This window comes from Acartia tonsa, chromosome 6 (assembly GCF_053477335.1).
Source record: "Acartia tonsa isolate MP-2025a chromosome 6, ASM5347733v1, whole genome shotgun sequence".
NCBI classification, from domain to species: domain Eukaryota; kingdom Metazoa; phylum Arthropoda; class Copepoda; order Calanoida; family Acartiidae; genus Acartia; species Acartia tonsa.
The window spans coordinates 38,669,510-38,899,678 of record NC_137265.1 but is presented as its reverse complement, the minus strand read 5'-3'; the positions used below and the strand labels follow the sequence as shown (position 1 = coordinate 38,899,678).

The following is a 230,169-nucleotide window of genomic DNA, read 5'->3' as shown; positions in this document are numbered from 1 at the left end:
GTGTTTTGTTCATAATCTAGGCTGTATAATTAATATTCTATACTCTTACAACTATTGTATATTTTTTGTAGCGGCTATAAGAGTAATTATGTCTGTAGAAAATCGATGGCAGGCTAATTTAGATAGATAGATGTATTTCAACATAAGCATACAAAATGATAATAATATTTCTTACACATATTTACATAATTTTATGCATAGTTTGGTACTTTCATAACGTGGGTTGGCCGTTGCAAAAGCTGGAAGTACCGATTTAAGACAAACATATTCAAATGATTTTTTAATGCTTCTAGCTACATAGAAATTTTAATCAGATAATTACAATGGATATATACATATAACATATAAATACGTTTAAATAGTATAAATAAATAGTAAGGTATTAATGATGCTATTTACACTATGATACAAATATAAGATCAATTTTGTACAATTGATATTCTGTACATACGGATTATTACAAATGTTTAACAACACAAATTATGTAAAATGAGAGGAAATTATACTTTTTGTATTGTTTTACTTTTTATTATGAGAAAGAGGGGAAATTAAAAAATAATTTCAAGAAATTTAATGAAATATAATATCTATCATCCGGAAACAAGAAATAATCATTGTCTAATAAATACAAATCATAATTGAACATGTCTAGATGTCTAGAAGGGGGTTGCACTTCTCTCTCCCATTTTAAAACTTTAGTCTGTTTGTAAGGGACAAAAAAAGAGAGTAAAAAGAAAATAACGAAACAGCCAGACGGACAAAACAATGTATAGATTAGATACGCATATGTCATAGAAATCTTTTCAACTATCTTTTATAGTGGCCGAGAAAATCACATTTTCCCTATTGCGTTACGGACGGACAGACATACACAGTTATTTTAAAAAGTAGCTTCGCTACTACAAATCATACTCTTCCATGTTTATCTCTTTTTAAAAACTTAACTTTTGGATTACAAAAATACCTCTCTTTTTTACTTTTTCTCTTGAATATACTAACCAACTTTATTGTTCTTTTTCCCTTTTTGTAAAAAGCTAACAAAAATAAGATTGGCAATAAAACGTACGCATTTACTAAATTGAATCCAGGAAACTGTATGAAATAAAATGCAACTTTAGAATGCTGGCAGCAAAACTATTCTATAATTAAGCTGTCGTTTATGTCTGTTTTTTTCTTCAGATTTTGTAATCAATTATAAGGAATTAGAGGGAATAAGGACATTTAGCTTATGGCATTTTTTTCCAATTTTTTTTTCAAAGCAGATCTTAGTCGTTTCTGTTTGATTTTAAGTAATGAGTTTATTAACATTAGAATTTATTTTCTAGTTTTTTCATTGGTTGTTTGTTTGTAGATAAAGGGACAGGTAGCTTCATTGCTTCCAGAATTTGGTTTAATCATTTAAGACGATACCATTAATTTATAAGCATTTATCATCTACTCTAAATATATTTTTTTCTGTTTGTTATTTTTGTACATCAATACTTGTTATATTATTGATTCTGCGTCATTTATGGACATTATTGTCCTTGTTATCTCATTGATTCTTCGTCATTTAAACATAACTTGTTATTTAATTGAATCTGCGTCATTTATTAACATATTTGTCCTTGTTACTTGTGTATAGTTGTTGTGTGTGACAGAGCCACTTTATCTCAAATTTATTATGGCATACCATACTCTTGTAACTCAGGGAGGGAATGGATAATGACGCTTTCATTGAATTGTAACACAATGAAGAACAATGTCTATCCGTCTGTGTCTCCGTATGAATTGGGCTCTGTATTTCAAGGACAATCAAGTCTTAACTAATTAGGTAAAAGCCCCCAAAGATCCCATTCCCCCTTCCAATTTTTTTTTTTTTAACAAAAATCGGTTACCCGAATTACCTCTAGAGGCGAAGCTTTGAGGCTCTTGGCAAAGCCACTAGTAACATTTAATTAAAATAAAGGAATATTTTCCCTTCTTCCCTGGTTTTTAAGACAAAGGGCTGTTAAGTTGTACTTTGTACAACAAGGAAATTGTTCATTTTAAAACTTGGAAAAGTAAAATAGTGCACTGGCCTTTATACGCACACACACAAACATACACACACGCACACACATACACACATACGCACACACATACACATACACACAACACGCAGATTCACACCCAATACCACACGAAAACACACCCACAAGAATAAGCACATACACACACACATACATGCACACAATATTGTAAATTTAAGTTCATTCCATGAATAAAAGGAACATTAATTAATAAACTTTATCAACAAATTTTATTTACATTACAATATTTTTAGATATTCGTTATGAACGTAAGGTCAAACCTATTTTAAGAAAAGTCCCGTTTAAGAAAAACAAAGTTAATTGCTATAATTTTGCCTTTCTTTTTTCCTTGAAAATCTGGAAATTTCAATGCCATATGTCGACTTTTAATATTTAATAAAATGACCTTTGACTGATGAAATAAAGACATTAATCTAAGATAAGATATAATGAATTTTTGAATGTACGAACTATTGATACCATCACTAAAATTTTAATTATTTACCTACCCTTTTATTTTCATACACCTTGCACAAGCTCGCACACACTCACAAACACACGCACAGAGAAACCCAAATAAACACATACACACACACACAGAAGACCAAGTAAACACACTCACACACACATTTAGAAGTATTCTAATCCATAAACCCACTAAAGGGCTTAACAATTTAGGATGACTCCCCAATTCTACATATTTATTACCAAAGCTACTCTATAATTTCGATATGTCTATACGTCTTTAAAAGTATATGCAGTGATGAAAAATCTTCTATTTTTTCTGCTCCTTCGTTGTGTTGAAAGGTTAATTTGTTGTCTTTGCTGCGCTACTTATTGTCAAAATAGTTCTTGTTAGGCCGAAATGTATCTCTTACAATGTAGCTTCTCATAGGTCCTAAAATTTGTTTGGGGGGGGAGGAACCCCCACCCTCCTAAGAATAAACGCCCCTAGAAATAAAAAAAAAAAAATAATTGCCGCTAGATTCCGCTACTAACGCAGAAAATATATAATACCATAAATAATTCAAGAGGCGCTAGAGGCCTGTAGGGGTTTTAGCCGCTAGTTGTCAAATTAGTTCTTCTTTGAATGGACTAGTGTTAAACCATTGTAAAAAAGGTGTATAAAATCTGGCTCTAAAGTTTCCTGTTATCTATAGAACTATTTTATCCCTCTGATGCAAAGTATCAAGTTCAAGTTTATGTATAAGGAAACTTTCAGAGAGAAAAGATTAAAATTTCACTTAAGAGAAAGGATTTCCTTCATTCTAGTATTTAGAACAAGTTAAAAATAGATTTAAATGCAGTTTTTTTTGCGGGGGGGGGGGGGGATTAATTTATTTACGTCTATAATGTTAGGTGAAGCATTTTACTCATGATTCGTCAGCCGCGACTAAGCCTAAGACTAATTTAAAATCCGTTTGGATGCTTTGAATTTTTGGGTCAGGCTGGTGTGCCCTGATCTTTATAATCCAAAACACATTTTGTTTTTTTTTAGTTATCAGGAAATCTTCTTATTATTTCTGTTTTTATTTCGAAGAATATTAGTTAATGTTCGTTTTTCTGTCTTATTTTTCAATAGAGATTAATGTTATGTTCAATTAAAGTGGGATAGGGGATTTTTTTGGAACTCTGCTAAATATTCATATTTAATCTTATTTTCTTCTAAAACCTATTTTAAATTAATCAAAAATGATTATAAACCTTTTAATGATACTTTGGTAATAATTAACCAGTATTAATAATGCGACAAAGTCTGATAAACATCTTAATTAACAAGGAAAACTTCTTCCCAAAGTAGCACAGTAACAAAAGTTTACATTTTTTAGAAGCAGTTAAATATAATCCTTATGAGGAGTAAAAAGTTTTCTATCTGTGTGCCTGTCTTTTGCTTAAGATCTCGGTTTGCAGTGAAGCTTTTTTTGTGATTCCAAGGAAGGTGTATAACTATTATTTGGGAGAGATAGAAATCACCCTTAGAAAAATACTTTTCTTTTTAAAAATTAAAAGGAAACTTACATATCCTAGGGTATTATAGCTTAACTTCTTAAACTTGCATTTAATAGAAAACATTCATAAGTGTTTATGTCTTAGAAATTATTTTCATAATAAGCCAATATAGTTGGCTGCTAAAATACAAAAATAATATTTGTCGAGAAGCCTGATTGCAAGCTCCTCTAACGATTAAAAGTCATATCAATTGCATACTTTTTAATTCACACCCTTAATAATAAGAATTCTGTTCACGTCTCTGTATACATATGTATTTGCAATTGCAAGAATTATAGAGGCCTCTTAACAATCAAGTGCCATATTGGCTAACTCTTCAAGATTCACCTCTTTCCACATTAATAAAAATACAAGATATTTCTACAATTTCTGTGAAAGTTTAGACACATTATTAAATAAAAAAGCTTAACTTAAATTCAATGTAAAAGTCAAACCTACACAAATATGCTACTTTAATTAATCTTACACCCACGCAGTCTATTCAATCTAATAAATACCACTTTACTTTAATTATTTATAAATATTCAGGAAGTTAGAGGATATTTGTTTGTAATTACAATGGGACTAAAAATATTATATAATAAAGCTTACAAAGCTTCTAGGCACTTATATTGAAAATTAATTTATTGGTTCCAACTTCCCAACCAGCAACCAACCAAAATAATTAATCTTCGGAATGGGTAATTTTATTCATAATCATTAATATGTATATCAATTTATAATTAATTGTCTTATCCCTTATATCCCTGTTGATATAGAAGATGAATTGAGAATTTTAAGTAAGAGGGTCCTACAACACAAAAAACAATTGAGTTAATAACAAAGATGATAACATCCATAAGTAGATAAGCTTAAAAAATATAGATAGACAGCTAGTGTCATAAAAAATAAAACTTGATAGAAGTATGCAGAATTTGAACTTATTCAACCCCTGAAATTAAAACATCAATAAAACTTTGTGGGAATATTTTAGATATTTAATACTTGAAAATTTCAGCCGTCTATCTTGAATAGGAGTCAAGAAAATCATAAAAACTTTAAAATCTAGGAATCGATCTAGCACCCCAATTAATTGACGAATCTTAATGAAACTTTGTGAAAATATGAAGATTGCGAACTTATTTAAAACCCCAAAATAAAAATGCAATAGCTCCTAGAACATGAAATTCAATTTTTTATTGAATCAGATTCTATTTAAATTGCACAGCATTGTTTTTATAACCCATCAGTTTGCAGTATATGACGCATAAACATGCAAAACCATAAAGAAACAAGTACAATATGTTTATTACAAGCCAAAGATCTAAAGGGATGATACAATCGCCGATAAATTTAAGTACATCCTCAATGATGATACACAAAATCACCCCTTCTATATACTACAATTAGTGGTTGAAACGTTTAAACACTCAACTTAATAAACCAATCAATCAAAATTTATTAAAAGTCTCCAAAGTTTTTGAGCCAACGAATAAGAAAACGTTATTATACAACTTTGGGGACTAGTGTAAGAAACAGCCCATTGTCCCCTCCGTCTCTGATTTTGGGAAGATATCGTCAATTAGATACAATAACTTAATTTAAAAAAAAGATACTTTTAAAAATCTCTCAATAAACCAGAATGGTATATTTATTTCAGAAAATAATCACAGGCAGATGTACTTAAGTTTTACAGTAGCCGCGATTCTGGCACAAAGTTGTATCACCATAATCCTATAAGGCTATTAATAAATATCCAATTTAGCTTTTTCGTGAAAAGAAATTTTTTTCGTTAATTTAGGTGTGTTAAAATTTCCTATCGATTTCAAATTTTGCATGGTGATTCCTGTAGTAGTTAGGTGTAAGTTTTAGGAAGCGTAGCACCTCTAAAATCTGTAACAGAATGTCTTTATGTCTATTTTAAACATGCTGCTTTTTAACTGTTTTAACAACACAATTTTATGTGATATAATTTATCTGATTGATCTGCTTTTTGGAATACTGATTACTAGGACAACATTGTACAATGCTATAAGCGAAGCATCTCTATAATCAAGTCCTAAAATGTAAGTATACCCTGAAACATTATCCTGAATTTAAGTTTTCTTACAATATTGTTTCGACTTTTATACATTTATATTCTGATTATTCAGTTCTGACACAAGTGTTAATATTCGTTTGTCCTACAATTTCAGAGCTTTGTTTTTTATGGGTGTTGTCGTCTTTGTTCAAAATACTTTTTCTCACGAATAAAATCTTAGTATTGATCCTTTAATTTTATGTTCCTATTCGCAGACTATAAAAAGATGCACAACTCGATGTACAAAGTATTCCCATTAAAGCAACTGAACAGGAAAACAAGAATAATAAATGTAAATCTGCCAAATTTAGAATACTTAACTCAATTGATGTGCAGTTATTTTATGGCTATCTGTAATGTTATGGCTTTATTTGAAAAGTTTTGTGAAACCACTTTATATGAATAAAAGGGAAATGTCATTTTTGTAAATGGTTCACGTTGGATTGGAACGACGGGTTAGAGTATCCACCCATCCCTCTATATTATGAGCCCCTAAATATCTAAATCCCTTTGAAACCTCTTTTTGCACCATGTTTCAAAGCTCATTAACACCCCAAATAATTTTTTTGCGGGGTAGAATATATCATACATTTCATAACTCCCTCCCCCCCCCCCTTAAAAAATTGAGGACATGTGTGAAATAAGAAGGTTCGATGCCTATATTTGAATACTATATAACAATTTGTAATCATGACAAAGGTTGTTAGATTAAGTGGGTTAAGCTAGATATTTATTTATTTTATGACACACATAACAAATAATGATAATAACAGTATTATAATACAGGTATTAAATATTCATATACAAACAATAAAATTAAATATGAATAAAAATTAAGTACAGATCAATCAAATAATAATTATGTACAGTTTCAAAGGACTAAACAATCTCGTGAGAGGTAATATAAAGCTGATTACCAATGATTTCACCCTGAAGCCTCTAGTGGCATTTTAAATGGTTTTTTTTATTTCAAACGATATTATACAGATTTTGTCAGATTTTTCGGGTATAGTCCTTTCCATGACATCGCTCCATATGGGGCGATGATTTTCTATAGCTCCTTCAAGGAGCTATAGCATAGCCTCTTATCATATGGAGCGATGTGATAGCCCCTTTTAAGGAGCGTTCATATCGCCTCTTATGATAAGAGGCTATGCTATAGCTCCTTCATGGCCTCTTAATAGCTCCTTTGAAGGGGCGTTAATATCGCCTCTTATGATAAGAGGCTATGCTATAGCCCCATGATGGCTCCTTCATAGCCTCTCCATCGCCCCTCCGTAGTCCCTTACCTTAATTTATATAACAAAGCTCCTACATAGCCTCTCCATCGCCCCATAATAGCCTCTTACCTTAATTATGTAACATAGCCCCTACATAGCCTCTCCATCGCCCCTAAATAGCCCCTTACCCTAATTTATATAACATAGCCCCTACATAGCCTCTCCATCGCCCCTTAATAGCTCCTTACCTTAATTTATATAACATAGCCCCTACATAGCCTCTCCATCGCCCCTTAATAGCCCCTTACCTTAATCTATATAACAAAGCTCCTACATAGCCTCTCCATCGCCCCATAATAGCCTCTTACCTTAATTATGTAACATAGCCCCTACATAGCCTCTCCATCGCCCCTAAATAGCCCCTTACCCTAATTTATATAACATAGCCCCTATATAGCCTCTCCATCGCCCCTTAATAGCCCCTTACCCTAATCTATATAACATAGCCCCTACAAAGCCTCTCCATCGCCCCTTAATAGCCCCTTACCTTAATCTATATAACAAAGCTCCTACATAGCCTCTCCATCGCCCCATAATAGCCTCTTACCTTAATTATGTAACATAGCCCCTACATAGCCTCTCCATCGCCCCTAAATAGCCCCTTACCCTAATTTATATAACATAGCCCCTACATAGCCTCTCCATCGCCCCTTAATAGCTCCTTACCTTAATTTATATAACATAGCCCCTACATAGCCTCTCCATCGCCCCTTAATAGCCCCTTACCTTAATTTATATAACATAGCCCTACATAGCCTCTCCATCGCCCCTTAATAGCCCCTTACCTTAATTTATATAGCATAGCCCCTACATAGCCTCTCCATCGCCCCTTAATAGCCTCTTACCTTAATTTATATAATCCTTACCTTAATATATATAACATAGCCCCTACATAGCCTCTCCATCGCCCCTGAATAGCCCCTTACCCTAATTTATATAACATAGCCCCTACATAGCCTCTCCATCGCCCCTTACCTTAATTTATATAACATAGCCCCTACATCGCCCCTCCATCGCTCCTACATCGCCCCTTCATCGCTCCTTCTTCAAATTTATATTAAATTGTACTGTGATGGCCCCTACATCGCTCCTACATCGCTCCTTCATTGCTCCTACATCGCCCCTTCATCGCTCCTTCTCCAAATTTATATTACATTGCAACTTGATGGCCCCTATATCGCTCCTACATAGCTCCTCCATCGCTCCTCCATCGCTCCTTCATCGCTCCTACATCGCCCCTTCATCGCTCCTTCTCCAAATTTATATTACATTGCAACTTGATGGCCCCTACATCGCTCCTCCATCGCCCCTTAATAGCCCCTTACCTTAATTTATATAACAAAGCTCCTATATGGCCTCTCTATCGCCCCTTAATAGCCACTTAATTTAATTATATAACATTGCCCCTACATAGCCTCTCCATCGCCCCTTAATAGCCCCTTACCTAAATTTATATAACAAAGCTCCTATATAGCCTCTCCATCGCCCCTTAATAGCCCCTTACCTTAATTATGTAACATAGCCCCTACATAGCCTCTCAATCGCCCCTTAATAGCCTCTTACCTTAATTTATATAACATAGCCCCTATATAGCCTCTCCATCGCCCCTTAATAGCCCCTTACCCTAATCTATATAACATAGCCCCTACAAAGCCTCTCCATCGCCCCTTAATAGCCCCTTACCTTAATCTATATAACAAAGCTCCTACATAGCCTCTCCATCGCCCCATAATAGCCTCTTACCTTAATTATGTAACATAGCCCCTACATAGCCTCTCCATCACCCCTAAATAGCCCCTTACCCTAATTTATATAACATAGCCCCTACATAGCCTCTCCATCGCCCCTTAATAGCTCCTTACCTTAATTTATATAACATAGCCCCTACATAGCCTCTCCATCGCCCCTTAATAGCCCCTTACCTTAATTTATATAACATAGCCCTACATAGCCTCTCCATCGCCCCTTAATAGCCCCTTACCTTAATTTATATAGCATAGCCCCTACATAGCCTCTCCATCGCCCCTTAATAGCCTCTTACCTTAATTTATATAATCCTTACCTTAATATATATAACATAGCCCCTACATAGCCTCTCCATCGCCCCTGAATAGCCACTTACCCTAATTTATATAACATAGCCCCTACATAGCCTCTCCATCGCCCCTTACCTTAATTTATATAACATAGCCCCTACATCGCCCCTCCATCGCTCCTACATCGCCCCTTCATCGCTCCTTCTTCAAATTTATATTAAATTGTACTGTGATGGCCCCTACATCGCTCCTACATCGCTCCTTCATTGCTCCTACATCGCCCCTTCATCGCTCCTTCTCCAAATTTATATTACATTGCAACTTGATGGCCCCTACATCGCTCCTACATAGCTCCTCCATCGCTCCTCCATCGCTCCTTCATCGCTCCTACATCGCCCCTTCATCGCTCCTTCTCCAAATTTATATTACATTGCAACTTGATGGCCCCTACATCGCTCCTCCATCGCCCCTTAATAGCCCCTTACCTTAATTTATATAACAAAGCTCCTATATGGCCTCTCTATCGCCCCTTAATAGCCACTTAATTTAATTATATAACATTGCCCCTACATAGCCTCTCCATCGCCCCTTAATAGCCCCTTACCTAAATTTATATAACAAAGCTCCTATATAGCCTCTCCATCGCCCCTTAATAGCCCCTTACCTTAATTATGTAACATAGCCCCTACATAGCCTCTCAATCGCCCCTTAATAGCCTCTTACCTTAATTTATATAACATAGCCCCTATATAGCCTCTCCATCGCCCCTTAATAGCCCCTTACCCTAATCTATATAACATAGCCCCTACAAAGCCTCTCCATCGCCCCTTAATAGCCCCTTACCTTAATCTATATAACAAAGCTCCTACATAGCCACTCCATCGCCCCATAATAGCCTCTTACCTTAATTATGTAACATAGCCCCTACATAGCCTCTCCATCGCCCCTAAATAGCCCCTTACCCTAATTTATATAACATAGCCCCTACATAGCCTCTCCATCGCCCCTTAATAGCTCCTTACCTTAATTTATATAACATAGCCCCTACATAGCCTCTCCATCGCCCCTTAATAGCCCCTTACCTTAATTTATATAACATAGCCCTACATAGCCTCTCCATCGCCCCTTAATAGCCCCTTACCTTAATTTATATAATCTTTACCTTAATATATATAACATAGCCCCTACATAGCCTCTCCATCGCCCCTAAATAGCCCCTTACCCTAATTTATATAACATAGCCCCTACATAGCCTCTCCATCGCCCCTTAATAGCCCCTTACCTTAATTTATATAACATAGCCTCTACATAGCCTCTCCATCGCCCCTTAATAGCCCCTTACCTTAATTTATATAACATAGCCCTACATAGCCTCTCCATCGCCCCTTAATAGCCCCTTACCTTAATTTATATAGCATAGCCCCTACATAGCCTCTCCATCGCCCCTTAATAGCCTCTTACCTTAATTTATATAATCCTTACCTTAATATATATAACATAGCCCCTACATAGCCTCTCCATCGCCCCTGAATAGCCCCTTACCCTAATTTATATAACATAGCCCCTACATAGCCTCTCCATCGCCCCTTAATAGCTCCTTACCTTAATTTATATAACATAGCCCCTACATAGCCTCTCCATCGCCCCTTAATAGCCCCTTACCTTAATTTATATAACATAGCCTCTACATAGCCTCTCCATCGCCCCTTAATAGCCCCTTACCTTAATTATGTAACATAGCCCCTACATAGCCTCTCCATCGCCCCTTAATAGCTCCTTACCTTAATTTATATAACATAGCCCCTACATAGCCTCTCCATCGCCCCTTAATAGCCCCTTACCTTAATTTATATAACATAGCCTCTACATAGCCTCTCCATCGCCCCTTAATAGCCCCTTATATCCTCCTTCAAAACAGTTATACACCTTTTCAGGATCTATTGGAAGCTACCCTATAAAGGAGAACCATATTGGTTCTGCAGTTAGCGATCTTCTTTGATACATACAGACAATGATCCTGTTACTTTTTATAAGGATTAAAAATAAAATGGCCTAAAGCCATCTCATTACCCATAGGAAGCTTCACTGTAAAGGAGAACCATGTCGGTTTAGTGGTTAGCAAGGTACAGACAGACATACATACAGACAAAGATCCTGTTACTTTATTATAAGGATTAAAATAAAATAGTTATTAACCTCCCCAGGACCTATGAGAAGCTACCCTATTAAGGAGAACGATCTCAGGACCTATAGGAATCTTCACTGTAAAGGAGAACCATATTGGTTCATCGGTTAGCAAGATCCTTCGGTACAGACAGACATTCATACATACAGACAAAGATTCTGTTAATTTATTTTAAGAAATACAGATAAAATTGTTATAAACCTTTCCAGGCCTAAAACCATCTCAGGACCTAATTTCTGCCGTTGACAACTCGAGTTAAGTTACTATATTATTTTTACAATGTTTAACTTATCTGTTATTATTGGCTGACGAAAAGTTTGGGCAAAAAAAAAATTTATTCTTCAATGAAATATCTCTCCAGTATAATTTTGCCAAGTGCTAATTTATTAAGAATAAAGTTTGCCACAAATTTACCAAAAAATCTCATTGTCATTTCGCCAGGGAGGATTAGGATAGTTCCCAAAGTGTTATAAGTTGGCTTATCCAAGAGTGCTGTCTAGTCTCCAAAGTTTTATAATACCGTTTTCTCATTCGTTAGATTAACAACCTTGGGGACTTTTTATTGTTTTGTGATTGTTTAGTTCATTAAGTTGAGTGTCTAAATGTTTCAACCACTAATTCTAAACTAAAGAAGGGGTAATTTTGTGAATCATCAATGGGAATAATTAATATATAAACATACATATATATACAGTGTTTTTTTTTATGAGAGCATTTTTGAAAGCAATTTTACCCTACTTATAGTTATCAGAATTTAATGATTAATGGCTTATTCTCTTCGTTTTTTATAACCATTAACAGAAAAGCAAAAAAATATTTCAGTTTTTATTTAAAAAGTACAGTAAATTCAAAATTTCAAAACATGGGTGTCAACATCTAAAATAGTTATTTCTCGCATCGTATTATAAACGGCTTTCCGCGGATATAGAAAGTACAATTATGAGATTAAAACTAGTTTTTTTAGCCCCGAGGTGCAGAAGGCACCGGCTAAAAAAACTGGGTTTAATCTTATGATTGTACATATCTATATTCGTAGAAAGCTGGATATAATACGATGCTAGACATAGTTTTTTCGTATGGATGAGAACCGGTTCCTATCCACCGGATTCAAATGAATACGAGAAATGGTTTTAGCGCATTTTTCTTATGCTCAAATCTTCTACCCTTTCCAAGAATGGAGGGAGTACATTGGGGGGCCAGTATTCCCTCCCTGGTTGAGATATGGCCTTCAAATTTCAAAATGTTCTAGTACATGTCACAAGTAGTATCTATATAAATTTTTAGCTCAATATCTCAACTTTGAAGCGTTTTGCAGCCATTCTTGCAAAGGTAGATTATAAGAAAAATGCACTAAAACCATTTTTAGATGTTGACACCTAAGTTTTAAATTTTTTAATTTACTGTACTTTTTGAATAAAAACTGAAATATTTTTTGCTTTTCTATTAAAGGTTATAAAAAAGAAGAGAATAAGCCATTAATCATTAAATTCTAATAACTATAAGTAAGGTAAAATTGCTTTCAAAAAAGTTCTCATAAAAAAACACACTGTATATATGTATATATATCATTTTATCGACAATCGTCTTATCCCTGTAGATCTCTGATTATCAGAGCATTTTTGAAATATTTGCTGCTTATTTTTTGGCTGCCTTTGGCAAAATAATTTTTTTTCATAAAAAATGTATACAAAATTATCGTATTAATTTGGTAAATATATCATTGCACTTGAATTATTTTTAAGTCACTAACGGCTAATCCCATAGATGACCCTAGGAGTACTTTAATGAATAGATGTGGTGGAGAGGGGGGGGAGGGGGAAGGTTAAGAATTTAAGGGAAGTGATACCTTCCGGGGGCTGAAAGTGTTAGTCCCCTCCCCAAAATGAAAACTTTTCCTGCGAGTAAAATAAGCTTCAATGTAAAGGAGAAGCATATCGGTTCAGTTGATACTGATAAACATCCTGTTACTTTAATGTAAATATTAGTTTAAGGATAGTCTGTATAATCTCAGGGATAAAGGAAACATTAGGCAATTTTTACAATAGTCTCCAAAGTTTTATAATGAAGTTTTCTTATTCGTTGGCTCAAAACTTTGGGGACTTTTGTCATATTTTGGTTGTAGTGTTGCAATTTTGTGTATCGTTATTAGGGATGGATAAAAATTTATCGGCCATTGTCTTATTCCTTTAGATCCTTGGTATAATCAACTGAATAACAGTTCCAACAACAAAAATTAAGATATTGCTTCGCTTTTTATGGACAAATATCCTGTTATTTTATTATAAGGAAAAAAAATAAACTATCTTAAAATCATCTCAGTACTCAGCGGTTAGCAAGATCCTACGGTATAGACAGACAGACATACATCATATCGGTTTAGCAGCAAACGAGATCCTTTGCTACAGACAAAAAAAAACTTTGTATATCGACTAGCGGCTACGCCCCCAGCATCTATTGGCTCTGTATTCAAAGGGGAATGAATAAAAGCCTAAAGCCTTCCCAGGACTTAAAATAGAATAGCCTAAAACCATCCCTCGACTTAAAATAAAATAGCCTAAAGCCATTACAAGACAAATATTAAGCTTACCTGAAATAGAAAGCCCAATCTGTTTAGTAGTTATTGAGATCTTAAGTTTCAGAACAGAAAGCCTTACTAACGTGGACAAACACAGGATATTTCGGACAAATGTCGGAGTGGACATTATATAAGTAAAACGCAGAAGTGTCTATAATATCTTAAAAATTAGGTTTCAACAACATTTGTTTAGTTATTTCTACACAGGTTAGGTTAGGTTAAGATATAAATATACAAATAAGCCCCCTGCAGGGGTTAGGCATATAAAAAAACCTATTTGACAGTTGTAAACAATGTGAGAAAAAAATATGTTTTAGTTTAATGAAATGTTCTATCTGTTTCAAACCTTTGCCTTTCGATAGAACTTACCTTCTTTGGAAAACTGTTAGACTGATTTTAAAATTTCAGTCTGTGAGAAAAGATATTCAAGATTTTTTTTGTTTTGAAAGATTTTTATCTTATAAATAAAATAAAAGACACTCCTGCGTTTTACATAAGCAATGTCCACTCCGACGATTGTCCCATTCCTAGGTTTGTCCACTCCAACGTTTGTTTATGTTTTACTACTTTATATAATAGGATAATATGTATTCTTCTTTTATATTTCTCTTTTCTTATTCACTTGCAGCTGCGCTCTTTTTAATGTAAGGAGGCAGAAAAATAGCCTAAACCAATTAGGGGCTTAAATCTGAAAATGAAAAAGCAAAAAACCATCCCATGACCTATGTGAAGCTTCCCTTAAATGGAGAATTTAGTCAGTTTATGAAATTTTTAAGCTTCAGACCAAAAAAAATACTTTTTTTGTTAAAAGAGAGACTTTTCTACAATTAGGGCTAGTCCTTTCGTCATTGCTCTTCTCATTAAGTTAAGCATGTGGTTTTCTCTGCTATTGTTAAAGATAGACTGTTGAGATTTTTAGTGAATATTCCCATGACATATGTATATCCAGTCTATAAATTATTTTGTCTGTCTCTCAATTATGCTTCAAAAGACTTAGGTTTCGTGATAATCTTTGAGTAATAGCATATTCTCTTAAAGTCTGCTCTATAACTTACTTTGTCTGTTTGTCCATTATATGATCCTTATTCAATATTCTATTTAACTAAAAAATTTCATTCTCTTAGTTTATTTTTTTTCTTTATTTCATTATGTTATTATATTATTTATATTTATTTTATTAATTCATTATATTTTCATTATAATTTTCCTTTTTAAATGCGAAACTTTTCTATAGTAAGGATTGGTTTGTCCGTACGTCCAAACGGTTAGACGACATTTTCTTTAATTTAGACATGTTATAAATATCCTATCGATTTCAAACTTTGCAGAATGATTTCTATAACAGTTGGGTACAATACTATATTCATTACTAGAAAGTATGTACGTCCATTTTTTTGTATAATATCATTGTCCCATTCATCTGGGTTTTGGAGTAATGTTTCTTAGGACAACAAGGTTTAGTATTATAATCAAATACTAAAAATAAAATTATGCCCTTTTACTATATTCTATACTAGCAGATTCGCCCCTAGCCTCAGGGGCTTTGCCCCAAGAGGTGATAAAATTTTTTTTTGGCGAAATTCGTAATAGGACCAAGAAAATCTTCAGCAAAAAAAAAAATGGGGGGGGATTTTTTTGTTTTTGGGGGGGTTGGGGGTATCCCACCCCCCAAGAAAATAGCCTAAAACCACCACAGGACCAGTAGGTATATTCCCTGAATAGTAGAATATAATCGGTCCAGTGGTTACCGAGATCTTAAGGGACTGACAGACGGACAGACAGACGGACAGACAGACGGACAGACAGACGGACAGACAGACGGACAGACAGACAGACGGATGGACAGACATCATTCTACTTTGTATTATAGATTTACGCTAATTTTAACAAAATTTATGTTTGACCTCCTGATTTTAGAGCTTTGCTTTTGTGAATGTTGTTATCCTTGTTATCTTGCTTTTTTTTCCTTTTTCATAACCTATTATATAAAGTAGTAATCTTTTTTTTGTCTGTAGAAAAGCTAACCGCTGAACCTATATGGTTCTCCTTTACAGTGAAGCTTCTTTTAAGTTCATAGAGGGTTTATAATTATTTCGAGGGAGGGTATCTCCACCCTCCCAGAAAATTCACCCCAAGAAAAATATTACCCCATCCCCTCAAAAAATCTTTTTAACTTTTTAAAAGCAAAGCTTTTCTATATTAAGGATCAGTCCGTACGTCCGTAATGGTTAGCTATTTTCGTTAATTTAGGCATGTGATTCCTGTAGTAGAAAGGTACGATTTAGAAAGTCTATAATCATTATCAGAATATCCATACGTCCATTTTAAGCATACTAATTATTAACTTACAACAAATTTTTATGTATCAAAATTATCCGATTAATCTGATTTCTGGGATACTGATTCCTAGGACAACAAAATAGAATGTTATAAGCGAATCATATCTATAATCAAGTCCAAAAAATGTGAGTACGTCCTTAAGCATTTTCCTGCATGTTAGCAATTTCTCAATAAATTTACTTACAATTTTGTTTCGAATTTTAAATTTATGTTCTGACTATTCAGTTCTGACACTCTACATTATTAATGTTCATTAAAGGACGCCTGCAAGAAATAACACGCTTTAACTGCTAAAAGACTGCCACAAGAAGACCCAATACCCCAAATTATAAGCCTTCAGCTTCAATAACAAAAAAGTTCTAGGCATTTCAAAATAGCATTTTATGTACAATGGAATTTTTGAAAGATTTCCAATGCTCATAAAAGAAAAAACAATATTAAATTACGTTGCCTAGACATAAAATTATAACCTTATCTTTGTCAGAAACTTAGATTGCCTGTAACTGATTACATTTTTACAATAAAAACACCACATTTCATAGTCAAAATCTATGAAAAAAAATCGATTTAAATTGCATTTTTAAACGAAAATCATAGCGGAAACAAAGGGGTAAACTAATACAAGCTTAGCTGTGATTGGTTGTTAAGCTGATTCAGCCTTCTGATTGGCTACAGTACATTCGGTACAACGCAAGTAAAACTTATTTTTTTTTAATGATTTTGACTATAAAAATGGGTATTTTTATTGTAAAAATATAATTAGTTACTGGAAACCTAAATTTATGACAAAAATAAGCTTATAATTTTGTTTCTAGGCCACGTAGTTTAATTTTAAAGTTTTCAACATGAGCATTGCAATTCTTTCAAAATTTCCATTGTACATAAAATGTCATTTTAAAATGCCTAGAACTTTTTTGTTATAGAAGCTGAAGGCTTCATTTTGGGGTATTTGGTCTACTTGTGGCAGTCTTTCAGCAGTTAAAGCGTGGTATTTCTTGCAGGCTTCCTTTAAACTTTTTTCTACCGTTTCAGAGCTTTGCTTTTATAAATGTTGTCATCCTTGTCATCCTTTTAAAACTTAAATTTAAAACTGTAGAGGGTCACATTCCTTCCTTACCTTAATGCCCTACCTTCTATAATGAAGGGGCAATACAATTACAGAGGCTGTACAGGAGCCATAAAGGGCCTATGTTATATAAATTAAGGTAAGGGGTGATGAAGAGGCTATGAAGGGGCTATGTTATATAAATTAAGGTAAGAGGCTATTAAGGGGCGATGGAGAGGCTATGTAGGGGCTATGTTATATAATTAAGGTAAGGGGCTATTAAGGGGCGATGGAGATGCTTTGTAGGGCCTATGTTATATAAATTAAGGTAAGAGGCTATTAAGGGGCGATGGAGAGGCTATGTAGGGGCTATGTTATATAAATTAGGGTAAGGGGCTATTTAGGGGCGATGGAGAGGCTATGTAGGGGCTATGTTATATATATTAAGGTAAGGATTATATAAATTAAGGTAAGAGGCTATTAAGGGGCGATGGAGAGGCTATGTAGGGGCTATGCTATATAAATTAAGGTAAGGGGCTATTAAGGGGCGATTGAGAGGCTATGTAAGGGCTATGTTACATAATTAAGGTAAGGGGCTATTAAGGGGCGATGGAGAGGCTATGTAGAGGCTATGTTATATAAATTAAGGTAAGGGGCTATTAAGGGGCGATGGAGAGGCTATGTAGGGGCTATGTTATATAAATTAAGGTAAGGAGCTATTAAGGGGCGATGGAGAGGCTATGTAGGGGCTATGTTATATAAATTAGGGTAAGGGGCTATTCAGGGGCGATGGAGAGGCTATGTAGGGGCTATGTTATATATATTAAGGTAAGGATTATATAAATTAAGGTAAGAGGCTATTAAGGGGCGATGGAGAGGCTATGTAGGGGCTATGCTATATAAATTAAGGTAAGGGGCTATTAAGGGGCGATGGAGAGGCTATGTAGGGCTATGTTATATAAATTAAGGTAAGGGGCTATTAAGGGGCGATGGAGAGGCTATGTAGAGGCTATGTTATATAAATTAAGGTAAGGGGCTATTAAGGGGCGATGGAGAGGCTATGTAGGGGCTATGTTATATAAATTAGGGTAAGGGGCTATTTAGGGGCGATGGAGAGGCTATGTAGGGGCTATGTTATATATATTAAGGTAAGGATTATATAAATTAAGGTAAGAGGCTATTAAGGGGCGATGGAGAGGCTATGTAGGGGCTATGCTATATAAATTAAGGTAAGGGGCTATTAAGGGGCGATGGAGAGGCTATGTAGGGCTATGTTATATAAATTAAGGTAAGGGGCTATTAAGGGGCGATGGAGAGGCTATGTAGGGGCTATGTTATATAAATTAAGGTAAGGAGCTATTAAGGGGCGATGGAGAGGCTATGTAGGGGCTATGTTATATAAATTAGGGTAAGGGGCTATTTAGGGGCGATGGAGAGGCTATGTAGGGGCTATGTTACATAATTAAGGTAAGAGGCTATTATGGGGCGATGGAGAGGCTATGTAGGAGCTTTGTTATATAGATTAAGGTAAGGGGCTATTAAGGGGCGATGGAGAGGCTTTGTAGGGGCTATGTTATATAGATTAGGGTAAGGGGCTATTAAGGGGCGATGAAGAGGCTATATAGGGGCTATGTTATATAAATTAAGGTAAGAGGCTATTAAGGGGCGATTGAGAGGCTATGTAGGGGCTATGTTATATAAATTAAGGTAAGGAGCTATTAAGGGGCGATGGAGAGGCTATGTAGGGGCTATGTTATATAAATTAGGGTAAGGGGCTATTCAGGGGCGATGGAGAGGCTATGTAGGGGCTATGTTATATATATTAAGGTAAGGATTATATAAATTAAGGTAAGATGCTATTAAGGGGCGATGGAGAGGCTATGTAGGGGCTATGCTATATAAATTAAGGTAAGGGGCTATTAAGGGGCGATGGAGAGGCTATGTAGGGCTATGTTATATAAATTAAGGTAAGGGGCTATTAAGGGGCGATGGAGAGGCTATGTAGAGGCTATGTTATATAAATTAAGGTAAGGGGCTATTAAGGGGCGATGGAGAGGCTATGTAGGGGCTATGTTATATAAATTAGGGTAAGGGGCTATTTAGGGGCGATGGAGAGGCTATGTAGGGGCTATGTTATATATATTAAGGTAAGGATTATATAAATTAAGGTAAGAGGCTATTAAGGGGCGATGGAGAGGCTATGTAGGGGCTATGCTATATAAATTAAGGTAAGGGGCTATTAAGGGGCGATGGAGAGGCTATGTAGGGCTATGTTATATAAATTAAGGTAAGGGGCTATTAAGGGGCGATGGAGAGGCTATGTAGGGGCTATGTTATATAAATTAAGGTAAGGAGCTATTAAGGGGCGATGGAGAGGCTATGTAGGGGCTATGTTATATAAATTAGGGTAAGGGGCTATTTAGGGGCGATGGAGAGGCTATGTAGGGGCTATGTTACATAATTAAGGTAAGAGGCTATTATGGGGCGATGGAGTGGCTATGTAGGAGCTTTGTTATATAGATTAAGGTAAGGGGCTATTAAGGGGCGATGGAGAGGCTTTGTAGGGGCTATGTTATATAGATTAGGGTAAGGGGCTATTAAGGGGCGATGGAGAGGCTATATAGGGGCTATGTTATATAAATTAAGGTAAGAGGCTATTAAGGGGCGATTGAGAGGCTATGTAGGGGCTATGTTACATAATTAAGGTAAGGGGCTATTAAGGGGCGATGGAGAGGCTATATAGGAGCTTTGTTATATAAATTTAGGTAAGGGGCTATTAAGGGGCGATGGAGAGGCTATGTAGGGGCAATGTTATATAATTAAATTAAGTGGCTATTAAGGGGCGATAGAGAGGCCATATAGGAGCTTTGTTATATAAATTAAGGTAAGGGGCTATTAAGGGGCGATGGAGGAGCGATGTAGGGGCCATCAAGTTGCAATGTAATATAAATTTGGAGAAGGAGCGATGAAGGGGCGATGTAGGAGCGATGAAGGAGCGATGGAGGAGCGATGGAGGAGCTATGTAGGAGCGATGTAGGGGCCATCAAGTTGCAATGTAATATAAATTTGGAGAAGGAGCGATGAAGGGGCGATGTAGGAGCAATGAAGGAGCGATGTAGGAGCGATGTAGGGGCCATCACAGTACAATTTAATATAAATTTGAAGAAGGAGCGATGAAGGGGCGATGTAGGAGCGATGGAGGGGCGATGTAGGGGCTATGTTATATAAATTAAGGTAAGGGGCGATGGAGAGGCTATGTAGGGGCTATGTTATATAAATTAGGGTAAGGGGCTATTCAGGGGCGATGGAGAGGCTATGTAGGGGCTATGTTATATATATTAAGGTAAGGATTATATAAATTAAGGTAAGAGGCTATTAAGGGGCGATGGAGAGGCTATGTAGGGGCTATGCTATATAAATTAAGGTAAGGGGCTATTAAGGGGCGATGGAGAGGCTATGTAGGGCTATGTTATATAAATTAAGGTAAGGGGCTATTAAGGGGCGATGGAGAGGCTATGTAGGGGCTATGTTATATAAATTAAGGTAAGGAGCTATTAAGGGGCGATGGAGAGGCTATGTAGGGGCTATGTTATATAAATTAGGGTAAGGGGCTATTTAGGGGCGATGGAGAGGCTATGTAGGGGCTATGTTACATAATTAAGGTAAGAGGCTATTATGGGGCGATGGAGAGGCTATGTAGGAGCTTTGTTATATAGATTAAGGTAAGGGGCTATTAAGGGGCGATGGAGAGGCTTTGTAGGGGCTATGTTATATAGATTAGGGTAAGGGGCTATTAAGGGGCGATGGAGAGGCTATATAGGGGCTATGTTATATAAATTAAGGTAAGAGGCTATTAAGGGGCGATTGAGAGGCTATGTAGGGGCTATGTTACATAATTAAGGTAAGGGGCTATTAAGGGGCGATGGAGAGGCCATATAGGAGCTTTGTTATATAAATTAAGGTAAGGGGCTATTAAGGGGCGATGGAGGAGCGATGTAGGGGCCATCAAGTTGCAATGTAATATAAATTTGGAGAAGGAGCGATGAAGGGGCGATGTAGGAGCGATGAAGGAGCGATGGAGGAGCGATGGAGGAGCTATGTAGGAGCGATGTAGGGGCCATCAAGTTGCAATGTAATATAAATTTGGAGAAGGAGCGATGAAGGGGCGATGTAGGAGCAATGAAGGAGCGATGTAGGAGCGATGTAGGGGCCATCACAGTACAATTTAATATAAATTTGAAGAAGGAGCGATGAAGGGGCGATGTAGGAGCGATGGAGGGGCGATGTAGGGGCTATGTTATATAAATTAATGTAAGGGGCGATGGAGAGGCTATGTAGGGGCTATGTTATATAAATTAAGGTAAGGGGCGATGGAGAGGCTATGTAGGGGCTATGTTATATAAATTAAGGTAATGGGCTTTTAAGGGGCGATGGAGAGGCTATGTAGGAGCTATGTTATATAAATTAAGGTAAGGGACTATTAAGGGGCAATGGAGAGGCTATGTAGGAGCTTTGTTATATAAATAAAGGTAAGGGGCTATTATGGGCGATGGAGAGGCTATGTAGGGGCTTTGTTATATAAATTAAGATAAGGGGCTATTAAGGGGCGATGGAGAGGCTATGTAGGGGCTATGTTATAAAAATTAAGGTAAGGAGCTATTAAGGGGCGATGGAGAGGCTATGTAGGGGCTTTTTTATATAAATTAAGGTAAGGGGCTATTAAGGGGCGATGGGGCGATGGAGGAGCGATGGAGGAGAGATGTAGGGGCCATCAAAGTACAATGTAATATAAATTTGTGGAAGGAGCGATGAAGGGGCGATGTAGGAGCGATGGAGGAGCGATGGAGGAGCGATGTAGCAGCGATGTAGGGGCCATCAAGTTGCAATGTTATATAAATTTGGAGAAGGAGCGATGAAGGGGCGATGGAGGAGCGATGTAGGAGCGATGTAGGGGCCATCAAGTTGCAATGTAATATAAATTTGGAGAAGGGGCGATGTAGGAGCGATGAAGGAGTGATGTAGGAGCGATGTAGGGGCCATCACAGTACAATGTAATATAAATTTGAAGAAGGAGCGATGAAGGGGCGATGTAGGAGCGATGGAGGGGCGATGTAGGGGCCATCAAAGTACAATGTAATATAAATTTGAAGAAGGAGCGATGAAGGGGTGATGTAGGAGCGATGGAGGGGCGATGTAGGGGCCATCAAAGTACAATGTAATATAAATTTGGAGAAGGAGCGATGGAGGAGCGATGAAGGGGCGATGTAGGAGCGATGTAGGGGCCATCAAGGGACTAAGATATATATAATAGTGAAGGGGCCATGAAGAGGCGATATTTAATTAAATAGCCCCTTGGGATAAGAGGACATATCATCTCCTCTTTAGAAGGGGCGATAAAGGAGTGATAAAGGATCATTTAATCGCCTCTTAGGGCAAGGGGCTATTAAATCGCTCCTTTCAAGGAGTCATAACATCGCCTCTTGTTATAAGGGGCTATTAAATCGCTCCTTTCAAGGAGCCATTACATCGCCCCATGTCATAAGAGGCGATCAATAAAAATCATCGCCCCATATGGAGCGATGTCATGGAAAGGACTATACCCGATTTTTCTATGTTGCGTTGAAGTCTCCAAAGATATTTTTAAAATTTCGATTTTTTGTGATTTCTCTTGGGATGGCGGTGGTACCCTCCCCAAAATAGTTATAGACCTTTCCGGGACCTATGAGAAGCTACTCTGTTAAGGAGAACCCGATCGGTTCAGCGGTTAGCGAGATCCTTTGGTACAAAGAGAGAGACAGAAAGACATCGTTTTACTTTGTATTATAGATAAGTAAAATGATAACCAAAAAGTTAAGTATATACTGATACAAAGGTCGTTTTTAAAAAATACCTACTCTACAAAAGACCTACCCCTACAAAAGACCTACTCTTCGGTTATACAAAAGACCAACGCCTACAAAAGACCTACTCTACAAAAAATCGTAATGCTAGAAGGTCATGGCCGCAGAGCTCGGCCCCCTGGCCTGCCTAGCCGCGGGCGCTCGGCCCCCTTGCCTATAACCTAACCTAATCTAACTTATATGTAATAATGTATGAATGTTTATCGTACATCAACTTCGTAGGTCTTTTGTAGAGTAGGTCTTATGTAGGGGTAGGTCTTTTGTAGAGTAGACCTTTTGTAGGGGTAGGTCTTTTGTAGAGTAGGTCTTTTGTAGCAACGCCATACAAATTATTGCATATCCCTGTATTCCTGAAATCTTTTATTGCATGCATTTTGCAACCAACCAACGTGTGCAAAAGTATTATGCAGGGATTGGAGGGATATGGTTTGGTAGTTACATTGAGCAACACTAACGATATGAAAAGGAATAAAAACATAACTTGAAACTTTTCTTACCTTATGATAGTAAGATTTTAATAACTATGGATTGAGAGTTCTCCTTTTAAGGGAAGATTCCCTTAGGTTTCAGTATAGTTATAGGCTATATAATTTTAAAATTTGAATACTGAGTCCAAAATGCTGGGGATGCAGCCACTGTTTTATTATTTATCAAATGCAGAAGTTTATTCATTGAGTATTTTCCTATCCCTGCTTCCGTGAAAGTCCAGCCCATGTCTTACAGAAGGATTACATTTATATAGGTAGGTACTTGCAGAAGGAAAATAACAATATTCAGAACAGCTATTGGGAAACTTAAAAATAGTTCTTTTTCCGTAAGGTTATTCAAAATGGGCGATATATAAAGCATGTTACAATAGTAGATGAAGTTTCAAAATCCATGCATGTAAATCTTTAAATGATTAGAATTTGCAATTACTAACAAAAAATCCAGCTTATAGGATAAAATTCAAGAAATACCAACTTTATATTGTATGACTAAACGATATCAACAAAGAATTTGATTGCTGTAAAGTTGTAAAGAGTCAAATTTTAAAAAAACTATTCTATGTATATCATAAAGCTTTATATATTTTCGCTTATAGTGAATTTATTTTCATAATGTTTGTCCATTTTATGATGGGGTTGTAACACTTGAAAAGCTTAGTACTAACAGAAGTGTAAGTACGCAATTTAAGCATTCTTATGTAAGGTTTACTTAAATGAATGTAATAAAAGAGTGCTTGTTATTACATTAGGATCTGATTGTTATTAAAGTATTGTATTAAAGCAGCTTATGTCAAATTGAAATTGTGGCTCTAAAATTTTTTTGCGATCTATCTAGGATTTTTTTATGATTTTATGACTTTATAGTGGCTAATTAGAACATTAGAATAATTGATGTTCTGATTATTTAGGGCTTTTATTTGATTAATTACTAGTTGCTATGACCCTAGAGGCATGTTTATTTTTTGTATTTTGTTCTAGGGTAACCTTTTAACAAAATAATTACAAACCCTTCCTCCCCAAGAAATTCACTAAAGAGGAAACTATACTAGTGATTCTTCGCTAAAACACACACATGAATTCAGACATCCTCTTACTTTTCTATAAGAATAACTTTAATTATACTAATCTATAGATGATTGAATTCTTCTATGTTTATAATGTACGTTTATTTTCAAAGTTTTAAATGTTCAAGTCAAGTCACCCAATAGTTTAATGTCAATAACTTTTGAATTAGACTATTACAAACATTAAAACTTGAAATAGAAAGATCAAACAGTACACACACAGAAACAGTGGCGTGCACAGTGATTCATAAGGGGGAAGGGTGAAACCTTGAGGGGATGAAAAAAGGGAAACGACATCGATTTCATTTTCTATTTTAAAGGGGGGTGTTAACACCCCCATATAAACCCCCTACTGCACGCCTGTGCACAGAAAATAAATATTTTCCTTTTTTGCCTTTAATCCCCTGACTTGGCGAGGCATCATTTGATTAATCTACATAAGACTAAAAAACTTGGCTATTTATATAATCAGCAAATTGGTTTCTTCTATATACTAAAATAGTTGGATGTATGTATTGCTTGTCTATTGAAAAAGACTTCCTGTTTACAAACAAATTTGTATATGTAATTATGATAAAGTAAAGAAATTAAGGTAAGTCTATTTAAGATTCACCATTTGTGTTATCAGTATTACAACTGAATTTAGTTTGTGAATATTTTTTTTTATTTTAATATTTTTATATATTTTAAAATTATAACTTCTGCTTTACTCTGTTTCTTTTGTTGTGGGTAGGGATGATGTCGAGGGGGTTAAGGGGTTAATTAAATTAATTGCATTAAAACGCATCAGCATAAAATTTTCTGAATTTTTAAAAGTCACAAATATGCAACTTTTGATGAGAGTATTTAGATTTTTCTTTTTTATCTTTTTATGAGATTAGAAGGGAGGGCAAAAAATATGTCCCCCTCTCCTTGAAAAACGTATTCTCTAGGGGTCCCCAAGGTTGGGCGTGTCATGTTTTGAAAGAAGGTTCTTCATGCAAACTTCAAACTTTTGCATTTCGATTCAAAACTTAGATTTGCTACACAAATAAACTTTGCATACAAACTGTTTCACAAAGTGTTCTCACAAAACAACTAAAAATTATTTCTTTAATAAGAAATTGACCAGGAAAGCAAAATCCAATGCAGTATGAAGAGTAAGATATATAAGTTGGTAAGAATTTTAATGTTAGAGGTAGATTTCAAATCTACCTCTAACATTAAAATTCTTTGTAAAAACTGTAAAACTTATATATCTTGATGAAGAGTCTAATTATGTATATATAAAACAAGGATGACAACATCCATAAAAGCGAAGCACTGAAACGGTAGGACAAACGGACATTAACACTTTTATAGTGTCTGAACTGAATAATCAGAATATAAAAGTATAAGAGTCGAAGCAAAAGTGTAAGTAAATTTTTTTGCAAAACTGCTTGATACAGGATCATGTTTATGGACATACTTACATTTTTAGGACTTGTTTATAGGGTTGCTTCGCTTTAAAAATTGTTCTTTGTTGTCCCAGGAATCAATATACCAAAAATCAGATCAAACGGATAATTAGATCACATAAAAATTTGTTGTTAAAAAAGTAGAAAAAATAAACATGTTTAAAATGGACGTACGGACATTCTGTTAATGATTATAGAGTTGCTACGCATTCTTAATCGTACCTAACTACTACAGGAATCACCATGCAAAGTTTGAAATCGATAGGACAACTCTAACATGCTTAAATTAACGAATAAAAGCTATCTATCTCGGACGTACGGACGGGCAGACGTACGGACCGACCCTAATTATAGAAAAGCTTCGCTTTTAAAAACTTACCTTTTTTATGGAAAAATGAGTATGAAAATTTACTCTCAAGTTTACATCCATGAAAAGTTATCAAATACTTTTTTCCCTTTATAACAGTTTATTTTACTTTTAAATTTTATTCTACAATGATTGCCATTGTTTTTGTTCAATTATGATATTAGGTTATAATCCCTTTTGTGACAACGCCTCTTAAGGGGCTTTCCGTCGTATTTTCACAGTAGGTTAGGTTAAGTTGGGTTAGGTGATTGTCCCGCAGGGTTAGAGCCCCCCCACTGCGCTAGAAAGAGGGTATAAGCTACTGTGAAAATTCGAAGCAATGCCCCTTAAGAGGCGTTGCTACGAAAGGGACTATACCCTAATATTAGTATTCATGCCTCTAGTTTTTTATTCTTCAACTTCTGCATGGAATCAACTTTTGGAAGACAATCCATGATTTATTTCATTTCAGGTTGCAACTTTTTCTCATATTCTGCCAACAAAGGTTTCATAAATCAATATCTCATTTTAATTAAAATTAGATAATTTATTTTTAGAAATGCTATAAAACCCAAAATTAATAAAAGAAATTTTTGCAAAAAAGTAATAATATTCCTAATCCTTTAGATGGTTTTTAAGTACAAAATCATTGGATTTTGGCCATTTGCACATTATATGTATATTCAAATTCATGGATTCTTGGATATAGTAATAGAGTAATAGATTTTAAATCTATCTTTCCAAAAATTATAATGTGATAAAATATGTATTTTAAAAAAAAATAATGTTTTATTGCAAGAAAGTTATGTAAGATAATTTTACCAATCCGTACTGATTGGAATCTAATATTGAGAAAAATATCATTTTTTTTTATGGGACACAATATAAAGTTTATGAATATAAAGTGCTGATAGTAATATGACCTACACCAAACACTTATTATGTATACCATCCTTTGTAACTTTTACAATGTTTTACACTATTTTTCTTAAAGCATTTGAAAATAAACATAATAGTATAAAATAACATTTAAATTAAAATACATTCTTGCTAAGATTAGTTTTATAAGAAATGTACAGACCATTGGTGTCAAATATTGGGGATTTAGGGTAGATACTTGACACAGTTAGAACAAGGTAGCACTTTGCATATCTTATACCTGCAAAAATGTCCATACCGGAGGGGATAAGGCAAAGAAAAATTAATTGATGTATAATCCTAATTACCCCTTATGTGATATATTATTATTGGGACTACTAGTTTGGACCAATCAATCCAGATTTGACAAAGAAATCTCCTAAGTTTAAGCCAACGAATGAGAGAACATGTTTATATAACTTTGAGTACCAGCATAATTTAAGTCCAAAGTTCCTTCCCTCTATGATTACTCATGAATATAATATTACAAAAATTTAAAGAATAATACCTTGATTTTGTTAAAACTGGGTTGTTTGACCGAATTAATATTTACTCTGGGCTTTAATAAAGTTAAACTTAATATTAAAAGAAATATTAGATTTTAAAAAAACTTTTACAATTTTTATCTAGAATACTTAAAATTTGAAGTAAGTTTTTAAAAAATCTCTTCTTTTAAAATTTTCCTCAACTTAAGAGGTTTTATTTAATACAAAAATAATTCTAATATTTTAAAACAATTAAAATAAAAGAATTTTTTCCTTAAAAGATACATAAACATATACTTATTATTTCTTTATCTTAATTTGAAATATTAAAGTGTATTAGCTCCTTCAGCAAAACAGTTTCAGTTTGTTTGAATGGAATATAAAAAAAAAGATAATTATCTAAGTCATTAATTACCTTGCAACAACAATAAAAGATTCAACTAGCAAATTCAATTTTGGTAAGATATTATTAAAGCATGTGTAAATAGTTTAGGTTGGATACAACTAAATTTGTTTCGTAAGAACGTAAGAAGTAAGGAAGGGCAGATATACATATACAAGTTAAAGAGAAGCTGCGCTGATATGTACCTAAGTATTTATTTTTAAGTATTTCATTTCAACCTGCTTTTTTTCATACTTCACTTAGCTTATTGCAAAATTAGGCTTTAAAGGTTCATTAAGCTGTGCAAAAATAGATTGCAATCATAAGCTACATTCCGCACACACTATTTAACGCAAAAAACATTGTTTTTTTCTGCATTCTTTTTTCCTCAATAAGTTTTCCTATATATATGATATTATATTGTACTTTTTACATTGAATTAGGAAGCTTATTCGTAGGGACCAACTGCCATCACAATTATTTTTTTTGTTCTGATATATATTATCAAATTAAAGAAAGGTACAATTTTGCAAAGTCAACTTTTCTGTCATAAGTTATTTTTGCTAGTAAAAAAAATTCTAAATATTAAGATATTTTATAGGCCCTTTTTTTTAATTGTTTAAAATATAAAAATTGTAAATGCAAATGTTAAAAATTATGTAGCTTAAAAATGCTGAGCTTAAAAAAGTTTTCTTTTATTTTACAGGAAAGTTATTACCTTGACATTCAATATAGGATAAAAAAGGTTAAAGTAAAAAATATTGTAATTTTCCTTTAATTGACAAACTAACCCTCCATCCCGCCCCCTCGTTCTATTTCGTTCAAAACATGTTTCTCTAGTGAGTTCTAACCCTCGGGGACCTTAACCTGCGGGGCTCAAACAATACCAAATCTCTAGGAGGCATAGCAGTTTTTAAAAAATCATTTTAAGGGGTTTGGAGGAGATATTAATAGATGTTACGTTAATCAAGGTTAGAATTTGTACAGTAAATATTTTGTACATATGAGATTTTTTCGAGTTTAACTTGTATTTTGAATAGAATAATTTACTTAAATAAACCAAACAAAGAGATTTATCAAGTATTAATTCAAGTTTAAAACCCAGTATATTCTCGTGTTTTTTTCAAACTTGTGTATATTCTCAGTTTTCTTGGCTTCAGTAACCGGTTTTTTGGTGCTCCACTCGCGATTGGAAAAATTATGCCTAAAAACTTAGTCAGCAAAGTAAATAAAAATTTTTTCTCTGCATCTGCATATCTATATATTCACATTTTACTAGGTTTTTTTCCTTAGATATTTAGTATTACAGCCTAATGGGTACAGGTGTTCGACAATTAAAGATAAAATGACCTTTTCCCAAGACTTTACGTTGGAGGTTCTATAATTGGTGATTTAAAAATATGAAGAGTAGATCATTTTTGTTGTGAATTTAAGATAATTAATGTTTACAGTTTGCTAAAAAAGATTTTTGCTTTAGAATGTTGTCATCCTTGTTTAAATTACTGTTCAGTTTGTGATTAATTTGAATCAGTCAAAAAATGACATATGTTTAAGAGAAATTAGCTATCAATCTATTGAATTACAAATAGTTTATATTTAATCGTGAAAATCAAATCACAAATGATATAAACATTAATGTTATTTTTAAAGACATAAATCTAAAAAAAAGTTTTAGAAAAAAAGGAAAAATTGTCTCAAAATATATATCCAAAACTTTGTTATTTTAGAATTTATTTTCTTTTTCTGAACATGGGACAGTTTATTCATGACAAAATCGAATAATAGCTTTCGCAATATTCCATAAAATTGTGAGCAAGCATCCATTTAAATGCGCTTAATAAGTCTATTTGTTCTTAATGTTGACCAAACGCATATATACAGTTTACCCTAATAAGCTTACTGGAATCTTACTTATAACTTTTCGGAAATTTTCAAAAGCTACTATTCCCTTTTGAATTTGACTGACAATGACGTGCTTTAAACATGCATATACTACAATCATCATACTAATATACATCAACTAGTTATAATTTATTATAAAAAAACATCATGAAATCTTTTTAACATTGAAATGCATTTGTTTTGAATATAAAACAAATGCTTTGTTTATATCAAAGTGACATCAATTGTACGTTATTAATAAAGGAAGCGAATATACATTTTATTTATTTTTTACCTTTACTAATTATGAATTATTATGAAAAAAGGCGAAATTTATGTATTGGATTTTGTTTTATATTTCAAATTTTACATGCAAAATAATTGTTATTGGATTAAATATCCCTTCTGCTTTAATTATGCAGGGAGGAAGGGGACATTGGACTATAAAGCATACCGGTAATTAAAGTTTTTGTAATTATTCCGACCTAAAATCTTTTAATAATTTTATTGAATTTTTGTTGGTTGGTTCAAACTAGTATATAAACGTTTTAACCAATAATTTCAATTCACAGAAGGGATAATTTTGTTTATCATCAGTGGGTATATAGTTCATTATCTTATCCCTGGAATTATGTCAGTTCAAAACTCTTTAGAATTTTTGGACATCAAATCTTATTTTCCACACAAACTTTAGTTTCCTATTTTTCAACAGAGCAACAACAAATAAAGGATCTAAAGGCATAAGACAATGGCCGATAAATTGATGTACATCTCAAATGAAGATACACAATATTACCCTTTCTGTGGTTAAACTGTTTGGACACTAAACTAAATATTAGGGTTGGGCCGGATATCCGGCCATTTTCAATATCCGGCCGGATACCGGATATTGAAACTATCCGGCCGGATATCCGGCTCTATAATTTTATATACTTTACACCAAAAATCTCTGCTTTTTAAATTTTAAATGGCTATAATTTTCTTATTATTGAAGCTAGAAGTACTTGTTCCTGAACAAGTTTAACTTTATGTAAATTTATATAAGATTTCTGATGAAATTTTTTTTGCTTCTTTAATATCTGGTAATTTGGCCGGTTATCCGGCCGGATATCCGGTAATTTGGCCGGATAGCCGGATATTTGCCGGATATCCGGCGTTGGCCGGATATCCGGCCGGTTACCGGATATCCGGCATTTTAAATCAGCCGGATATCCGGTATCCGGCCAAAAAAGTATCCGGCCCAACCCTACTAAATATATCCAATAGGGTTGTGTCCCATACTTTTTTGGCCGGATACTGGATATCCGGCTGATTTCTTACTCCGGATATTGGGCAAATTACCGGATACCTTGCAAATTACTGGATATCCAGTCGGATAACTGGATATCCAGCATTTGAAATCAAGTGGATGTCTGGTATCCGGATAATTTGAATATCCGGTATCCGGCCGGTTATTGAAAATGGCTGGATATCCGGCAAAACCGGATAGCCGGTCCAACCCTAATTTCCAATCAATCAAAATTCAAGAAAAGTGTTTATATTTATAAAACTGATTAACAGAAAAAAAGATATTTAATTATAAAGACAGTCAATTTTATAACACTTACTTATATAATCAAAACTTTATTGCGGGGGTTGACAAACTTTTTAAAATTCAATCAAATAAAATTGAAAATTATTAAAAGTTTATTTTCTATGTCCTCAATACGAAATGATTTTTTGGAAGAATAGTGCAGATTCTTGAGACTTGAGAACCCCAGGGAAATATATTTTTTTTATCTTTTTCTTAAGTTAAACAATATATACCTTCGTTAGTTTATTTCTACTGTATGCAAACGATAATCAATTGGCACACTCGTCTTGTAATTTAAAAATGAATCTAAAAGTTTCATTCTTGTTTAATTATAAAGACGGTTATGAAACTTTTTGGCAGTTTGATTTCTGCTTCAAGAGAGAGGTCTCGAAGTGGAGAATATGGAATTTGGTATCAAGTTTAAACGCGAAAGACCCAGAGAGAGAGGACAATGACCTGTTTATTACACTTGTCCCCAAAGTTACGTTTTCTTATTTGCTGGCTAACAACTAATTAAATGTTAAGTGTCAAAACGTTTCAACTACTAAGTTCAATCTAAAGAAGAGGTATTTGTGTGTATCATCATTTGGGATGTACATCAATTAATTAGCCATTGTCTTATCACTTAAGATCCCTGCGAAAGACCTCATGTAAACTTTTTCAAAATATTAATAGACTGCAAATACTCATTTTATTCAACCCATAACAATGATTTTTATATAATCTTGAATATGGCAACATTGCTCATTCAGTGAACGCGCGTTTTATCTAGCTGCGCGATCACAGTCCTTCTGTTTGTTGTATGTAAGCTATTTTGCCGTCAGCAGCTTTTAAAGATATTAAAAAAAAGACGGGACCCATCGTATTCTGAACCTGATCCCAAATTTGTAATGAGTTTGGCCACGCCAATCTGCATTTATAATAACATAATTGGATTTCAAACTTCAAATTTCTTGAAAGTAGAGTGCGCTGAATAACAAAAAAAATATAAGTGGTTTCAAGTATGGCTTCGAAATCATGCATAGCATCGTATTACAGACGATTTACCACAAAAGAATTATTACCAGTTTTGTTAGCCCGGGCCTTCGACCCATCAGGGTTTTTCTTATAATTTTTCATTGTAATATTCACGGAAAGCTGTCTATAATACTAAGCTCGCTAACCACAAACCGATTTAGTTATCTATATCAAAGAATCGTTATAAAAGTCCTAGGTAGGTTTTTGTGTATCATATTTCAAAATGAACATTCTCCTAAAAGCTGGTATTCTTTTAACTATTACTTTTAAATTAATCCAATTGATATAATCAAAAGTATGTCGTTGAATTGTACATCTAGTTTTCTTGTAGCCAACCTCCAAATTTAGGAGGCTAAATAATATCTACATCTACAAAACAAATTTGTTTAAATAGCTACACTACTTTTTGACATGATGATTGATGACCTCTGGGGCACTTGGTGTCGCTTCGGGTTCTATACCGATCCACGCACCTGAAAACATACTACGCGTCTTATAATTGTTGTGTATTAAAGCGTCAATTCGCCCGATAGACAACCAACCCTTTGATTGCATGACCTTTGTCTTGAAGTCAGCTGATACGTTACCAATTACGCTAATGCCACAGGTATTACTTTTTTACATAGTCATCCTTGTTTAGAACTGTATTGTAAGGAAGATAATTAATTAGATTCAAAATATTCTATTGATAACTGAGCTTTTTTTCTTTTTTAATGAGTTTATTTTATAAGAAAAAATCAGTAATATGTGATAGGTATGTTCCATCAAAAATATATACATTTTTTGAGAAATTGAGATTGACACGTTACAATCATGTTTAGGACAAAATTTCTATAATCAAACCATTCATATTATAAAAACACTATGATTTTTAGGCTAGTATATTTAATTTTGTTTTAAAAAATATCTCTCGTATGGAACCTAAAAAGTGTCTAACACTTATTATGACGTAAAAAAAATTAACCAACTAAAGACCACTATAAATTTTACCATTGCATTGGTCAATTACAGTGTATACTCTCCTATCATTGGCTGATTATTGTTTACGTCAAAATCAGAGTCTGACACTTTTACTAGGTTCCTTGTATGCTTGATTTAAAATGTCTATTGTGATTTTTCCCATTCTCTCATTCTACATTAATAATTGATCTATTCTTTACAGAGTTTTATTTGAAAATCATTGATTCGAGTTTAATTGGTTTGTTTGTTCATAACATCAAAGTTATAAATATTAATATTTGCACTCTGAGAGCTAAGGAAAGAAATTACATATTTTGCTGTTGGAAAACTAACAAACCTATAAAACCTAACTAATTTTATAAGTTTGAAGCAAAATATCTAAAAATTGGAACTACGATTAATGTGTGCTTTATTAGTAAGGCTGTATGTAAGGTTGGAATGGTTTTAGACTATTTAATGCAGACGAGCGACAATTTATTAGGGCTAACAGTTTTTATAATAAGGCCTTTGTTATTGAAATTACTCAAAGTCGTATAAATATTGAAGATACAGGTTTCCATTATTAATGCCTGTAGGCAAGGTAGTTTTTTATCGATTATATGGCAGCCAAGGCCACCTTTATTAAAAAACATTAGTATTTAAATTTCTACATAGTATGGGAGTTACATGGGGGTTTAATAGTAAAATAAGTGATTTTTCAAAATAGTTAGATCGGTATATTTCCTTTAATTGGATATTTCGGCAATTTCAAATGGAATTAATTGGCTAAATAGCAGCCCCTGACTATACCAAACCCAGGAAGGTACCCCAAGTTTTTCAAAAATAGTTTCACATTCATTGGCTTAACAATTAGGCCTCTTTTTGATGTGCTTGGGCTCTGGATCACTCGGGATTAAAGGGATGTTGACGAAAAGTTGAAAGTTTGGTTGAAGTTGAATTTACCCAGCCATCATACAACCATCATAACTGTCAATCAAGATTATTCAACCTTCTTCAGGATTAGAAAGATAGGACAATCAAAAATAATTAAACCAGTCATCATAATTTATAATCATGATTATTCAGGGATAATACAATGGCGATAACTTAATCAGCAATCACATAGCTGTCAAAATGGGCAATCAAAAAAATTCAATCATCTTCAGAAAAAGAGGATAGGCCAATAAAAGTTATTTCGCGCAGGTCTATTTCTACCTTATCAAGGGATGGATAGGACTATAATAAATATATTAATCGGGAATAGTCCCTTTCGTGGCAACGCACCTTAAGTGGCGATTCTTCGTATTTTTCAGAGTAGTTTTTCTCATATTTCTAGCCCCTGCAGGGGGCTCTAACCCTGTGGGGTCAATTGTCTAACCCTGTGGGGCAATAACCTAACCGAATATAACCTAACCTAACCTAAAATAACCTATAAAAAGCCATTTTAAAAATACGACGAATCGCCCCATTAAGGGGCGTTGCCACGAAAAGGACTATTCCCAATTAATCAGTATATAACAATAAACCTTCGAATGATCTACAAGAAACCAAAAGCAGAAATTGAAATAAAAATAGTGTAAGATTAAATTTTCATTCATTATTAGACCCCTGTTCTTCTCTAACTGTCTTATAAAACCTAGCTCATTAAAACTTCATTTCTTGCAACTGTGAAGATAACTTAAAGAGGAGGATGTAAAAAATATATAAAAAAAAAGGTAGGAGGCAAATATGAGCTAAGATAGTAAAAGAGTGAAGATTCTACTTTTCATAAAAAAGTTATATTGCCTGAACTAAAATTGTGTGCAGAATTACCCTGAAGCATACTAAAGTTGATGATACAGAAACATTAATGTTGCAAAATCCCCCTAAATCTAATAGTGGACCACCCCTTATATTTTGTGATGCTTCGTTAACCTTTATCTGTTAGAGAGGAAGAGGGGGCATTAAACGCCCTCCACTATGTTTTCTCTTTTTCTGTGTTTTAAGGTGACATAAGTGACTTTAAAAGTATGGTTTTTTTAATATCGCCATTCTGGCGGCCTTAGGGTTCTAGCAAAACTAGCTGGGTCATCCTGGTGTATAGAGGGGGTTATTAGTGTCTCGCTGGTGATTAGAACGATCCTTCCCATTAACATTGCACCAAAGTCTCTATATTATGCTCTTTTAAATTCTCTAGAGTGTTATTTTTTTCCAGGCCAGTCGACCTGAGTATATATTACTCAGCAATAACGTAGCTACTCTATAGTTACCTCCAGAGGGCTTCCTGACAATCGTGTTAGACAACTGTATTTTCTTTAAAGAAAATGATACATCAATTTAAATAATTTTCATTCGAAGAAAACATTTTTATGTCTTTTTTGAAAAAAGGCACATAGTTTTCACTTTTTTCACTAATTAATTTTTTTATGTTCTCATCATTTGTTTTTTTAAATATTTTTTTTGTGTTTTAAGATAAATAATAACAATAAAAATGACCATCTTTCATTTTAAATAAATTGAGGCGAAAGAATTTCTACTGCTGCGCTTTTTTGATGACTTTTTTTGTTGTCTAATAAATTACATGTAAAGTAATGTATAATGTGCCTGAAACGTACAAAATATACAGCTTGCATGCAGATCAAGCAAGCAAGCATTGCATAATAATTTAACCTTTACAGATTTATTACAAAAAAATTATGTATATTTGTTAAAATTTAGACGATGTACTAAATTTATAAAATTTACTTTTAAGAATTAGGGATAAATAATTTCTTGTCAAATGTACTTCTCTTTAAAGGACGCCTGCAAGAAATAACTCGCTTTAACTGCTGAAAGACTGCCACAAGAAGACCCAATACCCCAAATTTAAAGCCCTCAGCTTCAATAACAAAAAAGTTCTAGGCATTTCAAAATAGCATTTTATGTACAATGGAATTGTTGAAAGATTTCCATTGCTCATAAAAGAAAAAAACAATATTAAATTACGTCGCCTAGACACAAAATTATAACCTTATCTTTGTCAGAAACTTAGATTGCATGTAACTAATTATATTTTTAAAATAAAAACACCACATTTCATAGTCAAAATCTATGAAAAAAATTCGATTTAAATTGCATTTTTAAACGAAAATCATAGCGGAAACAAAGGGGTAAACTAATACAAGCTTAGCTGTGATTGGTTGTTAAGCTGATTCAGCCTTCTGATTAGCTACAGTACATTCGGTACAACGCAAGTAAAACTTAATTTTTTTTAATGATTTTTGACTATAAAAATGGGTATTTTTATTGTAAAAATATAATTAGTTACTGGAAACCTAAATTTTTGACAAAAATAAGCTTATAATTTTGTTTCTAGGCCACGTAGTTTAATTTCAAAGTTTTCAACATGAGCATTGCAATTCTTTCAAAATTTTCATTGTACATAAAATGTCATTTTAAAATGCCTAGAACTTTTTTGTTATAGAAGCTGAAGGCTTCAAATTTGGGGTATTTGGTCTACTTGTGGCAGTCTTTGAGCAGTTAAAGCGTGGTATTTCTTGCAGGCTTTCTTTAACACCTAATACAAAGTAAAGATCAAAGAAAATAAGGTTAAGGCTTTATGTACTTAAACTATTTTATTATTATGATAGACATTATAACAGTTTTTAATAGGAATTTTTTGCAAAGATTGTCCCACATCCATTGTATTAACCTGAATTTACAGGAATGTGAAATCTTCCATTCTTAATTCTTTTCAGGATTTTTTTTTTATTGCACAGGATTTTATAATTGAATAAGTCAGCAGGACACAAAATAATAATCATAACAATATATTTTCTCGTATTCATTCGAATCCGGTGAATAGGAACCGGTTCTTATCCATACGAAAAAACTATGTCTAGCATCGTATTATATCTAGCTTTCTACGAATGAAATGTACAATCATAAGATTAAAATCAGTTTTTTAGTTGGTGCCTTCGGCACCTCGGGGCTAAAAAAAAAGTTTTAATCTCATATTTGTACTTTCTATATCTGCGGAAAGCCGTTTATAATACGATGCGAGAAATAACTATTAAAATCATGTCTTTTAGTTCTACTTAATAAAGTAACATGATGTGTGTCTGTCTGTCTGTCCGCTAAGATCTAGTGAAGACTCTCTTTATATCTGAAAATACAGATTACTGCCTAAACTCTAATGATTTAGGGGGGGGGGGGGGGGTAGCTTTACAATTTTAATGCTATGCTGCGTATGAACACATTAGATCTTGTTAGATTAATAATATTAATGGAATGTATAAAATTTGTTACATTTCAAGGATTCTCATTGGAATTTGGATGAAGATTAGAATACTTTTAGAATGTCTCACATAACCTTAGCCAGACCATTCCTCTTCCCCCCTCCCCAACAGCAACCATTCTTCGATTTCAAATGTTTTTTTCTTACACTTTATAGGGCAAAAACCATGTAAAGCCTTCCTAAACTTAACCTTACAAAACCTGAAACAAAAATAGAGTTTCAATAAATAAAAAAAATAGTATGTATAGGAAAACATGGGGGGGGGGGTTACTTTTGTGTTAAAATTAATAAGTATTATTTTTGTTATAAGTATTTAACAATGCTAAAGTTAAAAACATGTTATGTTATGTTATGTAACTAATTGGAGAATAAAGTTAGTTTTCTGTTGATCTGTTGATTGGAGTCTGTACTTCCAACATTTTAGAAACTAATATGGTGGTAAATACACAGTAATCCGATAATGTACAACCCACACAAAATAAACTGAGGAATTTTGATGTTTCTGTTGAAAAATGGCACAAGAAAAAATTATTTGAATATTTCAGACAAGAAAGATGAATAACTCTGCGAAGAATTCAGATTCTTTTGAAAATGAAAGGTAATGATTTTTTTCCATTCTTTTGAATGTGTGACCTGAAAATCACTCCTATGTCATAAACAGAGGCTTGCAGAAAGGGGTGTGGATTACCCACCTACACACCTCTACACCCCCCTGATACACCCCTTTAAACTGCCAAGGGGGGTGTCAAGATAAGAAAGCCACAGTACCCTTAGATTTAAAGGGGGTCTTTAAAAAAATTACCAATCGCGTCAATTTACCATTTCAGGGACACTTTTTTGGCTTTTGAGTGAGTGGGTGGGCACCTAGATCGGTATCCTCTTCCTGACATTGAAAATATACCCTCCTTGATTTGTGTTTTTATTGGGTGTCAAAATTTTCTAGTGCGCATCGCGCAACCCCCTAATAGAATACTCTAAAAGCAGCGGGTCATAACTTTCATATATATACAACAATACAAGATATTAAAAAATACTAATTATAAAGTAGTGTTTTTGTCCAAAGCTTCAACTATCAATGCCATTTTATGTATTTATTTAAATATTCTCTTTCTCAGTTATCTCCTTACAACTTCAATTACAGAGCCCCTAGATGCAATAAATGCTAGATTATAATAAACTGTGCATATCAATAAGCTTATCGATACAGTCATTATAACTTTATTGTTCTATAAAGGGTCGAACGGGAGTGAAGAGATTTGGGTATTTTAATTTTGAGAATTATATGGAAATAAACAAAACTAGTGCAGACAAAACATGCAACTACAGATGCAATGAAATGTAGAAAAAAACCATAGCCAGTAAAATGTTTTTACAATAGAGATATTTCCTAATTAAAACAGGCGTTACAAACAGATAGACTAACAGACATACAAAGTAGGGTTGACAAAGTTTTATATGTATAAAATACTTTCTAGAGAAGGATATTGAAAAACAAAACAAAATATAATTGAAAAATCTTAATAAAGCATTTTTTATTATTTTTTTATTTATATAATATGTCAAATGTTAAAACCTTCGCAAATATCTTGAAAGTTTTCATAAGATCTGTTATCACCAGTAAAAAGATTTGGGATAGAATGCGTTTTTTAATTCTTGTTAATAAGTTGATTAATTGTAGACCAAGTTTTTTTCATGTTTGACGAAAATTCATTGAATTTAGAAAAATAGTACTCTTTTTTTGGCTTTCCTAACTGCAGATTTATAAATATTATTTGCAATGACAATTTTCTATTGCTATCAATGGTTTTATCCTTAAATTTCTTTTTTTCTTTCTTAGGTTTAGTAAAGCTGGTGACATCCAGGGATTTTGGGGGATAACTCTTTTGTTGGGTTTTAAAAGGGAAAATTTTTAAAGTTTTCATTGATAACATTAGAAAAGTTTCAAACGCACTCTCTGGATTACTTGAAATTAATTCTATATCATCATCAAAGCCCTATAATAACAGATAAGTTTAAATTTTACTGTTAAAAAGTGCCAATTTGGAAAATTAATTTTATAAGTTATACTTTTTAACCCAAAAATAGTAAACTTGTTTAGCATATAGTAAAAGATTATTGACATACAATAGAGATAAAGTGTAGAGTGGTGACGTTAGTTTAAACATATATTAGATTTTATATCAGAGAATGATCTTTAAATTCAGATTCTATTTAATTCAATTTCACATATTTTGGCTTTGTATCAGATTTAACACCAACATGTTTAGCCAGTTAGCTGTCGATACCACACAGGTTTTTCACCTTCCTTGACGGTCATGTTAATGTCACCATTTTTCTATATGTAATAGATGTATTAAATATTATGGATAAAAAAGTAGGTATAAATTTAATAGATGTATATTTGACAATATGTAGGTGTATAATTGACAAATTATAAATTTAATAGATGTATTTTTGTCAATATGTAGGTGTATAATTGACAGCAAAACTGTGAATATGACATTGCATTAACTGTTTTTTTTGTCATACCACCTAAAAATACAGGTGTGAATTTGACAGTAAAACTGTGTTTATGATAGTATTATGACTGTATTTATGTTAGTGTTAAATCCGCCATGTACACGTTTGAAACTTTTAATACATAATCGCAGAAACTCAATGATCATTATCCTTATTATAGTTATGTAACCTGTTTTGAGGAGCCAGAGCTAGACTACACAAAAATCATCGTTTTAAGTGTCATGGGGTGAGTATATAATTTCCATAACAACGGACTACTCTATCAATATCCCCATAGTAGTTATTTCTCGCATCGTATCATAAACAGCTTCCCGCGGATATAAAATGTACAATTATCAGATTAAGACCAGTTTTTAGTCCCGAGATGCCGGAGGCACGGACCAAAAAAACTTGTTCTTAATCTTATGATCGTACATTTTTATGTTCATAAAAAACTAAATATGATACGTTACTAGACCTTTTTTTAAGTATGGATGAGAACCGGTTCTAATCCACCGGATATTAATCGGTTTCGAATGAATAAGATAAATAAGGTTTTTAAACACTTGAAGTGCTAGATTATTTTTTACATGACATGACATGGTTACATTTTACGTTCTTTAAGAATTATTTTTAGTTCTTGATTTTTTTTGTTTCTATATCCTTTTGATGTATGATGTATGGCTTTATCTAACTAGACTCGCCTCTCTTTGTTTGACTCAACAAAGAAATCAGATCCATTGACAAATATTAAGTTTATTCAATAGTTTTATAATCTTTCAATCAACACACTCTTTTATAATCGAAAAGTTATCTTTTGTATAACTTAAAGGTGTTTTAAAAGCAGATCTTTTAAACATAATTTTTATTCGTTGCCTTTACCGTCTTATAGCTAAGTTAGGATAGGGAGGGGACATTCGACTCTAAATAAAACTGGTACCAAAACACTTATAAACACTTTGGGTTTTATTTAACGTTCATTGATTTGATATAGAACACTAATATTCTCCAAACATTTTAACTAAAAATTTTAATATACAGAGGGTGTAATTCGGATTATTATCGTTGGGAATGTATATAATTTTTTCGTCCATTACTCTATCCTTTAAGATCCTCGGGAAAGCCCTGATTCTGCTTTATTTATTTTTTGCTTTCATGAATGTTGTCATTCTTGTTTGATTAACAAATATATTCTTATGACAAAAGAGTTTGGCCAAAAATGGGAAAGTTTGGATGTAACTATTATAGAACTAATAAATCAAAACTTATTAAAAGTACCCAACGTTTAGGAGCCAGCGAAATTGAAAATTATTAAAGAAAAATTGGACACCAGAGGTGGATTCTTAAAAAAAAATTTTTGCCTCACTAAAATTAGTGAGGCTCGCTAAAAATTTAGATGGGATAATTTTGCCTCACTATTTTAGTGAGACCGTGAGCCAAAAATTTTTTAAAAAGAATTCACCTCAGTTTAAGTTACAGTCCAATGTCCCCTTCCTTCCTCGCGGTTACACAATCTTTTATTGCAACGTTCTCATCCATTTTCCCAACCAATCACGATTTAATAAAAGAACCCAAAGTTTGCAAACCAACTAATGAGATATAGAGTTTATTATACTTTGGGTACCAGTATAATTTACAGTCCAATAAGAGTTATTCAATCCTTCCCTAATAAATTATTTATATTTTAATATCCTAATATATATTTTTTTGTTTTACCAGATATATTGATATAGAGAATCAAATTAGGAATTAATTGCTATCAATTAACTGTTATCTAATTGTCTTCTTATCGTAATGCAGACGCTTATGTAATTCATATTATGGAAAACTATAATACATTAAATCGAAAACAAGGATAGTTAATCGTATATCTAATGTAGCAACAATAAAAGATGAAAATAGTTATTTCTTTCATCGTATTATAAACCGCTTTCCGCGGATATAAAATGTACAATTATAAGATAAAAACCAGGCACGGGCTAAAAAAACTAAAAACTGGTTTTAATCTTATGATTGTACATTTTTATATTCGTAGAAAGCTGGATATAATACGATGCTAGACATAGTTTTTTCGTATGTATGAGAACCGGTTCCTATCCACCGGATTCGAATGAATACGAGAATAGTTATTTCTTTCATCGTATTATAAACGGCTTTCCGCGGATATAGAATGGACGTTTTAATTGTAACAAATATTTATTGATAACAAAGAATTATATTAGGAATTATTGGTTATCAATTAACTGTTTTATAACATTGTTTTCTTTTCACTTGAAAATAATAAAACGTTTACACGAAATTAGGGTAATTGCTATAAAAAAGATCCACGTATAGATTACTATTAGTATTTTGGATCTGGTTCAGTTTAGGGCAAAATATTACTGGGATCGATTAAATAAAGAAAAAACGAGCAACATTTTTTTCTCCCGCTTATTTATGTGCGCTATTGAGCAATGGCAAATTAACAGATTATTTGACAGTTCCAGTATGTGCAAATGGAATATTACATTCAGCCGTTTGACCGTTAGCAGCCTTGACATTAATCTTTTTTGAGATAATCGATCCCAAGAACATTTTACCGTGAACTGTATCACATCCATAATATTCTTTAGAACGAAAACCATTAAGGGATTATTCGTGGACTAAAGTTAAAAGTACTTTTTTCATAAGCAACAAGATTTAAAGGACATTAAAATAATCCCATGATTTTCTCGTATTCATTCGAATCCGGTGGATAGGAACCGGTTCTCATCCATACGAAAAAACTATGTCTAGCATCGTATTATATCCAGCTTTCTACGAATATAAAAATGTACAATCATAAGATTAAAACCAGTTTTTAGCCGGTGCCTTTGGCACCGGCTAAAAAAACAGTTTTAATCCTTTAATTGTACATTCTATATCCCCGGAAAGATGTTTATAAAACGATGCGAGAAATAACTATTATTTACTTTAAACGGGCAACCGTCTAAACTACTATGCAATGATAGAATATTTAACACTCAATAGGATGAAATGTCTAAATTCATTATTTAATATTAAGTTCTTTCTCAGCTAAATATTCAAGTACAATTAAGAACATTTGCGGTTTCCTCATTGTTTTAAGTCGTAATTAGTGCAGTTTTGAATTTATTAAAGCATTTGAAAAATTAAATGCGGTATTATTTTTTGAAGAAATAGAGATGACATTGTACTGTTAATTATACTTATAATCATAAGGTTTTATAAACGCGATCTTCCCATTCGTTGTCTTAAAAACTTTTGTGATTTTTTTAGGTGTTGATTGTAATGTGCACCACTCTAGTGTCCAAACTTTCCATTAATAGTTTTAATCAACAAAAGGAATACTTTTGTTCATTATAATTAACACTAGCGGCTGCGCCCCTAGCATCTTGGGGCTCTACTTTCGAAGGAATATGGAAGGGCAGAAAAATAGCTTAATACCATAACCAGACTTATTTACAAAATTAAATTACCTAAAACCATCTCAGGGCATATACAAAGCTTCCTTCTAAAGTAGAACCATATCGGTTCAATGGTTAAAGAGAGCATTTGCTACAAACAAAAAAGCTTAGTACATTATATAATAGGATAAAATAAAAACAAAGAATAATATTACTTTAATTATTTAGAATTTTGACATTGTTTGGGAACGCTCTGACTTTCACAGCTATCATTGCTAGAAAAGGAAAGGTAAGACGCTTTTATCTATAATACAAAGTAGAACGATGTCTGTCTGTCCGTCTGTCCGTCTGTCCGTCTGTCTGTCTGTCCCTTAAGATCTCGGTAACCACTGAACCGATCGGATTCTACTCTTCAGGGTATCTACCTATTGGTCCTGTGGTGGTTTTAAGCTATTTTCTTGCGGGGTAGGACACCCCCAACCCCCCCAAAAAAACAAAAAATCCCCCCCCCCATTTTTTTTTTTTTTTTTTTTTTTTGAAGGAGATTTCCAAGGTCCTTTCGATTTTCGCCATAATTTTTTTTTTATCACCTCTTGGGGCAAAGCCCCTAGAGGCTAGGGGCGAAGCCGCTAGTTATAAATATATTATTAGCCGCTACGCCCCTAGAGACTTCAAAGGGCACTTAAGGGGGTACTTTTAAGAGTTTTTTTTTGTTTCGAGGGGGGGGGGAGAGTTTTATTCTATTCTATGAGGAATTCTCATGGTGGTACCCTCCCACAAAATAGTAATAATCCTTTACATGAACAAGAAAATAAACTGTAAGAGAGGCCCATATCGGTTCTGCAGATAGCGAGATCCTTTAGAATAGACAGAAACACAGATACAGATACTGTTACTTTTAAATCTTTCAATGATATTGTGATTCAATTTTACACCACTCTGTTTGTTAAACACGATGTGTGGCTTCCTGGGTGTAATAAACACAACATAAACTTTACCAGCTAAAGAAGGAAAACAATTTATAAAATGTTAAATGTATTTTACACCCATGTATTAGTATATACTAAAATAGATACAAACTATAAAAAAAAATTGCAATTAGAATCCGTGTATTCGACGCGTGAACCTTAAATGTCCCACCCTTCAATTTAATTTTTTTACTTATCAAAAAATGCTTAAAATCTCTAGAGGGTTCTATTTGTATGTGATCTTTTGAACCTTTTCATTAAAAAATAAAATATAAAAAAAAATAAAAAGGTGTTGGGGTATTAATGATTTTTTTTTGCGGTAACTTGTTGGGATACTACCAAATTGCAGCTGTAAAAAGTTTGAAAATGAAACATGCAACATAATCTATTAATTACAATTTAGTTCCGTATATAAAGTACGTATAATAGTGCACCATCTTTTGATATCATGCCTGCTTATTCATAAAAGTACGCATTGTGTGACTATTTATTAAATCAAGACTTTAAATAACATATTATGATTTTTAGAAGACACACAGAAAACTGTCCCGAATTTGTATTAATTTTGAGGAACAAGACTCCAGTTACGTCATATTTTTCTTTCCCGGAAAAGGGAAGGGGGAAAGAAAAAAAAGGGAAGGGGGGAAGAAAAAGAGATGGGAGAAAAGGGGTTTTTCCCCATCTCTTTTGATATGGTTCTTTTTTACAATGTAGCTTCTAATAGGTTGAGGTAAGGTTTAAAACTATTTAGGGAGGGGGATGGAGAGTACCACCACAACCATAAGATAAATCGCCCCTAGAAAAAATGACCTTCCGATTTTTTTACTGTATCTTTAAAAAACTTTATTTTAAATCGGAGAGGGGAGGGGGTGTGAGGGGTCGTTATCCCCCCCCCCCCCCCCGTCAATAATATATTGTTTATTGGCAAAGTAATTTACAGATCTTAAGGAAAATGGCAAATAAATTGTAGGTATAGGAAAACCAAGTGCTTTGCATTTATGCATTCAAACATGGAAATATCATTCTTAAAAGTAATTCTAGAAGAGTTCTAATCACAAAGTTCTAATCATAAAGTTCTATGTTTTTATTATTTAACGTCGAGGTTACAGAATATCACAAAAATTATCAAGGTTTACACATTATTAAAAATCCTTTTTTTTATAGAAGTTGATTTTTGTCGACATTGGAGAATTATACAATATAACTAGAAAAACCTGATACAGCGTCTGAGAAAATAAAAATTTTTGTTAACTTAATCGGACGGACGTATGAACTGACCATTTTTAAAAGAATAGGCTTCGCTAGTGAAAAAATATAAGTAATTTGAACTATTAATTGTTATTATCCTTAAAACATTCATTATACAACAAAAAAAACGGTTAGTAATTTTTAGGTAAAAAACTGGATCCAATTTAATTTTTCTTGCTGGATGAAATCCATGTCCCTGATTGGTATATGCACAAATTTAAATTAACTGTTAACAGGATGAATGATCCAGCAGAGTTTACCAAACCAAATTATTTTAATAGATGTTTGCAATTTACTTTTTGAAACACTTAAACCCCCAATGATATTTTTTAATATTCGTGGACAATTGTCTGTAATACAATCTATGACGTCCATGTATATTTTGTAATTTATTTCTAAACACCATATAAGCTGACTCACTGCCCCTCCCCCCAACCAAGAAAAATCTTTGAAACCATGGTTTTTTTTTGCTCTTAGTTCAAAATCATGAATGATTTTTTACATTTCATACAAAAAATGGGTTTTTAACAACAATTCCCCAATAAAATTGAGTTTTATGTGGGGGGGGGGGGGGGGGTAGTAATTACATGATTTTTAATTATGAAACCGATAATAATGCAGTGGATGATAATCCGTTTTTATGCAAAAATGGACAGAATTTTACCTAACTTTTCTCCTTAACTTGAATCATATTACAAGTTTATTTATGTTGTCACAAACATATTTTCGCAAAAATAAGTTTAATTACCTAGACATAATACTTCTTTAGCAGCGATATAGTCAATTTACAAGAAATATGAATTATGTAATCATATTTAATATACCTAAAAATGAAATTATTAATATTTTCAATGCAGTTAATAGAGTCATATGTTTCACTCTGTCTGTTACTTATAATATCCATAAAAAGGTTGTTGTATTTTTACTCATGGGCATGCATACAATTATATTTGTGCTCCCCAATATGTAGACGAAAACATCTGTCAAACCCGTTATTAACTCCTCAAAATCCCTAAAAATAATAAGTATTCTATGGCCTCTATGCTATTTACTGTACAATGCTATAATAGTTTTAATTTTAATCCCCTACTTAAAATTAATTTTTCCACCCTAATCCAACTACGGGATATTAGGTTGTACATAACAAAAGTCCCAAAAGTTAATTATTAGGGGACATTGGGCTATTTAGGTGTTTAATATCCTAGTACCCAATGTTTTATAATAATGCTTTCTTATCCGTTGTCTTTGGGGACTTTTATTAAATTTGATTGGTTGGTCCATTTAGTTGAATGTCCAAACGTTTCAATTACCAATGATTATCTACCAAAGAGATAAAACATTGGGAATGTGCATCAATTTTTCAGCAATTGTCTTATCCCTTTAGATACCTGAATAAATGTTGTAAACAGTGCTTATGAAATTCTCTAATTATATTTCAATTACATTCACTTGCCCTTCATCTCAAATATTTTACACGAATTCATTGAATTACACATTTTTACACAAAATTTTCACATGCAAATAAAACTCATATGTAATTGAGTTGGGGATGAGAACGTTTACAAAATTAACAAGGATGACAACATTCATAAGTAGCGAAGCTCAAAATCTATCATGAAATAGACAAACGAACAAAGTGAGTAATAGAGCAGTAAAGAGATTTATATGCAAATGATTATGCAAAAACTTAAAATCACGTAACCTTAAAAAATTAAGGTTTATGTCTGAAAGTTTTTTTTTAAAATGCAGCTAAAAAGTTGCGTAAAAACAGTGAAACTACCCTAGATTTTTTACACCTAATTATGGAGCATAAAGAAGGGAATATTGGCAAGAAGTTTCAGTCGTTTATCTTTAGTAGAAGCCGAAAAAAACTTTTTTAAACAGTAAAAGCGGCTAAAAACCTGCTTAAAAGCAGTTCGAATGTTATTGATGTTTTTTACTTAATTATGTTCCACATTGATGGGAATGTTGTCTGACGGACGGACGGACATACAAAGTGAACTATTGATAGGAATGTTGACAAGAAGTTTCAGCCTTCTATCATTCACAGGAGGCCAGAAAATAGGTTTTTAAAAATAAAAGCGGCTAAAAAGCTGCATAAAAGCAGTCCGACCGCTATTGATGTTTCATACTTAATTATGCTCCACATTTATGGGAATGTTGTCTGACGGACGGACGGACATACAAAGTGAATTATAGAGTAGCTTCGCTACTGAAAAGTAATTGCAATACAAATGAACAAGAATGTCAAAATTCAAAATTTAAGCTTAAAATTTAAGTGGTTTTTTTTTTCTTCTAAATGCGTTTATCTATTTTTAGTAGCGAATCTACTCTATAATTCACAATGTCCGTCCGTCTGTCCGTCCGTCCGTCCGTCTGTCCGTCATGAGACAGAATAGGGGAAACGTATTTTTCACATTTTTCTCCATATCTTCAGTGTTTAGTGTCCGATTTTAAAAATTTTTTCAGTTATTGATATCAAATCTAAATTTCCTGTCATTTACAGTAAACAATCATGACGGCCAAACTGCCATTTTGCAGGTTTTAAGCTATTTTTGTATTTTTCACATTTCCACCATATCTTCAGTGCATAGGCGTCCAAGGGGGGGGGTAATGGGCCATTTGGCACCCCCAAACGATTTTGGGGGTGCCGTAGGCACCCCCAAAATTTTGTGAACAATACCCCCCCCAAAAAAAAATTACCCCTACCTAGGGGATGCCGTAGGCACCCCCAACGATTTTGGGGGGGGTATTTACCCCCCCCAAACCATTTTGGGGGGGGTAATTACCCCCCCCAAAATAAATGTTCTTTAAAAAAAAATTTTTTGGGGGGGTATTTACCCCCCCAAATTGAATGTTCTTAAAAAAAAAATTTTACTGTCCAACCAGTTAAAACAGTTCTTAACCATGATAACAAAAAATTTAATAGTTTGATCATGTTTTATTTGCTTGGGCCTTTATAAGGGCTAAAACCATCCCGGGGATCTATGATGTAATTGTAAAGCACTGAAGATTCCATAAAATAGATACCTAACTAAATTAAATATTTCATTAAATAATGAAAAAGAATTTCTATAGGCGATTTCTTTTGGGAGGATGTCAGGGTTATAAAACTTACCAGGACCTATAAGACGCTTCACTTTAAAGTATAATCATATTGGTTCATTGGTTAGTGAGTTAATTATTGTATTTTTATGTTCTAAAGAATGAGATACTACTATATATTTGAATAGTAGTGGCGCCCTTAGCATCTAAGAACTCGTGTTTTCTAAAGGGTAAAAAGGGAGAAGAAAAATAGCCTAAAACCACTCAAAGGATTGACCTATAATAGTGTGGAACCATCATGGGATCTATGTGAAGCTTTCCTAAAAAGGAGAACTCAGTATTAAAAGTAATGAAATCTGAAGCTATAGTCAAATAAACCTTACTTACTACTTTATGTTATAGGATAGTACTTATTAACTTAATAGATTAGGTAGGTGCTTTTTTTACATAATTAAATTACCCCCCCCAAAAATTTTACCCCCGGGGTAAATTAGTTTGGGGGGGGTAATTACCCCCCCCAACAGATTTGGGGGGAGTATTTACCCCCCCCAACAGACTTTAGGGGGGGTAATTACCCCCCCCCAATCAAATTTTACCCCCGGGGTAAAAATTTTGGGGGGGGTAAAAAAAAATTTCGGCGCGCTTCGCGCGCCATTTTACCCCCCCCAAACACGAATTACCCCCCCCCCTAAAATTTTTTACCCCCCCCAAAAAAAAAAGCTTGGACGCCCCTGCTTCAGTGTTTATGGTCCAATTTTCAAAATTTTTTCAGTTATAGATATAAGAATTAAATTTCCCGTCGTTTAAAGAAAACAACCATGACGGCCAGACTGCCTGTTCGCAGGTTTTAGGCTATTTTTGTATTTTTTCACATTATTCTCCATATCTTCAGTGTTTATGGTCCGATTTTCAAACTTTTTTCAGTTATAGATATCAAAATTAAATTTCCCGTCGTTTAACGAAAACAACCATGGCGGTCAGACTGCCTTTTATCAGGTTTTTGGCTATTTTTATATGTTTTACACATTTTCCCATATATTTGGTGTTTTTGGTCCAATTTTCAAACTTTTTTGGGATATCAGTATCAAAATAATTTTTCCCATTGTTATGAGAATCTTTTATGTAATCTACTTTGACCGTCGTCATCATTAAAAATAAAACAAGGTTTCGTGTTTATTTTCTCCAATAAATCTATTCTTGTTTTTAATAAATACACTTTAAATCTATTTTTACGTATTTCCATCCACGATTTTTTGTGCTTCGCTACTTATTGATGTTGTCATTCTTGTTTTTGTTAACATTACAGAGCTTCATATATTTCATTATTTTAAAGAATGAAGAAAATAATAAAAGTGTAGCCGCTAGAAAAGATTAAGGTCTAGATTATTAGCTTTAATGGATATTATCAAATTGCCCCACTATAATGTTTCTCAAGAAAATTACAAAAACCATTGATTTAAGGGATACGACAATAAGGATATAAAAGATACATTACAGAAAATGATGAACTTAATAGCCCCTTCTATAGATTAAAATTATTCGACAACTATTGCAAAAGTTTTAACACTGTCAGCTTGAAGCAACCTATCGAGATTTAATTTAGACAACATTCAAGATTTTAAGCCAACGAATAAGAACATGTGTTTTAAAAACGTTGGGTACCAGTTTGAACCATAGTAAAATTATAACAAATAACTTGAAGGTTACTAAATTATGGTTCGGAAGTTGAAGGTTTATTTTTTATTTAGGAAAGCTCAACCGCGGCTGTCTGCCAGATAACCAATAATCTCTACCCGATCCTTATAAAATTTGTATACTTTACAGCTGCAAAAAAAGTGATTGCTTACGTTGAAAATTTGCATACAAGCCACCAAAAAACGTGTGAAAAGCCTTTTCTTAGTTTTTCATTATTTTTTTTTTCAGGTATCGCGGATGTATTTCTTCCTGATTCATCTTTCTCTGGCAGACATATTAACGGTTTGTTACAATTTATACTTATTGGTCATATTTTTAGGAATCTTAAAGGATAAGGCAAACAACAAAAATAATTTTTCATCCCAGTTACGATAAACAAAATAAACCCCTATCTATATTGATTGAGATCATTTAAAAATTCAGATAATTATGAGCTTGTATTAAAACTTTTTTTTTATAAAAAAATACGATCAAACATTTTTATTAAGTCAAACTAACACTTTTAAATTTATCATTTTTCTGTGGTTAACTTTTCTTGATAAAACTTTATTTTTAGGCATTTTTTTCTTTGCTGACAGAAATAATTTGGACAATGACGAGTCCAGAATTTTATGGTGGAGGGTTGCTATGCAGTATCATCAAAGTTTTACAGGTATAGTAACGCAGCTACTCTTTAACTTTATGTCTAAATCTGCTTCTTGAACGAAAGAGGGTTGCAATGCAGTTTCATTAAAGTTTCACAGGTATAGTAACGAAGCTACTCTATAACTATATGTCCGTATCCACTCCATAAACGGAGAGGGGTTGCTACGCAGTATTATTAAAGTTTTACAGGTATGGTAACAAGGCTACTTTATAGCTATCTGTCCAAATCTGATTCTTAAACGGAAGAGGTTGCTATGCAGTTTCATCAAAGTTTTACAGGTATAGTAACGAGGCTACTTTAGAGCTATCTGTCCAAATCTGCTCCTTAAACGGAGAGGGGTTGCTACGCAGTTTCATCAAAGTTTTACAGGTATAGTAACGAGGCTACTTTATAGCTATCTGTCCAAATCTGCTACTTAAACGGAGGAGGGTTGCTACGCAGTATTATTAAAGTTTTACAGGTATAGTAACGCAGCTACCCTATATCTATATGTCCGTACCCACTCCATAAACGGAGACTGGTTGCTACGCTGTATTATTAAACTTTTACAGGTAAAGTAATGCAGCTACTCTTTAACTATCTGTTGGATCTCACTCCATCAACGGAGTGGGGTTGCTATGCAGTATAATCAAAGTTTTACAGGTAATTTGCATAGTAACACAACTACTCTATAAATATCAGTTCATACCTGCTTCTTACAGGTATAGTAACGAGGGTACTTTATAGCTATCTGTCCATATCTGCGTCTTAAACGGAAGAGGGTTGCTATGAAGTTTCATTAAAATTTTACAAGTATAGTAAGTAAGCTACTCTATAATTTGTTTTTTATACTAACTCTGTCAACGGATATTTTCAAACATTTATATCTTTCAAAATATTAATAAACTGAATTCTTACTTTTTCCTTCTTCTAAAAACAGTACATTTTACATAACCTTTATCTAAAATTTATAGATAATCTAGAATTAATCTTGTAACTATTAAGTTACATAATACTGTTTGATTTCAATTTAATCATGTTTACTTTTGGTTACGTTATTTCTGGTAAAAAAATATTTTGCAGGATTGTTTTTAAATTATAAAAAAATCTATAAAAGTAATTTTTGAACCACCCCCCCCCCCTTCTCCCTGATAAATTTTTCCAACTTGCTGTTTTATATAAAAGACTGATGGCGTCTTAGAGTATTTTAAAGTAGTGATGGGTAGAGAATGAGTTGAGTGAGGGGGAAAAGTTGATACCCAGATAAAATTGTAAAACTAAATCTGTGTAGAGGGTATTTTTTACTAGGGAAGATTGTATTTGATACTAGGTGCAGGTACCCTTCCATGAAATAGTTTTTAAAATCTTTCCAGGACACATTAGAAGCTCCAATGTATTTTTGAAGTTAAGGATATCTTTTGGTAAAGACAACAAGACAACCATCCTAATTTTTAGATATTGAAAATTTTAAAAAAGTTACTGTTCATGCATGATTACATTCAAGTATATTAACAATTCTACAACAATCCAATTATTTTTTCTTTTCCCTGTTTTTTTGTCAGACTTATAATTAAAGAGGAGCTACAGTTTAAAAAAAAAAACATGTTTTGAATGTTTTCTTTGCACATCTTGTTATTGTAAAATCAGGAAAATATATGAAAATGTTGTTTTTTCCATAAGTAAACAAGAACATACACATACATTTTTATAGGGAATAAAACATAGTAACACAATAGTTGTTTCAAAAAATATATCATACCCTCAATCCTTTGAAACCCCCTCATTTTATCTTCCTTAAAATAACCCTGCTGTGTTTACATTTTTGAAGCTATCATCTGATCTTGAAGACCTAATTAGGAGTCGGGACAAGGTCATAGTTCATGAGTCCTCTATATAATAGGTAATAATACCAGTTTTAATGTTATTTTTTTAAATTTAAATACCCGCGGATAACTGTCTTTAATACTATGTATTAAATAACTATTCTACTGTACATTCGGCTTTTTTTTTTAATTACTTTTATTGCATTTATATTATTATTATTAATAAAAATAATTGTAATAATAACAATCCATGCGAATATAGTTTCTAATAAAAACCAAATATCAAATATCATTTTGCATCATTAAACATTTTATGTTTTTTCCTTAATTCATATGAGCATATTTTTACTTATTTCATTTTCTTAACCTAAGAGAAAGTGGTAATCAGGGATCTTTAGGGATAAGACATTATACAATAAATTGATGGTGGATAAAAAAAACACTAATGTATATTTAAATTATTGGTTGTTAAGTTTGAACACTACCTGTTTAAACAAACCTATCAAGATTCAACTAAAAACAGCATAAGTCAACGAATAAGAGAATGTGTTTATAAAATTTTAGTATCTAATATTATTGGACAAGGGCAATGATGTTAATGCTACAAATAAAACTATAAACATTTATAAAAGAAATTTTTAGTGAAAAATGTTTACCATGTTCAGTACAAGCAAAGTAAGAAAACAATACCTAATATGATTTATGTCTCTATCTCTGTATTTTTATTCGCTAAGATCTCGAAAACGGCTGGACTGATCAATGTACATATTATAGAGAAGTTTTACATTAGTACAGAGAAGGATTTAGTCTATTTGAGGAGTAAGAGTAAGAGATACAACCCACCCCCCATTCCCGAACATTATGTTATGTCTATATAGATAAAAATGTAAATTTAATATTTATATTTTTAAAAGCGAAGCTTTTCTATAATTAGGGTCGGTCCGTCCGTACGTCCGTCCGTCTGAGATAGATAGCTTTTATTCGTTAATTTAGGCATTCTAGAATTGTCCTATCGATTTCAAACTTTGCATGATGATTCCTGTTGTAGTTGGATACGATTTAGTAAGCGTAGCAACTCTATAATCATTACCAGAATGTCCGTACGTTCATTTTAAACATGTTGATTTTTCTATTTTTTTAACAACAAATTTTTATGTGATCTAATTATCCGTTTGATCTGATTTTTGGTATATTGATTCCTGGGGCACCAAAGAACAATATCATAAGCGAAGCAACTATATAATCCAGTCCTAAAAATGTAAGTATGTCCATAAACATTATCCTATATTTTTGCTTCGACTCTTATACTTTTATATTCTGATCATTCAGTTCAGACACTAAACAAGTGTTATTGTCCTACCGTTTCAGTGCTTCGCTTTTATGGATGTTGTCATCCTTGTTTATATTTAGATGGTTGGACCGTATCTAAGCTCCTTTCTACTCTGTGTTACTGCAATAGATAGATACCAGGTAAGATTCAGGGATAATATGGTATAGGACAATAGACGATAAATTGATGTACACTTTTAAATATGATCAACTTCTGTTGTTTAAGATTATTGGTGGAAACGTTTGGACCCTAAAGTTTTTTGTTAAACAAGAGCTAACAAAAATATATTCTATATTTTGGCCAACGAATAAGATATCCTTGTAGTGAAATACAAGGGAAAATGGAAGATAAATAACTAACAACCAACTTTTAAGCCTCCAATTACCAAGTTTTATATAAAAAAATTGGGAAGGGAATGGGTTGAAACATTAAAAATGTTTAAAAATTTATCTTTGTGTTTGTCTATTAATACCTATCTTTCATTTCCTCTCACTTTGAATTCTGAGTTCCTATTTGCTATGGGCGAAGCTGATTTGTATTTCATTATGTTGTATTTTTAAAATTTGTATTCCTTGTTGAAATAAGAATAGCTATTCATAAGATTAGTTTTTATTAGTTTTTAATACCATATTAAATATTTTATTAAAAAATTAAATGCACCAATAAGCATCATTCTATATTATTTTTTTTATTATTTATAAAAGATAGTATTTAAGAAATAACAAGAAACTATTTCAAAGTAGCACAACGAAGTTATCCTTTTCTATTGGATAGACGACAGATACCCACTAGTTCAAGGAGTTTGAAAATATATATACATATATATATATATTGAAAATATATGAAGTTAAACGATGTTTGGTTTTAAAAATCGTTTTTTTAGTAAGTAAACCTTTAAAAAAAATATTTTAAAACTCTAGAAATACTTTAGTATACAATACGAACTGTACGAAGTTTGATCATTTAATTGTTATCAATGTGATGCTTCTTTGCAAGGCAATTTTACACAAAAAAAAAATCAGACTCATAACCTACAATACAAAGAAAAATAATTGGCGTGCAAACAGACTTACTATATTTATAAAGCAACTGCGCTTCTTAAAATTACTATACATGAATACAATAAAATTTGTAATTGTATCCATGGTTTTTATTTAGCTCAAGAGGTTTTAATGAAAATAGAATTAAAATGTTATTTGATATATGTCGTTCTGCTCCAAAACTTTTATTTTAAGTTTGGAGTATTTTTTTTTTCATTTACAACAAAATGTGATTTTAGCTTAGAATCTATTTAGAGAATATGTTCATTTTTATAGAATTAATTATTTTTAAACTTATTTTACATTCATGACTCTATGGCTGTTTATCTGTCTGTCTGTCTGTTTGTCTGTCTGTTTGTCTGTCTGTTTGTCTGTCTGTTTGTCTGTCTGTTTGCCTGTCTGTTTGTCTGTCTGTTTGTCTGTCTGTTTGTCTGTCTGTTTGCCTGTCTGTTTGTCTGTCTGTTTGTCTGTCTGTTTGTCTGTCTGTTTGTCTGTCTGTTTGTCTGTCTGTTTGTCTGTCTGTTTGTCTGTCTGTTTGTCTGTCTGTTTGTCTGTCTGTTTGTCTGTCTGTTTAACTGTTTTTTTATCTTTCAGTTTTTGTCTGTCGTTAATACATTATATTTCTACTGGAAAAAATATGATTTACTTAAAATTAATATATGTGAGTAATATCTTTTGTTAAGATTTCCCTGGTTTATGAGCATCAACTTTTTTATTCCATTTATTTTTGATTTATTAGCTTTTTACTTTGATCACCCTTGTTAAGCTGCAAAAAAATAGTTTCCTGTAATTCCTAACATCTGGTGTTACGAATCAGGAAATATATGGATATAAATATTAAACACATGGATAAGTATAATTATTAACAACAAAAAAAAACTTTTAAAACATTGAAAATTATCCAGAGTTTTGTAATGTTTTTTTCTTTCGGCTAAGATTAACATAAATGTTGCAAATTCAGTCGTGTGTTATCTAAGTTATTTCATAAGAAAGACTTTTTGAGAGACTTTTATTATTTTTTAAATACTTTTCCAAATTCTTCTCTTTATCATCAGAAGAAATATGTTTAAGAAAAACAACAGGTAGGCAACTCTTTGATTGATCAAAAGAAAACAACAATATTTGTTTTTATTTGGTATTTATTTAAAAGAAAATTATTTCAGTAGATGTTTTTTAATTTGTGCCATAAACTACAAAACTATTAAACACATTTTGGTTTAGCTTAACAGATAACCAAACCGCAGTTTGATTGGACGACTTTTTTCCAGAAGTCTTAAATGTGCATGGCAATGAATAAACAACTTATGGCTTTTTTTGACTAGAGTATAACCATTATATTAAATCATTAGCTAGTGCAGCTATTTTATAAATATAAAAACGTTTTACAAATAAGCAAAAAAAGGTTTTATATTTACGTAAGAGTAGTATTTGATGTGTGTTTGCTATTTGTAATAATATGTTTACCTATCCACAACACAATATAACCTAACCTAACCTAAAATAACCTATAAAAAGCCATTTTAAAAATACGACTAATCGCTCCTTATGGAGGGATGTGGAAAGGACTATACGCCAACATTCATAAAAAAATTAATGGTCTTAATGACAAAGTGAGTTATAGAGCAGACGCTCACAACATTTTGTCTGAAATATCTATTCTTAATAATACGTTACTGGTTCTTTTTCATAAGATACGTTGTAAACTTGTTATTGTTGTGCTACTTTTTGACATAATTGTCTGGTTTACATAATATTTTACTACATCAAGTTATACAAATAAACAAATACCAGACAAAAATTGTATTTAAACTGTCTTGTGGTGTTAGTTTATTATTTAAGCGTATCCCCAAAGCAAATAAATTTTTAGATATTTTATAATATTTGTTGATATATAACTGACCATATCTAGTAATTGGTATACAAATGAAATATTTGGTAGTTCAGAGATAAAAATAAAGATTAAAATAAATATCTTAATAAAGTAAAACGTGTACAATTATGAAATATTTTATTTTGACTAAAATTATGTCAAAAAGAGATTTAATTCTTAATCTTTTATTTAATCTTGAAAACAACAGACTTAAAGATATTTATTCTTAATTACAAAGAAATGCTAGCGTAATGTCTACTTTAAAAATCTTATTTTTGTAAAATTTTGATTTCACTAGAAATCCTTACATAAGATCTTATATTGAAAATTTCCCTTAAATGCTTTAAAATACTTAAGCTGAGAATGTATCATAGATAAAAGCACAGAAAAGAAGCCAGATATTTAGCCTGTGTTTTTGATTAAATTAAATTCATAATAGACAATGGGCGATAAATGGATGTGCGTCCAAAATTATCCTTCTGTAGATTTCAATTGGTGGTTTAAACATATAGACATTCAACTTAATAAACCAACCAATCAAAATTCATTAAAAGTCCCCAGAGCTATTAAACGAATGAATGAAAAAACGTTAATTTAAAACTTAGGAGACTCGTGTAATAAATAGTCCAAAGTCTCCTTTTACCTCTATTGTGTCTTATTCTGTGGAACATATTTGAAATAGTAATGTGAATATGAAATTCATTAAAAGGGCGTGCAACAACTTCCGAAAATTATCAGTAAGGTTTAATCCTCAAGATCCCGCTAATATATTTTATATTGATTTTTGATATAACATAAACGTTACTAATGTGATTAAGTTATCATAAATTTGCATGTTTTTGTAAACACCCCTCAATAATGAAATATTTCAGGCGATCTGCAGACCTTTGGAAAACTGCTTTTGGAATCCAACAAAATCTAAGGTACATTTGATTTTAGTAGCTCAGCTACTCTATAACTGGCAGCGTACATAATTACCTTGATAATAGAATATTTTGCATATCTAATGAATATATTTTAGGTTTTAACTAAATTAGAATTTTTCAGCTCTGCCTCTAACCAATAATAAAACTAATTCGGAAAATAATAGTTGTAAAGGTTTCGTGATTTTGAGGACTTTTAGAAGGCAAAGTTTAGTATTAATGCCGACCTTTTTATCTGCCTCTCCCCCCCAAAAATATAACTTTAGATATATACTTCCTCTGTTGTTGTTTTATTATTTGAATAGAGTTAGATTTTAATTGCCAAGGAACACGGGGGCAGGATTCTACTAAAAGTTTTCCTTTCACACATAAAAGAACTGCATAGAAAAATTTGAAATAACTGACTCAATTAATCATAGACTTTAGCATACCAATTATTTTAATATAATTAACAGTTAGAATTATCAAATCGTTTTTAGTGCCCTTAAAAAAAAGTGTCTCATCCTACTCCATAACTACTAAGGTCCAAAAATAATAAATTGTGGCTACACATTCACTTACAAACAGTATAGACACAAATAGATTGTAAAAAATATGACGTAAGTAAAGATAAATCATACAGAACTGTGTGTACAAAAAGTTGGAAAATAAATTACCTAAGATTGCAATTATCGACACTTGGTTCATTGTTTCTAAGTAGCGCAGTTATTCTACAATTAAGAATTATTCAACAGTCTAATTCAAAACTTTCTTTTGATTTTTGGGTTCACATAATACAAAAAAGCATATATTTGTGCATTAAAAAGGATATTTCGGCTAAGAAAATTTTTGCTTCACCAATTCAATATATTTTGAGTGGTGATTATCTTGAAATAATGGGGGTACTATCCCCAAAAATTCTTTGCTACAAACATTATGTTACTTTTATGTAATGCTTTCTTTAACAAATATTCTATTTAATAATCGTTGATATGCTTATTATTGACAATATTGTCCTTGTTGTGGCTATTTTTCTTTATATTAATAGTTTTACCTACTTACTGCAAAATATAATGTATTAGGATTAACAAAAATAATAAGATAATAAACTTGATGTACTATCTTAGTATATAGGAATATATTGTTTCTATAAATAATTGGACGTCTGCACAATTAGTAAACGTGTGTGACTAATGACAAATACCCAGTAGTCAAAGAATATGAGCAAATTCAAAAGTAAATTATCATTAAATCTGCATTTAAAAGTTGAATTTCTGTTTGATTTTAAAAATCTTATTGTATTGTACATTTATCAAATTGTAAACGACTGATACTTATGTCCTACTATATAAAGTAGTGAGCTTTTTCGACTCTAGCGAAGAATATCATTAACCGCTGAACCGATATGGCTTTTCCTTACAATGAAGCTTCTTATAGCTCCAAGAAAAGTTTTTAACTTGGTTGTGCGAATGGGGCGCTTGTCCAAAATCTGTGATATGGAGATCGCTCTTCTATGAGACGGCTTGTCAGGGAAGAATGCTTTTCCTTTTATTCCCACAAGTATAATACGAATTTGGTTGAACCTGTGGCTGTTCAACAAATACCCATGCACGGTATTACATTGCTTAAAATTAAGTATAAATGGCTGGTTATGATGTTCGATCTATATCATATAAGTATATCAAGTACATAAGAAGGAAAATGGGTTTATAAAGTGTATTTATATTACAAGTGAATCAATTAAGTATGAAAGATACAGGATAGGAGATAATAAACATAAGTAGTGTAGGACAGGAGATTGCCTTAAGTCCAAAGCATCTAATTGTGCATAGTGTTAGACCTCTAACATAAGACTTAGGCACAATTCATGCTAAGTACTAAGGAACCTAAATTTAAACTACAATGCATGCTAAATTAACTAAGATCATTACCTTTAAGCCAGGAGAAGAACTAAATAGATCAAGAGTTAATGAATAACTGACTGATTTTAAGAAGTGCAAGTTATAAAGACAACTTATTACCAGGATCTAGCCCTTGTCTGTTTAATAAGGTGTTTGTATGTTAAACTTGTGACGTAAATGTAGCTATGGCTGTAGGTATACTTAGTTTTACATAATGGTTACATGATTACTTTAACAGTAGATATAATGTTTTATATAAGCATATAACAATATTCAATCACATATAGATTACAATGGACAGGCTAGTATTACCCATATATAGTGTTATATTGGTAATAATAGGCCTGAAAATGCACAAAAATACATTAAAACTGCCTGAGGGCTGACCATATTATCTGTGTCTTATGCCCTGAAGTGTGCGAGATAATTGCTATAAACTGTCAATCAATATTCAGACTAAAGTCTTATATTGTGTTAATTTATAGAGGGTATAAATAAAGTGAACTAGATGCAAAGCATTTCTATAAGAATCTTGTCGGTACATTCAAAGAATTTTGAAATTTAGATGTTGCATCTCCAAACTATTTTGGCATTTTGACACTAATTGCCACTAGAGGCTTCTAGGGGCGCAGCCGCTAGTTCATATACAATTAAATTCAAATTTGATACTTTGGAAAATAGCAAGGCTTTCCTAGAATATGTTCTCGAGACCTTATTGTACACTAAGTCATTGAACATATTGTTTGTACTATATACAATTTTTAAAGTATCAAGTGATCAAAAGAATCTTTACTGCAAATTTTTAATATTCCACATATTATTTTTCAGATAATGGTTTGCATAGCGTGGTTATTGGCATTTTTGTGCAGCCTCCCACAATATTTTCTATTCGATACTGCTACAGAATATTTCTGCTCAGACAACAAGGAATTTCAGGTATTAACAGTAGCGCAGCTAGAATATTTTTTTATATATTTTTACCGATTAATATCCGGAGGATTAGAACCGGTTCTCATCTAACGAAAACTATGTCTAGCATCGCATTATATCCAGTTTTCCACAAACATTTGAATGTACAATCATAAGATTAAAACCAGTTTTTTTAGCCAGTGCTTTCAGCATCTCGGGGCTAAAAAACTGGTTTTAATCTAATAATTGAACCTTTTATATCCGCGGAAAGCTGTTTATAATACGATGCGAGAAATAACTGATATTTCATCCTGATCACGAAGAAAGGAAATATAGGAGGACTGTCAAAAAGTTTTTTTTTATAACACTTTAAAGCAACCTTCAGCCAACCCCATTCACGATTTTAAGCCAACAGATAATATCAAGATGAATTTTCTTCCTTTTCTGTCCAATCTCTGTATCCCTGTTTAAGTGTACTCAATGTTCTTAACTGTGTCCAGGGAGAAAGAGAAGTCCCCAAAGTTTTATAATCTCGTTCTCTATTTTTTGTCTTACTAATTTTGATACTTTATATAAATCTTGATGGTTTAAACTATCAGTGTCCACACTTTTCAACCAATACTTTAAGTTCAATATCGTCCATTGTATTATCCCTCAGTATCCATGGCTGTTTGTCTGACATTAAAAGTTTATGGTTTAAAAAAAAACGTACACATGTCTCCTTTCATCCAAGTTGAAGTTAATATTTGATGCAAAACAAGTTTTTTCACCGCATTCATAGAATTCTCACAATACAACTAAAGTCCAATAGTTTGGCTCTTGTTCCATTATTTTATTTTTTTTTCTGTGATCGTGGTACACTTCGAAATAAAGCTCCATAGTCCATATATTTCCTCAAAATGTTATTTACTTTAACTGTAAATTACGTTACTGTTCTTAAAAATCGTATAAGCTTGTTATTGCTACATTACTTACTGTAACGGCTTGATATATTATTAAGTTGCATGGGGTAGTTTTAGGCTTTTCTGTCTCCTCCTTTTACATTCTTTTTATGAGCCCTTAGGCGCTAAGGGTACAGCCGCTAGTAGATATAAATTTGATATGTGCAGTACAAAAGTTATTTTTTTTTCATATTCTGTTTTTGCTAAAATTTGATGTCAAAATATTTTGCATTTGTTTGTATACTCTATTTATGTGCGACTTTGTAGTTACCAGGGATATTAAGGGAAAAGACAATGGACGATAAATTTATATACATCTCCAAAGATGAGCAACAAAATTTCTCTCTCTTGGATATAACTATTTTTGAGCCAACCAATTTAAATTCAAAAACCCAATTATTTTTGTGTTAATAAATAAGATAATGTATTAATAAAACTTTGGGTGCCAGTGTAATTTACAGTCAAATATCTCCTCCATCCCTGGCGGTTATTCAACCTATTTTCGCAACATCACGTTCCCATCCATGAACCAAACCATATTTTCATAAATTAAAATAAATAATATCCTTATTGGCCGCCCGAGAAAAAAAAAACATCATTATAGATTGGAAAAAACACTCTATGTACCATTAAGGAAAAAATGTACAAGAAAATCTAAAAACAAAGCAAACAATCTGAATGAATAAAATTAAATCAAATCTGACTATTTTGAATAATAATTATTAAAAGATATTATGTCTATTTTCATCATTTTATCATGTGGAATTCTGACGAACGTACAGACTTTATTTACAGAAAAACACGGCCTGAGAAATAGAGTGGGTTGTCTGTATAGTCCTTAAGAAACAAACTGGATATCGTGTGTTTTCTTCAAAAACTTCTTAACCATACATGTTCATTTCTGAACTATTCTGTACGTTTCTGCAGGGATATTAAAGGATAAGACAATGGATGATAATTAGTGTACACCCCCAATTATCATAAAATACATTTACTCCGTCTGTAAATAAAAATTATTGTATGTAGAGTTTTGACACATCTTTAAATCATTTTAGTAGTGAGCCAGATCGAGGTGAGCCAACTTTCCACTAATGAGAGCACTTTATGAAATGCCGCGCTGTGATTGGCTGAAATTCGGCTCACCCCGATCTGGCTCACTACTGAAATGATTTAAAGATCCAGCTCAGATTTGGAACTTACAAATCATAATTCAATTAAAATACCCAAAGTTTTTGACCCAAGCGTGATTTTAAAACTTTGGATACCAATGCAATGTTTAGTCCAATATCCCTCCCTCCCTAACGTCTCTGACACATGACAGAGCATGAATTTTATTTTTTGTTATCAAACAATTTTTTTTTTGAATTTCATTGACATTCACTTAACTTCGCTTTGATGAAAAATATAGCCTAAAGCTGGCCTATAACCAACACAACGTTTCCTTAAAAGTTTTCCTTTTAAAGATTTTAAGTAGAGAATATTAAAATAAATTACGAAATCAGTACATAACAATATATAATTTGAATGAATTGAAGGTGGCATTACCAATAACTGACGGAAAAAGTAAGTTGTATACTGGATGCGCTTAAGTGTATCTTCACACAAAAAAACAGTAGTCTATCTTAAATAAAAACCGAGAAAATTACATTTCTCCGAAATAAAAACGAAATAACGGACGGACGGATATACAAAGTTAATTAGAAAGGAGCTTCGCTACTAAAAAGTTTTGTAAAAATTGTTGGCGCTATCACACAAAATACCCTCTTGGTCACTGATATACCCCCCCCCCCCCCCACCTATATTTCAATATAAATTAAAAATTATGGAGGTGAGTTGTTTTCCGTTTTTTCATTAGTTCAGTTTAAGCTTGGTGGTATTAGGTTCGGGGTATACCCGCAAGGTTAGGACACCCCAGTAATAGTTTCTGCACGGTTAGGGCCCTCCGAAGGTGTTAGACATAGGAAAAAAATAATGCCGCCATATTTTCTATTTACATTTTAAGAGAGAGAGAGGGGGGGGGTAGTGCTCAACCGATCATATGTTGGAAAGCATATTGCTATTAGTGGTATTTCGCGTACAATAAATGGTGCCAGATGTTTTTATCATAATTCTTCGATAATCCATGAATAAATTGTATCCCTAGATTTGTTTCATTCCATTTTATTCCTTTAAAAGAAAGTACCTTTTGTGTATGCACAATACATGTCTGTTCAAAAAATTGAGATTTTGTCGCGTTTTCTATCATTGGAATGTTTTTAAGGTTCCAGACAGGTTTACATTTTTTTTATAAATATTATGATAACTCTAGAGGCTATGGGCGTTGTCACTATTAAAATGAAAATACTTGGAAGTTAATCTATCCATTAGAGTTTTAAAAAAATTTAGCAACCAACCTATTCTTTTTACAGACTTAACACTTGAATAGGTACTGTGCTGACTTACTTTTTCTTACAAAAGCAAATTTTTTTTTTTTTTTGATTCATTCAAGGGTACAATTTTTAGAACCAATGCTACTCTATAATTTTAAATATCCGTCCGTTTATCTGTCCGTCTGTCTGGAATGGGGAAAACTTTATTTTCTAGGTTCCTATTTGAGATAGACGGCTGAAACTTATTTTCAACATTTCCATCATTATAAGGCATAACTAACTATATGTTACTTTTTGTTCCTTTTTTCTTTTTTAGATATCCTTTTATATTTTTGTGTTTCGCTATTTATTGATGATGTCATCCTTGTTTTAAATCTAAAGTACACGTTACGTGTGTATATCGTTGAAAGGAACAAGCTAAATTTAATGGCAATTACATATACATATTAGTTGTAAAGGAGGATTGAAAACTAAATAGGGACATACAGACATACCCTATCTATTAAGTAGATTCGCTAATAAATTAAACTATAAAGTATCTACGATACTTTACATGATGATATTTTTTTATGAAAAGTATTATCTGCAAAGTAAATTCACTATTTCATACATATATATTAGTAGGTGTGACATATATGTAGTGTAATACAGACATGTACCCTAACTATAAAGTCTCTACGATGTATAAAATAATAACTATTCTCTTATGAAAAGTAATATCTGTGAAGTATATTGGCATACAGTGTAAATATATTCTAACTGTAATATGACAGTATATATATTCTAAACTTTCTTTGGTTGGTGTGATTAATCTTACGGGTTTGTACAGCTTCTTTTTTATCATTTCCTGTGAATATTTCTACTTTGCTTAACATTGAATGACAATCGATAATTAGACAACGAAACATAGAAATAAAAAGGCGTTTTTCTTAAAGTCAAAATTCTCCATTTAAAATTTTAATTGGTTTTATTTATTAAAAGGAAAAGTAAAAACTAAATGTGGAGGCAGGACTTTTTCAAAACGCGATTTCTCTTAGGAGTAGTGATTTATTTCTTTGCTAAACACACACAGTAACATCATGTCACTATTTATATAGAGATTTAACTGGCTTTAAGAACGTCTATAATAAGCCTGAAATTGCAGCTTTGACATACTTACAATACAAACTGTTATAAATTTATAGTGTTAGAAGCTGGAGGTAAAATTGATATAAAAAAGTACAATTGTAGAAACCTTTGAAATAGATATTGGCGACTGTTCTTTGATATCTCGCCCATGCACACCTTGTGTATTTTTTTCAGGGAGGAAGGGGATATTTATTTTTGTAAATTATGCTGGTACCTAAACTTTCTCAACATTGATTGTAATCTACAGATGGTTAAGTTTTGGGTGTACGATAGTTTATCATGCATTGTCTTATCTCTTAAGATCCCTGATTTTTATATATTCTTATTAATATACACAAATATCAAAAGAACATTTCATTTTATAACATGGATGTAAGGAATATAGATTGGCAAAAATATTAATTTAATATCATTACAGAACAAAATTTCTTTAATAGTACAAAGTCAAAGAGGGGTGAACTCCAGGAAATCTTAATGGATCGGGCAATTATCGGTTGAACAGTTTCGACACTACTAGTTTGAAAACGACAAACGATTAATGTAATGTGGCCAAGCCATACAAATTATTGTACCAGCGTATTTTTAGTCCAATGACCCCTTCCTCCCTAACTTGAATCCCATCTTATCTCCAAATTATTCTTGAACTTGCCTTGGACAAATAATATAAGATTTCTTGGAAATATGAACCAATATGTTTGGCAGTTTACTTGATATAGGAGAGTTTTGTACCTCCCTCCCTACCAGTAAGAAAATATACTCTTGGAAGTTCTATTTTTACCAATACTATAAATACATATGACCATAAGTACTTGTTAAAAGCATTTTAGAATTGTCCTGTCGATTTCAAATTTTGCATTATGATCCCTGTAGGAGTTAGGTACAATTTAGAAAGCGTAGCAACTCTATAATCGTTACCAGAAAGTTCGTACGTCCATTTTAAACATGTTGATTTTTCACTTGTATTACAACACATTTTTGTGTGATCTAATTATCCGATTGATCTGATTTTTGATATACTGATTCCTGGGACAACAAAGTACAATATTATAAGCGAAGCAACTCTATAATCAAGTTCTAAAACTGTAAGTATGTCCTTAAACATTATCTTGCATCAAGCAATTTTTCAATAAATTTACTTACAATTTTGCTTCGACTCTTATACATTTATATTCTGATTATTCATTTCTGACACTATATAAGTGTTATTGCCCTATTGTCCTACCGTTTCAGAGCTTCGCTTTAATGGATGTTGTCATCCTTGTTAAAGATAAACCATTCTATAATAGGAGAGTACAAAAATAAAAGTTTTATGTTACAAGAAATGTGTATAAATAGGAGATATTACCAAAGCTGTATAAAAGTTATATAAAGTACTTTGCTTTATCATTTATTGTCCACTTATGTATAGAGAGTATTTAGGTAAATAGTAAATAATAATATATAATCCGGGATTAACAGCCGCAAAGTTTTATAGTCACTAGCCTCGGCTATATGGGTGTTGCAATTAAGTATATCTTTGGAATCAATTGTTCATTTATTGGGATCTTTGGCTGTATATCGTTCAAAAATAGTGCACTTTGTATTGGGAATTTTTTTTATTTATTTTTGTTAAAGAAGGTGTATCAACTTTTTTTTTTATAGCTAGCCGGTTCTTTTAGTAAGTAGTAGATGTAAAATTTTTCATAGAATTCAGATATGCAATCGGTTTTTTTGTAGACATCTTATTTTTTAAGTAATTTAAGTTTTTAAAAAAAATAATTAAGTCGGTTTTAAGGTACTAAAACGCAACAAAATAAAAGAAGAAAATGGCCAGTAAGAACAAAAATAGTAAGATCTTTAATTTGACACCTTACTTTTAAAATTCTGTTGAGTAAATATTGAAAAAATCTATTTTTTAACCTCGGTTTAATAAAAACTTTAGACCTAAATATTTTCTCAAACAGACATAAAAAACATGGGTTCATATATACCTTTAGAATCAGAAAAATATTACGAATCCATTGTAAGCAAAATTGAAAAAAAGTAAAAAAATATAAAAATAAAGAAATAGCCAATTGTATTTTTTGTTCTGGCAACACTATCGTCTTCCCTTTTTTACCCCCTCTTTACCCCCTCTATACCCCCTTCCCATTTTTATACTCAATTGAAGAGTTAAGACGTTGCCTGTACAATATAATATGATATTTTCATATAATTCCTTTTATTGTAGTTTATATACTATATTGTAAACTTTTTTTTTCAATTTTGCTTACAATGGATTCGTAATATGTTTCTGATTCTAAAGGTATATATGAACCCATATTTTTTTACTTGTGAAATGATAAAATTGAGTTCAAAGTTTTTATTCTCGTGGGTTTAAAAAAATCGATTTTTTCAATAATTACCTGACAGAATTGAAAAAGTAAGGTGTCAAATTAAAGATCTTACTATTTTTGTTCATAATGGCCATTTTCTTTCTTTGTTTTGTTGCATTTTAGTACCTTAAAATCGACTTAATTTTTTTTTTTTAAACTTAAATTACTTAAAAAATAAGAGGTCTACAAAAAAACCGATTGCATATCTGAATTCTATGAAAAATTTTACATCTACTACTTACTAAAAGGACCGGCTAGCTATAAAAAAAAAGTTGATACAACTTCTTTGCATGTTTTCTATATAAAATGTCGGATAAATACAAGTTCTGAGTAGAAAATAATTATTTTTATTATCTTTTGTATTTTAACACTACATTGTATAATTTCTTATAGAGATGTCTTTAACATATAAGATCCTAACTTCTGGACCATTGTGGCTCTAATTTTCAGGGATGCTTTGTATTCGACATATTTACAGCCTTAGAAAGCATTGTACATTGATATGGGATAAGTGAATATAACTTAATCTTAATATTTTTAAAGGCGAAGCTTTACTATAATTAGGGTTGGTCAGTACGTCCTGAGTGGTTATTTATTTGCGATGATTTAACAGGTTAGAATTGTTCCATCGATTTCAAATTTGCATGCTGATTTCATGCTGTCTTTTTATAACAAGCAGATTTTTTACTTTTTTGACAACATTTTTTTGTGTGTTAAAGTTATCCTATTCATCTGATTTTTTGAATATTGATTCCTAAAACAACAAAGAACAATGTTATATAAGCACAGCATCTCTATAATCGAGTCCTAAAACTGTCAGTATGTCATTGAATAGTATCATCTATTTTAGCAGTTTTGCAACAAATTTACTTAGAATTTTGTATTATATTGTATTGTACTTATGCCTAAATATTCTGCGTATTCAGTTCTGACACTCTTCAAGTGTTTATGTTCTTTTTTCCTACTATTTCAGAGCTTTGCTTTTATGAATGTTGTCATCTTTGTTATTCTATTATTTTTTGTACTATTTATACTTTTTTTTTCTATTTATAACTTAACTAAACCTTTCTATTTTGATATTCCTTTCAGGGATCGGAAGCCTCACGTAAGCCGCGTGTAAGCCTCAGTGAAATCGTGATTTTATCACAATAGAATTCAGCTGGATGTATAAAACGGCTCTTTAGCAGACAATCCTTCTTTCTGAAATGTTTTTTTTTGCTCACAAGCAGGTTTAAAACTGAGGCTTATGCGCGGCTTACGTGAGGCTTCCGATCCCTGATTCCTTTAATACTTTTTCTCGTATTCATTCGAAACCGTTTAATATCCGGTGGATTAGAACTGGTTATCATCCTTATGAAAAAAATATGTCTAGCATCGTACTATATCCAGTTTTCTACGAATATAAAAATGTACAATTATAAGATAAAACCATTTTTTATCTCGTACCTTCGGCATATCAGTGTTTTTAAAAACTGGTGTTAATCTTTTAATTGTACATTTTATATCCTTAGAAAGCTGTTTATAATACGATGCGAGGAATAACTATTCTTTTTTTTTATTTACGTCAAGGGTCAAAGACTATGGTAGACAATATGATTTTAGATAATCTGTTATATTCCAGGATGTTAGTATGGGACAATGGATTTCATATTTCTTGCTGTCTTCGACTTTGGGTTCTAGAACCTATGCAGTTTTTATTTTATTTTAGCTAATTTTAAAGGTTAATGCCTCTAACAAAATTTAAATCAAAGTGTACAAATTACACAAAAAAAACACAGTTACTAGCAGGCAGTTTAAAATAAATGGAAAAAAGGTGGGAGGGGCGAGTTTTTCAAGTGCTTTGATATACTATAGATCAGGTTATGTTAGGTAATATTTGGTGCAGGTTGATAGCTGTTAAGGTATAAGACCCACAGGGGTTGGACATGAAGAAATAACTACCCCCCCCCCCCCCAATTTTAAAATTATTTCATAGTAAGTTATGAAAAGGTGGGTATGTGTGGTCGATTTGTAATTTTGAGAAAACACGTGATTTTCTAACAGATGACGTATTAACGTTGATTTTTATCAGACGTGTCTACAGCTCAATCAAATTAGATTATGCATAAAAAAGAATTTTGAAAATATGCATTTGGGATATTACAGACACAAAAGCTAAAGCCTTTATCAAATATCCATTTCCATTCTTTTGACATAACTTATATTAAATAGCTCTGAAAATCTACACGAGCCAGAAAGAACATTTTAATATAATGGTTTTGTCTGAAATATACACAATGACAATGAAAATATAATTTGTTTTAATAAAGAAACTACTCTATGACAAAGAAGATAAAGTATAGAATAGAATCCAGGTAGAAGATTCTGCCTGGCTAGCCTGAATCTAAATTGGAACATTTGAAAGACTAAAACGGCTACAAGGCTGTTAGTAAATCAGATGATTTAAGTAATTATTCTGAAAAAATATTCAAAATAAATTCCTTTCGCAATAATTTACTAAAAGCCTTGTAGCCAAGCCTCGACCTTTCTCTTCCCTATTCACAATGGATTAAAATCGAATTTTATGTGCAAAGCCTTAAAAATTTTAATTAAAGTGAGCAACTTACTTTTCAAAAATGTACCAAAATTATTGGTCTCAGCATTTATATGATAGGTTTCGCTCCTATGCTGTTTTCAAACAGCTGATTATACATACTAGCAACTACATCCATACATGAACTTGAGGTAGGGGAGGGGAGGGGAGGGGTTGTACCCATTTAGCTGACCCTTAAAAATTATAAACGTGGTCAATCATACTTATCAAAACAAGGTGTACATTAAAAGTAACTTTTCATCTTTGTCTTAAACGACCAAGCATCTAATGCTGGAACCACCTCCATGTGAGGTGTGTATTACAGCGATGGTTTTCATTCTATGACACTAATTTTTTTAAGGGTTAAAGAGTACCTACTGTCCACTGTAAATGATAGCAATTTATTCAAAGATAATTCATACAAAGCACAATATGGAATTAAATTTCAAAGGCTTAAAACAAATATTTAACAGTATCTATTAGACTTTGATACAAATTAAACTTTTTTAATTTTGTCCAACTAGTCATTGTGATTTGTACTTCAGCAATAATGTCTTTACTGCGCAAGTCAAAGATTCCTTCAAATTTCCCAGAAATATTTAGGGTTTTCACTTCTATTCCTCCTTATTCTATGCTCTATGATCATTTTCTGTGTTCGTCAGTCCGTACCATTTCGTAACTCAATGGGGGAAATGTGCCCAGCAAGATATTTCGCCATAAAGGTCGTGTTCTAGCTCGTGCAATATATGAACTGATATCTATGCTACCTCGAATCCCATTTGCCATGAATTAACACCTAATTTTTTGGCGATAAACGTTGGAAAATCGGCCTTTCAAGCAAAAGGTAGCATGCGAGTTCGCCATCGATAGAAATAATGGTTAAATGAAAGTTTTATGAAAATCTAAGCCACGTCCCTTGTATTTCTGAATATTCAATTGTATCAGATATACGCATTTCTACTACATAAGAATCCAACAATGGGATGGAAATTTTAATATCTCACACGTTTTGAATCAGAATATTATGACAGCAGACATGTAGGGAAACGATATAGAGCTAATTTTAATTTATATATCTTTCTTTAACCCTTAACAGTCGGTCCCCTTGCCGCACCTTAATCGGTCCGGGGGGGGGGTTCAATGCGTTCAACGCCCTCCCCTCTTATTATCTTTTTGTGCAAGTCCCCTCTTTGATAATAAATTTCCAACCTTAAGTAAGTCAAAGTCAATTTTGCGGCCACAGGAACCTTTTAAAGATTTCTGGAGACCTGGAGGATCAGGACCTGCAGGATCATACCTGGAACCTGAAATTGACTTGAACACCTTTATTTCAATTAAGGATGTACTACTAGAGGATATTTTAGTATTTTTGTAAGATAAAAAGCTTTGTTTAAGTCAAAAAATATTTTGCTCTTTACCTGGATGATCCTGTTAGGTTTGCTGGCATCCTATGCTCGCTAGGATGGAGATTTTCAAAAAATTCCAACTCTCAGTTATGTGTCATACCCATACTTAAAAAGTCACGCAGTTTGGGCTCTTTATCTTTCACATACAGAAAATGAGATAGAAAAAACAGAGGGGGGGGGGCGTTCAACGCCCCCTCCCCCCCCCCCCCCCCCCGACCGTTAAGGATTAATGTGAATACTCCCCAAACAGGCTCTTGAGGACAGTTAAAGATGATTTTTTAGGGTTGGGTCATATTGATTGGTTGGTGCAAACTTTTCCACCAATAATTTTAATTAACAGTTGCGTAACTGATTTTGTCTTCTTTAATAATTCATCCTCTTTTTCTAATCCCTTAAGAGCATAGACCATGTAAAACCTAAACACGGTATTATCTATGGATTTTTCACCTTTTTTTATTTTAGAGATGCAAGGTTGACTTCCAGACGAGCTTTGTATCCGCGACCAACTACATTCTGTTCTACTCCTGTGCTAACTTCTTTTTTCCACTCCTTCTTCTCACGTTCCTTTACACATACATATGCAGAGGCATATGGAGAAGCGCCAGGTACGATTAAAAATTTTCAAGTATGGCATCGAAACCGATTAATATCTGATGGAGTAGAACCGGTTCTTACTTCTCAGACTTTCTAAAAGAAATATGTATATCATCATATTACAGACCATTTTCCACGAATAATAAAATATGAATGTTAAAATTCAAACCATTTGTCCTAGCCTTGGCCCTCTGCCCCTCGGGGCTATCAAAACTAGTATTAATGGTCCTAGGAAGGACAAACGCAGGAGTCCCTATCGTCGTAATGGATAGACGTTGGAGTGGAAACTTAACCTAACCTAACCTATTTTAAACTATCTTATAGGTTTTTAATTGCCCAACCCCTATAGAATGGTATATTATAGGATTGCTATGCTAACTATTTTAAAATGCTATACTTTTCTCTAGAGACAAATCCCATTCCAATACACAATATTCAAGATTATCTACATTGTTCTGCATTCTTTTGTGATATGCTTTTTGTAAGGATGGAGTTTTATAGCTATCCAAATTACAGTTCAAATTTCTTTCATAAATTTTGATTTATTTAAAGAATCATTAGGTACAATTAAAGGATTTTATTTGCTACACTTTTCTGTAAAGACAAATTCCATTCAAGATGATGTTATGATACTTTATTATCAACTAGCAGCTCTGCCCCTAGCATCTAGGGGCTCTGCGTTAAAAGGCTTAAATTTAAAATAGTCTTAAAGAGAAAGACTAAACTACATAACTTATGTGTCACTTATCCCATCTCTTTTGAAGAAATTTTTCTTCCCCCTTTCCTTTTTTCTTTTCCGTCATATGACGTCATATGGAATCGTCCTCCTCAAAAGTGACACAAAAGTTATGTAGTTTAGTCTTCCTCGCTTTAAACCCTAACTCAATAAGTTCAGTAGATATTCAAATCTAATGCTCCAGAAAAACAACTTACTACTTCATATTATAGAATTAAATCTTAGGTTGCTTTTAGGCTATTTGAACAAGGGTCCTTGGATGCTAGGGGAGCAACTACAAGTAGAGATAATTAAATAAGAATTCGTAAATGAATAAGAAGTAGTATTAAATTTACATACCTTTCTTTCTATTTAAACCATCTCAAATTACACCACAAGCAATACACCCAAGTAAATTTCATAAACTTCCATAAAAATATAAATATGTAAAAAGGGTACAACATATCACTTTTTACTGCTAAATAAGGAAGATAATGTTTGATATAATATTCTTATGTAAAAGGATTTATTTTCTTGTTACTAATTAGAAATTCTATCTCTAACCTAGGTCAGCAACAGATTATAGAAGAAGGAGAAGCCATGAAAACTTGCAGCTGCAAGATTTACAGGTAAATAGGAAGACTTATATTTCCCGTCTGTACAGAAAATCTTAGACGTTTTGGCTCCAACCCAAAATTTGGTGCAACTGGGTCAAAAATGAGAATGGTTAAATAATTCTAAATCAATAAAAGTTTTTTGATGTATACAACTTAACATTAAAAAAGCAATACTCCGTTAGTTGAAATAATTAATTGGTTGAAAAGTTTTAACACTGCTAGTTAGTACTATTTACAGTTTTAAATCTAAAGTATAATAAATGGTGTTTTAAACTTTGTAGACAAGTATACTTTACACTCCAATATCACCTCCCTCAATGTTTCAAGTTCAACTAACACACTAAATTACTCAAGAATTACAAAGAATTATTATTGTATTTTAAAACCCAATCAATTATAGAATAATAATATGATAAAAAAAGACAAAAAAAGACGTGATTAATAAAGATAACAATCAAAATCAAGAGATAAAATCAACTCAAATCAACATCAAATGCAAAACAAGTTTTCAAATACTTATCAAGTTATCAAAATTATTGTTTATTGTCTATTTAGAATATTCCTGCAATTGGTGAATGTCAGCTCATTGTCACCTTCAATAACAAGAACGAAACTAGATCTGCACCAAGGAAGCATAGCACGGTAAGATATAATAAGTATTGGTGTCGTTGAAATTTTAAAAGTTCTAAAGAACTAAAAAGCTCTCAATTGACCGTTATTCAAAGAGTTACCGAAAATTTTGTATAAAAGGGGTAACACTAATCTTAGAATTTAACCAAAGTTAAAAGGAATAACAATTAGCATCGAGCATATAATTTAATTGGTTCGTCGGTCTCTCGGTTGTTCTAAAGAACTAAAAAGCTTACAATAGGCCGTGATTAAAAAAATTGCCGAAAATTTTAGAAAAAAGAGGTAGAATTATTGTTACATGTTAACAAAAATTCTGTATGAAAGGGAGAAATTCCCAATAACAATGAAAATCCAGTGCATGTACAATGAAATTCCCAAAAACTATGAGGAGCTGCACGGCAAAGGAGAACCATATCGGTCTAACGGCTGGAGAGATCCTTCTGTACTCACACAGAGACAGAAAGACTAACAAACATCTTATTACTTATATATAATGGCATAATGTTATTTTTAAGAATTATGCTAATTTAATATCATGTTTTATTTTGTTTAATAAAGAATATGAATTTGCATTTTTCATAAAGATTAAACAATGAACAAAATACAATGATGATACAGACTGACTTGCAGTTTTTTCTATACAAATGTTTCTCATTTATTTCTTTTACCAACAGAATACAAAAAATGCTCATTATTTGCGCAGCAATAATAAGTTGTTAACTGTTTTAAATGCGTTTAAAAATAAATTCAAACATTTATATTTATTTGTGTGTGTGTCTGTTTGTTAAAATAGAAAAGTGAAAAAGTCTTCTTTTTTCGCAGACTTTTTATTTCATCCTCTCATACAATATGTTCCGATGATTACAAAGCAGCTGTGCTACCAGTGTACATTTGGTAATTGTTTATGTTTCTTTACATTCTTTGTAATTGTTTTTTTTTCTGTATAGTTTAGAAATAGAATAATAAAAAAATCTATTTAATTGAATAGAAAGTTTTAGTAGTAGGGTTGCTATACAACTCTGATTGTTAATCAGGAGGGAGGGAACTTAGACTGTAAATTTCACTGGTCCCCAAAGTTTATAACTACGTTATCACTTTCGTTGGCCCAAAAACCTTGGGTACTTTTATTTAAATTTGATTGGCTGTTTCCGAACTAAATTTTCAACCAATAATAATATACAATAACAATAAATACAAAAGGCAAATTTTGTTATTATTAATGGGGATGAATATTAATTTTTCGTCAATTGTCTTATCTTTTAAGATCCCTAGAATGTTGTTATGCAATGGGATTCCATCATAATCAAAAGTGTAATTTTTAAAGAGCTTATATATTAACCCCATAATAGGCCTAAGAGTTTTTAAGCCAACGATGTAATTTATATAAGTTTAGGGGACTAGTAAACTAAAAGTGTCCTATTAAATAACAGACATTTAAGAATTAATATTAAGTGAATAAATCATTTTTTCAACTCATTTTATTATTCGATCTTTGTTATTTCAACTTCTGTAAATTACTTTTGTAAATTCTTATGAATTTAAACATTACACAGTACAATTTATTCTTTGAGAACAAATTTGAAATAACAAAAAAAATTATCTAAATTGAATTTACTTGCAGAACGAAACTCAGGGAAAGGGAAGTCAATGGCGGTCAAATTCATATATACCACCCAAACTTATTTCTTTCTAAATAAGAACAACTGAATGCATTTATTACCCGCGGCTTTAGCGTGAATGATAAAGTGTCGGCTTGCTGTCGGGAAGGTGTGTGAATGGCCCAAACTGCATCATGCTAGATATGTTTAAAATATACCAACTTCTGCTTTATCTGGCACGTGATACTAATATTAAGATTAGGAATAATGCATTGGCCCATAAACAGGCGCAACTCACTACAATGCACAGTTTGGACTTTCAGACAAAGGTCGTGCAATCAAAGGGTTGGTTGTCTGATGGATGCTAATTAACCCAATATCCTTGGGTGTTAGAGTATTCCATTATACACATATGATGCTCTGGCTTCTCATTAAAAATCGAAGGTAAATCCTGCCCTAGCGAGGTAATTAACTAGGCAATTATTACATATTATGATATAATGAACGATTTTTTATTTTCCATTGTTTAATTTCTATATCCCTGAGAAAAAAACTATATAAGATGAGAAATGTGTTGTAATTGATTTTGTGTCTCCATTTTATTAAATAGGCTGCCCGCAATGTTGTACAAAAATTGCTAACTGATTTTTTAGCATACCAACTATTATAATGCTTTGCCTATATTATTAGATACTTTAATTTTTATGATTAAATTTACTGTAATAAATTTCAGTTTCAGTAATTAAGACAAATATCATAAAAATTTGCTATAGGTTTTTTTTAAAATTGTTCATAAGCTAATTCCGCGTCCAATTATGTACAGTACTAAATATTGTGTACATATACTTTTTTTCTTCAGTTTTTCAGATACTTAGAAGCATAATTTTAGTGGTTATTTGCATTTTTTTCTTCTAAAAACAATGGCTTACATTATCGGTCTGTTAACCCTTACAGATCGGGCCCCAATTCCCACTTTATCAGATAGGGGGGGGGGGGGCTCTAAGAGCCCCCCCTCTCTATCTCGGCTCCTGTTACAGATAAAGATGTAAAAAAAATTCTGGTGGTTCATGAGTATTTTTAGAGAAATTTTTTTTTTCTAGTCATAGCGATCAGACCGCTCCTTAGCCACTTTTTAGCGGGCAGCTGCTAAATTTTAAAACAGCTGTAGAGCGGCCAATTTTGCAGCTAGGATGACCAAATTTTAGGACGAACTTTTATTTTTCATAACAAAAAAATACTTTTTCTGATCATTGTCGAAAAACGGCAAATAACGGAAACCGCCATTTTCGGCGATAAAACGGCAGTTGGCGGCGCCAATTAATAATTTTATCTGTTTATTGTTGCTCAAGGATTTACCAAAAAATTTTATAGGTCTCTAGCTGTAATAGAAGCCACGATATTTATGATATATGTCTGTATTAAAAGCCGGACAAAAATCGGTCATAAAGTCGGTCAGGGAGCGGTCAAACGGTCATAACACCACTTTTCTCAGAAGGTCATTGATATCTAAGTATTCACCAAAAATATTTTACTTTTCTACCTTATACACAAAAGTCATAATGTAGAGATTAAGATTTATTTAGAATTTTTTCTAATTTTGGTGCTACCCAACCGACTTTGACCGGACACCACGACCGACACAGACCAGATATCCTAATAAAATCAACTCTTGCCGACGTATAATTACTAAACTTAAAAATTCATGAAGTCACAGCTCTCCATCTTTCCTACAAAAAAAAATAAGATGGAAAAAACTAGACCCGATCTGTAAGGGTTAAGTCTCTGTAATTTATCTAGCTAAAAAGAGAATAATCTTCAAAAAAGAGAATGTCCCATTCTTGTCGTGCTTATTAAATATTTACCTAAAGCAAAAAAGTAACATAAGGCATATTAAATAAGATAATATGTATGCATTTTATATAAGCGGCAGTTATGAAATTCTCTATTCATATGTATAAATCAGATTTTAAATGTCACATACTGAAATCTGAAGTATTATTCAATTTTACATAATCATTATATTATGATAATAGTTTTTAGAGGAAAAGAAAACATTATCCTGGTTTACAAGCTATTATTTAGCCTTTGAAAAATATATTTTTCAAAATTTTCTTTTTAAAGTTACAGGATCACTGTCTGTTTTTTTATATAGTTCTCATTTACAGGGAAGCTTCTCATATGTCACCACCCTTCTAAGAGAAATCACTCAATTTTTTTATTTTTAAACTAAAATTTTAAACAAAAATTGGTAGCATGCCCTCTCTCCCGTTGCCGCTAGTAAGAACTAATGTAATCAAATACCAATTTCAACTTTTTTATATTCTGTCTGATTTCTTGTAAATAGTAGAAAAGTTTAGGATCAGGTCGAAAAACAAAGTGAGGTATTTTTCACGCAAATTAAATATCTTTTTTTGGCTCAAACGGCTGGTGGCTAACAAAACAACTAATAATGTAAAAAGCATTCAAAAAAAAAGATTTTCATACGATATTCAATATTTCGTTTTGGCTATTTTTTATCGGATCTTGTCTCTTCTAATGTTGTTCGTTTGGACGTATGCAGTCTTTATAGTTACCAAAAAAGTACCTTTCTTAATATTCTCGACTTGATTCAAGTTTTGTTGATAGCATAGCTGAAGTTTTGCAGTTTGCTGGTTTGTAAGATTATCCCATTATACAACTTCAATTTACACGTTTCCGCTAACACATTTTCTACGGAGATAGATTACAATTTCTTTCATAGAATTATTTTGATTGAAGCGTCCAAATAAACACTTTATGAACCACTAGCGCTGCTACGCCCCTAGCATCTAGGGGCTCTACAATCGTAAAACATCTTAAAACAGAAAAATAGCCTAAAGCCACTTAATCATTAAATTTAAGTTAAAATAGCCTAAAACTATCCTGTGGCCTATGTATAGCTTCTATATATAGGAGATCACAATCAGTTTAGTAGTTCTTGAAATATCAAGCTTTAGACAAAAAAGCTTAGTACTTTATATAATACTAGCGGCTACGCCCCTAGAAGCATCTAGGGGCAGTTAATTTGGGAGATACCCTTACCCTAAATAGTTAAAAACCTTCCCTGGACCTATAAGAAGCTTCATTATGTAGGAGAACCATATCGGTTCAGCGGTTAGCGAGATCCTTCGCTACATACAAAAAAGCTTACTACTTTATATAATAGGATATGAACCATGAAGGTAGAGGGGAGGGAGGGGGGTGGTCAGTGGTTTTTAGATTGGTGAAAATTAATGATTTATTTTTTTGACTTCCAAAATGGTCTTCGAAACCATACAGGTCTACCAGGTAACCAACCTAGCCTTATCTTAACCATTGAAAAATATACATTAATATTACTAAATTTTTATTATTAGCGCTTTAGCATAATAAGATAAAAAAAAGTAGGTGGGGCTAAATTGCAAATAATTGAAATTGTCGTTCCATTTTCAAATAAAATATAAAAAGAAATGGCATCTTATTGTTTTATTGATAAATGGAGTTTTGTTCACTTTTTATATAATTCTTTAAATGTTGCATTTAGTGTAGGTTTGACTTTAACAAAGAGTTTAATTTATGTAACATTAAGATATTCTCATTTTTTAAATACAAATGTTTTTAAGTAAAACATTAATGATTTAAAAGGATAAAAACTAAAAAGTATTTTTGTTTTTATTATACTATTAAAAGTTATTTTAATCTGCAACATATCAAGTTAAAATTAAATTTTTCTATAAACTATAATTTTTTTTTGTTTAAATATGAACAAATTGAAACAATCAGTGGAATCTTAAAGATTAAATAAATATCATCTATGCATAACTTCATAATTTTTTAAGTATGATATAGAAATGAAATAGTGGATATTTTATGGCAAATTAATCTACCTAATTTTTCATAAGATTACAACATCAAAAATTTTTCCAGAGAAGAAATTATGATTTAAAAGATTTTATTTTAGATATATTATGAAACCGAAAATTGTTTAGCTACATAAGAGCACAGTTGAACATTATATTGTTTAAAAGTAAGCACTAAAATTTGTACAATTTTGATTTTATAATATGTACAAAATGTTGGTACCCGTATTGACGGCGATTAACTGAGGATGTCTCAATTTTTGCCGGCTGCAAGAAACGATAGAAGAGCTGCCGTCGGCCTTCAATTACCAGTGATTTTGTAATTACCAGTGTATGCCAATCTTGGAGAAAAATTGTGCTGAACACTTTTATTCATAATTTATTTTACTAATTTAAAATATTCAAACTTTTTAACATACTCTAAATAATAAATATTACCTTCTGAATTAAATTCAACTTTAGTATTTGTATTTAGTATTTGAAATTAGATTTACATAAAAATTTAAATATTGACACACAACACAAAATAAAAATGTAGAAAAGTTGACAAGTATTTTAAAACTTTAGATCAGAAAACGTGATAAAAATAAATCGGATGAAACAGTATTGGATTTGAATAAACTTCTGACTATTTAAGTAACTCTATTACTATTCTTTTTGAATTATATTTTTCTGTATTGTCTTTGAACATTTGTTAAGATTGAAATAAAAGAATTTTTCTGAAAAACGTATTGAAACAATATTCTTATTATTTAGGGATCGATGGGACAATTCTAACCTATTTAAATTAACGAAAAGAGCTAACTGTCTGTGACGTGCGAAGCGAATAAGGGTCGGTCCGACCCTTATTCACTTCGCTTTTAAAAATATTAGATTTACAAAAAGTGTACAAAAGTTATTTTAGATGCCATACTGTTCAAACTGTATAACTGGATAGATTTTATATTTAGATCAGATACTTTTATACTTTTGGGAGATACATTTCATTTTCCTCATGGGCTTTGGACATTTGGTACAAAAAAGGCTCAGAAATTAAAAATGTATTTAAAGAAAATATAAAACCAATTGATACTAATATTTGATTTGTGGAACCATAAAAATTATCAAGCACTTCATTAAATCATAGAATTTATTTAAATCGAATTCTTAACAATAAATTTATAAATTGTTGATCTTGTTAATCACATCTAATTATAACATTGCGCGTATGAATCAGAATAATTATGTCATGCAAGAAGTACAAGTCAAAATGGACACACAGAAAACTGTCCCGAATTTGTATTAATTTTGAGGAACAAGACTCCAGTGACGTCATATTTTGCTTTCCCGAAAAAGGGAAGGGGGGAAGAAAATCTCTTCAAAAGAGATGGAGAAAACCCCCTTTTCTCCCATCTCTTTTTTCTTCCCCCCTTCCCTTTTTTTCTTCCCCCCTTCCCTTTTTTTTCTTTCCCCCTTCCCTTTTTCGGGAAAGAAAAGTATGACGTAACTGGAGTCTTGTTCCTCAAAATTAATACAAATTTGGGACAGTTTCCTGTGTGTCGTCAAAATGTCTAAACTATGTATAACATGGACCTACATACTTTCAATAATTGTAGAGGAGTTACTACGCTTTATACATTGGACCTTATTGTTGTAAAATGTTAAACTATTTTTTTTTTGCAAATTTTACAAGCCGTCACGGACGGACTGATCCTATTCATAGAATAATGTAATATATTTCTACAATATGGCATAAAAACCAAAAATATCCGCTGGATTAAAACGGTTCCCAGCCATACTAAAATTCTTGTATATTAAAGTATTACAGATAATTTACCACGAATATTAAATTAATAAAATAAGATTTTAACCATTTTTAAAAGCCCCGAGAGGCCAAAGGTCCATGCTTTATTTTTGATATCCTAGGAAAGCTGCATAGACGTCCAAGGGGGGGGGGGTAATGGGGCGATTACCCCCCCCCCCCCAGTTTTTTTTATTTTACCCCCCCCCCAAAAAAAAAGCTTGGACGCCCCTGGAAAGCTGTCTAAAAAACGTTGCAATAAATAACTATTATTAACTTAGGACAATATATCCCGGGCCAAGATCCGTTCAGTGAAGCTTACCCTGTGCGTTATCATCACCTACATACTCTGCTCAGCTCCATTCATCATTGGTCAGATTATTGTTCATTTTGGTTCTCCGGTGAGTGGATTTCAGTAGCGCAGCTAATCTATAATGAGGTCTTATCCGTTTGTCTTTCCTTCAAATTGTCTGTTATTCCGTTTTAAAGGGGGGTTGGTATTTATTTCCCGCATTGGTGTCGCACACCCAAGCCAAGTATAGGTGTCGCACACTAAAGCCAAATAATCTAAAATCTGGAAAATTACTTAACTTTCCTAAAAAATGTTAAATAATTGTGATTGAGATTTTTCGGAACAAAACAAAATATGAAAATAATAAGTCTTTGTTTATCATTCTATTTTTTCTTGAACTTAATTATTGCCTCTCTCTATATATTTTTTAATATCTTTATAGCCAGAAATTTAGGATATTCAATATGCATTAAATTTTTCATATGGAAACATTGAAGTTAAAGGCTCTAAACCGTTTAAAATAATGATTGTTTAGGAGGTGCGCAGCTACCTGGAAAGCAAGCTGGACGTTCTTCTGTGGCTAATGACACTCAACAGTGTTACAAACCCCTGGATTTATCTGCTGTTTAATCAGGTAAGCTTCATTTTATTGTTCTGGTGATTTAATTACCGAGTTATTTACATTAGATTGAAGAGATAGAAAACCCAAGGCATCATCCCCTTTAATAGTATGCTATTATATAACGGCCACCATAGGATAATAGGTTAAATAATACCCAACAGACAGTCAACACTTTGATTGAACGACTTTTGTCAAGACGTCCTAACTGTGCATGGTAATAAGTTTCTCTTGTTTACGGGCCAAGGCATTCCTTCTACTATTACCTTTAGAGTAACTTGCCAGATTTTACACAAAGAGTATTTTTTTTAACAACTCTAATATGCTGATGGTATGATTTATGTAGACTCAATATTTTTTCACTAGCATTAATTATAATTAAATTTTAGACAGTGCTCATTTTACATTTTTACACATTTCAATATTACACAGATGCAGACAAACCGACATAATTTTTTTCCGGTTGTATTCCTATTATAAAGTATACAATCAAGAAATATTTATGTTAAAAACTAAGGTGTAAGCATTATGTTAGATGAATAAAATACATTTAAATATTTCTATAACTAAGATAATTCTGCTTCTTTTACATTTTTAAGAATTTAGAAACAATACTGCTTAAGATAAAAACTTTTGTTTGAGTTAGATATATAATATAGAGTTATAGTAATGTTTAGTATTTAATTTAAATTTGAATTAATTATAAGAAATTTTGTTTATTTGACATTAAATATTTTATCAAACAAATTTAGATATATTTTTTATACCAACTTAAAGGTTTCTCATTTTAGTCAAAATATTGTCATAACAAAAATCTCTATTTAATTAAATTTCTATTTTTATCTTTTTACTGAATAAAATATAACTTACTAGCGGCCTCTAGTGGCACTTTAAATGTTTTTTTTTGTATTTCAAATATGTCTATCTTGCGTTTGACGTTTATGTTGACGTTGAACTCTCTTTCTAAAGTCGAGTACGTAAAAAAATCGTTTTTTTGTGATTTCTCTTGGGAGGGTGGTGGTACCCTCCCCCAAAATAGCTATGAACCTTCCCGGGACTTTTGAGAATCTACCCTGTTAAGGAGAACCTAATAGGTTCAGCGGTTAGCAAGATCCTTCGGTACAGATACACAGATACACATCCTGTTACTTTAGTATAAGGATTTAAGAATATGTGTGTTTTAGTAAGATAATAGAATATTCTTTTTGGCTTTTATTCTAAAAACACAGAGTGTTCAACTGAAATCACAAATTCTAGCAAAATATATGATTCAAATCTACGGGATTATCCACAGATAATTTGCACCTTTATTACTGAAATTAACAAGATGTGTTTTTGAATGTACGTGTCTCAACTCTTTAAATCTTAAATAATCCCAAAGGTTTTTGGCTATTTTTGTTCTTGATTTAAAAAGCTTTGTTTGATAAACTGAATTATTTATAATTTATTTTGAACACCCTGTGAAAAAGAAGAAGATGAAACAACAGGAAATTTAATTTAATATGCTTACTATCTCATATCTGCCTTTTCTTTTTATACAACAGTAAAGCTCAAACAAAATAAGTTTTATAAAATATTTTCTGTACACAGAAACCTCCCAACCCTTAAAAAAAAAAATAGGTTGAAGTGGGGTTATTTTGTTATTGCCTAAGCCCTGCGGGGTGTCCTAACCCTGTGGTCTTAACCTAAACTCAATATAATCTAACATGACAAGAGTTGAAACACAAGCACAAGAAGAACTTTTCTCCTCACCTATTTAAAAAAAATATATTTTTTTCTATGCGTGTTCCTTCATTCGTCAGCTTAAAAACTTTAGGGTAAATTCTTCATTAGTTGTAACAATGTAGTATTGTTCAAGCTTTTCCACCAACAATGTTGACAAACAAATGAAAAGATGTTTATAACAATTAGAAGAATTAAACAATTTATCGTTCATTGTTTCAGCCCTAGAGATCCCTGAAAATACCACAAAAATTTGGCTGTATCCCTCACATAATACTGTTTCTTCTTACTAAGCAGTTTTCTCGAAAACATATTAATAATAATATTTGTCTGCACGAAATATATAAAATATGTACTTTGGATTATCATTATCGGATACGCTCCAAGTTTCTAAGAGCTTTGTTTTTTATATAGAAGGGGGACAAAAGTGACATATTTCTTAGGATATATTAGTAAATACATACGACATAGTTTTAGACAGGGATTAAAAGGTTTAAGATAGTGGTCGATTAATTGAAGTACATCCACAATGATCATACACAAAATTACCCGTTGTAGATAACAATTCGTGGACACTTAACTAAAGTAGCCAACAAATTAAAATTCAATAAAAGTCCCTAATGTTGTTTAGCCAAAGAATAAGAAAACAAACTAACAAAAAGACAGACAAACAATCTACCTTATAGAGTGCTTCGCTACTAAAGTATAGCATTTAAACTTTATATATTATTTTTTACTAGCGAAGCTACTCATAATTCAAAATGTCCGTACGTCTGTCTGTCCGTCCATAAATGGTGGGGGAAATATGATTTTCTCGGCTCTTTAGGGATTAAATATGTTAACATTCTTCATATTTTCATTAAGATTCGTCAATTATTCCTACATTTTTAAGCTTTAATGATTTTCTCAACTCCTATTCAGGATAGACGACTAAAATTTTCAAGGATTGAATACTTTAATATTCTGCATACTTTAATCAAGTTTTATTGAGATTTGCATATTGGTTGGGGTGTTAGTTCGATTCCTAGATTTTTAAGTTTTCATGATTTTCTTTATTCCTGTTCGAGATATATTGCTGATATTTTTAGGGATTAAATACTTTCATAATTTACATATCCCCACAAAGTTCCTTTAAGATTTACTTATTGGTTGAGGTGCTAGATTCGATTTCACCTTGTAAATCTTACAAGGTTTTGCGATTTTTAAGTATTATGTTTTTTATGAAACTGCTCTATAGTTAATGTTTTTCCGGATATGAATCCGTAAATTTAGAGCTTCGCTACTTATGGAATCCTTGTTCTTGGCATTTTTTAAAAATATTTTCCTTATTTTAGAATTTGCTGCTGTCTTTGAAGCTGAGGTTTCTCAACTCTGAATCTCCAAGAAATGTGAGCAAGTGAGTATTTTTACAGTTGTGATTGTTGTATTCGAAGTTTTCTTTATGGTTTATATTTTATATGTCAAATTTTTCCAGGATTTTATTAAGATTTATCTAAAACAATGAATTTTATGAACGTTGAAATCAGAGGACGCTATAGGTAATTTTTATCACTCTTGTAGCTGCCAGGACAAATTTATCTGCCTCCTTACTTATACAAAAACAGGATTTTTAATTGCAGTTTTAAATCAATCAATCCAAAAATCCTCAAATTTTGTCAAGTTTATAAATGCATTGAACAAAAATAGAATGCTATAAATAGCGAAATATAAAGTTTTATATACAAATTGTTATTGTCTGAGAAGCGAGTGATTCATTTTGAAAATATTTTTGTACAATAGAATATACATTCGCATGCATTAGTCTTGGTAAATTTCCGCTGTTTTGTTGTATTTCAATGTTATTCTTATCTGAATTCTATTTATATAAAAAAAAAACATTATTAATAGCAATGTTTTAGTGGCAAAGATACTCTATAATTCACTATAAGTCTGTTTATGGAGATCTGCTGCTGATTTTTTGTTTGTGAAATAAGATACCCCAATCGGAAGAGCATACAGTTTAAAACTTACTCAATCAGCTTAAAAACATTAAACACATACCTATATATATTGTGTAAATATAGAAGTTTTGTATCTTTACTATTTTTTAATATTCCACCTCTCGTTTTACTATCTGTTTGTCAATCAATGAGTATTGTAGGTGCTTCACTTATGAATGTTGTGATCCTTGTTTATGATTTATTTTTTTTAGGAATGGAGCAGTAGCGTTTGAAGGAAATCTTCCAGATACAAGCCTGTAAAGTTACAGAATCATACATGGATATTATCACAAATACAATCCTGTAAAACTCAATAATCATACCTGGATGTTATCAAATATACAAGCTTTAAAAGTTCCAGAATCATACATGAATAACATCACAGATACAAGCTTTAAATGTTCCAGAATCATACCTAAATAACATATCAGATACATACCTGTAAGATTCCAGAATCATACCTGGATATCATATCAGACACAAGCTTGTAAAGTTCCATAATCATACCCGGATATCATCACAGGTACAGGTCTGTAAAGTTCCACAATCATACCTGGATATTTTTAAATATACAAGCTTTAAAAGTTGCAGAATCATACCTGAATAACATCTCAGAGACACCCTGTAAGATTCCAGAATCATATCTGGATATCATCACAGAGACATCCCTGCAAGATTAAAGAATCATATCTGGATATCATCACAGAGACATCCCTGTAAGATTCCAGAATCATATCTGGATATCATCACAGAGACATCCCTGTAAGATTAAAGAATCATATCTGGATATCATCACAGAGACACCCTGTAAGATTCCAGAATCATATCTGGATATAATCACAGAAACAAGCCTGTAAGATTTCAGAATCATACCTGGATGTCATCACAAAGACATCCCTGTAAGATTCCAGAATCATAACTGGATATTGCAGGACAAAATTTACAACCAAAAATTTGAAAAAAAGTTACAATTTTAGAAATTAATGAAATAAAATCAAAATAATATAATGTAAATTGTTTTTCTGTATGTACAATTTCAGTGGTAAATTTAATATTTGATGGACATCATTTTATTTGTAAATGTTAAAATTTTTCTGGTCTTAAATGTACAAATAATAAAAAAACATATTTTTAAAATAAAATAATAGTATATTGTAAATAAAAATATTTATAATGTTAAAATTTAAGTAAATGTTTTATACAATTTTAATTTAACTATAATTTAGGGAATTTATATACTTTTGCATTATGAATAGCTAATTTTACTTACCAAAATCAAGAGGGTTGTAATCAAAATAAATTTATTGATCAAGCACTTTTTCTTATGTGTTATAGCCAAACATCAATTGAATAAAAGTAAAATTTAGGCCATTGTCAAGTGATATAGGTGCAGTCGCAGGAAGGAAGGGGACATTGGACTGTTTATTACACTAGTCTACAAAGTTTTAAAGTAAAGTTCTCCTATTCTTTGGCTCATCAAATTTAGAGACAAATATTGAATTTTGATTGGTTTGTTCAAACGTTTCAAACACTAATTGTAATCATACATACGGGGTAACTTTGTGCATCATGTTTTGGGATTTATATCATTTTAACGACAATTGTCTTATACCTTTAGATTCCTGGTGCAGTCGTGTGTAGGTGAAATTCCTATGAAACTATTTTTTATACAATGCAATGTACCTTTTCGTCTCATGCTCTTTATGTTAATTAATCCCTTCAGCAATTCTTTTTAATGAGCACTGGGTAGCATTTATGAAATAGTACAGCTAATTTATTTAACTAATTATCTTGCATGTGAAGGCTGAATTTTTATTATGAAATTTATTTAGCAGTCTTATTTTCCTTCTATTTTTCTTTGGCTCAGGATTATATACATAATTACAATAGATTAATGTTTCTGCAAAGGTTTACAAACCCCCATAGGGGCTATAGTTTATTTTATTGCAATTTTAGCTGCAATTGCAAGCTTACACACAGACAATTTAATTATGTAAAGGGATTGATCAGGATAAAGGTAAAGAAAAATATATAAATAAAAAAATATTTATCGCATAATTGATGTCAATGTTAACTAAGTAATCTCTTTAAGTAATTGGTTACGCAATGTTCCATTTTTCTATTGTTTAAGCTCATGTGTCCACTCCCTGATTCCTGAATTAGATTTTCGTCTAGACGGTTTAGATGGTCTGGCCTTTAAAAAGGATTGAATTAATTTTCACAAATGGATTCTATTTACCAACATGCTGAATTGTTAATTCCAATTTGGGTATTATCTTGGTAGATATATTTACAATCTCCAACTTCCCAATCGTTCTAATCATTTACGAGTACTTGTGGGTATCTCTTATCCTGTTTTTTTCTGTAACTCATCTGACCTAACATAAAGAATCATCAAAAACACAATTTTCAAAATACAAAAAGAGGTTTCGTAGGCAAGATTTTTAATTTTCCATTATAACATATAGAAAAGGTGTTGAGTTTATTTTTGAAATACAATCCAAATAATGTAAACAAAAATTATGTCATATCTTTAATGAAATGATTGAATTAGTATTTGTTGTACCCCTCCGTACTTTATAATTGCTTGCTCAAAATATTGTCATAAAAACCCATAAATAATTTGAATTAGATTAGCTATAATAATTATCTTTTTATAAAGAATAAGGTTACTTAATAACTTGGGTAAGTTGGTACGTCCGTAGTTCAGTCATTTTCTAGATTCTACGTTTCCTACAAATTCTTATCCAAGCAATTTCTTTCTCCCTAAGAGTATCTATTTTATTATTTTAATACAATTCAGGGCATTATTTTCAGCTAAAAAAAAAGAAATTATCATTGCTATGCTAGTTATGGATATATTTGTAACCTAGTAATAGTGTCGGACTGATTATGACGTAAAAAAATGGCCAATGAGAGGCCATTATTGACCAGTGGTAATATTTAAAGTGGACTCTCATTGGCTAATTTTTTTTACGTCATAATCAGTCCGACACTTTTACTAGGTTCATATATTTGTAATTGATCAAATTATTATCTCATAGTTTGTTCAGAAAAAAAATAATTTTATAAAATTAGGTAGAATTTACTACATATCAGTGTCCAGTGATAATTTAAATTGTTAGTAAAAAATTATTGTTGTTAATTAAAATTTAGATTTATATATAAAATTTCACTATTATTATCTTTAAATTTTATGTAAAGTATATTTTTTAGTAGCACAGATACTTTATACCTAGGTTACGCCTGTTCGTTAGTATGTTACTATTAACGTAAATTACTTGAAACAGCGTGTAGTGTCAAATAAAAAATGAAGTCATGCAATACAAATGACTTATGATAGGCCAGTATGCATTGTAATTGACCAATTGTAAATTGTATACTGGATTGACATTGGATATTTATACTGTATGACGTCATTTTTAATGGATCTTATGATAACTTTCAATGCTGCACTTGTTTTGGATATAATTGTCCTAGTTAAAATTAGATTGATATAAATATGATAATTTACATCTTTAGATTTTATGTAATGTGTATGTATGTTTTATCTATATAAAAAGTTTTATAAAAAAAAGTTGCATTTAAAATTGATCTCATACAAATTTTTTTTTTTTTACAAATTAATCTAATATTAAAGTATTTGTCATTGAAACTGATCTATAAAGCTGAATTTGTAGCTGGACAAAGTTTCTAAAAAATCAGCCATGTGACGTTAAAAAAATGAGGGAAATGAGAGGAGAAATGGGAAAGAAAACCTCTAAAAAAATTTGGATAATCCCTAATTTTTATGACGTCATAAGGCTGATTTTTTTAGACACTTTGAATGGCTACCTTTATTTTTAATTGAATTTTTTGGCATTTCCTTATATAAAAGAAATAGAATTCCTGTCTATGTGTCTATCGGTTTTTAACAAACAAATTAAATCTAATTAATGCAAATTCTGAACAGTTTTTCGTATCCTTTCCTTTACAGTAAAGTTTATCATAGGTCCAGTGAAGACTTTTTACTATTCTAGGTAAGGTAATAATTATTTGGCCATGGAATGGTTTCATGCTATTTACATACATAAATACGTTAGATATATGTTAAAAAAACCAAACCATTTGATTAAGGACTAGCGGCTTCGCCCATAGCCTCTAGGGGCTTTGCTCCAAGAGATAATTAAAAAAAAAATTAAGTATTACTGGTGCTTGGTCTAATGTGTTCCCAAGAAATTTTTTTAAATTTTTTTGGGGGGGGGGATTTTCATTTTTTGGGGAGGGTTGGGGTGTCCCACCCCCCAAGAAAATAGTATAAAACCACCACAGGACCAATAGGTATATACCCTGAAGGGTAGAATCCGATCGGTTCAGTGATTACCGAGATCTTAAGGGACGGACTGACGGACAGACAGACAGACGGACGGACAGACAGACAGACAGACAGATAGACAGACAGACAGACAGACAGACAGACAGACAGACAGACAGACATCATTCTACTTTGTATTATAGATATGGGAAATTAATGTTATAGACGAAACGTCTATGAACGAAACAATGGATTTATTTATACTTGGATCTTACACCAGATTATCATCTATAATACAAAGTAGAATGATGTCTGTCTGTCCGTCCGTCCGTCCGTCCCTTAAGATCTCGGTAACCACTGAACTAATCGGATTCTACTTTTTAGGGAATATAACTACTGATCTTGTGATGGTTTTAGGCTATTTTCTTGTGGGGTGGGACACCCCCAACCCGCCAAAAAAACAAAAAAAAAAACCCTCTTTTTTTTTTTTTTTTATTTTTTTTTTTGAAGATTTCCTTGGTCCTTTTTTATCTTTTTGCTGAAGATTTCCTTGGTCCTTTTGCGAATTTCGCCTTAATTTTTTTTGATAACCTCTTGGGGCAAAGCCCCTAGAGGCTAGGGGCGAAGCAGCTAGTCATGTAATTAAGTGAAACTTGTAGATAGCCAAAATATCGACCCTTCCTATCTACCCCTTTCGCCTCATTCCCTACTTTCCTTATGGATGAACGAACTGACCAATAAGTAATGTCTATGTCAGCAACTTCCTTTGTCATGATATCCACTTATGATCTATATCCAATGCTTAGTTTGCAATGCCAAATTATATATTATATATGTTTGTTATGGACATGTTCGTCTTTGTTATGTAAATAATGCTTTATATTTGTAATCCCTCTGGTGATGTAAAACATTTTCTCGTATTCATTCGAATCCGGTGGATAGGAACCGGTTCTCATCCATACGAAAAAACTATGTCTAGCATCGTATTATATCCAGTTTTCTACGAATATAGAAATGTACAATCATAAGATTAAAACCAGTTTTTTAGCCGGTGCCTCCGGCACCTTGGGGCTAAAAAAAACTAGTTTTAATCTTATAATTGTACATTCTATATCCGCGGAAAGCCGTTTATAATACGATACGAGAAATAACTATTCTCGTATTCATTCGAATCCGGTGGATAGGAACCGGTTCTCATCCATACGAAAAAACTATGTCTAGCATCGTATTATAAACCGCTTTCTACGAATATAAAAACGTACAATCATAAGATTAAAACCATTTTTTAGCCGGTGCCTTCGGCACCTCGGGGCTAAAAAACTAGTTTTAATCTCATAATTGTATTTTCTATATCAGCGGAAAGCCGTTTATAATACGATGCGAAGTATTCTAGTATGGCTTCGAAACCAAATAATATCCGCTGGATTAGAATCTGTTATCAGACATACTAAAAAAGCATAAGGAGCGTCGTATTACAGACAATTTTCCTGGAATATTTAAAAATTGATACAAGTTTTGCTATATTGGGCTTTTGGTTTCTCGGAACTAACAAAACTGGTTTTAATCTTATAATTTTTCTTTTAATTTCCGCGAAAAACTGTCGATAATACGATGCGATAAATAACAATTATAATTTTTGTGCCATGGAGGAATAGTTCATCTAAAGAAAAATTTTGTCTTTAATTATAAAAATGCAGTTCATTACATTATTTTTCAATGATGTTTTTGTCCAATTGTTAACTGACTTATTTTAATTCAGATAACTATGCTTCTTTGGTTTATTACAGGGCTCGGCAGCTGCGTGTCAACCTCGACTAAGCCTCAAATTTAAACCCGTTTGGATCCATTGTAAACTATTTTGAAAAGAGGGATTGTCATATTTGGGTCAGGCTTAGACTTCCAGCTGATATTTTAATTTGTAAAAGGTTGATTTCTTTGAGACCCACAAGCTGTTGACGAGCCCTGGTTTATCTACATTTAAATACCTGATAATCAAAATCAAATGCTTGTTTCTATTTAGCTTATACATAAATATTGAATGTTATTATGAATAATTATATATATATTTGTTGTTTATTGTCAAACTATTGAAAGAATAAATTGTTTTCTTTTTGTAAAAAAAGTTGTTATTTTCCTATTAGGCGCCAGCGGCTGCCCCCTAAAATCCAGGGGTTCTGTTTTCAAAGTGAAGAAAAAAGTAGAAAAATAGCTTAAAACCATTCCGTAACCTATTTAAAGCTTCCCTAAAATAGAGAACTCAACCAGTTCACTAGTTATCGAAAAGGAAAAAAAACTTTTACACTGATTTAAAAAAAAACTCTCGGAACCATTTTGAGTTATAGTCCCTCCCCTTGATTAAACTTTTTAAAAAGACGTCGATACAATAGTTTTTTTTATATAATACCGATTGGGCTCTCCTAGCACTAAGTTGACTTAACCTAAACTAACCCTAAAATAAAATATCCAAATTGTGTTTTTGTTATTTTGTCCTTAACCTTAAAATCAAATACTCTCTTACCAAATTGTGCTTTTGTTATGTTTTCCTTAATACGTTTAAACAATTATAAAAAATAAATTTTTAAAACACAATGAAATATTTTCTATTTACAAATTTTTGAACACAATATTTAAACAATTGAATGAAAGGTTAATTAAGTACACAAAAGTGATAAACAATACCCTTCAAAACCTAAATTCATTACAAATGTTTTCTAGAGCATATAGGGTTCGTTATCCGCCACTATTATTTGATATTAAAGACAATTTTGTCCATACGATACAGTGGCGTGCAGAGTATTTGGCCGCGGTGTGCGCGAAGCGCACTCAAACATTTTGACACCCCCCAAAACCCAAATCGAGGCGTGTGTTTTTGCAGGCACCAAGAGGGGTATATTTCTAGTGTCAGGGGGATGAATAAACCTCCTCAAGGCGTAGAACCTTGTTGAGGTGGGTGAAGGAAAATATTACCACCCACCTTAATTATGCCAGGGCCGGGGATGGAAAACTTCCTAGATCCCAATTCTACACACCGATAATTAAAAAACATTGAAAATAAAAACAGCAAAAATATGCTTAACAAAAGATCTTTAGAAAGATAAATATAAATAATTGTATTACTATACATAGTTGCTTCAATGTCAATGTGTCATTGAAAATGGATTTAACGATTATTTAGCGATTATTTATCAACTGCCACGTTTCGGATGCGGCGCGGCTACAAATTTAAAATGCGGCCGGGGAGTAGCGGCCACAGAATTAATGCGGCTGAAGTATGTTGTTTTGAAAACACAAATAGTTGACATTTCCTTTTTTTTATCGCTGAACATATTTGAAAGATAAGATGTGTGTGTGTGTGTGTGTGTGTGTCCATGCCATCAGGGATACGACAATAGACGATAGATTATCTTTTCCCTTTTTATAGAATGTATATATATTTTTTGCTTTGTAAGATTGAAGTTTTTTGGGTCGAAAAAATGGGCATTAAATTAAAATCTAACTGTCCTTTACATCCCTGATATTATGATAAAAAACGAGACTTTTCTGGGATTCGGGTGTGAACGTCAGTACGTTATTAACAATCCCATTAATGGCGCCGGTTTAGATGATTTTTGCCATTCCAGAGAATGTTAGGGGCACATAGAGTTAGAAGGAGTTATTTTTTACTTTTATTTAGGCAATAAAGGTTACTAAATGAATTTCAATCGGACCTATCGAAAGAAACGGTGTAGATTTAAATAAGTTCATTAAAATTAACAACATAGTTTATCGAATTATCTGCAAAATGTTTAAGATTTTTTTGGGGTACCTTTTAATTACAAATTTTACAAACAAGTCTATAGTTCTTTGTTTTGGGGTTCGCTTAAATTTAATGGCGTCATCCTTGTTTATATCTAATACTATTAACTATATGTATAATTTGAATTGATACTTAGTTAGGTGTTTATAATACGCGTGATAACACAATTGTTAGAGTTGTTGTATGTGATAATGCAAGTTATTCTTTTGTAAAAAAGCTAAGCTCTAAGAATGTTTGTCTCTTTAGATCTCTATATCTACTAGGGTGTGTTGCTTTATTAGAATGAATACAATCTTCTTGTAATTTATCCTTGTCAGTTTTTAGGTTTTTGGATAGGAGGTTATGCCCCATCCAAAAAAGAAAAGTAATATCTTTATTGCAAGGCTCGACAGCCTCGCATCAGCCGTCTAAGGGAAATCGAGCTTTTACAATTTTAGAATTCAGTTGGCAGCCTAAACCTGAACCAAATATAGAAATCATCTTTCCAAAATGTTAAAAGCATCCAAACGTGTTTTAATTTGAGGCTTAGTCGCAGCTGCTGAGACCTTAGGTGGATTCTTTCAAAAAAAAATGGGTCGTTGCTCGCTGGTGAGGCAAAATTGTTTTTGTAAAAAAATCCTCCAAAATTACATAAAAAGTGACCCTACTTTATTAAAGAATCCACCTCTGCTCTATAGTCTAGAGATGTTAATACCACTAAAGTTAAAGAATTTGCTTTGACAGTTAAAGTAAGACTTATTATTAACAATGTTTCGTCATATATGTAGAACAAAATAATCGGTTTTTAGTCCAGGGCTTGGCAGCTGCGCGTTTGCCACCTGTAAGCCTTAAGGGAAATCAATCTTTTACAATTTAGAAAATCAGCTGCAAAACTAACTATGACAATTTCTCTGTCAAGAAAGATTAAAGCATAAAAACTGGTTTAAATTTGAAGCTTAATCGCGACTGAAACGCGGCTATCAAGCTTAGTTTTTACTGTTATTAAAAGCGAAGCTTTTCTATAATTAGGGTCGGTCCGTCCGTACGTCCGTTCGTAACGGATAGCTTTTTTCGTTAATTTAGACAAATTAGAATTGTCATATGGATTTCAAACTTTGCATGGCGATTCCTCTAGTAGTTAGGTACGATTTAAAAAGCGTAGCAACTTTATAATCATCACAAAAATGTCCGTACGTTCATTTTAAACATGTTGATTTTTTTACTTTTTAACAACAAATTTTTATGTGATCTAATTATCCGATTGATCTAATTTTCAGTATACTGATTCCTGGGACAATAAAGTACAATATTATAAGCGAAGCAACTCTATAACTAAGTCCTAATAATGTAAGTATGTCCATAAATATCATTCTATATCAAGCAGTTTTTCAACAAATTTACTTACAATTTTGCATCGACTCTTATACATTTATATTCTGATTATTCAGTTCTGACACTATACAAGTGTTAATGTCTGTTTGTCCTACCGTTTCAGCGCTTCGCTTTTATGGATGTTGTCATCCTTGTTTTTATGCAATAAACAGTTATAAACAGCTAGGGAACAGTGATATGACAATAGACGATTAAACAATATCCTCCCCCTATTACAAATATTTATCACTTGCCCCATCTACAAAAAGGAAATTCTAACTTGTCCATCAAGTTAATAGGCATTATCCCTTCATTCACCATTAGATCATCAATAACCCCAATCTCAATTTTATTTAATTTTGAATGATGAAACGGTTACCAAAGTATGCATTAGTATTCCCCAAGTTTGGCATGTATAAAAAATAATAAAAGTTATGTCGGCTCAAACAATTTACAACCCTTCTTTCACAAACCAGAGACAGAATTTTACATTTATTCTTGAACCGTAAAAATTGTTTTGCAAAAAAAGAACAATGTGTTTTGTGTATTGATGTACTGATAGATTTTAAGAATTTACCAGTCAATAAATACAGTTAGGGAGTTGAATCCATTTTTATAGAAGCAGAAATATAATCTATGATTATGGTTTGGACCCTCTAAAACTGTAATCTACCCTTCCACTTTCCCCTCTCTTGGTGAAGATATCTTCAACGCCGATACGATTTTTGAAATATAAGATTCCACTTTTGTCTCTCTTGTTGAAGATATCTTCACCAAGAGAGGCAAAAGTGGAATCTTAAATTTCAAAAATCGTATCGGCGTTGAAGATATCTTCACCAAGAGAGGGGAAAATGGAATCTTACATTTCAAAAATCGTATCGGCGTTGAAGATATCTTCACCAAGAGAAGGGAAAGTAAAATCTTACATTTCAAAAATCGTATCGGCGTTGAAGATATCTTCACCAAGAGAGGGGAAAGTGGAAAGGTAGATTACAGTTTTTGAGGGTCCAAACCATAATCATAGATTATATTTCTGCTTCTATAAAAATGGATTCAACTCCCTAACTGAAATATGCAATGTATTTTTTATACGATTTGTTCAAATACTTGTTTATGTTGACAAGTTCCTTTCGACACAAATTATTTATTTGTCTAAATACTAAAATAAGAGTGAAAATGACAGTTTATGAATATTTACAAAATAAATAAATAGTAGAGTTTTTTTTATAACCCATTGATAAAAAAATAATTAACACAAGAATATTTTGCTAGAGGTAGAATTAAAAATATATATAAATTGCATGATAATTTTAGATAATTAAGAAAATATTTAATTTGTAACATTGGGGATTTTCAAGAATAGCGCAATTCTAGTGTATACAGTGTAAGCGGCGGACACGACTGTCGTATTCACTAATGTCAAAATTGTAGAAATGCTTCACTTCAATCCCCATTAAAACAGAGTTACCATATGATACAAGTTTATTTAGAGGCAAACAAAACAATAATTAATTGAATGTTTATGATTAGGTAGGGTTAAACAGAATAATACATGATTCCTTCCCTTTATATATTCAGAGGAAGATAACATTAAAATAAGCATATTGGATCCAAACAAATTACTAACAAGTACATTACTGTCCATGGGAGCAAAGCTACTTGATAAGTCTGTCCCACTACATAAGAACAAGCAAGGCTCTCTACACACTCTAACTTTGCGATTATAACAATTTCAATAATGAATTTATTTTCGATGTTTGTTATGCGGTTTTCCTCAAGTGCCTAGTCGAGGACAGACAATACCAATCTCAAAGCAACAGAGGTGTAATATACCACCCAAAAATGGTTAAACAGCCTATTAAAACTTGCTCAAAATACAATTTAAACAAGGATGACAACATCCATAAAAGCGAAGCTCTGAAACAGTAGGACAAACGGACATTAACACTTGTATAATGTCAGAACTGAATAATCAGATTGTAAATGTATAAGAGTCAAAGCAAAATTGTAAGTAAATTTGTTGAAAAACTGCTTGATACAGGATAATGTTTATGGACATACTTACATTTTTAGGACTTGATTATAGAGTTGCTTCGCTTATAATATTGTACTTTGTTGTTCCAAGAATTAGTATACCAAAAATCAGACCAATCGAATAATTATGTCACATACAAATTTGTTGTTAAAAATGTAAAAAAAATCAACATGTTTAAAATGGACGTACGGACATTCTGGTAATGATTATAGAGTTCCTACGCTTTCTAACTCGTACCTAACTTCTACAGGAATCACCATGCAAAGTTTGAAATCGATAGGACAATTCTAACATGCCTAAATTAACGAAAAAAGCTATCAGTGACGGACGGACGGACGGACGGACGGACGGACGTACGGACGGATTAGACATTGATTGATTGAACGAAGACGATAGAATTTCAACACAGAGTATACAACATAAGGATTAAGAATTTTAAAATTATTATTTTAGCAATTTGTATTACGTCTAATACAACTTAAATCCATTTTCGCTGCATATTTATTAATGCATCTTTTTTTAGCTGTATCAGACATTATACAAATGGCTAAAATAATAATTTAAAATTTTGCATTCTCAAGTTATATACTCTGTTAAAATTGTACGGGGCATTGATCTTCAAGATGAAATAAGGTTTTTAGAAGAGCATACAATTTAAGTATTCAAAATTCTAAAATTATTATTTTGGCCATTTGTATAATGTCTAATACAGATCTAAAAAGATGCATTAATAAATATGCAGCGAAAATGGATTTAAGTTATATTAGACATTATACAAATGGCTAAAAAAGTAATTTTAAAATTTTGAATTCTTATGTTGTATACTCTGTGTTGAAATCTCATCGTCTTCGTTCAATCAATCAATGTCTAAAAAATTGTCGAAAAAACGCGGCATTTATTAAAAACCCATCTCGGGGCTAACTTCTTCCCAATTTAGACTTACTTTACCTAGATAAACCATTTTATATTTCAGAAAAATAGGAAAAAAGGAATATACAAAATTGATGTATAGTATATACCTATTACAAAAAAGGTAGTCTTTGCAATGTTGTTACATAAGTACATTTTTGTATTATAAGGTTTTATAAGGGATATTCATAAATAGATTTATTATTACAGGATTATAATGTATCATGTTATAAAGTGACACTTGCAGTGGACTAAAATAAATTACTCACATTCCCCATGAACTTAATCCCCTCCCTTTCTACTGGATGAATGAACTGACCAATAAATGACAATTTTTTTTCATTGTCATAACATCCACGTATATTCTACAATCATTTATTTACAAAAAAATATTACAAAAAAAATTGCACCTTTTTTTCAGAGCGGACTTTATTAAATTTTTTCACATGAAAAAAATTAAAGAATTTTCACAATGACGGAGAATGTTTATAAAAACAATATGAACTATTACAGGTTGGTTATTCTTTATTCATTGTTGGTAGCAATGCTACTCTATACCTTACATTTGTCTGTACTTGCATCTGCATATTTTGGTACTGTAACGTTTGCTCGCAGTGGTTAAAAGGCAGCGGATGTTCGGATTTGGCGCAGTAATTTGAGCCTTAGTTCAAATAACCAAAAAAGTAGTTTTATACAGACCCTTTGCTCTTTAAATTTTACAATATCAGAGTATGCTTCTAAAAGTTTATGATATTAGTTAATGTTTAAAGGGGAGGTGGTCTGGGGTTATAAACGAGTAAACAACTGACCAAATATATATGTTTTACAAGAGACATATCTGCAGAGTTCCAATATCAAGCGTTTCTTAAAATTAAAGAACTCGTGATTATGTGATTTTAAGATAAAACTATAAACAAACTTACATCCAGCTACTTTCGATGTAGCCAGGGGCAAAGCAAGATTCAGATAAACAAATCTTAGTGAAAAAACCTCTCAACCCAAATCCTTCTTGCCAACTTCCCTTTAGTTACAGCACAAAACAAGTTTTACGGCAGCATTAAGCCACTTAAATATCCAAATTTGTAAATTGTATTAAAGATTGTCAATTTTAAATATTGCGTACAACATCCATATTTTTTTATACTAACAAGTTTGCCATCACTTATTGATTCTTTGTAAAATTACAATAGTTCAATTATTAGTTTCTTCATTTACAGAAGGAAATATAATCTATTTTTATATGTACAAATGTTCAGTAAAAAGTACACTTTTCTGCAATTTCCTTTTTATGTGACGCACCAACTACATAATTATGGAATGTTAAAGATAATTTTGCAAATTAATGTTTATTGTGAATTTTAATTGTGATAAATCTAAAATCAAACACGAAATGTCATAATTTGAAGAAAAATAGCAAAATTACTTTATCATAATTAGATAAATGGAGGCTTGACATTAAAATAGCCTTTGATTTAATTACACTATCCAAAATTAGAATAAAGAACCAGAACGAAGTAACTCAAAATTGAGTTCGAGAATTTACAACAAAATTATGTATGCTTCAATTACCATCCTCCGTTATAGATAATTATGATTTTTACTAGTTACTAATTAGATATATTACATATTTTTTATCACAAAAGTGTGTGAGAACAAAAGACTTTATTGTGAAATATTTAATAAGAAAAACAAAGGGCGTTATCCTCTTAGAAATTTTGGTTTTAATTTTGAAAATTTGATTACCCCGGGCCCCTAACAACGACAAACAACTATTTTAGGTTAGGTTAGGTTTTAGGCTAGGGAGCCGAGCGCTGCGGCTAGGCAGGCAAGGGGGCCGAGCGCTGCGGCTAGGCAGGCTAGGGAGCCGAGCTCTGCGGCCAGAGGCCAGGCAACCCCCATATTTATTTTAAAAGAGGGATTCTGTGTTCGCTAAACCCTTTGAGGGAAAACACCGAAGAATATTTTTTTATTTCATCCATTTTAATAAAATTAATTTAAATACTAATAATTTTTTTTTCTAAAGGTTGAATATCACAATATTAAGTGGCAGAAATCTAGTACCTATGGATTCAGGAGGTAAAATTATATATACTCAAAATTAGTTTTAAGGTTTCTATACAGAGCACTTTTGTATGTTCAAATTTTTCTATATTCCGAATTACCCTCTATGCTATCACAAGCTATAAATTTCATAATTGGTTGAGTACAACTTCTCTGAAAATTGTAGAATAATTGGTCCAGCTGTTTACGATATCTTAGCAGTCATACAGAGAGACAGACAGACATATAATTTCTTTAGTTTAAAGCATTAAACTTCGCTTCCTAAAACAATAACTTTCATGACTAGGTACAAGTGATCCATATGCAGTTTTCTTAATCGACAACGAGGAAATTTTCAGGTAAAAGTCTTAGGGATAAGACAACTGACGATAAATTGATATACACTCCCACTTATATAGATCAAAATATTGATAAAACTGTTTGAAGACTGTCAGTTTGTACAAACCAATCAAATTTCATAAAATTACTCCAATATAATTATATGTACAAAAAAATGAGAAACATGATTAGATTTTATTTTTGACAGTTTTATTTTCAGTATTTCTTTCTTATTTGAATGTTTTACGATTCACGAATAAAGCGATGGTTTTCTGCTTAGTCGTTTGTTTTAATCTTAAACTGCAGAATAGCTTAACTCCTAATAAATTACATAATTTGAAAATATGTATATTTAATGGCAAATTTGGTATTAAAATATCAATGCCAGATATAGCAACATGTCATATGTAATTGTACAAAATTAAACAAAAAGTTTAAAATATAGATATATTTTTATAATTATACGCAATAAAAGTTTAAATATTTTTAAAAAGTATTAATTTTAAATTTATATGTCATCTTTCGACAAAATTAAAATTTTATTTTTTTATATTTTGTTGTATAGAAACAAATGAATTTAGTAGTTTTAGTAGCAAATATATTCTGTAATAATGGTCTGTCCTTTCATCTATCTAACATTCTGTAAGACCATTGAGAAATATATAATAGTTATTTCTCGTATCGTATTAAAAACGGCTTTCCGCGGATATAAAATGTGCAATTATAAGATTAAAACCAGCTTTTTTAAGTCCCGAGATGCCGAAGGCACGGGCTAAAAAACTGGTTTTAATTTTATGATTGTACATTTTTTTATTCGTAGAAAACTGGTTATAATACGGTGCTAGACATAGTTTTTTCGTATGGATAAGAACCGGTTCCTAACCACCGGATTAGAATGAATACGAGAAAGATTTTATAATGATAACATAATTATTTTGTCTCATAGCTAACATAATATCTCTATACTAGCGGGTTCGCTCCTACCATCTAAGGGGCTATGTATTCTAAGGGATATGGAAAGGCTGCAAAACATCCAAAACCATACCCAGACTTATTCATAAAAATAGAAATAGCCTCAAACCATAGTGAGATCTTTCTTTTTTATAGACAAAAAAGTTTACTACATTACACAATAGGATTACTACATAGGTCCAAAGAAGTGAAAAAGGATTTGAATCCTGTATGGAGAGAGACATGTCAAATTTTGCTGGATGAACTCACAGTTGCTTTCAAAATCCAGGTACTGTAATATAACTAGCGGCCACGTTTTTAAAGGCCTCTAGTGGCACTTTAAATTTTCTATTTATTTTAGATATTATAATTTGATAAATAATTTGTATATGTTTTTCATTCATGCTACGATACTGGCGCCGCCCTGCGGGAATATTTCAATATTTTTTGGTATTTTTCGGCGATTTCTCTTGGGAGGGTGGTGGTACCCTCCCCCAAAATGATTATAAACCTTCCCAGGACCCATGGGATGCTAATCTGTGTAGGAGAATCATATCGATTCAGTGGTAAGCGAGATATTTCAGTACAGAGAGAAATCCTTTTAATTTATCATAAGGACAAGGCTAGCTAAATATAACAAAATCCAAGCAATTTTTAAAAAGTGATCCTCAGAGCTGCCAATATTTTTATGAATCTTTAACCTAATGTATTTTTTTTCTTCTAGATTTACGACAAAGATATCATGGTAAAGGATGATTTTATGGGGGAGGCATTTCTACCACTGTCAGCTTTGCAAGTTAACAGGTACATAACAGGGATCTAAAGGGATAAGACAATGGCTGATAAATTGTTGTACATCCCTATTGACGATACACAAAATAAGCCTTTCTGCAGATTACAATTGTGGTTGAAATGTTCGGACACTCAGCTAAATGGACCAACAAATCAATTTTAAAAATTGTCCCCAAAGTTTTTAAGTCAATGAAACAGCTTAATGTCCCTTCTCTCCCTGGGTACAAAGTCTAAGAGATATAAGTTTTCCGGAATTGTAATGTAGGGAGTAGATTTGAAATCTGCATAAAATTTTAAGGATTTTTTTTATAAAATTCGTTTTTTGTATAATTCTTTATCTATAAGCGGAAATACAAATTAAGTTAATTAATTTTGGCATCCGTGATTGGTGAATTTAAAAAATCTGCGCTCTGATTGGATGTCGTACATCATTCAACCAATTAGAGCGCAGGTAGTTTAAAATCCACCTATCCTATTGGTCAAAATTAATTAACTTAAAATGTATTTCCGCTTTTAGATAAAGAATTTTACAAAAAACGAATTTTATAAAAAATCCTTAAAATTTGATGCAGATTTCAAATCTACTCCCTACATTAAAATTCCGGAAAACTTATATCTCTTAAAAGTCATAGATGTTTTCTATTTAAATTATGAAAAACAGCAGCTGCTTAATGTCTGAAAATAGTTGGTTCAGCTGCAACAGTTTTGACTTACTGCTAACTTCTATATTTTGCATTTTTAAATGCAAATTAGAAAGCTAAAGTAAGGCAGGCTATGACTGTTCTAAATTACAACAGTTTTGACTTTGTATTTCCCAAACTCGTACGTAAAACTCTGCTCTGGATGGAATTTTAATTGTTTATATATAATTTAATTGTTTTAATTTCTATTTTCAAAACTTCGTATCATTATGATTTACAGAAAATCTCAAAAACGATTGATGTATTTAATCAATGGTTCAAATTTAACATTAATAATATAAATGTAGGTTCAATAGTTTAATTATCTTTTCATAAAACTTTTCATTTATTTTTTCTTAGAAGTTATTTGGGGGCGAATAATTTGTTTACTGAGCCATATATTTTGGGAGTTTAATGGACCCTCTCAAACTTCCCGCAAATAGCTTAAAATCTGGTCTAACTTATTCTTTCTGGAAATTGTGGTTTAAAAAATAAAGTTAGATTTCATAGGGTGGGAGGGGGTGGTGCTTAGATCGATTATTTTTTTTTCATTTGCAATATTGAATAGAAAAAGTAAAACATAATTTCTTAGGTTAGTATTTTTTTCCTGAGGTAATTTCTTGCGAGGATCGAATGGGGTACGGTACCCTCCCCAAAAATAGTAATAAATCTTTCATGGACCTATAATCTAATTGAAAAGTAGAACCATATCGGTCGAGACGTTTATGAGATCTTAAGCTGCGTACACTCTGATATATAGACATCCTTTTACTTTTTATATAAGGACTTGATTGTTTAAATATTAAATGTTTGATGTAATGAGCCATTTTCATCAAAAGCTGCAAATATTTGCTTCATGAATCAAATTTACAAAATGGTAAAATATTTGATTTCTCATCTAAACCTCAACCACTTCTTTCCCTTATCCCACGTCAATATAATCTACTAGCCGCTACGCCCCTAGAGGCCTCTAGGGTCAATTGATGAGGGGGAAGTTGAATAACAAAACCTATTTATATTAGTTTAAAAGAATTTAATTTATTTTTTTTTTGGGGTGCGGAGATTAACTTTCTTTTTAACTTTTTCTAGGGGCGATTTCTTTTGGGAGGAAGATGAAAAGATCTTTCGGTACAGACAAACAGACACACAGACAAACAAAGGTGCTGCAACCACTAATTTTAAACTGCATTAAAAAATGATGGGAATATTTTTTAAGGGGGGGGGAGTTTAGGTGTCCCACCCCCAAGAAAATAGCCTAAAGCCACCACAGGACCAGTAGATATAATACCTGAAAAGTATAATCCAATCGGTTCAGTTGTTACCGAGATTTTAAAGGACAGCCAAACGGACGGACAGATAGACAGACATACAGACGGACAGATAGACATCATTCTACTTTGTGATATAGATACTGAGTATCTGTATATGAAAAGTTTCAAAATGAAGGAGGGGGGGCTTTAAATTCTTCACTGATGATATATGTTGATATATTATCATGTTACTAGTTACAAAAATATTTTCATGAAAATTATTTAGTAACAAATATTCAGAGATCTTAAGGGATTGATTTATGTATTATCCTGCACCCTACCCCCACACCCAAAAAAAACTAAAAAAAAAAACTATAATGAACAAAATTTAACCTTCTGTGGATTATTATTAGTTTGGACACTGTTGGTGTCTACAATCCAATCTAGATTGAATAATAGTCCCCAAATGTTATAAGCCAAAAAAAGAGACCTGTCTATAAAATTTAGGGACCAGTATAATTATTACTAAAATCTCCCTTCACCGCCCTGCATAGATTGTTCTTTAAAATAGGTTAAGTGAATTATCAAATTTGGTTTCGTTACCTGGAATTTAAATAGATAATACCTTCATTAAATTTAATCCGAAAAGTATGTATGTAGAGTAGTTTGATAGTATGTACACAATACTTGTTTGTTAATATGTTGATTCCAAAAAATCGGGACTCAACCTGGCTGGTCCCTAATAGGTTTGAAGAGATGGAGGGGGGAGGGGGACAAAAACTTTTCTGGAGACCTGGAGGATCAGGACTTTGCAAGTCTATACTTTAATCCGAAAGTTGATTCTAACACTAATATTGTACATATTTCTATCATGGAAAGTTTTATAAATTACCAATTTATTTAGTAATAATTACAGTTTGCGCTGTATCTTAAATACCCAACGCGGTTTGTTTATGTCTTATTCCTGCCAGGATGGTTATTTTCAATAATGCCACTAATGTCTAATTGTCACATTTGAAAATTCAACCAATTATGGCCTCCACGCAGAAAATGATACAGTTTAAAGTTTTGCATAGTTTCTTGATTTGAAAACATTGATAGCGTTTCACGTAGTAACTCTACAAAATGAAAGAATACCTCTGAAAATCCCTCATTTTTATGACATCATATGGCTGATTTGTTGAGACACTTTGTAAAGTTACTTTCACGTATTTTCATTAATAAAATTACTTTTTTTAGAACTGATGTTATGGAGCTAGACCTAACACCTGGTACAAACAAAAGCCTCAGAAAAATGGTATCCAAACACAATGTTCATTTAGGTAAACAATATAATATAATTAGTAGCGCAGCAACTCTATAATATTAGGAATTCTGAAATCCAATAGTGAATCTTCCAAAAGAAAGTCTTTGATAAATGGTCTTAGAAAACTCATCCAAGGACGTCCAAGGGGGAGGGGTAAAGTGAAGATTACACCCCCCAAACGAATTTTTTACTACTAAATATTTCAATATTAGGTAGGTACCTATTTACATTATTAAATTACCCCCCCCCCCAAAAAAAAAAAAAAAAATTACCCCGGGTGTAAATTTAGGGGGGGGGGGTAACAAAAATTTACACCTACCAACAGATTTTAGAGGGGGTAATTACCCCCCCCCCAAGTAAATTTTACACCCCCAAAAACCAAACTATCCCCCCCCCTTTAAAAAATGTTTACCTTCCCAAATAAAAAAGCTTGGACGCCCCTGAACGCATCCGCTCGTTGTCAGTTAATGGGTTCGAATAGTATATAATATATTTTTTGTACTGCTGCTATGTCAGATGCAGTACTTTACTAGTAAGAGTAGGAGTTAATTAGCCATGTCAAGCGCAATACATTACCATGTACAGTTAGGACTTCCAGACAAAGGTTATGCACTGTAATAAATGGAATGTTAGTACTATGTTGTTATTCAAATCTTTTCAATCTTCAATTTTCAATATTTACAAGCTGCCAATGGCTGGAGTTTATCATTATGAGATGATTTTCCATTTATTTTGATTTACTAGATTATAATATTACCCTAGATGGTAAATCAAACACAATAATCCGTCCAACTTAAAAAATAATTTCTAGCAACCAAAGATTTTCGTTGACATTTAGGCTCATGTGTTTCAAGAGCGAACAGATTAAGCGGTATATTTTCCCCGAGCAAAGCTTTATTCTTAGAATTTAATTATTCAAAGCTGAATTATTTTATGTTAAAAAATACTGCCCTTTGTACCAGTACTATTTGAATATTGTCGTTTTTTTCCTATTGGGTGTTCCTGTTGGTCTCATTATGAATTTTAGATCTAGACGTACTATATTTATTGTTTATAGGCTCAATAGAATTGGAGACCCGGATTGAAAGAATTTCAAAGTCTGATTATAATATGGTATGTTTTATCAAAAGATTCATAAAGAATATTCACATGATTCTTGCAACGTCATATAATTATGAAGTTTTCATTTACCATCTTTTTTTTCAAAGGAATAAGCATAAATCTTACAATTTAGCTTCCTAGGAGGCATTACTAATCGTCAGCTGATCGTACAAGATTATAATAAGAAAATTAATGTGCTGCAATACATTCTTATGTCTTATAAGCAAGGTTGGGCAGTCGCGCGTAAGCCGCGTTTAAGACTTGGTGAAATCCTCATATCATAACTTTAAGATTCATCTCTATGTATAAACCTGTTTCTAAACAAACAATCTCTCTTTTCAGAATTTACTTTTAATTAATTTAACCTTGTGCGCGGCTGCCAAGCTCTGCTAGTAACCGATTTTAACAAGCTAGCTAACGGCCAAACACTAGTTAAATTCTATTTATTTGTTATTATAGTTGATGTCAACAGAGAAGAGTAGACCAAAACAAAGTTATAGAAGAACAATAAAGGGTGTCAGTGACTATGTTTTTACAAGGTTGATGTTAATCCTTATAATAAAGTAACAGGGTGTCTTTTTGTCTGTCTGTACTACAGGATCTTGCTGACTGCTGAACCGATCGGGTTCTCCTATAGGTCCTGGTAGAATTTATAACTATTTTGGTGGAGGTTACCACAAACCTACCAAGAGAAATCGGTCCTAGAAAAAAATATACCCACGTTTGTGAAAGTTTTTGGGTGACTACTTGTGTGTATACTTTTGTTGGGGGGGGGGGGGGGGGGATCTAATATATATATCTTTTTCAAAATTTTTGTAGTCACCCCCTTTATCCCCATCCCTCTCTCCTTGAATTCCTTGCAGTAATTGATAAAGTTTCAACATTAAACACTTTGTTATAGTCCAAGTCCCTCGCTGACGAGACATGAAGTGTCAAGTAGGAGAAACACCAGACAAGCTAGCTTATACAACAACTTTGCATACACCATGAATTCTGACCATACTGATGTTATTCCAGTTGAATCTTTTGTTGAAAAGGTAATATTTGGTGCAGTTCCTAATAAAATGCAACTGGAATCGATTATTTACAAAAAAAAAATAACTTAAAAGCTGCTACCATCTTTATGGTTGAACGCATATTTTATGTTCGCATATCATTGCAATCGACAAAAAGCCTCAAAATGATCTGGAGTAGCCATGCAAAGTTACATCGTAGCGAACATGAATACTTTTTTTACGCACATTTTCTTTAGTCAAGCTCTGCCTGTGCATCATTGAATCTTGGCTATTTAAGATTATTTGGTCTTCTTTAGTCGCTTATAAATTTGAGGGCTTATTTTTACATTCAGCAGCTTCACAGCCAACAGCCAGCCTTAAAGTTCTTAATTGTTTGAGATATTCAATCCTAGAAACATTTTATAGGGAACTGCATCAATTTTATATTTTAAGTATCTTTAAGTTAAAATGTCAGAATCTTCAAATTGAAAAAAATATGTCATTTCAGTCACGTGAAATGATATAACAATGAAAAGTCTAATATAGAACGTTTTAATAAGAAAGGTCCTTTTTTCTGGAAATATTAAACTACAAATATTTTATGAACTACAATTTGTTATATTTAACTTGGAAACAAACAACATTTTAATTTATTAAAAAATACCCGTAACAAATATGTTTCGATTCCATAGTAACTAAAAGGACAATTTGCTAAAATATAATTAAGAATAAAAACAAATTTTGTATAAAATGGAACTAGTAATTTATTGCAGATATTATCAATGAATTAACAACTATTCCTTTTTGTTAGTTAGATTATTTTCAGTATTGAAAAGATTTTAACACTTTTGAAACTTTAAACTTTAAAAACCAATAATAAACAAATATTCTTCAAGATCAGAATGACTAATCATTTTCTGCATCTTCGCACTTTTTTTTACATAACATATTTTGTTTCAGAGAAGAAGTAAAGCAAATCTAAATGAAAATTTAACAGGTATTATCCAATTTAATATTATATTTTGTTTTTGCTAATCAAAACAATGAAGCAAAAGTCTAATTAATGTTGTAGTTATTTATATTTTGCAGTTTACATCTAGAAATACTATCCTATTGAATAAAGTAGTAAGCGTTTTTTGTCTGTCCTGAAGAATCTCGCTAACCGCTGAACCAATATTGTTCACCTTACAGTGAAGCTTCTTACCTTAAGCTCCTAACTTAGGTGCCCCTAGAGGCTTCTAGGGGGCGTAGACTCTAGTCTTATATTTAGAATTAGGGACCTATTAAGGTGCGTATTAAAATAACATAGTGGATCCAAAGTTTTATTTCAAAGGAAAAAAGTAATCAATAGCAATAACAAACCAAAACATTCCAATAATCAAAATGTTTGACAGAATCTTGGTCCTGAGTTATATAAATTTGAAGATCTGAAAATAACATAGTGAAAAATAATAAAATTATAAAAATAGACAATTAAAAATTCCTCATAAATAGAATTTTATCTGAGATGAGTTAATAAGTCTATAATAGTTATTTCTCGTATTGTATTATAAACGGCTTTCCGCGGATATAGAATGTACAATTATAAGATTAAAACTAGTTTTTTTAGCCCCGAGGTGCCGAAGGCACCGGCAAAAAAAGCTGGTTTTAATCTTATGATTGTACATTTCTATATTCGTAGAAAACTGGATATAATACAATGCTAGACATAGTTTTTTCGTATGGATGAGAACCGGTTCCTATCCACCGGATTCGAATGAATACGAGAAAAAATATTACCTAAACGTCATTGTATAGAGATAGCATCTTCCCTTAATCAAATTGTATTGTGCACAAGAAGAAGCACTGGCACACTTTTCATGACACTCATCAACTGTAGACACAGGAACCTGAAAGAAATAAGAGAAGATTTTAAATATAATACTATGAATGGAGTTGAAGAAATGAAAGAAGAAACCCTTGCAAAGCAATATTCATGTGATGTTTGTGGTAAATCATTCACACATTTAATAATATACAGAAATGTTTATAAAAGAACATAAACAGAAGAGAAGCTATATTTGTTAACCAATTTTTATAAACTAAATCAATATACTTGCCCTGCCAATATATCTGTTTTGAGGCTTCGTATTGTTTAACACACAAGGTTGCTTAACCAGAAAACACTCCTCAGAAAGTACTGGGCCAGAGAAGTTTTCGCTAGAAGTTCGGAATATGGCTTGTACATAAAGAAAACATGATCCCCTTCTGTGTCTAGTCCATGAGATACACTGTTCTTCGTTTTGACATATTTCCTGGCATATCTCATCTGATGGTTTTCGTCCTACCCATTTCCTTCTAAAGTATCTTTTCTCTCCAGGTACTGCACAGGAAGTACCAGTTCCAGGACCAGAATCACTGCAAGTTCTGCTTTCATCTCCAACATTAGCAAGTGCTGTTCTCCTCAAGTTCAGAATTCTGGCATTGTTAGAGACACCTTCAACTCCAGTTGTTGTGTTGGTTGATGGATGAATAACATTTGGATTAGAGTAGTAGTTGACTCTGACTTCATGGTTTTCTTGCCTATAAGCAAGGATAGTTCTGAGTCCTGCACTTGCTGACCCTTGTTCAATCAAATGGCCATGTCATTGGATTGTATGTTACTTCCCGATTGTGAAAAAGACCAATGTTGTGTCCAATTTCATGTCCAAAGCTATAATAACCCAATGTACATTGCTTAGCACAGACTGATATTGTTGCTCCTGATCCAATAGTGTCAATGTAAGCTCTGTCACAAACATTTCCCATGGGTGCCTTTGTAAGAAGAGCAGTAGCATCAGCAGTTCCCCGAAGAGCCTCAAAACTTCCTTTCATATCTTTAAAGGCTGTCAGCAATGCAGCAGAATCGTTGCTATTATTGAGAGTTGCTTTTTCATGACATAATAAAGAAATTCTCATTGCTACCTTAGAGTTGATGTAACCTTGATTGGTTTCAGCAATAACTTGTTCTATAAAACCTTGGACATCTTGTGTTGCATCAGCAAATTCTGGTGTATAGTAAACTTTTACAGAATATGTTACTATTGTGGTTGTGTCTACATCTTCCATTGTGATCCTTGATAGTCCTAGGCTGCTTTTTTTTTATCTTGAAGTGAATCATCACCGTCATCAAGTTCCATGTTTTGAACATCTAGATGTTTTATGGCATGAATATCACCTCCGCAATACTCAATTACATAGGAGTTACCATCATCTAATGCAGCATGGCCATAAACACCATCTCCTTTGGCATTCAAAGAGAGAATGAAATCAACATGATCATTGCCATAATAAAAGCTATTTCTGGTTCCTTCAACTCTACCCAGGAAAGAAAGATGATTTTCAATGGGACCACCTATGACCAGATCTCTATCACCTAGGACTGATGGACCAAGTTTGAATGTAGTACAGCTAAGAAGTAGATTGTCCTGACAGCATGCATGCTGGCTTTGGGATCCGATCTCACTTGTTAACAATGAACCTCCTTTCACCTCTGATAAAACATTAAAAAATATAAAACATTGTTTATATTCTTAAATACATGCAATTTTGTTTCTTTATTGATTATAATCTTTAAAACTTTTCTCATGAGAAAAGTCTGTAGTAAATTTGTTTTTTACTTTTCATAAGAGAAAATATGTATTTTCTGTCTCAATTTCAATCCCCCCTCCCTCCCTTTAAAAAAAGACAAGAAAAATAATATAAACCATAATTTACCTATTCATATAGCATAAGGTATATTTAAATTTTTCTATTACCTGGACAGCAAAGGTACAATGTCACAAGAACAAAAGTAAATTCCAATTTTTTCATCCTAATACAAGAGTTAATTTTTAATGCTCAAGTGCTAAAAAAAGGATGACAACATCCATAAAAGTGAAGCTCTACAATTAAACTGGTTTTAACCTATTTTTAAAACGTATATAAAAAATATACTATGACACCAGTAGAATCAGACTGCAGAGCCTAAATTTGAATTAAGTCCCCAATAAATTTTTTTGGGGGGATTTAAATATTAATTTTTACTGTTGCCATGGTCATTTTGACCAGAGCAAAAGGTCTTTTTTTATTTGGGTAAAATTCTTAGCTTTTAGAGTGTTTTGCTTCATAAATATTGTATTCTGGTATAGAGTAAAATTAGGCCTTATGATTTTACTATAAAAATTCACTAAAAAGTTAAATCTTTACAATATACCATTGGATTAACATTAACATGTTTGTGTTCTATCACCTATTTTAAACACATAGAAATTGGCTGTAAAGGGTTAAATTTGATGACAACATGACAAGATGACAACAAATGTTTATGCAATACAACAAAATTATTTTTGTCACATATACAAATATGATATAAAATAAGATTATTCAAACTTATTTTTTAAAAATATTTTTAAAAAGTATGTATCTTTTACGTGTATAGTTTTCATTCTTTTCATTTTAATTAAATAAAAATTATTTAACTACATTGTAAATAAGTCACTTTGTGAAAACACTCTTTCAAAAATTATAAAGAATTGAAATGAAACAAGTAATCTTATTGGGTTGACTTTAGCATTATTTTTTTTATTGTATTATATTAAATTTTTCACTGAAATTAATTGTTTTAGAAAAAAACTTATTTCCATTGAACAGAATTTATTGGGGACTTAATTAAAATTTGGGCTCTGCAGTCTGATTCTACTGGTGTCATAGTATATTTTTTATATACATTTTAAAAATAGGTTAAAAACAGTTTGAAGGGTAAGATAATTGTAGAGTATCAAAATATAAATATGCAAGTTATAAACAAAATTTTAAGTAAATTTGTTGAAAACTGTTTAAATATAGAAAACTGTTTTATGACATACTTACATTTTTAGAACTTGATTTAGAGAGGCTTCACTTAAAAAATTGTATATTGTTATCATGGTTGTTAAAATGTTAAAAATATTTTTTCTTTAGATGGACAAACGGACATTCTTGTAAAGATAATAGAGTTTCTACACTTTCTAATTTATTCCTAAATACTAATGGAATCACCACTTTTTTAAATACTAAGTTATAAATATTTTTAAAAAAATTTTTAAAAGCAGATATTTTAAGCTAAGAACATTTCTTAAATACAATTTTCAAAAATTGCTTGAAATTCAAAATTAATTATTTCATGTTAGTTATAAAATGTTTACCTGTAAAGAGTCCAAATAAAACTGTGCAGCTTAAATTTATGAACAAATTTATAAACTTTACAAGTGTTGTTGTTTTTTTCATACAACATACAGTTAGGGAGTTGAATCCATTTTGATAGAAGTAGAAATATAATCTTTGATTACGGTTTTGACCCTCTTAAACAGTAATCTACCATTCCACTTTCCCCTCTCTTGGTGATGATATCATCAACGCCAATATTACTTTTGTAATCTACCATTCCAATTTTGCATCTCTTGGTGATAAAATCATTGTCTTGGTACTTTGCTACCATGTGAGGTGTATGACTGCCTATGGGATTTGCTTCCCAGCTTCCCTTTTTTCCTTATATGCTGTCCTATGAAGACGACATTTTTGTTGGTCTGAAACAGGGCATTCCCAAGAGATGCGCGCCTTATGTAAACAACCCCAACTCTCTTTGTTTTGATTGAGGCAGGCTCATTATGTTATGAGAATAAAAAACCATGTATTGTTTGAATTGTGTGGTTTGCCGTGCTGATATATCCTCCAATATCTCCCGGCTCGATGAGAGAACCATATAGGTGACTTTTTATCCGTAGAAAACTGCGCGTTAAAGTGTTAATATGTGTTTAAGCCAAGTAAAAAATGCAATTTTATTTTCTTAAATTTCAAAGAAAAGACCAATTGTTTTAAAACCTAACCTGTAAGTGAATGTTTTAATATGCATTAATGATTATTTTATTCTTATGCAATTTATTTTTATTCTATTTTACACAATTATTTTTGATTTTAGTTATTTAAAGACTGAAAATATTCTCTATCCTACAAAACTCACGAAACCTATCATTATTATTTATGAAGATACTTAAGAAACAAATGAAAATTATGTATTAATTTTAATATTGTTTCAGAACCCTCTCTTTTCATAGTTTTGTTCAATAAACATACTATTCGTAAACGGCCTAGTTCTCCTGGGGAGTAGAGGAATTAGTTGCTTGTCGCAACAGATCTTGGTAATGGTCACGTCTGTCCATGTACCTCGACAATTATCAATGCCAATACGATTTTTGAAATGTACCAATCCACTTTCAAGAGAGACGAAACTGGAATGGTGGTTTACACTTTTAACATTGACATAATTAAAATCATACATACTATTTTTAAATTATGTTAATGGTAGGAATGTATGAAATACTATTTATAATTATTTTTTTTATGTAAAATAAAAATCATAACTAGAATATGTCATTACTATTTTGTCGATTTAAATAAGGAAATCAATGTTTATGAATACGCTGATATGTAAGCATTAATGTACCATTCTAGTTTCGCCTCTATTGAAAGTGGAATAGTACATTTCAAAAATCGTATCGGCATTGGTGATATCTTCACCAAGAGAGGGGAAAGTGGAATAGTAGATTACATTTTTAGAAGGTCAAAACCATAATCATATATTATATTTCTGCTTCTATAAAAATGGATTCAACTCCCTGACAGAATGGGGCCTATAGTGTAATAACTGATTAATTCATAGGGTTAATTCATATTTGTACTTTGCTTTTGTTTTTAAAGAAAAAAAAACGTAAAAATAATTTGATTCCACCAGTCTATTTATTTAAGGGACCTTAGTTTTCAACAAATATTTAGGGTATCATTAAATTATTTTTAAAATTATGTTTAAACGTTTCATAGTTGAATTTTAGTAAAAATTAAAAAGAAATTAGAGTCTGTGGTGCCTCAAATAAAGAAAATAGAAAAAAATAGGAGTGTTTTGATTTAAAAACTTTATGATTCATTATTTTAATTCATGTTTTTATATTTTATGATAATAAATCAAAATAAATATTTTTTTATAATTTATTTAAAGGATTAAAATAACTTTTTAAAGTTTTCACCTGTTTATAAAGGGATTGTTTCAAAGAAGAGAATATATTATTTTTCTACCTTATTCTACTATATTATATATTACTATATTATGTAAATAACTTAATTAGTTGGATTTTTAAATATATAGATTAACCTATTACTATTGTTATGACCAGAGCCAAACATGATTTGAAAATTGGATATTATTCATTTTAGTTTTTATTAAAACCATTCAATAAATCCAATCTTTTTTGTACATTATCAAAAAATGTCAAGGGGGCAAGATTAATTGATTTTGCTATTTAAAAATCGATTAGTTTTGCCTTTTTTTCATAAAGAAGTTGTATCAACTTTTTTTTTTATAGCTAGCCGGTCCTTTTAGTAAGTAGTAGATGTAAAATTTTTCATAGAATTCAGATATGCAATCGGTTTTTTTGTAGACCTCTTATTTTTTAAGTAATTTAAGTATTAAAAAAAAAATTAAGTCGATTTTAAGGTACTAAAATGCAACAAAAAAAAGAAAGAAAATGGCCATTATGAACAAAAATAGTAAGATCTTTAATTTGACACCTTACTTTTTCAATTCTGTCAGGTAATTATTGAAAAAATCGATTTTTTTAAACCCACGAGAATAAAAACTTTGAACTCAATTTTATCATTTCACAAGTAAAAAAATATGGGTTCATATATACCTTTAGAATCAGAAAAATATTACGAATCCATTGTAATGTAAAAAGTAAGCTTTAAAACACTTACCTTCTAACATAGCTTGTCCTTGTCCAAAATGCAACATCCAAGTAGTATCCTATAAAATGTTTAATATTGTAACAAGGATAAAAAAGTTCAAAATCAACAAATCATTTATTCGTTCCTTTTATCACATCTTTAAATTTAAAAACCACAACCATTTCCTTTATAATCAAACTTAAAATATTACAGGCCTTTGGTGGAAGAATGGTTGTCAGAATGAGATTGTATTAAGCAGTCAATGAACTTGTCACACACCAGGGTTCATAACCCAGTGACTCATACACTTGTTAGACAGAAGGAAAGTGAAAAAAGGGAAAGTTTTACCCTAAAAAGTGACAACCCCAATAAACAGTTATCCACAGATCAAAAACTAGACGTCTAGTATGCCAAATTTCACCATGTTAGAAAGTGAAAATATCAGTGATTTAGACGTCTAAAACCAACAACCATAAAAGGTTAGACGTCTGATATGTGACAATCATAGCAACAGATAGCCAAGATGGCCATTAATTATGGTTAGAACCAGACGTCTAGGGGGCGCAACAAGCGTCCCCAAAAGTATAAAAGGAAGGGATTTCTGGAAATTCCTCACTCTTCTCACAACCACCAAACTTAAAGCATCTCACTTGTAGAACATAGTCCATAGAAAATTAATTCCAGATCTATAGAAATCCAGTAAGTTTTACTTCAAAGACTTTGGTTAAATTACCTTAATCATATCCAAAGATACACCAACACCAGTGGTTTGAATTTGACTACCTGAAATAATTGACATTTGATAACAAGTTTATTAAGCCAAAGGTTTAAGTAATATTAATTAAAGCCTCAGTAATTCCAACACAATTGGTTGATTTTAAATTTTAAAATCCTAGCTAAAGTTTTAAGTAACATTTATTTAAAGCCTCAGTAAACCTTTAACACCATTGATTGATTTTAAAATCTAAATCCTAGCTAAGTTTAAAGTAACATTTATTTGAAGCCTCAGTAAACATTTAACACCATTGGTTGATTATTTAATTTTAAATCTTAACTAAACATTAAGTAAAAGATTTGTTTAAAAGCCTCAGTAAAAGTCCGACGCTATTGATTGATTATCGTATTAAAATAAAGAAATAGCTTTGAATAGTAATTAATACTTAAGTAATTAATAATCCATTGAGATAGGTATACCTATCACGTCTGTAATTAAGTATACATTAATTGATAATTCTTTGTGTTAAATAAGTTTTGTGTACAATTTTGTTTGGTCTTATTCTAAATTATTGCAACCATTTTGAATTTAAATTGTTCTGTCTTGTCCTTTAATCCATAAGTATAACTCCACCTTTTATATATCCAATATCATTAAATCTTGAATTGTTTTGTCTTGTAAATAAATTCATAAGTATTATTCCACCATTTATATAAATCTAATATTATTAAATCTTGAGATCTTGTAATCTAATTAAAATCTAATTAATATCTTGTGATTGTTTTGTGCTTAAATTACGTCTTGTAAAATAAAATTATAAAATAATAAGGAATTAGTTATTAATTGGTAAACTCGTTCGAAAACTACTCTATAATTTACCTAGCTCGAATATAACACTGTCAAGGGAATTAGTGGCAAGCCGTTAAGAAAGGGAGAACCTTATCGGTTAGAATTGGGTTTCCTTGAGAGTCGGGACTAGGATTAACTACTTACTGAACCAACATTTAAAGGATTGCTTTGCAGGTAGGAAGGCTGATAAGTACGTCTTCTAATTTCAAAGGATAGATAGGTTAAAATCTGCTCTTTTGATAACGCAAGGTATAGAATAGCGGTAAACGCTATCATCACTCCTACAGGTGGTGCGACCGTCCTTTTGAATCTTAGATAGATAAGAATTATTAAGAAAATTTTTAATTAAGTTCTCTTACCTTATTTTTCTATACGGACCCATAGCATTTTACCAAGAACATTGACTTCCTTGATATATACTTAATATTTTTGACAATCTATATCTTGTACAAGACAAAACAACTTCTCTATACTATCATATTACTATTTTTAATTGCGTCAATTGACACTAAAATAACAGCCAATAATTTAGTTTATAAACTTGAATTAGACAATTTAAAATCTGATAAAGCACTTGAAAATTTTGCTATTTTTTTAGATATAACTCAAAGGATACCTCTTATTTTTATTCTAATTGACATTATAACTTTAATTTGCTACTAATAAACTCTTTTCCAACTTTTTTTCATAGTTCTCGAATTCTTTTCCTATCGGATTGTGTATTCTACACCATTAATAAGTATTTCTAAATTGCTGTGAAAAACTTTCTGTGATAATAACTCTTAGTAATATTAAGGAGACCTGTGATTTCTGACGGATCCGGTATATAGCACCACAACATCAACAGAGAAGAGTCCCGTCAATACAGCGATCTTTGGTCTTCTACCTGAAAAACATTCAAAATTTTAGGTAAGTGTATTGCCTTATCTTTTATTATTTTCGTATCCTTATTAGGTTTAGTAGCTTTATCTATTTTTAATATACAATTGTTAAAAAGTTTTGCTGAATTTATAAATCAATTTTTCTCAACTTTTGAAAATATTATAAAACTAATTAAGTCAAAATATGACAAGCATCTTTAAAAGAAGCGAAAAATCCCCCTCGAGACCTACGTCACAGGCGGGGTCAATCATAATGGAATCTCAAAATACAGATAATAATTTAATAAATGATGATCATCATAATAATCTAATTACTGAAAATGTGGCAAAAACATTACAAGACCCTATCGGTCGACTACTTTTAAACCTAGCTAGCACTTCAATTGCTTTGAGTAAAAAATCTGACATTCCTGCTCCAAATCTTGATATAGAAGACATAAGTAATGATTATCAAGAACATTTACAACAAAATAAAAAACGCATTGAAAAAGAAATCAGAGAAGAAAAATTAAAATTAGATCACTTAATAAAAAATTATACAGCGGATAAAAAATTTACAACCATGGAAACTATAGTGGCCCCTTCAAAATATTCTCCTACAGATATCTTAACTCATGATGAGTATAAAAGAAACTTAGCTCATAATCTATTTCCAAAAAAACAATTCAACACTAAAAGTCCTTCCTCTCCTTCCATTGCTGAACATTTAACAAATCTTAACGAGTTTCAGGAGGACATGTGTTTATCAGAGGCTGAATTTAAAAGATTCTTACAAAAAAGTTTTACAAATGAACCTTATCAGTTTATATCTGATCAAATAAGCTCAAAATTGCCTATTAGCGATATCTATTCAAACCTATTAAAAAAATATGATACTCGCATAAATCCATTCCAAGCTAGAGATAAATTGTTACAATATAATCCTCCCCCTAATTCAACTTTATCAAGTATTGAATCAGACATTCTTGAATTAGGGAACCGTGCGGCACTTATTCATGATGAAACCTCCAGAAATTCATGCTTTAATGCTGAAGTCATAAGTGCTTTAAAGAAAGCATTGCCCCGCCAATGCTCAGAGTACGTACTTAAAGCTGAAAAAGAGTGCAATGCTTACTACGGCCGTAACGCATCTTTTGCTGAATTTAGTACTTCATTAAAAGTTTATTCTGACCTCATAGATCTAGAATTAGAAAAACTTTATGCTAGCAAACCAATGAAGTCTATACATTACAGCAAATACAATACACCTAGACACTCTGTAAATGCTTTAAATTTTGATGAAAATCGTAGATCTACGTATAATAACAATAATCATGCAAAATCTAGCTATAATAATTATAGAAATAATAGGCACTTCATCAATAATCTCGATATAGAAGATAATTATATATTTTATAATAATGGATCCAATTTCTCTAATCATAACAGGAGCTATATAAATTCATTAGATATTGGCGGGACGCCCCAATACTCTAGAAATTATTCAAATAACTCCAATAATAATAATAAAAATCATTATAATAATCAATCTTCTTATATAAATAAAAAGCCACAATATAATCCTGGTCAAAGTTACCAAAGAAATAATAATAGCAACAGAAATAACATTAATAATTACAGGAATAATAATTATAAAAATAATAATAATATTAACAATGCTAGCTATAGTAAACAACCTCATAACCAATATAAAAATGGCCAATATAATCCGCAAAATTTTTCTAAACGTCTTAGAGACCAATTCTTCGATAATTTTGGTTCTCACAAATATCACCACAATAAACCTGTAGAAGAATATAAAAATAAAATTAATTGCCCTCTATGCGGTGATTCTGGGCATGAATCAACTAGATGCAGACAAATGCGTTTAGATAATGGTAAATTAAAAGTTCAGCCACCAACAAATGTACCTTGCACCATCTGCCTTAAAGCAACAAAAAATGAAATGAAACTTCTCCACCCTGAACACTTATGTTTTCGCAGACCCGCTTTTATTCAAGCTAAAAGGGAAGGAAAACACAGGGATTATGATATGAGAGTAGTGAATCAAGAATATAGAAATCGAATTAAATCACAATAGCAACTAAATGTGATTTCTTTAAACACCCTAAAATCTGACAAGCACCAACTTATTTTTATGGATCTAAAACCTACATATGGACGGAAACTATATATACCAATGTTAATACATCTAACTAATAATGACTATAGATCATGTACCTCTATGCTGGATACAGGTGCTGATTTATCTATTTGTTCTTTTTCTTATTTAAAAGATTTGTTTCCATACTTTGATGATGATGAATGGGATGACATGATTCAACCTACAAATATTAGTTTAAAGTCTTACACGGGTCACAAAATACCTTTATTAGGAACGATCGATTTTAAAGTTAAATTTGATTATAAAGATAAGCCACAAATTATTAAACTGTACATTGTTAAATTCCAAGATAGATTTCAATGCAAACACCCAGTTATTTTATCATTAACAGATTTTCTTAATTTAAACTTAATTATTAAAAGTCTTAAAGCCGATAATTATATGCAACCAATAGTATACAAATCAAATGATTTAGAACAAGAAATTCCTAGCTACTTTGATACTGATGAAAATTTAAATTTAGCTCATGCTTTTCTTAATGATTTTAAACCTAAAGAAATAACAGAAATCTATTTTCAATTATCCCCAGCTTCAAAATTTTTAGAAAACGATCATGTGATTATAAGTCAGGACCACATTCCTTACTCTCAGCATTATAATATTAAAATTTTTCCTTCAACTAGTTTTGTTCAAAGATACAGAAATAAAATGTCTGTAATAGCAAAAGTTCAAAATGTAGGACCTACGACTTATAATGGCGCAATCCAGGGATATGTAGATTTTATTGAACAAAGCCAGGAACTTACTGTTATAAATCATATTTCCATAAATTCTTACATTGAGAATAAAATTAACTTACTGCATGAAGTCTCTTTCCTTGACAGTTCAATCACTCCAATAGGTGAAATCACTCTTCTAAAAAATATAGATGATAAAACTAAGACCGCAAACATAGATCAAAATATTTTTAATTTAGATTTTAACTTTGCAGAAGATTTTATAGGTAACCCAGATGCAATTAATAATGACGTTAAAGATCCAAAATATAGCTTGTCAGAAGAAAGGGATAGGGTAGAGGAATCACCTATTACATTAACTAAAGAACAGGAAGATTCTTTCCTTGATGATAATGAAACAATACAATTAGGCTTTAAGCCAAACACTAAAGACATTGTACCTGAAGACTTACAACCCTCAGGTTTTTCAATTCCTTCAAATTATTACGAAAATGCATCAGACATTATATTAGAAAACAATTATGATGCTGAACACTGGCCATATATAAAAGACATCTTTATTGATAAATATCCACAAATAATCTCACTACACTCTCTGGACGCAGGTAAAATCAGCGACACTCTTGGTTTTTATAAAATTACACTTAAACCACATGTCTCTCTTCCAAAAACCAGAAAATGTTATTACCTGGCTCCAATGGAACTGGCACAATTAAGAGAAATTCTTCGAATTCTTGAAAAACTTGGCATTGTCAGCAAGGCCAGCACATCAGGTTCGGAACTCAGTCAGTTTGCCAGTCCTTGTTTCTTAATTGCAAAATCTAATAAAGCTCAAACAGCAAGATTAGTTGTCAATTACAAACTACTTAACGAGCTTATAACCATAGAGCCTCCACTCATACCTACGGTTAGCTCAATCCTTAATAAATTAAGAGATGCTTCCTTTTACAGTGTCATAGACCTAAAAAATGCATTTAATTCCATAAGCATACATCCAGACTGCCGCAAGTACACCCAATTCGCAACACAAATTGGAGCCTATCAAATGAATTCACTATGCACAGGATTGGCCAGCTCTCCATCTATATTGGCTCGTTTCACAGATATGATCATTAATCATGTTCCTAGTAGAGATAAAAATAATACAATAATCTTCGATGACAATGGTTATCCTCTCATGTTGCCAGATTACCTGGATTTCTGTGACACCTACTACGACGACATTGTTGTCTTCACACCTGCAAAAGATACTTATGAGGAAAGTGTTAAATTTCATTTCCAATGCATAGAAAAATTAGTTTCTCGCTTAGCTTTTCACAAATGTAAAATCTCCATAGAAAAAGCATCCTTTTGTAAAAGCAAAATCAACATTTTGGGATGGTATGTGTGCAACAACTTTATACAAGCCGACCCCAAAAGGGTCGAAAAAGTGTTGCAAGCACCCATGCCAAAATCTAAAGAATGTCTGCAATCATATTTAGGTATGTTAAATTCTTTCAGAACAGTTTGTGGATTTGACGTATTTAAAGACATAAAACACATAACAGCACTCACAAGCGATAAAACAAAATTCATTATGAAAGATTCACATAAAAAAGTAATTATGGATTTAAATAAAACCTTATCATCAGCTCCATTGTACTCAAAAATTGTACAACCTGGAGTTCCCAAAATTCTTATGACAGATGCCGCCAGCGCATCAGGTTCTCAGTATAGCTGCGTCCTAGCACAAATTATTCCAGCAAAATTCCCAAAATTAAAAGTCCCAGAATACATCAACATGGACGATAAAACACACAGAATAATTTATGATTTAAAATTACCTTATAAACCTATCTTTTATCCAAGAGCAGACCAATCTCACAAAGCATTCATGGCAGACTTAAAAACATCTCAACCACCTAAACATGAATATCTATTAGATAAAACTTTAGGATATGGTGAAGATGTAATAAACTCTTTTAGTCATAGTCTCAAGTTATTACTAAAAGTCTCAAATTGCCCTACAGAATTCAATACAATTTGTAAGAAAATGGTGACCTATATTAGGGACCACATCCTCCACCCGCAGATATTAGAAAACACATACATGTCAAACCGTCATATGATGAAAGATTTCATTAAAAATATGGAAAACGGAGAAATTTCCATAGACAAAGATTTAAATGTTTTTGATGCTCTAGCACGTGTACTATACAAATCAGTAATAATAATAAACTCAACAGATAAATTCAATAACCAAAAACAAATTATCTTTAATGCACCTAAACTTAAAAGTGCAGCACCCCTCATTTTTCTACTTTATGAATCAAAAGACACCCTAATTGTAAGACCAGCAATAAACATTTCTTACCCAGAATATCAGCTCAGCAAACACAGAGGAACTTTTGAAATTATCTGCTATCACACAAAGTCTATACCTGAAACAGTAGAAAGTAATGCTATATATACTCTAGAACTTAATGCACTTCTAGATGCCTTACATGCTACGGAGCACCTTCGAGGCTTCGACCCAACTCTAGCATTATGTGATAATAAAACAGTCCTCTGGATGTATAATGAAGGAGTCACAAAATCATGTAGAAAAATGAAACGATGGGGATTAATTATTAAACATGACCATAAAACTGTCACACTTGCATTTTTAAGTTCAAAAAACAACCCAGCAGATTATCTAAGCAGAAAATTTCAAGTCCCAAAACATGAAAGAGTAAAAATACAATTACCTCTGTATGTGAAGGACAGCTTAGATGACAATATGCCTGCTGAGGAGATGTCCATTGGCGACTGGGCCAAATGGGTAGTACAACATCCACAGTTTGTTGAGTACAAAGATCCAAAACCTGAAAAATCATTATCAGTCAACAACATTACAGCATACTCCATTCCTGAAGTACATATTAACCTTTTATCTCAAATCTCTAGAGAAAAATTTGAAAAAGATTTTAAAGAGACAAAACTCAGCAAAAAAGTCTTAGGCTCTAGTCTTTCATACAATAAAATAATTGAAAATTTAACTTCAATCTTTCAACCATTGAAAGATTTAGAAAAAATTATAACCACTCAAAGAATTATTGATGAACAAAAATTAGAATACAAAGACATTTACATCCAAGCATTAACGGAAGACACTTATGTACATAACAATAATAAATACAAAATTAAAAATGCACTTTTATATTACATTGACAAAGATGACATTCCAAAACTCTATATTCCTTCTAAGCTATTATATGCATATATAGCTTCTGCTCACCTTGCTACGAACCATTCTGGCAAAGATAAAATGATTCTTAATCTCCAAAATTACTTTCATCCTCGCCTAAAAGAATATGTTGATAAGTTTACAAAAACTTGTTATGCATGTCAGCTTGTAAATCAGTACTCCAAAAATGAAAAATTAGGATTCTATCCAATCAGTGACCAGGCAGGTGAAATTTTACACATGGACCTAATAGAAAGTCTTCCTAGTAGTAGTGGTTTTGTGCATATACTGATTGTAAAATGTCCAGCTACAAATTTCATTAATTGCTTCCCCGTAGTCAATAAGACAAGCGAGGAATTCTTACATATTTTTCAAAATTACATATTTCAATTTTGGCACCCAAAAAGCATACTTGCTGACAACGCCCCATTCTTTGTATCAAAAAAGACAATCTCAACTTTAGCTTTCTTAAAATGTAGAATGTTTTATTCCTCAGCCTTCTCAGGATTTTCCCATGGAGGGATAGAAAGATACGTCGGGCTCTTTAAAACATATTTCAAAAAAAGTCTTGGCAATTAGTCCGTCATTCAATTGGAGTTTCCTCTGCTGCTCTGTCAGTCTATTGCATAATACCTCAAAAATTCACAAAACAGGCTACTCTCCAGCTGAACTCATCTTCGGACCAGGTGTACATTTGTCAGAAAATCCGCTTCTATCAGACAACCTACCTAAAATACATCCAAATGCTCATATCCACATTGACCAAATAAAAGAAAAACATAACTTTCTACAAAAAATATGGAAAGAAGCACAATTAAAAATTGAAAAAGTTAATGTAGATAGAACAACATACAAAAATAAAAATAGAATCACCAGAGATTATAAAATTGGAGACATTGTATTTGTAAAAGATCAATCCAAAATCTTAGGTAATACACGACCGTTAAAAACAACTTATTATCAAACACCCTTTGTTATTGTACAACTCCCTGAAAAAGCTGTAGTAGTAAAAGCTATATCTAATTTAAATAATAAACAATTAAGAAGAAACAGGAATGAGATAAAAAAATACATTCCTTCAGACCCCCTATTTGACCCCCTCCCCCCTTCTGTTAAAAATATTTGCCTAAAACAGTATGAGGATATAAATAAAGAAGAATTAGATAATCTTTTATCATCAGATAATATAGTTCTTGAAGAAATATTTAACACACCTGAGGAAATTATTGACGACGAAATTGCAATTGTTAAGGAACTTGAGAACGGAGTTGTCCCCATAGAGCCCGTTGACCTACCTGAAGACCACAACGACGAAGACAAACAGATTGTAACAAGATCAGCCCTTAAAAAAGCACAAAATCAGAATAAAAAGGTAAATTTTAATTCAAAAGTTGATATTAAGATTTTCGATTCATAATGCTATTGAAATATCTATTAATATTAATCCTTCCATCGTCAATATTTTCTTTGCAATTCTTCTTAATCGACACTATTACTACTAATATGTATGATTATAAATTTGAAACGATTATAAAACTTGAATGTAAATTACCTGATATTAACAAAATTAATACAACAGTATTCAATATTTATGATCAAGCAAATACAAAATTCCCATTGCCTGCAAGTAACGACCTACAATATAACACGCTAATAACAAATGAGTATTATGTACATTTATCATTAGTAAATACTCAGATACAAAAAATTATGGAAATAAACAAAAAATTTACTGAATTACAGCAATATTACACACAAGAGGTTCCATCGCCTTATCACCAATCTGGTAAATTTGAAGTATCTGAGAAATTTTTAAATGATACCCTTAATGCATTAAACTATTTAAATGCGGTCACAAAAGTAACATTTGATAAATATACTACTTGGGACGCTTTTAAAGCCAACCATCAATCCTTTTCATCAATTATTATCCAATTTCGATTTATACAAGAAACACTAAGCTATTTATTTACTAACCTGGACTCACATTATGAAGCCATAAAACAAGCCAAACAAAACATAATCACAGATCGCTTGGCCTCTGCCATCTCGACTTTTGAATACAACACACCTAAAACAGACATTAAAATAATTGATTCATTTATTAAGGATGGTATACCTACGTATTATATTAAAAAGATTGAATATCACAACCAAAAAACAGGAAACAAACTACTTCCTGTATATTATAATAATTTTGGTTTAGAAGAAGGTTATCTTTTTGATCCTTCATTACATAAATATATTAAACCATCAGATAAATCTTTATCTTATAAACAAAGGATTAATCTTAATAAATGTCTAACAGCCTTAAACTCAGAAAATTTTAATGATACATTAAAATTTTGTGAATTTCAATATAACCCATCAATTACCTTTACACCAACAAATGAAGGAGTTTTGCTACATAAAGCCAGCCAATTAACTATTAATGCTATAAATAATCAATTAAATGTTGATTTAGCTCAATCAGACTTACCTGCGCATATAACTTTTGATGGTGATTTATCATTCATAGACATGGAGATTGGTTTAGTATCCTTCAAGCGTAACTCAGCAAGAGATGTCGAGGAATCTACATTTTCTCACAATAGAATAGATTACATGACAGATTATTTAAGAAAAAAAGAAGATAAAGTTAAAAATAATCTGACATTTCCTGAATATGTTGAAGATAATTACGTAGGCATATTAATTGATATTTCAGCTGTAGGATTAGTAGTTATTCTCGTAGCCATAGTGCAAAAACTTTTCTTAAAATCTACACGTCATTGTAAAAGAGTTCCAATGGAAAATAGCATTATTAAAATGGTAAGAAAAAATCATGCATAATTCTTTTTTTTGTTTCAGATGTATAACATATCCAGCACCATCAGAAACAATATATTGAACGTGGACGAAATAATAGACAGATCCTTATTAAAATTTAAACACCTTACGCCAGCTGAAAAAGATCTTTTTAGAGATAGAATCTTAAAACCTAATCTAGAGATCATTATAAAACATAAAGACCTCATTTTTATTTCTAATTTATGTAATGCCGCTATTATCTATAAACAGCTAAATCCTACAATAAATTTTGCACCTAGAGTACTTAATTTCATCCTCCGAAATCATCTGCCTTATTTCTATTATGTATTTTACATATTCTTTGATGCTATGTCTATTTCAGAACGTAAAAAATTCGGATTTGACATCAATCTTTATAGCGACACATTTTTTAGAAATACGACAAATGATACTATTTAAATTACAATTTTGTTTGTGTATTTATTAATATAATTATTGTACATTATTTCTGTTATATTTTCTTTTATTAACCTTTATCGATTCCAACCAATTCAAACTAATCATATGAGTAAATCTAAGCTATATACTACACACTTTAATAATTCAATGCATCTAAGCATATTTCTATTGAATTACATTCCTTAATATCCGCCATATTAATTGATTAACTAACTTAAGTCCCAAGCATCAATTTATAATTAACCCCTCCTAATAATAAGTATAATTAATCTAATCTCGAAATCGATTCACCCTAATTATTGTATAATATAGTTTTAACAATTACTGTGTACATACCCCCCCATACTGGAATCGACCCATTCTAATTTAGCCTAAGCTGTATAGAACACGCTTAATCCTTTTCTAATATACATAAACACGCTTCCGCGTCTAGCAAATAATTTTCTCATTTCGTACCTAATAATATTCCTTTTATATATATATACGTGAAATTAAACCTTTAATCATCTTATTATCTATCTGTTTAATTGTAACACTGCCTTTTTTTTATTTTCATATAAATAAAAATCTCTGACCTAATCTTTATTTTTTTTACTAAGCAATATAAAACACGCTTTGCATTAAACCTTCAAACGCTCATTTATTTATTTTATCAAAGTAACGAACAGTTCGAATTAACTTCTCACCTGTATATTAATCTCATTGTTAAGTATTATGAAGCATTTTTAACTTATAATTCTACAAAATAAAAGTTAAACCTTCTATTCTTACCTAATAATTTCTTTAATCGCATTATTACCTATTTTTATTAAATACTAAGCATTATAGAACACGCAATTCTCACCGCTCTCCTCTAATGAATCCAAGCTCTATTATTCATACCTTTAAGCCGTTTATAATTCCATGTTAAAATCGATCCAATATTTACATATAAGAATAAATTCCATACTATTAAGAAATTTTTTTTTCTAATCTAAGCTTTATAGAACATTCTTGCAAACAAATATTCAATAACGGTTAACTTATTTCCATCCTGTAATCCAAATTTCTAGTCCTTCTTGATTGCTAACATAAATCTTCAGATATTTGGCCAACGGTTTCTCTACATCTATTTTCGGCAGATGAAAACTTCTTGTCAATTTTCTTACCAAATATTTACCGCATAAATCTTACAACCTACCATTTAAATTAATGTTTATAACCATAAAGATAACGAAATCTCAATATTTATCTAAATATCTTAATACCACCCCATAAATTTTATAACCCCCTCCCCTCCGCACAAGCTTATTGTATCCTCGTGCCATAAATCTTTTTTGGTCCACTAAACACACAAGTTAAATTGCCCCTACTTATTTCTAACCAAAATTTTACAATGTATTTTTCACCCATTGTATTCAAACTAACCTGCTCCTACTCAATAAACTTTAATCTTACTTTCAACCACTTAATAGTACAAATTTTAGAATTATATTCGAAATAAATACAACTTTTTTTTTAATCTTAATCAAAATAACTAGGTATTACGTTTTAAATTGGTTTATCATAACACCTTTTCTTTTCATAAAATCAGTTTTTTTTACGAGATCTTAAAAGCAGATTTACATTAAAATTTATGTATCGAAAATATACAACTAGGTATTATCGAATTAAGAAAAAAGACGCAATCGATTAATCGTCTTTATCTTTTAAAACGACCATTTAAAGATTAATATTTTAATTAAGATTTGAAAACATTCAACCTTTATGATCTTTTAAAATAAATTCTGACCTCGAAATTTCCGTAAATTTAAAACAATTTTTATTCCAAAGAAGTGAAAAATTTTTTAAAACATTTTTCTTTCACTAAAACTAGTTCCAATCTTTCCGAAACATTTATAAAGAATCAAACAATATTCATAAGAAAACATTCACCTCGAAATTTTATTACACTCTCTTGTTTAATTCTTTATCAAATTTTAATTTATTAATTTACAGATAAAATAAGAAAAGAAAACGTGAGATTTATAAACCACTTTTATTTTAATTTTCGTCTTAAAACAACGTTACATAAATTTCTGTCACATAATTACTAAAAACAGGTACAAGTTCTTTTGAAATATAAGCGTAATTTAGTCAAATACTCTAATCTTTTATATACAAATTTCTTAGGTACAATTTTTTTATCACAAGAATGCTAATAATATTATAAAACGATCTTTTCTAAACTTTAAATCTTTAAAAATTGCAAATTTTAGTTTAATTTATACAAACTTTACATATTTACAAATAAATTTTGAAAATTTACATCCTTGTTAAAATAATGAAGATAAATACAGATTTCCACTAGCTTCTCTCAAAATATTTTAACACCATAACCCATAAATCTTATAGTACAAAAGAATGATTCCCCTTAATACAACAGATTTTAAACGCTACTTGATTTACATAGCACTTAACTAACACCCATAATTCTTCTTGTTCCCTTTAATTAACCATCTATTCAAATAAATTATTTCCGATACGTTAAGAAGCTAATAAAAATCTATTTTTACCTCCATTTATACAAATAGGTGTTAAATTAATGTATCTCGAAACAAATTCCTTTCCTTGGTTTTACCAATATCAATTTAATGATAAATTAAAATCTATCATATTTTACTTCTGTTATTATACAGTGGTGTGTCTTTCGTTTAACATTCCTGAAGAATATTCTAAAAATTTAACGATTTTATTTAAACCCTCCATCCAACCCACGCCATTAAAATGACGCACTCCATTTTTAACTTTTACTTAAATTTTACGCAAATATTTAACAAATATATTTAAGTTTCATAATTTCGAAGTAAAGACTTTCTTAAAATACTACGGTATAAATTCTCCAGGACGTCCAAACCTTAAGACACACACCTGATAATAAAGAATTTTTGAATATCAAATTTTGAATTTTAAAAACAGAAATAGTCCTTTAATTTAACTTTAAACCAAAATCTTAACACCAAATCTTAAATATTTTATCTTAAATAACTTTAAGAATTTAGTCAAAGACTAAAATTCTTTTAATTTTTGAGAAAAAGCCATTCCAAACCTGACAATAGTGCATAAATAAATTAACCCCCTAAATTTATTTAAAATTACTTTCAAAGCACTAAACTCTAAATCCTTATTCCATACATATTTCCCCTAATTTTACAACCTTTAAATTTCCCTTCAAATCCCTTGATAAATTTTTCTTTACACTTACTTTCATTCCAATAATAAATCTAACGATACCCATCAATATTAAGATATAATGTTCAATAGCCTAAACCCCCCCCCTCCAAACCAAATGTTATTCAGTTGTCAGGAATGTAGTGGTCTTTTCCTCTAAAAATATACATCATAATAATACATAGGTTAATAACATTCTAGTAAAGATTTTCTCATTTTTAATTTCATCCTACCTTAAATCCTTGCGCCCGAGAAGAAATATTAATTCCTTAAATTTTAAAATATCCCACCTTAAAATTAAATTCGTCCTAAAATCTCTGCGCCCGAAAAGAAATCTTAATTCTTTAAATTTTATTCCCCCCCCCAAATTTAACCCCCACCTTAAAATTAATTTCATCCTAACCTAAATCCTTGCGCCCGAGAAGAAATATTAACTCCTTAAATTTTAAAATACCCCACCTTAAAATTAAATTCGTCCTAAATCTCTGCGCCCGAAAAGAAATCTTAATTCTTTCAATTTTATTACCCCCCCCAAATTTAACCCCCAACTTAAAATTAAATTCGTCCTAACTTAAATCTCTGCGCCCGAAAAGAAATCTTAATTCTTTCAATTTTATTACCCCCCCCCAAATTTAACCCCGCACCTTTCCGAACATTTTTTACAATTAAAATTACGTATTTAAATACCTACCCACAATTTTTTTTACTTTCGTTTCCTTTTATCCTGTAAAATTTCTTTCCATTCATATACTAAACCACTACAATCCTTTATTCTACAACCTCCCCCCCCAATTTTTCTCCCCCCCCCTAAAAGTTAATACAATCCAACATATTTTTTTCCTTATCCAACTGCTAATCCTAAATTAAATACGTACCCTAAACTTAAACCCTCCTAACAAATAAATAACTTAACCCATCGAAAATCTCTACTTATGTTTTACCTAAATTTAGCCCTAGTATTTTTAAGAAGAAAAACATTTTTAAACTAACCCCCCCCAACTATGTTGAAATGTGGGTAGTGGTAATTCTTCTTAGAAATAACAGACGCTTCAAACCTCATCCTAAAATATTAAATAAGATTTTAATCAAGAAATTTACTAACTAAACCTATAAATAACTTAAGAAATTATTTTAACTACTTATTAATATCCTTCAATCCCCTCCCACACCAATAAATGAAATACAAACTTACAAAATTAATCCGTCTCGGCTCGAACGCAGTTAACCTCTAAAATAATAAAGTATTCTTAAAGAACCGAATAAAATTGCATAATATTCTTTAAAGCTTAACTACCTACCATTAATAAATTAAACCCTATTCTTACCTTTCTCACCAGGCCGGGACGGGGCTGAGTGCAGGTCTTGGCGCTGGCGCTGACAGGTTCCAGCTAAAAAAATATTATATTTTTTAAGTTTTCCTTCAATATTTCGTTTTTTATGTATTTTTTCTTGCATTATAACTCTTAAATTGTATATCTTTTTTGATTATATTGCATCTCCCTTTTAATTATATTCGACAAAATAATTATTTCTTTTCCAGAATCTAAAAAAAATGTACCTGGATTAATTCACCCGCAGCACCTCCAGACCCGACAACATCGTTGATATCTCGGTTGGCAACTAAAAAGAAAACATTCAATCTATGAAAACTGTAATCAACCATACTGATGAACTGAACCCAGCCCAATTTATCGGTATTTTGATAGCAATCTTGTTTTTACTGCCGGTAGCAATTATTCTAGTGACGGCCCTAATCTCGTCTGTATTATTTTACATTTATGGTACCTACAAACTAATAGACTACCTGTTTAAACGTTTCATTTTAAACAATCAAGCCCAATTCCCATTCGAAATTTAAGAACAAATCTTACCGGTGGATTGTCTCCATAAGCGCTTGAACAGCATCCGAAACAACCTGAAACAACAAAAAAAAATATTAGATGTATGAACTAATCATCCACGGATCACCATACTTTAAAATAGAACAAATAAAGGCAGACTACTACTTAACCTCCCTTACATCATTTGTTATCCTGCCAGGACATACCAAGCTTGATTCCAAGATTGAAATTCAATTTGATGAAAAATTTTTATGCTTAATACAGCTTGAACGCCCTCAATTAGAACACGGTTTACTATTACAAGCAATAGACTTCCCGAATGGAATTTTAAACATAGATTTAGTCAACTTAAAAAACACACCATTCTTTGTTGAAGCCAACACAAAAATAGCAAAGATAAACTTCACACAAAAACAATTTCTTGACTGCTACTTTGTTTTCAAAAATAACGATATTAACCAACAATAAAAATTTTTTTTACTTACATTGAGAGAACGCAGATCGCAATAACACTGCCCCCCACCACCACATTTATCGTCAGAGTATTGCCAGCCCCACCGGACAACACAGTTCCCCCGTCTCCTCCATCCCCCTCATACTCCGATTTAAAATCGCCGACCCCCAGCTCCTGACCCCCAGTTTCATCACCCACATCGAACAAAACAGAATAGATATCCATAATCGCAAATAAATCTGAAAGCAAAAACATATTCAAGTTATAGTGAATAATTATAGAAGAAAACAGTTACAAAAGTTAAAAAGATAGACACAATACTCAGTGAAAATTACTTTAATAATTAAAATCACATTTGTTATCATTACTCTGCCTTACAGAGATCATTAGATCAATTTCATTACTAAAGTGCTGAAAAATCAGGTAAAATTTTTTTAATAATGTTCTTAAATAGAAAACACACAGAAATTAGGTCGTATCTCACAAATTTATACAAGCTTTATCATATAAAAATACCCAAATTACTTTCAAATTTTTATATTAAATATAATAAAATCCTCAAATTTTCTGTTGACCTCTTGTTTAAACTAACTTGTATAATTTTATTAAATACGATTTGAATTCACTCTCTAGAACTCAACATCATCATAGATGTTATTTCCAGCAGGATTTAACGGATTCATTTCAATGTGGGCTCCATTTCCCTCCTCCACTCGCCGAATATTGTTTGTCCTTCGAAAACACCGCTCAAATAACGCTAAAAAATTAAATTTTTTTTACAAAGAATATCCTCACTCCAATAATTTATATAAACAATGAAACACACGCGAATTTTAGTTCATTACTAGTAAAAAATTTTACGCGGCATACAGCGCTTGCATTATTTTAACCCTCCTTTCCGTATAAGGAAATTTAAAATACAGATAGAAAAGTAAAAATATATTCTTTATCATAAATATTTAATTAAAGAGATCACGAATTAGTTTTTTCAGAATTCATTTTTATTTACCTTTCCTTGTTTTTTAAGTAATTTTCGTACAATAATTTCTTAAAAGCTCCAAGAAGTTAGAAAAAAATTTGATTAAAATGCCATGCTCAATTCAACACGAAGTTAACGTTAAAGTCTGAGCAACAATTAAACTATAAGAAAAAAAGCCATTTCTTCGCTTGCAGATAAAAACTAAAAAATCAATACTTAGGAAATAATTTTGTAATAAACCTCTAATAATATTTGTCTTCGAACTTTCTTTAAAATGTAATGAAAAAGTTTGGTTTATTTTATAAAATCATTAACAGAATTTCGGTATGTTTCAGCTGGTATAAAGACAATAGAAAAATTGCTTCAATCTATAGAAAGAATGATATTTAAGATTTAAATTGTTCAAAAAGTAAAAATTTATTATATTTGCTATATACTTCAGCAAAAAATTCAATCATTTTATTAAAGTTTTTCCATAAAAATAAACATTACTTTTTTTATTCCAAAATGAATAGTTATTGCAATTTGTCACACACACACACACACACACACACACACACACACACGCACACACACTATCGTAGTATACACTAACACACACACACACTTAACGCCCCACCCGCACACCCATTGCTACATAATTAACCAGGGAACTATAGGCATAAGACAAGAGCCGTTAAATTAATGGATATTCACAATGAAAATATACACAAAATTCTATGAAAGTCTCCAAAGTTAATTAGCCAACTAACAAAATGTCATTAACTTTGGGAACTAATGTAATAAAAAGCCAAATATCCATTTCCTCCCTGCATACAATCACATACTGAAGGGTGAGTTTTAAATGAAAAGATTTAACAATTTTATAAAGTTGTAAGCTTTTTTTATCTGTAGAGAAGGATCTCGCTAACCGCTGAAACGATATGGTTCACTTTTACTGTGAAGCTTCTTATAGTTTTTGGGAAAGGTTTTAGGCTATTTTATTTTTATTAAAAAAGTCGTTCGTTGGTTTTAAGCTATTTTTCTGCCCTTTTATATCCCTTTGAATATTAAATAGAAATTAGAAAATATAAATTTAGATTAACAACTAACCTAGAGGTAGAAATAGCAAAGTGAAAGAAGAGAAACAGAGAGAGAGAGAGAGAGGGAGAGAGGAGAGAGAGAGAGAGAGAGAGAGAGAGAGAGAGAGAGAGAGAGAGAGAGAGAGAGAGAGAGAGAGAGGAGAGAGAGAGAGGAGAGAGAGAGAGAGAGAGGTAACGCAAAAAGCCGGGCCAGTAAATAACATTTCAAGTTTTGATCTGTTACTTTTTTTTATTTTTTGCATTTTTATCATTAAAATGACTGTCTTGTGTGTTACTTTTAAATGACATTTTAAAAAAAAACATAACGTATTAACTATTTTGAATGCAATTATCTATAAATCACTACAGTTATTCGTATTTAATGCATTTATTATTCAGTTTTCTTAAAAATGGTGTTCACGGTAGTGTAAAGTTCAGAAAATTTAAAAATTCTTTTTCATTTAATTGAATAATTGTCATTTTTTAAGGCAATATTTTTAAAAAATTATCTCTAATTGCCAGTTATCTACCTATATATATAACGTTATTTGCAAATTCACAGCCACTTTAAATTAGAAACATACCTCCCAACTTAACGAAAACCATACACATTTGCGTTAAGACCAACAACAGAACAAGGACGAGAATCGCGATAAGCAACCACGTATTCAAGTCAATTCGGAAACCTCTAAAATAATAAGAATTTTTTTATAAATAGATATTTTCCAAAAAATGCAATTTTTTTTCCCTTACATATTATATGTCTTACAGATTACCTGGGGACAGATTTGCCAGATCCATCTAGAACCACTCCTTCAACGGCTCCAAGATCTTCAGAACTTAACTCATTAGGATCCGGAAACGAGAGGCTAGGAAAGAATACAGCACTCATATTCAATGATGGCGCAGAAACAGCCAGTATATGACTGCTTTGTAAGTATAATTGTTTTAATATAACCCTAATATATAGAAAGCATGTAATTTAACCCGATAATAGATTCATATAGAATCACTAAAATATGTTATTCAATCTAAAATAAATTTCCCCCCCTACCCCTAAACCTCTTATTTCAACAAATCTATAAACCATATTGGTTCAAATTTTTTATCTTTTTATTTACAAAATTATAAATAATGTTTTCAACCCACAATCTTTTACTATTCCCAACTACACAATAATATTCTTTTTTTACCTTTTTCCTTACCTTTATATTATTTCAGTCGGACGATGAAATACAACCACTAGATCCACCAAGTCCTAAAAAATCAGGTAACTCTATTATTTTTCATATTAATATCTCGCTAACAAATAGCCTATTAAAAATTTGAACCGAACAAAAAGTGTAGATTTATCATTTATAATTGATAATCTGTAGGCAAGCTAATCTAAAAGTTACTGTTACACAAAAATTTCATTTTCCAATAACATATTTCTTCTTACACATCAATTATAAAGGCTTATTTTACATATAGAAAATTTTATTTTCATTTACCCCCCCCTACACATTTTGTAATGTTTTGATTATACTGTAACATTTATCGCTAAAACTTATCCATAAACATTATTTTTGGGAATATATATAATTTATTTTTCATTTACCCAACCCTCCATAATTTTAAGCTTTCAACAATGTAACATTTATCTTCACATCCTATCTATAAATATTTCTTTTGGAGACCCATAAAATTATTTCCCATTTAACACCCCCCCCCCCGCATTCTTTTTATTATTTTAACTACAATTTAACATTTATCTTCACATCCTATCTATTATTATTTCTTTTGGAGACCCACAAAATTAATTCCCATTTACCCCCCCCCCTGAATTTTTTGTAATATTATGACTACACTGTAATATTTATCTCTCAACCTATCTATATATATATTTTATTTTCCATTTATAACACCCTACAAATTTATCAACTTATTAAAATATTAAAATTTACCAATAAAATCTATTTGTAATATCAAAATGAAAATTTTCTTTCAATATTAAATATGAAAATATCTTCCAATATCTAACCCCTGCACTTACTAGTAAACATTGTTAAACTTATGCTAAATCTTAACCACAAAATAACTATATTTTGATGTAAATATAAATTATTCCCCATTGTCCTTTCACCGCCAAAAATCATATGTAAACAAACTCGAAAATTATCTCTACACATATCATTTTTGTTGATAAAAACATATATTATTTCAATTTTAGTAAAGGAGCAAAGCTCCTCCCAAATCTATTGTAACTCAATGTGATACAATGTAAACTAACTGTGATATTATATAAATCTTATACTTTAAATGTTTCAGGCGGCGGCGCCCCTAATAAACGCGTAAAGAAAACTTACTCGTGGACAAAACCCCGTGGCTCCAGCCCCGACTACAACCCCCCATCCCCTAAGAGAACAGCACGCGCCAGCACGCCCCCTAGAAAGTCCCCAGAATGCCCCCCCGGACCTTCAAATTCGCCATCCTATAAACCCAACTTTGGTCCTAGGACCCCTCCGGGAAGCCCACAATACATAATTTCAGCCCCAAACTCGCCCCCAAATACAGAGGTAACCCCTAAAACAAGGCCGCCCATTCCATCAGCAGAACAACCCTCCAAGCGCAAAAAGATTTACTCACTGAAACGAAGACTGATGGACGGCTTCACAGTCAGCGACCTAAATGAAAAAAGAGCATTCTTCACGATCTATCCTACCCCATTAGCTGTGGTCGAGCAAATCAACACCAACATGACCAGTATTCCACAGATAACGCGGTGCATGGGGAAAGTAAACCAAGAAGGCATGAGTACTCTGAAGAATAGCTGTCCCCAGATAATACTCAGTAATAATATTATCAAGACCTACCAGCTGAGTCATGTATCAAACTTCTCCAGGGGGACAGCTAAATCATGCACATGGGATTTGGTGACAGACCAGCTGACAGTGTATGAGGCCCAAACAACCTCATACGCCATAACGCAGGGCTTATATGTACCTACCATGGTATACAGCCAGGGAGCCAACTTGGTGAGACTCGCCAATACGAGTTGTCCACATTCGTGGGTTCCTTCCTTGAAGCACATTCACCAAGATCGCAGTATTGTCTCTGTCACTTTGAATAATTTCAAATTCCAAGTCTTGGAGCCTCCAAAAAGATACCCGCTCACTCCCGAAGGAGAAATGTGCAGCCTCTGGCATCATGCCAACAGAGAGGTTTTAAGCACAATTCCTAACTTCTCCACCAAGTACCTGGAGAAGATGACCAACCGATACCTGATACTGCCCAGCATGCCATTGATCAACCACACCGTTCCTGCAAAACGTCACCTGTTGATGCAAATGTCTACCTACTCCCGCGCATATCGCCTGCCTGAGATACTGCAGACCATCAGAACCCTCACAGAAACCAATGAAGAAACAGTATACAGATTATACCTGTCTTCATCCATCACCTTCCGAGAGCTCCTAAACTGCATGCCCCAGGGAGCATGTTGCTTGATCCTACCCAGCAGGATCGCATACAAGATCACCCTAGCAGAGATTTCCCGCCTCATCATCATTGCCCACAGCAAGGAATAAATCACCAAAATTTTAGTATTACAGGTACTACATAAAAAATTTCCTTTTCTTTTCTCTTTCTCTTTTATAAAAAAAAAATATACTTGGCAAGCTAATTAATTTTTTTTCTCCTTTTTTTTGTAAAGTGGAATATAATGTAAAAAGTAAGCTTTAAAACACTTACCTTCTAACATAGCTTGTCCTTGTCCAAAATGCAACATCCAAGTAGTATCCTATAAAATGTTTAATATTGTAACAAGGATAAAAAAGTTCAAAATCAACAAATCATTTATTCGTTCCTTTTATCACATCTTTAAATTTAAAAACCACAACCATTTCCTTTATAATCAAACTTAAAATATTACAGGCCTTTGGTGGAAGAATGGTTGTCAGAATGAGATTGTATTAAGCAGTCAATGAACTTGTCACACACCAGGGTTCATAACCCAGTGACTCATACACTTGTTAGACAGAAGGAAAGTGAAAAAAGGGAAAGTTTTACCCTAAAAAGTGACAACCCCAATAAACAGTTATCCACAGATCAAAAACTAGACGTCTAGTATGCCAAATTTCACCATGTTAGAAAGTGAAAATATCAGTGATTTAGACGTCTAAAACCAACAACCATAAAAGGTTAGACGTCTGATATGTGACAATCATAGCAACAGATAGCCAAGATGGCCATTAATTATGGTTAGAACCAGACGTCTAGGGGGCGCAACAAGCGTCCCCAAAAGTATAAAAGGAAGGGATTTCTGGAAATTCCTCACTCTTCTCACAACCACCAAACTTAAAGCATCTCACTTGTAGAACATAGTCCATAGAAAATTAATTCCAGATCTATAGAAATCCAGTAAGTTTTACTTCAAAGACTTTGGTTAAATTACCTTAATCATATCCAAAGATACACCAACACCAGTGGTTTGAATTTGACTACCTGAAATAATTGACATTTGATAACAAGTTTATTAAGCCAAAGGTTTAAGTAATATTAATTAAAGCCTCAGTAATTCCAACACAATTGGTTGATTTTAAATTTTAAAATCCTAGCTAAAGTTTTAAGTAACATTTATTTAAAGCCTCAGTAAACCTTTAACACCATTGATTGATTTTAAAATCTAAATCCTAGCTAAGTTTAAAGTAACATTTATTTGAAGCCTCAGTAAACATTTAACACCATTGGTTGATTATTTAATTTTAAATCTTAACTAAACATTAAGTAAAAGATTTGTTTAAAAGCCTCAGTAAAAGTCCGACGCTATTGATTGATTATCGTATTAAAATAAAGAAATAGCTTTGAATAGTAATTAATACTTAAGTAATTAATAATCCATTGAGATAGGTATACCTATCACGTCTGTAATTAAGTATACATTAATTGATAATTCTTTGTGTTAAATAAGTTTTGTGTACAATTTTGTTTGGTCTTATTCTAAATTATTGCAACCATTTTGAATTTAAATTGTTCTGTCTTGTCCTTTAATCCATAAGTATAACTCCACCTTTTATATATCCAATATCATTAAATCTTGAATTGTTTTGTCTTGTAAATAAATTCATAAGTATTATTCCACCATTTATATAAATCTAATATTATTAAATCTTGAGATCTTGTAATCTAATTAAAATCTAATTAATATCTTGTGATTGTTTTGTGCTTAAATTACGTCTTGTAAAATAAAATTATAAAATAATAAGGAATTAGTTATTAATTGGTAAACTCGTTCGAAAACTACTCTATAATTTACCTAGCTCGAATATAACACTGTCAAGGGAATTAGTGGCAAGCCGTTAAGAAAGGGAGAACCTTATCGGTTAGAATTGGGTTTCCTTGAGAGTCGGGACTAGGATTAACTACTTACTGAACCAACATTTAAAGGATTGCTTTGCAGGTAGGAAGGCTGATAAGTACGTCTTCTAATTTCAAAGGATAGATAGGTTAAAATCTGCTCTTTTGATAACGCAAGGTATAGAATAGCGGTAAACGCTATCATCACTCCTACAGTAAGCAAAATTGAAAAAAAAAGTTTACAATATAGTATATAAACTACAATAAAAGGAATTATATGAAAATATCATATTATATTGAACAGGCAACGTCTTAACTCTTCAATTGGGTATAAAAATGGGAAGGGGGTATAGAGGGGGTAAAGAGGGGGTAAAAAAGGGAAGACGATAGTGTTGCCAGAACAAAAAATACAATTGGCCATTTTTTTATTTTTTTATTTTTTTACTTTTTTTCAATTTTGCTTACAATGGATTCGTAATATTTTTCTGATTCTAAAGGTATATATGAACCCATGTTTTTTATGTCTGTTTGAGAAAATATTTAGGTCTAAAGTTTTTATTAAACCGAGGTTAAAAAAATAGATTTTTTCAATAATTACTCAACAGAATTTTAAAAGTAAGGTGTCAAATTAAAGATCTTACTATTTTTGTTCTTACTGGCCATTTTCTTCTTTTATTTTGTTGCGTTTTAGTACCTTAAAACCGACTTAATTATTTTTTTAAAAAACTTAAATTACTTAAAAAATAAGAGGTCTACAAAAAAACCGATTGCATATCTGAATTCTATGAAAAATTTTACATCTACTACTTACTAAAAGGACCGGCTAGCTATAAAAAAAAAAGTTGATACAACTTCTTTGAAATACATGATATTTTTTATATTTATGACAAATCTTTTAGCATAAAACGTAATTATGAGGCAATAAGTAAAAAATGCTAATAAATCCTTTTGTTTTTAATAAATCTTATATATTTGTTATTTCTTATCCTTCAAACAATAAGTGTTATGTAACAATACAGTATTTTAAAATAACAAAATATTGTTTTACTTTATTAATGAGGACCCTTGAAAAGGCCTCAAGGATTTTATACACAAATCAATTGTGTAATCATTAGCCTTGCTGGATATAATGAATATTGAAATGACACAAATTTTAACTTTTGAGGAGTACAGACACAGTGCAAGTTTCATAAGGCCACATTCTATCACGCTTATTGGTCAGTTTACTTATCCAATAGAAGGAGGTTAGGGACGGAGTAAAAAGGTGGAATGGTAGTATTGTTCTTTAGCCCGCTACACGTTTCCTTTTATTAGAGATCATGAAAGGTGTAAGCTCATGGTAATACTATATCCATTGTTACAACTAAGGATAACATATTTATTTTGCTTTGACTTTCCATTCAAAAATTTACATTACCAACTACATATATGGGTTTTTGAAAGAAGAATGCCGCGTTTTATTATGAAATTATTATGAAAATGCCTCGTAGGATTTAAACAGAGTATACATATATTTATTTAATTATATCGCTTCTGTTGGTACGACTTTTATAGAAGAAAAATAAATAATCCTTAATCCATTTTTGCTTCTTCTTTATTGCAGTTGCACTAGGCTTTTTCCTTTGTATTTTAATTGCAGTAATAATCAATTTTATTTTAGTAAAAGTGCATGTGCTGATTGTTCAAGCTATTGGTCTTCCTCCTATGGACAACGGACTTAACTCTGATCCTTACTGTAAGGTAAAATATTACATTTGTAATCCTATGTACCACTAAATTAACAAGCTGTCTATCCACATTTTTTTGGAAAATTTTCCAATGGTCAATAACAGATACTTATAATTGAGGCAGAGAAGGGGTTGGGGTTGCTACACCGACCCCTTATATAAGAGTACAGAAATAAATGTGGTGTGGGGGACACCTTCCCCTCAAGGGGCCCATTACAAGTTAACAAAAAAACATTTACCATTTAACAGGTATAAACATTTATTAGAGTCGTATTAAAATTATTGCTAAATATCTTAAAACTAAATTTTGTAGATTATTCTTGGAAAAGACAAACAGAAAACAAACATTATCAAGGAGACAATGAATCCAAAGGTAACACAACTTTTTATTTTCTGTAATTATTCGACAGTCACTTTGAGTACCATATAATATTTAATCTTACTTTTAGTCTTAATATATTTTATCTTATAACAAGAACAAATTATCCATTACTAGAGCAAAATCAAGCTACGAAAAAGAATATCTTCTAGTAAGTTTTTGAAAGGCCAGTAAAGCAAATCATATTAAATAATATATTATGATACTAATTATATCTTTAGGGATAAGATTTTGGACGAAAAATCTAAATACACCATTCAGGGGCGTCCAAGCTTTTTTATTTGTGGGGGGTAAAATTTTGAAAATAAAATTTTTTTTATTTTGGGGGGTAAAAATTGAAAATCCAAAATTTTGGGGGTGCCTACGGTATGAACCACGCAATCCAGATTTAAAAATGAACCCAAAGTTTTAAGCCAACGAATAAGATATGTATATATTAGGGTTGGGCCGGATACGTTTTTGGCCGGATAACGGATACCGGATATCCGGCTGATTTCAAACGCCGGATATCCGGTAACCGGCCGGATATCCGGCAAATATCCGGTTATCCGGCCAAATTACCGGATATCCGGCCGGATAACCGGCCAAATTACCAGATACTAAAGTAGCAAAAAAAAATTTCTTCAGAAATCTTTTATAAATTTACATAAAGTTAAACTTGTTCAGAAAAAATGTTCTTCTAGCTTCAATAATAAGAAAATTATAGCCATTTAAAATTTTAAAAAGCAGAGATTTTTGGTGTAAAGTATAAAAAATGATAGAGCCGGATATCCGGCCGGATAGTTTCAATATCCGGTATCCGGCCGGATAGTTTCAATATCTGGTATCCGGCCGGATATTGAAAATGGCCGGATATCCGGCCACACCGGATATCCGGCCCAACCCTAGTATATATATAAATGTCGCGAGCCGGCTCATTGGACAATTTTTGAGAGCCACTTGTTAAACTTATATACATTCGAACTGAATTATTTACTGAGTAAGTTTGCTATCTTAAAGCTTAATTTGCCTTAAATTCCCAATATATATTTTAATATTAAGTGGAGGCAAGGTTTTGTATTTGATTGGAATCCATTCTCTGGTATTGATGAGCTAGAACTAAAAGTGTATGACAAGGATCTCGGCAGAGAAGATGATTTTATTGGAAGGTAGATTAATGTTGTTAATATTGCTGCTTTTGTTACAGTAAAATGTATCTGCATGAAATATATAATAGGAAAATTGGAGGTATACTATGTACTAATAAATCGTCGCCTAAAGTAATATAGATCTGCAGTGCTAAGATTGAATGAGATAAAAGAAAGGTATGCAATTCTTTGAATAAGTTAATTTCTTGAATTATATATAAGCCTACATTTTTTAATTTGTCAGTCAGTGAGGATATGGTTTTCCTTTTTTTCTTTCTTTAAGCTTCGCGACTTTAGGGCATAATTGTCCTTGTATACAATTAATATTTTTAATAAAAGTCTTATCATTCTTAAAATTCATATATTGTATTTCTCTTAGAAAGGCAATGATAATTTCAATGTATATAAATAAATATTTGTTCATCGGATTATGAAAACGTCAAATGAGCGGTAAAAAGCAGGGAGTAAGGGAGGGGACAATGGGCAATTAATTCAATTTAAGAGGTTTCGCTGAAAAGCAATGAAAACCAGATTTATCAAGAAAATTTTACCAAAATTGTAAAGGGATCATGGTAACCTAATTTGGAAAAAAATTAGTTCTAAGAAAAAAATCATTTACTTGAAAACTAAATTATCAACACATCACAATGTAGTAAACATTCTGTAATTAATCACTAGAAAAATCTTTTTTAGAACTACCTCAACCCTTCTTTTATATTTATAACTGACCCCTAAACTCAAGCGGTTCTTAGATTATTTAATACATAAATATCACAGTAGAGTTTCTATACATGAAACAACATTTTCTTGGGAAAAAATATTTGTTAAAACCAGCGATAAGTAACAAACTTTTCTGTCTGCATATTCAAAACTAGCTCAGCTAGTTAGCAGGGCATTGATGCGCAAGTCCCCAAAATCAGTAAGAATCCGCTGTATTCGTGCACATTCCCTTTAAGCCAGTCCCCAAAGTCTGAGACTCCTTAAAAATTGAATATTCGATCCATTGTCCCCTCCCTTACTCCCTGAGTTTAATCCAATAAATTTGAAGGAAATTATAAAGGGATTGTTAATTGAATAATAGATTTCCATAGCGTCATGTAAAGTGAAATCACAACTTGTTTTTGATGAAATATATTGAGGTTTTTTGGTGTGATTTTTATATTAAAAGATTATTGGACCCGGCCAGCTGCTAGCAAGAATATGACTGCCCCTTTTTATTCTGTTTATTTCCCTTGCCCCTTGCCCCCACCTCCCTTCTCCCCATCTGCTACATTCCAAAGTAACACAACGAGTGTTTATTTCCCTTGCCCCCACTTCCCTTATCCCTTCTCCACGACTGCAATATTCAAAACATACATAACGAGTAGCGGCATTTCATGCGCAAGTCCCCAAACTCAGTCAGAAACTGATAAATTCTTGCACATTCCCTTTAATCCAGTCCCTAAAGTCTGAGACTCCTAAAAATTGAATATTCGATCCATTGTCCCCTCCCTTACTCCCTGGGTAAAAAGAAAGATAAAAACTAAATGTCAAAGAATGTGAAATTTTTCCCCCTAAATAACATGATTTTCAATAATTTCTCTAATATATACAACCGTATCACAAAGTAAAAATAACTTTGTCTATACGCCTGACGCCTAAGATCTCTGCAATTTCTGAACTAATTTCAAGAAATTTCCATTCTGGCCATAAGTGGAGATTGAACAACCCCTCATCTTAATAAGGCAAATAAATAAAACCGCGGTAGGGGCTTTAAAACTCTCTGAAGACACCATTATTCAATAAGATATTCTTATCTTATACTTTTAGTTGCTCAGTATATCTATCTGATATAGAGGTGGACAAATCCCATGTTTTCTGGTTGGAATTACAGGTAACCTTTCCAAAAACATAATAGTTATTTCTCACATTAATTTGCTTAAACCGATTTTAGTTCAGCGGAAATCAATAATATGTAAAGACATTATATTTTGCCCGTTATCTTGACATTAGCTTGAAACAAATTGGGACTATGGAAAAATAATTTTTTTCTAACTTTAAATAACTTTTATTGGTAAATAAAAATTTGTGGTATAATTATCTTTGAATAGAAAAATTACAATTGAGTGATTAAGATAATTTTGTACATTTTATTTTTTTGCAAAATATAGGTTAATAGACTTCCTAACTCGTGCTTTTATTTCTCTTGAAGTTAATTAATTTCCGTTGTATGTTTTTAAAAGCGAAGCTTTTCTATAAAAAGGGTCGGTCCGTCCGTACGTCCGTTGGGAACGGTTAGCTCTTTTCTCTAATTTGGACAGGTTAAACAGTTTGTACGACTTAGAAAGCGTAGCAACTCTATTATCGTTATTAGAATGTCCGTAAGTCCATTTATAATATGTTCTTTTTTACTTTTTTAACAATAATTTTTCATGTGATAAAATTATCCAAATCATCTAATTTTTGGAATACTGATTCCTAGGACAAAAAAGTACATTTTTATAAGCGAAGCATCTCCAAAAGTCCTAAAAATGGGAATGTTCTTAGCAGTATCCTGTATTTGAGTAATTTTGCATCAAATTTACTTACATCTATATTCTGCTTATTAAGTTCTGACACTCTACAATGTTAATGTTCATTTGTCCTTCCTTTTTACGTTAGAGCTCCGCTTTAACGGATGTTGTCATCCTTGTTTTAGAAATATTTTATTGGACCTTTCCTATCATTAGAACCTTTACATCACTATATCGTAAAGTAGCAATTATAGGAAAATGAAAATATCTGCAAAGTACTCCTAAACAAGGGGTGGGGGGGGGGGGGGTAAAGTGGGGATTTGCCGTAAGCACCCCCAACCATTATTTCCCCCCCCCCCAATTTTTTTTTTTTTTTTGGGGGGGGGGTAAATACCCCCCCCCCACAATAAAAAAATCTCCAACAAAAAAAATTTCAAATAATAAATATTTAATGAAATTTAAATTACCCCTGCCAACAGATTTTAGGAAAGGTATTTACCCCCCCCCCCCCCCAAGCAAATTTTAACCCCGGGTAAAAATTTTGGGGGAGGGTAAAAAAATTTACGGCGCGCTTCGTACGCCATTTTACCTTAAAAAATTTTACCCCCCCCCCCCAAAAAAAAAAAAGCATGGACGCCCCTGCTCCTAAACCTGTGTATTTTTATAATATACGGAGATTAATTGATTGTTTGTCAATAATCAGTTTTGCTTGTACTGGATTTATCATCCTTGTTTTTGGCAAACTATTCAAATAGTACAAAAATTTATAATATTTAAATTATTAATAAAACAAGGATGACAACATCCATAAAAGCGAATCTATGTAACGGTAGGACAAACGAACATTAACATTATTATAGAGATTTATTTAGAGATGCTTCGCTGATAACATTGTACTTTGTTGTCCTAGGAATCAGTATTCCAAAAATTAGATCAATATAAGAATTATATCACATAAAAATTAGTCGTAAAAAGTTGACAATCAACATGTTTAAAATGGGGTACAGATATTCTGGTAACGGTTATAGATTTGCTAGGCGTTCTAAATCGTAACTAACTATTACAGGAATCACAATGCAAAATTTAAAATCGATAGGAAAATTTTAACAAGCCTAAATTAACGAAAAGAGCTAACTTTACAGACGGACAGACCCTAATTATAGAAAAGCTTCACTTAAAAAAAAATAATTGACATATTTTAGAATGAACGTAGTAGAATGAAAAATTCTGTGGGGAGAATTCACTTTATTGTCAGCCCTTCAGGAAATTTTAACATAGACAATTTTAATCTAAAACAATGCATATATTTGATATACATAGAGTAGCTGTGCCACTAAGTAAAATATTGATATAATTATAATTTTACTTTCGCAGAATAAAGTTTGCCGTAACGATTAATATCTTGTGGAAAAGAACCGGTTCTCAGCCATACTGAAAAAGTATGTTAGCATCGTATTATATCCAATTTTCTACGAATATAAAAATATACAATCATAAGATCAAAACCAGTTTTTATATCCGCGGCAATCTTTTTATAATACGTTGCGAGAAACAACTATTTCAGTATGGTTACTTTGGTATAACTAAAAATACCTAAATAACTAAATAACTATCATAAAAACGCACAGGCAAACTTCAACTGAATAACAAAAGCCCATGGGAATTACCAATTGACATATCAATTAACTGATATCAAAGATTTGTATAGCTTTTGTAAGAATTTTGAAAAGTTTACCAATCAAATAGTTTTTTTCTCTTTTTAAAAATATGTCTATGTTTTAATTTATTTATAATCAGGAGTGCCAAATGAAATAAAGGTAGCTTTTTCAAAAAAATAATTAATATAGAATACTTAATTCAAAATGAATAGATCAAAATGATGTTGATTTTAGGAAGATGTGGTAGACGGGCAAAATAAACCTTTGGTGAAACCATCCCAAAAAATAGGTAATCTATGGCTTTCAATTACTATTGGTAGCCATTAAAGAGTAGATAAATCCCCTTAAAAATCATTGTTTTTTTTTAGATAATTGAGTTGGGGTGGGGTGTTAGGTTAAATATTATGTTATTAGATATTTTACTCTTCAAATTAGATTCATAATTATTGTAATCTTTATTATATATGCATTGTACTATGTTATTATGGGGAGTAATATAGGCATTATTTTCCAGTATTTAACCCAAAAAAATACTGAAGACTGCTATTTTTATGGCAACATTATGGCCCATTGTGCCCTAACTTACTCCTTACCCTAAGCGGATCAAATGTCTAGTGACAAATACTCTTTTATAATGAATATTATCTCTATCATATGTAGTTAATCTAATTTTTTTATTATTCTTTAAAATGATCATATTTTTTATTTACATGTATAATATTTTCCTTTTAATGAAAATTGTCCGCATTTTTTATTATGTATGAGTTTGTTCCATAAGATGAATAAATCATTTAAACACAAGATTCCCTAAAAATTAGAACTAGATTGGTAAAGTGGTTAGTTAAATTACTCTGTTTTGTACGTATTAAGATAATGATTAAGCTTTAGGCTATCTTTTTAAAGAGACTTATTTACCACTTTTCAATGTTTCCATGAATAGGGCAAAATTTTATTTTTTTCTTCTAACCATTCCTATTTCGATAACAAATATCAATTGTTACATCTTTGTTTGAATTTGTATTATCTTTTTAGATGAAAAAGAATTAATTGAGAGATTCGGGTTGTTAAAAACGTTTGAAAACTTAGAGGTATGTTAAATAATTTCCAATTAGAAAATACCAAGGCTCGACAGCTGCGCATCAGCCGCCTGTGAGCCGCAGGGAAATCAACCCTTTACAATTTTATCATCTGGGAGTCAAAACCTTGCCTAAATGTCAAACCATTTTTCCAAAAATTTATCGAAGCATCTAAACAAGTTTATATTTGAGTCTAAGTTGCGACTGACGCGCGTCTGCCGAGCCCTGTAAAATTCCTTAAATATAAAATATTAGTCCATAGGGGTAACAAGAAACAGACTTAATATATTAAGTAAAATTAAAATACAAATATTTATTCTGTCTAATAGAATAATTATTCGGGTATTAAACTGTTAAAAGTGAAGCTTTTCTATAATTAGGGTCGGTCCGTCAGTCCGTCCAGGACAGTTAGCTCTTTTTGTTAGTTCAAACAGGTTAGAATTGTCCTATCGACATTGCATAGTGATTCCTATATCAATTTGTAAGATTTAGGACGCGTAGCAACTCTATAATCGTAACCAGAAGGTCGGTAAAACAGACTAAGAGTTTTAATGTTCGTTTGTCCAACGATTTCAGAGCTTCGATTTTATGGATATTGTCATCCATGTTTTTTTTATAAAAATCTGCGAAAATGTTTTAATGATATGTATACTTTATTTTATTTTTAAAGGATGTTGGATATTTGAGACTGAAAATAATAAAAGCTGGACACATTCATAACCCAGGTAAGCATTTTGATAACAGGTGGAAATAACAATAGCTGGACACTAGCCCTTGAAAGTTGGACTTGGACCATAATATAAAACTAAAAATAAGGATGTACTCATTTCTTATTCATCCTTACAAAAAAATAAAAGGGTTGCTGTCTATTTGTCTGTTATTAGATTAAGAAATAGTTCTCTTTTGTGGTGGAGGTTTATGAATGATTTGGGGAAGGGTACCTCCACCATTTTTAAAGTCTTCGCCCCTGAAAAAAAACACATTTTCATTAATATTTATTAAAAGATTTTTTTTATAAAGTGTGTAAAATGGCAAGACTTCTCCAATGCAAACCATTATTTAATGTTAGAGGAGTTTTTGCTAAATTATGTAAATTATGTAAGCTATGGAATGGTTTTCGACTATTTACCTTCCCCCCCCCCTTTCCTTACCTCTTAGATACCAGAGGCAATGCCAAATGTTCCAACCATTTTAGTTGTTTTTAGCATCTAGGGACTCTGAATCAGTTCTATAGTTATGGAAACTTAAGCCTAAGACAAAAAAACCTTACTACTTTACATAAGAGGATTCAATTGATAAATTCAATCCTTGGCGGATATAAAGAATGAAAAGAAATTTAATCTAATTGTAAGTTGGCCAAAGAATACAAAAGAAACCATTTATTGGAAGCGTAGCTAATCTCTAACTACCTGTCAATATTCCATTTTTGATTTATTTTTTTGTATTACACCCTGAGATAATGTACATTATTTCTGTATTACTTTTGATAAACCTGTTAAATTATATTTATATATTGCATTTTCACTGTTCTTCTTTGTGTGAGCTTTGGTTCTGCGTTAATCATGAATGTAATTTTCCTTTTTTTATTCAATGTTAAGTTGTACTTTATTTTAGAATGAGAACAAAAACATTAATTAAGAATATTTTAAGTACATGGAAAAAACTAAAATAATTTTTAATCAACAGCGCAGCAACAAAAAATATTTTGTAAAAAAATAGTAAATGATTTTTCTTGTCTCGCAAAGATCTCTTAATCGCGTTTGTTTTTATTTCAAGGATGCATGGGTGTTTTATATAGGTTATATATTTGTTTCATAGTTAGAAATTAAGAATATGGGTTGTGATTTAACAAAAACTAAATCAGCAAGCAAGAAAGATGCAGAATTTGATAGGAGTATAGAGTTAAATTGTTTGTGAAATCTAATTTCATTTCAATTTTCATAGAATTGATGAGTTCTCAGTGTGACCCCTATGTTGTTGTAAAATTGCTCAATCACAGGTAATACTATCAATACAAAATAGTAATAGGATGTCTATCTATCTGTATATCTGAGTGTCTATATGTCTCTTCTTAAGATCTGGCTAGTTGCTGGACCGATATTATTCTCTTTGTGGTGCACTGAAAATTATAAATAGGTCCCTGAAAGGATGTACCTATTTTGGGATAGGGTACTCATAACCCCCTCTAGGGGTGTAGCAACTAGTTTCTACTAAAGTAGTAGTATTTGCAGCTTTATGATACCTAAAATCTCTAAAACTAACAATATTCATACTTTATAAAGTATTATGGTTCCTTTGTATGTCCGACTTTTTGTCTTTAACCAATGAAAATCTCCTCTTTAGTAAAGCTTCATATAGGTACCTGGATTGTTTTATCCTATTTTATTTTCAAAATTAAGACTCAGAATGGTTTAAAATTTTGCTTTTTGATTTATTCAATGAATGAGCTAATCCAATAAGGCTTATATTAGTGTACTTTGAAATTAACAAAACATTTGACTGCGTTAGTAACGTAAATTTTACAAGGCTGCATACAAACTTTATATTTGAAAGTGACGTGAGGAAACAGATATATAGCCTAAAACCGTTCCATGATTTAGATTTAGAAATAAGATAGCCAATACACATTAGAAACTTCCTTAATAAGAATACACATATTATTTGTTGTGCATGCATGATGATATCATTATTATTAATAGTTCGCCCCTCAATTATGAACACAATAAGTTAAAAAAAAAGAATCTCGTATTAATTAACATAATAAGTTATCTCCTGATAGAAAAAAATTACATGGCTAGCCTTGAAAAGTAAATCAATTTTTCCTGAAACTAATGTGATGTAATCTAAAAGGGATCATGTTACTTGTCGATGCAGCGCTGCACTTACAAGTAACATGTTAAACTTTGCTGCACTTACAAGTAACATGTTAAAGGGAGATAAAAAAAAAGGAGATAGGCAGACAATGTTAGTTATATTTTTTATCGAAAATAAGCTATTTAGTCATTTCTAAAGAACTTCAAAACCCCAAACAAACTTTCTTCATCTTGAACCAAATTATACAAGGAAAACTCCTCCCACTCTTTTTCTCCTGAGAAATTTCCACCAATTTCTAAATTAAACCATTGATTTAAAAAATCTCCACCCTCTAAAAAACATAACTCAGGGCAATTTCATGTACAACCCCCTCCCTCCCTTCTATTCAAACCAAATTAAACCAGAAAAACTCGTCCTACTTTTTTATTATCTCTACACTTTTTTATTAGTATCTCTATAGGGAATGGAGGGGGGATATTGCTGCATCTACAAGTAACATGTATGAGTTTGCTGCATCTACAAGTAACATGTGATAAGCGCTGCATCGACAAGTAACATGATCCTCTAAAAGATAAGAAAAGAAGTTGATTTACATGCAGTTCAGGTAGAGGACTGCTAATTGTGCGGTGTGCCATTTAAAATTTACGGGCGCCGATGGCTAAAAAAATATATCTTAGAAACCAATGATTGCTGATTATTATTGTTCATTGGCTCAACAACTTTGGGTACTTTTAATGAATCTTAATGGGTTGATTTATTAAAAGGAGTTTCTAAACGACACTATTTGTAATCTACATAAGGGGTAATTTGGTGTATCATCATTGGCGATGTAAATCAATTTATTGGTCATTGTCTTATCCCTTTAGATCCCTGACTGATTATATTTGAGTTTTTGTACATCGACCTGACAAGCATCAAATGTGCAGCTGTGGAATGGCGGTCACCGGCTGCTCATTGTGGTTGTTTTTGTATTTAGCCTCAATTAGCAGCAAATTTGCGGCTGTGGATAATTTTACAGGCTGCAACTAAATGGTCACTTAATTTGGTGGACCAATAGCAGCTGCGTCAGTGAATAAAATAATGCGGCTAAGTGCAATTACGGCTGTCTAGCCTTTTGTATTGGTAACAAGATTAGTTGCTTGCAATTTTTCTCCTGTAACAAGAAAAGAAAATTTATCTAAAAGAAAAGCACAAATATATAACTGTAAATTAACAAGAATAAAAACATTTGTACTGGCTTAAATTTATAGTACAAACAACAATGAAAGCTTGGATATATTACTATTTGTATGCTTTTGAGTTATGTTGAATACAATTATTTGAACCATAAAATTTGTTTGAATGCATAGTCTTTTTAACATTGCCCTTTTAATGTTACTTTTTATTTAATTTCTAAACCATATACTTGAAGATAAGACAGATATGTAGTATGTATCTTCTGGCTGTGTTAGAAAACTGTAATATTATTTTTTCATTTCTCTCAAATGATAAATAGCACTTTTGGCGCTTTCACATAAGATACTTATTTGAGCACTGCATTCCCCCCTACTATTTCAGAATTAAATTTGATATAAAAAATGAAAGGGTGGTTCATCGTTTGTTATCTATTATTTTAAGTAATGTTGGGTTAGGTTATATAAGGTACTGGGTAGCTCCTTTCGGTTATGACATCTCAGGTATAGGCCCAGCAGGGTTAGAGCCTACTACAGGCATTAAGCATAGTTAATTATATAGATATTTCAATAATATGGAGGGATGGGGGTTAACATTACTCTTTCGGCACTTTCCTTCCACCGAACAATTCTAAACTAAATAAAGCAGAATTTTACACATAAGAATGGGAGTAAAGCTAATTTATCGACAATTGACCTATCTCTGTATGCCTGATTGTCTGCTGTTTCAGAGTACAGACTTGTGTGATGAAGAATGAAAAAGATCCTGTCTGGAACAAACAATTTCACATGTAAGTTTTGTATTAACCATTTTCTGCATCTAATTGGTGTTTTCGTTTGTCTAAACATCTTTACAGCTCTATCTTTTATTTGAATAATCTTATTGTAAACCTTTGAAAAGGAATCCTTATACTATGAGGTACATCTAGGAAAAAATATTCTGTAACATTATTAAGGTATAACCAACAAGCGAAATAAATCTAAAGTTATAAATTGGGGTGCAGATGTAGAGATCTAATTCTACTATGTTTTGACCCCCAACGACAGCTTTCGTGATTTTATTTCGAATTAATTTTGTGGTGGGTATAGGCTGATTCTGCGTTTCAACCACTAATTGGAATTTATAGAAGGGGTTAATTTTGTATATTATCATTTTGGTTGTATATAAATTTTCCGTCATTAGCTTTTCCCTTTAGATCCCGGGGTACTATTCAAGCCAATAAAATCAAGTTTCTATTCAGCCCCATTGAAGATTTGCTGGAACCTCTAGAAATTATTGTTTATAACTCTGATCAATGGAACAAGTCTAAATCAATTATTGGCAAGGTAATGAACCTTTTCTATAATTAGGTAAGACCTTACGAACAACATCCGTAGTAATAAATGTATAAGTATTCAAATATAATCTAATAGAAAACTACCAGGATCAAGTGTTATTTTGCTTATATTCTTTTGTAGCGACTTGGCTGTGTTAATATTTGCGATACTATTGGCTGATATTCAAAGACCCAATTGAAAGTCAGCACAGGGTCCACGGGAACCCCTTCCCATTCTATTGTTTTACCTTTTATTCTGAAATGGAAATCAGAATGTCCGTATGTCCAATTTCAACATACAGATTTTTACTTAAATGGGAACAATAAAATCTCTATTATACATATAAATTATATTAATTTAAAAGTTATACATACAATACATATATGTAGGTATGTGCATATTAAGCATCCTGTAATTAAGTAGCTTTAGGATAATTTACACAGAAATTTTATTAAAAAATCTAAATAATATTTTATTTTAAATATATTACTACTCTACATTTGTTAGTTTTGTTATTCTGGCATTCTAATATTTGAAGCTTCGATTGTTTTTATCCTTGTTTGTCTATGATTATATATGTCATGGGGGGATTCAGGATTACATAATCAAAGTTAGAAATTAGATAGATGTATTTCAACATAAGCATACAAAATGATAATAATATTTCTTACACATATTTACATAATTTTATGCATAGTTTGGTACTTTCATAACCTGGGTTGGCCGTTGCAAAAGCTGGAAGTACCGATTAATTAAAATACTAAATTCGAAGAAGTTATGAGAGTAGAAACTCTGTAACCTACAAACTTAATGATTTTGAAAACTATTTGGATATCAAAATTTTATTTTTAAGTGAAGTTCCTCTTTAAGCAAACTGTATTTCACGAAAAAATGTTTCAATTTTTAAACTTTAAGTTTTGTTTCTCTGAATGATTTTTTGAGCATCATCTTGAAGGACATGACTAGAACTATTTTAAAAATGCAAGTAATTCATTTTGGTTCATAACTTTTTGTATTTGTTTTTAATATAAGAATCATGAAAATACCATCAAACTCTTAAACTTAAACCATTACAATGCTTCGATTGATTACCTAACAAAATCTTTTCTTATTCTTTTTTAATTAAATACTTTCAATTTTCGTATTGATAGGAAAAAGTTGTAGGAAAGGTAACCAGTAAGTCATACAATATTTGGCGATCTCTCTTGGAAGGGTGTACCCTCCCTCAAACCTATAAACCTTCCTAGTACCTATGAAAAGCTACACTGTAATGGAGAACCATATCGGTTCGGCGGTTACCGAGATCAAAAAGATCAAATACAAACACACAGACAAAGATTCTTCTACCTTATTATAAGGAGAATTTTTAAAAGGGAGCTTAACACTTTGATAATGAATACATTCTATCTAAAATGCATTAAACTTATATAAAAGTGTGGCAGACTTTTATCTATTTTTCACACGAATGGATTTCACGTTCTGTTTTATAAAAATCAGGGAGGAAGGACTCAATGAGCTGTTATTACACTAGTCCCAAAAGTTTTATAATAACATTTTCTAACTCGTTGGGGTAACAACTTTTGAGACTTTTATTAAATTTTGATTGGTTGGTTTGTGAAGTTGAGTGTCCAAATGTTTTAAAAACTAATTGTAATCCACAGAAGGGGTTATTTTGTGCATCTATATTGGCGATGAACATTAATTTATCGGCCATTGTCTCATCACTTTAACCCTTACAGATCGGGCCCCTATTCCCACCTTAATAGATCGGGGGGGGGGGGGGGGTCATATTGACCCCCCCCCTCTATCTCGGCTTCTGTTAGAGATAAAGACGTAAAATTTTTTTCTGGTCGTTCATGTGTATTTTTAGAGAAAATTATTTTTGCTAGTCATAGCAGTCAGGCCGCTCCTTAGCCGCCTTTTAGCGGCCAGCCGCTAAATTTTAAAACAGCTGTAGAGCGGCCAATTTTGCAGCTAGGATGACCAAATTTTAGGACGAACTTTTATTTTTCATAACAAAAAAATTACTTTTTCTGATCATCGCCGAAAAACGGCAAATAACGGAAACCGCCATTTTCGGCGGTTACGGCGGTAAAACGGCGGTTGGCGGCGCCAATTAATATTTTTATCTGTTTATTGTTGCTAAAAAAAATGTATAGGTCTCTAGCTGTAATAGAATCCACGATATTCATGATATATGTCTGTAGTAAAAGCCGGACAAAAATCGGTCATAAAGTCGGTCAGGGTGCGGTCAAACGGTCATAACACCACTTTTCTCATAAGCTCATTGATATCTCAGTATTCACAAAAAAAAATTTAGGTTTCTACCTTATACCCAAAAGTCATAATGTAGAAATTAAGATTTATTTAGATTTTTTTAAAATTTTGGTGCTACCCAACCGACTTTGACCGGACACCACGACCGACACAGACCAGATATCCTAATAAAATCAACTCTTGCCGACGCATAATTACTAAACTTAAAAAGTCATGAAGTCACAGCTCTCCATCTTACCTACAAAAAAAAATGACATTGAAAAACTAGAGGGGGGGGGGCAATATAACCCCCCCCCCCCCCCCCCGATCTGTAAGGGTTAAATCCCTGGTATAGAATAGATGGAATTACATATATCTATTTTACACTACAAAATGGTAGTATATACACTATGGACAACCAACCGAAAAACATATCTTAATCTTATCTTAATTTCTACTCAAGTTTTGGGTGTTTCCCCTCAAAGTGACTTTTCGAACACAGAACTTCCTTCCCTTTATTTTGAAAATAAGGGAAATAAAGGGGGTGGGTTATAAGTTTGATTGTTTAATACTTTAGGCGTAAAAGCATAAATACTATGTATTAAAATATAACTTTTTAGAAACATTTGAAAAGAGTAAACGGTCATAAATCAGCGGCTTGTTTGCATCTAGCAGGCCTCTGGATATAAACTGTTATCACTTAAAGAAAGTTTATAGGAAAAAATATTAAAGTTGGGAATATCAATTTAAGTTTTCATACTTAAGTTTCATAAACCAGGGAGTAAGGGAGGGGACAATGGGCAATTAATTCAATTTAAGAGTTTTTGAAGAAAGGCCATGAAAACCAGAATAATCCCGAAAATATGGTGGAAATTTTAAAGTGCTTGTTGATTAAATCTAGAAAACCATAAACTAAGAAAAAAGTTCCAAGAAAAAAAGCAATCATTTGAAAATTAGATTACCAGTATTACAGACTGACATAACCATTCTGTAATTAATTACTAGAAATATCTCCCTGGATCTCTTCAGATGACAGGGAAAGAGAAAAGAGATTTGGGGGCAAGTGATGTGAACACGGAAAAAAGGGGCAGGCAGAGGTGTAGCTGGATGGGCAAGTATATGACCCGCACGCCTTCCTGCCCCATTTTATCCTGTTTATTTCCCCCACCTCCCTACTCCATTTCCCTTTCTCGTCTACTTTTAAAAAGGAGGTGGGGATGAAGGGAGTGAAATATAGTATGGGAGGGGGGCCGTGTATTTATATTTGAACTACTCTCTGTCTGCAAAACTATATATATTCAAAACTAACATAGCGAGTAACGGCATTTCTTGCGCAAGTCCCCAAACTCAGTCAGAAACTGCTAAATTCTTGCACATTCCCTTTAAGCCAGTCCCCAAAGTCTGAGACTCCTAAAGATTGAATATTCAATCCATTGTCCCCTCCCTTACTCCCTGTTCATAAACACTTTGTCTACTTTCAAAAATATTTTCTCATCTAAAAACTCTGTTGTGTAACAAGCAAGGAAGATCACGTCCAGTAGGAGTAGCAAGGACTGCCAAGCTTTTTTATTGACAAGGAGGCTAAACTTCTCGACTGGGGGGGTAGTTCAAGTTTTTGGGATCGTAAATTTGATCGCAAAAGGCAGATTTTTTACACTGCGCTCCCAATAAGATTTACGTCTGGATTAATATTTATATGGTATGGAGGGGGTAATACTAATAGACCTTTAATGAATTATTTTTGAGGATAAAAAAAACACCTAATAGAGGGGTCTATACCTGCGGTGCCATATTCAGTACCCCATATAACCTAACCTTACCTTACCTAAAGTAATAAACTAACAAATGAAACACTAAAACCCCTTTCTATTTATTTTAGTAAAGTGGGATGGGTATCAGTGCCCACTAATATTGTACTAGGTTAGCGTCATTGACAGTATTATAAACATTTTTGGAAGATATAGTCAATAAACAGAATTTACAGACATACACTAGTTTTATAATATTCTTGCTGTTAAAAGCAGTGCATATGTGAAGTGTTATCCACTGAATTAATTAACTTGTAGTTATGTAACTGACTTTACAAAATAATAAATTACACCTAACTTTAACCTTCTGTCTTGCAGGTAGATTAATTATTTTAAATTTGATTTTTTAGATTTGTTTCTTTTTAGTAGTCATTCAATGTTTGAAAGTTTTAGAATCTAGTTTTCAGTTAGTTCGTTTTTTTCTGCAACGTATCCTGTTATATAAAGTAGTAAGCGTTTTTTGTCTTTCCCGAAGGATCTCGCTAACCGCAGAACCGATATTGTTCTCCTTTTCAGTGTAGCTTCTTATAGGTCCTGGGAAGGTTTTAAACTATTTTAGGGGAGGCTGTTTTCACCTCCCTCCCCTTAAAAATTATTTTTTTACTCTTTTGAAACTCAAATTTAAAATGGGATGATGTCGACTTTTCCCCCTCCAACCTAAAGTGCCCATGGAGGCTTCTAGGGGGCGTAGCCGCTAGTATCTCTACAAAGTATTAAATTACAAGTATTTGTCTGTACTGTTCATTTGTCTGAACGTCTGATTTGTTTAGCTTTGCTTTTATGGATTTTGCCATTATTGTTGTTTACTTAGATTGTATTGTCTTTGCCGAGTCTCCGAAATGGTCGAGCTGTGACAAAACAACTCCCATTGAAAAAGAAGAATCTTCGCGGGTTAATAAAGGTAATGAAAAGGCAAAATTAACCCCCATAGCTTTACACCACGCTTTTTTATATTGATTATATTGGGTTGGTGGACACTTATTACCCAAGGGAGTATCAACCCCCCTAACAATAAAATAACACTACATTTGTTGTTTGTAGTACACCCGTCATAAGCACACCCTCTTGATTTTGGTTTAATAGAGATGTAATTTTTTTGGTGCGATTCGTGCACTACAATAGCACCTTGAGGCTTCTAGAGTCTTCTAGAGTCGATGGCGCTTAATAAAGCATTGCTACTCTATAATTCCAAAAGTCTGTCTGTCCTTCTAGAACGTTTTAGGGAAAATGGTATACTAAGATCATATTTAACATAGACAACTGATATTTGTTAAGATTCCTCAAATCAATGTACGTATTTCTAGCACGTTGGTTTGTCAATCAAGGTACAAAAGACATATATTTATATACAAAGACTTCGTTACTTTATATTTATTTATCATCTTGTTCTCTCTTTCTCTTCTTTTTAGTGACCACTTAACATCTGCTCCATAAATCATTTTGTCCATTTGTCCATCTATGTTTTTTTTGCAACATATGGATATGATTATCCTTGATTTGTATGTAGGATGGAAGTGGAAACAACACATACATTCACATTGAGATGACTCTCTATTACAATAGGTAAACTATTTAGTAGCGAAGCTTCTCTACAATTAACTTTATCTGTAAGTCTGTCAGTATATCTGTAACTAGGAGAGAAGTGGAAACAACACATATATTCACATTGAGATGACTCTATATTACAATAGATAAACCTCTTAATGTAAGTGAAGCTAGTCTACAATTAACTATATCTGTCAGTCTGTTAGTCTATCTGTAACTAGGAGGGAAATAGAAACAACACATATATTCACATTAAGATGACTCTATGTTACAATAGGTAAACCATTTAGTAGCGAAGCTTCTCTATAATTAACTTTATCTGTGAGTCTGTCAGTCTATCTGTAACTAGGAGGGAAGTAGAAACAACACATATATTCACATTGAGATGACTCTATATTACAATAGATAAACTATTTAGTAGCGAATCTTCTCTACAATTAACTTTATCTGTAAGTATGTAAGTCTATCTGTAACTAGGAGGGAAGTGGAAACAACACATATATTCACATTGAGATGACTCTATATTACAATAGGTAAACTATTTAGTAGCGAAGCTTTTCTATAATTAACTTTATCTGTAAGTATGTAAGTCTATCTGTAACTAGGAGGGAAGTGGAAACAACACATATATTCACATTGAGATGACTCTCTATTACAATAGATAAACTTCTTAATAGTGAAGCTAGTCTATAATTTATTTTGTATGTATGTCTGTAAAGCTATGGGAAATATATGATATTCTACGCTGCTGATATCTATTGAGAAACGAAAGAATACATATTAACAATTTGAGTTTTTTTTTCTTTTTTTTATACGGACTGAATATATTCTCTATAAAATCATTTGTCATTTAATGACTTTTTCTGCTTTGCTACTACATCCTTATTTTATCATTATAATTTATATATGTTATTTTATAACTAACGCTGGCCGCCTTCAGTTGTATATACATACTTCTGCTAGAAATGTTTTTTGCATAAATTATTAGGATTCAAACAATTTATACATAATTTGTAGTAAAAGGTAAATTTTTCTTACGTTACGTTGGAAATATTAATAGCATCATATTTTTAGTAGCGAAGCTACTCTATAATTCACTTTGTCCGTCCGTCCGTCAGTCCGTCAGTCAGTCCGTCAGTCCGTCAGTCCGTAACGCTATGGGGGAAATGGGATTTACTCAGCTCCTATAAAAGATAGAATGCTGAAATTTTTTGACAACATTCCCATCATTAATGAGCACAATTGACTAAAAAACATCATTGGCGTTCGGACCGATTTTTAGCAGGTTTTAGGCTATTTTTATATTTTTCACATTTTTCTCCATATCTTCAGTGTTTATGGTCCGATTTTCAAAATTTTTTCAGTTACAGATATCAAAATTAAATTTGCCGTCGTTTAAAGGAACAACCATGAAGGCCAGACTGCCTTTTCAGCAGGTTTTAGGCTATTTTTATATTTTTCACATTTTTCTCCATATCTTCAGTGTTTATGGTCCGATTTTCAAATTTTTTCAGTTATAGATATCAAAATTAAATTTTCCGTCTTTAAAAGAAAACAAACATGATGGCCAGACTGCCTTTTTAGCAGGTTTTAGGCTGTTTTTTTTATATATTTAACATTTTTCTCCATATCTTCAGTGTTTATAGTCCGATTTTCAAAATTTTTCAGTTATATATATCAAAATTAAATTTCCCGTCTTTTAAACAAAATAACCATGACGGCCAGACTGCCTTTTTAGCAGGTTTTAGGCTATTTTTTATATATTTAACACTTTTTTCCATATCTTCAGTGTATATGGTCCGATTTTCCAAATTTTTTAAGTTAAGGATTTGAAAATTAAATTTTTTGTCGTTTTAATAAAACAACCATGACGGCCAGACTGCCTTTTATCAAAGGTTTTTGGCTATTTTTATATGTTTTACATATTTCCCCATATCTTTGTATATTTTGATGCAATTTTCAAATTTTTATGGGATATCTGTATCAAAATAATTTTTCCCATTGTTATGAGCATCTTTAATATAATTTACTTTGACCATCGTCATCATGCAAAATATGTTTATTTTATCCAATAAATCTTTTCTTGATTTTAGTAAAAACCTTTTAAATCTACGTATTCCAATCGACGATTTTTTGTGCTTCGCTACTTATGGATGTTGTCATCCTTGTTTTATGAATTAATCGTTTACATTCTATATAATTTAGTTTTCAAGTAAACAAGGATGACAAAATCCATAAAAGCACTAAATTTAGTTGGTTTGACAAACGAACTTAAACACTTGTAGAGTGTCAAAACTTGATATGCAGAATATTAATATTTAAGTCTAATAAATGTGTATAGACTCCTAAATGCAATTAAAAACTACTTAAATACAGGATACTGTTTTTAGGCATACTCACATTTTTAGGACTTGATTATAAACAAATATGCATCGCTTTTGATGTAGCTGGACAAAGTGTCTCAAAAATCAGCCATGTGACGTGATAAAAACGATCGAGATGAGAGGAGGAATGAAATCCCCTAAAAAAGAGATTTATCATATAAAAAAACACTTGTCAAAAGTTGTAACACTTTCTAGATAGTTCACCATGGAAAGTTTGAAGACGATTTGACAATTCCAACATGCTTAAATTAACAATAAGAGCCAACCATTACGCACGGACAGATTACAGAATAGCTTCGTTTTTAAAATCAATTGTTATATATTTCCTTTAAAACCTTTTGTCTTAGATTACAGAGATGGTACTTTCATTAAAAAAAAATTCAACAGCGTAATTCTTGAGTAAGAAAAAAATTCTGAATAAACCCATTGATTGTTGTTTCTTAATTATTATTATTTCCCGTGAATTTTTTTATTGTTTCTACTAATAAATAGCCTTGTCATTTTATGAGCGATGCTACTCTAGATGTGTTCGTGTTTGTCTGTCCTTCTGTCCGTCGGTAATGGTACGGTGCAGATTATCAGAGAGAGAGGAAACAATGGGCTCTTTATTACTAGTCCCCAAAGTTTTATAATAACCTTTTCTTATTCGTTGCCTTAACAACATTGGTGATGAACATAAATTTATTGGTCATTGTCTTATCTCTTTAGATTCCTGACTAACCCCCCATTATGAACCTGGTGTTCAAACCTTTCAACTACAAGTTTAAATCTACAGAAGGTGTTATTTTGTGTATCATCATGGATATATACTTTAATTTATCGGCCATTGTCTTATCCCTTTAGATCCATGGATGATTACACCTTAATATTTTGTTTAAAATTGTTCTTTTTTATTCCTCTTATTATACAGGATTTTAATAAATTCTTTTATGTAAGATTTTTAATAAATTCTTTGATACAATTGGACGTAATTCTTTTCATTAAATGTAAACAATTTATGATATTTTTTAGGATAAGAGCCGCAGTCAGACTTTTTCATCCACGAAATCTGAAAGTAAGTTTAGTGCTTTCCCCCAAAGTGTCTAGCGAACACAATCACTACCCCTTATTTTTGAAATATTTCTTTTATTTCTTATCCCTGCGGGGTATATTTCTATGATGCACCATCTCCGTGGGGCTAACCTGTACCCATTATAACCCAACCTGACCTAAACACACGAAAAACTACTCTCCTCCCCCTATTATTCTATTTTGAGTTTTGTGTTCAACAAGGCTCTTTTAGGGGAACTCTTTTAGTAGTGCAGGCACCTTTTCACTGTGTTTGTTACAATTCGTCCGTCCATCTGTCTGTCCGAGTTAGTTAAAAAATTGCTTTTTTATTAAATAAAATATGAAAATATATAGTTAATAGTTGAACACTCACGTGTTCTAGCGGGTACACAACAATAAACATCAATTTACTAACAAACACTAGAGAATTATTTTTTATTCCCCATCCAACAGGGGCATTAATTTTAAATTTTTTCAATAGTGCAGCTCTTCTGTAATTTGGGTACATTTGCTTTTCTTTGTTGATAAAGTACCTTAGAGAGAGCACAAATTACCCCTTATATATTTGTATAAAACAGAAGGTAATTGAGGGAGTAGTTTTCCGTTTCTTTATTTATATCTTTAGGTCTGGTTACTGAGCACTGAAGGTAAAGGCCCCGTAGGGTTAGACACCCCCCACACCGCAGGGGTTAGGCATAAGAAAATTTATTTGAAAGATAGGGAGGATGTCAGTACTCGACCTGTCTGAATTTTATTTAGGATATTTTTTGTCTTTACATAGGTATTAAAACTATATTTTAGTAATATATATAATATCAATATCCTTGTTTAATTTGTTTCAAACGTTCATGGTCAATTTAAAAATTGAAATTCATCATGTAAAAAGGATAGCATTTAATAATGGAAATTTTAGTCTCCAAAAAATTGGATATACAACTATTTTAAGCTTAGTATTTTTTTAACTAAAATAACGGCTTCGCCCCTTCTTGGGGCTGTGTCTCAAGAGGTACTGGAAACTTCTCTCCTATATAGAATTGTTTTTAGCAAAGAAATAAATATACGCTAAATTATGAATAACGAAGGTTTACAACCCAGGTAAAAAACTAATTATCAACAAATTGAAAAAAAATATATTTTATCTACGAATTCGGCATATGGTGCAGTGTGGGTTACCCCTCCCCCCATTATTTATTTTTGTTTATAAAAAAATTCAAGGGGGGAGGGTGGAGATTTTTATCCTTATACTAAAGTAACAGGATGTTTGTCTGTGTGTCTGTACTGAAGGATCTCGCTAACCGCTGAACCGATCGGGTTTTTAACAGGGTATATTCTTATAGGTCCCGGGAAGGTTTTTAACTATTTTGGAGGAGGGTACCACCCTAGAGGCCTCTAGGGGCGTAGCCGCTAGTATTTCTTAAAGAGCAGAGCTCAATCAGTTCAGCAGTTACTTTTTGTTTACAAAAAGAACCAATGTTTTATTTTTTTTAAGTGGGGGGATGGGGTGAAATAAGTACATATAATTTTGGGGGAATTTTATAAAGTTTATTTTTCTTTATTCATTAAGAACTTTTTACGAAATTTTGTTGTGTCTTTTTTTAGGCACAACTGAACCTCCAGTGCAGACAACGGTCGTTTAATCAAATGATTGGTTGTCTGTTGGGTGTATTAATATTGGTACATGAATCTATCTTAAAACTTTCTTTATCTGAAATTGTTTTTTAGAAAATATTGCCTATATTTCAAAGAAACAATAAAGGTAGTAAGACAAGAGAGGTAATGTCTGATTGAGCCTATAGGAGAATCGCATCGGAACCTACATTAAATCTCATTGGTTAAAATTGTGTACACATTGCATTACAAACGCATGTTTTTTTTCATTTCATACATAGATAAAAGTCAGCTGTGAACAATATTATTTCTTAGTATAAAGCTTTACTGAATCAAACTTACTTGCTCAAAAATTTTGTCATAAATGAGAAAGCTTCAAACAGAGGTGAATTCTTTTAAAAAAATTAGGCTCGCTACAGGAGCGTCCAAGCTTTTTTATTTGGAGGGGGTAAAATTTTTTTAAGGGGGGTAAAATGGCTTGCAAAGCCCGTCGCATATTTTTTTCCCCAAAAAAAATTTTTACCACGAGGGTAAAATTTGCTTGGGGGGGGGGGGGGGTAATTACCCCCCCTGAAATCTGTTGGCAGAGGTAAATTTTGTTTACCCACCCCCAAAATTTTTTGGGGGGGGGGTAATTTGATATTTAGTAGTAAAAGTGCGCCAAAATTTTTTTTGCTAGGAATTTTTTATTTGGGGGGGGTATTTCCCCCCCTAAAATTGTTTGGGGGGGGGGGTAAATACCCCCTTCTAAATGGTTGGGGGTGCCTACGGCACCCCCAAGGTAGGGGTATATTTTAAATGGGAGGGGTAAAATGATAAATATTTTGGGGGTGTCTACAGCTCCCCCAAATTCGTTTGGGGGGGGGGGGGGGTAATCACCCCATTACCCCCCCCCCCTTGGATGTCTATGGCTCGCTACTCGATGGTGAGGCAAAATAATTTTTGTGAAAAATCCTCAAAAATCGCATAAAAAAATTACAAAAATTAATTAAAATCATAAAATGGTTATTAAAATATGATTTTGTTTAATTTTTGTAGATTTTTAATAAGCTTTTAGATAATATTTCACAAAAATTATTTTGCCTCACAATCAAGTTTATCTTTTTTAAAGAATCCACCTCAGCTTGAGTCGAAAGTAAAGAATACTATCGTCTGCTAATAATGTTCCCTTTAAGATTTGACGGAAAATCAAGTCAGAAGTGTAATCTAGATATAGTATGTCTATTAAAGAAACAAAATTTAATTAAATTTGAAAAATGTTGAAGTTTTGCAATCATAATTTAATTATGGTACAGTCCCTCTATAACTATAGCATAACTTTAAGTTACGAATCACTGATTCTTATATTGTGATTGGTAAATTTAAAATATATTACTTTAAGAGCGGTTAGGTTAAGTTATATTGTGTGCAGGTTAGCCCCGCAGGGTTAATACAGAGAGGGTATAGACACCACAGGATTATCCCCCCCCCCTCCACTGTTGTTGTTACGCATATGAAAAAAAAAAACACTACACCCCCAATTTATTTAAAGATTAAGGAAGCTGGTATTCTGTGCTCGCTATAAAGAAAACTCCTAAACGTAATATGTTGTTACAGCTATGCTACATATAATTACAAATCTACCATGTTTAATTTTGACCGTTTAAAAATTGCAATTGATGAAAAAAGTTATATAAATTGATCAAATAAAGTGTTACAAAAGCTTAATTTTCTCTTTCAAACTTTTCTTGAAATTGTCATTAATTGTATTTTTTAAAAGTGTACAGTACATTTTGTTTTTAAACTCATTATTTTAGATTTTAAAAATGCCCTAAGGTCGCAAGTCCTTTCTAGAGTAACTGAATTAAAAATTATGAGCAAGACTCAAGTAAAACTATTCATTCATATATCAGTTTTTTTCACACAAGCAGATACGCCCTTAGAGGCCCCTAGTTTTTTTTAAACTCATTATTTTAGATTTTAAAAATGCCCCAAGGTCGCAAGTCCTTTCTAGAGTAACAGAATTAAAAAATATGAGCAAGGGTCAAATTTAATTATTTTAGGCTTACAGAGTTATCAGTTTATTTAACAATAGCGGCTACGCCAATAGAGGCATATAGGGGCACCCGAGGAAGGGGTGGATTCGACTTACCCCCCATTTTTAATAAGAACACAATTTGGCTTTAGGCTGATTTTTCTTGGGGGGATGGTAGTACCCTGCCCCAAAAGGAGAACATATCGGTTCGTCGATTAGCGAGATCCTTCGGTACAGACAAACATACTCATAAACATCCTGTTACTATTGTACCATGATGCCAAAATAAATGGCTTGTAACTCCAAAGCAATAAGACTTTAACATATTTTCTAAATGTTAGTCTTTTAAAGTTATAATACTGAAAACAAGAATGACAACATCGAAAAATAGCGTAGTAACAAAAAAATATTATATTAACTAAAGGTAAGCTATAGAACAGTTGTTCATTGGTAATAAAAAAGAAAAAGAAAAATATATAAATAATACAAGATCACGGAACCTCTATGTGTGTGTGTGTAGCCATTGTTTCTTAGTGTTTGGACCTAAGTAGTCATGGAGAAGGACGAGACACTTTTGTATAGCCACTAGGGCTATTAAGCTCCACGCTCAAGTACATTATGCCTTGACCCGCTGTCTCAAGGGAGCTACTCTTTATTACCTCACCCTTGCCGAGTATGGCAGGACACAGTTCAAATGAAGGTGCTTTGACTTTTGTGTCAGAACCAAAATTGGGACATAGTGCATTTCATTACCCCAGGTTAGGTAACTTCATTTCACTTTTCAAAAAAATCTAAAATGCAGCGGTTTTTCAGAAAATTAAATTTGAAAATTTCAAGTTCGATTTTCACCCACTAGGAGTTACCGCATAATCATGACAAGAAAAGCAAAGATTATTTATTTAAAATTTTGAACAACTTTGCTTTCATAAAGTTCTTCAAAAAACACTCCTGAAGTGAGTTAATTAATGACCTTTTTTATCAATTGCTTTGCTAAAGTCACGGAAATTCAGCCTTAAATAAATCATATATAGAGAGTTTTTATGACTGACTTTATGAAAGCAAAGTTGTTCAAAATTTTAAATAAATAATCTTTGCTTTTCTTGTCATGATTATGCGGTAACTCCTAGTGGGTAAAAATTGAACTTGAAATTTTTAAATCTAATTTTCTCAAAAACCGCTGCATTTTAGATTTTTTTCAAAAGTGAAATGAATTTACCTAACCTAGGGTAATGAAATGCACTATGTCCCAATTTAGGTTCTGACACTAAAGTCAAAGCACCTTCGAAGGCACTGTGAGGAACCCGAACCTCAATCAATATATATCTAAATTTTTTGTAGCACGACCGTCAGACAACGTAAAGTATTAAAGAGTGATGGACAGACGGACGTATATCAAAGTTAGTTTAGAGCAGCTTTGCTACAACAAAAAAGTAAATAATTTTGAAAATTGTTAGCATTACTTTTACCTTGGTCGAATTCTTTCAAAAAGTTGAAAACAAATAACTAGAGCAAAAAATTGGTAAAATCTCTTTTATCTTATTGAAACATCCATTGCCCTCTCAATTCAATATATGATATAATGCCGGAACGATATGGTTTTCATTTACCCTGTTGCTTCTTATAGGTCCATGGAAGGAAAAAATACCCACCACCCTTCTTTAAATTGCCCCTAGGGGCATCAAGCGAATAGCCTCTAGTTTTATAAAAAAAAAAATATAGATTGGAGAAATAGGTTGTCCACGACTGATGTAATTTTGCAGAGGAATTTATACTACGTCACCGATAAAAACAAGAAATTATATGTAATGTCGAAATTAGATTTTGTTTACATTATTTATGAAAAGAAATGAATTTGTTTAGTAGTGACGTCATATTAATTAAACTCTATCAAATTTACATCAAATGATGTTATTACACTGGATTATAAATTTCTCCCATGTGTTTCAATTCATTTAAGCACAATATTTCAGACGGATATTTTAGAAGGGGAGGGGAGGAAAATAATTTTCTATAAAATATTTGTCTTGGGAAGGTGGAGGTAACCTCTACCAAAGATCCTGAAGGCCTCACTTTAAAGACGAAGCCCATTTTGTTCCGAATTTGTATCACTTTTGAAAAGTGCGACTCCAGTTACGTCATATTTTTCTTTCCCGAAAAAGGGAAGGGGGGAAGAAAATCTCTTCAAAAGAGATGGGGAAAACCCCCTTTTCTCTCATCTCTTTTTTCTTCCCCCCTTCCCTTTTTTTCTTTCCCCCTTCCCTTTTTCGGGAAAGATGAATATGGCGTAACTGGAGTCGCACTTTTCAAAAGTGATACAAATTCGGAACAAAATGGGCTTCGTCCACTTTAAAGGGTGGCCATATAAGTCCAGCGATTAGTGATATCTTAAAGGACAAACAAATTAAAGAATAGTAATTTCTCGCATCGTACTATAAACAGCTTTCTGCGGATATAAAATGTACAATTATGAGATTAAAACCAGTTTTTTTATGGCGAAGGCACGGGTTAAAAAAGCTGGTATAAATCTTTTACATTTTTATATTTGTAGAAAACTGGATATATTACAATGCTAGACATAGTTTTTTTTCGTATGAATGAGAACCGGTTCTAATCCACCGGATATTAATCGGTTTCCAATGAATACGAGAAAAATTATTACTGAGCTACATATAAAAAAAAGTGTTCTTGTTTTAGTATATTTGCGAGGACAAAAGTGACACATTCCATATCCAAACATTAAAGAAGAACAGAGAGAGACTGACAGCAATATTTGACAATGCTGTCGACATAAATCAAGTTGCTGCAGAATATGTGTAAGTTGGATAATAGTTAACAAGAAGGATGACAACATCCATAAAAGCGAAGCTCTGAAACGATAGGACAAACGGACATTAACACTTGTATAATGTCAGAACTGAATAATCAGAATATAAATGTATAAGGATGACAAAGCAAAATTGAAAGTAATCTGTTGAAAAACTGCTTGATACAGGATAATGTTTATGGACATACCAACATTTTTAGGACTTGATTATAGAGTTGCTTCGCTTATAGTATTGAACTTGTTGTCCCAGGAATCAGTATACCAAAAATCAGACCAATCGGATAATTTGGTCACATACAAATTTGTTGTTAAAAATGTGAAAAAAATCAACATGTTTAAAATGGACGTACGGACATTCTGGTAATGATTATTGAGTTGCTACGCTTTCTAACTCGTACCTAACTTCTGCAGGAATCACCATGCAAAGTTTAAAATCGATAGTACAAGTCTAACATGCCTAAATTAACGAAAAAAGCTATCCGTTACGGACATACGGACGGACGGACCGACCCTAATTATAGAAAAGCTTCGCTTTTAACAATAGATGTAGAATATTTGTGGATATTATGAAAGGGGAAAATTGTCGTCAATTTAGCTTGCTTGCTAACATGGAACCCCTTCATCCAGTAGGAGTAAAGGGGGAAATCGTTATTTTAGCCCGCTCCAAGTTTCACTGTATTAGAGAACATGAAAATCTGGCGTAAGATCCACGTAATAGTATATCCATTTAGTTAACAAGGACAATTATGTTTTAAGTTTTCAATAATGGTGAGGATATTTAGGATTGTATATTATACTGGTACACAATGTTCTAATGACAGCTTTTCACATTCAAGTGCCTTATCAATCATTTTTGAATTAATTATTTTTAAAAATCAATTTAAAAAAATGCTGTCCCAAACATAAAAAGATCATCATGTTTTGATTGGAACTACGGTTTTTCTGGAGATTGTATGGAACATAAAAAAAGTATAAAAAAAACTCGCTCTAAGAAAAAACAATGTATAGAACATTTATGAAACTAGAGAGCTTTAATGTAGCTCTAAATTTCTGGTTATCTTTATTCAGTTCAATATTAAAGTTATGAGTTAATTATTCGTACTATTTTAGTCGGATAATAAGATGGGAAAACAAGCCAAAGACAGCTCTCGTGTTTGCAGGTATAAAGTGGAAGAATAGTTATTTACCGCATCGTATTAAATACAGCTTTCCGCGGATATAAGATTAAAACCAGTTTTTTTAGCCATGATGGGCTAAAGGCTTTGGGTAACAATAATAGTTTTTTTTTAGTATTGCTGAGAACAGATTCCAATCCACTTGATATGAATCGGTTTCAAAGCCTTACTGGAAAAACTATTTAGATACAAAATATTTGGTGCATTTAGACACAGCATATAAAGAAACAAGTTTTATGAGTTTCAGTTGAAACTATTGCAATCATTTTTGTCAACCACTAGTTTGAGTGTACATTTGGACGGAATCTCATAATTGTTCTCTCTCTCTCATTTTTGTCTACACAGCTCCGAATCTAATTAATTTCAGCTGGATAAAAACCGGTTCGAAAACGTGTAAAATAACATTCCGTTTTGTTTGGTCCCGTAGGTCTAAAGCTTCGGTTATTTACCCGGGAAACAATAGTAGAACCTTATTCCATTATATTCTTTTATGTTTAACAATAGATTGTCAACTGGGGTTAAATAACTCGATGTCCCCACCCCCATGGATCCCATGCCGGCTTTCAATTGGGTCTTTCAATATCACCCAATAGCATCGTAAATGTTAACACAGCCAAGTTGCTACAAATAGAGCAGAAAAGATTTTGCTAGCAGACGAAAAAGGTCCCAAAATCTGGGGCCAGGTAGTTGTCTAGGTAATACTTGAATAAGTATCACATTTATTGACGTAATTGTCCGTGTTTAGGTTATTTGACTTTTGTATGGCTTTTTGAGTTGTGGATGCTTCCTCTATTTCTTCTCATACCTTTCATACTTGTAAGTAATATTTTTGTATTTTTAAAAGCGAAGCTTTTCTATAATTAGGGTCGGTCGGTCCGTACGTCCGTCCGTCCGTCTGAGATAGCTTTTATTCGTAATTTAGGCATGCTAGAATTGTCCCATCGATTTCAAACTTTGCATGGTGATTCCTGTAGTAGTTAGGTACGATTTAGAAAGCGTAACAACTCTATAATCATTACCAGCATGTCAGTACGTCCATTTTAAACATGTTGATTTTTTTTACTTTTTTAACAACATTTTTTTATGTGATCTAATCATCCGATTGATCTGATTTTTAGTATATTGATTCCTGGGACAACAAAGAACAATATTTTAAGCAAAGCAACTCTATAATCAAGCCCTAAAAATGTTAATATGTCCATTATTATGTCATTATTCTGTATCAAGCAGTTTTTCAACAAATTTACTTACAATTTTGCTTCGACTCTTATACTTTTATATTTTGATTATTTAGTTCAGGCACTATACAAGTGTTAATGTCCGTTTGTCCTACCGTTTCAGTGCTTCGCTTTTAAGGATGTTGTCATTCTTGTTATACATATTTTCGCTTAAATTATAGCCAAGGACGTCCAAGGATACAAGGATAAAAAAAAACATTTTTATTATTTAAATCGAAACGTTCGTATAGTTAAAATAAGTCAGTCTGACCTTCCATAACAGCTCTTTTTTTCTAATTTCCGCTTGTAAGAATTTTCCTATCGTATTCAAACTTTGCAGGATGAATTAAGTTATGACACACTTCATTTGTTATTGTTCGTTTATTTTAAAGATTCACTATTATGGCTGTTGTCATCGTTGTTGATCCATGTAAGTCAGCAAATAGAAGTTTGTATCCCATATCGCTAAAAAATAATCAAGTTAAATGTCTTATTTTTTTTTATTTGACACATTTTCAAATAACGTACACATATTGAATGAACTTTCGGATAAAATATTCTAGAAATTATAGCAAAAGGCCCGTTTTAAATACAAGTTTTAGATTTTATCCATCCTTATATTACAAAGGAAATCCTGTTTGTATAAAAATAGCTTTTTTGAAAAGATTTTTTTTTATTGAGTGACGTATTTTATCTAGTTTTAAATTAATTAGTGAAAATTATCAAATATTTTGTTTTAGTCAAACTGCAAATTAATTACCCCTACTAACTATTCAGTCAAAACAAGGATCAAATCATTCAGATTATGGCATAATAATTGGTTAATAATTGCTTGGATGTTTCACCAGATTTTCACATACTCTAATTAAGTATACTCACAACTGGCTAACATAACGATAACCAACATGCATCCCCTTTACCACATTCCCTCCCTTTCTACTGGAAGAACGAACTAACAAATAAGTAAGGTCCATATTATCAACAAATTTTCCCCTGTCATTCATATACTATATTCATTTGCGTATTAACATGATTAACGCTGCAATTGCAAGCCTATATTTATATAATTTAAATATTCATTCATAAAATTGAAATTTTTAAAGTGTAACTAAATTACTTTTTAACACACAGTCCTTTAGAATCATATAAGTTTAAATTTTATGTTAATCAGCCAATTAGCAAAATGTGATATTTATATCTAAATATATGGCAATTTAAAAATATATTATTCAAAATAATCTATTAAATGGCCTCCTGTATTTACTTCAGTAACTTAGATGAATTATGTACAGAGGAAATTTTAAAAAAGCTGGAATAAGTTTGTCACATTAAATGGATGCAGTAAAAACAAGAATCACATCATTAAAAGCGTAGCTCTGAAATGGAAGAACAAACGAACATTAACAAATGTAGAGTGTAAATACTATTTAAAGACAAACTTACATTTTTTGGACTTGATCAAAGAGGTACTTTGCTAATAACATTGTACCTTGTTGTTATAAGAATCGATATTCAAAAAACCAGATGAATAGGAAATTTTAACTTACAAAAATTAGTTGTCAAAAAAGCAAAAAATCAGCATGTTTTAGATGGTCGTACGGACTTTCTGGTAACGATTATAGAGTTGCTGTGCTTTACAAGTCGAACGTAACTGTTAAAAGTACTCATCGCAAAGTTTAATATCGATAGGACAATTCTAACTGGCCTAAATTTTAAAAATCAACATGTTTAAAATGGACGTACGGACATTCTGGTAATGATTATAGAGTTGCTACGCTTTCTAAATCAGACCTAACTATTACAGGAATCACCATGCAAAGTTTGAAATCGATAGGACAATTCTAACATGCCTAAATTAACGAATAAAAGCTATCTATCTCGGACGGACGGACGTACGGACGGACGGACGGACGTACGGACCGACCCTAACTATAGAAAAGCTTCGCTTTTAAAAAACTCAACTATTTTAGAATTTGGGGAGACAGGGCAACCCATTTGATTCCATGGACTACATTGAGGTGGAACATTTAGAAGAAACCAAGGTAGATATAAAAAATTTCTATTGTGGCTTCGAAACCGATTAATATCCGTTGGATTATAACTGGTTCTCAGCCAAACTGAAAAGTCCTGTATAGTACTGAATTACAGACAATTTTCCATGAATATTAAAATAAAAGTTATAAAATTAATACCAGTTTTATTAACCCAGGCCGGCGGACCTCCGAGGCTAACAAAACTGATTTTAATCTTATAATTTGTCATTTTAATATCCAAGAAAAGCTCTCTATAATACGACAAATAACTTTTACTATGTAGCTTTACATCTTGATTTAAAATTTAGATATTAAATTTGTTGTATGCGAAAACGATTCTTTAGTTACATTTTTTCAATATGCATGTCGAAGATAAATTTGAAATAATATCGACATGTAGATGGTATAATGATATCATAAGAACATACATAAATTTGGTGACATAATACTGAAATAATCTTTAAACGCCCTGTAAAAATATATAGCAAAAAATATCTTCAAAAAGTTTTTTTAGGATTAACCTTTCATAAAAAAAGCTGTAATCTGAAATCCTCTAGACAATATACTTGAGTCTCTTTATAGATCACTAGCGGCTTCGCCCCAAGAGATAATTTTAAAAAATTAAGTACTACTGGTGCTGCCGCCAGAAGTTTTATGCGAACTAACTTCTCCATAAGAAAAAATCTAACTTCTCCGCAAGAGAAAAAAATCGGAGGGGGGATTTATTTATTTTTTTTTTTTTGGGGGGGGGGGGTGGGTTAAGGGTGTCCCACCCCGAAAGAAAATAGCTTAAAACCACCACAGGACCAATATGTATACACCTGAAGAGTAGAATCCGATCGGTTCAGTGGTTACCGAGATCTAAAGCTTAAGACGGACGGACGGACAGACGGACATACATCATTTTACTTTGTATTATAGATAACACACAGATAGACATCCGTATCTAAAATCTATATAAAATTTTTATTTCTGCAGAATCTATTTATTATTTTCTTAATAAATTTATAAGAAAAAGTTATTTCAGTAACACATTTCTTACTGAAGTGCGAATAAAACCAGAATGAATGATTTTGCAAAAAGAAATCAATACTATTGATTTTATATTGACGTTATTTGTATTTTAATCGCACGATTTGCATTTTAGAATAGCTAAACACTAAATGTTAGTCAGCCAGTATTTAAGTAAACTTCATTTGTAAATTAACACTAAAATATAATGAAAAATAAAAAAAAAGGTTTCAGGACAAACGCAGAAAATTCTAAAATATTAATTTAATTACGTATTTCTAAACAGGTTAGGTTAGGTTTTAAGATTAATATACAAATAGGCCCTCTGCATATAAGATGGTTTAAAATATGTCAGATTAGGTCAAATGTCCACTCCGACGTTTGTAACTCCTGTGTTTGTCCTAAAATCCCCCCAAAATATGAAATTAAGGATGAAAATGAGAAGAATGGGCAGCCACCGCTGGTGAAGATCCAAGGAATAGCTCTTACTATCCAGGTACACAATCAGGGAGGAGATATTGGTACCCTCATGTATAACCTCATTATCATATTCGTTAGCTCAAAACTTTTGGTTGCTACCTTTATAGAATTTTAATTGATTTGTTCTAAATTAGTATTGTCCAAACTTTGCAGCCAATGATTTTAATCTACACATGGGTTATTTTGTTTATTATCATTGGGGATGGACCAATTTTTCGTTATTTGTTTAATGATTCTTTTGAAAAAAAGTTATAAAGGATAAATGAAGTATGATTGAACTAGTGCCTATAAAAATGACGTTTTATGAGAATATTATTCTAATATGACGTAAATCTTTTGTAAAACAAATTTTATAAAATATATTTTGTATTTAGAATGCTCTTGGATATGTAGCCAGTCAACTTGAGAGTTTACTAAATGTGTTCAATTTTTCCACTCCGTTGATATCCTGGCTAGCTGCTTTCATGTTTCTTGGATCAGCCATAGTGCTCTACTTTATACCCTTCAGGTAAGGTTCGTCAAAAAATCCGCGGATTAGAATCTTGACCAAAATTTAGTAAACTCAAATAAGACAGGTATAATGAAAATCCGCAAAATTTGTTTTATGCTGTTGGGTTTGGATCTTGGCTTAAACCGTAACATGACTACAAACATTCAATTAAATATACTGCTAGCTATTTCCAAGAATATCTGGCATAGGTTCACCCTAATAACTTTCAGGTAACTTCGTGAATAATACGTAAAACTAAAGAGGTTAATCTGATTTGCTACCTGGCTATTTCCATGTTACAGACTAAGCAAGCGAGCTCAAAGGATGTTAAGGAATTGTAATCTATAGTTAGATCTATGGTCAGTTGGTTTAAGTCCTTTTATATAGATTAGATTGTAAGAAAGTGTTACCTGCTATAAAACAGAGAAGAATAATTGTAGTATAGCTACTAATCTGTACAAAAGGGCGCTTTTACACAAAGAACCCTAGTAAGCAAAAATAACTCCCCCCAATCCTCTCCTTTAAAAAAATAGATTACAAATAAGGAATGTTGGGGTTTTTCGTTAGTTAGTTTACTACTTTAGGTGTCATTTAGGATATATTAAATTAGGTATTGGGTAGCCTTATAGGTTCTCTCAAAGGATCACGCATAGAAAAAAAATTACCCCCCCCCCCTCCCCTTATTTTCAGTTTATTTTTAAAAGAAAAGGGGGTAGGGTTTCAATACTCAACCGGCATTATGTGTAAAGTACTAAAAATGAAAAGAAAATAAAGATAATTGAATTTTTAAGTTTAATCTATAAAGATATTTTTTTCAAAACGTAGAAGCATGTAATTGATTTAAATGATTAGAATTCGTCTGTATAAAGATTTGCAAGTAATACAACGTCTGTAAAACAAGGATGCCATCTTCCAAAAAAGTATACCTAATGATAATATAATTGCAAATCTTTTTTGCTTTAAAAAAATCGTATTTGCATTAGAAACCAACCTAACAAAGGATTCTAGCGTAACCAAGCAGGGAAGGGACTATAAATACAATTGGTATCCAAAGTTTTAAAATCAATAGATTAGCCTAGCAACTTTTGTTGATTTTTAAATAGTTGGTTAAAACTTCTCAACCAATTATTTTAATCTAAAAAAAAGATAATCTAAAGCAAAGTAAAAGGTAATACGTTTTTTTTAAAATTATTTATTGGCTTATGATTTTAATTTATCTGATAAAAGTTGTTTTTTTTTAAATCCAGTGGACAATTATAACCCACCACTTAGACAACAATCATATATACTTTTCAGTACTGATACGAAACCGGTTAATATCTACTGGATTAGAACCAGTTTTGAGGAATACTGAAAAATCGTATTATAGACAATTTTCCATGAATAACAAACAAAAAACATAAAAACATTCATAAAAGCTGTCTGTAATACGATGCAATAAATAACTATTTTAACTTTTTTGTCCTCCATATACTTCTGAAAAAATAACAGTATTCCTAAAAAATATGACATATTGACGTAAAGACCCTGATTTGTGAAACGCTTTGCTCTTAAATATGAATGCATTATTCGCTTAGTGTTTATTAGAAATGCAAGAAAAACAAATTTGTATAACTTAAGTATAAAAATTACATTCATAGTTTGTCGGGAGACCAGTAATATTAGGATCTGCAGGATTATACCTTAAAATTGAAATAAAAACTTTATTTATGTAGTTTTGTACTATTAGACAATGGTTGGTAAATTGATGTAAATCCTGATCCTCCTGGTCTCCAGGTCTTAATATAAATTTATACTGATTGTTTCCTTGCATTTCTCATAAACACTGAGCGAAAAATGTTGATAAGCTAACGAATAAGAAAACATTATTATAAAACCTTGGGGAATATTGAAATGGACAGCCCAATATCCCTTTCCTCTATGACTAATATAGGATGTTTTCTTGTTATTTGAATAATTTTAAATGCTTTGTGTTTACCTCGATGATCCTGCCAGTTTTTCTGGCATCCTGCGACCGATAGAATAGTAATGTTTTTAAAATTCCAATTCCGATATGTTCATAATTACTCCATTAAACAAATGAAAACTGAAATAAAAGAGTATCAATGCTACTTACAAAGTGAAACGTGAATCAATTCAATTAAAGAAAATATGAAGAAATATCTGGCGAATTTTTATTGGAATTAATATTTTAAACTGTTTATAAAGAAATTTCTATTGTAAAACTTCTTTTCATAAAAATAGTTTTTGAGAAACTAAATGCACATGTTTTTGCTTATTCTACAATTTCATGTTTTTGGTTAATCTTATTTATGTATCTTTCAAACCTAATATTTTCATCATCATTGCCTTTTAGTTCTCATTAGAACATAGGCCACGTACAATGGTTCTCCAATCATCGTTGAATTTTGCACGTCTTGAGGCATCGCTGAAAGATGAAATTTTCTTATCTTTTAGTTCCCTCCTCCAGGTTGTTTTAGGTCTACCTGGTTTCCTCTTTCCTATGTGGAGATTCCAAGTTAAGGATTGATTGGTTAGATCAACATGTCCTTTCCTAAGAGCATTCCCCAGTTATCTCCATTTTCTTTGTTTTACTGTACCTAAGATTGTATTGTGTTCCTTTTGTAGTTGCTAATCTACTGATCTATAATTGGCTTTCATTAATTTTTAACCCTTACTAATTTCCTACCATATTACCAAGCTGGACAATAATTTGATGTACACAACATTCATGATAAACAAAAATATCCATTGTTTACATATGATTATTTGAAAAGTGTATGTATTTGAAGAAATGGAAATTAAGTAGGGTAGGGATTTTTCCCCTTTCTTCAGTGGAGAATAACCTTGCGGGGGCTACCCATTACCCAATATTATATAACCTGACAAAGAAATAAACAAAAAAAATACTCGTATTTATTTTTTTACACTAGGCCCTTTGAGGGGAACCATCCAAAATAATATTTTTTTATATCAGGATATTGTTGTTGTTGTATGGAGTGCATAAGTTCACGAAGAGATTAAGAAATCCAGACAAAGAAGACAACGTAGAAATATTGGATTTCCTTAGACATGTTCCCGACTCACAAGAATTGGTAGGAATTTTTGGTTGCAAAGCTACTCTATAAGCATGTCTGTCTGTCGGTAATTAATATCCGCTGGATTAGAACCGGTTCCGATCCATACTAAAAAATTATATATCGTATAGTATTTTAGACAACTTTCCACGAATAATAATATAAAAACCAGAAAATTAATAATAGTTTTGTCTGGTGGTTTTAATCTTATAATCTTTATTTTCATACTCGCGGAAAGCTGTCTATAATACGATGTGATAAATAACTATAATCTTATCTGAACTTCGCTATCTTACCCACCTCCTCTTTTTTCTCTTCCCTTTATTTGTACCTTTTCCCCTTCCATAGCCAGTCATGAAGGGCTCATGATGATACTATGTTAGGTTTTAGAGAAAAAGGGCATGTTTTAAATTTTATGCAATATGAACGTAAATGCCTGTATGCATTAATCAATTATAAAATGATCTTTTAAAATTTTATTAAATGTTAATGTTAAATTTATTATATTTTTATTTTGTTTTTAGAGAGACTTCTGTGAAAGTGATACAATTAGTAAAACAGAGAGGAAAAGAAAAGCTACGCTCCATAGAAATGTTGAAAAAGATTCCTATGTCATTTAATTGTTACCTATTTCTTTTCGATGAGTGTTAATTGCATGGTCCGATTTTGTATGGTACATATTTAGTATATTTAGGTTTTTCTGAAGTAATATTTACAAAACTAAGAAAACTTTTAGAAGCAGTATCAGTCCTTACCTCAGAGGGTCTAGCAAGCACAGTACCCCCCTCCCCTTAATTATAAATATTGAATAACTTGATGTAAACTGACCTAAAGTAAAAATTAAAACACACAAAAACCCCTTATTAAATTGATTTAAACTTTTTATCTAGCAAGATAGTTTTCATGGCATTCCATGCGTTTCTTGTTGATAATATGTTGACTTTCATACTGTAATTGTTATCGATAAGTAAATAAGATGTTTAATTTTACTACCAATTGTGCATTCAAAAACTTTTATATAGATTATATAACCCTTTAAATTTACCTTTTTTAGTTTGTTTAATGAATTGTATATATATTGATAATAATCAAACCTAAACGTGATATTATGGTAACTTTAGTATTTCTAAAGAAAAAATGATATGTATTTTTTGACTTCTGTATATATTAAAAAAAAGTAGTGATATTAGAAAAATATATTACTAAATATAACTAAAAACGCATTTTGATTATGTAGAATAAAAGCGTAATTGATAAACATATGGATAGACTTGATGACATCCAACCGATTTTCGTTGAAATAAATTTCGATTTGACGTGATTTATATCAAATCAATTTTTTATATTATATTCACTTATTTTCTTGTTTTAACAATTAAAATTCATCATAACGAAAATTAGTCGTATGCACAAAAAATTTTACTTCACATGAAGTTTAGTAAATTAAATTGACTAAATAAAATTACTTCGATGTTATCTTGATAAAACAACTCCTTTCTACCATAAAAGTCCATGAAAACTTCGGGAAAGGCAAAAAAACCGTCAAAATTTGGCATTTGGCGCTGACTAACCGCAAAACGGTTTGCCGGAGGCGGTTGATGCATAAATAACAAATGATGTGCCTTTGAAAGTTCTAAAACAATGAAGAAGTAGGTCGGACTAATATGACTCCTTCCCCCCCCCCCCCCCCCCAAAAAAAAAGGGCAAAAACTAACTTTTTTAAAAACAAACACACTAATGACCAAAATTACCGAAATCGGAGTGGTAGTGCAGAAAAGTGGTCACTTGGCATATAATGCACTAAATATTTCCATCTGTCTATCTAAATCTTAAGATCTCGGTAACCGCTTAACCGATTGGACTTTACTCTTCAGAGAGTATAGTTTTGGGTCTTTTGGTCGTTATCACCATTAAAAAATGGTTTAACGTGTGTTGCAATTTTATTTTAGGTTCCCTATGGACAAAGTGCGAAGCAACTATCTATAATACAAAGTAGAACGATGTCTGTCTGTCCGTCTGTCTGTCCGTCCCTTAAGATCTCGATAACCACTGAACCGATCGGATTCTACTCTTCAGGGTATCTACCTATCGGTCCTGTGGTGTTTTTAAGCTATTTTCTTGGGGGGTGGGACACCCCCACCCCCCCAAAAAATGAAAATTTACCACCCCCCCAAAAAAAATTTTTTTCTTGAGAACACATTAGACTATGAGCAGCACCAGTAGTAATTTTCTTGAGAACACATTAGACTATTTTTTTACGAATTTTGCGAATTCATTATTTAATCAAGAAAATGTTTTCCTGCTGGGTAGGTGTTAAAATTTGCGATCCGTTCTTCTGGGTAAGTAATAGAAGATGTAATTATACCTCTTGGGGCAAAGCCCCTAGAGGCTAGGGGCGAAGCCGCTAGTCCTAATCTATAAAGTAGTAAGCGTTTTTTGTCTGTCCCGAAGGATCTCGCTAACTGCTGAACCGATATTGTTCTCCTTTACACTGAAGCTTCTTATAGGTCCTAGGAAGGTTTTAAACTATTTTTGGAGAGAGTGTCTTCAACCCCCTCCCCCCAAAAAAACTCTTATAAAAAAACACAAATAGATTAGAAATTGCATTACTCATATTTGTCTCATGAACGTTTTGTCTGCACTTGATTAGTTTTAAAACAAAATTTTTCCAGATTACCTAATAACCTTGCGAAATATTATTTATTAATCAATTAAACTTTTATCGTCAAAGCTTATTGTAAATTGTATAAATTAAGTTTTATAATGTAGACATTACGAAATTACTTAATTAATTAATTGCCTTTGTTTAAAACTATGAATTGAATGTTGCTGATTTTATAAACAGACTTAATGCAATAATAATTCATGAATACTCCTTTAAAAACATACTAGCGTCTGCTTTAGGCCTCCAAGGGCATATGAGGGGGTAAATCGACCTTCCAATTAACATTTTAGTTTTTTAAAGAAAAATTTTGAAAATTAAGAGGTGATTGTGTTTCCAGGTGTGATTGTCTGTGGGAGATAGAGGTAACAGTTATACACTTTCCCTGGGCCTATATGAAGCTTCACTGCAAAGGAGAACAATATTGGTCTAGTGCAGTTGTTTGTGAGACCACCCACAAAGAGACCGATTGCGACATATCCTTTTTCTTAAGATGGCGTTATCCTCTAGAAATATTTTTTTCAATTTGAAAATTTGTATACCCCCTTCCCCCCCCCCTCGACAGAACTACGACTGCAGAGAACAACTATTTTAAGTTATAGGCAAGGGGGCCGAGCGCCCGCAACTAGTTAGGCAAGGGTGCCGAGCGCCGCGGTCAGAGATCATAGGAGATTATATACTGATGTACAAGTAGATATAAAACGTATACATTAAATTTCAACTTATACCTACGCATTTCAATATTCAATCATAGAAAACTTTTTAAAAAAATAATTTAATTAAGTTTTCCTTTTGGTAAAATTAATAAAATTGTAAAGTTGAAAGAAAAATCAAGTTCTTGGAATATTTTACTTGATTAGAATTAAAATTCAAGAATTTATTACATATATTTATTAAAAATAAATTTTTGCAAAAATTGTTTACAATAAAAGTATTTTTTTCATATTTTGATTAACAATAGCAACCATGACAATTGAGACAATTAATATTGACATCTGGTAGCACCTTTAAGGAGGGGGATGGGTGGGGGTGAGAAGATGAAGGGATGTTTAATTTATATCATTGCAAAAGTTTAATATACATGTTCTTTCATTATTAAACGGGAGTTTGAAATATGATAATATTTTACCATTAACAGGTACTGGTATGATTCTGGAGGTCTTGAACCTCGAAGTTCCAGTGAACTCTAAAAGGCTCTTGTGGAAAAATAATCAAGGTCCTTTTCTGGACCAGATTTAATAGCAAAAATATATTTGTTATTTTGTTTTTAACTACTTTGTTTTTATAAAATAGTTTTACTTAAAACAACTTTAAGTTTCAATTTTGATGCTATTACATCAAATGCTTTATTAATATCAAGAAATTTCAGGAATAATGCAAACCTTGGAAAATGTCACCTGAACTATAAGGAGAAAGTATAATTTATCTCAACTAAGGTTCTTTCAGCGGTTTAAATCTCCGTATCCACGGGTTGTGGCGGCCACATCGGTGAACAAATCATTCAAATGTACATGTCTTTTTTATTTATGCAAATTAGAAGTATACTTTCATTATTTGTGATTCCACTCAACAATTTTATTGTAAATTGAATGATTTTGACAATATTTTTTGTATGTGTATTGGGGAGACCAGTGTAGGAGGGTATTTACAAGCCCCTAAAATTAATTTAACCCCTCAAAGCTTTGTAAAATTTCTTTGCTCAACATAAAGACATAATTTTGAGCAAAAGTCAGTTATATACAACCAGGGCTCGTCAGCCGCATCTAACCCTCAGAGAAATCAGCCTTTTACAATAAAAAAATCAACTGGGTCTAAGCCTTACACAAACATGGGAATCCTTCTTTAAAAAAATTCAAAGCATCTAAACGGGTTTTAATTTAAGGCTTAGTTACCGGCTGCCGAGCCTTGTATGCAAGAAAAAATAAGTTTGAAATGAACATAAGAGAATAATATTTACAAAACAAGTAATTTAATTAAAAATAAAATGTAAATGCTTTTTGATAATTATTTTGTGAATACTGTTATGCAGCTACTGATTTCTCTTGCTCGACAGGAACCTAAACAATTGGAAAAAATATAATTTTATCCTATATAGATAACAGCAACAAAATTTGCAGGAACAATAACATTATCTGAAATCTTGTAGAAAAAAACTGGCCACCCTAGTTTTACAGACATTTAAAAACACATACAGAGCAGCCTCGCTACTAGTATTTAGTAACATATTTGAATTGTTTACCTCGTATCTTTTAGGTTTGTAGGAGAAGTATGGATCATGTTTGCCAAATCTATCGGCTTCCTAAAATTAAAAAAGCAAATTAGATATTTTTTAAAAATCATAAAAGACATATTATAAAATGCAATGCATGCACAAATTGTGGTTTCGAAAACTGTTACTTAAACGAACGAACATATTACATAAAAGAATAATATCTAATAAACCCAAGAAAAAGATTGAAAATAAAAATCATTTTAAATACATCTTACCAAAAGATAATTCTTCCATAAAAGCAAAGCTAAAAATAAATTAAAAAAGGAAACATTGTTTTAAAATATGCATTGTGCATTTAGAGACCTTTTGGTGACAATTATAGAATATCTTTGTTGTATAGATTAGAACATACCCCAAATGTAATTGATCTAACAGTACCTGACGGACAGATCCTAGTTATAGAGCGGCTGCTCTACTTAAAATTTGGTAAATATAAACAGCTTTATGATAAGAAAATCCAATTTAACAAAGGGAAATTATAATCCTTGCTCAACAAGGATGAAAGCAATTGTTAAATTTGATTTAGAGGAAATAAACAAACACACACCCACACACACACACACACATACACCCACACACACACACATACACACACAATTACACAGATTCATTAAATATAAACATTTTCATTTTCAGATTTTGTGCCGCAATTACCAAACTATAATAGTACAACATTTTAAATTAAACATTATTTTAATTATTCATTTCAAAAACCACTCCTTAGATAATTAAAATTTGAAAAGTATTTTATGCCACATAGATACTCTTTAAAGTCAATTAGTGGCTGATCATATTAAAACTAGGGTCCTTGGTCCAACGAATGAGTGACAAACGTCAAAGTGGATAAACGTTGGATGGACACTTAACCTAACTTAACCCATTTTAAACAATTTTATAGGTATTTTTAAATGCTTAACCTTAGATGGAGGCTTATTTGTATATTCATAGCTCAACCTAACCTAACCTTTATAGAAATAATTAGTTAAACTAATATTTTAGACACTTCTGCGTTTGTTCACTCCGACGTTTGTCACTCCTGAAATCAAACTAGCAACATTTTTGGAACTATACGAACACTATGAGTTGTACAAAAAAAATTACACTTATTTTCCTATCCACGAAAAACTTCTTTTAATATTTTACCTCAATAGTCTCTGGAAGTTTGCATCCAACAGTTTCAGGTAGGAAAGAAGTTGCAACACTTCCAACCAGACAAATTAGAGCCATCACCATGTAAGGGTACTACAAACAAGTATGACAACATTTATAAAATCGAAGCTCTAAAATGGTAAGTAAATTATAATTGGTTAGTTCATTAAGTTAAGTTTTATAATGTTTCAATCAATAATTCTAATCTCCAGAAGGGGTAAGTCTGTGTATATCATTAGGGAATTAAATCAATTTATAGCCATTGTCGTATTCCTTTAGATCCTTGGTATGTACATGATCTTCAAGCAGCAAAAGTAGATAAATTTGGGAATAATAATAATTGCAAATTTACATAAGTACCTCAAACTAAAGACAAATAGCATTTCAAAGAAGGTGTATCAACTATTTTTTTTATAGCTAGCCGGTTCTTTTAGTAAGTAGTAGATGTAAAATTTTTCATAGAATTCAGATATGCAATCGGTTTTTTTGTAGACCTCTTATTTTTTAAGTAATTTAAGTTTAAAAAAAAAAAAAATTAAGTCGATTTTAAGGTACTAAAATGCAACAAAAAAAAGAAAGAAAATGGTCATTATGAACAAAAATAGTAAGATCTTTAATTTGACACCTTACTTTTTCAATTCTGTCAGGTAATTATTGAAAAAATCGATTTTTTTTAACCCACGAGAATAAAAACTTTGAACTTAATTTTATTATTTCACAAATAAAAAAATATGGGTTCATATATACCTTCAGAATCAGAAAAATATTACGAATCCATTGTAAGCAAAATTGAAAAAAAAAGTTTACAATATAGTATATAAACTACAATAAAAGGAATTATATGAAAATATCATATTATATTGTACAGGCAACGTCTTAATTCTTCAATTGAGTATAAAAATGGGAAGGGGGTAAAGAGGGGGTAAAGAGGGGGTAAAAAAGGGAAGACAATAGTGTTGTCTGAACAAAAAAAATAATTGGCCATTTCTTTAATTTTTTAATTTTTTAATTTTTTTCAATTTTGCTTACAATGGGTTCGTAATATTTTTCTGATTCTGAAGGTATATATGAACCCATGTTTTTTATGTCTGTTTGAGAAAATATTTAGGTCTAAAGTTTTTATTATACCGAGGTTAAAAAAATAGATTTTTTCAATAATTACTCAACAGAATTTTAAAAGTAAGGTGTCAAATTAAAGATCTTACTATTTTTGTTCTTACTGGCCATTTTCTTCTTTTATTTTGTTGCGTTTTAGTACCTTAAAACCGACTTAATTATTTTTTAAAAAAACTTAAATTACTTAAAAAATAAGAGGTCTACAAAAAAACCGATTGCATATCTGAATTCTATGAAAAATTTTACATCTACTACTTACTAAAAGAACCGGCTAGCTATAAAAAAAATAGTTGATACACCTTCTTTTCAATTATTTTCCAACAGCATAAAAAAACTGTGATAAACAATTGTGTTATTAAATTAACAAAAGAGCACCTATTCAAAACTAAAATTTAGAAGTAAAATATGTAAATTCCTGCCTTTATTAAAATTGATAACACCATTGATTCAAGAATTTACAACATTTTTATGAACAGAAAAAAAACTCACTACTTTATAAAATAGAACATCAATTGTGTATGTCATTGAGTTATTGCTTAATGCACATATCTTTTATTGATGGCAGCTATGGGAATTAAACTTAATATTATAACAATTACCATTAAATTTGACTGTCCAAGGAAGATCACATACGGACCAGCAATACTAAAATATATATATTAATATGGATATTAATATTCAAACTCCGAATATTATAATTTTTATTTCTAAATGCTATATCACGAGTTGTAAATATGATGACAGTTTCCATAATGATGAAGCGTTTACTTTTATTTCGCCCAATTATGGGTCTTTAGAGTCATCTTTAAAAGTTTGCCATAATTTTGGACCTGAGATGGGTTCTTATAAAAAGAATGCCGCGTTTTTTCGACATTTTTTCGACATTTATTGATTGAACGAAGACGATATCGTTGTACAAAGTATACAACTTAAGAATTCAAAATTTTAAAATTATTATTTTAGCCATTTGTATAATGTCTAATACAGCTCTAAAAAGATGCATTAATTAATATGCAGCAAAATTGGATTGAAGATAATTTGTTTTTCTTATATAAAGGCCGTACCAACAAAAGCGAATTATACAAATGGCGAAAACAATAATTTTAAAATTTTGAATTTTTATGTTGTATACTCTGTATAACGATATCGTCTTCATTCAATCAATCAATGTCGGAAAAATGTCGAAAAAACGCGGCATTCTTTTTTAAGAACCCATCTCTGGATGAATCCATTATTTTCCATAGAAAGTTTAAGATTTCTGAATAAATTTATTTACCTGATAATTTGTGAAATTGTTGAGCATAACCCAACTCCAGATTGTCTTATACAAGTGGGAAATATTTCTAAGGCCTGAAAGCATAATGTATTTCGTATCCAGGAAGGAAGGAATTGGACAATGGGCTGTAGTTTTTATTACGCTAGCCCCCAAAGTTTAAGAATAACGTTTTCCTATTCGTTGGCTTAACATTAACAACTTACATGAATTTTGATGTATTAAATTGTTTAATCAGTTGAGTGTCTTCTAAACGTTTAAACCACTAATTTTCATCTTCAAAGGATGGAATTTTGTGTATCATTATTGGAATGTACATCAGCCATTGTCTTATCTCTTTAGATCCTGTTTAATATTACAGACAGACAGAAAATATGAGCATGACATATTCTCTGCCTTTAAATTTTATTAATCCACATTAAATATTTCAAAATTGATAATAAAAGATATTTTATTAAAAGGAAGCCCTATTCCCATTTTAAATGTTAAATAAAGTACAAAATCTGTTAACTTATCTAACTAAAATCTAAATTAAGAAAAATTACACGTTTAAATAGAATAATAATTATCAGCTTTTTTGTTTTATTTTTCTAACTGGCGACTGCGCCCTTATCCCCAAAGGTTTCAATCTTTTTCCAGACAGATAGACACTGACAGCCGGAAAAACATCGTTCTACTTTGTATTGTAAATATCATTTGGACACAAAAAATGAAGACTGTTGAATAGTAATAAGCCTATTTTTGAAAGATGAAAGAAATAGTTGTTAATTGTATCATATTGCGCCGATAGTAAAAAAAATATGACATTAATTCCAGTTTTGTTGCTCCTAAAGAACCGTAGTCTAGAGACAACAAAACTTTTACTAATGGTAGGATTAAATTTTATTATGCTGTACCAAAACGATAAATGTTTTTTTTCAATATACCTTCAAACTGGTTCAAATCCAGTGGAAATTGGCCAGATTCATAGCCGTACTAAAAACTAATTACCTGGATGTAGGCGACAATAAATGTTGCAGCAATGTTGAACTTGATGAGCATACATAGTACGGAGATAGTCATACCAACACCATTAGTCTCGGTGTAGTGTGCTAAATAATATATAAATAATACATAGGACAGAGATAGTCATACCAACACCATTAGTCTCAGTGTAGTGAGCTAAATAATATACAAATAATACATAGGACAGAGATAGTCATACCAACACCATTAGTCTCAGTGTAGTGAGCTAAATAATATATAAATAATACATAGGACAGAGATAGTCATACCAACACCATTAGTCTCGGTGTAGTGAGCTAAATAATATATAAATAATACATAGGACAGAGATAGTCATACCAACACCATTAGTCTCGGTGTAGTGAGCTAAATGATATATAAATAATACATAGGACAGAGATAGTCATACCAACACCATTAGTCTCGGTGTAGTGAGCTAAATAATATATAAATAATACATAGGACAGAGATAGTCATACCAACACCATTAGTCTTGGTGTAGTGAGCTAAATAACATATAAATAATACATAGGACAGAGATAGTCATACCAACACCATTAGTCTCAGTATAGAGAGCTAAATAATATATAAATAATACATAGGACAGAGATAGTCATACCAACACCATTAGTCTCGGTGTAGAGAGCTAAATAATATATAAATAATACATAGGACAGAGATAGTCATACCAACACCATTAGTCTCAGTGTAGTGAGCTAAATAATATATAAATAATACATAGGACAGAGATAGTCATACCAACACCATTAGTCTCGGTGTAGTGAGCTAAATAATATATAAATAATACATAGAACAGAGATAGTCATACCAACACCATTAGTCTCGGTGTAGTGAGCTAAATAATATATAAATAATACATAGGACAGAGATAGTCATACCAACACCATTAGTCTCGGTGTAGTGAGCTAAATAATATATAAATAATACATAGGACAGAGATAGTCATACCAACACCATTAGTCTCAGTATAGAGAGCTAAATAATACAGGGTGCGTCACATAAATCGGGACATTTTTTAAACGGTCATAGCGCAAAAACTACTTGACCAATCAGGACATTTGACCCCACTATAGAAAGCTTAGGTAATGACCTTTAAGCACAAAAAAATCTTTGGACGAAGATGGACGTGTACACCGAGCTGGACGCGTATATGTTCAACAAGGCAGATTCCAAATGCGCCAGTGGTTAAGTGCGCAAAATCACAAAACATAGGGTCCGATAGGAAAGGAGTTGGAATCTTGACCCCAAATTTTGTGGGTGTCTTAGGCTCATTGAGACACACATTTTGCCGTGTTTAAATCCATTTTAGCTCAATCCTAGCCGAAATGAGGTCGATTTTTCAAGATTTTGAGCCTTAAGAAATCACAAACACTAGGGCCCGACAGGGAAGGAGTTGGAAATTTGACCCAAAATTTTTTGTGTGTCTTAAGCTCATTGTGACACGCATTTTGAGTACTTAAAGTCCACTGTAGCTAAATCCTAGCCCAAATGAGAGCAAAAACATGGATTTTGTCAATTTGGCGGTTACTCATGATCCTAAGGAAATGTGGCCTCCCAGTAGCCCGATCTTAATTTAATGGACTTTTGGGCCTAGGGCTACTTTGAAGCATGCACCAATAGACGTGCCCATACCACAAAGACCTCCCTCATTGTCACTATCAAGGAGAACTACGCCAGCTTGGACAGGTACATTTTAACCTGGACCTGCCGGCGGTTGAGGAGGCGGGTAGAGACGGTGATTGAGGCTGGCGGCGATTTTATTAAATAATCTACTAGTCATATACCTATTTTGCTTCCCAGTTTTTAAAATTCAATAAAATCTTTAAAATTGACGATTTTATGTTCATTTCTTTAAAAATTACAAAATGTCCCGATTTATGTGACACACCCTGTATATAAATAATACATAGGACAGAGATAGTCATACCAACACCATTAGTCTCAGTATAGAGAGCTAAATAATATATAAATAATACATAGGACAGAGATAGTCATACCAACACCATTAGTCTCGGTGTAGAGAGCTAAATAATATATAAATAATACATAGGACAAAGATAGTCATACCAAAACCATTAGTCTTGGTGTAGTGAGCTAAATAATATAGAAATAATACATAAGACAGAGATAGTCATACCAACACCATTAGTCTCAGTGTAGTGAGCTAAATAATATATAAATAATACATAGGACAGAGATAGTCATACCAACACCATTAGTCTCAGTATAGAGAGCTAAATAATATATAAATAATACATAGGACAGAGATAGTCATACCAACACCATTAGTCTCGGTGTAGAGAGCTAAATAATATATAAATAATACATAGGACAGAGATAGTCATACCAACACCATTAGTCTCGGTGTAGTGAGCTAAATAATATATAAATAATACATAGGACAGAGATAGTCATACCAACACCATTAGTCTCAGTGTAGTGAGCTAAATAATATATAGATAATACATAGGACAGAGATAGTCATACCAACACCATTAGTCTCGGTGTAGTGAGCTAAATAATATATAAATAATACATAGGACAGAGATAGTCATACCAACACCATTAGTCTCGGTGTAGTGAGCTAAATAATATATAAATAATACATAGGACAGAGATAGTCATACCAACACCATTAGTCTCAGTGTAGTGAGCTAAATAATATATAAATAATACATAGTACGGAGATAGTCATACCAACACCATTAGTCTCGGTGTAGTGAGCTAAATAATATATAAATAATACATAGGACAGAGATAGTCATACCAACACCATTAGTCTCAGTGTAGTGAGCTAAATAATATATAAATAATACATAGGACAGAGATAGTCATACCAACACCATTAGTCTCGGTGTAGAGAGCTAAATAATATATAAATTATACATAGGACAGAGATAGTCATACCAACACCATTAGTCTCGGTGTAGTGAGCTAAATAATATATAAATAATACATACGACAGAGATAGGCATACCAACACCATTAGTCTCAGTATAGAGAGCTAAATATCACAAAAAACTAAAAATTTCTATATATTATATTACAAATTATATAGTGTACTTTAAACTAGACATTTTTTTGTTGCAAGATGTCTGTAAATATTTTTATTTGTTCATTATTCTTTTTATTTGCAAATTAGTTTTAATTATTATTTTCATTTACTCTAGATACTCTAGAAGCAGTTGTAGAATGTTAGTAAGGGATGGAGGACACTTTTTTGGTTTGGGGGGGGAGGGATAGGTTTTCTGAGCGATTTTTCTTAAGTGTGTGGAGGCACCCCTTCCCAAAAAAAGTTATTAGCCTTTAATGGAGCCTTAATAAGCCTTAAGAACCTTAAATGTTCAGCAGGTGGGTGACATTCTAAAACCCCTTAAAAATGTTAAAATAAAATCAAGATAAAGTAAAGTAACTTACATAGAGGCATAATAGCGGCAAAGAGGAGAGCATTGATGAGTAGGAGCGTTGTATGACACCATCTTCTACCAATTCTAAACATAGAACAAATATAGAAGAGGAAAAAAGACTAAACATAAAGAAAGGTGTAAAAGAGTAGGAGAATAATAAGTAAAAGTACTAATAACTTAAAAGATAGGGTGCCTAGTTGTTCTAGAGACATTAATTATGGTTCTACTGCTGCTTTATTTGGCACATAGCAATAATAGTGAGAGTAGGGGGGGATGCTTTGGGCCATAAACAGGAACTCATTATCCATGCACAGTTAGGACTTCCAAACAAAGATCATGTAATCAAAGTGTTGGTTGTCTGTTACTTAACCAAATATTCTTGGAATGTAAATGATGCTCTGTCTTCTCTAGATGATCACTTAAAAGGAAAGAGAATGCTGGCCTAACCAGGTACTAGGTACATTTTGTACCATATTGGCTAAAGCATCACACAATTGGATAAAAGCAAAATATAAATATTATTATAAATTTATTATCTTACTTGTTTGCAAGATAAACTCCCCAGAAGTTTCCAGGACCCTCGACCAGACCCAACAAGAACAAATTAAGGAAGGTGCTGCCCATCATGTTTGATACATTGATAACCATCTAAAATAGAATATTTAAAAATCCAGCTTTAAAATAGATACATTTTTATTAACACAAAGAAAAAAGTTTATGAATATTGTCTTAAATTATGATTTACTACTCAATAAAACGTAATTACAGAATTATTTGTTTTATTCGAAATTTTTTTTTTCAAAAGGTTTTTTTTTCAAAAGAAACAAAAATATTTGTAGGGTGCATTTTTCACTAAGGTTGAATTCTCTTCGGAGGGTGGAGAATGAGATGCCCTCACAAAAAATAGTTATAAAACCTCATTGGACCTACACTACAAGAGTTACAGTGAGTTAAGAGAACCATATCGGGCCGGCAGTTACAGAGGCTTTAGGCTACATACAAACATCATTCTACTAAACATCCTGTTACTTTTAAATAAGAATACCTGATAATAAACAAAAGCTGATGCTGTAAACCCAAAAGTCATGCAAACAGTTCGAAGTGCTAAATAAATAAAAATTTAATATTAAATATTAGATATTTAAAAATTTTATAGTTGCTTTAAAAAAAAAATCTGGTAAACAAATTTACCTAGTTGTTTTGTGGAAAACAAGCTGATATATCCCAGAGATTTTTCCTAAAATTGAAAATCATCGTATTACACTTAAATAAGATAAAGCGTAAAAATAGCATGTTTTTAAAGAAGTTTTCCTCAATTTTCAAAATAAATATTAGTGTCAAAAAGGAATAATGAGTTATAAAACCTATTTGTTATTTTATGTTTTTAATTAGAATAGTTATTTCTCGCATCGTATTATAAACGGCTTTCCGCGGATATAGAATGTACAATTATGAGATTAAAACTAGTTTTTTTAGCCCCGAGGTGACGAAGTCACCGGCTAAAAAAAACTATTTTTAATCTTATGATTGTACATTTCTATATTCGTAGAAAGCTGGATATAATACGATGCTAGACATAGTTTTTTCGTATGGATGAGAACCGGTTCCTATCCACCGGATTCGAATGAATACGAGAAAAATATTTATCTTTATAACTAAGTTATAACAAACTAGCGGATACGACCCTAGAGGCCTCTAGGGGCGTTTTAGGGAAAGGGACGTGGGACCTCAATGTTCCTTCAATCTTAGTTTTTCAAAAAAAAACTAATTTGGAAAATATTCTAGGGGCGGTTTTTCTTAAGGGGGTGAAAATAACCTCCTCAGGAAATTTAAAATATTTCCTGGTTCTATAGATAGCCTCTACTTAAAGGAGAACCATATCGGTTATTCAACTATTTTAGATACTTTTTACCTGAGTTGCTTCAACCATTTTCTGAACCATATTATCCAAATCCGCAGGAGGTACCACTGAGTTAGATTTGGAAATATCTCTCAAAATTTTAACAGCTTCATCCTTTTTACCCTGAAACACATGTATTAAGTATAATGGCTCTATCCCTCAAAGTCAGCTTATACCAACAACGTAATTAAATCGAGAAAAAAAAAATCAAGAAACCTATTTCGTATTTTCAGCTGAGGTTGGGGGGCAACACATAGAAAAATTGAAGACCCCTCCATCTGCCCCCCAAATTATATTTTAGATTTATTTCCCTTGTTGGTTATACCTTATGTCTGAACAAATTACCAGCTTCCTTATTTTGAAATATATATAGAAAACAAGTTTTTTTTACCAAGTCCTATTCATTGCGGGGGGCACTAACCACGAAGGACCTCTTCCTGTGGTGCCCTAACCCTGCTAGGCAACCCAGTACTTAATATATCTTAAGCTAACCTTACCTAAAGTAACCAACAAACAAACAAAAAACAGCTTACTGCCTCCCTTATTTTCAATTTAATTCATTAATAAAAGGGTGTGGGTTTTTTGCTGAAAAAGACACTTTGAGGCAAGTTACCGGTATTATATGAGCATATGCAATGTCTTGTATTAAATTATTGAAAAATGAGTTAACCTTAGTGACCAGCCATCTTGGAGATTCAGGAAGAAGTTTCCAGGTAAAGAAGAACAGTGCCAGGGGCAATACTGTAATTGTACAAAATTATTGTAATTTCAGATTTTTGGATGTAAAATATTTTCCAACCAATTTTTGTAAATCAGTTTAGGTAAACATGTATATAGAAACACAAATTATTTTAACCAGGGATGGAGGAGACATTGGACTGTAAACTACCAGGGAGTAAGGGAGGGAACAATGGATCGAATATTCAATTTTTTGGAGTCTCAGACTTTGGGTACTGGCTTAAAGGGAATGTGCAAGAATTTAGCAGTTTTTGACTAAGTTTGGGTAATAGCGCATGAAATGCCGCTACTCAATGTGTTAGTTTTGAATATAGCAGACGGAGTTAAGAATACACGGCCCCCATCCTATACTCTGTTTCACTCCCCTCTTCCCCACCTCCCTTTTTTAAAGCAGACAATAGGGAAAGGGAGGTGGAGGTTGGGAAATAAACAGGATAAAAGGGGCAGGCAGGCTTGCGGGGACATATTCTTGCCCAGCCAGCTAGCAGTTGGCCGGGTCCAATAATCTTGTAATATAAATATCACACCATAAAACATCAATATATTTCATCAAAAACAAGTTGTGATTTCAGTTTACATGACGCTATGGAAATCTATTATTCTGGGCCAGAATATAACCCTACACACCTGCCTACCCCTTTTTTCCCTGTTCATATCCCTTGCCCCCACCTCTCTTTTCTCTTTCCCTGTCATCTGGAGTTCCAGGGAGATTTTTCTAGTAATTAATTACAAAATGATTACATTAGTCTGATATACTGGTAATCTAATTTTCAAACTTTTTTCTTAGTTTATAGTTTATTAAATTTAATTAAAAAACCCTTTACAATTTCCTCCAAATTTTCTGGATTAATCTGGATTTCATGGCCTTTCTTTGAAAACTCCTAAATTGAATTAATTGTTCATTGTCCCCTCCCATACTCCCTGGTAAACTACACATATACACAAAGTTTGAAAAAACATGCACGTCAATTGGTTGATTACAATTAATTTTAGGTACTTTAAATAAATCTGGATTGGTAGGTTTAAAATCTAAAAAACATTTCAAACTTTAATTCGGAAATAAAAGCACATTGAAATAGCCCCAAAAGCTATGGAAAGCGAAACTAAACTTGCAAGTCATATTAGTTTAGGGGTAACCATGACTTGAATTGGCAAACAAAAAACCTTTCTTTTAGAACAGTAAAAAATAAATTTTCTATTTATGTTTTTACCTGAAACTGCTTTGATGATCCTCCATGATGCAATGAGGTAGCCAACCAGAGGGAATACAATTTGACCTAAACAATAATATCGAATGGTATCTAAGCTCTCAAAACAAAAAAAAAGATTATTAGTGTTTAAAGATTAAATATATCGACACATGAATAATACCTAGCAGATATAACTATACAATGGTTTATTTAATATCTAATGAACTCTGAAAACTAGTTAGGTATTAGAAACTGTGCACGCATGAGAGTAAGTGATTTTTAACACTTTACATTATTTATGTTGAGGGTTTTTTGGTCTACATTTTTGTTAAATATCCTAACACGCTTATAAAGTAGTAAGCGTTTTTTGTCTGTCCCAAAGGATCTCGCTAACCGCTGAACCGATATTGTTCTACTTTACAGTGAAGCTTCTTATAGGTCCTGGGGAGGTTTTAAACTATTATTGGAAAGAGTGTCTTCACCCCCCTCCCCCCCCCAATTTTTTTTTTACTCTGTTGAAACTCAAATTTAAAATGGGATGAGGTCGACTTTTCCCCCTCCTACCCTAAGTGCCCCTAGAGACTTCTAGGGGCGTATCCACTAGTTAATAAATAAACTAAGAACTTCTATTTACTTACCAATAGACCATGTAACACATCCATAGCAGAGCACATAACTTCTCTTTTCAATATTGGATATCTCACACAAAATACTAAATAAAGATTAATTATCAATATTTTGTTCAACATGTTACCGTCATTAAGGATCAAAAGGCATATAAAACCATTTAAAAACCAAGAAGAAATATTGAAAAATAATAGTTTTTGCTACAGCTTTTCCAAAACTACTTAAAGGATTGTGATCGCGGCGGCATCTGACACCGGCTTAGGCTATCACTCAGCACTAACTGAGGTTGGCTGAAATTTTTCTACCAACTCAATAAAAAAAAATATTTTGTTGACCTTCAAAGTACACCTTTCATTGTCAGTTGGAAAATAAGTATTGTTTAAAATGCATTTTGGAAATGTCATTTGCACCGAAGTGCAGATCTTTAAAAAATATCAATTAAAGTTTTAACAAATCAAAACAAGAAAAATCCAGTAAGATACAGGATTTAATTATCTATTGAAAAAAAAACCATACAATTTTTTTTCGTTAAACTTTGTGCAAAATATGTATGTTAGCTTTTGTGTCATTTTCAAAAGCGAAGGTTTTCTATAATTATAGTCGGTCTGTACGTCTGTCCGGAACAGATAGCTTTTTTCGTTAATTTAGGCATGTTAGAATTGTTTTATCGATTTCAAACTTTGCATGGTGATTCCTGTTGTAATTAGGTACAAATTTAGAAACCGTAGCAACTATTTAATCGTTACCAGAATGTCCGTACGTCCATTTTAAACATCTTGATTTTTAACTTTTTAACAACAAATTTTTATGTGATTTAATAATCTGATTGATCCGATTTTTGGAATACTGATTCTTAGGACAACCAAGTACAATGTTATTTGCGAAGCATCTCTAATCAAGTAAACATGGAAGTATGTCCTTCAACAGTATTCTGTATTTAAGTAGTTTTTCATCAAATGTACTCACAATTTTATTTCGACTGTTATACATTTATATTCTGATTATTCAGTTCTGACACTCTACAAGTGTTAATGTTCATTTGTCCTATCGTTTCAGAGCTTTGCTTTTATGGATCTTGTCATCCGTTTTAAACAACAGGGAGGGATGAAAATCATAAAAGTACAATAAGATTATTTGTATCCATAGAATTAAATTGGAAAAATATCTGTCTTAAAAATAAAATACCTATTAATATCAATTTTAATATGACTTCCAGTTATAAATAAAATAAAACATAATATTTGCTACTGTAAAATATTTTTTGAAAAGGTACATATTTTCAAGGATAAAAGAATCATCTATATTTTGGTATAATAGATAATATTTAATTCGCATTTTGAATTTTCTAGTCTAACCTAAAAGTTAGGATTTCCTTATACTCATTTAGACATAAAGAATATTTAAGACTTTGAAAAATCCCAAATCCTAGGTTAGCCTAGAAAATTTCAAAAATTTGGCCTAAAGCTGTTATTTTGCAATGGACAATAAATGGATTTAGCTCTTCAAATCAAATCAAAATCAAAATATTTATTTCAGTCAACATATTAAAACACAATTATATAATACGAATATTTACATAGGTATATTGTTTATATAGTTTTATTTTATTTTATTTTAATGCACAAAAATATCAAATATGTTGCCTAGTGGCAGGACCTAACGCAAAACACAATGTGTAAATTTTTTATTATAAAGTGGATTATTAAACTATAACATTGTGATCATGCGGTAAAAAGAGATCAAGCCCTATTAAGTATATAATACAATAAAATAAAAATGAGATGAAAGTTAAATATCATAAGGGAAAAAAAATTGTTTTTCTTTAAAAAAAATAAAAAGTAAATGGAGCATGTAGTTAAAAAAAAAGAAAGAAAGAAAGAAAAAAATGAAAGGAAATGTACGGCGTTGAAGTATGTTTAAACCTGGATAACCTCCAGAGGTCGGAATACACTATTAGGTCTTCTTAATATAAGGCTTTTCTGAATCAAACATTGCTAATGTACTATTACTAATGCATAATTAAACAGCTCAACATCTTACTGCCAACCAACGACCCTGATCTAATAGTCCTAATTGTGCATGGTAATGAGATGCGCTGTGTTGATCCGAGATTCACCTTCCCAACGACAGGTGGATGCGCTAAGGGTCATGCTGCACCAGTTTCAGCTGAATAAGTAGGGATTGTAAAATGTTTCTCATAATAAAATAAATCCAGCTATAATAAACGTACTATTCTGATGAAAATTTGAAAATTTTTTCACTTTTAATCTACAATAGACGTCTATTGGTGAAATTCCAGATTATTAAAATCAAATATAATAATAAATGAAAAAAGTTTATATATACACACCATTAAATAGTCCAATAAGAACAGAATGCATATACAATCTGACCACATTAGTGTTAACCCTATTCCAGAAAAAGGAGGGCGTAAAATGCCTCTCGTCTTATCTCGGAAACTATAAAAGATATCAAGACACACTGAAAAGCAAAGTTGTTAATTTTTATTTTCATGCCTGTGTCCGCCAGAAGTAACAGATTAAAAAAAGCATTTCTTGGAAAAGTTGAATATTTGTGCCATTGAAATTGTATAAGTAGTTTAAGTAATGATACTAAATGGAAATTATTTTCTTCCTTTTATCTTTTTAAAAAGTCAGCTAAAACAAATACATTTTTTTTTAATGAAATAGTTGCTTGGAGAAATTATTTTATTCAAACATTTATGAAATTAAGCAATTTGGGACTAAACATATAATCAAGTTGATTTGTCTGCAAAAAGTTGACGGATTATTTGACTAATTTGTTATCTAAGGTAATATATCTTTTTCTAGAATAATGCATAGCAAATTTTTAATATTATAAAATGATAATGCAAATCACAAAATAAAATTAAAAGGCTCTTTCATAAAAAAATATTGATGTCTAGGACGATTAGACATCATATTTAATGAAATCATCTTAAACTGTAACTTTGTTCGTAATAAGAATCCAGTACTAATTATGATATATGTATACGTTATTACGCTACATTGATTGATGTTAGTTTGTCAGTGAAATTTGTAGCCCATGTTGGCAACCTAATTTTCATTTGTCATGATATCCACGTCAATTCTATACCCGTTACTGTTTTTCTTATTAAAAGCGAAGGTTTTCTAAAAATATGGTCGGTCTGTACGTCCGTCTGTCCGGGATGGATTGCTTTTTTAGCAGAATTGTCCTATCGATTTTAAACTTTTCATGGTGATTCCTGCAGTAGTTAGGTACGATTTAGATAGCGTAGCAACTCTATAATCATTACCAGAATGTTTGTACGTCCATTTTAAACATGTTAATTTTTTACTTTTATAACAACAAATTTTATATAATCTAATTATCCGATTGTTCTGATTTTTGTTATACTGATTCCTAGGACAACAAAGTACGATGTGATAAGCAAGCTGCTCTATAACCAAGACCTAAAAATGTCAGTATGTCCTTAAACATTATCCTGTATCAAGAAGTTTTTTTTTTAAATTACTCACAATTTTGCTTTGACTCTTATTCATTTACATTCTGATTATTCAGCTCTGACACTCTACAGGAGTTAAAGTTCGTCTGTCATACCGTTAAGGAGCTTCGCTTTTATGGATGTTGTCATCCTTGTTAAATAACAGGGAGGAATAAAACTCACAAAAGTGAAATCAGATGATTGTATCCAATAAACTAAATTGCAAAAATCTGTATAAAAATAAAGTATTAATATCAATTTGAATATGATTTCCAGTTATAGATAAAATAAAACATAATATTTGCTAGTCTAAAATATTTATTGAAAAGGTACATATTTTTCAAGGATTAAAAATTCATCTATGTATTGTTATAATAGATATTCGATTAGCTGGTATTATAAATCAGCCGGATATCCAATATCCGACCAAGTATCCGCCCAACTCTAATGTATATTGTTTTCCTTATTTCATATTTCATAATTACCTTAGGGGAGATTGAAAAATAGGCATCATACCAAAAGCAGACAGGACCTAAAAATATTAAATCTACAAAGTACAAGATAGTTTCAGACAACTTCATACTTTCAGACGACTCTAAACATATAATAACATTTGTCTTTTCTATCCATTGAACATAAAATCTAATTTTTCCTGATTCATAAGTTATACAATTGGTGTATAGAACATTTTTAAGACTTATTCAGTAAATTATAATAAAAAATTTTATATCTGCGGAAAGCTGTCCATGATGCGATGCGATAAATAACTACTCCTGAATGGCTTTGAAACTGTTTAATATCCACTTTGTAGCATCGTATTACAGACAATTTTCCATCAATAATAAAATAAAAATAGTGAAATTGATACCAGTTTTGTTAGCCCAGGCCTTAGAACCGGTTATGAGCCATAAAAAAATCGTGTATCGCATTGCATTATAGATTTTATTAACGAATATTAAAACTTAAAAAGATATAAAATTGTCTGAAAACTGGAATTAACCCTATATTTTTTTTTATTTTAAATTTTTAAATAATTTAAATAAGCATAAACACAAAAATATAAAAACGTAAAGAGTTACTACTCTGTAAGAATAAATAACATTAGTATAAGTTAACAGGGATCTAAAGAGATAAGACAATGAACGGTAAAAAGATTTACATCATTAATGGTTATACACAAAATTACCTCTTCTGTAGATAACAATTAGTGGAAGAAATGAAAAAAACAATCAACATTTATCAAAAAGTCCCCAATTTTTTTAGAACAACGAATAAGAAAATTTTATCATAAAACTTTAGGGACTAACTAGTGTCATTAACAGCCCAATGTCCCCTCCTTCCCTGATAAGTTAGAGCTGAACAATATAAATAAGTCTTTTATTCAAATGTAATTTTCCTGAATAATCCAGAAATATTTCTTAACAGGGAGGATGGGGCACTTATTACACTAGTCCCCATAGTTTAATAACTACGTAATCTTATTCGTTGATTAAAAATATTGGGGATTAGTACTGAATTTTTATTGGTTAAATCAAAACTTGAAGTGTCCAAAAGTTTAAACCAATAATTTTAATATACAGAAATCTTGTTTATCATTATTATGGATGTAGATTAATTTATCGGCATTGCCCTTTTATCAGCGAGGAATCTACAGCAATCTACAGCAGTTTTTTCCCTCCAAAATTTACCATATACAGAAGTTAGAACTATATGCATAAAGAAATGAGGGAAATTTGATTATTGTCTATTGCCCTGTATCCCTGTTTATTTCTACAAGTATAATATTACTATTGCGGCAAGTTAAGAATATAAAATTTGGAATTACTGGTGGTAAGATGTCTATGAGTTATTCCCTAAAGCGAATCTTTTCTACACGTCTGTCTGTAATAGATAACTCCTATCATAAATTGAAGCATGTTATTGTCTTATAGATTTCATACTTGATATGATGGTTCCTGTAACCGTTTGGTATGATTTAGAAAGCGTAGTCACTCTATTATCGTTACCAGAAACTTTTGCCTGTTTTGATACAAATTTTCAAATGGATATTCTGCTTATATAAATCAACACTATTGTATCATTCTTTAAAATTATGTAAACTTTTATCTACTTATATTAATGACACAAATAATAAAATACATTATATTTACATACCTTAAATAGGGCAAAAAGGCTGAAGCTATAGCTGACAGGAATCATACACAGAGTGAACACAATCACAGCGGCGCAGCCAACATAAAAACTTGTTTTTCTTCCAAAAAAGTCAGCAATAGCACTGAAACAAAGACAGTTAATTATATTGGTTTTGTTATCCACCTTGAAGCTTTTTTATAGTTTTACTTCTAGGAGGACTTCTACTTTATAGAAGGACGGACAAGCCTACTTATAAAGTAACAAAACTTCTAAATTCAATTAATTTTGTACATTTTTTTATTTAAATAATTTTATTTAAGAATTTTGCAAAATATGCTAAAAGAATCACTTTTCTTAAATTTGAAATTTTTGCACAATGGACTATTATAGTAAAAATTACAAATCACAATTGAATAAATTCTAAAAGTACAGACAAATTATTAAATTTAAAATTTGCTATTCTCTGTTCTCATTTTCAATAATTTTCTTGAGAATCAGAATTTTCAATTTAATGTCTAAATAATAAATCTATAAATATGAATGTATAACCCAGAAAAATACCTTGATCCAGTGTTTGGAACCTTTTTGTCTGCTAGCAAATTGCTTTCTGCTCCTTTGTAGCGACTTGGTTTTTTGGCAGATATTCAATAGACCCCTTACCCCTCTATAGTTTTACTTTAATGACTAAATAGAAATATGAAAGTACATGAACTTACCTGAATATGAAAGTTCCAAGAAGAAGACCAACTGTTGTCAAAGTGTATAGATCAGCTGTATTTCTTTGCTTAAAAATATAGTAAGTATTATTATAAAAATATTAAAGTATTCACACAATTTTATGCATGAAAGGCTGTTCATGGAATAGGTTAATATATTGAATTACAATTAAAAATCTAACATAAAACTTCTAAGCTACAGTAATTTCAAATAAGTAATTATTAAAAAGTGATGTACTCTAGTCTTAGAGCTGATTTGCAAATTGTATCCTATGATACGGACGCTTTGTTTAAGTCAAAGTTACATTAATACAAAGATGAAAACATCCACAAATAAAACTCTAAAAGGAGAATAAACGCACATTAACACGTACTTGTAGAGTGTCCAAACTTGTTAAGTAGGAAGAGAAATCAAATTAATAATGATATAACGTCAGTTAGGGTTAGATTGTATTAGGTACTCCGACAGGCACCATAGGTATAGGCCCCACAGGGGCCTCCCCCATCCCCCCCTGTTCAATTCATTTCAAAATAAGAGGGCGGGTTTCTCATCTCTTACAGGTGTAGGAAAAGCACCGAGTACCTTCGCCCCTGAAAACCATTTACCTTTTCACAGACCCAGTTCTCTTCCGTGACAACAGTATCATAGAACTCAGATTGGTCATAGTCCCACACTTCACACGGGCTTCTTTCTATCCCATCCTGAATTAAATTTAAAACTGTTTCTAGGAATATATCTTAAAGAAACAAATCTGTGTCTTTATGTATGTGGAATGTGGATGTTCAGAAGGATCACCATATAACTGCTAACCGGATATGTTTCTCCTTTACACTGTAGCTTCCCATAGTTCATGGGAAGGTTCATAGCTATTTTGGGGGAGAATTTTGGGGCGTAGCTGCTTATCTAGTATACTAAAATAAACAATAACCTGTAACGTAGAAACAAAAGCCTGTAATTCCTCAGGTGAATATTGTTCTAGTTCCGTACTTTTAGACGAGATTTCATCTATCTAGAAAAACAAAAGAATTATAAAGTTGTTGTCTAATATGTTATTTGATTTAAAATACTAGAAGCAAATATTGATTAAATCAATTTTTTATTATGCAGGGATAAAAAGTCTCAACTGGAAAGCTCACAGTTACATTCAAAATTAATAACTCCCAGCCGCATCCACAATAAGGCACAATCAGCATATACCACACTCAACCACGCAGCTTTTTATAAGCTACTGCCGCAGCTACATTTATTCAACAGCTTTAAGAATATAATTTTTTGGATCATGGAAAGAAAACTAAATTGCTGGTTTCGTCGTATTTTCACAGCAGCTTTTCTTCTATTTCTAGCCCCTTCGAGGGGTTCTAGCCCTGTTGGGAATATTTTCTAACACAGCGGGGCAATCATTATCATTTACATAACCTAACCTAACCTAAAATAACCTTTCGAAAGCTACTGTGAAAGAACCTAGTAATAGTGTCTAACTTTTTATCTTTGTGACGTAACAACAGGGATAAGGGATGGGAAACCTGACCGAAAATTAGGTCTCAGCCTCCTTTTAAAAGTGATGGGGCAACTTTTCTTTTTTGCCTATAAAATCAACTCATTTCCCCCAGTTCCTCATTGGCTGTAGGCCAATATCCAATAGCCTGAAACTTGCTTTTAGCATTAACCAATTAATTAATAACAAACGCGTCCCCCAGTTCATTATTGGCTAAATTAATTCAACCAAACATAAATTTCTGCTATTAGAAAGACAACAATGGAAACTTTCTGCTATCAGAATGACAACAATATATATGACGTTCAATCACATCAACTTATTATTAAATTTACACATTAATAAATGTCCATATAGCAAAACATAAATTTAGAGATCGTTTTTTGAAGACTGAGTAGGATTCAACATTTTATACTTTAGAACAATGTGAAAAACTCATGTCTTTAGACAATTTAAAAGTTACATTTCATGTGGAATTGATAACCCATCTAAATGATCACAAATACAAAACTAGTTCAATATGTAAATAAAAGTGTACTGTGTTTTGTTAAAAAAAAAATTTCATTAATTTTGGTAAAAATTATTGCACACTTAATTGAACTTTTCTGTTAATATTTAACGTAAAATAAATTTTTTTTAAAATTCTTAATTTATATGTTTGCTATGGAACAATTAGTTGATAGAATGTTACCCATATACTTATTCAATTCTACTTAATTTATTTATTAAAGCTGGGGAGCTAAAGCGGTGTTTATTTCTATATACAAATTTTGGGGTGAAGTAGATCCCCCCTTAAAATGTTTGAAAATAAATCAGATTTAACCATCTCAAAAAAAACTTTGTTTTAAATGGGGGGGGGGGGGGGGGTTTGCGAAGTAAAAACGGGATTCTACTTAAAGCCACTAACATATTGGTTCTTTGAAAAGTTTTTATTATATTTTATGATAGGTGAAATCAACTACCTGAATTCTATTCTATACTTTTTTTCTTTGCATTCATATAATAGCTATTTCATCATTGTTCATAGTTTTCAAATCTAACTACTGCGTCATCCCGAAACTAGTTTTTTAGGCCTAGTTGGAAAATAGGCCTGGAATAATATTTTCTTACGTTTCCCATCCCTTATCCCTGCGTAACAAAAATCCATCTCTTTTTTAGGGGTTTCCTTTCCCACCTCCCCTTTTTTTAGTTTTTACTTAAATGGCACGTACTTTCTAAATATAATCTTTTTTTCGTCATAGACAAAAATAAATATATTTTTAGGAAAGTTAAGGGGGATAAATATCTAATTTACTTGAAAAAAGAACTAATGAATAAGCATTAATTTGCAAAGTAGGGAAATAATAAGAGGATTTGTTCAAAAATAAAAGGCATACGAAAGGGTGAAAAAAATACAGTCTACTTACTGTTGAAATAATTAAATAAAACACGATTTTATATATCGGGACTCGAACCTGTAACCTCGTAATAAATGTAATTTAAACAGTTTTGTATTTGGCATCATAAATAAAGATACAAAGGGCCAATAGGGGAGTATCTTGACCAATACACAGCAATTAGATTTTTTTTATCAACATTGGATATGTACATCGATTGTCTCATCCCTAATCCCTGGTGTTATGTTCTCTGTTGAGCTGGTTACTTATTTGGTCGGATACCGGATATCTGGCTGATTTCTAATGCAGCTGCCGCCGCAAAGAATCATGTTTTGAGATTTCTAATATGAATTTTCATATGAATAAACATTTTCTGAAATAAAATTTAATCTAGCTTCAAAAATAGGAAATTTACAGCAATTTAACATTTAAAAAGCAGGGGTTTTTGTAGTATAGTATAAAACATTATATTGCCGGATATCCGACCGAATATCCGGCCCAAACCTAGTATAAACCTTAGAGATATATCCAACAATGTTTTCTGACAGAAAATAACCTACCTTATCTTGGGTGAAGTTGAGAAAATTACAAGTGGAAGGAGCTAGAATACCATAGGCATTATACTCTTTGGGCAAAACAACATCCTAAAAAAAAAGATTAATAACATGGACTCAACATTAATGTCTGAAGTATTCATGCAATTATAAGTTGCTGACAAATGCTAAAAGTTTATGAAATAAACAAAATTTTAAACTTATTATTTTCGTTTGATTACTACCAGATCTTAACTGGTATTACAGATAGTTATTCGTATTTGATTATGAAAATGCTTAAATTTATGTTTAATTTATATATTAAATCCTGCTTTGTTGGCCCCGCGGACCCAAAGGGTTTGAAATTTCTTTTTTATTGATTAAGTTATAAATAAAATGAGATTCACGTTTTTTCAGTACGGCATAGAATTAGTAAAATCCAATTAATTAAATAGGTTTAGGAGCAGAACTAAAAATAATTATAATTAGTTTCAATAGAATTCAATTTGTATATTTACACTTGGGAATGGCTTCATTAATACATTCGATAGTTTATAGTTTTGACATGGCACAGCAACAGCCCAGCAAGTGGCGGCTGGCTTTGTCTTATGGTTATCCATGCGATGGAGGCGGATAAAACTGAATTAAGTTTCAGTATCAGCTGTTTTTTTAACATTGAGAAAATAACTGCCTATCTTTATTGATATCCAATAAAATTACTTTTTCCATAAATTATAGACGAAAATGCAAACTTAAAAGTATAGAGTAGCTAATTTACTAAAAATAGCTTTATAATAAACAACTGGGATGATTATTGTTTGTTAAAGCCGGCAGCTTTATCTATTAGTTTGATAGCCGCGGCTTAATATGCTAAGAAATGTTGCAGCTGGGAATCCCTGAATCTAAATTCCAAAGAAATATTTATTGAAAATTTACACATTGAAAAGATTGCAATCTCATTAAAAAAAAACTTTTTTTGGTTCTGGCAAAAAAATTTGCAGACTCATTCAGTTTTACCAGACATATTGGAATATCCCATTGGAGCTTTTGATAATTCTATCAAAAAATTTCATGACAATTCATGCACTTGATTAAATTGAAGGACTTTCATTTATGAATTCAGAAAAATTCAAACATTCGATCAATAAATTATTCATTTAAACTCATTTAATCAGCCAAAAAGAGTATTTTTTTAGTGTGGGGTAAGGTGGGTAGAATGGGTTTGCTCAATTTAACTAACCCCAAGAGTAAATAACACTATGCTCTTATTGTAATTTTCTATCTCTCCCGCTCTCCTCCCCTCTTTCTCGTTCTTGGTTTGATGCTGATCTCATACAATTAACTTTTCATTTTTAATAAGCGGCTTTGCTCCTATGGGCAAATTTAAGGGAGATTCGAACCCAACCAATATTTAATTTTTATTTTGAAAAGAAAAATTCGATTATAGTCCCTTTCGTGGCAACGTTTCGTCATTTTTTCGAAGTAGCCTTTTCTCTCTTTCTAGTCCCTGCAGGGTGCTCTATCCCTGCGGGATTATCACCCAACCTATCGTAACCTAAACTAACCTAAAATAACCTATCAAAAGCTACTGTGAAAGTACGAAGAGACGCCCTTTAAGAGGCGTTGCCACGAAAGGGACTTTACCCAAAATTTCTCTGTGAGTGATAAATCTTCCTTAGACCTATGAAAATATACATTGATTCAGTTAGAGCGAGATCCTTCTACACAGACAGACAGACAAATAACCTGTTACTTTTTATCATAGAGAAAATAATAAAAGAGAGGAATCGAGGTATTTGAAGGAATAAAATAGGCAGTGGGCCTAGAGGCCTATATTGAGCAATTGCCGCGCTGAATTTTTAATGTTATTCCACCACTTTTCAAAATGGGAATATCTTTAAATTAAATGTAATTTCAAGACAATTATAGTTGCTGTTTGAAGCATACATCTGATTTTTATAGGATGATATAGAAATATTTTGAATTATCATCCATTCTGATGAAACCTAATGAAAAAATATAAAATTATCATTATTAATTTTTCATGACTTTGCTACTGACTTTAATCATAACACTCATTATTAGCTTATAAGATTTATATTGCAGTCTATCTAACTTATATTTCTTAATAAATAAACGTTTTTACAAATTTAATATGAACATTTGATTGTTAATTATAATAATCAGTTTTTCAGTGCCATCTAGCTTTGGATATAGAACTAGAATATCAAAGCGTTCATCAATTTTTATTTTGCCTGTATTTTTCTTGTTTTGGATTTTTGTCACTAAAGGGCCAAACCCTGAGGGGTAAATAACATCACTTGAAAATGTTAAAAATATTGTAAAAACGAGTATTGTCTTAGAAAGAACATAGATAGCATTACAGATTATTCACTTATTTAGATTATTCAGTTATGAAATTTTTTATTTAATATTTAGCCTTAGTTTTAATGTATGTCTTTGAAGTAGACAACTAGCAAACCTGGTGGCTGAGAGCTAAACTATTAATTTTTTATTAGTAAACATTTTAAAGTTTTATCATGTTAATTAGATTTAAATATTACATTTAGGCTAATTTGAAAAAAAAAAAAATTTTGATCATAAAAGGTGAACCCTCCTATTTTTAAACTAGGTGAAACATACTTTTCTGCTGCACTAAGACCGCCCACGGCTGTTTGTTTTTTAAGATTTTAAATCAAATTGTATTTTAAATATTTTCTTTAAATTCTTTTTAAAACATAATAAATTACAGAAAAATAATAATAATTAATAAGATAAAATTTTTTTTATTTTTTTTACATATATAGAATAGGTTATGATTAAGATGCAAAAAGCCGCGGACGGTTTAGATAAATAGCAGACAAATTATTTTACTAGGGGGGAAGTAATATTTTACAATGAAATTGGGGTGAGTATTCATCCTCTTATCCTTTTTCCTTATGCTTTTTATATACATTTTTAAATGTACTTAAGTTTATTATAGCTAAATCTCAAGTTTAAGATTTGTTCTTTATATCCGTGAGTTTTGAAGAAATAAAATATTTTATATTTCAATTAATTTATAATTTATAGAGTTTCGTGGATTTTTGATTCTTGTGTTTAAGAATAAGGTCGATTATTAAGAAATTACATAAATCATTAAAATGCGGAACTGCCATGCTAATAGTGTAATACCTAGTATAATCTAGTTTTCCATTTATATCACTTTTAATTAACCTTTATTTGAGAAACAATTTTGTATAAAACATTGAAATCCTATGTGCACTTATTCAAAATTACCTACATGGACAATTTTTTCTGACTAAGCTTTTTTGTTAAAATTAGACAAATGATGAGTATCGACTTTGTTCAATTTAAAGTTTTAATAAGTTATTACCTGATAAACTGTCAAATTTGTAAATCCCAATGATTCCATACTCAGCTGGCTTGGCAGAGAACAGCTGTGATCAGGTACATGCAGTACAAACACCTAAATAAGAAAAGTACAAACGTTACAAATTTAAAAGCTAGTATATTTTTAACTGGCTTGGCAGAGAACAGCTGTAATCTAGTACATGCAGTACAAACACCTAAATAAGAGAAGTACAAACGTTACAAATTTAAAAGCTAGTATATTTTTAACTGGCTTGGTAGAGAACAGCTGTAATCTGGTACATGCAGTACAAACACCTAAATAAGAAAAGTACAAACGGTACAAATTTAAAAGCTAGTATATTTTTAACTGGCTTGGTAGAGAACAGCTGTAATCTGGTACATGCAGTACAAACACCTAAATAAGAAAAGTACAAACGGTACAAATTTCAAAGCTAGTATATTTTTAACTGGCTTGGTAGAGAACAGCTGTAATCTGGTAAATGCAGTACAAAAACCTTAACCCTTACAGATCGGGGGGGGGGGGGGGCTCAAAGAGTCCCCCCCTCTAGTTTTTTCAATCTCATTTTTTTGTAGGTAAGATGGAGAGCTGTAACTTCATGACTTTTTAAGTTTAGTAATTATACATCGGCAAGAGTTGATTTTATTAGAATATCTGGTCTGTGTCGGTCCTGGTGTCCGGTCAAAGTCGGTTGGGTAGCAAAAAAAATTAGAAAAAATTCTAAATAAATCTTAATTTCTACATTATGACTTTTGTGTATAAGGTAGAAACCTAAAATTTTTATGGTGAATACTTAGATATCAATGACCATCTGAGAAAAGTGGTGTTATGACCGTTTGACCGCTCCCTGACCGACTTTATGACCGATTTTTGTCCGGCTTTTACTACAGACATATATCATGAATATCGTGGCTTCTATTACAGCTAGAGACCTATAATTTTTTTTGGTAAATCCTTGAGCAATAATAAACAGATAAAAATATTAATTTGCGCCGCCAATCGCCGTTTTACCGCCGTAACCGCCGAAAATGGCGGTTTCCGTTATTTGCCGTTTTTCGGCGATGATCAAAAAAAATTTTTTGTTATGAAAAATAAAAGTTCGTCCTAAAATTTGGTCATCCTAGCTGCAAAATTGGCTGCTCTACAGCTGTTTTAAAATTTAGCGGCTGGCCGCTAAAAAGCTGCTAAGGAGCGGTCTGACTGCTATGACTAGAAAAAGTAATTTTCTCTAAAAATACACATGAACCACCAGAAAAAAATTTTACGTCTTTATCTGTACCAGGAGCCGAGATAGAGGGGGGGGCTCTTTGAACCCCCCCCCCCCTCCCCCCCCAATCTATTAAGGTGGGAATTGGGGCCCGATCTGTAAGGGTTAATAAGAAAAGTACAAACGGTACAAATTTAAAAGCTAGTATATTTTTAACTGGCTTGGTAGAGAACAGCTGTAATCAGGTACATGCAGTACAAACATCTAAATAAGAAAGGTACAAACAGTACAAATTTAGAAAATGTTTTCCAGTATAGCTTCGAAACCTATTAAAATATAGTGGATTAGAACCGGGTCTCAGCGATATCATGTACAGCATCGAAGTACAGACAATTTTCTATGAACATTAATAAAAAACCATTAAATCATTAACAGTTTTAATCTTTTTATTTTTCATTTTAATATCCACGGAAAGATGTCTATATTACAATGTTATTAATTACTATTCTGTACATAGACTGAATGTAATCAGGTACATAAAGTACACAAAATGAAAATTCATCAGTTCATTGCATGATATCCTATATATACACAGCTGACAATACACAACTTCTTAAAACAGTACAAACAGTACATTTGATAGACATTTTATTTAAGCTATTTTCTGGTTCATGCAATTTAAACAACCTGAATAATAGTACAAATCGGGGAAATATCCCTTCAAAAGTTTGTATATATATTTGCATAAATGTTTACTGTTTTCAAATAGTTACCAGCTCAAAACTGTTCTACCAGCCCTAATAGACATGTTTGTTATTAATCTTCCTTTTTTTTATTTTTTTTAAAGGTCATTAAAATTAATTTTAAAAATGGATATTTTAAACAAAGGTATGAAGTTGATTTTTATTTAAGTACAATGTATTTCAAATTCCAAGAAAGATAAAACTTTCCACAATTCTGAAAACTATCAACATTGAATTTTAACTTCAGCAGATTTTATTTTCAAAATGCATTTTTCTATAAAAAGAAATAGTATGTAGCAACTATATCTTTAGATTTTTCCCTTATTCTGATAAATAGGTCAATACTTAAACATCTCCATGATTTTAAGCTAGTACAGCCTTATTTCTTTATTGATAACATTCAAAATATACAGAAAAAAATACTTTTTGCCTAATTTTAAGCAACACATCTAATTTATTAATGTAAAATGCCCTTCTCAAATACAACCTGGTTAAAATTTCTTAAAGGAAAAAGATTAAACCAATGAATAAACAATGAATCAAACGTTCTCCTAATTCATTAAAAAAAGTCCTTTGGTAGAATATTATATTCCAAGGAAGTGTGGACATAGTATTCAGATTAAATTGTCTTTTCCCTATCTGGAAAATTGTACTGTTTGGTATTAGTTGAAATGGAATTTTGGAAAGTTTGAATAAATTCAATTATACTTGGCCATATCTTGAGGTTCAACATTTCATACATTATTAGAATGTCATACAATTCATTAATAGGGTGTCATACTATACATTATTAGGGTGTCATTCAATTTATTATTAGGTTGTGATACAACTCATTATTAGGGTGTCATACTATCAGGGTTTGGAAGCCGCGCTATCAGCCGCGCGGCTGCGGCTGCGGCTGCGGCTGAATCCTAATTTGCGGCTGCGGCTGACGTGGCTGAGGCTTATAGTTATGGAAGTGGCTGAGGCTGAGAGTGGCTGAGGCTTAGTGCGGCTGAGAGTGGCTGCGGCTGAATGCGGCTGAGGCTTAATAAGAATTGGGGTGGCTGAGGCTTACAGTGGCTGAATTGGAATTTTGTGGCTGAGGCTTCGAGCGGCTGAGGCTTACAGTGGCTGAGGGTGGCTGAGGCTTACAGTGGCTGAAGGATTTGTGGCTGAGGCTGCGGCCCACTGAAAGCCGTGCGGCTGAGGCTGTGGCTGAATTAAATTCAGCCGCGCAGCTGAATGCAGCTGCGGCTGAATACAATATTAAGCCTTGCGGCTGATCTTATGGCTGATTATAAAATAAGCTTTGTAGCTGAGGCTTTGGCTAAATTGGATTTTTTAAATGCATTCTAGGACATTTTTTGGAGAGTTGAGGGTGGTTAGGGGTTGTGAGAATAGGAGTGGAGGGAAGAGGGGGGAGGACAGCAGGATTTTTTTCAATGTTTGATTCAGAAATAGTACCCAAATTTTATACTGGTACCCAAAGTTTTATACTGGTACCCAAAGTTTTATTCTGGTACCCAACGTTTTAAACTAGTACCCAAAGTTTTATACTGGTACCCAAAATTATATACTAGTACTCAAATTTTATTCTTGTACCCAAAGCTTTATTCTAGTACCCAAAGTTTTATACTGGTACTCAAAGTTTTATACTGGTACCCAAAGTTTTAGTCTGGTATCCAAAGTTTTATAATGGTACCCAAAGTTTTATAATGGTACCCAAAGTTTTAGACTAGTACTCAAATTTTATTCTGGTATCCAAAGTTTTATACTGATACCAAAAGTCTTATACTAGAACCCAAAGTTTTATACTGGTACCCAAAGTTTTATACTGGTACCCAAATTTTACTGGTAACCAAAGTTTTATACTGGTACACAAAGTTTTATACTGGTACCCAAAGTTTTATACCAGTACCTAAAATTTTATACTGGTACCCAAAGTTTTATTCTGGTACCCAAAGTTTTATACTGGTACTCAAAGTTTTATACTGGTACCCAAAATTATATACTAGTACTCAAATTTTATTCTGGTACCCAAAGTTTTATTCTAGTACCCAAAGTTGTATACTGGTACTCAAAGTTTTATACTGGTACCCAAAGTTTTTGTCTGGTACCCAAAGTTTTTATACAGGTACCCAAAATTTTAGACTAGTACTTAAATTTTATTCTAGTATCCAAAGTTTTATACTGGTACCAAAAGTTTTATACTAGAACCCAAAGTTTTATACTGGTACCCAAAGTTTTATACTAGTACCCAAATTTTACTGGTAACCAAAGTTTTATACTGGTACACAAAGTTTTATACTGGTACCCAAAGTTTTATACTGGTACCCAAAATTTTATACTGGTACCCAAAGTTTTATTCTGGTACCCAAAGTTTTATACTGGTACCCAAAGTTTTATACTGGTACCCAAAGTTTTATTCTGGTACCCAAAGTTTTATACTGGTACCCAAAGTTTTATACTGGTACCCAAAGTTTTACACTGGTACCCAAAATTTTATTCTGGTACCCAAAGTTTTATACTGGTACCAAAAGTTTTATACCAGAACCCAAAGTTTATACTGGTACCCAAATTTTACTGGTAACCAAAGTTTTATACTGAACACAAAGTTTTATACTGGTACCCAAAGTTTTATACTGGTACCCAAATTTTTATACTGGTACCCAAAGTTTTATTCTGGTACCCAAAGTTTTATACTGGAACCCAAAGTTTTATACTGGTACCCAAAGTTTTATACTGGTACCCAAAATTTTATACTGGTACCCAAAGTTTTATTCTGGTACCCAAAGTTTTATACTGGTACCCAAAGCTTTATACTGGTACCCATGACAAATGTAATGACGCAGTGCAAAGCCGAGATTTGAACCTATCAACTCCCAGACAACGAGCGGATACGCTACATGTTGAGCCACGGTCGAGGGCTTCTATGACACTAACTTCAGGTCCACTAATCCTGGATAACTAAGGGAACCATATCTTTCCTTTTCTGTATTAGTTTAAGTAACACTTACTTTTAATTGAACTACCTGCCTGAAAGTTTTAACTGTTCATGGTAATGAGTTACGCCTGTTTATGAGTCAAGGAATTCCTCCTACTCCAACTTTACATGTTGCACACCTGGCATAGCAGCAGTAGGAACCATTTAACGTCTTCAGTTTTAACGCAGTGTCTGGCCAAGATTCGTACCTATTACCTACATGATGAGAAGCAGATGCGCTACATGTTAAGCCATGGTACGCAGGTTACATTTGTCCTAAAATTAATCGTCTTTAAAATGCTTATCTTATGTACACTTGCAATAAATGTATTTGTCATAAAAACTTACCTCTTATGAAAAATGTTTTTATTACAAACGTGCTTTTTATTACAACTAGCGGCTATGCCCCTAGAGGCCTCACTTTTTTTTGGGAGGGAAGACGTGCGGGTACTATGAACTATAATAGACTTAATAATTTTGGTACATCTCACCAATGGCGATACATAAAATTACCCCTTCTGTAGATTACAATTAGTGGCAGAAACATTTGGACATTCAACTTAATGAATTCAACTAAATTCCCCAAAGTTGTTAAGCCAAGGAATAAGAAAATTTTAATATGATCGTTCTTAATAGATAATGCATACAAATACTAGAAATAATATAATATGTATAACTTTTTTTCGCATATCTTTCAATGTCTCTCATAGCTCACTCATAAAGCATTAAAGGCTACCTTCTTACGTTGCAGGTTCAAACCCAACCTAGAGTTGGAAGTTTCTATTTAGTAAATATTTTTTTGCATATTATAAAGGACAATTTATTGCATTTTACAGACCTTTTTTTAACCAACTTTTAATTGTAAAATACATCGCTGTTTAATTTGTTTTGTTAGAAAACTATATCAGGATAATTTTTGTTCAAAATAAACACACACACACACACACCCTCCCCCTCCCCCCTCCCCAAATCCTAATTTAATTGATTATTTTCATTAATTTAAAAATACTATATGAAAAATGAAATATGTATAAATCTATTTTTTTGCATAACTTTTTCAGTGTCTCTCATCAACCACGAAGTATTAAATACATTTAAAATTGAAGAAATATCTAAGTAGGAGAAGCAAAATTATATAGAACATGTATTGCGTACCTAAACGGAAAAATAATAGAGAAGCTACGATATAACTTGAGTATCACAAAAGCTGATTGCCCCCCCTGAGGTTTGAACTCACGGTCCCTGGTTTACGAGACTTTTTGCTCTCTCATTGAGCTAAAGAGGCCACTTGTACAAGAGAAAAAAATTTAAGATAATACAAATCCATAGTGAATATTAACCCATTAGTGCCGAACCGGACATTAAAACCCGGTTCCGAAAAATGGAAAAAAAAACGGTTTCCGGCTCCATAATTGCATCATTCTCAGTATGAATTCCTCCTCTACTACCCTGGCTTTCATTTCCCCCTGGAGCAGGCAGTTTAGCTTACTTCCGTTTTATGGTATAGCTCAACAAAATTTGAAAATCATGAAATTCAAAATACCCCTTCTAACTTTTTTGTTTTTATAGTAAAGTCGCTGATTTTTTTCGTGAAATCTAATGTTTATTGACAAGTACATCTATATGTGAATTCGTTTTATTCAAATTATTATTTTTTATATGATTTTTTTTATCGTTTTTTTACGCCCTATTATGACCCGGTTCGGCTTGGCCATACATACCCGAAAATTTTAAAACCCGGCTCGGTTTCGGTTTTTATTACCCGGTTTTAACTTTTCAACCAATAAAAATAACAATTAACGTCATTAGTAAGGGTTTGAGCCACCATAATAACCCTAGTAATCTCTATAGGTGTCACCCAATAGTTTTATGATCGTTTTCTGATATGTAACACCCAAATTTTATATGTTCTTTTTTTGTAGTGTGTGTCTTTTAAAACTTCGAGCAACGGGTTTTTTTACCCGAAAACGGCGGCACCTATAGCCGAAACACTAAATTTGAAATAAATCGCTTCGTATTATACTTGTAGCTCTTTAGATTACATGAGGTTGTGTAGTTTTCAATTACGGATCGTATCAAAGTTCTAAAAAGTGTTCATCTCACTTTTGACGTTCAAAAATTACATTTTTCGATTTTTGGTCAAAATAACCGGGTTTATACAGGTCAACCGGGTTTTAAAACTGGGGGAAAGCACCAAAAACGGGTGTTAATGCCTGGTTGGTATTTATGGCCAAGCCGAACCGGGTTTTTTTGCAACTTTCCTGTGCACGCCACTAGAGCAAAACAAAAAAATACGAATTCCGTTTTGACCATTATAAAGCTTCCCTGAAACTTACAGCTCGATCGGCCCATAAAAGTGGCGCTCGGCACTAATGGGTTAAGTAAATTCTGAAAAATTTGTATCTTTTAAAAACAATAAAATTAGGCAAACGTCAGTATGGCAGTTACCCTATAAATAGTATTCAATAATATTCATAAGTATCAACATTCAAAAACGTATTGCTCCAGGTGAAACTCGAACTTATAACCCCGGCATAACAGTATAGAAGAACCGTGCGCTAACCGATTGCGCCACTGGAGCTCTTACATTACAGGTTCAAACTTTTTGTATCTCTTCGAAATAGTGGTTTCTATGTTGTAATTTAAAAAAAAAACTTAAAATAAAATTTTTATAAAAGATTATAAAAAAATTTAATAGGATAACATTTTTAAAAAATACATTTTTTAAAATTATTTTTGGGGGATGGAAATGTCTGACCCCCACCCCAAAATTAGCTCAAAACCACCCAATGACCATATATATATTTTCTGAGAAGGACAACCTTGTCAGTTCAGTGGTTACTGAGATCTTAAGCTTCAGACAGACAAAATAAAATGAAAATTAAGCCCCGCGGCTGAATTGACGGCTGAGGCTTGTACTTGCACCTGCTTCTGCGGCTGGGGCTTACAATATCTCAGCCTCGCGGCTGCTTCAAAGCTGCGGCTGAATTAAAAAACTTAAGCTGCGGCTGAGGCTGCGGCTTACAAATATCAAGCCGCGCGGCTGCGGCATTATCATAACTTTGCAGCTGCGGCTGCGGCATTATCATAACTTTGCAGCTGCGGCTGCGGCATTATCATAACTTTGCAGCTGCGGCTGAGGCTTTCTTGAAGCCGCGCGGCTGAGTGCGGCTGCGGCATCAAATCATTAACAGCCTCACGGCTGAATGTGGCTGAGGCTTCCCCAACTATAAGCCGCGCAGCTGATTGCGGCTGAGGCTTAGAGGGGCATTGGCTGAATGAGGCTTAGTGCGGCTGAGGCTTAATGTGGCTGAATTGGAGTTTTGTGGCTGAGGCTTACAGTTGCTGAGGCTTACAGTGGCTGAATGCGGCTGAGGCTTACAGTGGCTTATGTTTTCTTTAAGCCCCGCGGCTGCGACTAAGGCTGAGGCTTATTAGGTGGCTGAGAAAGCCGCGCGGCTGATTTTGAGGCTTCTCGTAAGCCGCGCGGCTGATGGTGGCTGAGGCTGAGGCTGCGGCTGCGGCTTCCGAACCCTGCATACTATACATTATTAGGGTGTCATACAATTCATTATTAGGGTGTCATACTATTTATTATAAGGCTGTTATACAATTCTTTATTAGGGTTTCATATCATACATTATTATGATGCCATACCATACATTATTAGGTTGTCTTACAATTCATTATTAGGGTGTCATACAGTTCATTATTAGGTGTCATAATATACATTATTAGGGTGTCATACAATTCATTTTTAGGGTATATACAATTCATTATTAAGGTGTCAAACTATACATTATTAGGGTGTCATACAATTCATTTTTAGGGTGTTATACTATACAATATTAGAGTGTCATACAATTCATTATAAGGTTGTCATACAATTCATTATTAGGGTGTCATACTATTCATTATAAGGGTGTTATATAATTCTTTATTAGGGTTTCTTACTATACATTATTAGGGTGTCATGCCATACATTATTAGGTTGTCATACAATTCTTTATCAGGGTGTCATACAATTCATTATTAGGTGTCATAATATACATTATTAGGGTGTCTAACAATTCATTATCAGGGTGTCATACAATTCATTATTAGGGTATATACAGTTCATTATTAAGGTGTCATACAATTCATTTTTAGGGTGTCATACAATTCATTATTTGGTTGTCATACTATACAGTATTAGGGTGTCATAAAATTCATAATAAGGGTGTCATACTATACATTATTAGGGTGTCATACAATTTATTATTAGGGTGTCATAATATACATTAGAAAGGTGCCATAATGGATATATTATTACTCAGATCTTACACCAGATTCCAATGTGTTCTAATAAAGTGAAACACGCAGCAGGCTAAAATAATGATTTTTTCCTTCCATCCCTTAACCCCGTCCCCTCCCCTACTACTGGATGAACTAACAGACCAATAAATGACAGGAGAAATTGCAACCTAAACTATTGACAATTCTATACCAATTGGTGTCATACTTTTCATTCTAAAATTTTGGAATTGAAGAATTTTCATTTTTCCTTGATTACTGTCAAGAATAAAAAAATTTCAAGAATTCCATAAAGTTTCCAAAATGTCCACGTATTTTCTTCTTAATAAATCTTTCACTAGTTGTACTAGTACTAGTTGCAAAGGTACGCCGAAATATTATAGTAGATTTGCCCCTATGTCAGTAAGTTTGCCTAAAACCATCTACACAGTCTATGGAAACCACTAGATTATTGTTTAGCGAGACCCAAATAAAAGCTTAAAAATCCTTAGTAATTAATATTATTGGAAGACATATGGGCGTTAATAATTCATTTACCGGCCATAGACCTATCCCTGTATCCCTGGAAAGCTACCTGATGAAGGAGAGGGAAGGGCATGATGAAGAACAGTGGGCCCAGAATTAGGTAGAGAACTCTTTTCTGATATTTTCCAAATCCTCCCAGCCTCTCAATCAAGTCATCAAAATCCGCGTCGGAAGACATTTTCCTCTGAAATACATTTATCAAATTGATATATACAATTAATTATGCATTATTATATGCGTTTTTTATTTATATTTTTGAGAATTGACTGACGAGCCAATTAATATAGATGCTTATTGGTAAATAATATCTTAACTAAAAAAAAACAGCCGAGAAAACCTCATTTCTCCATAAGGAAAAAGGATAAGAGGATGAATACTCACCCCAATTTCATTGTAAAATATTACTTCCCCCCTACTAAAATAATTTGTCTGCTATTTATCTAAACCGTCCGCGGCTTTTTGCATCTTAATCATAACCTATTCTATATATGTAAAAAAAAATAAAAAAAATTTTATCTTATTAATTATTATTATTTTTCTGTAATTTATTATGTTTTAAAAAAAATTAAAGAAAATATTTAAAATACAATTTGATTTAGAATCTTAAAAAACAAACAGCCGCGGACGGTCTTAGTGCAGCAGAAAAGTATGTTTCGCCTAGTTTAAAAATAGGAGGGTTCACCTTTTATGATCAAAAATTTATTTTTTTTCAAATTAGCCTAAATGTAATATTTAAATCTAATTAACATGATAAAACTTTTAAATGTTTACTAATAAAAAATTAATAGTTTAGCTCTCAGCCACCAGGTTCGCTAGTTGTCTACTTCAAAGACATACATTAAAACTAAGGCTAAATATTAAATAAAAAATTTCATAACTGAATAATCTAAATAAGTGAATAATCTGTAATGCTATCTATGTTCTTTCTCAGACAATACTCGTTTTTACAATATTTTTAACATTTTCAAGTGATGTTATTTACCCCTCAGGGTTTGGCCCTTTAGTGACAAAAATCCAAAACAAGAAAAATACAGGCAAAATAAAAATTGATGAACGCTTTGATATTCTAGTTCTATATCCAAAGCTAGATGGCACTAAAACATATTATTATAATTTACAATCAAATGTTTATATTAAATTTGTAAAAACGTTTATTTATTAAAAAATATAAGTTAGATGGACTGCAATATAAATCTTATAAGCTGATAATGAGTGTTATGATTAAAGTCAGTAGCAAAGTCATGAAAAATTAATAATGATAATTTTATATTCTTTCATCAGGTTTCATCAGAATGGATGATAATTCAAATTATTTCTATATCATCCCTTAAAAATTAGATTTATGCTTCAAACAGCAACTATAATTGTCTTGAAATTATATTTAATTTTAAGATATTCCCATTTTGAAAAGTGGTGGAATAACATTAAAAATTCAGCGCGGCAATTGCTCAATATAGGCCTCTAGGCCCACTGCCTATTTTAGTCCTTCAAATACCTCGATTTCTCTCTTTTATTATTTTCTCTATGCATTTCTCCCATGTAGTTGTAGACTTTCTGACAGACAGACAGACTAAGTAATTATTTATAGAATATAATTTTTTTCCTAGATTTTTAATATATTATTTTTAATTAACTGAGCACCAAAATTGGAAATGTAACTTACTCCTATATGCAAATTTTGTTAGAAAATATTGCATATTTACTATTCCTGTGCTATATATTCTGTATGTTATGTACAAGTTTCACTCTGCAGCCGATGACAGATACCTTGTATACAGAGAATGTACATAAGTATATAAGGGCCAATAATCACTAGAATATTTCTTCTTAAAGTTTAATTAATATTGGTTCTATTAATTTTATGTACTTTTTAGTTTTTATTTATTTCTAAAACTCGAGAAAAATCCATAGGTAAAGAATAGATACTGTATAAAATGGAACCAAAATATAACCATACATTCTGCTGCTTACAACTGTAAATATTAGATAGAAGTAGGCATATATAGTATATAAAATGCAAAATTATTTGTTATCTTTGAGAACATTAATAAGTTAAGATTTAAAATATACTAAACTATTTTATTTTATTAATAGCCTGCAATAAATTTTTTACATTAATTTAATCATTTGATTATCAGGATTATATTGATTTCAAGTGCTAATAGTTTTAGATTTAAACCTTTTTTTGTTATTAGGGCCGGTATAAGTGTTATCTATTTTAAATTTTCCATGGCGATTCCTGAAACAGTATAGTACAATATAAAGCGTAGCTACCTAAAATATTCATTTAGATGTCCACATCAAACTTTGTAGTTGTCCTACTAAAATGATCCTTGATATTATTGGGCACCATGTAAAAAAATCTGTAATCGGATAATTTTTTTATGTTCATTGATCGTAGCAAAAGTGGCTTCATCCCTATTATCTATGGACAATGTCTAGCTAATGAAAAGGTCCACTCAACTCCAGAAAATACTGAGTCAATGCGTGAATGCTAATGTGAAGTAGTAAACAAATTTGAATATCCCTTTAACTTAAATTTTTACAATGTTTGTTTTGTCGTAATTTGAGTACATTTTTAGAATAGTACATTAGACATGTTCATTATTTAGAAAATAAATAATAATAAAGGCCTAGACATATATTTTTAAAATTGCTCTGAACAAAAAGCGAGTAGACCCATTCCTCTGACAATTCCCACGATGTGAAGTTACTGTACTGAAACCCTACTTTATATAAATGTCATTGATATGGGAAGGGGGGGGGGGTATAGAATATTTTTTGCCTTCTTACCTTGAGAAAACCCAATATCTACTACATTTATTCTATATAAAATCAGGCCCAAAATGTGTACCAAATATCTAACCGCAGGACCTGTATGGTTCTCCTATACAGTGAAGCTTATCATAGGTCCTAGAAAACTATCATTGGGGAGTGTAAATCTATCCTCCCAAGAAAAATCTTCACCCCCAAATGATTTTTAAAACTTTTTTTACACCTGCCCCCCTCCCCCCCCCCCCTTCAAGTACCCCTGTAGGCCTTTAAGGGCTTACCTAGTAATAACATATAAAATAACAGTTTACAGAACAGACCTAATAAACAAAACAAAATGTTTGCAATGCCCTTATTAATTATTGTACATTCATTGAGCACACAGCAATACAGGGATGGGCCAATGGACAATAAATAAAGCTTCATTCTGATTTCTCAAGGTTTAAATTTGTCTTTTGTAGCTTATTTGTTTAAATAGTTAGACTTTTCTTCACATATTAATTATTATTGTCCTATCTCTCTCCTCCCTGTAAAGCACACCTTTTTTAATTAAATAAACAAAATCGCACATCGGGGATGTGGAAATAGCAAAGAAATTTTTTTAATTAATTTTTAGTTATAATGTAACTACCAAAGTAGAATTACCAAATTAATCACCAACGTAACTACATATTTAAAGATTTTTTATATTTTATTATATCCATGTCATAGAATCCTTAAGGACTACAATACAAATTAAGATTGTGTTTTCAAGCTAATAATTTGTTTCTGCATATTCCAATAAATCTAAAAACATTATTATGTGTGAAAATGTGAATAATAATTGTATAATTAGATGTATAACCCAGACAACTACCTAGCCCAAGTAGTGGGGACCTTTTTCGTCTTCTAGCAAATTGTTTCATGCTCTTTTGTAGCAAAATAGCAGTGTTTACATTTCCGAAGCTATTAGCTGATATTTAAAGAACCAATAAAAATTCAGGACAAGCAAAGATATACATATAGCTCGTGCCCCCTCTATTCTTTTACTTTAATACTAGCGGCTTCGCCCCTAAAGACCTCTAGAGGCACTTGAGGAGGAGAGAGTCTTATTTTAGATTTTAAAAGAAAAAGTTTTAAAAAATTTAGGGGGGCAAAAATAATTTTCCCCCTCATTCTTAATTTTAGTTCACAAAATTTTAAAAAATAAATTTTTTTTTTTTTGGGGGGGGGGTGTCCTACCCCCCAAGAAAATAGTTATAAACCTTCCCGGGACCTTTGAGAAGCTACCTTGTTAAGGAGAACCCGATGGGTTTTGTGGTTAGCGAGATCCTTCGGTACAAACATACAGACAAACACACAGACAAACAAACATCCTGTTACTTTATTATAAGGATGTGAATCTGGATAGATTAATTTACAATATAGATGAATTAAATTTTCTATAAAAAAGTGCAATAGTATTGAATAAAAATCTTATTAACTTTTTTTTTCCAATGGACATGATAGTCCTTGTCAAAATAATTCAAAATAAACACTTAATGTTTAAATTTATGGTTTAGCTTAGCTGAAAAGCATCATCTTAAAGCATAAATCTTAAAGATTGTTGTTTTAAAATCATGACATCCAGTTTTTAAAACAAGAACAAGTATGTTTGTTTGTACCACAGTAAATAATCAGGGAGGGATGGGACATTGGGCTGTTTAGTACCCAAAGTTTTATAATACCCTTTCTTGTTCGTTGGCCTAACAACTTTGGGGAACTTTATTGAATTTTAATTGGTTGGTTCATTAAGTTAAGAGTCCAAAATTTCGACTACTATTTTTAATTTTCAGAAGTTTTAATTTTGTATATAATCATTGGGGATAATTGGCCATTGTCTTATCTCTTTATATCCGTGGTAAATAATATTTTATGAAAATAGAACATTTATTTTGTAGTAAAAATACATTAATTGTAAATCAACTAAAAAACAAGAAAATCGTAGTAGTACTCTGGCTAAAGAGTAGCTGCGCTTCTTATGATTTATGGTGTAATGTTATTTTGATAGCATTTATGAAGTTTAAAATTTATTCAGAGAAAGATGGTTAAGGTAAATTTGAAACCAAAGAATGTAAAAAAATTTCTAAAAGTCCCTCTTTCCATGCAGTCACCAACAGTTTATATATGTAAGTTTTCTCTTTCAAACAAGTAGTATCCAGACTTTTCCACCAATAATTTGAATCTACTTAATATGTAATTTTTTCTATCATGACATCAATTTATCGTCCATTGTCTTATATAAATCTCTACTTTCTTGTTCGTTTTCCTTACTTTAATTTAATTAGTTTATTTTTTCATAAAAATGGAAAATCTTAAATAATATGTTTCAAAGTTTAAAACAATTTCCAAATCTGATTTAATTAAAGTTTAAAACTAATCACATATTAAATAGTTTATTCATATATATCAAAGACAAACATCAAGTACAGGATTAATTGTAGATCAAGTCGAAGATATGAAAGTAGGTCCCTTTTTGGACTTATCAAAGATGGAGGGGCAATAGTGTGTAAATTACATTGGTATCCAAAGTCTTGCACCCATGTTATCTTATTCTTATTGATTTGTCCAAAACTTATAACTAATAATCCTAATCTACAAAATTTGGAATTTGTTTTTCATCATTGGGAGTGTGTATAAATTTATTGTTAATTGTCTTATCCCTTAGGATCTATGCTGCTATGTGGTCAAAGATGTGAAGCCGAAGCTGAGCAGCCGGGAAAAGTATCATGAGTGACGTCATAAAAATACGTCTGAAAAGGAGGTGGAGAAGAGATGGATCTAGACATATTTTCATGAAACTTTCCAATGCTTCTTATTTTCTTGAAAAAGGGACAATGTGTCGGAAATTTGACATGGCATGACTACAAATAACCTGGAACAGCCAAGACTCAACATTACAAAAGAAGCTAGCTACACAAATAAGCGCGCATAAATACGCGCCTTCTTCAGCGAAGTACTCCCTCTGAAGTATAGTCAGACTTTGTTTTTTCATACTTAATTATTACAATTTTTACTAGTTCAAAAGGTGTGTGAACTTGAGCTTTGTGGTCAGCTATTGAGCGCCTTTTTCAAGAATACCATTCTTGATTTAACCTGATTTCAACTTGATTCCTTACTTTCAAATATTAATCGCGGACAGGAAAACCTATTTTCAAAAATATTACAATGTTTACTAGTTCAAAAGGTGTGTGAACTTGAGCTTTGTGGTCAGCTATTGAGCGCCTTTTTCAAGAATACCATTCTTGATTTAACCTGATTTCAACTTGATTCCTTACTTTCAAATATTAATCGCGGACAGGAAAATCTCTTCTCTAAATCAATGAATAATTGAAGGAAAATTAATTAGGTAAAAAGAATGTAATTAAAGAATTAGTTTTGTTATAAATCAACAAAACATTCAAGACCTCTTAAAAGGATGTGAAAAGCTAAACAGCTGGATGTATATTCTATAAATTTGTTAATATATTTTTTATTATAATCTTTCCAATCTTTCCTATCTTTCTCTCTGCTCTCTCTCTCTCTTTCTCTCTCTCTCTCTCTCTCTCTCTCTCTCTTTCTCTCTCTTATTTTTTTAGTAGCGAAGCTATTCTATCATTCACTTTGTCCGTCCTTTACGCTATGGGGGAAATGGGATTTACTCAGCTCATATAAAAGATAGAATGCTGAAATTTTTTGACAATATTCCCATCTTTAGGGAGCACAATTAAGTATAAAACATCGGTGGTGGTAGGACAGCGTTTTAGCAGGTTTTAGGCTATTTTTGTATTTTTCACATTTTTCTCAATATCTTCTGTGTTTATGGTGCGATTTTCAAAATTTTTTCAGTTATAGATATCTAAATTAAATTTTCAGTCCTTTAAAGAAACCAAATATGACGGTCAGACTGCCTTTAAGCAGGTTTGAGGCTATTTTTGTATTTTTCACATTTTTCTCCATATCTTTGGTGTTTATGGTCCGATTTCAAAAAATTTTTTAGTTATATATATCAAAATTAAATTTCCTGTCCTTTTAAGAAAACAACTGTGACGGTCAGACCTTCTTTCAGCAGGTTTTAGGCTATTTTTTTATTTTTCACATTTTTATGTATGGTACGATTTCCAAAATTTTTTAGTTATACATATCAAAATTAAATTTCCTGTTGTTTAAAGAAAACAACCATGACGGTCAGGCTTCCTTTTTGCAGGTTTTTGGCTATTTTTTAATTTTTCCATATCTAAATTTTTAAGTTAAGGATTTAAAAATTAAATTTCCTGTCGTTTTAAGAAAACAAGCATGGCGGTCAAACTGCCTTTTAGCAGGTTTTTGCTTTTTTTATGTGTTTTACATATTTGCTCATATCTTTGGTGTTTTTGGTCCAATTTTAAAACTTTTTTGGGATATCAGTATCAATATAATTTTTCCCATTGTTATGAGCATCTTTTACGTTATTTACTTTGATTTTCATCATTATACAAAATAAAACAGGGTTTTGTGTTTATTTTCTCCAATAAATCAATTAATAAATACATTTTAAATCTACTAGTACGTATTAACATCCTTAATTTTTTTGTGCTTCGCTACTTATGGATGTTGTCATCCTTGTATTTATCTTTAATCTAATTATACAACCAAGGTTATGTTTCCCTAGTACATTAAAATTATAATTTAACCCTATCTAACATTATTTAGTATCTGCTGGTTGTCTTGAAATTGATAGTTTTTAAGCTTGTTCCATAGTGCGTGTTTATATATTGCTAAATCATTATTTATTGCTTAAGAATCCTTCCACTCCTACCATAAAAGATTGGTTTTATATTTGAGTTCTTACATTTCTTATATTTAATAACGTTAGGGATTTAAAAATCTAGATTGGTTAGTACTAAATATCAATTTTCAAACTTAAATTTTGGAGAAGTAATTTTGTTTATTACATTTATCGTCCATTGTCTTATAGCTTAAGATTCCTGATTTATCAATACTTATGCGAAGAAAAACTGAAAAAAACTGTTTTGCAAGCTTTCTGATAAAAAGAATTTTTTTAGAATTATTCTAGATTCTATCAGAAATTTGTAAATCTTTTCCTGTTCCAAAATGAATTGTTTTGTTGTTAAAATAAAATTTTTAATTATAAAATTATAAGTGTTAAATTCATTGAAATACAAAAGATGTACTGTAATTTGTCTTTCAAAATATTTATTTTATTTATTGTAAAGCTTTTTCTGATAAAAAACAATAGATTTTTAAAAACAAATTTTGAATTATCTGAAGAAAAAAACAGCACAGGAAAAATATTTTAGGGAAATTTTTTTTGTCACTTTATGTTAATCGTCAAATGTTAGTATACCAATTTGGTTTGTACTTTTTTTTATACTAGCAAGAAAGAACCAACTATCTGAACCAACATATTTTTTTTAACAAACAGTCAGTTTGATTGTACATACATTAATTTGCACTATTGTAGCTTTGCTCTTTAAAAGAAACAAACTATAAAGCTTAACTAGATGAATGGCTCAACTAAGACATTTTTTAGAATTTGGTCCAAAAGTTAAATCAAGGGTCAAAACTATTTTTCTGTGACATATATAGGGTTAAATTTCTGTTTGCTTCAAGTTGAATAGCAAAGTTAATACATATTTTCTTGGCCTATATTTCACAACCTAGATTATTTAATTCAACATTATAAATTACTTTAAATTATGCTAAAGTATGAAGGTTATATATACATTTGAATTTATGAAAGCATAGATTTTCAACCTATTTTTTGTAGCTTAGTAGACAGATCTTATTTTTGAAATGAAATAACACTTTAAAACCTTTCTTATATCCAAAAATTGTGAATTTTCTGTAATAAATATGAATGACAGATTTTATGAAACTTTGGATAGCAGTAAAATTAACATTCCAATGTCCCCTCCTTCATTGCAATAATAATAGAGATAACCTAGAGACATACTATCTAAATAATAATAATAGAGATAACCTAGAGACATACTATTTAAATAATAATAATAGAGATAACCTAGAGACCTACTGTCTAAATAATAATAATAGAGATAACCTAGAGACCTACTGTCTAAATAATAATAATAGAGATAAACTAGAGACCTACTGTCTAAATAATAATAATAGAGATAACCTTGAGACCTACTGTCTAAATAATAATAATAGAGATAACCTAGAGACCTACTGTCTAAATAATAATAATAGAGATAACCTAGAGACATACTATCTAAATAATAATAATAGAGATAACCTAGAGACATACTATCTAAATAATAATAATAGAGATAATCTCGAGACATACTGTCTAAATAATAATAATAGAGATAATCTCGAGACATACTGTCTAAATAGCCAATAGGAGAATACTAAAGGTACATTTAAGACATCTTATTGGTACATTTTACAGATTTCGATATGTAACGGCATATATTTTTCATTTCGTAATTATAAGTTAGCTATAAATTGACGTATATCTTAAAATAAAGCTTTTCTTGGGTAAATAACTTGCGATAGGGGCTCACCTCTAGAAAGCCATTAAATAGAAATATACACATTTTAAAGAATTTGATAAATTAGTCGCCAAGACCTGCTGTTTTTGCCCTACCCAAACTCAAGGATTTTCTTTCGCATTTTTAATAATTTCTATTTAACTTACCTAAGTATTTATTATAAAGCTTTACACTACAGCTTAGCAATTAAAGTTTAATTAAGGCACACTTTGATAAACAAAATTATAATTTCTGTCGATTCAAATTATTGGTAGAATTTTAGGCAGTTTTTAAAAAAGATTTATTTTCAGAATCATTATTTGAATTTGTGGTAGACGTACCCTGTGTCTTGCATAGAAAGTAGACACTTAAAATCTTTGCATATTTTATTTATCTATTATGGATCAGGAATGCACATTTATTTTAAGACCAATTTGAATATCCCCTCCTTGTTGTTTGACACAGTGAGGGAGAGGACATTGGACTGTTTATTACACTAGTTCAAAGTTCTATAATAACATTTTCTTGTTCGTTGGCTTAAAACCTTTTGGGATTTTTATTAAATTTGATTGGTTGGTTAATTAAATTGAGTGTCCAAAAGTTTCAACTACTAGCAGACATAGTACCTTGGGCTGACGAAATTAAAATTCGTGTAATATTGCAAATTTGGAACAATACTAATTACCCAAAATAACATAAAGTTTTGTTTGAAAATATGTAATATGCAATCATTAACAAGGAAATAACAATAATTAAGCCTCAAATAGTCAGAATATTGCAGACTTAATTATGTTTTGTAAATGTAAAATTATAGTCTTAGAAACAATTAGCGTTGCAATATTGTATAATAACATATATATTGCCAGGCTAATGGATTTTGTTTGTAATAATCAAATATTTTTTTTCAAATATGATAATTATAGTTTATTATAAAATCACTAAACCTAGCAAAAATCTTTTTAATGAAAAATATTCTTATTCTTTATTATGTACCAGCGGCTACGCCCCTAGAGGCCTCTAGGGTCACTTGATGAGGGGGGAGTTTATTTTTTTTGTGGGGGGGGGGGGAGAGGT

General features: G+C 31.7%; 6 protein-coding genes and 1 long non-coding RNA gene across 8 annotated transcripts; 2 read left to right on the top strand and 5 right to left on the bottom strand.

Annotated features, from left to right (window-relative positions):
- Window positions 1-38,810: 38,810 nt before the first annotated feature.
- Window positions 38,811-89,479, top strand: LOC145322608 (cephalotocin receptor 2-like). The gene is made up of 15 exons (XM_080164758.1): window positions 38,811-38,863; window positions 40,946-41,011; window positions 44,397-44,457; window positions 51,353-51,406; window positions 51,681-51,776; window positions 54,983-55,042; window positions 58,685-58,735; window positions 61,444-61,551; window positions 72,757-72,899; window positions 74,172-74,232; window positions 74,776-74,862; window positions 82,367-82,486; window positions 82,913-83,011; window positions 86,053-86,114; window positions 86,910-89,479. Exons 1-15 carry the CDS (start codon window positions 38,820-38,822, stop codon window positions 86,956-86,958), a joined length of 1,161 nt encoding a protein of 386 aa, XP_080020884.1. The 5' UTR covers window positions 38,811-38,819; the 3' UTR covers window positions 86,959-89,479.
- A 10,021-nt stretch (window positions 89,480-99,500) lies between these two features.
- LOC145322606 (multiple C2 and transmembrane domain-containing protein 1-like) lies at window positions 99,501-180,470 on the top strand. Its single transcript, XM_080164755.1, has 33 exons — window positions 99,501-99,594; window positions 101,105-101,157; window positions 101,429-101,480; window positions 102,610-102,700; window positions 103,136-103,215; window positions 106,373-106,455; window positions 107,497-107,552; window positions 108,000-108,079; window positions 108,442-108,577; window positions 109,496-109,532; window positions 142,552-142,631; window positions 142,932-142,991; window positions 144,039-144,145; window positions 145,934-145,997; window positions 147,819-147,881; window positions 148,416-148,433; window positions 148,509-148,563; window positions 149,307-149,362; window positions 150,021-150,075; window positions 151,295-151,349; window positions 154,068-154,127; window positions 154,578-154,662; window positions 159,529-159,618; window positions 160,225-160,280; window positions 163,658-163,700; window positions 170,013-170,131; window positions 171,253-171,302; window positions 172,063-172,133; window positions 174,505-174,576; window positions 176,009-176,074; window positions 176,433-176,566; window positions 179,526-179,643; window positions 180,150-180,470. The coding sequence occupies exons 1-33, from the start codon at window positions 99,554-99,556 to the stop codon at window positions 180,243-180,245; spliced, it is 2,382 nt and encodes a 793-aa protein (XP_080020881.1). The 5' UTR covers window positions 99,501-99,553; the 3' UTR covers window positions 180,246-180,470.
- LOC145322607 (uncharacterized) lies at window positions 110,541-113,771 on the bottom strand. The gene is made up of 3 exons (XM_080164757.1): window positions 113,719-113,771; window positions 112,312-112,367; window positions 110,541-112,046 (listed from the first exon to the last, which is right to left on the bottom strand). The coding sequence occupies exons 2-3, from the start codon at window positions 112,364-112,366 to the stop codon at window positions 111,640-111,642; spliced, it is 462 nt and encodes a 153-aa protein (XP_080020883.1). The 5' UTR covers window position 112,367; window positions 113,719-113,771; the 3' UTR covers window positions 110,541-111,639.
- Window positions 125,435-127,635, bottom strand: LOC145323370 (uncharacterized). Its single transcript, XR_013880934.1, has 5 exons — window positions 127,261-127,635; window positions 126,759-126,852; window positions 126,334-126,416; window positions 126,077-126,123; window positions 125,435-125,509 (listed from the first exon to the last, which is right to left on the bottom strand). It is a non-coding gene; the product is annotated as an uncharacterized LOC145323370 (long non-coding RNA).
- Window positions 131,883-133,890, bottom strand: LOC145323369 (uncharacterized). Of its 2 annotated transcripts, XM_080165796.1 has the most exons (6): window positions 133,546-133,890; window positions 133,091-133,134; window positions 132,778-132,839; window positions 132,545-132,607; window positions 132,412-132,447; window positions 131,883-132,280 (listed from the first exon to the last, which is right to left on the bottom strand). In XM_080165796.1, exons 1-6 carry the CDS (start codon window positions 133,767-133,769, stop codon window positions 132,269-132,271), a joined length of 441 nt encoding a protein of 146 aa, XP_080021922.1. In that variant the 5' UTR covers window positions 133,770-133,890; the 3' UTR covers window positions 131,883-132,268. The 2 variants fall into 2 exon arrangements, with proteins under 2 accessions (XP_080021922.1, XP_080021923.1); XM_080165797.1 differs by lacking the exon at window positions 132,412-132,447.
- Window positions 134,144-136,565, bottom strand: LOC145323456 (uncharacterized). Its single transcript, XM_080165858.1, has 3 exons — window positions 136,331-136,565; window positions 136,139-136,242; window positions 134,144-134,271 (listed from the first exon to the last, which is right to left on the bottom strand). Exons 1-3 carry the CDS (start codon window positions 136,444-136,446, stop codon window positions 134,144-134,146), a joined length of 348 nt encoding a protein of 115 aa, XP_080021984.1. The 5' UTR covers window positions 136,447-136,565.
- Window positions 180,471-183,159: 2,689 nt separating the features above from the next.
- LOC145322605 (solute carrier family 22 member 4-like) lies at window positions 183,160-220,012 on the bottom strand. The gene is made up of 22 exons (XM_080164754.1): window positions 219,882-220,012; window positions 210,103-210,195; window positions 206,754-206,837; window positions 204,251-204,331; window positions 203,928-204,023; window positions 203,322-203,389; window positions 202,627-202,747; window positions 200,958-201,004; window positions 196,997-197,070; window positions 196,380-196,445; window positions 195,101-195,171; window positions 194,443-194,553; window positions 193,722-193,767; window positions 193,576-193,634; window positions 193,072-193,178; window positions 192,541-192,614; window positions 189,088-189,188; window positions 188,101-188,174; window positions 187,424-187,469; window positions 185,703-185,801; window positions 184,527-184,586; window positions 183,160-184,344 (listed from the first exon to the last, which is right to left on the bottom strand). The coding sequence occupies exons 1-22, from the start codon at window positions 220,008-220,010 to the stop codon at window positions 184,309-184,311; spliced, it is 1,743 nt and encodes a 580-aa protein (XP_080020880.1). The 5' UTR covers window positions 220,011-220,012; the 3' UTR covers window positions 183,160-184,308.
- Between the last annotated feature and the right edge of the window lie 10,157 nt (window positions 220,013-230,169).

Bases quoted from the DNA above. Each gene is read 5' to 3' on its own strand.
- LOC145322608 (XM_080164758.1), top strand. From the start codon at position 38,820: ATGAATAACTCTGCGAAGAATTCAGATTCTTTTGAAAATGAAAG. The intron at 74,233-74,775 runs GTAAATAGGAAG...TTGTCTATTTAG, and splicing joins TGCAGCTGCAAGATTTACAG to AATATTCCTGCAATTGGTGA. The intron at 74,863-82,366 runs GTAAGATATAAT...TTATTAACTTAG, and splicing joins CACCAAGGAAGCATAGCACG to GACAATATATCCCGGGCCAA.
- LOC145322606 (XM_080164755.1), top strand. From the start codon at position 99,554: ATGACGGAGAATGTTTATAAAAACAATATGAACTATTACAG. The intron at 160,281-163,657 runs GTAAACTATTTA...GATATTTTTTAG, and splicing joins ATGACTCTCTATTACAATAG to GATAAGAGCCGCAGTCAGAC. The intron at 176,567-179,525 runs GTAAGGTTCGTC...TTTTTATATCAG, and splicing joins CTCTACTTTATACCCTTCAG to GATATTGTTGTTGTTGTATG.
- LOC145322607 (XM_080164757.1), bottom strand. From the start codon at position 112,366: ATGAAAAAATTGGAATTTACTTTTGTTCTTGTGACATTGTACCTTTGC. The intron at 112,047-112,311 runs GTAATAGAAAAA...ATGTTTTATCAG, and splicing joins ATTGTACCTTTGCTGTCCAG to AGGTGAAAGGAGGTTCATTG.
- LOC145323369 (XM_080165796.1), bottom strand. From the start codon at position 133,769: ATGTTTTTGCTTTCAGATTTATTTGCGATTATGGATATCTATTCTGTT. The intron at 132,608-132,777 runs GTACATTTTTTT...ATATTTTTTTAG, and splicing joins CTGCGGGTGAATTAATCCAG to CTGGAACCTGTCAGCGCCAG. The intron at 132,448-132,544 runs GTAAGAATAGGG...TTATTATTTTAG, and splicing joins GTCCCGGCCTGGTGAGAAAG to AGGTTAACTGCGTTCGAGCC.
- LOC145323456 (XM_080165858.1), bottom strand. From the start codon at position 136,446: ATGAGTGCTGTATTCTTTCCTAGCCTCTCGTTTCCGGATCCTAATGAG. The intron at 136,243-136,330 runs GTAATCTGTAAG...TTATTATTTTAG, and splicing joins TCTGGCAAATCTGTCCCCAG to AGGTTTCCGAATTGACTTGA. The intron at 134,272-136,138 runs GTATGTTTCTAA...TTAATTTTTTAG, and splicing joins GGTTTTCGTTAAGTTGGGAG to CGTTATTTGAGCGGTGTTTT.
- LOC145322605 (XM_080164754.1), bottom strand. From the start codon at position 220,010: ATGTCTTCCGACGCGGATTTTGATGACTTGATTGAGAGGCTGGGAGGA. The intron at 193,179-193,575 runs GTATTCTTATTT...ATTCTATTTTAG, and splicing joins CAGCTTTTGTTTATTATCAG to ATGGTTATCAATGTATCAAA. The intron at 192,615-193,071 runs GTAAGATAATAA...TTCTATGTTTAG, and splicing joins GGAGTTTATCTTGCAAACAA to AATTGGTAGAAGATGGTGTC.